Source organism: Castor canadensis, chromosome 8, assembly GCF_047511655.1.
Source record: "Castor canadensis chromosome 8, mCasCan1.hap1v2, whole genome shotgun sequence".
NCBI lineage: Eukaryota > Metazoa > Chordata > Mammalia > Rodentia > Castoridae > Castor > Castor canadensis.
This window is the reverse complement of record NC_133393.1, coordinates 77,613,463-77,901,820: the sequence shown is the minus strand read 5'-3', so window position 1 is coordinate 77,901,820 and position 288,358 is coordinate 77,613,463. Positions and strand designations below refer to the sequence as shown.

The 288,358-nt window shown below is 35.9% G+C and overlaps 1 protein-coding gene and 1 non-coding gene across 7 annotated transcripts; one reads left to right on the top strand and one right to left on the bottom strand.

Annotated features, from left to right (window-relative positions):
- Nucleotides 1-141,341: 141,341 nt before the first annotated feature.
- Lrrk2 (leucine rich repeat kinase 2) lies at nucleotides 141,342-277,302 on the bottom strand. Of its 6 annotated transcripts, none has more exons than XM_074083131.1 (52): nucleotides 277,011-277,302; nucleotides 276,612-276,697; nucleotides 270,395-270,504; nucleotides 267,437-267,525; nucleotides 264,723-264,857; nucleotides 262,304-262,438; nucleotides 259,491-259,622; nucleotides 252,914-253,033; nucleotides 252,192-252,334; nucleotides 252,020-252,099; nucleotides 250,494-250,600; nucleotides 247,020-247,149; nucleotides 244,533-244,657; nucleotides 240,391-240,497; nucleotides 231,316-231,460; nucleotides 231,044-231,183; nucleotides 227,931-228,059; nucleotides 227,687-227,857; nucleotides 223,588-223,846; nucleotides 221,420-221,608; nucleotides 216,473-216,591; nucleotides 215,494-215,563; nucleotides 214,760-214,977; nucleotides 211,802-212,052; nucleotides 211,383-211,531; nucleotides 207,781-207,874; nucleotides 204,853-205,039; nucleotides 203,292-203,500; nucleotides 200,735-200,964; nucleotides 200,077-200,204; nucleotides 191,916-192,134; nucleotides 188,430-188,631; nucleotides 187,389-187,477; nucleotides 182,537-182,724; nucleotides 181,548-181,702; nucleotides 180,496-180,642; nucleotides 179,971-180,162; nucleotides 179,203-179,349; nucleotides 176,084-176,236; nucleotides 175,880-175,980; nucleotides 172,660-172,850; nucleotides 167,351-167,511; nucleotides 159,976-160,146; nucleotides 158,711-158,811; nucleotides 156,143-156,337; nucleotides 153,742-153,935; nucleotides 152,432-152,504; nucleotides 151,067-151,251; nucleotides 147,175-147,327; nucleotides 145,388-145,596; nucleotides 143,501-143,572; nucleotides 141,342-142,946 (listed from the first exon to the last, which is right to left on the bottom strand). In XM_074083131.1, exons 1-52 carry the CDS (start codon nucleotides 277,162-277,164, stop codon nucleotides 142,825-142,827), a joined length of 7,761 nt encoding a protein of 2,586 aa, XP_073939232.1. In that variant the 5' UTR covers nucleotides 277,165-277,302; the 3' UTR covers nucleotides 141,342-142,824. The 6 variants fall into 6 exon arrangements, with proteins under 6 accessions (XP_073939232.1, XP_073939233.1, XP_020041806.1 ...); XM_074083132.1 differs by having other exon boundaries at nucleotides 203,292-203,473; XM_020186217.2 differs by lacking the exon at nucleotides 176,084-176,236.
- On the top strand, nucleotides 160,719-160,790 carry Trnaa-agc (transfer RNA alanine (anticodon AGC)). The gene has a single exon. It is a non-coding gene; the product is annotated as a tRNA-Ala (tRNA).
- Nucleotides 277,303-288,358: the final 11,056 nt, after the last annotated feature.

The window sequence follows — 288,358 nt, the reverse complement described above, 5'->3', positions numbered from 1 at the left end:
CATGCATTCCATACTGGCTATGCTCCTTCCATACCTGTTCTTCCAGATGTGCTATCACCAGCAGCTCCAGTGGTGGCTGCATCTGCTCTTTCACTTGTTCCTAATGAGAAGAATGGGGAGGAATGTATACTAGAATTCTATGTAAAATACTCCTTCCTGGACTTTTCTATATGTGTTCTTGCCATTATTTCCTACAATATACTCTCAGGCTTCCTGTTCTTAATCTCATTAACACACTTTGGAGTTGCCAAACTTCAGTCCCGACCACAGTCCCCAAGGAGGCTTTGTCTTGCCTGCTGGGGTCATAGTGCTGGTGGCTCCGGTTGCTGATCCCCCAGGTGTGCTTGCCTTGCCTGCTCCTGAGGTCACACCCACAGACTCTCCAGTTGTACCTGATGAGCACAGCAGCAATGATTACAATATAAACTAGCTCTTCTGAGATTGGAGAGTGAGTGATTGTTAAATTTTCAATACTTTTAGCATTTCCATCATTTTCCAACAGATATCTATTTTGATATTTTACACCCATGTGATAGATACTAAAGTGCATGTATCAACTCACCTGAGTTTCTTGGACTTGTAGCTCCAGTGCTCGATTCCCTGGATGCAGTACCTTCCTGTCTACTTGGTGTGGGTGTGGTAAGGCCTGAAGTTCCTCCTGTTAAAAAGAGATGCTTAAATATTACCCAAAATGTAATCAAGACATTTAAGCTAATGAAAGTCGTCTGATGCAGGCAACATCATTCTTCCCATTTATCAGACTTGGTTAAGTGACTTACTCCTGGTAACTCTATTGGTCCACAACAAATCCAGGAGCCAAAGTCAAGCATTCCAGTCCCAGAATCTATGCTCTTACCTGTGCTTGTTATTATCTGTGGCTAAAGATGGTAAATAATATTCTCAAAAAGTGCTACATGGATGCTATGATGCCATAAAATATACCCAAATATATAACTTCTATATGTAAAAAGGAATAAAATGCAATGGTTTATTCTATAGAAATGAGATAATTTTGTCAAATTGCTAGTTCTAAATGCTTGTTCTCCATTTTATTTCTTATTATTTTATGGACAAGATTAAAACACTTTGGCACCACACAAACCTGTGGACCAGACTTTGAGTAGCCTCATTCAGAACCACTGTACAATACTGCCTAGGAACCAAATCTCATAGATAATTGAGTTGTCATTTTTACTCGAGTAATTCTGACTTAGAATTTATGAAATACTAGCTCAATGGTTATCATTCTGTAATTTTCATTAACAAAACTAATTATAATTAACATATGATATATTATATTCATTATATCTTTTATCCAATTATTTTACAGTGTATTTAAATTATATTTTACCTAAAAGTATTCAAGTTACACACTTTAAGTCAAGAAAATGTTAAGAGAAACTAAATGTAGGAAAAATAAGCTCAGATTATGGATTTGTTAATAAATTCACAAAGAGAAATCCTGTGCATATCTGAAACAACGACTTTCAATGATATATTAAAGATTTCTATTCATCTTAAAAGCGATGAGAACTACTTGAAAAATTATAAGTAATGCAGGAAGAAGATGATAGTTGTGCTTTGGGAACTTCTGCTGGTATGATATCAAGTAGAATACAAACTAGGAGGGAAGTGATAGAAGTGTGGAAATGGTAGAGAAGCAATTCCCTAGCTTGATGGACATCAATTCCCTCAAAACATTGTCAACACAAGTAATGCTGACCTCCACTGCAATAGTTCTACTTCTACACAGATTGAATGACACTTATGTCATTCTATCATGTTCCTAGAGGATGCTGATGCTGCTGGTCGATGAAATGCACTTTAAAGATTTTGGTTTAGTTACTGCATAACTTTTACAAGGACATCATTCTGCATGTTGAATTGGATCGACCAGCTCTTCATGTATTTGTCTCAATTGCTTTCTTAAGAATAAGAGGGTTCTGATGAATGACTCTACATGTCAACAAAACTCACTGACTCTCCATGACACAGTACTCAATCTGAATTGCCTTCAGTTGGTGTCAGTTCATTGAGCAGGGCTCTGGTTGTTTCAACAGATGGTCCAGTCATTCCTTTCAAAACAATTAATCAGTATCATGATTTGGATGAAGAGGTACAGATTGTGCTGGTCTCTGCTTTCAAAACAGCTTTCATTTAAGTGTGTAGACTTCTCCATTTCTGTTTTAATCTTTACAAAACTGATCATCAGATCTTGCAAGATCCTTTTATTCCCTCACTGTGCGCATGTGCTTTTTGGATAAAGATGACATTGGTTATTACCTAGTTCTTTAGTGTTTATGAATTTGAATCTAGTGGTTCTGAACCCAGCCTACAGATTGGAAGCAACAGAGGCTTTTAAACATACTGATGCCTAGATTTTTTACAGGGATTCAGTTTCATGGGAAGGAAAATTTTCAATTATATTCTCTATTGATCCTAATCTGTATTCAGCATTGTAAATCATGGCCCTACCCAGAATGAGAGACCCTAATCTCCAGGGCTGGAATCCTGGAACCATTCTGACCCATAATAACACTCAGGGATCAAAACAACTATGTAAGATTGTAAAAAAAAAAAAACAGAATTCAGTCTTCCCATGGCTGCCTGCTGAATGGTTGGTCAGGAAGCAGGTTTCCTATCTCCAATTCCTTATGAGCTCTTCCCATTCTTCACCATGCTCCAGACATAAAAGGAATATGGGACTGTATGCACACACTCCATTAGACCTCTGAAAACTCCTGGCCCCTCCCTTTTACTTACCTGATCTGCTGCCGGCAGAGGTTGTAGCTGGTGTGGCTGAGGTTGAAGGGCTGGCAATGATGGAAGCTGAAGACACACCTGTGGTTCCTAGAACCAAGAACAAGTGGGGAAATGAGTCAGTGTTCATGTTACTCCTGCATTACTGTGAGCACTTGGGATATTTATAACAAGACAATGAAGGGTACTCTCCCTCTGCTGTTTTCCAGCCCTGTATTCTAATCCCAGTCTGTAGTGATTTTACAGAACAGCACCTGGTATAAGAGGGCATGAATAGGAGCTGGTGAGGCATCACATACACCCTGTTGAACCTTACCAGCATCTGTGGTTCCAGTGCCTACAGCTCCAGAGGTACTGCCACCTCCACCTCCAAATGTTGTTCCAGATGTCACCCCAGGTGTGCCTGATATTTATCATGGGGGAAAAGGACAGTTAGAAAAAAAACATAAAAGGGAGATCTTCCTGTGAATGTGACCTGACATTTCACAAAGTGGATATATCTACATTATAAATTTCACTGGCATCTTATGCTCTTTTTCAAAGTATGAAGTAAATCAGGCGACTCTGATCAGGTAGTGGTTCTGTTAATACATTTGTTATTAGTATTTATAGTCATATAAATAATTCACAGTCAAAATTATATTATATTCTCTTTTTTAATCTTTTTTTGGCTGTACTGGGGGTTTGAAATCAGGACCTTAGGCTTGCCCTTGCTAAGCAGGTGCTGTACCACGCTACATTTGAGTCACACCTGCAGCCCCTTTTACTTTTTCTTTTTCAAATAAATCTCCTGGTTTTGCCCATGGCTGCCTCAGACTATGTTCCTCCTACCTATGTCTCCCTGTTGCTGAGATTGCTGGTGTGTGCCACCATACCCAGCTGATTTGTTGAGATGCCCTCTGGCTATCTTTTTGCATTGGATGGCCTGAACTACAATTTCTCAGTCTCCACTTCCTAAGTAGCTAGGATTACAGGTGTAAGCAGCCACACCTGACCTTCATCTCTTCTTCTTCTTCTTCTTCTTCTTCTTCTTCTTCTTCTTTTTTTGGTAAGACTGGAGCGTGAACTCAGGGCTTCACACTTGCAAACAAGGCACTCTACCACTTGATCGACACTTCCAATTTTGTAGATGGTATCTCACTAACTATATGCCTGAGCTGGCCATGAACCGCTACCCTCCCAATCTCACCCTCCCAAGTTGCTAGGTTTAGAGGCATGAGCAACCAGATCCCAGCCTCTTCTTACTGTAATTGTATTATGACAATTGTTACCATTTTCTCTCTTTGAGTGATATCTTTCTGATTGTCTTCTGCATTAACACAATTTTTAATTTCACCCTCTCCTAAATAAATGTGGGTGGGATCAGTTAATCTGGCCACTTCTTTAATAATATGCCACTGTGCAAATGAAACAATATATACCACAAATAGTTACTGATAAATTTCTGATCTTTCTGATCACATGTCTATTACATGTATGCTTCTTCCTACCTGTTCTTCCAGATGTGCTTTCATCACCACCTCTAGTAGTTGCACCAACAGCTCCTCCACTAGTTCCTAATGGGAAAAAGAATGGTGCTTATTATGTACAGATAGTTACATAAATACTAACTCATTATCTTTTCTTAGATTCATTGGTCTCATAAGCAACACAGTACATGATTGCAACATGTACTAGCTCCTCTGAAGGAAAAGTTTGGGTAATTAATATTGAATTTTCAATAGTTTTGAACATTTCCATCAATTTTTCAACAATCTATTTGTTTAGATAATTGTATCCATTTACTAGACCCAGAAGTGCAGGTCATGACTCACCAGTGTTTCCTGGACTTGTAGCTCCAGTGCTCACTTCCCTAGTTGTACTGCCTTGCTCACCATGACGTGTGGGTGTGGTAGAGTATCTTGTTCCTTCTGGTTAAAAAAGTGACTTTAAAACTTGCCGAATGTGCAGTCAACACACTTAATATCACACAAATCCTTTGATGCAAGCAGCATCATTCTTTCCATTTAACACACATATGGTTAAGTGACCTGCTCCAGGTTACCTAAGTGGTCAGTAGCAGATCCAGGAGCCAAAGTCAAGCATCCCAGTCCCAGAATCTGTGCTCTTACCTGTGCTTCTTACGCTCCATGGCTAAAGACTATTAATGATATTCAAAAGGACTGCTACATGTATGCTGTGAAATGCCATAAAATTATCAAGAAATATAATCTTTACAAAGACAAAACTTTATTCTATATAAATGAGATCATTTTTGTCACCCTGCTATATCTAAGTACTTATTTTCCATTTTTATTTCTTCCTATCTCATGAAAAAGATTCAGATACTTCTTCAAGTCATAAACCTATGGACCTAACTTTGATTAGCTCCATTCATAATCACTGTACATGCTGTCTGAGAACCAAATCTAACAGATGATTGAAGTATCATTTTTGTCCAAGTAATTCTGACTTGGGATTTTGGAAATAAAAGCTCAATGGTCATCAATCTGTAACTTACATTTAAAGATGTAATTATAATTAAGTGCCTCTTATTTTGTAATGTTGTATACAGATTACATCTTCATGTCATTATTTTTTAATTTATTTAAATTATCTTTTAGTAAAACTATTCAAGTCAGATATTTTAACTCAAGAAAATTCTAAGGGAAAAAAGAAGGAAAGTAAACTCAGATCATAGATTTGTTAATATATTCATAAAGGTAAGTCCTGTGCATAAGGACTTTTAATGTTTAGTTCATCTTAAAAACAATCTGAACTATGAAAAAATTGTAAGTAGTGCACAGTGAGTCTAAGAGTTGAGTTTGGAGGGTTCTTAAGAGATGATATTGACTGGAGTGCAAATTAGAGGGAAATGTAAGAGTATGGAAACAATACAAAAGAGATTCTCTAGCTTAACAAGCATCAATTTCCCAAAAACCTCATCAACAAAGTGTGCTGAACTCTGCTGCAATGGCTCTACTTTTAGACACTTGGAATGACACACGTCATTCTATTGTGTTCCTATAGGATTCTGATGCTTCTGGTTCAGGAACCACACTTTAAGTTCCATACTGTTAGAGGAAGGATAGCGAAAAAGAGCCCTGCAGAGGCAGGGAGTAAAATATTTAAACACCTGACCCAGAGTCAAAGTAAAGTGAATTTAATGAGAACATACTTCTGAGGACCTTCAAATTATTAACTGATTACATGAAGGACAGTTGTAAACTTAGACTTGCTTTCATAAAATTTCTATGTTAAAATAATTTCTATATCTCAGTCATGTACCTCTTAGTTAATATTTAGTGCATGATTCAGAAGGTGAAGCATTTGGTCCTTGCCTTTAGTTGGAAGTAAGCTCTTACAAACATACAGGTCATAGAACTGTAGAGCCAGCTATTGCTCTTGAGGCTTATGAGTTCGTGGTCACACTGTCTTTACCAGCTCAGGGACTTTTATTGTTTTCTCAACCCATGAGAAATGGTATGCAGTATCATTAATGATAATGTTGACTAGAGTTCAGACAATCAATTGCAGAATAAACCAGAAATTTTAGTTTGACTAATGTATATCATCAAAATTTCATCTAATGATAAATATTAATGTTGAATTTTTGCAGAATTACTCAATTGACCTCAGTAACTCTGACAATTGCCTGCTAGTATAAGCTTCACTCAGATTGTTACTGATGAGATGAAACAGGAATCCCAGTGAAAATACCCTATGGAAGATAGGATGATTTGCCTCATGTCTTTGTGTCACCTTGTTGGAAGCCTGTGTAACATGTGAATTCTATTGTTGGGTCCCACTGTTATACAGAGTAACATTCCAATTCTCCTTCATGAAAGACAAAAAATAAATAGAATTGTCCAAAAAACTGCATAGAACATACTGACTTTCATTTAGGAGTATATCATTGTAAAATAAGAACATTAAGAAGGCAACTCGTGGAAACAGTAAAGATACTACATTTTAATTACACAGAAGGAATAATTATCTTAAACTAACATTCTATTAGGAAAAATATTGTCCAAGCAGAACATCTGCAACCAGTTGCTTGTCTGTGATAGGTATTCCTGTACCATACATAGGTCATATGCTGTGAGACCAAGATTTGTGAAGTTGGGGCTCAAGAGGGTTATTGTGTCTGCACTTCCAGATATGGAGGTCATGGGAACTGATATTTGAATACAGCCCAAGAAAACATTAAGGGGAACTCCTCTAAATTCTTACTGACTTTATTACCAGTGCATGATCTAACTGTCAAATCAGTCTTACTATGTAAAAACTGAATTAAGGAATCCAGTGACTTTTTACCCAGAATTCCCCACAATTTAGTCCTAATTGTACTTTACTGAAGATTTTGACTAGTTGTTATACTTCTTTATTTTTTACAAAGATATTGTTCTGTGTCCTGAAGTGGGTAATCAGGTTTTCATAAATTTGTCTCAACTGCTGTTCTCTAAAGTAAGTAGGGTTCTCCATTTCCACCAAAGCCATGCCTCTCCCACAAAAACTGTACTCACCTGTACTGCCTTCAGGTGGTGTTGGTTTATTAACTGGCACTCTGGTTGTTTCAAGAGATGGTTCAGTGGTCCCTTTAAAAAGAAACAATAAATAAATATCATGAGTTTGATGAAGAGGTACACATCTTGACACTCTCTGCTCTGGAACACATTTTACTGAGGTATGTAGGCTCCTCCATTTCTGTTTCAATCTTTCCAAAAACTGATGATCGAATCTTGCACAACAGAATCTTTCAGTGTGCTTATTTGCTTTTCCATAATAGATTAGATTGTTCATTACCTACTTCCTAAATGTCCATGAATTTGAGCCCTATAGTTCTAAGCCCAGTATGCATATTGTAATCAACAGAGGCTCTTAAATATACTAAAGTCTAGGACTTTTTCCTTCAAATGAAAATTTTCAGTTGTTTTCTCCATTGATTCTAATTTATTTTCAGCATAGCGAACCATGACCCACACAGAATGAGAGCTGCTAAGGTACAGGGCCATAATCCTGGAACCCTTTGTCCCATAATCACACTCAAGGATCAAAGCTATTGCTTAATATTGGCACAAAAACCAAATGATACAATATTCAAACTGCTGTCTGCTGAATGGTTGGTCAGGAAGCAGACTCCTTATCTCCAATACTTCATGAATTCTTCCTATCATTCACCATTCTCCAGACACGAAAGAAAAATGGAGGCATGTACATACAACCCTTTAGACATCTGGGAACTTGAGGACTCTATCTTTCATTTACCTGATTTGCTGCTAGCAGACATTGTGGCTGGTGAGGCTGAGGCTGCAAGGCTGGCACTGCTGGAGCCTGCAGGCACTCCTGTTGTCCCTGAACCAAGAACAGATGGGGAGGTGAGGCAGTGCACATGTTACTCATGCATTATTTTGAGTACTTGGGAATTTCATAATAAGATAGGGAAGGGTATTCTCTCTTGGCCCCTCCCCATGCCTATGTTGTAATCCCAGTCAGTGGCTGACTTAACAGAGCAACACCTGCTGCAGAATGGCATGGGTATGACCTGATAAGGCAAAACATCCACCCTGCTGGACCTTACCAGAACTGGTGACTCCAGTGCCTGCAGCTTCAGAGGCACTGCTACCTCCACCTCCAAGTGTTGTTCCAGATAACACTCCAGGTGTGCCTGATATTTATCACAGGAGAAAAAGGACAAGTAAAAAAAAAACATAATAGGTAGATCATCTAGGGAAAATGACCTGAAATATGCATTTTCTTTTCCTTTAATCAATTGAATCAGAGAAACTTCTCTGGTGTATTACTCTTTCTGAAAAGCATTAAGTATGTTCAGTAAATCAGATAACTCTTATAAAGAACTGATTCCATTAAGATATTTACAGTTAGTAAAAGAAAAGCATATAGATCATTCAGCTGAATACTTAGTGATTTTGCCTCCTTTCACTAAAACTGTTTTATAATCCTATTTGCACTTTTTCCCCGTGCTTGTGTGATGTCTTTCTTATTCATTGTCTTCTTCATTCATGATTGTTAATTTCACCCTTTCCAAAATGAGAGCACTTATATTCGGTACTCTTTTACGCTATACCACTGTTCAAATAAAACAATACACACCATGAAAAAACACTTGGTGATATATTTCTGATCTTCTGGGAATTTGGCATCAATTAAATATAATGTTGATGCCTCAGCACACCATTTCTCTGACAGACTCTGAGCACAAGGCTCACAAGTATACTGCCAGTATTCCATTCTGGCTATGCTCCTTCCTACCTGTTCTTCCAGTAGTGGCACCAACAGCTCCTCCACTAGTTCCTAATGGGAAGAAGAATGGTGTTTATTAAGTACAGATAGTTACAGAAATTGTAAATCATTGTCTTTTCTTAGAACCTTGTTCTCATGATTTCCTACAAAGTTTTTCCAGGAGACCTCTCCTTCTTCTCATCATCTCACTTTGGGGTTGTCAAAGTTTGCAATGGACCACACCACAGTCCCCAAAGAAGCTTTGTCTTGCCTGCTTGGTTTGCAGTACTGGTGGCCCCGGTGCTTGATGGTCCTGGTGTGCTCCCCCTGCCTACTCCTGAGGTTGTTCCCACAGACTCTCCTGCTGTACCTGATGAACACAGTAGCAGGGATTGCATCATGTACTAGTTCTTCTGAAGGTGGAGATTGGATCATTAATGTTGAGCTTTCTATAGTTTTGAATATTTCCATCAATTATATAATAGTCTATGCGTTTTGATATTTACATCCATTTAATAGACCCAGAAGTGCAGGTCCTGACTCACCTGTGTGTCCTGGGCTTGTAGCTGCAGTGCTCAATTCCCTGGTTGTCCTTCCTTGCTCACTATGAGGTGCGAGTGTGGTAGAGTATCTTGTTCCTTCTGATTAAAACGAGTGACTTTAAAACTTGCCAAATGTGCATCAACACACTTAATATCATACAAATCCTTTGATGCAAGGAACATCATTCTTGCCATTTATCAGACTTGGATATGTGACCTGCTCCAGGTCACCTCATTAGTCAACAATAGACCAGGAGCTGACATCAAGAACTCCAGACCCAGAATCTATGCTCTTATATGGGCTTGTCATGAATAGTGACTAGGATTTTAATAACATTCTCAAGGTGTGCTACCTGGATGCTTTAAAATGCCTAAAATTATGAAGAAATATAATCTTTATATGGAAAAAGTAATAAAAGACAATAATTTATTATATATAAATGAGACTATTTTGCCCATCTGCTATTTCTAAATGCTTATTTTCCATTTTATCTATCTCATAAACAAGATTCAAACACTCCTGGATGTAACAAGCCTGTGGATCAAACTTTGATTAGCTCCATTCATACCACTGTACACACTGTCTGAGAATAATATCTAGTAGATGTTTGAGGTGGCATTTGCCCAAGCAATTCTCATGTAGGTTTTTATAAACACAAGCTCAATGGTCATTAGTTTCTAACTTATATTTAAAGATCTAATTGTAATTAAGTGGCTCTTATTGTGGACTGTTGCATACAGACTATACATTTCATCCATTATTTTACAATATTTTACATTATCATCTTCATGAAAGTAAGCAACTCAAAGTTTTAATTCAAGAAATGCTAGGGAAAAATAAGAGTAAGAAAAATAAATTCAGACCATATATGTTAATATATTCAATAAAGAGAAGTCCTGGGTGTAAGGATTTTTAATGTTTAATGTACCTTAAAAACAATCAGAACTATAGCAAAGATTAGTAGTGCACAGTGAGAACAACAGTTGAGTTTTGGAAGTTCTCCTAGGGTGATACTGACTGGAGCACAAAGTAGGAGAGAAGTGTACCAGTGTAAAATGTTAGAAAAGAGGTTCTGTAATAAAATGGGCACCAATTCCAAGCAAACTTTGTTAACACAAATGTGCCGACCTCCTTTAAATTTGTACTTGTGGAATGATACATATGTCATTCAATCATGTACCTAGATGATGCTGACACTGCTGGTCCAAGAGCCAACTTGAACTTCCACACTGTTAGTGGAAGGGATATTAACAAGAGGATTGCTGAGACTGATTATAAGATATTTAACACTTGAGCCAAAGTAAATTGAATTAAATGAGAAGATACTTCTGAGGTCTGTAAAATTATTAATTGATTACATGAGGACAGTTCTAACTTAGACTTGATTGTTTTCATCAAATTATCTATGTTAAAATAATTTAAATGATGTTTGGTTCATGTACCTCTTAGTTATTGCTTAATGTGATTCAGAAAGTGGCCTTAGTTGGATGTCCCTCTTACATACAGAGATCACAGAACTGTAGAGCCACCTATTGCTAATGAGGCTTACGAGTTCATGGTCACACTGTCTTTACCAGCTTAGGGGCTTTTATTATAGTCTCCCCTCATGAGAATAATGGCATGTAATAACAGTGGTGGTAATGTTGACAAGAGCAAAAAGAATCTATTTCCAAATAAAGAAGAAATTTTATTTTGTGAAGAGTTACCATCAAAATTTCTAACTGTAATGATCCACTGAAAATTTTTTTAAAGTTTCCAAAATCACTCAATTGGTCTCAATAACTCTAACAATTGTCAGATTGTCCAAAGCTTCAATATGATAAAGATACTGATGGATGAAACAGAGGATTCCCTGTGAAAATACCCTATATAATATAGGATTTGTCTCATCCCTTTGTTTCTCTTCCTTGGAAGCCTGTGTCACATGTTAATTCCATTGTCAGATCCCACTGTTACCTCTGGTGACATTCCATGTCTCCTTCATGAAGGACAAAAACAATAAATAGAACTGGCCAAAAACAGCATAACCCTATCAATTATCAACTCATAGAAGTATATTATTATAAAATATAAATAACTCATGGAAATTGTAAAAAACTGTACTACATTTCAATTATATATAAGGAATAACAACCTAGCTCCGACACGTGACTAGGATAAATATTGTCCACGCAGCATTTCAGCAGCCAGTTGCTTGGCTGGGACTAGTATATTTGTTCCATGTTTAGTTTGTGTGCTGTGAGCCCTGACTAGTGAAGCTGGGGCTCAGGACTGGTAAGGTGCCTGCACATCCAGTTGCACATTCAGTTGCAGGGGAACTGAACTTTGAGTGGAGCCCAAGAAAACAAAGGATTCTCTTCTATTGTCCTACTGGCTTTACTACTAATGGGTGATCTAAAGGTCTAATTAGGGTTAGATCTTTATGCCCAGACTTTTTGCTCAGAGTTCCCCAAATTTTGTTCTTATTATACTGTATTGAAGATATTGGCTTAGTTACTGCACTTTCCTTTTCCACAAAGACACCATTCTGCATCTTGAAGTGAGTCAACCAGGTTTGCATAAGTTTGTCTCAAATGCTGTTTTTTAAAATAAGCAGAGTTGTGACGAGGTCTCTATTTCACCAAAAGTCTGGGACTCACAGTTACTCCCTGTACACACCTGAACTGCCTTCAGGTGAGGTTGGTTCATTGCCTGAAGCTTTGGTTGATTCAACAGATGGTTCAGTGATCCCTTTCAAAACAAACAATAATTTAGTATCTTGATTTTGAGAAGAGGAGCACATGATGCTGGTCATTGATTTCAAAACATCTTTTCTTTAAATGATTTACTCCATTTCTGCCTCAGTCTTTGCAAAAACTGATCATAAAATCTTGCAAGATCCCTGAATAAGGATTCAGTGAGCTTATTTACTTTTATATAAAGATGAGATTCTTATTTGTCTCCTTCCTTAGTATTCATGAATCTCAACACAGTGTCTCTGAGCCCAGGCTGCACATTGGAGGAAACATAGGGTGTAAATATACTAAACCCTAAGAATTTTACAAGGGTTCACTTTGATGTGAAGAAAAGACATCACATATTTTCTGTATTGATCCTAATTTGTATTCAGCATACCAAACCATGAAACCACCGCGAATGAGCGCCTCTAAGATACAGGGCTGAAATCCTGGAACCACTGTGGCCCAAAACACTCAGGGAGACTAATAATTATATAAGATTGTAAAAAACCATAGAATGCAGTATACCTGTGCCTCAGGCTGAATGATTGGTCAAGAAACAGACTCCTTATGTCATTTCCTATGAGTCTTTCTACTCTTCAACAGTTCCAGAAATAAAAGGAATATGGAGAAGTGCTCATACACTGCACTAGACCACGGAAAACTAACAGAGTCTCCACTTGACTTACCTGATGTCCTACTAGCAGACGTTGTGCCTATTGTGGCAGACGCTGCAGGGCTGGCACTACTGGAGCCTGCAGGCACTCCTGTTGTCCCTGAACCAAGAACAGATGGGGAGGTGAGGCAGTGTGCATGACACTCATGCATTATTTTGAGTGTTTGGAATTCCATAGCTAGATATGGAAGGGTATTCTCCCTTAATCTCTCCCCAGGCCTGTATTTTTATCCCAGTCAGTGGCTGATTAACAGACCCACACCTGCTGCAAGACAGCATGGGTAGGACCTGGTGGGGCAAAAGGCCAAACTTGCTGGACCTTACCTGAACCTGTCACTTCAGTTTCTGCAGCCCCAGACGTTCTGCTGCTTCTACCTTCAAGTGTTGTTCCAGATGCTACACCACTTGTACCTAATATTTATCGTGGGGGGAAATGGTCAGTCTAAGAAAATATAAAGAACAATCTTCCTGTGCATTTGACTGAAATATGCTTTCTCTTTTCTTTTAATCAATTGAATAAAAGAAAATTCTCTGGTGTATGTCCTCTTTCTGAAGAGGATAATGTGTGTTAAGTAAATCAGGCAACTATTACAAAGAAATGATTCCATTAAGATAGATTAATTCCATTAAGATTCCATTACTAGTATAATACAGCAATCATGTAGATCATTCAGCTGAATACTGAGTGACCTGGTTGCCTTTTACTAAAGCTATTTTATAAATTATGTACACCTTTTCCTTATACTTGTGCGATGAGTTTCTTGTTCCTTGTCTTCTGCATTTAGGATTGTTAATTTCACCCTTTCCAAAGTGAACTTGTGTGAGGGCACCCATATTCCATACTCATTCACACTATACCACTGTTCAAATAAAACAATACACACCATGAACAAACTCTTGGTGATATATTTCTGATCTTTGGGGATTTGACATCAATTAATTATACTGTTGATGCCCCAGCACACGATTTCTCTGACTGAATTTGAGCACAAAGCTTACATGTCTACTGCATGTATTCCGTGCTGGTTATGCTCCTTCCTACCTGTTCTTCCAGATGTGCTTGCATCACCACTTCCAGTAGTGGCACCAACAACTCCTCCACTAGTTCCTAATGGGAACAAGAATGCTGCTTATTATGTATGGATAGTTACATAAGAACTATTTTATTGTCTTTTCTTAGATACATTGTTCTCATGATTTCCTACAAAGTTTTTCCAGGATACTTCTCCTTCTATTATCTCACTTTGGGGTTGTCCTAGATTGCATTGGACCACACAACAGTCCCCAAAGAAGCTTTGTCTTGCTTGCTTTGTTTGCAAGGCTGGTAGCCCCAGTACCTGATGGTCCAGGTGTGCTCCTCCTGACTGTTCCTGAAGTTGTTTCCACAGACTCTCCAGTTGTACCTGATGAACACAATAGCAGTGATTGCAACATTTACTGGTTCCTCTGAAGAAAGAGATTGGATGATTAATACTGAATTTTCAATAGATTCAAACAACTCCAATTTTTAAAAGCCTATGGCATCCATTTAATAGACCCAGAAGTTCTGGTTGTGACTCACCTGTGTGTCCTGCACTTGTAGCACCAGTGCTCAATTCCCTGGTTGTCCTGCCTTGTTCACCATGACGTGTTGGTGGAGAAGAGTATCTTGTTCCTTCTGATTAAAAAGAGTGCCATTAAAATTTCCTAAAATGTAGTAAACACCTTGCTATCATAAAAATCCTCTGATGTAGGGAGCATCATTCTTAAAATTTAACACACATGGTTAAGTGACCTGCTCCATGTCACCTCATTAGTCAGGAGCAGATGCAGTAGCCAAAGTCAAGCATCACAGTCCAGAATCTGTGCTCTTTCTTATACTTCTTATGATCTGTGGCTATAGAGTATGAATGATATTCAAAAGGACTGCTACATGGATGCTTTGAAATGCCATAAAATTATCAAGAAATATAACTTTACATGTAAAAATCTAAGAAAAGACAACACTTTAATATACATGTTATCATTTTGTCAAACTTCCATAGCTAAACACTTAATTTCCATTTTATTTCTTCCTATCTCATGAACAAGAGTCAAATACTTCTGCATTTCATAAGCCTATGGACCCAACTTTGTTTAGCTCCATTCATAATCACTTTACTTGCTGTCTGAAAACCAAATCTTACAGATGATTGAGGTGTCATTTTTGTCCAAGTCATCCTGACTTGGGATTTTGGAAACACAACCTCAATGGTCATGAATCTGTAACTTACATTTAAATATGCAATTATAATTGAGTGCCTCTTATTTTGTAATGTTGTATACAGATTACATCTTCATACCATTATTTTATAATTTATTTACATTATCTTTTTCCTAAAAGCATGTAAGTCACATATTTTAGGTGAAGAAAATGCTAAGGGAAAATAAACTCAGATCATAGATTTGTTAATGTATTCATAAAGATAAGTCCTGTGCATAAGGACTTTACATGTTTAGTTCATCTTAAAAACAATCTGAACTATGAAAAAATTATAAGTTGTGCACAGTGAGGTTAAGAGTTGAGATTGGGGAGTTCTTATGAGATGATATAGCTGGAATGCAAACCAAGACAGAAATGTAAGAGTATGGAACAACAAAATTGGTTCTCTAGCTTGATAGGCATTAATTTTCTAAAAACCTAGGCAACAAATGTGTGCTGACTCTACTGCAATGGCTCTTCTCTTAGACACTTGGAATGACACACGTCATTCTGTTCTGTTCCTATAAGATTCTGATATTTCTGGTCCAGGTACCACACTTTAAGTTCCATACTGTTAGAAGTAGGATAATGAAAAAGAGCTCTGCAGAGGCTGGGAGTAAAATGTTCAAACACCTGACCCAGAGTCAAAGTAAAGTGAATTTAATGAGAGCATACTTCTGAGGTCCTTAAAATTTTTAACTGATTACATGAAGGACAATTGTAAACTTAAACTTCTATTCATGAAATTCTCTATGCTAAAATAATTTCAATAATAATTATTTCATGTACCTCTTAGTTAATATTTAACACAAGATTCAGAAGCTTAAGCATGTGGTCTTTGGCTTTAGTTAGATGTCAGCTCTTACAAACATATAGGGCACAGAACTATAGAGCCAGCTATTGCTCTTGAGGCTTATGAGTTCATGGTCACACTGTCTTTACCTGCATAGGGACTTTCATTATTTTCTCACCTCATGAGAATAATAGCATGTAATAACATTAATGATAATGTTGACTAGAGTTCAGAAAATCAATTGCAGAATACAGTATCTATTGCCAAATAGATATCACCAAAATTTCATCTAATGATAAATATTAATGTTGAATTTTTGCAGAATTACTCAATTGACCTCAGTAACTCTGACAATTGACTGCTTGCATAAGCTTCACTCAGATTGTTACTGATGAGATGAAACAGAGGAATCCCAGTGAAAATACCCTATGGAAGATAGGATGATTTGCCTCATGTCTTTGTGTCACCTTGTTGGAAGCCTGTGTCACATGTGAATTCTATTGTTGGGTCTCACTGTTATACAGAGTGACATTCCAATTCTCCTTCATGAAAGACAAAAAATAAGTAGAATTGTCCAAAAAAAACTGCATAGAACATACTGACTTTCATTTAGGAGTATATCATTGTAAAATATGAATATTAAGAAGGCAACTCTTGTAACAGTAAAGATACTACATTTTAATTACATAGAAGGATTAATGGTCTTAACCTAATAATGATTAGGAAAAATATTGTCCAAGCAGAACTTCTGCAACCAGTTGCTTGTCTGGGATAGGTATTCCTGTACCATTCTTAGGTCATATGCTGTGAAACTAAGATGAGAGAAATCAGGGCTCAAGAGGGTTATTGTGACTGCACTTCCAGACATAGAGGTCATGGAAACTGATATTTGAATACAGCCCAAGAAAACATTAAGGAGAACTCCTCTAAATTCTTATTGACTTTACTACCAATGCATGATCTAACTATCAAATCATTCTTACTATGTAAAAACTGAATAAAGGAATCCCAGTGACTTTTTACCCAGAATTCCCCAAATATTGTCCTAATTGTACTTTACTGAAGATTTTGACTAGCTATTATACTTCTTTATTTTTTACAAAAATATCATTCTGTATCTTGAAGTAGGTCACCAGATTTTTGTAATTATGTCTCGACTATTGTTCTCTAAAGTAAGCAGGGTCCTGATGAGTATTTCTCAATTTCATAATAGTCATGCCTCTGCCATGACAACTGTACTTTCCTGTACTGCCTTCAGGTGGTGTTGGTTTTTTGCCTGGCACTCTGGTTGTTTCAAGAGATGGTTCAGTGGTCCCTTTCAGGAGATACAATAAATAAATATCATGAGTTTTATGAAGAGGTACACATCTTGATACTCTGAGCTGGAACACATCTCACTTCAGTATGTAGATTTCTCCATTTCTGCTTTAATCTTTCCAAAAAGTGATGATCAAACCTTGCGCGATACCTAGAATCCCTCAGTGTACTTATTTGATCTTTCATCTAGATGAGATTGTCTGTTACCTACTTCCTAAATATTCATGAATTTAAGCCCCACGGCTCTGATCCTAGTGTGCATATTGAAATCAACAGAAGCTATAAAATACACTAAAGTCTAGGACTTTTTCCCTTGAATGTAAAATTTCAGTTATTTTCTCCATTGATTCTAATTTGTTTTCAGCATAGTAAACCATGACCATCCAGAACAAGAGTTGCAAAGCCACAAGGCTGGAATTCGGGAACCCTATGGCCCATAATCACACTCAAAGATCAAAGCAACTATTTAATATTGCAGAAAACCCAAGTGATACAATCTGCAAACTGTTGTGTGCTGAATGGTTGGTTAGGAGCAGACTTCCTATCTCCAATACTTTATGAGTTCTTCCTATCCTTCAATATGCTGCAGACAAGAAAGGAAAATGGAGGCATGCACAAATACCCCATTAGACTTCTGGAAACTTGAGGACTCTACCTTTCATTTACCTGATTTGCTGCTAGCAGATTTGTAGGCTGGTGTGGTTGAGGCTGCAGGGCTGGCAGTGCTGAGACCTGCAGGCACTCCTGTTGTCCCTGAACCAAGAATAGATGGGGAGGTGAGGGAGTGTGCATGTCACTCATGCATTATTGTGAATTTGGGAATTTCATTATAAGACAGGAAAAGGTATTCTCCCTGGCCTCAACCTGGTCAGTTTTCTAATCCCTGTCAGTGGCTGATTTAACTGAGGAATACCTGCTATGAGATTAAATGGGTAGAAGGACCTCGTAAGGCAAAGCATCCACCATGTTGGACATTACCAGCACTGGTGGCTCCAGTTCTTGTACTGCTACCTCCACCTCCAAGTGTCATTCCAGGTGACAACCCAGGTGAGTCTGGTATTTATCATTGTGAAAAAGGACAGATAATAAAATAAATAAATAAATAAAATGGAGAAATTCCAGGGACTATTGCCTGAAATATACTTTTCCTTTTCTTTTAACTGATTGAATAAAGGAAACTTCTCTGGAGAATGTAATCTTTCTGAATAGCATTATGCACGTTAAGGAAAACAGGTAACTCATAAAGAACTGATTCCATTAAGATATTTACAGTTATTTTCTCAACTCGTCAAAATAATGGCATGTAATAACAGTGATGAAAATGTTGACTAGAGCAAAAAGAATCTATTTCAGAATAAACAAGAAATTTTACTTTGTCAAATGAGTATCATCAAAAATTCATTTAACTCTAACCATGCACTGCTGAAAACTTTCCAAAATCACTCAATTTGTTCAATAACTCCAATAATAGTCACGTTATCTAAAATTTCACTATGATAAAGACACTGCTGAGATGAAATAGAGGACTTCCCGTGAATTTACCCTATAGAATACAAGATTTCTCTCATCTCTCTGTTTCTCTCCCTTGTTAGCCTGTGTCATAAGTTAATTCCACTGTCAGATCTGATGTTACCTATGGTGACATTCCATGTCTCCTTCATGAAGGACAAAAACAATAAATAGAACTGGCCAAAAACAGAACCTGAATCCTATAAATTATCAAGTAATAGGAGTACATCATTGTAAAATACAAATATTGAGGAAATAACTCATGGAAATGGTTTTAAAATACTACATTTGAATAGCATATAAGGAATAACAACCTAGCTCTGATACCTGACTATTATAAATATTGTCCATGCAGCATTTCAGCAGCCAGTTACTTGGCTGGTTCTAGTATTCTTGTTCCATGTTTAGCTTGTGTGCTGAGAGCCCAGACTGGTGAAGCTGGGGCTCAAGAGAACATTACGGGATTCTCCTCTGTTGTCTTACTGGGTTTACTACTAATGGGTGATGTAACAGTACAGTATGTGTTCCTAGGTAAAAGTTGAATAGAGGAATGCACTATCTTTGTGCCTAGAGTTCCCCAATTTTGTTCTAATTATACTACATTGAAGATATTGGCTCAGTTATTGCACTTTTATTTTTTACATAGACATCATTCTGCATTTGAAGTGGGTCAACCAGGTTTGCATGAATTTGTTTCAAAAGCTTTTCTCTAAAATAAGCAGAGGTGAGATGATATTTCTTTATTTCACCAAAATTCTAAGACTTACAGTTACTTCCTGTACTCACCTGAACTGCCTTCAGGTGGTGTTTGTCCTTTTCCTGATACTTCGGTTGTTTTAACTGATGGTTCAGTGATCCCTTTCAAAACAAACAATGAATTAGTAACTTGATTTTGATGAAGAGGCACACATCACGCTGGTCACTGATTTCAAAACATCTTTCATTTAAGTGTGTAGACTTCTCCACTTCTGCTTCAATCTTGGCAAAAGCTGACAATAAAATCTAGAAGATCCTTAGAATCCTTCAGTGTGTTTATTTGCTTGCATATAAACATGAGATTCTTTTTTATCTCCTTCCTTAGTATTCATGAATTTGAGACGAATGGCTCTGAACCCAGGCTGCATATTGGAAGCAACATAGCCTATGAAATATACTAAAGTCTACAAATTTTTACAAGGGTTCAATTTGACATGAAGACCTGACATCACATATGTTCTCTATTGATCCTAATTTGTATTCAGCATACCAAACCATGAAACCATCTCAAATAACAGCCTCTAAGATACAGGGCCGAAATCCTGGAACCACTGTGACCCAAAATCCTACTCAGGGATTTTAACAGTTATCTAAGATTGTAATAATCCATCAAACGCAGTCATCCCTCTACTGCAGGCTGAATGGTTGGTCAGGAAGCAGGCTCCTTATCTCCATTTCCTATGAGTCTTTCTATTTTTCAACAAGCTCCAGAAATAAAAGGAATATGGAAACGTGCTCATACACTGCACTAGACCTCGGAAAACTAATAGATTCTCCATTTCACTTACCTGATATGCGGCTAGAAGACATTGTGGCGATTGTGGCAGAGGCTGCAAGGCTGATAGTGCTGGAGCCTGCGGGCACTCCTGTTGTCCCTGAACCAAGAAAGACGGGGAGGTGAGGCAGTGTGCATATCACTTATGCATAATTTTTGAGTACTTGGAATTTCATAGTTAGATATGGAAGGGTATTCTCCCTTAATCTCTCCCCAGGCCTGTATTTTTGTCCTAGTCAGTGGCTGATTAACAGACCCACACCTGCTGCAAGACAGCATGGGTAGGATCTGGTGGGGCAAAAGGCCAAACTTGCTGGACCTTACCTGAACCTGTCACTTCAGTTTCTGCAGCTCCAGACATTCTGCTGCTTCTATCTTCAAGTGTTGTTCCAGATGCTACACCACTTGTACCTAATATTTATCGTGGGGGGAAATGGTCAGTCTAAGAAAATATAAAGAACAATCTTCCTGTGCATTTGACTGAAATATGCTTTCTCTTTTCTTTTAATCAATTGAATAAAAGAAAATTCTCTGGTGTATGTCCTCTTTCTGAAGAGGATAATGTGTGTTAAGTAAATCAGGCAACTATTACAAAGAAATGATTCCATTAAGATATCCATTACTAGTATAATACAGCAATCATGTAGATCATTCAGCTGAATACTGAGTGACCTGGTTGCCTTTTACTAAAGCTATTTTATAAATTATGTACACCTTTTCCTTATACTTGTGTGATGAGTTTCTTGTTCCTTGTCTTCTGCATTTAGGATTGTTAATTTCACCCTTTCCAAAGTGAACTTGTGTGAGGGCACCCATATTCCATACTCATTCACACTATACCACTGTTCAAATAAAACAATACACACCATGAACAAACTCTTGGTGATATATTTCTGATCTTTGGGGATTTGACATCAATTAATTATACTGTTGATGCCCCAGCACACGATTTCTCTGACTGAATTTGAGCACAAAGCTTACATGTCTACTGCATGTATTCCGTGCTGGTTATGCTCCTTCCTACCTGTTCTTCCAGATGTGCTTGCATCACCACTTCCAGTAGTGGCACCAACAACTCCTCCACTAGTTCCTAATGGGAACAAGAATGCTGCTTATTATGTATGGATAGTTACATAAGAACTATTTTATTGTCTTTTCTTAGATACATTGTTCTCATGATTTCCTACAAAGTTTTTTCAGGATACTTCTCCTTCTATTATCTCACTTTGGGGTTGTCCTAGATTGCCTTGGACCACACAACAGTCCCCAAAGAAGCTTTGTCTTGCTTGCTTTGTTTGCAAGGCTGGTAGCCCCAGTACCTGATGGTCCAGGTGTGCTCCTCCTGACTGTTCCTGAAGTTGTTCCCACAGACTCTCCAGTTGTACCTGATGAACACAATAGCAGTGATTGCAACATTTACTAGTTCCTCTGAAGGAAGTGATTGGAAGATTAATACTGACTTTTCAATAGATTCAAACATTTCCATCCATCTGTGTGTTTAGATAATGACATCCATGTAATAGATGCAGAAGTCCCAGTCCTGACTCACTTGTGTGTCCTGGGCTTGTAGCACCAGTGCTTAATTCCCTGGTTGTCCTGCCTTGCTCATCATGAGGTGTTGGTGGAGAAGAGTATCTTGTTCCTTCTGATTAAAAAGAGTGACATTAAAACTTTCCTAAAATGCAGTCAGCACACTTACTATATAAAAATCCTCTGATGCAGGTAGCATCATTCATTAAATAATACACATGGTTAAGTGACCTGCTCTACATCACCTCATTAGTCAGTAGCAGATGATGGAGCCAAATTCACGCATCCCAGTCCCAGAATCTGTGTTCTTACCTGTACTTCTTATGATCTGTGTCTAAAGACTTTAATAATATTCTCAAGGAGTGCTACATGGGTGCTTTGAAATGCCATAAAATTATCAAGATACAATCTTTATATGTAAAAAACTAAGACAACACTTTATTCTATATAAATGAGATCATTTTGTCAAACTGCTATATCTAAACACTTACTTTCCATTTTATTTCTTCCTATCTCATGAACAAGAGTCAAACATTTCTGTGTATAATAAACCTATGGACTCAACTTTATTTAGCTCCATTAATAATCACTGTACTTGCTGTCTGAAAACCAAATCTTACAGATGATTGAGGTGTCATTTTTGTCCAAGTCATCCTACTTGGGATTTTGGAAATACAACCTCAATGGTCATCAATCTGTAACTTACATTTAAATATGTAATTATAATTGAGTGCCTCCTGTTGTATACAGATTACATCTTCATGTCATTGTTTTATAATTTATTTACATTATCTTTTTCCTAAAAGCATGTAAGTCACATATTTTAGGTGAAGAAAATGCTAAGGGAAAATAAACTCAGATCATAGATTTGTTAATGTATTCATAAAGATAAGTCCTGTGCATAAGGACTTTACATGTTCAGTTCATCTTAAAAACAATCTGAACTATGAAAAATTTGTAAGTTGTGCACAGTGAGGCTAAGAGTTGAGTTTGGGGAGTTCTTATGAGATGCTATTGAGTGGAGTGAAAACTAAGACAGAAATGTAAGAGTATGGAACAACAAAATTGGGTCTCTAGCTTGATAGGCATTAATTTTCTAAAAACCTTGTCAACACAGTGTGCTGAACTCTACTGCAATGGCTCTTCTCTTAGACACTTGGAATGACACGTCATTCTGTTCTGTTCCTATTAGATTCTGATATTTCTGGTCTAGGAACCAAACTATAAGTTCCATACTGTTAGAGGAAGGATAATGAAAAAGAGATCTGCAGAGGCTGGGAGTAAAATATTTAAACACCTGACCCAGGGTCAAATTAAAATGAATTTAATGAGAGCATACTTCTGAGTTCCTTAAAATTATTAACTGAATATATGAAGAAGTTTTGGAAACTGACTTGTATTCATAAAATTATCTAAGCTAAAATAATTTATATTTGATTCATGTACCTCTTAGTTAATATTTAGCACATGATTCAGAAGCTTTAGCTGTGGTCTTTGGCTTTAGATAGATGTCAGCTCTTACAAACATACAGGTCAAAGAACTGTAGAGCCAGCTATTGCTCTTGAGGCTTATGAGTTCATGGTCACACTGTCTTTACCAGCATAGGGACTTTTATTATTTTCTCACCTCATGAGAATAATAGCATATAATAACACTAATGATAATGTTGACTAGAGATCAAAGAATGTATTGCAGAATAAACTAGAAATTTTAGTATGCCCAATAGATATCATTAAAATTTCATCTAATGATAAATATTAATGTCAAATTTTTGCAGAATTACTCAATTGACCTCAGTAACTCTGACAATTGCCTGCTTGTATAAGCTTCACTCAGATTGTTACTGATGAGATGAAACAGAGGAATCCCAGTGAAAATACCCTATGGAATATAGGTTTTCCCTCATGTCTTTGTGTCACCTTGTTGGAAGCTAGTGTCACATGTTAATTCTATTGTTGGGTCCCACTGTTATACAGAGTGACATTCCAATTCTCCTTCATGAAAGATAAGAAATAAATAGAATTGTCCAAAAAACTGCATAGAACATACTGACTTTCATTTAGGAGTATATCATTGTAAAATATGAATATTAAGAAGGCAACTTACTCCAGAGGCACCTGCACACCCATGTTTATTGTGGCACTATTCACAATAGCCAAGTTATGGAAACAGCCAAGATGCCCCACCACTGACGAATGGATTAAGAAAATGTGGCATCTATACACAATGGAATTTTATGCAGCCATGAAGAAGAACAAAATGTTATCATTTGCTGGTAAATGGATGGAATTGGAGAACATCATTCTGAGTGAGGTTAGCCTGGCCCAGAAGACCAAAAATCATATGTTCTCCCTCATATGAGGACATTAGATCAAGGGCAAACACAACAATGGGATTGGACTTTGAGCACATGATAAAAGTGAGAGCACACAAGGGAGGGGTGAGGATAGGTAAGACACCTAAAAAACTAGCTAGCATTTGTTGCCCTTAACGCAGAGAAACTAAAGCAGATACCTTAAAAGCAACTGAGGCCAATAGGAAAAGGGGACCAGGAACTAGAGAAAAGGTTAGATCAAAAAGAATTAACCTAGAAGGTAACACACACGCACAGGAAATCAATGTGAGTCAATGCCCTGTATAGCTATCCTTATCTCAACCAGCAAAACCCCTTGTTCCTTCCTATTATTGCTTATACTCTCTCTTCAACAAAATTAGAAATAAGGGCAAAATAGTTTCTGCTGGGTATTGAGGGGGTAGGGGGGAGAGGGAGGGGGTGGAGTGGGTGGTAAGGGAGGGGGTGGGGGCAGTGGGGAGAAATGACCCAAGGCTTGTATGCACATATGAATAATAAAAGAAAAAAAAAGGAACTCGTGGAAATAGTAAAGATACTACATTTTAACTACATAGAAGAATAATTATCTTAATCTAACATTCTATTAGGAAAAATACTGTCCATGCAGAACATCTGCAACCAGTTGCTTGTCTGGGATAGGTATTCCTGTACCATACGTAGGTCATATGCTGTGAGACCAAGATTGTGAAGTTGGGGCTCAAGAGGGTTATTGTGACTGCACTTCCAGACATGGAGGTCATGGGAACTGATATTTGAATACAGCCCAAGAAAACATTAAGGGGAACTCCTCTAAATTCTTACTGACTTTACTACCAGTGCATGATCTAACTGTCAAATCAGTCTTATTATGTAAAAACTGAATTAAGGAATCCAGTGACTTTTGACCCAGAATTCCCCAAATATTGTCCTAATTGTACTTTACTGAAGATTTTAACTAGCTATTATACTTCTTTATTTTTTACAAAAATATCATTCTGCATCTTGAAGTAGGTCACCAGATTTTTGTAATTATGTCTTACTACTGTTCTCTAAAGTAAGCAAGTTCCTGATGACTGTTTCTCCATTTCATGATAGTCATGCCTCTCCCATGACAAATGTACTCACCTGAACTGCCTTCAGGTGGTGTTGGTTTTTTGCCTGGCACTCTGGTTGTTTCAAGAGATGGTTCAGTGGTCCCTTTCAGAAGAAACAATAAATAAATATCATGAGTTTTATGAAGAGGTACACATCTTGATACTCTGAGCTGGAACACATCTCATTTCAGTATCTAGAATTCTCCATTTCTGCTTTAATCTTTTCAAAAAGTGATGATCAAACCTTGCACGATACCTAGAATCCCTCAGTGTATTTATTTGATCTTTCATCTAGATGAAATTGTCTGCTACCTACTTCCTAAATATTCATGAATTTAAGCCCCATGGCTCTGAGCCCAGTGTGCATATTGAAAAAAAAACAGAAGAGGGATTCCAAGATGGCAGCTAGAGGGAGGAAGCAGAAAGCATGCCTCCTAAAGTAAAATCTTTGATAGACACTGGAGATACACCTTACAGGAAAAACCACAGAGAAGAGGCAAAACTTTGACTCCTCCACACCTCTAGCTTGTGCATAGCATCTCCACTTCACATTAAATGGAGAAACCAGGAGGGCTCCCATGCCACCGCCAGATGGCAGAGCCCAGATGGCTTGGGAAGATGCAGACCACAAGGTGAGCTAAGCGGCATGCAGTACTACCACAGACAACCCTGGGCCAGATCAGCATAGCCCCCTGGACAGACCAACCCACACCCAGGGAAAAAAGAAAAAAAACTGAATAATAAGCAATAACAACAAAAAAGACATGTAGCAAAGAGGGCAGAGCGCCCTAAGTAATGAAAGGGGGGAGGAGAAATCCCTAACAACAAGCCAGCTGGAGAAGGCAGGAGTGGCGGCACATGCCCAGCAATCAGGAGCGGGAAAGCTTGTAAAAGTGGTGGTGGGAGGAAAACTCCACAGGAGAGGGGGGAAGACCCACTTCCCACACGACCTGTAAATAAACATGCAGGGCTGAGAAAGCTGGTGCAGTGTCACCTCCCCCAGTGCTTGGAAAGGGGAAAGCTTGTAGCAGAGGCTCACACACAGAAGAACTCTAAGTAAACAAAGCCTGCAGGTCCAGGTGAGTGCTAAGCTCACCCCTGAGATCTGCATAAATAACACCTCCAGCAACAGCAGGCTGACAGCAGCAGGCAGGTGAGCCACAGCCGCAGATAGCCATTCACAGAACTGTCTCCAGAATCTTTTTTTTTCTTTATACCTTTGATGAGACAACAACCAAACTACACCTGCATGCTGAAAAACTTACTGAAACTGTATTGCATTTGAACTTGCGACACTGTGGTGTTTTTTTTGTTTTGTGTTGTTCTGTTTGGTTTGGTTTTTTTTTTCCCCTTTGATGAGACAATGACAGAACTACTTCTGAGACACCATCTCCAGGATTGGAGGCTGAAGGATTAACACCAAAATTATTAAGACTGAAACATTATTGCATTTGAACTCAGAGATTTTTTTCATTTATTTATTTTTTATTTATTTATTTTTTCAATCCTCTGTCTGTCTCTCTAATGCCTGTTTAGCTTACGGTTGATTAGTGCACTGTCTCTCCCTGTTCATGTCTTTGAAACTATTTTTGTTTGTTTCTTGTCCTTTTTTTTAAACTTGTTTGTTTATTTGTTTTTCCCTTTTTCTTTTACTTCTTTGCTTTCCATTGCTTTTCATCCTCCCATTCTAAATATCACCATTGTTATTATGACAAGCTAGAAAACTTAATTGCACACAGTACAGGGACAATAACAACACCAAGGACAATGACAGGAAGACAGAAAAAACAGGGAAACCAGTTTTCCCACAGCAAAAAATTAGTACAGGAACCAGAGGTAATTGAAGAAAACAGATACTCAGATCCACACTCCAACAAAATGAATATATACTATGCCAAAGTACACAATGAAGCCCACAAGAATAATCTAAAAAAAGAAATACTACAGGTAATCAATGAGAATTTTATAGATGATACTGGATATGGTCAACCAAAATGTACAGGAGACACTCAAGAAATTCCAAGACAACAAAAATAGAGAATTCAAAAAAGCAAAAAGAAGAAATAAAGTAAACCATAGAAGGACTGTATAAACACCAAAGTGAAACAAAGAACATGATTAATAAAGAGATAAATGAAATCAGGACAAAAAGAGACAACATTAAAGAGAAAACAACTCAAGATATGGAAAACCTCAGAAAAAAGAATGAAACAGAATTGCAAAACAAAACGGAAGGCCAATCCAGCAGAATATAACAAACAGAAGACAGAATCTCAGAACTTGAAGATGAAATGGTAATTAAAGGAAAAACCAAAGAACTATTAGTTAAACAACTCAAGACCTGTGAAAAGAAAATGCAAGAACTCACTGACTCCATCAAAAGACCAAACCTGAGAACCATGGGCATTGAAGAAGGAGAAGAGGTGCAAGCAAAGGGAATGCATAATACATTCAACAAAATAATAACAGAAAATTTCCCAAATCTAGAGAAATCTATTCCCATACAGATGCAAGAGGCCTCCAGAACACCAAACAGACCAGACAAAATAGATCTACTCTATGGCATATTATCATTAAAACAACAAATACAGAGACCCAAGAAAGAACACTGAAGGCTGTAAGAGAGAAAAAAAAATAATATACAAAGGTAAACCCATCAAAATCACAGCAGACTACTCAACAGAAACATTAAAAGCAAGAAGAGCTTGAGGTGAGATCTGCAAGACACTGAATGAAAATAACTTCAACCCCAGGATACTCTATCCAGCAAAACTATCGTTCAAAATAGATGGAGCAATAAAAGTCTTCCATGATAAGCAGAAACTAAAACAATATGTGACCACAAAGCCACCACTACAAAAGATTCTTCAAGGGATTCTGCACACAGAAAGTGAAACCCAACATAACCATGAAAGGGCAGGCAGCACCAAACTACAGGAAAAGAAAAAGCAAGAAAGTAGAGAGTAACCTCAACTTAGGTACACACAATCAAACCTTCACACAACTAAGACAACTAAATGACAGGAATCACCACATACCTATCAGTACTAACACTTAATGTTAATAGACTTAATTCCCCCATCAAAAGGCACCATTTCATGAAATGGATTAAAAATAAAGATCCAACAATTTGTTGCTTACAGGAGACCCATCTCACCGACAGAAATAAGCATAGTCTTAGGATGAAAAGCTGGAAGAAGATTTACCAGGACAATGGCCCCCAAAACAGGCAGGAGTAGCAATACTTATCTCTAACAAAGTAGACTCAAACCTACCTTGATCAAACGAGATAAAGAAGAATATTCTATACTAATAAAAGGGGAAATAGACCAAAAGGAAATAACAATTATCAACCTATATGCACCAAATGTCAACGCACCCAATTTCATCAAACATACCCTGAAGGAGTTAAAAGCATATATTAACTCCAACACAGTGGTTGTGAGAGACTTTAACACCCCACTATCATCAATAGATAGGTCATCCAAACAAAAAATCAATAAAGAAATCCTAGATCTAAAATATATAATAGATCAAATGGACCTACTTGATGTCTACAGAACATTTCATCCAATGTCTATACAATATACATTCTTCTCAGCAGCCCACAGAACCTTCTCCAAAATAGATCATATCCTAGGGCACAAAGCAAGCCTCAGCAAGGATAAGAAAATAGAAATTATACCATGCATTCTATCTGATCACAATGCAATAAAACTAGAACTCAACAACAAAAGTAAAGACAAAAAACATGCAAACAGCTGGAAACTGAATAACTCATTGCTTAGTGAACAATGGGTCATCAATGAAATAAAAGAGGAAATTAAAAAGTTCCTGGAAGTCAATGAAAATGAAACCACAACCTACCAGAACCTATGGGACACAGCAAAGGCAGTCCTGAGAGGAAAGTTTATAGCCATGAGTGCATATATTTAAAAGACTGGAAGATCTCAAATCAATGACCTAATGATACATCTCAAACTCCTAGAAAAACAAGAACAAGCGGGCTGGCAGAATGGCTCAAGTGGTAAAGCGCTTGCCTTCCAAGCATGAGGCCCTGAGTTCAAAAAACACCAGTACTGAAAAAAAAAACAAGGAGAAGCAAATCCCAAAATAAATAGAAGGAGAGAAATAATAAAAATAAGAGATGAAATCAATGAAATAGAAACCAAAAAAAATACAAAGAATTAATGAAACAAAAAGTTGGTCCTTTGAAAAAATAAACAAGATCAACAGACCCCTGGCAAACCTGACTAAAATGAGGAGAGAAAAAACCCAAATTAGTAGAATCAGGAATGCAAAAGAGGAGATAACAATAAACACCATCGAGGTCCAGGAAATCATCAGAGACTACTTCGAAAACCTATATTCAAATAAATTCAAAAATCTTAAAGAAATGGACAGATTTCTAGATACATATGATCATCCAAAACTGAACCAAGAGGATATTAATAAACTGAATAGATCTATAACACAAAATGCAATTGAAGCAGCAATCAAGAGTCTCCCCAAAAAGAAAAGTCCAGGACCTGACGGATTCTCTGCTGAATTCTATCAGACCTTTAAAGAAGAACTGACACCAAACCTCCTTTTTTTTTTTTTTTTTTTTTTCTTGGTTAGAATTTAACCTTATTTTTTTTTCATTTTTCTTTTATTATTCATATGTGCATACAAGGCTTGGTTTATTTCTCCCCCCTGCCCCCACCCCCTCCCTTACCACCCACTCAACCACCTCCCGCTCCCCCCCTCAATACCCAGCAGAAACTATTTTGCCCTTATCTCTAATTTTGTTGTAGAGAGAGTATAAGCAATAATAGGAAGGAACAAGGGGTTTTGCTGGTTGAGATAAGGATAGCTATACAGGGCATTGACTCACATTGATTTCCTGTGCGTGGGTGTTACCTTCTAGGTTAATTCTTTTTAATCTAACCTTTTCTCTAGTTCCTGGTCTCCTTTTCCTATTGGCCTCAGTTGCTTTAAGGTATCTGCTTTAGTTTCTCTGCATTAAGGGCAACAAATGCTAGCTAGTTTTTTAGGTGTCTTACCTATCCTCACCCCTCCCTTGTGTGCTCTCGCTTTCATCATGTGCTCATAGTCCAATCCCCTTGTTGTGTTTGCCCTTGATCTAATGTCCACATATGAGGGAGAACATACGATTTTTGGTCTTTTGAGCCAGGCTAACCTCACTCAGAATGATGTTCTCCAATTCCATCCATTTACCAGCGAATGATACCAAACCTCCTTAAACTGTTCCATGAAATAGAAAGGGAAGGAAAACTGCCTAACACATTTTATGAAGCCAGTATTACATTTATCCCAAAACCAGGCAAAGACACCTTCAAAAAGGAGAACTATAGGTCAATCTCCTTAATGACCATTGATGCAAAAATCCTCAATAAAATAATGGCAAACTGAATTCAACAACACATCAAAGAGATTATTCACCACGACCAAGTAGGCTTCATCTCAGGATGGCAGAGGTGGTTCAACATATGAAAATCAATAAATGTAATAAACCACATTAACAGAAGCAAAGACAAAAACCACCTGATCATCTCAATAGATGCAGAAAAAGCCTTTGATAAGATCCAACACCATTTCATGATAAAAGCTCTAAGAAAACTAGGAATAGAAGGAAAGTTCCTCAACATTATAAAAGCTATATATGACAAACCTACAGCCAGCATCATACTTAACGGAGAAAAACTGAAACCATTCCTTCTAAAATCAGGATGCCCACTATCTCCACTCCTATTCAACATAGTACTGGAATTCCTAGCCAGAGCAATTAGGCAAAAAGAAGGAATAAAAGGAATACAAAGAGGTAAAGAAACTGTCAAAATATCCCTCTTTGCAGATGACATGATCCTGTACCTTAAAGACCCAAAAAACTTAACTCAGAAGCTCCTAGACCTCATCAATAGCTACAGCAAGGTAGCAGGATATAAAATCAACACAGAAAAATCATTAGCATTTCTATACACTAATAATGAACAAACTAAGAAAGAATATATGAAAACAATTCCATTTATAATAGCCTCAAAAAAAAAAATCAAACACCTATGTGAAAACCTAACAAAGGATGTGAATGACTGCTACAAGGAAAACTATAATCTTCTGAAGAAAGAGAAGATTCTTTCTGAGGAAGACTATAGAAAGTGGAGAAAAGTCCCATGCTCATTGATTGGTAGAGTCAACATAGTAAAAATGTCTATACTCCCAAAAGTAATCTACGTGTTTAATGCAATTCCCATCAAAATTCCAATGACATTCATTAAAGAGATTGAAAAATCTACCATTAAATTTATATGGAAACACAAGAGGCCACGGATAGCCAAGGCAATACTCAGTCAAAAGAACAATGCTGGAGGTATCACAATACCTGACTTCAAACTATATTACAAAGCATTAACAATAAAAACAGCATGGTACTGGCACAAAAACAGACATGAAGACCAGTGGAACAGAATAGAGGACTTGGATATGAAGCCACACAAGTATAACCAACTTGTCTTTTACAAAAGCGCTAAAAATATATGATGGAGAAAAGACAGCCTCTTCAACAAAAACTGCTGGGAAAACTGGTTAGCAGACTGCAAAAAACTGAAACTAGATCCATGTATATCACCCTATACCAATATTAACTCAAAATGGATCAAGGATCTTAATATCAGATCACAAACTCTAAAGTTGGTACAGGAAAGAGTAGGAAATACTCTGGAATTAATAGGTATAGGCAAGAACTTTCTCAATGGAACCCCAGCAGCACAGCAACTAAGAGATAGAATAGATAAATGGGACCTCATAAAACTAAAAAGCTTCTGCTCAACAAAAGAAATGGTCTCTAAACTGAAGAGAACACCCACAGAGTGGGAGAAAATATTTGCCAGCTACACACCAGACAAAGGACTGATAACAAGAATATACAGGGAACTTAAAAAACTAAATTCTCCCAAAACTAATGAACCAAGAAAGAAATGGGCAAGTGAACTAAAGAGAACTTTCTCAAAAGAAGAAATTCAAATGGACAAAAAACATGAAAAAATGCTCATCATCTCTAGCAATAAAGGAAATGCAAATTAAAACCACACTAAGATTCTACCTCACCCCTGTTAGAATAGCCATCATTAGCAACACCACCAACAACAGCAATTATACAGGTAAAAAGGAACCCTCTTACACTGTTGGTGGGAATGTAAACTAGTACAACCACTCTGGAAAAAAATTTGGAGGCTACTAAAAAAACTAAACATTGATCTACCATTTGATCCAGCAATACCACTCTTGGGGATTTACCCAAAAGACTGTGACCCAAGTTACTCCAGAGATACCTGTATGCCCATGGTTATTGCAGCACTATTCACAATAGCCAAGTTATGGAAACAGCCAAGATGCCCCACTACTGATGTATGGATCAAGAAAATGTAGTATCTACACACAATGGAATTTTATGCAGCCATGAAGAAGAATGAAATGTTATCATTCACTGGTAATTGGATGGAATTGGAGAACATCATTCTGAGTGAGGTTAGCCTGGCCCAAAAGACCAAAACTTGTATGTTCTCCCTCATATGAGGACATTAGATCAAGGGAAAATACAACAAGGGGATTGGACTTTGAGCACATGATAAAAGTGAGAGCACACAAGGGAGGGGTGAGGATAGGTGAGACACCTACAAAATTAGCTAGCATTTGTTGCCCTTAACGCAGAGAAACTAAAGCAGATACCTTAAAAGCAACTGAGGCCAATAGGTAAAGGGGACCAGGAACTAGAGAAAAGGTTAGATCAAAAAGAATTAACCTAGAAGGTAACGCACACGCACAGGAAATTAATGTGAGTCAATTGCCTGTATAGCTATCCTTATCTCAACTAGCAAAAACCCTTGTTCCTTCCTATATTGCTTATACTCTCTCTTCAACAAAATTAGAGATAATGGCAAAATAGTTTCTGCCGGGTATTGAGGGGATGGGGGGAGAGGGAGGGAGCGGAATGGGTGGTAAGGGAGGTAGTGGGGGAAGGGGGTAGAAAAACCCAAACATTGTATGTATATATGAATAAAATAAAAATTAAAAAAAAACAAAGGCTATAAAATATACTAAATTCTAGGACTTTTTCCCTTGAATGAAAAATTTCAGTTATTTTCTCCATTGATTCTAATTTGTTTTCAGCATAGCAAACCATGACCCACCCAGAACGAGAGTTGCAAAGCTACAAAGCTGGAATTTAGGAACCCTACCAAGGACCAAAGCAACTATTTAATATTGCAGTAAACCCAAGTGATGCAATCTGCAAACTGCTGTGTGCTGAATGGTTGGTTAGGAGCAGAATTCCTATCTCCAATACTTTATCAGTTCTTCCTATCCTTCACCATGCTGCAGACAAGAAAGGAAAATGGAGGCATGCACAAATACCCCCTAGACTTCTGGAAACTTGAGGACTATACCTTTCATTTACCTGATTTGCTGCTAGCAGATGTGTTGGCTGGTGTGGTTGAGGCTGCAGGGCTGGCAGTGCTGAGGCCTGCAGGTACTCCTGTTGTCCCTGAACCAAGAACAGATGGGGAAGTGAGGCAGTGTGCATGTCACTCATGCGTTATTGTGAGTTTGGGAATTTCATCATAAGACAGGGAAGGTTATTCTCCCTTGGCCTCAACCTGGCCTGTTTTCTAATCCCAGTCAGTGGCTGATTTAACAGAGCAACACCTGCTATGAGATTATATGGGTAGGAGGACCTAGTGAGGTAAAACATCCACCCTGCTGGACATTACCAGCACTGGTGGCTCCAGTTCTTGCAGCTTCAGAAGTACTGCTACCTCCACCTCCAAGTGTTGTTCCAGGTGACAACCCAGGTGTACCTGGTATTTATCATGGTGAAAAAGGACAGTTAATAGTTAATACAAAAAAAAAGGGAGAAGTTCCAGGGAATAGTACCTAAAATATTCTTTTATCTTTCCTTTAACCAATTGAATAAGAAAAACTTCTCTGGAGAATGTAATCTTTCTGAATGCATTATGCACGTTAAGGAAAACAGGTAACTCATAAAGAACTGATTCCATTAAGATATTTACAGTTATTTTCTCAACTCATCAGAATAATGGCATGTAATAACAGTGGTGAAAATGTTGACGAGTATAAAGAATCTATTTCAGAATAAACAAGAAATTTTACTTTGTCAAATGAGTATCATCAAAATTTCATTTAACTCTAACCATGCACTGCTGAAAATTTTCCAAAATCACTCAATTTGTCTCAATGACTCCAACAATTGTCACGTTATCTAAAATTTCACTATGATAAAGATACTGATGAGATGAAATAGAGGACTCCCTGTGAATTTACCCTATAGAATACAAGGTTTCTCTTATCTCTTTTTTTATCTCCTGTGGAAGACTGTGTCATAAGTTAATTCCATTGTCAGATCCCAAGTTACATATGGTGACATGCCATGTCTCCTTCATGGAGGACAGAATAATAAATAGAACTGGCTAAAAACAGAACTTGAATCCTATCAATTATCAAGTAATAGGAGTACATCATTGTAAAATATAAATATTGAGGAAATAACTCATGGAAATATTTTTAAAATACTACATTTGAATTGCATATAAGGAATAACAACCTAGCTCTGATACATGACTAGGATAAATATGTCCATGCAGCATTTCAGCAGCCAGTTACTTGGCTGGTTCTAGTATTCTTGTTCCATGTTTAGTTTGTGAGCTGCGAGCCCTGACTGGTGTAGCTGGGGCTCAGGACTGGTGTGCTGCCTGCACATCCAGTTGTGGATGTCATGGGAACTGAACTTTGAGTGGAACCCAAGAGAACATTACGGGATTCTCCTCTGTCATCTTACTGGGTTTACTACTAATGGGTGATGTAACAGTACAGTATGTGTTCCTAGGTAAAAACTGAATAGAGGAATGCACTATCTTTGTGCCCAGAGTTCCCCAACTTTGTTCTAATTATACTGTATTGAAGATTTTGGCTTAGTTTTTGTAGTTTTATTTTTTACATAGACATCATTCTGCATTTGAAGTGGGTCAACCAGGTTTGCTTGAATTTGTCTCAAATGCTGTTCTCTAAAATAAGCAGAGTTGTGATGATGTTTCTTAATTTCACCAAAATTCTCAGACTAACAGTTACTTCCTGTACTCACCTGAACTGCCTTCAGGTGGTGTTTGTTCTTTTCCTGATACTTCGGTTGTTTTAACTGATGGTTCAGTGATCCCTTTCAAAACAAACAATAAATTAGTATCTTGATTTTGATGAAGAGACACACATCATGCAGGTCACTGATTTCAAAACATCTTTCATTTAAGTGTGTAGACTTCTCCACTTCTGCTTCAATCTTGGCAAAAGCTGACAATAAAATCTAGAAGATCCTTAGAATCCTTCAGTGTGTTTATTTGCTTGCATATAAACATGAGATTCTTTTTTATCTCCTTCCTTAGTATTCATGAATTTGAGACGAATGGCTCTGAACCCAGGCTGCATATTGGAAGCAACATAGCCTATGAAATATACTAAAGTCTACGAATTTTTACAAGGGTTCAATTTGACATGAAGAACTGACATCACATATGTTCTCTATTGATCCTAATTTGTATTCAGCATACCAAACCATGAAACCATCTCAAATAACAGCCTCTAAGATACAGGGCTGAAATCCTGGAACCACTGTGACCCAAAATCCTACTCAGGGATTCTAATATTATCTAAGATTGTAATAATCCATCAAACGCAGTCATCCCTCTACTGCAGGCTGAATGGTTGGTCAGGAAGCAGGCTCCTTATCTCCATTTCCTATGAGTCTTTCTATTCTTCAACAAGATCCAGAAATAAAAGCAATAAAGAGATGGGTTCACACACTGCACAAGACCTCAAAAAACTAATAGATTCTCCATTTCACTTACTTGTTGTGCTGCTAGAAGACATTGTGGCGATTGTGGCAGAGGCTGTAGGGCTGGCACTACTGGAGCCTGCAGGCACTCCTGTTGTCCCTGAACCAAGAACAGATGGGGAGGTGAGGCAGTGTGCATGTCACTCATGAATCATTTTGAGTGCTTGGAATTTCATAGCTAGATATGGAAGGGTATTCTCCCTTAATCTCTCTCCAAGCCTGTATTTTTATCCCAGTCAGTGGCTGATTAACAGACCCACACCTGCTGCAAGACAGCATGGGTAGGATCTGGTGGGGCAAAAGGCCAAACTTGCTGGACCTTACCTGAACCTGTCACTTCAGTTTCTGCAGCTCCAGACGTTCTGCTGCTTCTACGGGCAAGTGTTGTTCCAGATGCTACACCACTTGTACCTAATATTTATCATGGGGGGAAAAAGTCAGTCTAAGAAAATATAAAGAACAATCTTCCTGTGCATTTGACTGAAATATGCTTTCTCTTTTCTTTTAATCAATTGAATAAAAGAAAATTCTCTGGTGTATGTCCTCTTTCTGAAGAGGATAATGTGTGTTAAGTAAATCAGGCAACTATTACAAAGAAATGATTCCATTAAGATATCCATTACTAGTATAATACAGCAATCATGTAGATCATTCAGCTGAATACTGAGTGACCTGGTTGCCTTTTACTAAAGCTATTTTGTAAATTATGTACACCTTTTCCTTATACTTGTGCGATGAGTTTCTTGTTCCTTGTCTTCTGCATTTAGGATTGTTAATTTCACCCTTTCCAAAGTGAACTTGTGTGAGGGCACCCATATTCCATACTCATTCACACTATACCACTGTTCAAATAAAAAATACACACCATGAACAAACTCTTGGTGATATATTTCTGATCTTCGGGGATTTGACATCAATTAATTATACTGTTGATGCCCCAGCACACGATTTCTCTGACTGAATTTGAGCACAAAGCTTACATGTCTACTGCATGTATTCCGTGCTGGTTATGCTCCTTCCTACCTGTTCTTCCAGATGTGCTTGCATCACCACTTCCAGTAGTGGCACCAACAACTCCTCCACTAGTTCCTAATGGGAACATGAATGCTGCTTATTATGTATGGATAGTTACATAAGAACTATTTTATTGTCTTTTCTTAGATACATTGTTCTCACGATTTCCTACAAAGTTTTTCCAGGATACTTCTCCTTCTATTATCTCACTTTGGGGTTGTCCTAGTTTGCATGGACCACGCCACAGTCCCCAAAGAAGCTTTGTCTTGCCTGCTTTGTTTGCAGTGCTGGTAGCCCCAGTACCTGATGGTCCAGATGTGCTCCTCCTGACTGTTCCTGAAGTTGTTCCCACAGACTCTCCAGTTGTACCTGATGAACACAATAGCAGTGATTGCAACATTTACTGGTTCCTCTGACGAAAGAGACTGGATGATTAGTCCTGAATTTTCAATAGATTCAAACATCTCCATCAATTTTTAAAAGCCTATGGCATCCATTTAATAGACCCAGAAGTTCTGGTTGTGACACACCTGTGTGTCCTGCACTTGTAGCACCAGTGCTCAAATCCCTGGTTGTCCTGCCTTGTTCACTATGATGTGTTGGTGGAAAAGAGTATCTTGTTCCTTCTGATTAAAAAGAGTGACATTAAAATTTCTTAAAATGTAGTAAGCACGTTGCTATCATAAAAATCCTCTGATGCATCATTTAAGCATCATTCTTAAAATTTAACACACATGGTTAAGTGACCTGCTCCATGTCACCTCATTAGTCAGTAGCAGATGCAGGAGCCAAAGTGAAGCATCACAGTCTAGAATCTGTGCTCTTTCTTGTACTTCTTATGATCTGTAGCTATAGAGTATGAATGATATTCAAAAGGAGTGCTACATGGATGCTTTGAAATGCCATAAAATTATCAAGAAATATAACTTTACATGTAAAAATCTAAAAGACAACACTTTATATAATATACATGTTCTCATTTTGTCAAACTGCTACAGCTAAACACTTACTTTCCATTTTATTTCTTCCTATCTCATGAACAAGAGTCAAATAGTTCTGCATGTCATAAACCTGTGGACCGAACTTTGTTTAGCTCCATTCATAATCACTGTTCTTGCTGTCTGAAAACCAAATCTTACAGATGATTGAGGTGTCAGTTTTGTCAAAGTGATCCTGACTTGGGATTTTGGAAACACGACCTCAATGGTCATCAATCTGTAACTTACATTTAAATATGCAATTATAATTGAGTGCCTCTTATTTTGTAATGTTGTATACAGATTACATTTTCATACCATTATTTTATAATTTATTTACATTATCTTTTTCCTAAAAGTATCTAAGTCACATATTTTAGGTGAAGAAAATGCTAAGGGAAAATAAAATCAGATCATAGATTTGTTAATGCATTCATAAAGATAAGTCCCATGCATAAGGACTTTTCATGTTTAGTTCATCTTAAAAACAATCAGAATTATGAAAAACTTGTAAGCTGTGCACAGTGAGGCTAAGAGTTGAGTTTGGGGAGTTCTTATGAGATGATATAGCTGGAGTGCAAACTAAGACAGAAATGTCAGAGTGTAAAAACAATACAAAAGAGGTTTTCTAGCTTGATAGGCATTAATTTTCTAAAAACTTTGGCAATGAATGTGTGCTGAACTTTACTGTAATGGCTCTTCTCTTAGACACATGGAATGACACATGTCCTTCTGTTCTGTTCCTATAAGACTCTGATATTTCTGGTCCAGGTACCACACTTTAAGTTCCATACTGTTAGAAGTAGGATAATGAAAAAGAGCTCTGCAGAGGCTGGGAGTAAAATATTTAAACACCTGACCCAGAGTCAAAGTAAAGTGAATTTAATGAGAGCATACTTCTGAGGTCCTTAAAATTTTTAACTGATTACATGAAGGACAGTTGTAAACTTAAACTTTTATTCATGAAATTCTCTATGCTAAAATAATTTCAATAATATTATTTCATGTACCTCTTAGTTAATATTTAACACAAGATTCAGAAGGTGAAGCATTTGGTCCTTGCCTTTAGTTGGAAGTAAGCTCTTAACAAACATACAGGTCATAGAACTGTAGAGCCAGCTATTGCTCTTGAGGCTTATGAGTTCATGGTCACACAGTCTTTACCCAGCTTAGGGACTTTTATTATTTTCTCACCCCATGAGAATAATAGCATGTAATAACATTAATGATAATGTTGAGTAGAGTTCAGAAAATCAATTGCAGAATACACCAGAAATTTTAGTTTACCAAATAGATATCACCAAAATTTCATCTAATGATACATATTAATGTGGAACTTTTGCAGAATTACTCAATTGACCTCAGTAACTCTGACAATTGACTGCTTGCATAAGCTTCACTCAGATTGTTAATGATGAGATGAAACAGAGGAATCCCAGTGAAAATACCCTATGGAATATAGGTTTTGCCTCATGTCTTTGTGTCACCTTGTTGGAAGCCTGTGTCACGTGTTAATTCTATTGTTGGGTCCCACTGTTATACAGAGTGACATTCCAATTCTCCTTCATGAAAGACAAAAAATAAATAGAATTGTCCAAAAAACTGCATAGAACATACTGACTTTCAATTAGTATATCATTGTAAAATATGAACATTAAGAAGGCAACTCATGGAAACAGTAAAGATACTACATTTTAATTACATAGAAGGAATAATGGTCTTAATCTAATAATGATTAGGAAAAATACTGTCCATGCAGAACTTTTGCAACCGGTTGCTTGTCTGGGATAGGTATTCCTGTACCATTCTTAGGTCATATGCTGTGAGACCAAGATGAGAGAAATCAGGGCTCAAGAGGTTTATTGTGACTGCACTTCCAGACACAAGGGTCATGAAAACTGATATTTGAATACAGCCCAAGAAGACATTAAGGAGAACTCCTCTAAATTCTTATTGACTTTACTACCAGTGCATGATATAACTATCAAATCAGTCTTACTATGTAAAAACTGAATAAAGGAATCCCAGTGACTTTTTACCCAGAATTCCCCACAATTTTGTCCTAATTATACTTTACTGAAGATTGTGACTAGCTATTATACTTCTTCATTTTTTACAAAAACATCATTCTGTATCTTGAAGTAGGTCACCAGATTTTTGTAATTATGTCTCGACTACTTTTATCTTAAGTAAGCAGGGTCCTGATGACTATTTCCCAGTTTCATGACAGCAATGTCTCTATCATGACAACTATACTCACCTGTACTGCCTCTAGGTGGTGTTGGTTTTTTGCCTGGCACTCTGGTTGTTTCAAGAGATGGTTCAGTGGTCCCTTTGAAAAGAAACAATAAATAATATCATGAGTTTTATGAAGAGGTACACATCTTGATAGTCTGAGCTGGAACACATCTCATTTCAGTATGTAAACTTCTCCATTTCTGTTTCAATCTTTCCAAAAAGTGATGATCAAACCTTGCGCGATACCTAGAATCCCTCAGTGTACTTATTTGATATTTCATCTAGATGAGATTGTCTGTTACCTACTTCCTAAATATTCATGAATTTAAGCCCCACGGCTCTGATCCCAGTGTGCATATTGAAATCAACAGACGCTACAAAATATTCTAGTCTAGGACTTTTTCCCTTGAATGAAAAATATCAGTTATTTTCTCCATTGATTCTAATTTGTTTTCAGCATAGCAAACCATGACCCACCCAGAACGAGAGTTGCAAAGCTACCAAGCTGGAATTTAGGAACCCTACCAAGGACCAAAGCAACTATTTAATATTGCAGTAAACCCAAGTGATGCAATCTGCAAACTGCTGTGTGCTGAATGGTTGGTTAGGAGCAGAATTCCTATCTCCAATACTTTATCAGTTCTTCCTATCCTTCACCATGCTGCAGACAAGAAAGGAAAATGGAGGCATGCACAAATACCCCCTAGACTTCTGGAAACTTGAGGACTCTACCTTTCATTTACCTGATTTGCTGCTAGCAGATGTGTTGGCTGGTGTGGCTGAGGCTGCAGGGCTGGCAGTGCTGAGGCCTGCAGGTACTCCTGTTGTCCCTGAACCAAGAACAGATGGGGAAGTGAGGCAGTGTGCATGTCACTCATGCGTTATTGTGAGTTTGGGAATTTCATCATAAGACAGGGAAGGTTATTCTCCCTTGGCCTCAACCTGGCCTGTTTTCTAATCCCAGTCAGTGGCTGATTTAACAGAGCAACACCTGCTATGAGATTATATGGGTAGGAGGACCTAGTGAGGTAAAACATCCACCCTGCTGGACATTACCAGCACTGGTGGCTCCAGTTCTTGCAGCTTCAGAAGTACTGCTACCTCCACCTCCAAGTGTTGTTCCAGGTGACAACCCAGGTGTACCTGGTATTTATCATGGTGAAAAAGGACAGTTAATAGTTAATACAAAAAAAAAGGGAGAAGTTCCAGGGAATAGTACCTAAAATATTCTTTTATCTTTCCTTTAACCAATTGAATAAGAAAAACTTCTCTGGAGAATGTAATCTTTCTGAATGCATTATGCACGTTAAGGAAAACAGGTAACTCATAAAGAACTGATTCCATTAAGATATTTACAGTTATTTTCTCAACTCATCAGAATAATGGCATGTAATAACAGTGGTGAAAATGTTGACTAGAGTATAAAGAATCTATTTCAGAATAAACAAGAAATTTTACTTTGTCAAATGAGTATCATCAAAATTTCATTTAACTCTAACCATGCACTGCTGAAAATTTTCCAAAATCACTCAATTTGTCTCAATGACTCCAACAATTGTCACGTTATCTAAAATTTCACTATGATAAAGATACTGATGAGATGAAATAGAGGACTCCCTGTGAATTTACCCTATAGAATACAAGGTTTCTCTTATCTCTTTTTTTATCTCCCGTGGAAGACTGTGTCATAAGTTAATTCCATTGTCAGATCCCATGTTACATATGGTGACATGCCATGTCTCCTTCATGGAGGACAGAATAATAAATAGAACTGGCTAAAAACAGAACCTGAATCCTATCAATTATCAAGTAATAGGAGTACATCATTGTAAAATATAAATATTGAGGAAATAACTCATGGAAATGTTTAAAAAATACTACATTTGAATTGCATATAAGGAATAACAACCTAGCTCTGATACGTGACTAGGATAAATATGTCCATGCAGCATTTCAGCAGCCAGTTACTTGGCTGGTTCTAGTATTCTTGTTCCATGTTTAGTTTGTGAGCTGCGAGCCCTGACTGGTGTAGCTGGGGCTCAGGACTGGTGTGCTGCCTGCACATCCAGTTGTGGATGTCATGGGAACTGAACTTTGAGTGGAACCCAAGAGAACATTACGGGATTCTCCTCTGTCATCTTACTGGGTTTACTACTAATGGGTGATGTAACAGTACAGTATGTGTTCTTAGGTAAAAATTGAATAGAGGAATGCACTATCTTTGTGCCCAGAGTTCCCCAACTTTGTTCTAATTATACTGTATTGAAGATTTTGGCTTAGTTTTTGTAGTTTTATTTTTTACATAGACATCATTCTGCATTTGAAGTGGGTCAACCAGGTTTGCTTGAATTTGTCTCAAATGCTGTTCTCTAAAATAAGCAGAGTTGTGATGATGTTTCTCAATTTCACCAAAATTCTCAGACTAACAGTTACTTCCTGTACTCACCTGAACTGCCTTCAGGTGGTGTTTGTTCTTTTCCTGATACTTCGGTTGTTTTAACAGATGATTCAGTGATCCCTTTCAAAACAAACAATCAATTAGTATTATCACTTCTAGTAGTGGCACCAATAGCTCCTCCACTAGTTCCTAATGGGAAGAAGAATGCTGCTTATTATGTACAGATAGTTACATAAGTACTAATTCATTGTCTTTTCTTAGATCCAATGGTCTCATGATTTCCTTCAAAGTTTTTCCAGGACACCTCTCCTTCTTCTCATCATCTCACTTTGGGGTTTTCCTAGTTTGCATTGGACCACAACACAATCCCCAAAGAAGCTTTGTCTTGCCTGCTTTGCTTGCAAGGCTGGTGGCCTCAGTGCTTGATGGTCCTGGTGTGCTCCCCCTGCCTACTCCTGAGGTTGTTCCCACAGACTCTCCTGCTGTACCTGATGAACACAATAGCAGGGATTGCATCATGTATTAGTTTTCTGAAGAAAGAGATTGGATCATTAATGTTGAGCTTTCTACAGTTTTGAGTATTTCCATCAATTATACAATAGTCTATGTGTTTTGATATTTATAGCCATTTACTAGACCCAGAAGTGCAGGTCCTGATTCACTTGTGTTTCCTTAGCTCGTAGTTCCAGCACTCAATTTCCTGGTTGTATTTCCTTGCTCAAAATGAGGTGTGGTTGTGGTAGAGTATCTTGTTTCCTCTGATTAAAAAGAGTGACCTTAAAACTTGACAAATGTGCATCGACATGCTTAATATCATACAAATCCTCTGATTCAGGCAGTGTCATTCTTAACGTTAACACACATGGTTAAGTGAACTGGTCACCTCATTGGTCAGTAGCAGATCCAGAAGCCAAATTTAAGCATTCCAGTTCCAGAATCTGTGCTCTTACCTGTACTTCGTATGATCTCTGGCTAAAGACTATTAATGATATTCTCAAGGAGTGCTACATTCATGCCTCATAATAACATAAAATTATCAAGAAATATACTCTTTGTTTGTAAAAACTAATAAAGACAACATTGATCATTTCGTCAAACTGCTGTGTATACAAATGCTGTCTTCCATTTCATTTCACAAAAAAGATTGAAACACTTCTGAATGTCACAAACTTGTGGACCAAACTTGGAGTACCCCATTCAGAACTATTGTATATACTGTCTGAGAACCAAATCTAATAGATGATTGAGGTGCCATTTTTGTCCAAGTAATTCTGACTTGAGATTTTGGAAATACAAGTTCAATTGTCATCAATCAGTAACTTACATTTAAAGATCAAATTATAATTATAATTATGTGGCCTCTTATTTGTAATGTATACATATTATATCTGTATACATTAAATTATTTTATAATTTATCTTATCTTCTTCCTATAGGTATTCAAGCTGTATATTTTAAATCAAGAAAATGCTACAGGAAAATAAGCGTTGGATAAATAAAAAGAAATCCTGTGCATAATAACTTTCAATCATATATAAAAGGTTTGCGTCATCTTAAAGGCAATAAGAACTATGGAAACATAATATGTAGTGTACAATGAGAATAATAATTGAGTTTTTGGAAGTTCTTCTGGCATGATGCTTACCAGAGTGAAAACTAGAAGGGAAGTGGTAAAAATGTGGAAATGGTAAAGAAGAGGTTCTCTAGTTTGATGGGCATCAATTCCCTAAAAAACCTCGTCAACACAAGTACGTTCACCTCCACTGCAAGAGGTCTACTTTAACACAGATGGAATGAGACAAATATCATTCCACCATGCTCCTAGTGAATGCAGATGCTGCTGGTTCACAACTACACTGTAAGTTCCATACTGATAGAGGAAGGAGACTCAAACAGGAGACTACAGAGACCTGTGTAATATATTTAACACCTGAACCAGACACAAAGTAAATTGTATGAAATGAGAAGCAAGCTCTGAGGTCCTTAAAATTATTAACTGATTGCATGAAGGACAGTTGTAAACCTGCACTTGTTTGTTTTTTATCAAATTATCTATGCTAAAATAATGCCAAAAATATTTGGCTCATGTACTCCTTAGCAGTTAGTTCGTGATTCAGAAGGTAAAGCATATGCTCCTTGGCTTTGGTTGGATGTGACCTCTTGTAAACAACAGTTTACAGATCTGTAGAGCTAGCATTGCTCATGAGGCTTTACGAGTTCATGTTCACATTGTCTTTACCAGTTTAGTGACTTTTATTATTTCCTCACCTCATGAGAATAATGGCATGTGCTGATAATGTTGACTACAATACAAAAATCTATTGCAGAATAAACCAAAAATTTTAGTTTGCTAAATCGGTATCATCAAAATTTCATTTAACTATAAATATTAATTGTTAAACATTTTGTAGAATCACTAAATTGACCTAAATAACTCAGACAATTGTGAAGTTGTCTAAAGCTTCACAGATAAAGCTACTGCTGAGATGAGACAGCGGCCTACCCGTGGAAATACCCCATGGAAGACAGGATTTGCCTCATGTCTTTGTTTCGCCTGCTTGGATGCCTATGTCTCATGTTAATTCCATTGACAAATCCCACTGTTACACCTGGTGACATTTCAAGTCTCCTTTATGATGGACAAAAAAATAATTAGAACTGGCCAAAAACAGTGCATGAACCCTACCAACTACCAGGTAGTAGGAGTAAATCATTGTAAAATATTAATATTGAGAAAACAACTCATGGAAATGGTTTTTACAGTTACATTTTAATTATACATAAGGAATAACAACCTAAGTCTGATATTTAATTAGGATAAATATTGTCTGTGCAGCATTTCTGCAACTATGTGCAGGGATTAGTGTTCTTGTTCCATAGTTAGTTTGTGTGCTGTGAACCCAGGACTGGTGGAACTAGGTCTCTGGACTGGTGTTGTTGCCTACACTTCTAACTGTGTATATTTTGGGAACCGAAGATTGAGTAGAGCCCAAGAAAACATTAGGGGATCTTCTCTAAAGTCTTAAGGGTTTTATTACTAATGGGTGATCTAATTGTCCAATCAGTATTACTATGTAAAGAATAAATATGAGAATGTAGAGGCTTTGTGCCCAGACTTCCCCACAATTTTGTTCTAATCATATTTTCTTAAAGATTTTGGCTTAGTTATTGCATTTTTTAAAACAAAGACATTGGCTTAACTGCCTGCCTAGCAACCATGAGGCCCTAAGTTCAAAGCCCAGTACTGCAAAAAAAAAGAATACAGAGACATTGTTCGTCATCTTATATTGATTCAACCGCTATACATATATTTATCTCAACTGCTGTTCTCTAAAATAAGCAGCGTTCTGATGAATATCCCTCCCTTTCACCAGAAGTCGCCACTTCTCCATTACATGCCATACTCACCTGAACTGCCTTCTGATGGCGTTGGTTCACTGGGTAGAACACTGGTTGTTTCCACAGATGGTTCAGTGGTCTCTTTCAACAGAAACAATAAGTGAGTATCATGATTTTGATGAGATGGCATGAATCATGCTGATCTCATAAAAAAGAGTTTCTTCAAAATATTTAAAGAATCTTTCATTTAATTGTTTCTGTTTCAATCTTTCTAAGAACTGATCATTGAATCTGCAAGATCTTTAGAATTCCTCAGTGTCCTTATTTGCTTTTTCATAAAGATGAGATTGTAGCCAGAGACCGGCGGCTCACATCTGTAATTCTAGCTACTCAGGAGGCAGAGATCAGGAGGATCGTCGTTCGAAGCCAGCCTGAGCAAATACCTTACAAGACCTTATCACGAAAATACCCATCACAAAAAAGGGCTCATGGGGTGGCTCAAGGTGAAGGCCCTGAGTTCAAGCCTCAGTACCGCAAAAAAAAAAAAAAAAAAAAACATGAGATTGTTATTCCCTACTTCCTTAACGTTCATGAAGATGAGCCCAGGGATACTGAACCCCTGCTGCATATTGGAATCTCTGCATATTGCCTTAAAATATACTAATGCCTACACTCTTTTTACAGGGGTCCACGTTCAGGGTGCCTGTGAAGGAAAAAGAAATCAATTCTTTCTTCTATTGGTCCAAATAGAAGGTCCTATTGGAGCATGGCAAACCATGGCTCCACCCAGAATGAGAGCCTCTATGCTCCAGCACAGGAATCCTGGAAGGATCTTACTCAAGGATTCTAGCAAATGCAAAAGATTGTAGAAAAAACACACAATGCAGTCTTCCCACTGCTGCCTGCTGAATGGCTGGCCAGGAAGCCAGGTTCCTATCTCTCATTCCTTATGAGTCCTTTCTATCTCCAGACATAAAAGGATTACAGGGCTATATTCACACACTCCATTAGACCTCTGAAAACTCATTCCCTGTCCCTTTTACTTACCTGATCTGCTACTAGCAGAGGTTGTGGCTGGTGTGACAGAGGCCACAGGGCTGGCAGTGGTGGAGCCTGAAGATACACCTGTAGTCTCTGGAACCAAGAACAGTTGGGGAAATGAGGCCGTGTGCATGTCACTCCTGCATTATTTTGAGATAATGCACTTGGGATATTCATAATAAGATAGTGAAGAGTACTTTCCCTCTGCCTCTCTCCAGCCCTGTATTCAAATCCCAGTAAGTGGCTGATTGTACAGACCAGCACCTGCTGTTAGAGGACATGGGTAGGAACTGGGGAAACAGCACACCACCCTGCTGGACCTTACCAGAACCTGTGGCTCCAGTGCCTGCAGCTCCAGAGGCACTGCTACCTCCACCTCCAAGTGTTGTTCCAGATGACATCCCAGGTGTACCTGACATTTATCATAGAGAAAAAGGTCAGTCTAAGAAAATGTAAAGAAACTCTTCTTGTGAATATGACCTGAAAGATGCTTTCTCTTTTCCCTTTAATCAAGTGGATCAAAGAAACTTCTATGGTGTTTGTACTGTTTCTGAAGAACACAGTGTATGTTAATTAAACCAGATAACTCTTAAAAAGAACTGATTCTGTTAAGATATTTGTTCAGTTGAATATTGAGTCATCTTGTTTCCTTTTATTAAAACTGTTTTATAATCCTGTTTGCACCTTTTTCCCCATACTTATGTGATATTTCTAACTCTTTGTCTTTTTCATTCATGATTGTTATTTTCATTCTCTCCAAAGTAAAGTTGAGGGAGAGCAGTTATAAACCCCTATTCCTTCACAATATAGAACTGTGCAAATAAAACAATACACACCATGAACACATACTTAGTGATATATTTCTCACCTCCCTAATATTTGACATCACCCAAATACAATGTTGGATGTTCTCAACAAACTATTTTTCTGACTAAATTTGAGCACAAAGTTCATATGTCTGCTTCCTGGATCCCACCCTGGTTATACTGCCCTTTCTTACCTGTTCTTCCAGATGTGCTCTCACCAGAAGCTCCAGTGGTGGCTTCATTTGCCCATCCACTTGTTCCTTGGGGAAGAAGAATAGAGCTTTATTTTTCTTTGCTTGTTTGTATTAGAGTTGCTTTTTTTTTGTAGGTTCTATTTGTTTGTTTATTTGGTTTTTTTTTTTTGAGATGGGACCTCCTCACATAGACCAAATTGGTCTCAAACTTTTAATCTTTCTGCCTCCATCTTCCTAATGCTGAGATTACAGGGTTGTATCACTGCACTTGGCAAGAATCTTGCTTAAAATATACAGATAGTTGTGTTAAAAAAATATTTCATTGACTTTTCTTAGATGTATTCTTGTCATTATTTCCTACAATGTTTTCTTAGGTTACCTAACCTTATTCTCACTATCTCAAATTGGGATTGCCATAGCTTGTATTTGACTCCACCACAGTCCCCATGGATGCTTTGTCTTACCTGCTGGGTTTGCAGGGCTGGTGGCCCTAGTGCCTGATGGTTCAGGTGTGCTCCCTCTGCCTACTCCTGATGTTGCTCCCAGCGACTCTCCTGTCGAACCTGATAATACAGTAGCAGTGATTGCAATGTATGCTAGTTCTTCTGAATCAAGAGACTGGGTGATTAAACTTTCAATCTTTTTGCACATTTGCATCATTTTTCCAACACCTTACATATTTTGATATTTGCACCAACTTAGTACACACTAAGGTGTATGTCCTGACTTACGTGAGTTTCCTGGGCTTGTAGCTCCATTGCTTGATTTCCTGGCTGTGGTGCCTTCCTCACTGTTAGGTGTAGGTGTGATAGGTATTCCTGTTACTCCTGTTTAAAAAAGTGACATTTAAATTTGCTCAAAATGAAGTCAACACATTTAACTTCATAAAAGTCCTCTGATACTGGCAACCTCACACCACTCTTCCCATATTTAGTACAAGCAAGTGACTTGATTCAGGTCACCCCATTGGCCAACAGTCAATCCTGGAATGAAACTCGACCATGCTAGCCCCAGTATCTATATGCTTACTGTGCTTTTCAATGATCTGTGCCAAAAGACTAAAACATAAAAGACTAATACATTTAGGACTTTGGAAAATGTCCTAAGTGTATATATTCAGAAATACAATTTTAATATGTAAAACCTAATATAATACAAACTTATTCTGTGGAAATAATATTATTGTGTCAAACAGCTACCCTTTTTGAAGAGACAGTACTGGGTTTGAACTTTTAGGCATGCACTCTGCCCCTTGAGCCACATACCCTTCCATTTTTCTTTACTTATTTTTTGAATAGGGTCTCACATTTATGTCTGGGCCAGGCTTGACCACAATCTTCCTATTTGTGTTTCTGGCATAGCTGGAATAATAGACATGCACCACCATACCCAGTCATGATTGGTTGAGATAGGGTCTTACAAACATTTTGCCTGGGCTGGCTCAAACTGGTTTCCTTTCTATCTCTGTCTCCTGAGTAGCTAAGATTATAGTGGTAAACCACCAGGCCAGATTCAAACCACTGTTTCTAAATATTTGTTTTCCATTCTACTTCTTATCACGGACAAGTATCAAACAACTCTGGATGGCAAAAACCTGTGGACCAAACTTTGAGCAGCCCCACTAAGAACCACTGTATATATTGTCTGATATCTAAATCTTGTTAGGTTATTGGAGTGTCATTATTACTCAAGTAATTCTCACTTAAAATTTAGGAGATACAAGTTAAATGTTCATCGTGCTCTAATTTCCATTTAAAGATCTAACTGGAATTAACTGGTCCCTACTGTCTATATATCATCATTCCTCCCATATTTTATTATGCAAAATGTGTCTTCCCAGAAGTATTCAAGTTGTGTATTTTCAAGGAAATGGTAAAAGAAAAATAAATGTAGGAAAAATAAATGGAGATCATAATTACAATATACATGTTGAAAGCTGTGTGCATACATTAAAGAAATGGCATCAGTGGTACATTAAAATTTTTTGATATAGTGTAGTGGGTCCCATTTGGAATTCCAGCACATAGAAGGCTGATACATGAGAATTGTGAATTTGAGGCCAGACGGCTACATAGTTCAAGGCCAGTTGGGGTTACTTAGTGAGATCCTATCTCATATTTTTTAAAAAAAAAATTGTGATTTATCTTAAAAGCAATCAGAGTAATTGAATTGTGTGTAGTTCAGAGTCATGATAATAGTGAGGCTGGGGAACTTCATTCTTGCATCACATCAACTGGAGTGAAAGTGGGAAGGAAGTAGGAAAGAGTAAAACCAACATCTCCTGATTCTAGGCAGGTGGACCCAAAAATGTGCAATTCTAACAAGCTCCCATGATGATGCTGGTCCAGGACCCACAGTCTGAGCACCACTGTTTTACCGGAAGGGGAGTTAGAGAGAGGATAGGAAACACTGGCTGGAAACTGTTTAACACCTGAGCCAGAGTCAAGGCAATCACGATGCAAAGAGACTACTTCAGAGGTCATTAAAATCATTTACTGATTGCATAAGAGCAGGGTTGATCTCTGGCTTGCCCTTTTTAATCAAATTATCTATGCTGAAAGAATGTCAATAATATCTTATTGATAAAGCTAACAATAGTTAAAAACTAGTCAGTGATGCACAAGTACAAGCAAATCCTCTTTAGAAGTTGTGGGATGTGAGCTCTTACACTCACATCTTACACTGATTACAGCACTGGGGAGCTAGCTGTTACATGAGAGGCTTAGGAATCTGTGTTCTTGTCCTGCCTCTGCCTGCTTGTAGATTTTATTATTTTCTTAACCCATGGGAAAAATGACACATACCACAATTGTGCTAATTTAAGGTTGACTAATTTACATATTATTTATCTGAGCACAGTTCGGAAATTTTACTTTGCCATAAAAACATATATATCACCGAATTTTTTCCCAAACTCATCTAGTTAGCATAGGTACCCTTGGCCTCTCATATCCAGGGTTGTGTTCAGAGTGATGTTGAGAGAAAATGCTCTGTGCAAGCATGCTTGAAATAAAGCAATCATTTCTTTGTCTCATCTGCTCTAAAATATATATCTCTTATACGTCCTTTAGAACAACTTGTTAGAATAATATGATTAAAATAAATGTAGCCAGTATATTTCTGCTGAAACTTACCAAACATTTTGTTCCAATGGTATTTTCTCAAAAATTCACTAAACTTGCTGCTTTTTGGGGTAAGGTTTTTTTCTTACAAAGATAACTTTCTCCATTTTGAATTGGTTTATATTGTCATCATAAACAACTGGTCTCCCTAGCTCCAGTGTATACCTACTCCTTTCCCTCTTCTTCATGATCCAAACACCTGGAATGGAGGGTGGGGTTTGCACCACACACTCCATGAAACCCTGAAAATTCATGGGCTCTCTCTTTTACTTACCTGATCTGCTACTAACAGAGGTTGTGCCTGGTGTAACTGAGGACTCAGGTCTGCCTGTAGTGGAGCCTACAGATTCTCCTGTGATCCCTGGAACCAAGAACAGGTGGGGAGGTAGAACAGTGTGCATGTTACTCCTCCAATTACTGTGAGTACTTGGGAGTGTGAGTAAAAGAAAGTGAAAACACCTTCCCTCCAACTCTACTTAAACCTGCATTCTAATCCCTGCTGAAGCCTAACTTAACAGACCAGCACCTGCTGCCTGAGGACATGTGTAGGAGCTGGAGAGGCATCACATATACCCTGCTGGACCTTACCAGAACTTGCAGCTCCAGTGTCTGCAGCTCCAGAAGTACTACCACCTCCACCTCCATGGGTTGTTCCAAATATCACAGGTGTGCCTGATAGATGTCAGTGAAAAATATCAATTTAGGAAAACCTAAATATGATTCTCTTATGAATGTGATCTAAAACATGCTTGCCTTTTTACTTGAAAAAGTGTATGTATCCCATACACTTCACTTGCATCGTACATTCTTATTTGAGGTAGATCAGGAATCTTGTAACATTGATAATGTATTGATTTCGTTAAGGTATTCCTTATTAATAAAATATAGCAATCATGGAGGTTCTTCAGTGTTTAACCTTTAATAATCATGTTTATTCTCAAATTTCCTTAAGATCCAGTTCATACCTTTTTTCCACTTAATTCCTGTCTTGCTTATTCTTTGTCTTCTACATTTGTGCGAATATTAATTCTCCCCTTTCTAATGTGAACTAGAGTGAGAAAATCTGTGCCTTCTAAAAAACTTCTAAAACAGTATTAGGCACACAACAAATACCTGACAGTTTTCTCTAAACTTCTGGACATTTAGATTCACCAAAGTAACAATGATTGGATTCCCCCAAAGAGCTGTGTCTCTGTCTAAATTTGAGCACAAAGATCACAGGTCTATTTCCTGGATTCCATGCTGGTGATGCTCCTCCCTACCTGTTCTTCCAGATGTGCTTTCAACAGCAGCTCCAATGGTAGTTGTATCTGCTCCTCCACTTGTACCTAATTTGATAAAGAATGTCCTTCAATGCACGTGGAGAGTTATAAAAAAAATTCTCTCAGGATATTTCTTAGCTTTATTTTTGTCATTAATTTCTATAATGTCATCCATAGTTAACCTGAACTTAATCTCATATCATAATATGGGATCTTGCCAAAGCTTGTGTTGGACCCCACCACAGTCCCTAAGGAGGCTTTGTCTTGCCTGTTGGGTTTCCAGCATTGGTGGTTGCAATGACCGGTGCAACAGTTGTGTTCCCCCTGCTTGCTCCCGAGGTTGCTCCCGTGGACTCTTCTGTTATACCTGATAAAGAAAGTAGCTATGTTCCAACTTCTGCTAGTTCTTCTGAAGTGGGAGATTGACAGACTCAAGACAAAATTTTAATCTTCTTGTATGTTTTCATCATTTATCCAATAGCCTATATGATCTGATATCTGCACCCACTTGATAGGCTCTAAAGTGCCTGTTCAGATCCACCTGAGTTTCCTGGACATGACAGCTCCACTGCTCTGTTCTCTGAATGTGCTGCCTTCCTCACCACAGGTTGTTAGTGCAGTGAGATCTGCCATTCTTTCTGGTTAAAAAATATCATTTAACACTGCTCTAGATATTAATAAATTCATTTGGTCTCATAAAAATCCCATAGAGGAGGTAATATTTTCTTCCCATTAGACAGATGAATTTTAGTGACTTCATCAAGGTCACTCATCTGATTGACAGCAGATCTAGGAGCCAAACTCATTAAATCTAGCACCATATTTTCTGTGGTATGTTTTGATTCTCAAAAAAATCTATGGCAAAAAATAAAATTATAATTTTCCAATCCAATTTCTTCCCTTGATATTTTGAAAATTATTAGAATAGAGAAATTAAATTTTAAAAGTAAAATCATACACAAGGCTTAATTCCACAGAAATAAGATCATTGTGGGAGTGTGTGTGTGTGTGTGTGTGTGTGTGTGTGTGTGATACTGAGGACTGAATTTGGATCCTTGTGCATGCTAGGCATCTGCTCTGCCATTGAGCTACATTCACAGCCCATTCTGTCAAGTTTCTATGTGTCCAAATATTTGTTCTGTGTTTCAGTTCTTATCACATCATGAACCCATAAGAAACACTTCTGGATGGCACCATTGTGAGCACAAAACACTTAGTTAGCCATGTTCCAAGCCATTAGATATGCTCACTGATAATGACTTGTTATTGTTACCCAAGTATTTTTTAATTCAGACTCTAAGAAATACAAATTAAACAATTGGTTATCACTCTAAAATTTTAATCAGTTGATTAATCTAATTAGAATTAACCAGTTTCTTATTTTATGCTGTTGTATGTAGATAATATCTTTCAACTCTTTATTTTGTCATAAATTTAAATCAGGAAAATTCATAATAGAAAATACATATAAGCTAAATAAAATCAGGCCATGGTTAAGTTAATAAAAGCATAAAGAGAAATCTTACACACATACTAAACGAATGGCTTTTATAAAGATCCATTTTAAAGGAGTTCTCATTTATCTTAAAATCAGTCAAAATGACTAAAGAATTTTAAGCATAAATGTAAGCATAGTAACATGATGATAGTTGAGTTCTAAGAGGTTCATTCTGATACGGCTTTACACTAGCGTGTTACTGGGAATAAACAGGAGAAGGAGAGGAAATGATAGAGCAGTGACTCTCTACTTCAAAGAGCATCAATTGGCAAAAGGATTTGATAACACACTGTCTGGTGAGCTCCACTCCAACAGCTTCTGATTCTAGGCAGGTGGGCCTATTTCTAGCAAGTTTCCAAGAGATGCTGCTGCTGGTGGTCCAGAAACCACACTTAATGCTCTATCAAAATTTTGTCATCAAAATTACTGATCAATTGAATGAGGACCAGGTGACCTCAGGACTCTGTTTAAAATCAAAATTATCTTTGCTGAAAGAATATCAATATTTTATTCATAAAACTTAGTTGTTACAATTTAGTCACTGGTGACTAAACTATAAGCATATATTACTTGCCTTTTGTTAGATGTGAGCTGTTACACATAGATCAAAGAAGTGCAAAGTCAGTTATTGTACATGATGCTTTGGGGGTCTACATTCCAATCCTGTCTTTGTTGACTTGGATATTTTTATTTATTGTTATTTTCTCATCTTATGAGAATAATGACAAGAATATCATGGTGTTTATGTGGAACAACTTCCCTATCAGATATTTAAGCATTTCAAAAATTTCCGTGTGCATAGGAATTATACAATGGTATGGCTTGAATATTGAGTGTTCACAATGATGTTGTGTAGGAAGCTGGTCCCCAGGGTGGCAGTATGGACCTTACATGGACCTTTTCAGAGGTGGGGCCTGTGGGAGGTCCTTAGCTCTATACAGTGATTCTCATGAGAGATTATTATAAAGGCTTGAGCCTGGCCCCATCCAGAGCATTTGCTCCTGCATGTGCGCTCATGATTGCCACCCACCATGATATGTCTCAAGTGATATATCCCAAGCGAGTCATGAGAACTGAGCCCATGCAGACACCAAACCTTTAAACTTCTAAGACTGTGACCGAAATAAAACTGTTTATAAGACAGCCTGTCTCAGGTACTTCATCTTAGGAATCAAAAGTTGCCTTAAAATAATCATTAATATTATTAATATATGAATATGAATTTTTCCCAAAGTCTTCCAAATGACTTATCTCAGATACCAGGCCCCTGTTTTCTAAGCTACAGACAAGGTAAAGTAGTTTCTAACTAGAAACAGAGGACTTCTTATGGAAATATGCTGCAGAATCGTATATTGACTCATTTCTTGTTCTCACCTGCTGTTAAGGCTCTGTCACTTGTACTTCCATTTTCAGCTCCTGTGGTTATAGCTATTGACACTCCAGTTGTCCCTGAAAAATGCCAAACAGGCTAAAACATTGCACAGGAGCTACAAAATAATGGGAGTGTATAATTACAAATGCATACATACACATACACTGAATTCTTCTAAATGCAGAGTAAGTGTAATAAATGTAAGTCAGTGAAATTCTGTTAGGCAGAGGCTGATTTTGCCACATAATGTCAACTTCCTCCCATGTCTGGTTTTCTGTAGCTTGGATATTTTTTCATTAAGTAGCAGTTAGTCTGTAAGTGTTTGGGGCAAGAGGTGAAATATTTTTTTAAGATTTTTTCATTATGGTTTTTCTATACCAGTTTTGTGGAAATAAGCTTGAAGTTACCAGTGAGTGATGGTTGTTGGTTATCTGTAAATTCCTGAAGGAAGAGGCTGTGTTTGATCTTTGTACTCCCAGGGCCTGCCCACTTTCCTGAATGTGGTGGGAGTTCATTAAATATTTGTTAATGAGTCTGTGCCCTCAAAAGTAAGCCATTATTAGTTTCTACTTTTTAAAAACTATGAAAAGTCCAGTGTTTTCTACTTCAGACTCTTTGTTTTGCTTTGTTGTGTTTAGCAGTACTTGGGTTTGAACTCAGGACCTTGAGCTCCCTAAGCAGGCACTCTACCACCTGAGCCACACCTTCAGCACTTTTTTTGTTCTGGCTATTTTCCTGACTGGGTCTCGCTTTTATGTCCAGGTTGAGCTCAACCAAGATTCTCCTACTTATGCTTCCCCTGTAGCTGGGATGACAGGAGCATGCTACTAGCCCAGCTTTTGTTGACAGCGGTGAAGTCTTCAAGCCTTTCTCCTAGTCTGGTCTCAAACCATGGTCTTCCTGGTCTCTGCCTCTCAAGTAGCTAGGATTACAGGCTTGTGTCACCACACCTGATGCTCTATTTCAGTCTTCATTAACATTGCTTACTATATGTAATAATGTCACTGTACAATTTCACAGTGTTTTGTAACTTTCAGGAAAAAAAAGAAAGAAACTGCTCACACAATCTTTCTATGTGGGGCTCACTCCGCACCCAGCCACACAGCTTTTCATTGTTTCATACCTGCTGATGGCAGTTTCTTGTGCCTGGAACACAGTTTCATCCTCTCTTCTCCTAGCTAAGCCTCCATTGGTCAGCTCCCAAGTCAATCATTTTTACTCCAGTCTTTTCTGATTTTTCTGACTTGGTCCAATCCCATACCCTAGTTTAAACGCTTCACACCTCTTGTGATTGCATGCAAGTTTTCATTTGTTTTTGTAATTATTTCATAATTATTTCATTGATAACCATCTTCCTGACTGGTCTATAGACTTTATAAAGGCAGGGTCCATGTCTCTTTTAATTCAGTTTTGGTTGTTTGTTTGTTTGTTTGAGACAGGGTCTTGTGATGGAGCTCAGGCTGACCTTGAACTCATGATTCTCCTGCCTTGGCCTCCCAAATGCTGGGATTACAGATTTGTACCACCACATCCAGCTAAATTCAGTTTTACATCTCCAATGCTGATCAGGGGGCCTAGCAACATAATAAGTGCTTGACAAATATTTGTTCATTGAATGAATGAGTAAATAAAGTCAGAGTATTATATCCATTTTCATATAAAGAATTGTACTCAGAAAAGTTGAAGAATTTAATCAAGATCACTACTGGTCAGTGACAAAGCTGGGAATAGAATTTGTCACCAGTAGGATTAGGATATTAGAATTCTGACCCATCCTGCTTTCTGTGTAATTCTGCCTCTATATGTATATCATAGATCATTTCTTATAGTTTTTAAGTTTTTTTCATTATATATTCACCATATTTGTGGAAATACTAGGTATTAGGTTATAAATTATAGAAAGTAATATTAAATAAATAATAACATATCTTGTATTCCCTGAGTACTTTACAAAGGGGAGATATAATGAGTATACAAAATAATTAGAGAGAATATTTATGTGAGCATTCTTAGAATCAGTGTCAAGATTAAGAAGAATTCTATTATGTACACATGTGTGTAAATGAAACAGTGAGGCCTGTTGAAACTATTCTAGGAATGGGAGAAGGAGAGATAAAGGAGAATGATGGAGGGAGTGAATTCAACTATGATATATTGTAAGAACTTTTATAAATGTCACAATGTACCCCCAGTACAACAATAATACTATATATATATATATATGCACATATATATACTATAATTTATATATATATGGACCAATTAAGACATTAACATCATTTCTAACTCATGAAAAAAGTAATTGGGTATGTGAATCCCTTGCTGAGTTGGATTCAAGAATAGCATAGAAAGACTATGATGTCATGGTCCAGAGACCATCAAGACTATACTGATGAAACAGAATAGATCCTGATAACCCAAAAGGTTCTGATGCAGATTCCATTTCTCATCTTGATTTAACCTTTAGGGAATTCCAGTGATCCCAATTTGAGCACTTTCAAATTGAAGACAATCACAATTCATTACAAACAACATTGTCATTCAGTACAAAACAAATCTCCAAGATCTCTACATTTGAGCAAGCTCCAACCAACATGGATTTATTTAAGAGAACCACAGAGAAGCCCAATAGATGGCAGAGTGATGATCACAAGTATTTTTGTCATTTGCATGAGAGAGTCCATATATACAAGCCTTTCCTCAACATGTATGTGGCTAATAAGGTAATGTGCCCCCAAAGCAGTCCTCAAAGACTCACCATTTATCAGGGTCCTGAGAGTTATCTAAACTAGTCACAGATTGGAGTACATCCCCCTGGGGCTACCATGCTATAGCTCCTTTTCCCACAAGTGAACTTCACAAAATGTGAGTCTGAAATTGTTGATATAACAATAAAAGCAGGGATAAACCTTTCCTAACCAGAACATATGAAAATATGTTTTCTTCATGGCTTAGCTATCAGATTTCATAGACAAAGCATTAATATTTCACTAATTTCAATATCCATAACCATTACAGTTCCGATGGATTTTTCCATTACTTGAAAATGACCATACATTTAGCCCTACTTGATATTGTAATTAAAGTACATCAACTTCTTTGCTGCCAAGACATAAATGGTGACGTGGAGAGCTGCCTTTACCAAAATATCGATAGTCTTACACATTACAGCATGGGATTGTGCCACACCCTGAAAGTTGACAAGGTGGCTGCGACTGTGTCTAGGATTTTTCATCTCATTATGAACTTAAAAGATAATCACCTTGCAATTCATTTTGTAGCTTTCACTAAGATTTTTGCTGCCTTCCAAAGATCATTTTAATTTTTTAAGGAAAAATTACATTGCCATTTTTACCCAGTAGATTCCATTTTAATTAAAATCCATTTCTGAAAGATGAACTGAAGGAGCATCTATAACCATTCTCTTTCAAACAACAAACTCAGTGCTGCAGAACTTAACAGTTTTTCAAAATACCTTATTTCTGGGAAAAACATCCATAAAACTATAATCTATAATTGTATGAGATTTTAAAGTTTTGATAATAGAAAAATACATTTTAACATATAATATTATGTAATAGAAACCCACTTTTTAAAAATACATGGCATCCCATGTGTTTAATGAAATTCGTTATTTTATAGAAATTCCCTAAAAATTGTAAATTAAATTTAACACAAGTCCCAATTTGAAATCAGAACTGGCAATTTTGTAAGTTGCTAATTGAATAATTGATTTAAATTAAATTCAACTATATTCTCTGTTTTAAACATCAAAATACAGAGGCACTAGAAGTGGATTGTAGAAAAATTATCATGGATTTTAATTCTCTGTCTGCCATTTTTCAGCAAGTAACTTTGCTTATGATTGCTTTCTTCATTTGTAAATAGGGGAAATAATGACACCCTACTCATAGAGCCTTCTGTAGCAAATTAGACCATATATGTCAAATATTCAGAGTAGTGCCAAGTAATTATTAGTTGTGCACCATGATTAGTAAATTTAAAGAGGAAAAACCCTGCAACTGAATAATCTTTCTTCTAAGAATAACATGCATTGAAATGGTTGGTCAGGCCTCTCTCAGAATATTTTAGTCCTTTAAAAGCAATTACTGTATAGAAAAGAACATATATATGCATTTTATATATTTTTAAATATATAAAAAAGAGATGATAGGAAAGAATGTATATGCATATACTCATGTATATATAGTATACATAATACATATGCATATATAAATATATGTATATATACATATACCATTATATATATATAAGAAGAATAAGAATTTGAATCCTTTCTCTTCTCCTTCCTATCTAAATGAACCTAGTTTCCCTCTGTGTGTATCTAATTTATATGTTTATAAATATACATCATATATCTCCTGGAAAAATAATAACCTTTTCATGTTGCTTCCTTTTTTGCTTTAAAGTACTCTGTAATTTTTTATACTTCTTAAAATACACTTTATTTCTCTGCTACTTGCTTCAGCAAGAAGGTTAATACAAGTGAGTAATGGTCTGGATGTGGTGTGAATGCCGCAGGTACAGGTAGAAGGATCATGCTCTGAGGCTGACCATGGGCAAAAAGTGTAAGACCCCATGTGAAAAATAACCTAAAGCAAAAAGAGTTGGAGGCATGATTCAAGTGGTAGAGGCCTTGCATTCAAACACCACACCACACAAAAACAAAAGAATTATAAGTTTTTATGTTATATTTATATATTTTAAGGCCATGTAGAAAAAAGTATTCATTTATTTATATATAAAATGTTAGTTATTGAATAAGATGATACTAAGAATTATAAAATGTCTAAATAGTAGTTGTGATTCTGTATTATATCAACTTAAAATTCAAAACTAATGTTTTCCACTGCATTTTGTGTTCTTTAAAAGGAAGATTAGCTCCAATAAATGAAATGTATAAGCTGAAACATTTATTAGTGTAACTGATATCTTGCCTATTTTGGCACAGAGTTTACAATCTGAATTACAAATTTCCAGCATGTAAAAGGAGTTATCTGTTCATTAAACAAATATTTATGGCATACTACTATATGGCTTAACACTAGTTGCAACTGGGAATAAAAGGAGCCCAAACCAGGCTCTGTGACTTCAAGGTACTTATTCATAAGATTTGAGAAATTAACAAATAACAGAAGAAATAGAAATAGGGAGTGGAGGCCCCAACTATAGGAAAGTGGGTATATTAGATATGAGGATAGGTAAGACACCTAAAAAATTAGATAGCATTTGTTGCCCTCAACGCAGAGAAACTAAAGCAGATACCTTAAAAGCAACTGAGGCCAATAGGAGAAGACCAGGAACTAGAGAAAAGGTTAGATCAAGAAGAATTAACCTGCTACTTTGCTATAGCTATTGATGATGTCTAGAAGCTTCTGAGTAGAGTTTTTTGGGTCTTTAAGGTATAGGATCATGTCGTCTGCAAATAGGGATATTTTGACAGTTTCTTTACCTATTTGTATTCCTTTTATTCCTTCTTCTTGCCTAATTGCTCTGGCTAGGAATTCCAGTACTATGTTGAATAGGAGATTGGAGAACATCATTCTGAGTGAGGTTAGCCTGGCTCAAAAAACCAAAAATCGTATGTTCTCCCTCATATGTGGACATTAGATCAAGGGCAAACACAACAAGGGGATTGGACTATGAGCACATGATGAAAGCGAGAGCACACAAGGGAGGGGTGAGGATAGGTAAGACACCTAAAAAACTAGCTAGCATTTGTTGCCCTTAATGCAGAGAAACTAAAGCAGATACCTTAAAGCAACTGAGGCCAATAGGAAAAGGGGACCAGGTACTAGAGAAAAGGTTAGATCAAAAAGAATTAACCTAGAAGGTAACACCCACGCACAGGAAATCAATGTGAGTCAATGCCCTGTATAGCTATCTTTATCTCAACCAGCAAAACCCCTTGTTCCTTCCTATTATTGCTTATACTCTCTCTACAACAAAATTAGAGATAAGGGCAAAATAGTTTCTGCTGGGTATTGAGGGGGGGGAGTGGGAGGGGGTGGAGTGGGTGGTAAGGGAGGGGGTGGGGGCAGGGGGGAGAAATAAACCAAGCCTTGTATGCACATATGAATAATAAAAGAAAAATGAAAAAAAAAAAAAAGAATTAACCTAGACGGTAACACACATGCATAGGAAATTCATGTGAGTCAACTCCCTGTATAGCTATCCTTATCTCAACTAGCAAAAACCCTTGTTCCTTCCTATTATTGCTTATACTCTCTCTTCAACAAAATTAGAGATAAGGGCAAAATAGTTTCTGCCGGGTATTGAGGGGGTGGGGGGAGAGGGAGGGGGTGGGGAGATGGTAAGGGGGGGTGGGGAAGGGGGGAGAAATGACCCAAGCATTGTATGCACATATGAATAAAAAAAAAAGAAATGTGTAGATTTGGGAGTACAAAGTCCATTAATGATTTTCTCAAAGTTGTTTACATATACACACATATAATGGATATATATTGACAGTTTTTCAATGTGAAATAAAACAGGGGCATAATCACGAAATAAGATGTAGAACCACAGTGCTAAATTATTGATTGGCCATTTTTCTTTTTTTCCTATTTTCATTCACATTAAAGGCACTGAAGCCTATCAATGAATCTTAAAGTGTAGGTAGGATGACAGAATAACAAACTAAATTAGGAAAATTGTTGAAATGCTAAAATGGAAAATTCAGACCTTAGTATCTCAAAAATGTAATCAAACTGATGTTCATTCTAATATGTTAAATTGTTCTAGATTTGTATTTGAAATTTTTGTGAAATAATTTTTAAATGTTATCGGTCATTTATAAAGTTTCGGATATACCTACCTATTGTTTCACTGCTCGATATTGTAATTCCTTGGAGGGATACTGCTGAATTTGAGAAAACAATGGAAAAAATTTGTAGGAAGGGAAAATTATGCTTCCAAGAACATCTTTGGTCATATATAAAATAGATCGGTTGAAAATTGGTGTTTCAGAGAAATCTGATCACAGAGGTGAAGAGAAATCGCAATGTAAACTTACGGTATTAAAGTTTACAAACCATAAGTAAGAAGAAAAAATAAATAATTTTTTATAATATTCCCCCAAAGCTTTCTCCAAAACATTATTTTAGAGAAGAATGAAAATTTGTCTACTTCCTATTAAAATGGCATAATAATGCAAAAAAAGCTTCTGGGTATTTTTTAAACTCACATGTTGATTGGGTCCTGGTTGGAGCTGATAACTTACCTATGCTTGAGCTACTGGTAACCAGTGTAATTCCTATCAAAGAGGACAAAAATATTTGTAAATGTAGGTTAAATGGTATTAAAAGACAAGGTTAAAACATATTAATCTAGACATGTTTAGAAATCTCCAGAATGCAAATAAATGGTTAAATAAATAAATGGCTGTGCTCATTTATTGGACCTTTACACATTTCAATCCACCTTTGTACTCTGCTTGCTACTACTTTGATCACAAATTTATAAACCATCTAATCAAAGTGAAGAGTCCTTGGTGTTAGTAAAATAGAACTTGCAAGTTGTTTTAAAACATTTAACATAGAACTGGGCATGACGACACACCCTGTAAATCCCAGCACTTGGGAGGTTGAGGCAGGAGGATCACAAGTTCTGAGCTATATGAAGAGCCCCTGTCCCTCCCCCCCCAAAAAAACCCACAGAATTCTCAGGCCTAGCCACCTTCTCCTAATTACTAGTATGCAGAATGCTCTTTTTAGGAGAGGTAACCTCCAGTATCACACCTGGATGTGGACCCCACTGCTTGCAATGAGCATTTAGGAAATGAATAAATGGAGACTGACAAGTTCTCAAAAAGACCCAAAATGCCTGAATCAAAATCCACTTTGCTGTTGATTTAGGAGCTAAAAATAACTATCTTTTTTAATATAAATTTACCTGCAGAGGTGCTTAATACAGAAGTAGCTGCTGTAGAAGAAACTGTTTAGGGAAGACAATATTTAGGAAAACAGATTAGTTGAATAACTTTTACCAGGAAACTTAGTTCAAGAAACCAGTTGTTGGGCTAATCAGGGAGGCACACACCTGCAATGCCACCTATGTAAGAGGCGGAAATGGGTGGATCGCACATCAAAGCCAACCTGGGCAAAAATCAGTGAGAGCCTATCTCAAAAAAAAAAAAACAGGTGTGGTGGTACATGCTTATAATCCCAACTAGGTGCAAGGCAGAAGTAGGAGGATCTCAGTCCAAGGCCAGCCCAGGCAAAAAGCATGAAACCCTTTGTAAAAAATAAACTAAAACAAAAAGCACTGGGGTATGGCTCATGTGGTACAGAGCTTGCCTACCAAGCCTGAGGCCCTGAGTCCAACTCCAGCATTGCCAAAAAATAAAATAAAATAAGAAAAGAGAAAAACCAGTTTGGGGAGGGGTCTGTTATTTTTTATCATTGTGCTGGGTGAGGGTACATCGTGGCATTTACAAAAGTTCTTACAATATGTCAAATATGTCATAATTGAATTCATCTGAAACTAGCAGCTGTAAACCAAAATTAAAATTTCTGAAACTGTATGTAAAGGTTAAATGACAAATTAATGTTTCATTTAAATCAATAAGATAACACAATTTACTGTAGGTTCAACAAAAATAATTATTTCTTGCTATTATTATTCTTTGAGAGAACTGTCACAGGAACTTTATATAAAGTCTATTTAGGGTCCAAGAAATACAGTTCAGGGACTTAATGTGATAACTTAGCTTCTGGTAAGTGATCGATACTAACCAAAATTTAAATATCATTTTATCAAAGGTCATCTAACTTTAAATCTATTATCAGAACCTAAGGCTTCTAATCTTAAGAAGTAAAATCCCCCCTTTAATCACACAAGGCAGGAATACATAAATGTATTAACTGCCAGAAGGCTCAAAATCCCAAAACTAAAGTTAAACTACATTTTGCCCAGAATTCCCTGGAATGGACAGATTGAAATGTCCCTATGGCTTAATGCAAATATATGAGTTAAGAAAAAGGCATTATTGATGTTTTATATCTGTCTTTTCAAAACATCCCTCAGTCTGATCATAATTTCAAAATATTTACTTCTGGAGGGGGATAAAGGAGAATGACTGAGGGGGTGAATTCAACTATGATATATTGTAAGAGCTTTTGTAAATACCACAATGTGCCTCCAGCACAACAATAATAAAACAGAAACTATTTACTTCACAAGTGACTGCATTTATTTCTATTTTACCACTTATTTAATTATTATCTAAAAATGTCAAGCTTTCCATGACGATGCTTAACTAACACAAGATACTTATTGTATATTCTAATTATTTTCCTGACTAATTCAAAAGAATAGAATGAAATAATATGATATTTCTAGCAACTAAATTTAGATTAAATTTCTTATTTCAGTAGATTTCCTAGCATATTTTTTACTGGCACAGATTTATGAGAAACTTTAAAGAATTATCTATGAAATACACATTTAAAACAGAATTACATTTTACCTGTAATTGTTGAATTTGTAGGAGGAGTTTCTGAAATAATCATAAATTAACATTATTAGCAGGTCGAAAAATCATGAAAAGAAAAATTACATTTCAAGTTGTCTATAACTCTTGAGTCTTTTTTACTTTATGTCTTAGAATTTTTAATAAGGAGGAGCTCCTGTATACTTTTGAAGCTTATTAAGATTTATTTTAAAAATATGCTTTGTTCATGAAGATTCCCTAATTATTTAATCATTTCTATATTGTTCCCCACCATCTCACATACTTCATTATACTATTTTGACAGCTGTCTCACCTCCTTAATTCCCAGAACCTACAGAAGGCAGGGCCCACATGCAGTAGGAGAACCCCTCGTGTCTGTCTGAACTCATTGCCTATCTGACAGTTAATCAAACGCCCTCAATCACTGGTTTTGAAGGGTCACACACCACGAGTAATCCATCTGCCAACCCCTGAAAGGCAGTCAGAAGCGTTAAGTACTTGCTCCTCTCTTGTTGATGGTCTAAAAAGATCCCAAATCCTTAACCTCAGCCTTCCTAAATCAACTACAGTAAAATGTAATGACTTACCACTGCACTCCAACTCCCCGGCAATACAATAGCTGAAAGTTACATTGAAAAAGGAAAAGAATGAGTTTGAAATTTTCACTCCTACTGACATATATCTCATAAATTTAAGACAACAAATTGTCTAGCAGTGAAAATCAAACAGAACAAAGAGTAAATAATTGTCCCTCTAAGATCACAGGGTTGTTTCAAATTGTTTTTTCATGCATTGTTCCTAATCAATTCACTGAGGAGTTCTTAGACCTAAAGGAATGGTTTGCAATCAAGCTGGGAGGTTAGTTCTTACTTTATCCAGTTCAGCACAAGGTTATTTGATGGCGTGCTGTCCTAGTATGACCTCATCTATGTGTTTCCTTTATTGAAAGCCTCTTACATTTACAGAATTACAATTTCATCCCTAAAATTATAGTAATGTTTTCTTTCCTGTCATTTGCATTGTTAAGCATCAGACTTAATAGACCATTAGTTGATCTGTGAATTTTCTGAAAATACAAATAACTGACCTAATGTATAAAACTGAATTTATAGTTTTCCCATTCTAGAAACGACAGAATTAAAATTTACATACACACACACTTGTTTGCTTCCTTGCCTTCCAAAACAAAAATCCCAAAAGAAGAATTTTTTTTCAATAACTGCATATTGGAAAATGAGTAGTAGCTGTACCATGTTCTTCCACAGTCATCTTGGACAACACCCCCTGCTGGTATAATATTGTTATAGAAACAGCTGCACTCAGATAGCTGGACACATTTCATGGTGTTCTCGTCCAGATAGGGCGCACTTTCTGGGCATTTGGCATAGCAACCTGCAAAGAAAAACAACCCTCAATTCTTCTCTATTACTGAAATTCATCATTCTGCATTATGCATTTGTAAAGTTACTTGAATGATTCATGAACTAAAGTGAGTGATAGCAAAACAGCACACACAATGAAAATATACAAAATATTAAAATATACAAAATACTAAGATATCAACCTAAGAGCTTACACATGTTGGTTGTTTTTTAAATAATTTGCTTCTTTAATGATGCATAATGTTGAACTTAAAAGACTTTGGTAAGTACGTAGCTTGAAATGTAAATTCCAAACGTACTTTTGCAAGAATAGAAAAAGATGCAGAAGTCACAATAAAATGGGCTGAAAATATCTCAAAGGCTAAGATTTGATACAGATGTGGTTTCAGAAATGTTTTTGTGTCATCTTGTTTTCTTGCCACTTCTTTCTCCCCAGGATTTATTATGCTCAGAATAAAACGCTGTTTAAGTAAGAGACAGCTAATTGACCACTATTGAGCAAGACTATTTTAAGTTGCAATCTGAAGCTGAATTCTCATCAAACTACATTGTGTAATGATGAGTACATAGATTGGCTGTGGGATGGTAGCACTGTCGTCTGTCCCTTCTGTTTCCCTTCCCCACCCCCTATTAAGTCACTTGTGTCTAGAGAAATTTTTTTAATGTACAGACATAACAGAGAAAAAGAATGATACATTAAATGCAAGATACTGAGTTCAGAGAAACTAACAACTTTTCCAGTTTTAAAATGCCAGTATCATTTTCACTCTCTTGTTGGATGGTCACAAAATATGTCTTACCTTCTAAAAGTGCAGAAAACTTCTGGCCAATGACCTGATCTTTGCATGTTTTTGCCGTCACTGTACCACACGGTTCATAATGCCAGCTGCACTCCCCAGGTGCATTATAATAATCACAGTAGACAGCTATAATTGAATTATACCAAATTACTTTCATTCTTTATTCTCCAAAGCACTGTAAAAAGGGATCTTAGATGGTATTAATAATACACCGTCCTAAAGTAGATCATTCTATTTTATCGAGTTTCTCTGGCTTTTCTAAATTACCAAATAAGCCAAGGTAGCTCACTGAAAAGGGGGAACTTACAGTCTCAAATTATCTCTTTCCTTTGATATCTCACATCAAGGGTAATTTGAGGTAGAAAAACAATCATTTTTCCCATTTGAAGGTACTTTAGGTCATAGTCTAAATTCATGGTTTTAATATTCAAGCTTAATTTATAAAAAAGTGAGAAAATTAAGCTTTTAAAATATATACTTTTTATATAATATGTTATATGTGATATAATAGCTTTAATATGTGATAGTTTTTAAAAACATGTAACAGTTCTCAAATAAAGTAATTAAAGATGTTGATATATAATGCCAATCATTTTTAACTGAATAAAATGAGATTCTATTTCAACACTTCTCTCACTTCATATTCTCTCTCACTTCATATTGCTTTGCTTAGAAGAAAAAGGTCAGCTGACTTCTATTAAGGTTATCATGTTCCATATACATCAAGATTCATTTTATACACAATTTTAGCTCACCTTCAATAGTATTCTCAAAAGTTTTCAAGGGAACAAAATGTGTGAGGTTTTCAACCAAAAGTAATATATATTATAAATGTTTAAGGATACACAAATATACCAAGACAAGTAAACAGTTCATTGTTATCCAAATATGAACAGGAGATATTTTCTGTCAGTGCTCAATATTTTTCCTCTGTGAATATAAGAATTTTTGACACTAAAATTGAATTTAACTTGCTACATTTTTAAAGTTAGGTATTTCCTCATCATAAACATATTAAGGTGCTTTTATAACCCTTTCTATGTTTAAGAACATATGTTTTGCGCAAATGCGAGATCAGTTTATCAAAATAGTTCTGTCCAATGACATCTTCAGAGAACATGTGGACTTTACTTACGACAGAGGTTTGGCTTTCTCCAGGAGACACAGACTCCAACCGCATTACACGCCTCTGCGTACATGGCGACAGCAGTGCAGAAGCCAAGGTATTTGCCCTCCACATCACACGCACAGGCTTCCTCAACGCAAGCATCATAGTAAGCGGTGGGGTCAACCTGGGCAGAGCACAGCACATGAGTCTCTGGGAGAAGTCCCCTCGACCTCCAGCGCAAGCAGGTAGTTCAGAGCAGAGCGGTGCTACCTTGCTGTGGCAGTCCCTGAAGGTGCTGTCTCTGAGGATCTCACACTTCCTCACAGCCCAGGCTTTGCAGTATGGGTTTGAGTCACATGGGAAACTTTGAGTTACTGTGTCTGAGCACTCCTGACTTGTTTTCCAACTATTTCCAAATTCCAGTGCTCCGGCAGCTACTGATGAGTATCTTGTTGTAAAATCATCCTTGACATCACCATTGTTATTTCCACAAAGACCACACACTTTGCCCTAAGTTGATCAGAAGGGAAAATTTTTAAATAAGTCATACTAGGGACATAGAGAGGTAGGTAGGTAGGTAGGTAGGTAGATAGTAGTTAGATGGTGATGATAGATGGATATGACAATTATATAAACTGTATTATGAACCTATGCAAAATCCCAAATTTAGGGAAAAATTTGAATTTGTGAATAAAATTCTCCCATTTAGTATAAGTTATCTCATATCACAAAATGGTCTACTATCAAGTAGAATAAACACTTTAAGGATGAAAAAATAAGTTCATTTGTGAGTTTCAAATTTTATACATGCATATACACTTCAGTTCTTAGAATATTCGCTGCAAGTAATACATTTAATTCAAAATCTATAAGTACCTCAAAATCATATCAGTTGATAATCTCAAGTAAGCAAATATCTAGAGAGCTTACTACTGTAACAGAGGACCCACACTGACCCCACTCTCCCATGAATACCTGTCTCTGAGTTTCAGTAACAGGAATTAAACCACTTGCTAGTGATGCATATACCTGCCAGAGTGGATCCAGTATCACAGACATTTTTGTATACTTGTCCCAAATCAGGTCTATTCCATTCAGAAGTTTCAAAATCAGGTACAAGCCAACAGTATGTACGGAGTATGTGTTTTCACTGAGCTCACATTCCTTACTTTCTGTGGTTTTGACTGCTGTTATTTTACCATCTTGTAAGATAATGTTCTGATCCTGTAAATTAAAAGATAGGCTTAAAATAACAGTTTCATTTTGTTGCTTATAATGTGAGAGAAGAAGTAAATAAAGAGAAATAGTACTGTACCTGAAAGGCAACTATAATTTTTCTTGAACATGTAAGCCCATCTTCACAGCACGGAACACTCTCAGTTAAAATACGGAATGTACCATTTTCTTGACCACAATAATCCTTTAAAAATGAGATTATAATTGTTTATACATATAAATAATAATTAAATTAATATTTAATGACTATCGGGGACATAAAACTCAACTGTAATATCTGTGTCAAATATTTCTTAGAACACAATGCCTTTAACTCAATAAATCATATACTATGTTACAGAATCTCCACAAAACAATGGTTGAAGTGCATTTATGACTACATAGCCTTGGCCAAGTCCAATCTAGTTAACTTACTTTCATTCTGCCCTCTTTCTGTTACTTCCACACAAGTTCACAATTATACCACAGATATATAAGTTTTTAAATCACATATCATATGTTTGCAATCATTGACTTATTCTAGATTCTGTAAAAGAGGTAGTTCTTTTTCCTCGATGATTTATATAAAACTTGATGTTTAATTAAAAAATGCATAAATGCAAAACAATCCAAACTCTACCCACTCTCTGTTACTTAGGAAGTTGCTTAATTGCACAAACTCTGGAATCATAGATTTCAGTGTTTGAATCTTAGTACTTAGTACCTTAAGTGACTTAACCTCTTTAAGCTTTCATCTTGTCCTCTGCATTATAGGAAGAATAATAGTCTTATAATATTGTAATGATTAAATGCAATAAGACATACAAGTTATCTTGGCAAAGACACACAGCTTACTTTAGTGTGTGCCCCAGTGTGCGTATGTTTTTGCTTGATTTCAAGTAGGCTGTTTCCATGCCCATTTTACAGATATGAAACCTTAGATGCTGCAAGCTTAAGGAATATGCCCAAAGTCACACATCTGATAAATGGAAGAGCCAGGATTGAAATCTTAGCTGAGCCTCCAGAGTTAGCATTACATTGTACAACATTTTACTAATGGAAGCAGTAAGAGGACTTTTAAAAAATTCCCATTTGATAATAAAATTCCCAGAAGTCAACTACAAATGAATAATAATTAAGAAGTATTATTGAACATGGTGGCTCATTTCTATAATGAAGGCAGAAATCATGAGGATTTTAGTTTGAGGCCAGCCTGGGCAAAACGTTAGTGAAATCCCATCTCAGTTAATAAGCCAGACATGGTGGTATACACCTTGTGGTCCCAGCCATGTGGGAGGCCACTGGTAGGAAGATCACAGTATGAGGCTGACCCTAGACAAAAACGAGAGACCCTACCTGAAAAACAGCTACAGCAAAAAGGGCTGGAAGTGTGGCTCAAGTGGTAGAGTACCTGCCTACCAAGTGCAACGCCCTGAGTTCAAATTCCAGTACTGCTTTTAAAAAAGTATAGAAAATTGTTACAAAACAAACTAGTAATTACCTCAAGAAATGTATACTGGCAGAGACCATCAAAGCTGTAACTTTCTCCATCAAAGGTTCTAATATGTCCTTCCCCATAGATGTGGCAGGTTGTTTGGCATTCATTTTGTGTGCAGTTCCAAGATCCCTTCACACAAGTACTAAAAGGAAAAAAAATGAGAGTGTGGTAATTCTTAAACTCAAATTTGTATATTCATATTGTTTTTGTAAAGAAACATGTTTCTTTTTTACCTAAATTTTACAGTGTCCTCAATATATTATCTGATGTTCACCACACATAATGCTACAGAAAGTTTCTATTTTTAAAAATTAGCATCTTCTGCTAACTACATATGGCTATTATTTTTTTCGAACAGTCCAAGGATTTATTTTCCTCTTTCTCATGGAAAAGAAGAGCAAACTGTACATTAAAAAAACCAATGAAATAATAATCTTTCATTATGCACCATTCATTACAGCCAACCGAAGTGACACTTCCTTGGTCATATTCTCGTTCACCAAAAGAGCATGGGCAGTCATCAGGAAAGACACAGCTTCCTTTTGAATTTCGAACCATTCCTACTGGACAGTAGCACCCACGTTTGCAAGGCAAGTCGCCCTATAAGAATAAAGATAAAATATACACCATAAGACATGTTATCAGCATCATGCTAAATACACACATATCGCAAGTCTACAGTTGGGCTCAACATTTGACAAATAACTGGACTTTCTCATTATTTTTCTTAAAAACTTTAATTTGCTTCTACCCTGAAAAAAATAAGTTTGAAAAGGCAACCTTCTGGAGCCACATTACTTACATCAAAAGCAGGTATGTTCCTAGTGCTACATGTTTTGTCAGTTCTTCTCTGTGCCTTGGGATCCTTGCAATCTACATACTCCGCCCCTCCAGAACAATTCTCTGCAAGATAAAGGAAGTCATTATAACAAGGGGTCTATTGATCTATTTTAGCCACAATAGATACTTTAAGCTTTAAGCTTGCACTTACGCAGGGTTAAATCAATGGGAGTCTGGCAAAGAAGAATTCCATCTTGGCAGACACTGAAAATAAAAGAAAATTGCATGTTTAAGAACTGAATTTCAAAGACAATTAGATACATAAGACTCAATCCCCAGAAGACACGTAAAAAATTTACCAAATTATAAGATAATAGCTTTCTAAGTACTATAGGAATGCACAAAGCTCTATGGATGCCAGAGAAAACCTCATGGAAAAGTTGGCTGGGTCTTGGTAAATAAGATTCAAGAGATAACTGCTGATGAGATGCAAAACTCTGATGTAATAACAAACAAGATGAATGTCAATAAGCCATGTTTGGATTAAAAGTAGGGTATGCAATGGAGGAAAGTGATAAAAGTATGTTGGGGCCAGATTTTGGGTGGCCTTAAATGACTTGTAACTTTGTATTCTCTAGGCAACTATCAGTGATTAAAGTTTCTGAGCCAGGAAGAGGCATTAGATTAGACATTCTAGCAACAGTGCAGGGAACATGGGACAGAGATAGAGACAGGGAAAACAACAGTCAAATTTGCTAGTTCAGCAGTGCCAGCAAGAGTTTGTGAGGGTCTGAATAGGGTAGTGATGAAAGGAACCATAATTTGGGAGTACTAGCCTAAGTTTCATTAAATAATGTCTCGATTTCCCCCGACAAGTACAGAAGAAAATGAGGAATTATTAAACCAAATGTTTGTTTGGAGTTTAAAGGAAACAGATACTTATACTTTCCTTTTCAATGGCCAAGAAAAATCATTCCTTGCTAAGTGAGAGCCTAAACAGAGCTTCATGAAACCAAGGAAAAGAAAGAAGACCCATCCAAGGGGTTCTTTTTAGAATGGCTATTCCGGCATTTCAGTTATGTTGACAGGAGGTACTTCACAAGTGTTTACCAACTGATTCTTGCTAAGAGACAGTCAGAAAGCATTGTAGGTTTATAGAAGCTGCCAGAATATTTTTCTACCAGTGTTCAAACCAAACCAGAGTAGGATAAACCATGCATGTTCATTATGAAATAACGAACCTTCTAGAATTAAAGAGGCAATACCTAACAAGAAATAAAAAAATGAAAAATATGTCAGGTCTAAAAGAGACTTCATATTAGTAAGCAACGCTGTCTGAAGAGAAAGCAGTTCTTGCTTTCAGCATCATAATGAGTATGTATACACACATAATTCCATACCACTTATTGTCATCAATATTGATGAGTTTGCCTGGCTGCACGACCTCATCGTTTACATAGCAGTCACACTGAGATTTCTGAACACAGTTTCCTTCATTATTCTGGTACATTCCACTGGGGCAAGTGCATCCATCAATCGCAACATCTTCTAAATCACAGCTTCTATCTCTCTCCGACAATGATCGGCAAGAATGATTGCAGGCTTTTACATTGTACTTGAAAACCAGGCCACTTGGACAAGATTGTTCTGAAGGTGCAGAGACCAAAAAAAGAAAAATAATGAGCATCTATACAACCAGGAAAATGAGCAATTTTACTTCAACTCGATGTTTATAGCTATTATTGTGGATTTTTCATACTTGAGATTACAAAATAAGAAAAGAATGCTTGTTAATAGGGTTTTCCTCCCCCTCCCCTTTTGTTTCTCCAGACAATATTGAGTTCCTACTGTATATTTAAGGACTCTTCTGGGGATAAAGTTCCTGAAACAATAGGTGCTGCACTGCTCCCGCGCAGCACGGTCCTGTTGAAGGGTGTTTGTGGCAGGTGCTGTGAAGAGGCAAGATGGCAGCACTAAGTGTATTCAGCTGAGATCTCCTTTTATAGAGGAGAGTAAGTAGATGAACAGCAAGAGGGCAGCACAGAGAGAGGTAATTCTCTCTAAGAATAGCCTGAGTCAGGAAAGAAGAAGATTCTTTCAAAGAGCACATAGAAGGACAGAACTTAGAGGGTGCTCTTTAGTCTTAGAGCTATAGAACCCATTGACTTGTTTTCAACTGGAATATCACATAACAAGTTAGCATTATTGGGCTTTACTTTAAAGAATAGCCTGGTTTCTTTACAGACCGTGGATTAGAGGAAGCCAAGGGTAGATGTTGAAGGAGGTCATTACAATCACCCTAGAATGGTGGTTTCTCGAACGAGGTTGATAGCAAAAGAGATGGAAAAATGTGGAGAGATCTTGTAGAGTGAATTCGACTGATTAACTGGATATGAGCTATGAGGTGTTACATATGACCTACAAGAAATATGTTTCTATAAGTGGGGTCTTCTCTTGTTCTTTTCTTTTCTTTAGGTAAATCAAGTATTTTTCTGAAGTCATAGTCAAAGAGTACAATAAATATTGTAAAACAAAGCAGGGTCTTAAAAATATGATAGTTTAACCCCTTATTTATAGTTTTTTTCAAAATAATTAACATTAGAATATCATTTAAAAATACATTAACAGTCAGAACATTATGTAAATTTCAGCATATAACAGTTAAACAAAAATGTATGTGTACATATAAATACAGTTTGGTTATTATTTGTATGTAAATATATTAAAGAAAGATAAATCAAAAAATCAAAATTCAAGAATTACTCAATAATATTTCTAAAAACAGAAAAAAACTTCTGGAACTCTTTGGAAGAAACTTGGAAATGCATGTGCTGAAACCACACTGATATATTCACACTCAGCCACATTCACACATACACACTCAGCCGCACTCACACACACATTCACACAAGACTGAGTGAAACTGAAAAGGAAGGAGAGTGTTCAGAAGCCACTGTTCTACTCACCACACAGTCCAGTCCTCCATCCCATCATGTATGTTTCTTTCTCAGCACATGCTTTGACATAGTTGTCTAAAATCGTACACAGGCATTCTTGACTCTTTTCACAAGAGCAAGTGTATTTTTTGCATTCCTTTAAAATAAGAAACAAATTTATATTGCTTTCTAAAATTATTCAGAAGAACAGGCAAACCAGGTGTAACAATTCACTTCATAACTACTCCTCTACCCTGGAAACATTTTGACTTTGAAACACTTAGAACTATTATTTTAAAATTCAAACCAGAAAATTAATTTTAACCCACTTATCAAAGAACTTAGAACAGACAGAAAGAAAAAATGCAATCAAGATTTTGTTTGCTGAGGTTACTTTGCAGTGGCACTTTGTTTTAAGTTAATATACATAATACTTGAATAAATTAATAGAATCATGTTAAATTTAAGCGTATATCTTAGTCCATTGACAGAAGCTGTTATTTGAAAAAGTATATGCTCTACTTGCTTTTGTCAATGCCAGCAAACTATTTCTCAAAAGAGGCTGTTAATGCTAGCCCCTCACCCACCTCATGATAGAATTTGGGGTTCACAATTGAGTGACAAGAAGCAAAAGGCCCACTTGAATCAAGAAGAATTCCACAGTTATTTTCAGCAAACTTTTCTGGAAAAAAATGAATTGTTCAGAATCAGTACCAATACCATCATAATTTCTTGGGGTTTTTTGTTTGGTTGCTTGGTTTGCTTTGATTTTGGTAATGCTGGAGTTTGAACTAAAGACTTTGAACTTGCTAGGCAAGCACACTACTACTTGAGCCATGCTCCCACCCCTTTTTTTGCTTTTGTTATTTTTCAAATAGGGTCTCATGCTTTTCTTAATCTTCCTACCTACACTTCCCACATAGCTGGGTTTACAGGTGTGCCCCACCACACCAAGCCCATAATTTCTTTAACTGAAAGAAAAGATATAAATTTTATGTGCTTCTTTATTAAAACAGTTGTGTTTTTAAAGTGTTTTGCTATAACCTACATTATTGTCATTCTATATAAAACTAACATGGAATGATTAGAAATGTACTAAAAGGTAAAATCTTTATTAATTTTATTTTTTTATTCATTCATTTAACCTTCCTCTGAAATGCACTTTCTAATATAAAAAGTGGGAATAGGACTAGTCTAAGTCTTTAGATGCTTCTTAACTTTAAAATATGTATTAATGACTAAATTGTGGCAAGAAATGAATGAACCAATCGCAAAACCCTTCCCCCTTCCCTCCAACCTGTCACACTGATATATCTGAGAATATCGCATCAGTTTTTTTGAAAGTCACACATTTAGGACGACCAGTATTACTAATTGAAGTGCACTCTTTACTTTTTTTTGAAAAATTCTTAATTGATAGTTACTGAGTTGTAAATAAGTACTTCATACCAAATTAACAACAAAGAAAATTCACAAAAATAGCATCTGATAATAAATGGTTTGCTTCATGATTTTCAGCAATAAAGGAAATAGGATCTATTAAAAAAGACATTGAAACCAATTACTTCTAAAATTTTAACAAACTGGAAACCAGAAATCACCATACTTTTCATGCAAATATTACTGATACCTTATTACAGTTCAGTTTAATTATCTATATTTTGTTATTAATTCAAATATAAACAGTGATGGTTAAATTTAATTAATTTATACATATAAAGCAATGATGCTTAGTCTGCCCAGCATAAATTTGCTTGGTTTCTGATGAGATATACACTCTTTTAGTCTATCCTCATTGTAATGACTTTCATTGCAACACCCCCCTAAAGAACATGACCATCGAAACCCTGAAATATGTATTACAATGTTTGCATGAATGCTTCTACCAACTCATTGTTCAGGTCAAAATGAACAGATGATATTTTCAAATGTGATTGATTTAGCAATTGAAAATATTATAAACTGATCAGATAGTTTCAAATATGTGGATTAATTTAGAAATGACTAATTAACATGTCTTTATATATTTTAACTTAGTTTCCACTGCAATCCTTGTTTATGAAAGAAACAGCATAAAACATACATGAGAATCAAGAACTCTAGGGAAGTAATCAGAACCCAGCTTGGCTTTGAAATACTTGAATTGCAGCTTCACGTGTAACCCTGATTTAGTATATACTCTCTGAGTTCCAGAATCAACATACATTATTAGGGACAATAACCCTCTCTGTGACCTCCATGAGTTTATATGGAAATAAATTGAAATGATATTTATGAAAGACTTTTGGTAAGCTGAAACATAACATAAGTCCTGCAAGTGTCAAGTTTGATTAGGATCCACGTTTACATCTCGTATGACTGATATATGTGACAGAAATGGTTAGAACACCTGGCACAGCTCTGCCAGCAATGGTACAGCAGTTTGAGTGAGTCTTACTACTTTAATCAATGATTATTTTCACCATTTTAGAAGAGGGACAATTATAAACTAGATCATTTCTAAAATTTCCTGTAAGCATATTCTATGGAGAAAACTATATGAGGCAGGAAAGAGTAGGTATAGAAAAAGATCACAGCAGTGAAAGATGAGTTCTCCAGGAATACACTCAGACTACTTCAGTGCTGTTTGCTCTAAAATTGGGCCAGTATACCAAATCCTAGCTAAAGCCAGGATTATCTGGTATGCTTATATTATTATCAGAATAGGTATGTAATTCTTAACACCAAATATGTAATTGCAGAGTTTGATGCTCAATTAATATTACCTGTCTCTATGCTAATACACGAAGAGGGGTTTCCTTTCGGACAGGACATCATTTCCCAAGAGCTAGCAAATGCCTGAGATGTCTTCTCCAGTATATTCTGACTTGACATGAAATCATCTTCTGCTTTGTTGTTGTAGGAACCACAAAGTCCTGTATTATAATAACAGCACAGAGCAAAGTTTAACATCTCCTTCAATCAACTTTTTGGATTCTTGTCTTCACTTTGGTTCTTTGCTCAAATCAAAACCTGTAGAAACTACCTGAGAATATGTTTGGCTAATCTTTATATATAAGTAAAATTTCTTCAGATTTCATTCAAAGTCTCTTTCATTCAAATTCCAGAGCACTGAAGCATTTGTCCTGAATACCATGTTTTTCCTAATTGTCACTGTAACTTTAAAAAGATGAATTGTGATAAGGACTATGGATTCTTCTTGCGGGGACCCTTCCAACCATTAATTACATTTTTTTCTATGTGTAAATAAGTTACCTTCTCAAGTAAAGATGTACTGCAAAAGCTTGCACTCTTTATAAATTAATAACTCTTGGTGGGACTTTCTACCACTTATTTTGTTCAACATCTATGGATAAATGTAAGAGCTGATTTTGTTGGTAGAAAACCTCAGTGAAACAAAAGCTCATGTCCTCTATCAGAAAGATGAGTAATGATGTCACTTGTGTTTGAAATAAGATTTTCAAAAGCTAGATCTATAATGTTTCCATTTATTTATTATAGGTCAAAATTTTAGAAGTTTATACTACTAGTAAAGTAACATAGAACATATTATCAAATGCCACTTAAGTGACCTTAATTTGAATTTTTTGAAATGTTTAAGTTGTTTAAAAAACTTTTAGGTAGAGATTTGAGGAATGAATAAAGTCATTTTTTACTATTACATGCAAGATGAAATTATTTTATTACAATGTGGAAGAGAAGAGTAAGTCAAAGTTCCTTATGGTTAGTGTCATTATTTGACAGACAATTGGAAACTATATAAACAATGGTCATATTAGGTTCTTGGAAGTAAAAAATGTACTTGGAGGACTTACCTACAGTATTGGGGAATCGGTTGGGTGGCATGGAAACATATAATTGCAGCACGGGAAAAGTCTGTATTTGCATTTTTACACCTAAGTATGTTTCTACTTGAAAGTATGAAGTAGTTGGTTTGGAGATCTGTATTTCATCTGTTAAAATAATTATTAAAATTAATATCAGATTAAATAGTTTCAATATCTTAGAATACTTTAATATCTTTTTAAGGAAATATTTAATATCTTTTAAAACTGAATAAATAAATGCATCTTACACTTCTTTTAAAATGCTACTATTAAACTTACCTGAATAGTAAGCACCTTGAATTCTAACCACATCATTTGTGACTGTTCCATCTCTATTGAATACGAATTTGCCACCTGAAGCAGACTATAATTTAAAATACTTTAATACATTTTAATTTAGAACATTAATTTTGATATAATATATGAACCTAAATCTTGTGCCACAAAAACATGTTTAATCTTATAGGATGAATTTACCTTTGCATTGTTTCTCATACCAACTCTGTGTAGCAAATAAGTAAGGACTCTTCATTCCTAATCAGTAGATGAAGGACTGCAACCCAGGAATACAATACAATACTGTTTGACCTTGGATTTCCAACGGTCAAATAGTTTGTAAGTGCCAACGCCAGACCAGTTGTCATCTTCCCATTTAGGTCTAGTTCTACTTATATTGTTGAATCCAGATACACAAAGTTCTAAGTAAATGCCATTGCCTTCCTTCACAAATGTCCCACAGAGTTTAACAATCCAGTGAACACCTAAGGTTGATCTGCAATTAGCATATAATTTTATATTAATGGTAATTTTTATATACTTCAGGAGCTTGGATGTATCTAGCTCTTCCAAAACTTCATTGGTTTTCTATGCAATTTTTATGCTTTTACTTTACATAATAAAGCCTTTCTTCTTCAAACTCCAAAATTCTTAAAATGTGAAATAATTGATCTGATTTTACTATGACTGAACCTTAGGAAGCTAATTACTTACAGAATTCAAGAGAAGTGAAACACTGTTTAAGCATGTTCCTGTCTGTTCTTCTGAACATGAAGAAAGCTCAACACCAACAGACCAATCTTGATCCTATTAAAAAATGTTTGTTAAAATATTATTTACTGAGTGCTATTACAATGTGATTCTTTCACAAGGCATGTTTGAATTTTAAATGTGCATGGCTTCCACAAAAAAATCAATCTGCCTGGAAATAGAAACCTAGTTTAGTCCACAGTACAATCTCACAAGTAGCCAAGAATTTTATGGATAATCAGAATATCTTGGTGAGCTAGGTAGTCTACAATTGATGGATCTTCATAGTCACCATTTTTTCTTTTATCTTTACTCTTTGTCTTCCCTCAAAGGTAATTCTGATGTCTTGAAGGAATTATCAGGAATTACAGGTAAATAGCTTTTTAATCTCTGGACAATGTGCAATATCTGTGTCAATACAATGAAAGAGAAAATAAAAGGAAGAAAGGAAGGAAGGAAGGAAGGAAGGAAGGAAAGAAATGAAAAGAGAAGAAAAAGAAACACCTGAAGTCTAGGAAGCTAAACATATGTATTCCATTTTCTTTTGCATTGTGCCCTTTCACTTTTCTTCACCCTCAATTCTAATGGATCAAAAGAGGAGGAGCATAAAAAGAAGGAAAAATAGAGTATATTGGAAGGCAAATAGGAAGCTTTATTTTGGAAAGCAGACTCAGTAGCACTCACTTCTTTCATGTCAGTATTTACAAATTCTGTTCACCTTTATCTCTTACCAGAAGGATTGAATACAAATGCTTACTCTCACAAGGCACAAGCTGCACAATGAATTAACCTTTTATTAGAATTCAAATTCTGTGAAGGTTTAGTATTGAAAAGAATTTAAATATAAGGATGGCCTCTGGCATACTGCTACTGCTGTGTGACAAAAGCTGAAAAAAAAAACTTAAAGGAATAGTGATAAAAGAGGAAGGTGCTTCTTAGAATGTAAAAAAGCCCTAGTGCTCAATGCAAAGAAAACTAGAAGACTGAAATGATTTTCCAGTGTACTTAGAAGATTGTTAATGAATGAAGAGGATTTTTCTTGTTAGGGTTTTTCAGTAAGAAATTTTCACGGAGTGCAGATAATACTCATTTAGTTTTGATAGGTAACCCATAACAGAAAACAGATATTGAAATATATAACCAGTATATGTCTGTTTGTTTCTTATCTCTTTAAATAGTAATTCACCATTGTGTTTTAATTGGTTGCAACACAGCCTGGTGTTTATATCAGCATTCTCACATGTTCTAGGCTATTACATACGTGGATGGCCAAGAAGTGACAGTTTCCAGGATGGTTGAATTTATTATCATCAAAAGTGGTAAATAAACTTCCTTCCACTTTACATCTTCCAGGACATAACGAATCTGTGCAAGACCACTTTGCTTCTTGGCATGTGCTGTTAAAAATGGAATGGTTAAGTTAAAGGTCATCGATCATGTCTTCTCTGTGGTAAAAATAAATATCACAATAATAAGTAACACATCTGAAACTAGGACAATCAATTAAGCTTTGTAAGATCATTTCTCTTCCAACATTGACTGTCATGTTGTTATCCTGATATTTTTAAAGACTTTAATTCCTTTAACTAAAATGATCACGTCTGAAGAATTAAACACATAAAAATTTGTAAGCTCGATTTCGGGGGTTTGTCTACCTAGACTGCATTGTTACTATTAAGACACCTTTTACAAGCCACACCACAGACTTGCACTGTCCATACAATGCAGAGACATAGAGACACTAAGCTTTAATAATGTGATTAGTCCAAATTGAGATCTACCTTAATTATAAAATACACACAGATTTTTTTGAAGATTTAGTCTGAAAAATATTGCAAGATTTCTCAGTAACTTTCCCTTAATCTCATGTTGAAGTTTTAATATTTTGGTTCTATTAGATTATATAAAAACATTAATAAAATTAATTCCAGCTGCTTGTTGCTTTTTACTTCTTAAAATATATCAAATAAAATATGCAAAATTATATATGTGGGCCACATTTGTGATTCACATTGCATAGTTCTTGGACAGCACTCTTACAGATATTAAATAAATCATAGCAATTGATATTCACAAGTATTTATTAATATTACTGCAACACAAAGCATTTCCTATTTATAGAGAAAATATTAGGGTACAAATAGTACATTTTCTGCACTGAACCAACTTATTTCCCCACAAAGACACAATATACTTCTTGGAAGTCCTTTGTAATCTTGCAGAAATTTGGAGTTTCAGAGAAAAGTCATAATGAAGTATGGGAAATCTCACTGGCCAGTACATTGTTGCTGAGCTCAAAAGACTTAAAGAACTATCTGATTAATAGAAAAATAATCTACAGTAACTTTTGGCATGTTAAAATTTACTGAAGATTAAATATTTTATTTGTCTTTATCAATGTAGCCATACGTAAAAATTATTTGAAAGCATTATATTTTATTAAGTATTCCGGGAAGAACTTGCCTCATTATTATTTATTGTACTCAAACTCTTTTATTATGCTTTGCTTTATGCTTTCATCTACCAAGTGGTTTACTATTCAAAACACTATTTCAGTTAGTGAAAACACTACTTTTAAAGATATACAGAAAGCATATAAATTTTATAATTTAAAAAACATTTAATCTTCCTAAAAAGACAACACCACAGAAAATGCAATGAGATTGCTTTTTACTTCTGAAAAGTTTATTTTAAGGATGAATTCAGGACTTATTTTCAAATTACATTAAAATGTTGGTATTATTTCACCATCAATAAAATGTAGGCAAAAAGCATATACGTACCACTGAGAGCTACAAGGACCGTCTCGGACTTCCCCTGACTGATACACTTTTCCATTAGATTCACAGGGACAGCTTTCCTTTAATACACATTTTCCTTTCTCTCCAATATCATCCAAAAGATAACCTAGAATGCATTACAAAATGGAATCTCGAAATTATGCAAATATCAGTGTGCTGTGAAACACTTACTATTTCTTCCAAGTGTAAACATGCATTGAAAGTGTCAATGCCTTGTTTAAGTAATTACTCCCCATTTGAACTAGCAAGTTTTCAGAAGCCGGAGGTACTGCTTCACAGAGCATAGTCCTGTTGAGCCCAACATAGAACAAGAGATTGTTCTGTGGAATATGGGAGCCCTGGAGTACTATAGAGATAGAAACACACATTAGCTTTGAAATTCCCTAATCCTCCTCGTATGTGAGGTAGGAATGGCTGAATTGTTGGAATATCTATATTTGGTCACTTTGTTTTCAGCTGTGTTAGTGTATAAACTTCTACAGGTGTGTTACCTTCTGGACAGGTGCAGCCACTCACACATTCACCGTCTTGAAAAGGAGCCACATTAGAGCAAGTTGGAGGATTTGAGGGACCACATTCTTTGTAGATATGACCTTTTGGGCATGTTGGCTTTTCTGTAGATATATAGAAATAGGTATACATGTAAATTACAGGAAAATGGATCCCATAAATACATAATATTCTAACAGGACCTTTTCAAATGTGATTGAGTCTATTTTTCAAGATAAAAGTCAACCTTTAAAGATATTCTGTACAACTAAATTATGCTAATTTCCCATGCATTACCTTACAATGTATTTGTTTAGAGGAATTGTATAGTGTCTATTATTTTATTTCATTATGCATTAAATTTGATATTGTACTTATATCACAAGGATTAGCCTAAGCATAAGTGGGAAGTATGGTCCCAAAGTGTACCACCAAAAATTTGAAATGTAGCTTAACTTTAAATCACTACAGGAACTTATTTACTCATATCTATAATTGAGTTCAAAACCTACCACAAACAACATCAGAATCATCTCGCCAATATTCAAAGATGCCGGGACCATCTGAGGCACAGAGGCGGGACAATTCTGAGTAACTGTCACATGTAGCATTTTTATATCCATTTTGACAGTACTCATCAATGCAGACTCTTTTGTACTCATCAGATAAAGCAGCAACCTTTCCACAGTTCTCAAAGTAGGTTCCAATAATTTTGTTGCAGTACTACAAAACAAGGCAGCATGATTTTTTAAATTAAAACATCCGAAAAATAGGAAATAAGACGAATTTTTAAGAAAAAAGTATAGAAGTTTTGTTTTTGCATAATAGCCCATAGTTTTGGCACTGTTGAACACTGGTTGAAATTTTTAAAATAGTAGTTGGTAAAATAACTCCTAAAGGCATTTAAGACTGCTATAAGATGATTTCAAAAATTGTACCTAAATTTATCCAAAATCTCTAGTGGTGAAATGAAACTTTGAACTCCAGAAAATGGAAGAATTGTGAAGAGAAAAGATTAGTGAATGCCAGAGGTTTGGATAGTGATTGGTGGAGTACCACAATAGAGAGAAAGGATATCATCTTTTAACTATTAATCTGCTTATATTTTGAGTAGATAGATGACCATAAGCAAAGTGACTCTGACCTTTCTTTGTGGGAAACATGTGAGTTTGCTCTGAACATATTTGTTCACAAAATATTTATTTTGCATCACTAAAGAAAATAAAGGCACATATTATTGTACCAAAGAATTCAAATCTCAACATATTTCGACTACAACATAGCTGCTTACTATTTTAAAAATATTTGTGTTCAGAAAAATATAAAAGCTCCTGTCAAACAAATACATAATTTGCACCAAGAAAGGCTGATAACATTCTCCAAGTAAACTGTAAAATAAGGGAAGTAAAATCATCAAAGATTTTTCCATCTATTATCCTTTGTGCATTTCTCACTTGATTTGTTTATAGTGAGAAATTTAACTTTTGTATGTTCTAGGCATAACAGAATGTCTTATATACATATTGGTGCTTAACAAATATGCATATTTGGACATAAATTTATAGGGTCATTTGACTAAATCGTTAAGATACTAGGTAGAAGTCAAATTGTCACACACTGCAACCACCACTACAGATAGAACAAAATCTCTACTATCACAGAACTCATAGTCTATGGAAAACATATGAGAAAAACACAGGCAGGTTTTATAGATATCTTATCATAAGTGCCAGTGAAGGGTATAGGGTAACGGAGTGAAAACAAAGTAATACAGCTGCAATGAAGGAGAGTTTCCCAAAGAAAGTGGCAGATGATCTCATATAATGTCATGACTTGATGTGCTTTGCTAGAAGATGAGGAGGTGACTATCAAGGCAAAACTCACTGTTGATAAAACAAAAGTCTTCTATCCATACCATCCCCATACATCTTGATCTTGAATTAGGTATATGTGAACTTTCAGTTAGTCATGAAATGGCTGAAATCTACCAAGTTAAATGCAACATAATTACTTAGATATGGAAAATTCAAAGAATAAGTTATTACTCTTTTAAGAATTGCAGACAAAAATATTATGTGTAATATGTACAGAAAAGAAGATGAAAGATGGAGGGATGGCAACTCAAACTGGCCATCCAGGGCAGATATAAGAAAGTGGAACACAGCTTATGGATTTCCAAACTATAAGAGGAAAATCAAGTCAGTACCCATTAAGAAATAATAATGGAAAAGTGAAGCATGTCAGCTTCCAGAAAAACTAAAATGCTGTGCAACCAGAAATTAGAATCATTACAGTAGTATAGGAAAAAATTAGTATAATGTTTTAGGAAATTTTTCTGTTAGAACCTATGGCTAGACTAAACTTGAAAACCAGACTACAGTTACATTGGAAAGGAAGCAGTTGCAAAACTCCAATGATAATTTCCAAGTATGTAGAAGAGGATGGTAGCTATCTAAGTTGAAATTAAGGGTTACAAAGCTATAAAAATCAAAACAGCATGGTACTAGCACAAAAACAGACACATAGACCGGTAGAGCAGAATAGAGATCCCAGAACTGTCAACTCATTTTTGACAAGGGCACCAAGAAAACAATGGGGAAAGGACAGTCAGCTTCAATAAATGATGCCTTTAAACAGGATTTTCACATTCTAAAAATTGAAATTGGATCCCTATCTCATACCATACACAAAAATCAACTCAAAATGAGTAAGAGACCAAATATAAGACAAAAATAAGAAAATAGGGATGGAGGAGTAGCTCAAATGGTAGAGTACCTGCCTAGCAAGCATGAAGCCCTGAGTTCAAACACTAGTGCCACAAACAAAAAGAAGAAGAAGATATGAAAATATAAAACTCCTAGAAGAGAACATAGAGAGAAGTTCCTGGACATTGGTCTTGGCAATGATTTTTTGGGTGTAATACCAAAAGCTCAGGTCATCAAAGCCAAAATAAATAAGTGGGACTACTTCAAACTAAAAAGTTTCTGGACATTGAAATGACATTTCTGATATTGAAATGACAGCCTACATACAAACTGAGGGAAATATCTGCAAGCATAATCCGCATAAAAAATTTATAAAGAACTCATGCAACTCAATAATGAAAAGCAAATAACCCAATTTAAAAATGAGCAGAGACCTGAACAGGCATTTCTCTAAAGCAGACATAAAAATGGACAACAGGTATATGAATCAGTGTTTGCCATCATTAACCATCAGAGAAATGAAAATCAAAGCACTATGAGATACAATCGCACACCCATCTGGATAGCTGTTACCAAAAAAAATTTTTAAAACAACGAATATGCACAAGGATGTGAGGAAAAGGAAATTCTTGTACATGCTGGTAGGAATGTAGATTGGTACTGCTATTATGGAAAAAAAGTAAGGAGTTTTCTGAAGAAATAAAAATAGGACTTTATCATGAACAAGGGATCCAAAGGGAATGAAATCACCACCTCATAAAGACATTTTTACTCCCATATTCATTGCAGCATTGTTTACAATAGCCAAGATATTGAAACAATGTAAGCATCCATAGAAAAAGGGATAAAGAAATTGTAGTAAATACAAGGAACATTATTCAGTTCTTCAAAACAGAACAAAATCTTGCCATTTCCTACAACACAGATGAGCCTGGAGGACTCATCTATACACTGCATGATCTCACTTATATGGGGAATCTTTAAAAACAGTAATTAAATACATATGTGTGTATATATATATATATATATATATATATATATATATATATATATATGCATATACATACAGGTCCAAGGATAGAAAGTAGCACTGTGTCAGACAAGTCTAGAGATCTGAAGAATGTCATTAGGACAGGTGATGACACTGTAGTACCTAAGGATCCATGCTATGTGGGTAAATTTTAGCTGTTCTTGTCATAGAAACAAAAAATGGGTAACTGGTATTATGGATATGTGCATTTGCCTCACTACAGTAACCTTGTGTTACACTCTATACATATCCTACAACATGTTTTACATCTTAAAAATACACATTAAATTTTATTTCTAAAAAACAAGACAGAATATTGCCAAAATTTGCTGCACAATGAAATATAGGTTTCTTACCTGTACTCCATCTTCGCAAACTTTATAGCTTTTACTAACACCGCTGGGGCAATCACCAGGAATTTTGCTATTGACAATGTGGTCATTAATATCTTGATCTGAAAATGAAAGAATTGTTTAGTTCAAGACATTCATTATGTATGTGATTGATTTTTAAGCTACAGATGGACTTGGCAATACAGGGCTAAGTTTTCATTTTAACAATTTCTCGTTCTTTGAACAAATGCAAGTTCCTATTGGATTTATCCAAATATAAACAATACTTTGTAGTTTTCTTTTCAAAAGCAAGTTTCTTAGATATAATCCATGAACTCTTACCTGGAGTGCTATTGAAGTTACCACAAAGACCACAAGTTGTATATTGCTTGTAAAGAGTGAGCTTTAAAAAAAAATTACATTTGTATTTTAGATCAAGGTACACTGTATGTACTACAGAGTTATCACAATGAAATCCTTCATATTATTATTGCATGATAATCCAAACATAAAATTTAAAAAGAAAAAAATTAAAACATTTGTATAAGATATCAAAAACATTTCAGGACAAAATTTACCCAAAGGAAAAGACAAGGTCTTCTTGTATGCACTTCTGTGTAAGCTGATTACTTAATTAAGGGTACACAGTGCACTTTATTTTTAAGAAACTGCCCCTCGATTTTGGAGTAAGTCAAGGCTTCACCATTCACTATGTGTCTTTAGGTATATTTTTACCTAAAATATTCCTTAGCCTGAATTTACTGATTCATTATCTACCATCTAATAATAGTCTGTACTTCAGACTAAATGTGCTTCTTATAATAGCTACATAGAGATTTCTGAACAAAGCTGGACTTTTGCTTTCCCTATAATGCATTATTTTCATAACTGAAACAGAAGAACAAAAAGCATGATGTGATCAGAAGATCATGGACGTTCTTACCGAGAGGTCATTTTTGTCCCACGTTAAAGACAGGGTTCGTCTGCGGCTCTTCAGAACATAGTGGTTTCCTTGCTTTATAATGTGAAACATTTTATTGCTATGAGGTATTGATACTCTGAAAAGTATAAAGTGCGAGTACATAAAAAGGTGGAAATAGTATTATTGCAGCATGTTTGATAATTCCTATTTATATTTAGTATTTTACAAATATAATACTGGACAGCAAATGTTAGTTTTCTTCCTCTTATAATTTCAAAAGGAGACACATGCGTTTTTCTGATATTAGAAGGACTTTTAAGTAATAGATCTTTGTTGTAATTTAGGAGAAATGAACAGGTTAAACTTTGGTTTGGTGTCAGAAAACATGATCAAATAATTTGGAATATTCACAAGAACAGTACCACAGCTCATTTTCTTACCCTGGAAAATAGTCAAAGATGCTAACCTTTCCAAATCTGGATTGCTACTTCTGAAAATTATGATTTAAGAATTTCAATTACTTCAATTTCTGATTGTAAAACTTCACATTTGTGTCTAGTGTTAAACATGTCAATAAAAATTGAAATGTTCTGCTAACAGTTTAGTGGAATATGTATGTTGCCCCAAATCCAAATAGTCAGACAACTGCTTTTTCTACCTTATTAGACAAATACATATCTTACAATTCCAAATATAGCAAAGTCTAATACACTTCTGCCCATTAATATGAGATAAATACTTAGACAAACATAAAACTAGAAAAGAGCCATCTGTTTCCTATTCAACTTTGGCTTCTCTTTTTTCTTTTTCTTTTATCTAGTTTTTTCTTTGTTCATGTTGGGACAAATTATTCTAAATTAATTCTTAAACAATAATATCCTATTATTTACCTTTCATTATTAACTGAAATATTATCACCCATAATAGTGATGTCATTATTGTCAATCAGAACTTTTATTTTTTCAATCTCACTATTATTATTTCTTTTGATTTCAATATTGAATTCTCCTCCAGATTCAGCACAGTCTCTGCAGAAAGTGTAGTTGCAGGGAGAGACCAAGGAAAAGATGAGGCCATTGAAAGTTTTGTATGCTCCAGTGCCCCAAGTAGAAGCTTCACCTGCAAAGGAGAAGCATTTCAGAGGAGAAACTCTCAGTCACTTAGAACAATCAACATACCTTGTAGTTGTGTCTTATGGCATGATATACCAAGAAAAATAAATCACTGAAAGGTTCTATTTTCACAAACACCAAGGGATTTCTTTCTCTCTCTCTACCACAAAAATGCAATGGAAGTTACAACTGAACATTTTCTTGGAATACCTAAAATTGGCTATTCTGGCTAAAGCAAATCAATAATCAAAATATTTTGTTTTCCTTGGAAAAAAATGGAAACATTCCTAATATGGATGGGGAAGTTGTGGTTTGTTTTCTCATCTTGCTTTCTACACAGATTACTTTTGCTAATGTTGTACAAATGAAGTACATTTTATATTAAATGAATATAAAGAATTATATTATTTCTGCTTATAGCTATACATGTATGAATGTATGAACTTGTACATATCTTTGTACATATATATCTATTTAATACATTTATGTTTGTGTATGTTAAGAAAATAGTATATATGAAATGTCATTCATACATGCAATGATTGTACAGATAGAGGATGGGCAAATTTTTAAAATTAGTTTCAGATTTTGATTATTTAGTGACATCATTTACTGGCCAAGGCATAAAAATATGGATGAATATCAGAGCCATGTCACTTACCAATAACTTCATTTGTTTCTGAGTACGTTGGAGTTGCTTCTGGAATATGGGATCCTTTTTCTGTTCAATATGATGCATAGGTTATTGATCAAATATTAAGACATACATTGATTTAAATTTTAAAGAGTGTTAGGAATTTTACATGGGAACATAGAAGTTGGTGTGAAGGCTACCAATGAGTTTCTTTATCTTGAATGTATAATTTTACTTTGGTATTTCCACAGTCACATATGTGATTACTTTTGCAGTCCTAATTCTTTCTAGAAACAATCAGTCATAGCATGCTCAAAAATTATTAAGAGCTTACTCATTTGGAATCATGTACGATTGCTAATACATATGGTTGAGCGCACAGAATTATATTTTCAACTGCAAAAATAGAACATCACAAGCCCACTTTATTGGAAACCATGACACAAATAACCCCAGATACATTTTTATTCAATTGGTCTACTATCTAATACTCATAATTCAATTATGAGGAAAATTCAGTTTTCCTGGATCAAGAGTGAAATCTGTATATCTTGATACTTGAAGCTTCCAGCAGTTGTTTATTTCTAATGAGCTTTTTATATAACTAAGTAAATTTAGGTGAAATATTAGAACAAGGCCTAAAAGTAATGAGGACAACAATAGCAAAAGTAGACATTTTAGCAGAGTTTTAAAACATGTTTCCCAATGTTGCTTACCATCTATTCTCACTCCACTTCTCTGTATAATAGGTTGTCTTTATTTGGGGTTGTGTGGAAATACACTGTACTTCTAATTATTTATAAGAACATTTTTTAAATAATGTATCTAAAAATGATAAAATAAAAAGAAGTTGTAATGTCTTTTTTTCAAGTTCTCTTAAAATATGCTCTCTTCCTCATGAAATTGCTTTAGAGGAATTGGTCACCTCAACTTCAATCCTAAAGAGAAGTTCTCAGAAGTCCAGTACTGAAACACAGCAATATCATGTCTTTGTAAGTGAATAATCAACAGAACATTTTAAAATTACATGTGTGTGTATTCATGTGTGTATCTTCTTAAACACCCAAAATCATAAATCAAATTACCTGAAGTATTGAGGTGTGCAGATGTGATGTGTTCAGATGAGCTCGTGACACCTATTACAATACAAAATGATTGGAGTGTTTTCAGTATATTACATGGTAAAATACGATGTTTAAAGAATCTAATAGAAAAACTGTGGATATAAGTCCAGCAACACTAATGTTGACCAGGTGCAGTGGCTCACACTTGTAATTCCAGTTAGTCAAGAGACAGAGATCAGGAGGATCATAAAACCAGCCTAGATGAAAAGTTCGTGATAACCACCCCCCCCATCTCCACAAGTAAGCTGGCCATGGTGTTATGTGTCTGTAATCCCAGCTATATGGGAAGGGTAGGTAGAAGGACTGCAGTCTGAAACCACTCTGAGCAAAACACGAGACTCTATCTGAAAAATAACAAAAAGTCAAAAAGGATTGGGGTTGTGGCTCAAGTGGTAGAGTGCCTGCCTAGCAAGCATGAGGCGCCTTGAGTTAAAACCCCAACACTATAAAAAAAAAAAAAGCTGTCAGCAAACTTAGATCCTATGAAGCTGTATAAGAAAAGAAAATTATCAAACCTGTTGGAATAATAAAATTAAATGCCTTGCCACTAAATTAACTGACACCAAATTAATTTATCCCAGATCAACTGTCTTAAAACTTTTCCAGGGAAAGAAACAGGCTCCAGACATCCTATCCCAGTCTCAATCATGCTTGTTCCTCATGTAAGTAGTTTACATTTTAGATATCCAGGTACCTTTTTAGGTGTCAGTTGAGCAAAGGAGTCTCACTCATGGAAATGGGGAAACCATAAATATAGATGAACTGTCACTAACATCCAGAAATCCAGAATGGCCACAGCAAAGCCATTAGATCTACTGCCATCATTTACAAAATAGAAAGACACCACCTACTAAAAAGCTGCCTACTGTCGAAAATACAAGCAGTCAAATTTTGCCATCTAAATGGCAGAAAAAAAATCTCAGATTGATAGCCACTCTACAATAGAAAGAATTAATTAATTCTGAACACATTTCTCAAGAACAGAGCTTGTATTTGAGTGTCTTAGAAAGTCTGGCTCAAAATTTCAGTGTATTTGAAACTACCTGCACTGATTACAATGAAATATAACCAGTGACAATAAATAACTTCAATTCTCTTAGGACCACTCAAGTGTTGACTTTAAAGTTGATGTCCAAAGATAAAGAACAACCAATAATTATTATTGCTGTGCAACCAAGCCCTTTGTGAGTGGATTCATTGGTAATCAATCATGAGTCAAGACAAACATTACTATACCACGCTGCACCTCTGGCTAATTAGATTTTAGTTTGTAAACAGATACAAACCCTAAAATTCAGTTCTCAAGATGAATTCTGAACGTTGGTCAGAATGGCCATTTTATTAGAAATGGTCTATTTCACACAATCATCCCCCTTAGTGGCTCCCAAGACATTCTAACACTGATAACAGAATTAAAGTAGGTCCCCTAGCAATTAATAATTGCAAACCTAATAAGTTGCACCACAAATTCCAAGACATTTAATCTAATGTTTCCATTAGGTATAAATATTAAACTTAATGAGATTTTCAGAAAGTATCAAACTTAATTACTGTTCTCAGGAATGAAGCTGCAAAGAAACTTGAGTCCTCAACTCTAGATCCAGGATACAAAGCTTGAGTCAAACACATCAGCTGCTACTCTACCCACCTCAACTAACTCCCAATCACTTTTTTATGAAGACAACGAAGGGAAATCTCCATTGATATGCTCACATCCATAAAACCAGCTCCTCATTCTAGGTCAACAAATGTTAAATGGCTTTCACTTGATCATATTTAATTATTTTAAAGATTTCGGGATTCTGTCATGCCTTTCAAATGACTTAATATTTTCACTGTTATTTTCAAATGTATTTTAGAATCCTGACTTTCTACTCATTAGAAACAAACATCAATGCCTAAGCCATGGAACCAGATCCAATAACATTCTGTGTTACCAGAATCACAGAATACCTGTGTCACCAAATTCATTTGGTCCAGAAGCATCAAGTCCAGCTGTACCCTTTCTTCCTCCACCACTTTCAGAATCAGAAGACCAAGTACTCCTTCCTAATGGAAAATCAAAATGTGATTAAAAGAAATAAGGAAAGAAGAAATTCATTGGAATTTTTTGGGAATAGACTCCAGGTTAAGATACCTGAACCACTGACATCATATCCAGGACTCAGATATTCAGTCCCAAAAGATTCACCACTACTCTTTCCATTCCCACTACTTTCACCAACTCCAAGTCTTTGTTGATCAGATGACCTCAAATTGACTCCTGAATCTTCAGAGACACCACCAGAATACTCAAGCCCATTTTTTTCACTTGAGCCATCTGCTGAATACAAAATCATGGTCACAGCATTACTTCCAGTGTATACCAAGATTCAGAATTATACTGTGCACTAGAGTATCTAGAGTACCTAGAGCTTCAGAACAGAGTCACCTACTCCAATTCCATCAAAGTCTCCAAATTGAATTGAACCAGAATCACTCCAACCAATTCCACCCTTTCCTTCACTTGCATTTCCTTTCCTTTCATTTACACCCTTTCCTTTCATTTACAAAGCCAGAAAACTAGGAGTTCTCACTGGATGGAAAAGAAAACATTTAATCTCAAAAATCTGTGCAAGTTTGAAGTCTATTTCAATTTCTCTGAAGAGTCCAGGTTAGAGAATGCCTGAGTTACAGGCCTCAGTCCTGAGACACATGCACCCAGTCCCAGCAGGCAAGCAGCTACCCATTCCCTAAATCTGCCTACCTCCAAATTCCTTTTGACAAATGCCCCAACACAGACTCCAAGTTTCCAGGGTGTTCACCCCACTTATTCTTGCAATGAATAAATAAAAGAATATTAAAAGTTTATCACTAGGCCATATTTAATAAATTTTGTGATGCAAAAATTTTATGCATAGAAAATTAATAATTAGCAACCATAGCACTGTAACAAGATTCTCTAGTACCTTCTCTTCCATTTTCACTAAGGCCATTGTCAACAAATGGATTCGAAACAGACTTGCCAACACTAAACCCAACTTTACCCTTTCTTTCTCCAGGTCCAGAAGTAGGTAACCAAGATTTTTTTAACTGGCAAAGAAACACAATTTCAATAGGACAATGTTCTAAAGATCAAAAATCCACTTAGACTTTACCACCACAGAACACAAAGATAGACTACCTGAGCCAGTGGTCTCAGATGCACTGCTCTTATCACTTTGACCAATGCCTCCAATTACTTTTTGACCAAAATTCAATAAACCAAGGCCAATTTCCTCTGCTATATAACCCAAAAGGTTATTCTCATTTCTTGCACTTGTGGTATGACCTGCATGATGTAAACATTATCATTAGAACACACTTCAGTTACTTTATGCTTCAAACTTTTTAATTCACAGAATTTAAATAGCAATACCTAAACCCTGAAACTTGACTGTCCAGTAACTATTCTTCCATTTATACAATAGGAGAATTTTAGCAAATGGATTTCAATAAGAATTCTGTTATGGTTTCTGTATGAAGTGCCATCAAAGACTCATGAGTTGAAGTCTTGGTTCCCAATGTTTAAATATTCAGAGGTGTTTGCACCTCAATTGTCCCCAAAGGCATGTATTAAATTCATGGTCCCCAGCTGGGAGGGGTGGAAATTACAGGAGTGGGACTGAGCTGCAGTAGGAGTCCCTGGATGAGTATATTTGAAGGTTACATTTCCTTCCCAGTTCCTGACTGATTCTCAACATCCCTCTTCCTCTCACTCCCTATCTCCATCCACCCAACGTTCCGACATTTCTCTCTCTTTCTCTCTCTCTCTCTCTCTCTCTCTCTCTCTTCCTTCATGGCTGTCATAAGGTGAGCAGATTCCTCACCTTATGGTCATGGGTGGGTACATTTGAAGGTTATATTTTGTACCCAGTTCCTGATTCATTCTCATTCTCTCTCTCATCTGCCTCTCCTCTCCCTCTCACCCTCTATGCTTTTGTCCCCAACCCCAACTCCCAACTCCTTCCTGATTATCATGAGGTGAGAAGTCTCCTCAAATGCTCTCCTCCTACCATATTCTGTGTCACCTAATACTCAAAACAAGAGAGACAGACAAACATACACTGAAACTTCTAAAGTGTGCAACCTTTCCTTTAAATTGTATTATCTCAGGAATTTTGTCACAGCAACAGAAAGCTTCCTAACACACTTGCCAAAACCAAAATCAGCTATACCCATCTGTCTCCAGGTTCAAAATTAGGTACCAAGACTTGCTCACTGGCAGAGAAATAAAGTGTCAATAGAACAATGTTTTACAGGTCACAAGCAGTTTAGATTTCACTGTCACCCAGAACAGAGGTAGACTACCTGAACCATTGGCTTCAAATGCACTGCTCTTAGCACTCTGACCATTGCCAATAATTCCAATTCCCTTTTGAAACAAATTCTTAACAGCAACGGCAAGTTTGACTGCTGCATCACCCAAAAGATTATTCCCATTTCTTGCACTTGTGGTATGACCTGCAGGGTATAAATGATTGTCACTAGAACGTATTTCAGTCATTTTATGCTTCTACTTTTTAATTCACAGGATTTAAACATCAACAACTAAACAATGGAAGTTGACTCATAACTATTCTTCCATTTATACTGTGGTCAATGTCAGCAAATAGATTTGAAGACGATTTGTTATGATTAGGCTATGACTCATGGCCAAAGACTCATGGCCTGAAGTCTTGGTTACCAATGTGGCAATGTTCAGAGGTGATTGCATTTCAGTTGTTCTCAAAGGCCATTGAAAGCTTGGTCACCAGTTGCTGTCAATACTGACAGGTATGGAATGTAGGGGGTTGGACCTAGCTGCAGGAAGGGTCTATGAGTGGGTACATTTGAAGGTTATATTTTATACCCAGTTCCTGAATCATTCTAATTCTCTCTCTTTCCCTATGTCTTCTCCTCTCCTTCTCTTCCTCTCTCCCTGTATCCCTGCCTCTCCTCTCTCCTTTTCCCTCTCTCTCTCTCTCTCTCTCTCTCTCTCCACCTCTCTGTCTCTCTCCCTCTTTCTCCTCTCTCTTTATCTCTCTATATTTGTCTCACTCTATCTCTGTCTCCCTCTCTCTGTCTCTCTCTTTCTCTCTCTCTCTCCTCCTCTCCCTTATTTCCTCTCCATCTACCTTTCTCTCTCTTCATTCAAGGCTCTCATGAGGTGAGCAGACACCTCCTATACTTTCTCCCACCTCTATGATAGTCTACATGATCTAAGACTCACAAGAGTGAAGCCAGCCAAACACACACTGAATCTTCTTAAAGTGTGAGACATAATAAACCTTCCTGCATTAATTGTATATTCTCAGGTATTTTATCACACCAACAGAATGCAAACTAACACAATCACCAAAAAAATTGAGTTCTAACCTTTCCAATTCCAGGTCCAAAAATAAGTACCCAGGCCATTCTCACAAGGTGTAAAAACAAATGTCAATAAAACAATGTCTTACAAATCAAAAGCAATTTATTTCAATCTAACCAAGCACAGAGGTAGACTACCTGAACCACTGGCCTCAGATGTACTGCTCTTAGCACTCTGACCACTGCCAGTAACACCAATTCCCTTTTGAAACAAATTCTTAACATCAATGGCAAGTTTGACTGCTGCATCACGCAAAAGTTCTTTCCCATTTCTGGCACTTGTGGTGAGACCTGCAGGATGTAAACAATTGTCATTAAAACTAATTTCAGACATTTTATGCTTCAGACTTTCAAAGAAATAAATACCAACACCTAAGCCCTGGAAATTGACACTCAGGTAACAATTTTTCCATTTATATTAAGGTCAATGTCAGCAAATAGATTTTAAGAAGTTTGTTATAGTCAGGGTATGAAGCGTCCATCAAGACTCATGTGTTGAAGTCTTGGTTCCCAATGTGGCAATGTTCAGAGGTGATTGCATCTCAACTGTTCTCAAGGCCATGTATTGCAAGCTTGGTCCTCAGCCTCTGTCTATAAAGAGAGGTGTGCTAGGTAGGGGGTGGACCTAGCTGCAGAAGGACTCATGGGTGGGTACATGTGAAGGTTATTTGGGCCTCATTCCTGATTCATTCTCATTTGCTCTCTTTCCCTCTGTTCTGCTCCTCTCTTTCTCTTCCTCTCTCCCTCTATCCTTGCCTCTCCTCTCTCTCTCTCTCTCTCCCTCTCTCTCTCTCTCTCTCTCTCTCTGTCTCCCTCTCTCTGTGTCTCCCTCAATTTGTCTCCACTTCTCTATCTCTCTCTTCATTCAAGGCTCTTATGAGGTGAACAGACTCCTCTGACACATTTTCCCACCTCTATGATAGTCTACATGACCTAAGACTCAAGAGTGAAGCCAGACAAACACACACTGAATCCTCTCAAAGTGTGAGACATAATAAACCTTCCTCCTTTAATTGTATTTTCTCAGGTATTTTATCATGCCAATAGAATGCTTATTAACACAATCACCAAAACCAAATTCAGCTCTAACCTTTCTGTCTTCAAGTCCAAAATAAGTAACCAGACCTTTCTCACTAGCAGAGAAAGGAAATGTCAAAAAAAACAATGTTTTACATGTCAAAAGCCATTTCAATTTCAAGGTTGCCCAGCACAGAGGTAGACTACCTGAACCACTGGCCTCAGATGCACTGCTCTTAACACTCTGACCATTGCCAGTAACTCCAATTCCCTTTTCAAACAAATTCTTAACATCAATGGCAAGTTTGACCACTGCATCACCAAAAAGATCTTTCCCATTTCTTGCACTTGTGGTATGACCTGCAGGATGTAAATGACTGTCATTAGAACACATTTCAGTCACTTTATGCTTCAAATTTTCACAGAACTAAATATAAACACAAAAGTCCTGGAAACTGACACTCAGGGAACAATTCTTCCATTTATACTAGGGTCAGTATCACCAAATGGATTTGAAGATTTGTTATAGTCAGGGCATGAAGCATCGATCAAAGACTCAAGTGTTGCAGTCTTGGTTCCCAATGTGGCAGTATGCAGAGATGATTGCATCTCAATTGTTTTGTCCTCAAAGCCATGTATTGAAAGCTTAGTTCCCAGCTGCTGTCCACACTGAGAGGTGTGGGATGTAGGGGGTGGGCCCTAGCTGCAGGAAGGGTCCATGGGTGCATACATTTGAAGGTTATACTTTGAACCTTGTTCCTGATTCATTCTCATTCTCTCTCTTCATCTTCCTCTCCTCTCCCTCTCACCCTCTATGCTTTTGTCCCCCCTGACTCCACCAGTTCCTTACTGATTATCATGAGGTGAGCAGTCTCCTGGAACGCTCTCCCCCCACCATATTCTTTGTCACCTAATATTCAAAACAAGAGAGACAGCCAAACACACACTGAAACTTCTAAAGTGTACAATATAATAACCTTTCCTTTTAATTGTATTATCTCAGGAATTTTGTCACAGCAACAGAAAGCTTCCTAACACTTGCCAAAACCAAAATCAGCTATACCCATCTGTCTCCAGGTTCAAAATTAGGTAACCAAGACCTTCTCACTGGCAGAGAAATAAAGTGTCAATAGAACAATGTTTTACAGGTCACAAGCAGTTTAGATTTCACTGTCACCCATAACAGAGGTAGACTACCTGAACCACTGGCCTCAGATGCACTGCTCTTAGCACTCTGATCACTGCCGATAACTCCAATTCCCTTTTCAAACAAATTCTTAACATCAATGGCAAGTTTGACTGCTGCATCACCCAAAAGATTATTCCCATTTCTTGCACTTGTGGTATGACCTGCAGGATTTAAATGATTGTCACTAGAATGTATTTCAGTCACTTTATGCTTCAAAATCTTTAATTCACAGAATTTAAATATCAACAACCAAGCAATGGAAATAGACTCTCTCATAACTATTTTTCCATTTATACTGTGGTCAATGTCAGCAAATGGATTCAAAGAAGATTTGTTATGGTTAGGCTATGAAGTATCTGCCAAAAACTCGTGGCCTGGAGTCTTGGTTCCCAATGTGGCAATGTTCAGAAGTGACTGCATCTCAGTTTTCTCCAAGGCCATGTATTGAAAGCTTGGTCACCAGCTGCTGTCAAAACTGACAGGTGTGGAATGTAGGGGGTAGGACCTAGCTGCAGGAAGTGTCCATGGGTGGGTACATTTGAAGGTTATATTTTGTACCCAGTTCCTGAATCATTCTCATTCTCTCTCTTTCCCTCTTTTCACTCCTCTCCTTCTCTTCCTCTCCCCTTCTATCCCTACCTCTCCTCTCTTCCTCTCTCTCTCAACCCCAAATCTCTCTCCTCTCTCTCTTTTCTCTCTCTTATTCTCACTCTCTCTCCTCCATATCTCCTTCTTTCTCTCTCTCCTCTCTCACTAGCTCTCTATCTTTTTCTCACTCTCTGTCTTCTTCTCTTTCTCTTTCTCTCCTTCTCTCCCCCATTTCCTGTCCATCTCCCTTTCTCTCTCTGCATTCAAGGCTCTCATGCAGTGTGCAGACTCTTTTGACACTTTCTCCCACCTCTATGATAGTCTACATGACCTAAGACTCAAAGGAGTGAAGCCAGAAAAACACAAACTCAAACCTCTCAAAGTGTGAGACATAATAAACCTTCTTCCTTTAATTGTATATTCTCAGGAATTTTGTCACAGCAACAGAATGCTTCCCAACACAATCACCAAAAACAAAAATACCTCTACCCTTTCTGCTTCCAGGTCCAAAATTAAGTAAGCATGCCTTTCTCACTAACAGAGAATAAAATGTCAATAAAACAATGTTTTACAGATCAAAAACCATTTAGATTTCACTGTCACCCAGCACAGAGGTAGACTACCTGAACCACTGGCCTCAGATGCACTGCTCTTAGCACTCTGACCGTTGCCAGTAACTCCAATTCCCTTTTCAAACAAATTCTTAACATCAATGGCAAGTTTGACTGCTGCATCACCCAAAAGATTTTTCCCATTGCTTGCACTTGTGGTAGGACCTGCAGGATGTAAATGATTGGGGTTAGAACACTTTTCAGTCACTTTATGCTTAAAACTTTCACAAAACTAAAAATCAATACCTAAGACCTGAAACCTGAATCTCAGGTAACCATTCTTCCATTTATACCATGCTCAATGTCAGCAAATGGATTTGAAGAGAAATCTGTTATGGTTAGGGTGTGAAGCGTCCATCAGAGACTCGTGTGTTGAAATCTTGGTTCCTAATGAGGCCATGTCCAGACAGATTGGATAACAATTGTCCCCAAAACCCATGTATTAACAGCGTGGTCCCCAATGCTGACAATACTGAGAGGTGTGGAACAAAGGGAGTGGGCCCTAGCTGCAGGAAGGGTCCATGGGTGGGTGTATTTGGGCGTCATATGTTGTGCCCTGTTCCTGAGTCATTGTCATTCTCTCTCTCTATCTTCCTCTCCTCTCCATCTCGCCATTTCTTCTCTTGTTCTACCCATCCTGCTTCCTTCCTGGTTGTCATGAGGGAACAGCCTCCTCACAAGTTCTCCCCTTACCATAATATTCTGCCTCACCTAATAATAAAAATAAGCGAGATAGCCAATACACACTGAATCTTCTCAAAATGTGAGACATAATAACCTTTCCTCCTCAAATTTATTTTCTTCCAGGCATTTTGTCACAGCAACAGAATGCTTCCTAACACAATCACCAAAACCAAATTCAGTTCTAACCTTTCTGTCTTCAGGTCCAAAATTAAGTCACCACATCTTTCTCACTGGCAGAGAAATAAACTGTCAATAAAACAATGCTTTTCAGGTCAAAAACCATTTTGACTTCACTCTAACTCAGCACAGAAGTAGACTACCTGAACCACTGGCCTCAGATGCACTGCTCTTAACACTCTGGCCACTGCCAATAACTCCAATTCCCTTTTCAAACAAGTTCTTAATATCAATGGCAAGTTTGACTGCTGCATCACCAAAAAGATCTTTCCCATTTCTTGCACTTGTGGTACGACCTGCAGGATGTAAATGATATGTCATTAGAACACGTTCCAGTCACTTTATGTGTCAACTTATTAATTCACAGAATATAAATATTAATACCCAATCCCTGGAACTTGATTCTCTAGTAATTATTATTCCATTAATGTAAGGTCAATTCAGCAAATGGATTTCAAGAAGATTTGTTATAGTTTGTGCATGAAGAGTCCATGAAAGACTAATTTATTGAAGTTTTGGTTCCCAATGTGGCAATGTTCAGAAGTGATTACATCTCAGTTGTTCTCAAGGCCGTGTATGGAAATCTTAGTCCCCAGAAACTGTCCACATTGAGAGGTGTGGAATGTAGTGTGTGTAGTCTAGCTGTAGGAAGGGTCCATGGGTGGGTACATTTGAGGTTATATTTAGTATCCTGTTCTTGATTCGTTCTCATTCTCTCTTTCTCTATCTTCCTCTCCTCTCCTTCTCATGTTCTCTACTTCTGTAACAACCCTCACCCCTGCTGCCTTTCTGGTTATCATGAGGTGAGCAGTCTCCTCAAATGTTCCCCGCCCACCGTATTCTGTATCACCTAATATTCAAAACAAGAGAGACAGCCAAACACACTGAAACTTCTCAAAGTGCGAGACATAATAACCTTTCCTGCTTTTATTGTATTATCTCAGGAATTTTGTCACAGCAACAGAAAGCATCCTAACACACTTGCCATCTATACCATACCCATCTGTCTCCAGGTCCAAACTTAGTTAACCAAGACTTTCTCACTGGCAGAGAAATAAAATGTTAATAGAACAATGTTTTACAGGTTACAAACAATTTAGATTTCTCTGTCACCCAGCACAGAGGTAGACTACCTGAACCACTGGCCTCAGATGCACTGCTTTTAGCACTCTGACCATTGCCAGTAACTCCAATTCCCTTTTCAAACAAATTCTTAACATCAATGGCAAGTTTCACTTCTGCATCACTCAAAAGATTTTTCCCATTTCTTGCACTTGTGGTATGACCTGCAGGATGTAAATGATTATCATTAGAACATATGTCAGTCACTTTATGCTTCTACTTTTTAATTCACAGGATTTAAAATCAACAACTAAACAATGGAAATTGACTCTCTCATTACTATTCTTCACTTTTATACTGCAGTCAAATAGATTTGAAGACGATTTGTTATGGTTAGGCTATAACTCATGGCCAAAGACTCATGGCCTGAAGTCTTGGTTACCAATGTGGCAATGTTCAGAGGTGATTGCATCTTAGTTGTTCTCAAAGGCCAGGTATTGAAACCTTGGTTACCAGCTGCTGTAAATACTGACAGGTTGGAATGTAGGGTGGGGGGACCCAGCTGTAGGACGGATCCATGGGTGGGTACATTTGACAGTTATATTTTGTGTACCATTCATGAATCATTCTAATTCTCTCTCTTTCCCTCTGCTCCTCTCCTCTCCTCTTCCTCTCTCCTTCTATCCCTATCTCTCCTTTGTCTCTCTCTTTCCCTCCCTCTCCTCTCTCTCTCTCTTAGTCTCACTCTATCCCTGTCTCTCCCTCTCTTCCTCTATCTCTATACCTCTTTCTTTCCTCTCTCTCTCTCTCTCTCTCTCTCTCTCTCTCTCTCTTTCTCTCTCTCTCTCTCTCTCTCTCTCCCCTTCTCTCCTTCATTTCCTCTCCATCTTCCTTTCTATCTATTCATTCAAGGTTCTCAGGAGAGAGCAGGTTCCTCTGACACATTCTCCCATCTCTATGATATTCTACATGACCTAAGACTCAAAAGAGTGAAGCAAGCCAGATACACACTGAATCTTCTCAAAGCGAAGACATAATAAAACTTTAGCCCTTAAATTATTTTCTTGGGTATTTTGTCAAAGCAACAGAAAGCTTACTAACACAATCGCTGAAACCAAATTCAGTTCTAACCTTTCTGTCTTCATGACCAAAATAAGCAGCCAGGCTTTTTCACTGGCAGTGAAAGGAAATTTCAATAAAACAAGGTTTTACAGGTCAAAACCATTTAGATTTCACTGTCACCCAGCACAGAGGTAGACTACCTGAACCACTGGCCTCAGATGCACTGCTCTTAGCACTCTGACCATTGCCAATAATGCCAATTCCCTTCTCAAACAAATTCTTAACATCAACGGCAAGTTTGACTGCTGCATCACCAAAAAGATCTTTCACATTTCTTGCACTTGTGGTAAGACCTTCAGGGTATAAATAATTATCATTACAACACATTTCAGTGACTTTATGCTTCAAAATTTCACAGAACTAAATATCAATTACTAAGCCCTGGAAATTGACTCTCAGATAATGATTCTTTTGTTTATAATAAGGTCAATGTCAGCATATGGATTTGAAGAAGATTTTTTATGGTTAGGGTACAAAGACTCCATCAGAGGGTCATGTGTTGAAGTTGGTTCCCAATGTAGCTATGTGCAGAGGTGATTGTATCTCAATTGTTCACAAGGCCATGTGGTGAAAGCTTGGTCCACAGCTGCTGTCTATATCAAGAGGTGTGGTAGGGAGCTGGTGGGCCCTAGCTGCAGGAAAGGTCCATGGGTGGATATATTTGAATGTTATATTTTTTGCCCAGTTTCTGATCCTGAATCACTTTCACTCTTTCTCCTTCCCTCTGTTCCTCTCTTCTCCTTCTATTCCTCTCTCCCTCTATCCCTGCTTCTTCTCTCTCTCTCTCTCTCTCTCTCTCTCTTTCTCTCTCTCTCTCTCCCCTTTCCTCCCTCATTTCCTCTCCATCTCCCATTCTCTCTTCATTCAAGGTTTTCATGAGGTGAGCAGATTCCTCTGACACTTTTTCTCACCTCTATGATATTCTGCAAAACCTAAGACTCAAAAGAGTGAAGCCAGCCAAACACACACTGAATCTTCTCAAAATATAAGACATAATAAACCTTTTGCCCTTAAATTTTTTCTCAGGTTTTTTCTCACAGCACAGAATGCTTACTAACACAATCACAAAAATAAATTCAGTTCTAACCTTTCCAACTCCAGGTCCAAAAATAAGTAACCAGGCCTTTCTCACAGGCAGTAAAAAAAAAAAAAAATCAATCAAATAATGTCTTACATATCAAAAGCCATTTAAATTTCACTCCAATGCAACACAGAGATAGACTACCTGAACCACTGGCCTCAGATGCACTGCTCTTAGCACTCTGACCATTGCCAGTAACTCCAATTCCCTTTTCAAACAAGTTCTTAAAATCAATGGCAAGTTTGACTGCTGCATCACCCAAAAGATTTTTCCCATTTCTTGCACTTGTGGTATGACCTGCATGATGTAAATGATTGGCATTAGATACATTTCAGTTGCTTTATGCGTCAACTTATTAATTCACAGAATTTAAATATCAAGACCCATTGCTGGAACTTGATTCTCTAGCAATTATTATTCCATTAATATAAAGGTCAATTTCAGCAAATGGATTTGAAGAAGATTTGTTATAGTTTGTGCATGAAAAGTCCATGAAAGACTAATTTGTTGAAGTTTTGGTTCCCAATGTGGCAATGTTCAGGGGTGATTACATCTCAGTTGTTCTCAAGGCCGTGTATGGAAAGTTTGGTCCTCAGCCGCTCTCAATATTGAGAGATGTGAATGCAGTGGGTGTAGTCGAGCTGTAGGAAGGGTCCATGGATGGGTGCATTTGAAGGTTTTATTTTGTACTCATTTCCAGATTTATTCACATTCTCTTTCTTGCCTCACTGCTCCTCTTTCCCTCCCTCTTTCTGTCGTCCCCTCCCAACCTCCATGAAAACTCCTTTGCTTCTTTACTCGCTGCCAGGAGCTACGCAATCTCCTCTGATATGCTCTCCACCACTATGATTTTGGCCTATCCTAGAATCAAAACAATGAAGCCAACCAGACACACACTGAAACTCTCAAAGGGGAGACATAATAAAACTTTCCTCCTTTAATATTACTTTCTCAGGCATTGTATCACAGCAACAGAATGCTTCCCAACACAATCACCAAAAACAAAAACACCTCTACCCTTTCTGCTTCCAGGTCCAAAATTAAGTAAGCATGCCTTTCTCACTAACAGAGAATAAAATGTCAATAAAACAATGTTTTACAGATCAAAAACCATTTAGATTTCACTGTCACCCAGCACAGAGGTAGACTACCTGAACCACTGGCCTCAGATGCACTGCTCTTAGCACTCTGACCGTTGCCAGTAACTCCAATTCCCTTTTCAAACAAATTCTTAACATCAATGGCAAGTTTGACTGCTGCATCACCCAAAAGATTTTTCCCATTGCTTGCACTTGTGGTAGGACCTGCAGGATGTAAATGATTGGGGTTAGAACACTTTTCAGTCACTTTATGCTTAAAACTTTCACAAAACTAAAAATCAATACCTAAGACCTGAAACCTGAATCTCAGGTAACCATTCTTCCATTTATACCATGCTCAATGTCAGCAAATGGATTTGAAGAGAAATCTGTTATGGTTAGGGTGTGAAGCGTCCATCAGAGACTCGTGTGTTGAAATCTTGGTTCCTAATGAGGCCATGTCCAGACAGATTGGATAACAATTGTCCCCAAAACCCATGTATTAACAGCGTGGTCCCCAATGCTGACAATACTGAGAGGTGTGGAACAAAGGGAGTGGGCCCTAGCTGCAGGAAGGGTCCATGGGTGGGTGTATTTGGGTGTCATATGTTGTGCCCTGTTCCTGAGTCATTGTCATTCTCTCTCTCTATCTTCCTCTCCTCTCCATCTCGCCATTTCTTCTCTTGTTCTACCCATCCTGCTTCCTTCCTGGTTGTCATGAGGGAACAGCCTCCTCACAAGTTCTCCCCTTACCATAATATTCTGCCTCACCTAATAATAAAAATAAGCGAGACAGCCAATACGCACTGAATCTTCTCAAAATGTGAGACATAATAACCTTTCCTCCTCAAATTTATTTTCTTCCAGGCATTTTGTCACAGCAACAGAATGCTTCCTAACACAATCACAAAAACCAAATTCAGTTCTAACCTTTCTGTCTTCAGGTCCAAAATTAAGTCACCACATCTTTCTCACTGGCAGAGAAATAAACTGTCAATAAAACAATGCTTTTCAGGTCAAAAACCATTTTGACTTCACTCTAACTCAGCACAGAAGTAGACTACCTGAACCACTGGCCTCAGATGCACTGCTCTTAACACTCTGGCCACTGCCAATAACTCCAATTCCCTTTTCAAACAAGTTCTTAACATCAATGGCAAGTTTGACTGCTGCATCACCAAAAAGATCTTTCCCATTTCTTGCACTTGTGGTACGACCTGCAGGATGTAAATGATATGTCATTAGAACACATTCCAGTCACTTTATGTGTCAACTTATTAATTCACAGAATATAAATATCAATACCCAATCCCTGGAACTTGATTGTCTAGTAATTATTATTCCATTAATGTAAGGTCAATTCAGCAAATGGATTTCAAGATTTGTTATAGTTTGTGCATGAAGAGTCCATGAAAGACTAATTTATTGAAGTTTTGGTTCCCAATGTAGCAATGTTCAGAGGTGATTACATCTCAATTATTCTCAAAGATCATGTATTAACTGCTTGATCCCCAGCTGCTGGCAATATTGAGAGGGGTAGAAAGTAGGGGCCGGGATCTAACTGCAGTAGGAGTTCCTCAGTGAGGTCTTTTGGAGGTGATATTTCATGCCCAGTTAGCCCTGATTCATTCTCATTCTCCCTCTTTCCTTTCCCGTTCTCCCTCCCTCTCTACCCTCTTCCTCCATTACCTCTTCCTCTCTTCTCTCTCTCTGTTTCCTCCCTGGTTGTCATGAGGTGAGTAGTCTCCTCTGACACATTCTCCCTCCACCATGATGTGCTCCCTCACCTCACATCAAAACAATGAAGCCAGCCAAACTCACACTGAAACTTCCCAAAGTGGGAGACATAATAAACCTTTACTCCTCAAATTTATGTTCTCAGGCTTTTGTCACAGTAACAGAATGCTTCCTAACACCCCTGCCAAAACCAAAATCAGCTATACCCATCTGTCTCCAGGTCCAAACTTAGGTAACCAAGACTTTCTCACTGGCAGAGAAATAAAATGTCAACAGAACAATGTTTTACAGATCAAAAGCCATTTGGATTTCAAGGTCGCTCAACACAGAAGTAGACAACCTGACCACTGGCCTGAGATGCACTGCTCTTAGCACTCTGACCATTGCCAGTAACTCCAACTCCCTTTTCAAACAAATTCTTAACATCAACAGCAACTTTTTTTTACTGTATCAACCAAAAGATCTTTCCCATTTCTACCCTCTGCAGGATGTAAATGTTTGTCATTAGAACACATTTCAGTGACTTTATGCTTCAAACTTCTTCATTCACAGAATTTAAATATTTTCACCTAAACCTGAAACTTGGTTCTGTAGTACCTTTTGTTCCATCTTTACTAAGGCCAATGGCAGCAAAAGGATTTGAAACAGAAAGTCCAAGATTCAATTTAGCTCCAACTTTTGTTCCTCCACCACTTCCAGAACCAGAAGACCCAGTGTTGCCTCCTGCTAAAAAATCAAAGTGTTATTTTAAGAAATGAGAAAGTCTAAACCCAGTGCTCCCACTAATTAATATCACAATCAAAATGTTATTACTACATGCCACAATCACTTGAAAATCAGTTGGCCATCTCAAGAACAAAGACCAGGTAGACTACCTGAGCTGCTAGCCTCAATTCCAGAGCCTTTGAGTTGGGCTCCAGCTGATGCACTCCCACTCAGTCCACTCCAACCAATTTTATTGGTTCCAAGTCTCTGTTCACCAGATGCCCTTACATTGGATTTCAGATTTCCAGAACTACCATCAACAAATTGATTCTCACCTCTCAAACTGGTATCACCTGCAGAATATAACATGACTGTCACAGACTGTATCTAAAACATTTCATGATTCTAAAATTTTGTGCACAAATATCATATCGATACCTTCATCATTGGAAATATATTATGCAGAACTGCCTATTTGATTCCTTCAACTACTTTGATAGTAATACAATTATCACCACATAAATTCAAACTCCCAAACAAATGTAGTGTCATCCTTCCCTACTCTGAGATCCAGACCAGAATACTCAGTTCTAGATAAAGGAAAAAAATTACAGTGTTATTCAAATTAATCTTAATTAATTACTGGTTTAAATGGTATTAGAGGAAAAACATTTTAACCAGTTAATTTAATTAATTTAAATTTTTCAAGAATGAATTTTAATTGGAATTGACTTAATCTTAATTGACTACAGCCATCCAATCCAAAGACTTCAGTTTTACCTCCAGCAGATTCACTGATAATTATCCTTGCATCACCTCTGCTGACTTCTGATCCCTTCTGCCTAGGAATTCCCAAATCAAATCCCAAATCTCTGGAGCTACTGATACTAAATCTAGCCCCACTTCTTGTATTGGTGCTATCTACTGAAACTTTAGAAAAAAAATTCACACTGTCACCAGAGAATATCTAAATGCATCTTATGATTCTTTACATTTGATGCACAGAAACTAAATAGTAATATTTAGATCACTAGAACTTGACTTTCCAATGTACCCTCTTTCATTTTCACAAATGCCTTTTTGTTCAAGATCACCAGCATCAATTTCACATAAGTCCAAATCACCAAAACCAAATCTCAATTCACCCTTCATTTTACCACCAGTAGCAAAAATCAGAAGACCTAATGGAAAATTTAAATAGTCTCAAGAACAATAAACAAAAAATAAATAAACAGAACTCTTTGCATTTTTAATTAACAGAGTCTGAACCAGAATTCCTGAGTCATGGACCTGAGAACTCCTGGATTTACTACCAGGATTTACCAGGATTTGATGGATTTACTACCATCAAACTCCTTGCTGTTCTTCCTGTTTCTACCAACGTCCACATCTTGTAAGATAAATTTCTCTGACTCAAAAATACCTAGAGTAGCTGTATTTAATGGATTGACCCTCTTTTTCCTTCATTGGCTTTAATTTCTGAATATTAAAAGCTATTTATGCTATATACACTTTTGTGAATTTATTTTCTTCTGGCATTCCTTTTCCAAGCAAATTATTCTGTATGAGTAATAGAACAAATTTTAAAAGTTAGCATTGTAAATGTCATACAGAGACATAAACTGAAAATTTTTCTGTTCCAGATGACAACCCTTGGGAACAAGAGTTTAAACAGCTTTCCTAAACCCCACAGCAGGTTAATGGGAAAGACAGGTGAGAAACATGGTCTCTTTTTCCCACATCCCAGCTCCTTTAATAAAATCCTTAAATCTACATGCCTCTTCACTAAAGTATTTACATTGCTCATTCCTGCTGATAATAACTCAGATCCCTTGAGAACCATATATATACTTTACAAATCTTTCCCAGGAAATTCTCTAACACTAAATATGCATTAATCCAAAGCACAACTACCAATTCCTGATTTATTAAACTAAATCAGGAAACTAAAAAACAACTTAGAATACCTGATTCCCTGGCAGCAGAACCAGAGCCACCTAATCCATTTACCACATTCCCATCAAATCCACTTGGCCAGATGGACCCCTACCAATGTCATTTTGATTTGAAGCACTACCACCAAATTCTATACCACTAGAGACACTGTTGGCAATACCACCTGCTTAACTAGGTTTATCTACCATACAGAAATACAATCATTATCAGAGAAAAGTTACATGCATTCATATGAGAAGTTAATCTATTAATCTATTAATATTGATCTATTAGCTACATTATAGGTTTTAATGTGTTTAGCTCCTCCTCATATCTTTCAATATATAATTCTACATATTGTAATCAGAGGTATATATGTTAAACAATTTACCATGGAGCTTGAGAACATTACAGAAGAAAAGTGAAGAAGTGTTAGGATCATTTAAAATAAGGTTTCACTGTGCTTTTTAAAAAAACAACTAACATCTCAGTACTATAAAGTAAGAGGAAATATTGTTCCCTAACATAAGTGTTTATCGATAAACAGGTGACAGAACAAGCAAGAAACTCTTGTGCCCTTCCTAAAAATATTTCAACCACACTCTTATATACAAAGTTTTTTAGCTATTACCACATGAAGTTGAATATCAAATTTTATTATAGAAGATTGAAGCAGTTTTCCTTGCTGGACCCCATTCTTTCCCATTTTTGTAGAGGTACAAACTATAAAAGAGAAACACTAGGTAAGCAATGTGAAAGACTGACTAGGCTAAATAGAGAGAAATGTGTTAAACTATACAATATGCTTCACCTAAAGAAGAAAAAATAACTTTTCTTCCAAACAAAATGACATTTCACCAATTCACCAAACTGAACATGCAATTTAAAAAGAGAATCCTTGTATAGGAAATGACTTGTGGTTTGATACAGAAATATATGTAAAGAAACCACGCTACATTTGGGGAGAATTTTACGTTGCTAATTCATATAGTGAAAATGTCATAAGATGATCATTATGAAACTAGTATCAAAGAGAAAGATAGCTTGAGAAAATAAAAAGTTATGAGGAGATGAATTTTAATGTAAACATCTTTGCCAAAACTCTCTAAAGACAGATTTCATGACTCTCATTTTAGCCCCTAAACTTACTATTAAGGTGTTGCAAATAAGACAAAAAATATCAGATTATCCCAATTGGAAAAAAAAAAGTCACTTATTTCATATGCAATCCTTTTTTCTCTAACAGTACCTGCTGTAGTGTCACCTGACTCAGTATCTCGCCGTCTCCTTGATCCAGATTCAGCCTCTCCAGGAACTTTTAATCCAAAGCTAAGGAATGAGTCAGTAAGAGATTTCTTTTTGCTACCTGGGTCACCAGAAGATGAACTGCCAAAGGAACGGCCACCTAATGGGAATAGCAGAAGATGAAGGAGCTCTGGTTATGAATTTAAAGGAGCTCTATGAAAAGTCACATTTTATTTTTGCATAAATCCTGTTATTCTGGCAGCACTTGAAACAATATACATCACTGACTGAATTACCACATATCCATACCTTTTTTGTCATGGTTTTAATACCTCAAGAGGTAGAAGAGACTGAAGATATGTACTAGAAACGCCTTCTCATGGACAGGGCAGAAACTTTCCTATCCATTCTCCATCAAAGGTCTAGTGTCCTACCTTCCCATAAAACTATTGTCATATTGAATCCACACTGTCCTTGGCTACTGCAGCTTATAGCTGGTAAAATTAAGCTATCATACCTAGATCTCTTTTCTATGTTTCTTAAAAGATGAGAATATTTACTCATAAATTAATTTAGCATTTTGCCTCCTTCAACTCTTAGCTTAAATACCATCTCAATGGAGCATATAATTTAAAATTGTAAACCGTCTAACCATAACACGCCAATTACCATAGTATTGCTGTATTTTATTAGATCAATTTTATCATCTTACAATGCAGACTTTATCTGCTTATAATGGTTATTGCTTACCTGTTGGATCTTTATTTTCTAGATTTTTAATCCCCATCTACTAAGAGAGGGGGAGTTTGCCATTATTCATAGAATTATCCCAGTTGTCTAAATAGTGCTTAGACCATAAAGGACACTAGGCATGTATTTAATAAGTGCATTCAACAGTAATGATTCAAAGGTCCTTCTTATTATAACATTCACTGAATTAGTTGACATATATGTGCTTTCTGTCATATCATTACAATATCTGAAATCTATAACAAAATTATAGTACTTTAGAATTGTTAACATATTTAAAACTATGATATTCCTGTAAAATTGTAGAAGACAAGAATTTTGGTCATCAAATAGACATAAAAATGAAATGTATTACTTGTAAGTAAAATATGAATAAAAATCGGATAATAATTAATTAAAATAAGACAATAATTAATTTAAAACAATGAATTCTTCCTATTAAAAATAAGGGAAGAGGCTTCCCTTCGCACATACATTTTTCTTAGATCATTTATTTAGAAAATATGCAAGTTCTTTATCTCTCTGAAATGTACATAAATCTTTTTAATAGTGAAATAAGAGGGCCATGGGCCATCACTTTGCAATGTAATCATTTCCTATGTCTTAGGTCCCTGGGAGATAGGAGTCTAACAATTTCAGCAGGTGCCTGGCTACAAATTGTAAACCTATCTCCACTCTGAAAGCACAAGAAATTTCTTTCAAACACACTTAGAAAACACAGGTGGCTGCACCAGTTGACAAGCAAATACAGGATGCACTATGCATGGACAACCTGTTGGGTCCTCTTGCTTAAGACTAGTATTGTTTACCGTGAAAACATATATGAAATGGATTGCATCTGCTTGGCTACATAAAAGCATGAGAGTTTTTTCTGTCTTTGTGATCTCTTTAACAGATTGCCTGTGATGCACATGCACCAAACACATTCTGGGATAATGTTTATACAATAACAAAGCTGTTTCTCTTCCACTTTGGTGGAAAGGTTTTCTAGTTGACAGGAGATTTCGGTTTTGATTACATTTACCCAACAACTACTCTTTGAATTCTTAGCCACATTCCATGTCTTTAGAAAATTTATTTATATTTCTCTAAAGGAAATATTACATAGAAATAAAATATTAATGTGATAATTAAAATAGAAATTACTCTAAAATGTAGTCTGGGAGAGACAGATCCAACTTTTAAGACATTGTGAAGTTATAATATTATTTAATTAGAGGTGGTGAGTTTATGAAGAATGCAAGGGTTTATATCAGGTGTAGTCAATTTATATTATTATGTTATAGTATGAAGTAACTCTCAAACCACCATTACACAACTCTTCTTCAGTCAGTTTTTCTTTGTTGTTTCCTCTTTCCCTTTACCTACCCACTACACACTCTTCCCCTTTTCTCTTTTATGCTCTCATATGTCTTTGCTGTCATGTATTTAGGAACTCTACCCTAATAGCTAAATATCTTATTTTGGTGACAAAGCAGAAGTTATCAAAACAATATCCACCAGTGAAAAAAGTGTGAAATTTTCGAACTCATCTAGATCCCCACCCCTTAACCCCCACAATCACAATAGCCCTGGACAGTACCTTTCTTCAACTCAGGCAAGAGGGCAACCACACAGGTCTCCCTCTGGCCTTCGTTAGATCATGATCTTCCTTAGAGGTCAAAGAATGCAGGAAGATGATCAAGTGCACATGCTTACCTAGAGTTGTGCTACCCTTACTCCTCCATTCTAGGTCATAATCTAAGACCTCAGCACCTGGTATCCCCAGCCTGCTACCACGGCATCTTTCCCAAGACCTGTTTCCCAAAGTTACACCTCATTGCAGGAATGACAGCCCCTACACCTGAGGGATGGACAAAGGATAACCTGTTCGCAGAACAAATAAATGGTGCTGAGACATATAAGCTGAAGTATTCCTCTTAGAGTGGGACAAAGCAGAGTAGAAAGAGTGGGGAATAGCGACCTTGGCAAGGGCACTGTCAGCCCGATCCTTCCACTGAATTCCAATGAATCTGAAAACTCTGCATTGGAACCTGGTCTTCTAGGTGGTCATAAATGCATTTAACCAGGATAGAGAAGAAATATATTTTATTTAACATTTTATAGTTTGTAATTCTTTATCCATATGCTATGAAGGTCTGTATTTACACTCTTGCTCCTGGCTATGCCTTTAGCCTGTCCTTGGATAAATAATTTAATACTTCTAAAACAAAGATTCTCTATCCACTTAATGGGGACTCCATAATAAATGGGCGCTAAACAATATCTACTTCATGATACAGTTATTAACTAAGCAGGAGGATGGAATGAGATCAAAGCACACTGTCTGAAACATACTAAGAACACAATTGGAGTAAACAGTGTGTTTTAATACACTTAATTTTCCTTACCAAACAAAAAATCCATGCACATTCATTTCCCTTCATTCATGTCATTTTATGGTGTGTTCATATTCATCATACTCCTCTTGAGTATAACCCCACAGGTATATTAGAGCCTTTCTTTTTGTTAGACTAATGCTTTAAATAGTTTTTCCTTTTTTATCTTTATTATACAAAATTGCTTAGACATGTATTACTATTAGGGTCACTAATAGCAGTGTTGATCACTATGTTTTTCATTTCCGGACCTTAGATGTGTACCTGTGTGTTTGGTGCCTTTAATCTTCACAATTCTCTAAGATATAAATACTATTGTTACTCCTCACTTAAACAGGAGGAAATTGACCTTCAGAAGATATTGGATAATTCATCCAGATCACGCAGTAAGAATATGCCAAGAAACCCCCTTCTCTTGAGCAAGCTGTATACTTCCTTCACCTTACTTAAGGAAAGATTGCTTATACGATGGAGAAAGATAGATAAAATGTGTTTAAACCACTTTACAGCATAAACATGAGTAAAATATGTTTGTATTGGTTATAATCATACTATATTTTGCATAAATTTTGCACAATTTTTGGAAGGGTTGGCTTATACTTCGAACCACATAATAGAATAGAAAGGAAATACATATAATTGTGCCTCTTCCACTCTACCTCTTGGACACATGAACATGAATGAGCGTGCTTTAGGGGCGGAAGATTTTTTAAACAATGGAGACAAACGAGTTCTATTGTCTGAAATCAGTAAAAGCAATGAATATCAAAGCTACACGAAGTATTGTAGTGTCCAGTGGTCCTTTTCGTAATCTCACTGAAGAAGATTGTGCAGGATAACACTGCCTTTGGAGTTTGTCTATTCTTATGGTGGCCGGTTGAGTGCTGGCATTTTTATTCATTCAGTGCAGCTCTACCCTAACAGACCCTCAAGCTCCTCCTGAACAATATCCAGAACCAGAAGTTTCTCTGGAAAAGTGGGGAATAAATTCAATTCCTCAGAACTTGAGACAATTTTCAGAAAGCCATGAAATTCTAAGTATTCCTTTGTCTCATTGTAATTTCTTGAATGGTGGCTCCTACAAGGCGGAAGGCTCGTGTGCTCCCCATTTACTCAAAAAATACAGCCAGATTTTGAACACTTGGAAGTAGAGAAACTCTTGCTAGGTCACTGTGAGTGGACTCAGCGAGTCCTCCCCATAGATATGATGAGATGACTTTGCTGTCCCCATGAGATGACTGGTGTGCTGCTTAATTTCAGTTTATGTTTTATCTCAAAGGAACAATTTTCAATCGCACTTAATTGTATTTAGGTTACAACCTAAAAAAAAGAGGCAGGGAGCTAAACTGCCTTATAAAATCAGTGAATAAATAAAAAAATAAATATTTATATTAAATAAATAAATAAATAAAATGCCTTTTAAAAATATAAAAGTAAGCTTAGGCTAGTTTGATTGCTCTATACCTTACTGCAGAGTGGAACTATATCTATGCTATATCAGTAAAACATTCTGTTAGATTTAAGAAAAAAAAATCTATAAAAGCACTGTTGTGGAAAGGCTGTGCTTGTCTTTCCTTTTGACTGATAGGGAAGCAATAACAGCAAAATGAGTGATAGTGATATTCACTTACCCAAAGGCATTTGGTAAAAGTATTAGGACTAGCAGTGGTTTTAATTAAAATTGATCTCTTATTAATTAATCTTGGGAAATAAAAGCACATTCTGTCCAAAAAAATATAGGAAAGTAAAACCTTGAATCTGCATACACATTTCTCTTACAGGTTTACAAAATTTGGGGAAAGCAAATAATCAGAGCAATTTTCCATTTTCAACTTTACCACCTGGCCTATATTAAACAAAACGTATTAAAGTATGTTTATTTGGAATAAGAAGGGCTATTTGCTTTTAAGAGTATTGAGATTTTACCAGAAGAGATATGCCTTCTCCAAGGAAAAGCACAACCACCCTATTGTCTTTGAATATAAACAGTACAAGAATATAAAACAAAGTAATTTAACTGATCCATTTTTCGTTATTTTACTACCTAAAGAAAAAAAGAGAGAATTGCTGTTGTTAGCATTTCTAAAAACAAAAATAAATTTTCCAAAAGATGTCAATGTTTAGAGCCAGTTCTTGTCCTTAGGAGGGATTCCCATAGAGACGCTCAGGGAGTTCAGTACTCGGGCATGGATATACAGTTAGCCACTGATCCTGGCCTATTTGAACCTGTCCGGAAAGCCAGATAAAGGAAGGAGAAAGACTCAGCCAGTTCTCCTGCCAATCCAATACATCGTCTACATGCACAAATTAGAATGCAGCAAAATACAGTACAGCAATTCTTGGATGACTGAAAAGATGCTTAAAAGTATTCATTATTACTCTGTTGGTGAAGTGAAGAAGTCTTAGTTAAAAGACACTTTCATATGAAAAAATATTAAATAAATTGAATTTACTCAATCTAATTTGAAAAAGTACATTTTGTGTTTTACAGCTGGATACCAAAATTCATGTACACACAACTTATAAGCAACGTAAACATTTTTGAGAATCAAGGTGAATTTTTTCTATATTTAAGTAAATGACATGTAAATTTGCAAGCTTGTCAAGCTATTGTAAATATAGCTGAATTAAAAATGCGCAAGAATAAGTACTTTACAACAAATGGAATTTACACTCAAACACATTTAAATCAGTTTAGAGATAAAAATATTTTTTATCAAATACATCGATCTCAAAAAGAACTTTCTCACTATGTGAAATAAAATAGTTAACACTGACAATAGAATTTTGCATGTTGCATGTTAGTTATATATTCAAGAAACCTCCAGAAACATTTTAGGTAATATTTCTAGTTTGAGAATGTTTTTAATGTTTTTCTATGCTCTATAATTTCCTGAACCAAACTGACCACATTGTTCAAATAAAAAAATCAAGGCACATGGTTTGATACTAACATAAATTTTGGGAAACTAGAACTGGCTTTTACAGTCAGCAAACCTCCCCCAGACATATAGGTATACATTAAAACAACCAGAAAACAGAGCTAGTTAAAAGAAAAAGATTTGCCTATGTGTTCTGATATACTGTTGTCAAAATTAGATTGTATGAATTTGCATGTACAAATGCATGCAAACATATTTAACCAAAGGTTAAGGGAAATGGTTTAAGACATAGTTTGGAGACACTTAATACAAATGTTTCTTCTCAAAAAATGCACAGTAATATTCTCTATTGTTTATTAAATACCTGGAAAATTCCATCTAAAATGTAGGATGCAGTCAAGAAATCTCCTCCATATCTTTTAGAGGCAAATAAAGATATCACAAAACTCATGTGTGAATTCTTGCTCCTTCACTTTACCAGTCAGGTACAACATTTTGGGGACTTGTTTGGAATGCATGTTCTTCCCACAAATATAAGGCTAATAAGCTTGAGTCAATAGTGTTCTCTCTCAGTGTACTGAAAACAGTAGGAATTGTGACTGGGAATTAAAAGCAGACACAATGATCCTACCAGGATGTAGAGCAACATGTTAAACTGAAGTGGGAAGATAAAAGGCCCTTCAAAAACAGACACACAAATCACAGCCATCTCTATAAAAGGGACAAACTGTCTTGCTCAAGTCAGTAGATCCCAAGGATATCATTGTATGATATAAAGGACTTCATTTTGTTGTCCTCAGAAAGATATTAAACTATGTTCTTAGGCTCTCTGGTTTATTTCAAAAATTTTACCTTGCAAAGCATTTTGTTTCTTTCACATAGAAAATTTTTATATGCAAAATAAATCATCTCTCTGATCTTTAATTCTTTTATTAATTTAAAACAAATATGTACTGGATACTTGCACTGTGGTAGCCACTATCCTTGGCACTGGGAATACAGAGAAGATAGCATAGGCTAAAACCTTGTTTTGAAGAGTTTATAGTCAGGCAGAATAAATGGGGAGACATGGTAGCTCACACAGAATAAACTGGGTAGGAAGCATGTTAATTTTCTGGTTCCAAAAGTAATCTCAGAATACACCACAATTTCACAAAATAAAGATTAATTTTTAAAAGATACTGACCTGATAAGAGATTTTGAAAAAAGCCTTCCCCATCTATAAAAAGAAATAAAGAACAATAACAGGTTTTTAAAAATAATTTCCTAGATCATATTTTAAGACAAAAAATAGTATCCTTGTCTTCATTCTTCCTTAAAACTTAGTCTAAGCAATCCACTTTATATATATGCTAGTGTGATATTTCAATATTAAGTTGTTATTTTGGAGCTTTTTTATTTAATAAAACTTATCTATATGATCTAGGCGATGCATTCACCTGCTTACATACCTAAACTTATTCCTTGTCAATTCAATCTTGGAAATATACAAAGCCAAATGAATTAAACTCATATATTAATATTAGTCAATACTTTATATCTTTTCACATGATCACAGCTATTGATCTGAAATATACTTTCTTTTATTTATTTATTTTTTGGTGGTAGTAGGGGTTGAGCTCTGAGCCTCACACTTACCAGGCAGGTGCTCTACTACTTGAGCCACCCCACCAGCCCTGAAATATATTTTCTGGTATAAATTTTATCTGATTTTTATTACCTAACATTTTCTCAGTAATGTGTTCATGAGAGAAATAAAAAAGACAATTGATTGTATGGATTTTATTCTAATGAGAACATAGAATAGCTGAAGAAAAATGAAAACTGATTTCACATCTGCATATGAAGTCACTATATATAATTACACAAATATATAATGCTAGATCTATATTTCTTTTTGCTTCCCTCAGCAGTACTTAGATATGAACTCAGGGTCTTATGCTTGCTAGGCAGTGCTCTACCACCTGATCCATGCCCCACCCCCAGCCCTTTTGCCTTTTTTTTGGATAGGGTCTTGCATTTTTGCCCAGTGCCAGCCTTAAACAGTGATCTTCCCACCCTATGCCTCCTCCTACCTTTGCCTCCTATGTAGCTGGGATGATAGGCACACCTGACCACACCCAGCTTTTATGGATTGAGATGGTATCTTTCTTTTTTTCCTGGCATGTACTCAAACTGTGGTCCTCTGGATCTCTGCTTCCTGAACAGCTGGAATTATAGACATGAGCCACTGCAAATGGCTCAGATCCATATTTTTTATAACCAAAGTTTCCCATGTAACCAGGAAACTGCCTCTTTTGTTTTTCTTTCTGCACCATTATGGTTGACTAAATACAATTTTTTTAATTTAAATACTGCCTAAATATGTCCTTCACCTTCTTCCAGATCCCCAAGTTTTACTAACCTGCAATCTATTGAGAATGAAAGGGGCTGTGTTTGAAACATAAACTTATCTATTAAAAGCAACAGGTTTCCATAAAGACAAGTTTTCCAGGTATATTTATTAATTCCCACCACAACCTCATGAATAAATAGTCTTTGAATGAATAGTCTTTGAATTTTATTAGTAAATCACGAACCTATGGAAAGCCTATGTGATACTCAAAATCTTTTCCCAGAACTACCATGAGTATCTAGGAATTTTCTTGAAAAATATTAGCCAATCCCATAATGAATTAAATATAGCTTAACAAATACTTTTAAATTTTATTTTGTTGTGATATGATGTCATTTAATAAGTGCTTTGAAAATAATATGTTCTGTGCTTTATTACTTAAGAAATAAGAAATGTGAACTGGGGTGTAGCCCAGTGGTAGAGCAATTGTCTGACGTGTCTGAGACCTTGGGTTTGAGCCCTAACACGACACACACACACACACACAAAAGCACACATTTGTGCAAAGTATAAATGAAGAATATCTATATTTATATAATGTAGAAGCAAAAAACATAGCAAAGTACTATATAAGATTATAAAAGTCACCATTACTAGAGATAATCATTTTCTAATGATCCATCAGATAATTTCCCTAGGAAGTTAGATTAAGGATAGAAATATTTCCTTTTAATCACAGCAAATAATTGTGGCCCTCTATATTCTGGCTTCACATAGAAGGGTAAAATGTGTGCTTTCTACCTATATCCCCAAATTCAGAAAACAAATTATGTCAAGATACAAAATACAACTCCTTCCTTTTGTAAATTTGGGTTATGCTTTCTACCCTTTTCATAAACAGAATTAAAAGGTAAGATGTATATCTATTTCTAAGGGCTTCTCATTTTTTCCAATTTTTAACTTTATCAAAATAGTGATGTCTTCATTTTAATTTCACAAATTAATTATTCAACAGTCTGAAATATCCAATTAAGTTTTTATAAAACATTTTGCCTGTAAAATTTTGTTTTGATGATGGACAGATCTGTTAATCGGTGGTACTCTTCCAGTTTGTGAATACTGCAACTATCAGTGGGTATTTTGAGTCTTGATGGGAATATGTGTCCAAAATTAGAGCTGTCAAAACATAAACTGTGATGAAAATTAGTAATAAACAATAACTCTATATGTATCACATCCAATCTTTAAGTTAGATGTATTAAAGACCAAGTATGACTCAGTAAAATGAAAATCTGGTATTCTTACATATTAGCTTATTCTGAAGTGTCAGAAAGATTTCCCAGGGGTGAAAAAGGTTTTAAGTAGAGAATACTTAATATCATTAGAGCATATATGGATGTATATATACATATATATGTATGCATGTGTATATATATGTATATATTCATCAAGTTGCAGGCATTCTTTAAATTAGTTCCTTACCTTTGCAAAAGATGCAAAGCACCACAACCAAGTGCAAAACTATCAACTTCATGCTGATGATTTGAGACCTAGAAGCAGAGACTAGTCATCCTGGAGAATCAGGTCCACCTGGGCACCTGCAGCTTGTGTTTTATATCCCCTCATACCACTGTCTCTTCTTATGAGCTAGGTGTGGTAAACTTGGTGATGACAGAGCAAAGGTAAATAACACAGCAAGCCAAAGACAAAATCTGCTCCAAGTCACTTTAGTGTCTTATTTCTGAGACATCGTCTATCTTGGACCAAGTCCAGCTCCCAGCCAAACCCAGACCATGCCTTCTTGCCGCCCTGTGCAAACAGTAAAGCCAGGAACTAAAAGCCTCAGGATTAAAAATCAAATATGCTGATGATATACATTCATTTGTACCCCATCAATCCTTGCAGAAGTCTTAATACCTCAGGGAACTCAAATATTGTGATTAAACATTAAAATTGTCTTTCCTTTGACAACAAAATGTATTTTAAACATTAACCTACCTTGAAACAAAGAACTCTATTTATCAATAGTTGATAGTTATTTCCTTAGAGAAATATATAATTACAGGCAGAGGGGACAGATACTCTAAGACATATAAATGTACCATGGTTACAGCCGTAATACTCCCATAATACACACTTTTACTGTGACCTTTACAACCAGACAGAGAGACAAGTAAAAATGCAGGAAAATGAGAGCATCAAAAGAAAATGTTTTAAGACAAAATAACATCAAACATAAAATGCCATTCAAGAATTACAGATCTGCTGTTGGAGTGGCCCAAGAGGTAGAGCACCTGCCTAGCAAGTGTGAGGCTCTGAAAAAACCAGAATTACAGAGCTATAGAAAATTGGAGTTAGTATGTAAAAGGAGAAGGTCTGGTCTGCACTGAACAGAGCAGAGAGAAAATTAAATGTACCTCTATGCCAGTCAGATGGACTTGAAAAACGGAAGCCTGTCCCCACAGCTTTGATGAGGATGTCTGCTCTCAACCACTTCCACTACTCAGAAAGCACTGTAGGAGCTAAGGGGAAAACAGACTTTAATTTATCCTTAGAAAAGCAGAAATTCCATGAAAGAGGGGAGAAATATGGACCAACCTTTCCTTTCTTCTCCTTTGTGTATCCATTTCTAAACTAATCTAAAGGGAGTAAATGATGCCTTCCTTCTCAGAGGACTTCATCAGTATGTACTGAATGCTGTATACACATGCTCCTCGCCCCACCAAACCTGCTAAGTCCACCCACTGAGTCCCTAAACTATTTTGAAAGAAGACAGAGCTAACATTTCAAATTTATTTTAAATACATTCCCCCTGTTTAAGGAAGTACATTTACTGAAAGCCCTGCTATTTTAAACCAGACAGCAGTATAAGCATCAGAGTTTTTCCTAAGGGGCTTTAATGTAAATTAGGTATTTTTCCTTCTACATATAAAAAAGGTATAGTTAAGAGGAAACATTGTCCTTTGAGACATATATGACACACATGAATTCTGCTGTTTAGGATATTCTTTTCTTTATCATATATGACTTCATTTTGAAGATTTTATCCCAGAGAACCCACTTTTCAGATTATCATGATGATGTAATGATTATTCTATGTGCTGAATAGTAGGCTTAGTTACTAGGAACCATTAGGGGGAGGGTATATGTATGTAAGAGAGGGCATTTAAATTAGCAGTGTTCGGTGAAATGCTATAGGAGCTCCAAGATGGGTGACATTTCTTTTAGTGAGAGAATCAGAAAGTTTCATGGAAAGAGTGGCTTAATGGTTGCAGTAAGATAAAGCTAGGACTTAGAATCAGGGGAGGATTCCAAAGGAAAATGCATTGTGGACAAAGTCAAATGCAATTTTAAGTATTCTAAATCTCATCAATGACTTCTTACTTTCTAGATCACTTCTGATAGTCTTATCCCAACACTCTACTGAATCCCAATAGGACTTGCTGCTCCTCAGCAACACGCATACAATTGTACCTGGCTTAACTTCTATTATCAATCATCATTCTTTCCTTGCATGGACCCTCAATTTCTTTGACCCCTCTCCATGCTTGCTTGGCAAAACTTCAACCATGGCTTTAATTAGACTCTTTTCCTATCCCCAACCTATACCAAGTAGATGAACATGACTAGGTAAAATTACACCATCATGCTCTCTTGTCTCTCTTAAACTCAAGTGGACTCTTGAAACAAACAATCATATTTCCTAATCCCTTTGCTTTGTGCAAATTTCACATTTTCTCTCTTCTCCCACATCCAACACTTCCTTCCATTCTCCCTATCAGTTACTGACATTAATTTCAGTTTGACTGAGGAAATAAATGCTGCCAAAGTGAAGCTACAAGGTCTCACCTCACATATACCCACCTACTCATATTTGTGCCCAAACTCTCTCTGCCTTCTTTATACAGATGAACTCTCTGTGCCACCATCTGCACGTGACCCTTTCCTTTGAGTACTGGATTTCACCCAAGGACATTATGCCAGCAATTCATTCATCTTTATCCCTATCATCAAGGTTTTCTCTTCTTTTGGATTATTCTCAATGGTATAAATGTATGCTGTTATTTGTCCTAACAAAAATAAATAAAGCCATGTTATATGTGAATGATGTCTCAATAAGCTATTACTTTTTTAAATGCTGAGGTTACTTCCCTTCTAGTTCTCCTCCTTTTTTTTTGCTCCATTTAATGGTTAAACTTCACAAAAGAGTGATTTGTGATCACTGACTCCAACTCCTGACCTCTCATTCTCTCATGAACTTACTCCATCAAGTTTTCACTCCAATACAGAAACAGTGATCTTGTTAAAGACGCAAGTAATCTAGTTTTGTAAATCCAATGGTCAGTTTTCAGTCTCCATTTTATTAACCTCCATAATCATTGAACACCTTTAATCAATACCTCCTTCTTGGTTCACTTTACTTGATTTCTGCAATTTCCTGTTCTTTCCTATTTCACTGTCTGTTCCCTTTTATTCTCCTCTGCTGATTCTTTCTCATCTCCAAAGCCATACAGTTTAAATTTTATCTCTCCTTTTTTTCTGTACATTCATTGCTTTGAAAGCTGTATCCAAATTCTATGTATTTCAACACCATTCATATACTCACGATTCCACTCATTAATGCCACCAACACCTTTCATCTACAATAACACGTAGTAGTCTACTCCCAGAATCTGGGCCCCGGTAGTCTTGTCCAAATTGATCCATGTCATGCATTTGCCTACTTAAAACTCTACATGGCAGCCAGGCACAGTGGAACATACCAGTACTCCCAACACTTGGGAGGCTGAGGCAGAAGGATGGTGCGTTTTAGGCTAGCCTGGGATACATAATGAGACCCTGTCTCAAAAAAAAAACAAGGGCTGGCCACAATACCAGTACCACCAAAAATAAAATAAATGAGGGCTGGGGATATGGCTCAGTGGTACAGTCCTTGCTGAACATGCAAAAGGCTCTGGGTTCAATCCCCAGTACCACAAAACAAAACACATTTAAAAAAAAAAACACTTTGCATGGGTCCCCATTTCACTTGAAATAAAAAAAAAAAACAATTGCCGTTAACACAGGCTATGAGGCCCTACCGCATCTGTCCCCACTCCTCATCTCACCTCCTACCTGCTTGTTCTTTCTCCTCTTCAGCTTCAGAGAACTCCCTGAGATTGTTGCTGCTCACCAGGCACAACCTCCCATCAGAATCCCACTCATGATCCATCTTCGCCTTGCTAGTTCTGTTCCATGGAGTACTCTGTCCACACATGTCCACAGAATGTGCCTTCTCACCTCATTAAAATGAAGGTTGTAATGACATATTTGCAAATATGTCCACTCCTGCATGCCATAATTATTTTTCATCAAAAACAATTTTCTTCAGAGTTGTTATTAGATTTTTAGTTTTGTTATTAGATATTTAAATTAATGACTTAGTCCTCCCTATAGGAAAGAGATTTAAACTCAAGATAATTTGCATATGTTTTAACTAGATGTCCAAAAAGATAGATTGATAATGTAAATCTCTGGCAATATTAATATCTTAAAGCAAATTCCAAAATGAATTAAAAGTCGTTAAAATTTTTTTCCAAATCATTTTATGCTTTCATGTAATTACTAATTCCCACAGCTATCAGTCCCTGACCTCATTTAGATCTTTGCTCAGATACAAACCTCTCCCACATCATTCCTTTCCTATATACATTTTCTGCTTGGTTTTCCCTGTAGCATTTGTGATATACATCTTAGTTTCATACTTTAATGCATTTAACTATTGTCTATCTTTAGTTTTAGAATGTAAATTCAATTAGGACACAGATCTTTGTGTATTTGGTCCACAGCTGAATCTCAGTCTAGAAAAGGGTTTCATACATCCTAGTTTCTCAATAAATCATAAATGAATTATTTAATGAATGATTTTGGAGGCTTAAAACTAATTACATTAAATAATGGCAATAATAATAATCATAAACAAGTTTTACTGTTGCAGCCGCTTACAGTAAGAGATACAGTTCAGTATAAGGCAACATACATTGACTGTTTACCAAAACTGGGAAAACATTGGTTCAGAATGGTTCCTACCATTTGATACTTCTAACCCAGGCCTATCTCAATGAATTATTACTAAAGGAAATGTTGTATTGGTGGTGTTAACAGACTTTGTTTGATTTCAGCAGTCCATGTTCACGTAGTAGTGAAAACTAGTCACAAAGTTTTAATAGTGTTTCCTAGAACTTTTTCACTGTAATGAAAGAACCAGAAATAAAATCTGGTTTACGGTGAAGCTGAATGTCAAGAATATGAAAAAATGCCAATATATTGTATTTACACTTGTTACCTTTCTAGGTGTTTTTCTTATTTTTGTGAAGATCCAATAATTACAGGAGTTTTTCTACCTAATAAGATTTTTAAGTATCTGATTGGTATCATTGTAAGAGAAAATATATATATGAGTATGTGAGTTAATATTATCTACTTAGCTAATGTTAATTAGGATTCCTTAAAAAAAATTTTTTCTAGGAAGTAGACATATTATGTTTTGCAATTTTGTATTAGATGACTTTTTATAAGAATAGCAATTATCTTAATTCCTTTGTAATAGTATACCAATTAGATAAAATGCTAATAATATAAAAACATACACTGCATAACTACTGTACATAGATTAAAAGCATATCCATTAAAAAGAACAACACTGAAATGCCTCTTTCTTTATTTAAAAGGATGTGGCTTAAGTGTCTGTACACCCTCAAAGAAAAGGTCAACTGCTGAAAGACAACAGCGTCAGTATGAGCAAGATGATTTGTTTATATAACAACATTTGTACTAAAAGGAAATACAATGTCAAACAGCACCTGCAGTGTGGAACAAGAAGTTCTGCATTGTCATATATATTATGATCTAAAAGTTGAAAGCTCAGTATCTGAAAAAAAATTTTTAATTGTTATGTAGGATGTTTTATTCCAAGTGAAACCTATTTATCAGGTTAATAGCAAACCACATTCCTGACAAAAGCTGTGTATCTGTGTCTTCTCTCTACATCTGTATCATTGAAATGGTTTCTTGGGCTCAATTTTCAGACATGTTTTAACTCTAAAACATTTGTACTGTATGGTTACTACCAGAGTTATTATATCAGTTCCTTATTTCCAACATTCTTCTTCTATGTCCTAATGTTCATTGCTGTCTTTCCTTCTCATGGCATCTCATTCATTAGACATTTCCTTTAACCTCTTCAATAAACTTTTCCTCCTTTCCATTCTTTAAACTCTATCTATGAGTGGTCTCCACCTGTAGCTTCATCACTAAATTCATTCACTTTCCTTAGTCCAAACATAGCTTCATTGAACGTTCTGCTTTTTTTCCTTTAATCTATTGATCATCTTCTTCTTTAAACTATCTCCTTCTCAGCCTCTTTCCTCTTCTATGTCTTTGGAATGTGGATTTTTTCAGAGGTTGCTCTTACTGTCTCAGCCTTCAAATAATGGTGTTATGTGCTGAACTGTGCCTCTACTAGACAAAATTCACGTTGCAATTCCCAGGACCTCAGAATATAGTCCTATCTGAATAGAGGATTGTTAAGGAGGTAATTAAATCAATATGAGGTTACTAGAGTGAGGACTTGTGCAATAAACTGGTCCATTATAAGAAGGGGATGGACACAGAGAAAAGAAAGCCATGTAAAAACCAAGGCAAGAAGCTAGTAACAGACCATTCCCTCACAGTCTTCAGAAGGAACCAACCCTGCCATACACCTTGATTTAAGACTTCTGTGAAAAAATAAGCCCTGTTTTTAATTCATTCAGTCCATGGTTATATCAGTCCTAGAAAACTAAAACATGTGGCCTCTCAACAAACGAAACTGTCTGTGGAACATTTCCATCTGTGTATTTTATAAGGAACTTAAATAAACATGTCAAACATTAACTAATCATTGGCAATACACCTGCTACTCTTCTTTACTTCTCATATTCAATACTCAACAATCTAAGCTCAAAATTTCAAAGTTATTTTGCCTGGATAGTCTTAATTGGGATGATAAAACTGAATAGGGTATTATGTACTGTTAACTGGAAATGAATGGCCTATTTCATTATCTATGAACCTTTTATACCTATTAAATTATATACTTTAATAACACTTAACAAACTATAGAAAATCAAAGGCTAAAACTGATGAGAGCCTGAGTTCAATCCCTAGTACTGAGGGAAATAAAAGGAAAATGTTTACCAACTATTTCAAGACAATTATTGTTTGTGTGAGAACTAGTAAATTATTTTTTCATGTTTAATTGAGAGATACACATGAAGAAACAGAAGGTTGGGGACTCCAAGATGGCAGACTGGAAACATCAAGTATGGCCAGCTTCTCCAGGAGAACAACTCTCACAGCCAGCATTAACAGTTCCCTTGACCTGGTTGGGAGCGACTGGGGATTGAGGAAAAAGACACAAAGACAGACATACAAAAAAGCTTGGGATCGGGTGGGTCTGACACTCTTGATGGGAGATACTGGTGACAACCTCTACCTCCAAGCACATTTACTTATACAGCATGTATGGGAAAGCAGGGTGAAATTCAGGTCAAGGTCTCATGGATCCAGTTGCACAAGCAGCAGGAACAGTGCAGCTTTGGTATGTTGTTATTTACTACAGACTATCCTGACTAGGTCAGCATGTCCTGTTCTTCTTGTAAGGCAGCCTTGCTGAACCTTGCTTCCCTTTGGTTGGGTCCATGCCTATCAGCCAAGAGGCCCTTTGACACAGCCATGCTCATGCCAAGGTCTATCTCCACTGACTCAGTCTCACCTCCTTTGTGTCGGGGCCTTACCTTCTCAGCACAAAAGACTTTGACACGGCCTTGCTCTTGTCAAAGGGAGTTGGTGGCTCATGTTTGTGATCCTAGCTATCTGGGAGGCTAAGATGGAAAGGACTGCAGTTCAAGGCCAACCCAGGCAAAAGTGTTTGGGAGACTCCATCCCAATGAAGAAAAGTTGGGTGTGGTGGTATACACTTGCCATCTCAGTGACAATGGGAAGCATAATACAGAAAGATCACTGTCCAGGCCAGCCTGAGCAAAGAGCAAGACCCTATCTCCAAAATAACCATAGCAAAAAGTGCTAAAAGTGTGGCTCAAACAGTTGAGCTCCTGCCTAGAAAGTTGGAAGCTCTGAGTTCTAACCCCAGTATCACAAAAAAAAAAAAAAAAATGTGAGTGCTAGTGGGAGATGGGAGGGTGAACAGAGAGGGTGAAAGAGGGTGAATATGGTCAATGTAATTTGTATACCTGCATGAAAATATAAGAATGAGACCTGTTGAAATTGTTTTTAGAAGCAGGGGAGGGAGGATGAAGGAAAATGATAAGTTAAATCAAGGTATGTTGTAAGCATACATAGAAATGTCACAATGAAACCTCTCTATGTAACTAATATATGCTAATAAAATGCTTAAAAAGAAAGAATTATGTAGAAACATGGGTGTATTGGCAAAAATGAAATAAAATATAATAAAAAAGAGAGATTCTGGTGAATAAACAGAAATCTTGCAAATGAAAAGCTTAATAACTCAAATAGAAAAACTCAAATGAAAGCTTCATCAATAGACTGAATCAAATGGAGGACAATATCAAGGCTCAAATAAAAATTGACATATTAGAACATTCAGATAATATTAAAGATAAAAATCTAAGCAGGGCAGGCAAAACCTTTGGAACATAATTAAAAGACAAAATATGAATTTTTGTCCTAGACAAGTGTGCAGAAGTAGAGATTAAAGTCACAGAGAACCTATTCAATGAAATAATAGCAGAATATTTCCCTAATCTTGGGAATGATGTGGACATTCTGATATGGAAGTCACTTAGAACATCAAACAGACATGCAGAAAAGAACAACTCCACATCATCTTGACTTAAAATGTCAAGAGTACAGAACAAAGAAAGAATATTGAAAGTTACAAGAGAAAAGTGCAGTCACTTATAAAGACAAACTCATCAGGACAGCAGCAGATTTCTCAGCAGAAACATGAAAAATAGGGGTGTGAGGAATGATGTATTTCAAACCCTGAAAGAAATAACTTCCAACCTAGATTACTGTATCCAGCAAAGTTATCCTTATAATTGAAGGAGAAATAAAAACCTTCCAAGATAAGCACAAACCAAATAAATTCATGACTACTAAGCGAGCAATGCAGTAGTTTAAAAGCTCCTACACACAGAAGAGGAAGAGAAACAGAACCACAAGAACACAGAAATGATAAATCTCACAAGAAGAATAAAAAAGAAAATGAGAATCAGGAAAGAATCAAACATTAGAAAATCAACAAAATGACAGAAACTAGTGTATAACAAGAATTCTGAATGTAAGTGTTCTTAATTTTCCAATTTAAACACACAGACTGGCCAATTGTATGGAAAAGCAAGACCTACCATTTTGCTGCCTATTAAAAACTCACATTACTGGCAAAAACATACAGAGACTGAAAGTAAATGATTAGCAAATGATATTAAAGCAAATGGAATCCAAAAGCAACAAGATTAGCTATATTCATATCTGAAAAAAACAGACTTGAAGACAAAATTTTCAGAAGAGAAAGTCACTACATATTAGTAAAGTCAACAATTCACCAGTAGGTATCACAGTTATAAAATGTATGCACTAAATGTTAATATACCTCAGTTCATAAAACAAACACAACTGATTGACATGGGATCATGCAAACCTTTTCCCACCAGGCTGGCCTTAAACCGCAATCCTCCCAATCTCAGCCTCCTAAGTAATTAGGAGAACAGGCATGAGCCATTGGTTCCTAACTATTTTAACAAAAGTGATCTACAAATTCAATGAAATCACCATTAAAATGCCAAAGACATTCTTCTTAGAAATAAAAAAATTCCTAAAATTCATAGAAAAGAAAGACCATGAATAACAATCCTAAGCAAACAGAACAACACTGGAGGTATCACATACATGATTTCAAATTATTCTACACAGCCATAGTAACAAAAACAGAATAGCACTAACATAAAAACAGACATGTAGATGAGTAGAACAGAAGACTGGAAAGTAAGCTCATGCAGTACAGCCATATAATTCTCAACAAGGGTGCCAAAAGCATATAATGAAGAAAAGATCACTGTTCAACAAATGGCACTAGAAAAACAGGATATCTACATATGTAAGACTGAAACTAGATCCCTATCTCTCACCCTGTACAAAAATCAACACAAAGTAGACCAAAGAACTTAATATGAGACCTAAAACTTTGAAACTACTAAAAGAAAACCTATGGAAACACTTCCAGGTATAAGAATAGACAATAATTTTTCTGAGTAGCACTTGAATAGCACAGGAAATAATGACAAGAATTCACAAGTGAGATTGCATCAAGTTAATTTTTTTCATTTACTTCTATACAGCAAAGGAAACTATTATGGAAGGCAGAGATTGGGAAGATCATGGTTTGAGGTCAGCCCAGACAAAAACTTAGTAAGATCCCATCCCAGCCAACAACCCAGGTGTGGTGGTTTGTATCTATAATCCCAGTTATATGGGATGCATAGGTAGAGAACTGAAATCTGAGGCTGGCCCCAGTTCAAAACATATGACTCTGTAAAATAACTAAAGCAAAAAGTGGTTGGAGATGTGGCTTAAATGGTAGAGCACCTGCCTAGCAAGTGTGAGGCCCTGATTCCAACCTCAGTACTGCCAAAGAAAAAGCAAACAATTAGAATGAAGAGACAGCCTACAGAGTAGGAGGAAAATGTTCACCAGCTATTCACTTAACAGATGATTAATATTCAGTCTGTATAAAGAACTCAAAACCTTAAACACCAAAAGAACAACTAATCCAATCAATAAATGTGCAAATAAGCTGAACAACAGTACTCAATAAAACAAGAAAATGGCTAATAAATACATGAAAAAATGTTCAGCATCTTTAGTCATCAAGGAAATGCAAGTCAGAACTACATTGTTAGATCATCTCACCCCAGTTGGAATGGTTATCATCAAGAAAGAAAAAATGTTGGCAAGGATGCAGAGGAAAGGAACCCTGATACACTTTTCATAAGAATGTAAATTAGTGCAGCCACTATGGAAATCAATATGGAGTTTCCTCAAAATGTTAAAAATAGAACTGCCATAGGACCCTGCTATACCAGTTCTGGTATACACCTGAAGAAGGTGACATCAGCATACAATAGTGATACCTGCAAACCCATGTTTATCACAGCACCATTCACAATAGTCAAAATTTGTATTCAACTTTATGCCTGCCAATGAGTGAATGAAGAAATTGTGGTACATGTATGAAATCAAATATTATTCAGTCATAAAGAAGAATGAAATCATGTCATTTAGAAATGAATGGAACTGGAGATCATCATATTAAGCTAAGCAAACCAGGCTCAGAAAGACAAATATCACATGCTTTCTCTCACATGTGGAATCTAGGGGGGAAATATTTGAGAATAGAAGAGGTACTACTGGAAAAGAGTAATGGGACAGGAGAAGAGGGAGCTAAGAGGGAGTGTGTGTGATCAAAGTACTTTATGTACAGGTAAGAAACCCATTATCTTTATAATTGTTATATTCTAGTAAGAAGAAGTAGAAAACTTTCCAGCAACATAGAATCCTTCCTTGCCTGCTTCTCAACCACTATCCTTTCCTCTTTGTAGAGATAACCACTATCTTGACTGTTATAGTCACCATATGTAGTGACTATATAGTTTTTACCAACTATATATGCCTTGGTAAATGAAAGAATTCAATTTTTATGTTCAAATTTATAGGAAGGGGAGCATACTATATAAATTCTTTGCATTTTCTTCTCTCATCAAATATCATGTTTGAAAGAGGTTTCCATGTATTTCTCTTTGGTGTTCTGTGTTTTAACTTTAATGTGTTGATATGAAGATGTCTTTTAATTTATCCCGATTTGGATTCATGGGATCATTACAGAATGATCTTTTTCAACAAGTCTGTCTTAGCATCAAACGCATATCCCCTATTTTCCCCTTCTTATGGCACTCTAATTGGACATGTTATACTTCCTTAATCCATCCTAAAAGACTCTTGACTACTTTATTTATATTTTCAATCCCTTTATCTACCCATTATGCTTTCTGGAAAAATCACATTTGGCTTTTCTTCTACTTCATTAATTTTTTCCTTCACCTGAATCAAATGTTTGTCCTCCCAAGACAAGCAAAAAAAGCTGAGAGAATTTCACAACTACCAGACCAGTCTTACTAGTAGTGCTTAAGGGAGTCCTACATCTTGCAGTATTAGAAAGATAACTACCATCTTGAAAGTATGTGAAAGGATAAAGCCTACCAGAAAAGGAGATAAACAGAATAGAAAATCAAATATCATCAATATAGTAAATCACATCAAAACACAAAGATAAAGAGAGAACAAAAAGTACAATGTTCAAAACAACTAGGAGAAAATCAGTGAAGTGACAGGAGTAAGTGCTTACCTATCAGTAATAACCTTGAATGTAAACATACAAAATTCTCAAATTAAAAGATGCAGATTTTATGAATAAATATAAAAAGAAATCCTAACAATATGCTGCCTGCTAGAAACTCACCTCACCAGAAAAGTCACAATAGATTGAAACTGAAAGAATGAAAAATATTATTTTAATCAAATGGAAGTCTAAAGTGAGCAGTTGTACATATATTTATATCTAATGAAAGACATAAAAAATTGACAGACCTTCAGTTAAATTTACCAAGAAAAAAGAGAGGAGACCCAACTAAATAAAATTAGAAGTAGAAAAGGAGACATTTTAACCGACCCCAGAAATACAAAGTGGTTATTATGAAAAGTATGTGCTAACACATAGAAAAACCTAGAAGAAATGGAAAAATTTTGGACACAATTGTGACATACCAAAATTAAATCATGAAGACATTAAAAATCCAAATAGACCAATTAAAGTCATGAGATTGAATGAGTAATAAAACATCTCCGTTCATACAAAAGCCCAGGGCTGCATGGCCTCATTGCTGAAATTTACCAAACTTCTAAAGAACTAAGACCAATTTTCTTCAAACCATTACAAAGAATTAAAAGGAAAGGAACACTTCCAAACTCATGTTATGCCAGCTTCACCCTATTACCCCAACCAGACAAGAATACAACAAAAATGGAAAACTATAGATCAATATCCCTGATGAATATGGATGCAAAAATTCTCAGTAAAATAACAGAAAATGAATAATGAATTCAAAACCAGATCAAAAAGATCATTCACCTTTGGAGGCTGAGGCAGAAAGATCACAATTTCAATGCCAACTTGAGCTACAAAGCAAGACTCTGTCTTTAAAAAAAAATCATTCATCATGTTCAAGTTAGTATCAACCTAGGAATGCAAGATTAGTTCAACATAATGCAAATCAGTAAATATAATACAGCACATCAACACCTGAAGAAAGATAAAGATAAATATATCATCTCAGTAAATGTGTAAAGGTCATTTGATGAAATTCAACATCCCTTCATGATAAAATACCTGAACAAATTAGGTGTGTGAGACCAGTCAGTCCTCCAAATTCTGGCCAAATCAACTCATCTTGCAGCAAGCCACCATTTAGTTATTTTATGGTCTCAGACTTAAGAAAAACATAGCCATCCTTCCCAGGATGAACAGCCTTCAGACAATGTTTGTCTCAAGAATGGCAGAATCCCAGATAAGATCAAGGACAGAATATACATAAATGTATAAGTTTCCCTGAGTCTGGTTTTGACTATCTTATGTTGAACCTGTAGTTACTTCTGCTATTTTGACACTAGGTGGAGCTCTAAGTCCATGTTTCTGCTATAGACTTGGAGCCATATTAAAATAGGAGCTACATAGGGCACAGTAGAGAAATGGTGATTTGGGCAACTTTGGGTGAAAGCAACCCAACCCTTGGTCATCATCCACCTCTCTGTAAGTGGCACCTATTAAACTCATTTTACTCATCAAACTGGATTTGAATGAGTCATTTTTTGGTCTGTAGGTACCATTCCAGTTTAGAGGCACGTGATTATTTTACACATCACAAGGAAGGTCATGCAACGTACACATACAAGGATTATAGATCCAAATAATAAAGGCTACAAGACAAACCTACAACCAGCATAATACCGAGCAGGGAAAAGCTACATTTGCTAAAAACCAAGAACAAGACAAGGCTGTCAACTCTCACTGCTCTTATTCAATGCAGTACTAGAAGTTTTAGCCAGAACAATTGTAGAAGAGAAAGAAATAAAAAACATACAAATGGGAAGAAAGGAAGTCAAATTATCTGTTTGCAGATTATATGATCCTACATATAGCAAATCCTAAAGACTCCACCAAGGTCTATTAGAACTGATAAATGAATTCAGCAAAGTAACAGGATACAAAATCAACATATAAAAGTCAGTAGCTAGTCTAAGCATCAGATTTCTGAGAAAGAAATTGTGAAAACAATGTCATTTACAATAGCTACAAAAATTTAAAAAAATAACTGGGAATAAACTTCACCAATAAGTGAAAGACCTCTACTATGAAAAATGTTAAATACAGATGAAAGAAACTGAAGAAGACACAAAAGATGGAAAGACCTTAGTTTTGAGTTACAAGAATTAATATTGGAAGAATGTCCATACTATCCAAAGTGATATACAGACTTAATTCAATCCCTATGAAAATATTAATGATATTCTTCACGGAACTAGAAAAAAATGCTTGAGCCACTTCCCCAGCCCTTTTTTTTTGCATTGGATATATTCAAGAAAGGGTCTTGTGAAGTATTTGCCTGGATTGACTGCCTCCAAGTAGCTAGGATTACAGGTGTGAGCCACTGGCACTTGACAAGAAAAAGGAATTCTTAGACACTGCTGGTGAGAATATAAATTAATACAGCCATTCTGGAAAAGAATATAGAGATTCATCAAAAAACTAAGAATATATGTACTATATGATGCAGTTAGCCTACTTCTCAGAATATATAAAAAGGAAGTGAAATCAGCATACCAAAGAGATACCCGTACGCCTGTGTTTATTGTGTCAGTATTCACAATAGATAAGATATGAAAACACAAGTACGTAACGGTCATAAAGAATGAAATCCCTGTCATTTGCAACAAAATGGATGGAACCGGAGGCCAGACTTAGAAAGACATGTACTGCATGTTCTCTGTCGTATGTGGAAGATAAAAAATGTCAACCTGAAAGTAGGACAGTGAGTACTACTGACTATGAAACATATGGGAGGATGGAAAAAGGCAGGTTGGATTTGATCAGTGCACACCATATGCATATATGTAAATACCACCCTGAACTCCATCAATATGTACCATTAATACATGTTAATAAAGTTTTCAAAAATAGTTTTATTTTTAATAACATAAATGTGAATTTATGATGCAACTCAAGAGGGGTGGTTTATGGGCTTCTTAGGGTCTTGCTACCCCTGGTGTATAGAAGGTGGGCAGATTAACTTCTCGTTCCAACACTGAGTTTTGTCACTTTAGTACCCAGTCTAATGGTAATACCTGTTCAATTCATGACCTTGCCATGTCCTGGGATTTTTTTCTCTGCCCTCCAATCCTTTCAAGGGTGGGGGAATGGAAACCCAAATCTCCAAAGTTCAGCAAATACTCACAAGACAACAGATTTAGTTCTTGCTCACATCTTTGTGCTCCCACTCTCACTTTTGATTTTGGCCTCACAATTCCGTAACATCTTACCAGATCTTTGATAAACTTAGAAACCTGTTTTCATCTTTTTCCCTTCTCTTTTCTAGCTTCTTAGTTTTTAGTAGGTGGCCTTCCCCCATATCATTATCCAAGTTATTGGAAATGAAACCAAGGCCAAATTTTTTTCATGTTATTTTTATTAACTCAAAGTCAGTTTCACTCAGCCCAACGAAATAAGTGTAAACAGATATTTAAAGTATTGGTTTGATGGGCTTCCAAGTTATTAGGTCTCCTGCTCACTGATAACCAATAATCGACAAGAAGAGATATTGGTCAAGTAACTCAGCGGAATGAATAATCAGAATATTGGTTCCACCTGTGAGATTCAACTTTCAAAGCGCTCCTTCCCCTTATCAACAAATAAAAAGCACTTAAAGTTACTTTAGAGCTAAGGATAAGGAGCATTTGAAAAGAATATGTTCCTCACAATTGTGAGGAGCAATGTGTGACAGTATTTTCAGACCTTTCTATATATGAGAGCATTGACACAGAGAGAGACTAAATAAGGTGACATCACTAGGAGATGTGAGCAGACTCTTGACCAAGAGCACTGCTTCCAACCTCTTTGAATCTGACATACACAATGAAAAGATTAATCTCCTGCCTTTAGATTTACAAGGGAGAATTTCCCACAGGCATACAAGGATTCCAACTAGTAATTAAAGATATAGATAGACTATTTCCTTACATTCTCCATAATGTATACATGTGCTATAAAAATCTCCTTCAGTCAAAGCTTCAAGTCATGTCACTTTTCTTTCTTCCTATGTACATTATCTTGAAAGCATAAAAGTTATTTGACAGAATGTTCAATAATTTGTAGAATGGTTTATATTATGACATTTAGAAATTAAATAACACCTGGAAAGCCATTTCCTTTAATGTAAAGTCAATAACCTAAAAGGAAAATGTAAGAAGTGAAATGTCAGGAGTCAGTGGATGAATACTTTATTTCTCTGTAATTGACACATACTAATTATCTAATGGAACATCAAAGTGTATGAAATAATTGGGAACAGTCAGTGAAACTGTGATTGGGTTGACTTAAAAGCTTAATACAACTCATTTATGGTGTTACCACATATGATACCACTTGTGTTTACTTTTGAAGCAAACATACATCAATGAAGACACTCTGTTGTGTTGGATATAGCTTATATTTATCTTTGAAATTAAATCATTTTTGCTAAACACACAGTTTATTGAACACCATGATACTCCCAGCTTTACTCAGCCACAAAGACACACAAAACTGAAAATATTTCAGTTATTTATAATTTCCTACTGCAAGTAAAAATAACTGTCCAGAAATTTGTACACAGTTTTTAATGTGAAACTCAATTCCCATGATCAATCCTGTACCACAGGCATTGTGCTAGTCAATAATCTAGCTCAGGCATAGTAGATATGAAATAGATAAACACCAAAACTTCATATTGTGTTGGTGATGGAAGGGGAGCAGAGGTAAAGAAAGGTTCATAATAATATGTCTAAGTTATGTAGAAAAGATAAGTTTGTGCTTAGGCAGAAGAGTTTTCATCTAGTGAATTTAATCCTCAATGTTGTACTCTTCTGCTGCCCAACCCTATTCCTTCCCACAAAAAAAAGAAAAAAAAAAATCAGCACAATCTCATTCCTCTTCTGCTGCAGGAAGCAGTGCCCTGCTGAGAACACAGCACACATCATCAGGAAACCAGCAGCTTCAGGCAAACTTCTGGAGTAGAAGAAATCATAAATGTTACTAATTGCACTGGTTTTCAAACTACTCAATTAAGCATGTATTTAATACCATGACAGAGTTGGGCTTAATGTGTTTACTTTAGTCATTGAAGACAAAACAAAACAGATAAATCTTTGCACCTATCCCATTTATTTTTAATATAGGAAATCCCCCCTGCTATTACAGGTTGACATAGAATTTAGACCAGTGTAGTATGGAAAAATAGATCAGCAAGTGGCAAGGGAGCCACAAAAGAAGGCAATAATGTGAACAAGAAGGTTGAGGTCATTTTATAACCCAAATCTGGTCATGGGTTTTACTAAAAGAATAGAAATATAATTAAAATTAATAGTATGGTAGTGAATTCTTTTCGGTCTTCAAGTTGATTGTTTGGAAAATTATATAAAAACCCTTGGCATCTTTCCATTTATTATTTGTGGTTTGATGGAGCAAATGCCAAAGATCCATGAGTTATAGTAAGATACAAGTTATTAGAGAAATACCTTTTAATGAAGTTGATGTCCATTGTGAAATTCCTTATGGCATGGAACTTGCTTCAGAATAAATCACAGAATTTCACATGCATTTTCTTGGTTACAGATCCAAATCCAGCTGGTCACCACATGACAGTCCATTTAAGTTGAGAGAAAAGTGCTGAGGCAAGGAAAACAACTTCAGTTGGAAGCTGACATATAGCACCCAGTTAACTTAGCATGATGATGCATGACTATAATACCAGATACTCAGGATGAGGAGGCAGGAGGATTGAGAGTTTGAGGCAAGCTCAGCTTTAGTGAGACTCTATCTCCAAAACAAGGGCATGAACCAATTCAAGTTATAATACATATACACACGGAAATGTCACAGTGAAACTCCCTGTGTACCTTTCTTAAACAAAAGTGCCTTTCTTCAAAAATGGAGAACAGAAAGTAAAGCAAGTCCTGTCTGGGGTTTGGTAGCAGTGGAGGGAAGGGGAGGATATAAAGAAAGGATATATGAGGGTGAATGTAGTAAAATATTTTGTTGTCATGTATGAAAACGGAGAAATGAGACATGTTGAAACTATTTCAGGATGAGACAGGGAGTGATAAATGAATGATGGAGGGGTGAATTAATTATGATATATTGTAAGAACTTTTGTAAATGTCACAGTGTACCCCCAGCACAACAATAATATTTTAATTTTAAAAGCTCAAGTGGTAGAATGCTGCTTAGCAAGTATGATGCTCTGGCTCGATAATCTCCACTACTGAAAAAAAGAAAAAAAAGAGAGAGAGAAAGAGAGATAATTGAGAAGATGAGGGAAACTTGTCCGAAGTTCATCTTGCTTTGGAGGTTAATTCAGGGACAGTTTACATAGGAGACGGGGGATCACAGAGTGGTGGGCCCCTTCTTACAAGTGAGATTTGTGGCCAAAGGTCACACAGCTGACCCTAATAGCCTAGTTACAAGATGCTTTTCAGATCTGCAGACCTCAAGAACAAGGGTCATTATTTCCTTGCGTTATTCTTATCGCTGATTAGTTTGCCAGTGTGCAGTTCCTGACGTATTACACAATAGACGGCTGCCCTGAGGCCCTCTTGCTGCTCACCAAACTCACGGTGATGAAAGATAACATACTTCACCCGATTACCGTGGACACAAGGCCCAGGTGACTTCACGTGGGGAGAGGCACGAGATCTTCAGCCTCACTTTATCCTCTTCCCTCCACAAGGCGGGTATACTGCTTTTGTAATTTTATAGATGAGGAAAAGTGTCTTCTGGATATCTGGGCATCCTGTGAACTGAGCTAGTAAATGCTGACCTGGGAATTCAGTCCTCAGTCTTTCTAATTCAGAACATTTCCCTTTTTTAACTTCGCTTTTGAAAGTAACTGCACTTGCCTAGCAAGCAGTAGGCCCTGGGTTCAATTCCCAGTACTGCAATAAAGTAAATAAATATGAATTCGTTACTTGTGGCTTATTTATAATGAGATGGGAAAAATCTCTTATCATATACATAAAGTAATAGATTCTCTTTACATTTCTTAACCTGTAAGATATTTGGTCTTTGAAGTATCTCTCCTTCTTATAACAACCCCCCAAAGTTTATTGGCCTTATAATTTCTCATTTCATATAAATTGCTATGTAAATACATTCACGTATATTTACCTTGCATTTTAATCATTTACCTTTCTCCCATATATACTAATATTAAGCTCTCAAGGAACAGGAAGTAGTCCCAAACTTCAGTATTTAAAAATTACCTTGTTTTTGGTTTTGATTTTTACCTTCCTCACAGATCCTCCACTTTCTGGTCAGGTAAACATTTTCTATTTTCCCATAATACTTCTAATAGAGTATTTATCACACTTTTTTATTTTCATAAACAAATGGTAACATTACCCTGTTTTTGAAACATTGTTATTAGCATATATTAGTCGTAGGGAGAGTTCATTGTGACATTTCTGTATATGCCTACAATGTGCCTTGGTAAGATTCCACCCCTCCATCATTCTCCTTCATCTCCCTTCCCCCTTCTTAAGGCAACTTCAACAGGTTTTATTGTTCTATTTTCATACAAGTATATGAAGTACATTGATCATATTTTACCACCCTTCACCCTCTCCACTTATCCTCCCGTCTCTCATTGGTACCTACGCCCTAACAGGACCTGATACACATTCCTGACTTTCAATTTTTTAGTGTATGTTCATGGTTCAAAGGGGTTTTCCATACTTTAATCAGTTTAACCCCCCTCCCTTATTCTCTCTTTCCTTTTCCCTCCACTCCTGTTTTTCAACAGCTTACTAAAAGCTGTTCCATTCTACCATCTCTATATACAAATGCAATGTATTCCAGTATTATTCACTCATTGTTCTCTTATCCTCTCCCACCTCCCCAAACAGCTCCATTGTTGTTACAGAGCATCACTCCATTGGTAGTATTCAAATGGATAACTGCAGTGACACCCGGGTTAGAATAACACATATAAGGTACTCCATAGAGTTTGGTTTCCAGTCCCTGATTACCACAGCATGGTGGATTCTAAGGGAAGTTAGGCAGTAGTCCCATGATTCGGACACTGATACCCTTTCCCTCTACTTCCCTACTCTTTGTCTTTGGCTATGTAGGGTGAATTTCCTAGGGAGACATAAACACTTGCCTCAGAATTAGGATGGCGCAACAGACCAAAGAATGACTCAATCAAATCCAGAATGACAAGTACACAAATTTATTAAGAATTCCTTACAGAGCATTGTTCACCTCATAAACAGCTGCACTCACCAAAGTTGGTGCCTCTACCCCAAGCTTCATTTTATATAGCTCTAAGTTCACATGGCATTGTGCAGAGGGTAGGAGCAAACCAGATCTAGAGAGAAACTCGGAATTTGGGAGCATTCCATCCTTATCTAAATCAGAAATTTCAAAGGTCTCAGTAAACACTGTCAGACTGTAGAGAGGATGGCTTTGTTTTGCCAAAGTCTGGCACATAGTCTCAAGGCACAGAATAACTAAATGGCCTGTTGCAAAATGGTGTTACTTTGGCTAGAATTTGGAGGACTATTCTTCCTACAGGCTAAAACTTCTGCAAGCAGAAACTTGTCTCTATTGTCTATGCTTGCAGCAGCAAGTCCACTCAGACAGCTGTCTCCCTGCCTCTTGCTTGAAAGCCAAGGTACTAAGAATACTCCAAATGCCTTGGCAAATTAGCAAGAACCAAGTAGAGCCCCTATGCACTTTTAAAGAGTCAGGTTCTGGCTTGTTATTGGAATGGTGGCACTGAGGCTGGGGAACTGATGAGAATAGAGAATGAGGATTTCAACTTCTCCTGACTTGGAAAAGTGTCAGATTTTACTGTATTTCTTCTGACTCCAGGAAAAGCAATCCCTGTACAGGTTCAGTGTTAAGCTGTCTAAGATGATGGGTTACATAAAGAAGCTAAGTGGCAAGGGCTTGGGACTTAGGTCCTTGCAAAATGTGAACCTTTGTATGTTCACTTTTAATTTAGAAAAGGTCACTATCTTTTTTTGTTACTTCTGTTTCTTCAATATTTTCACCGTCCAAGTGAAAAATAGCTTTCATTTTGGTTTTAAAGTAGTTTATAAACAATTGGTATAGTGTTGGCCAGAACTAGGTTCATGTTTTGATTATTATTAATAACTTATTTTAGGGCTCTAATCAGGAAAGACTTGTGCCTAGAAAGTAGAATTTAAATATCCCATAAATCCTCAAGAAAAATAAACTGTGGCTTGCACCTTTCTATAAGTCAATCTTCCATACACAGATTAATTTGAAGGTCCATACGTGAAAAATAAAGACCTATATGTGAAAAATAAAACACTTTCATAGGTTTTAAAAATCATAAACATGCTTTAAAAATGTTTATTACTCCATTTAAATACAATGTTCATTTACATACTTTTATATAACTGTTTTTGGTTAAAAAATTGCATATACATACAAAATAACAATGAGAGATACCACAGAAATAAAGGGCCCCGTCACAACAAATATTTTTGTTGTTAATTATGTAAGTTAAATTGAAGAACAGGTCCCTTTGAAAAGTGGAAATTCTTTTAAGATTAAGAATTTGGTTACCCCTAATAGAAAGTAATTTAAAGTGCCCAAATAATAAAGTGCCAGCCAGTTCTAAGACTATGAAATAAACCTGTTATCCTCTCAGAGGGAATTGTTTGAAATGAATATTGGCTAGTGTCAATGGATTTACCAAGTGTTTTTCTTAAAAAAGAATGGTTCCCAAATTATTACATATGTAATTGACAGTGATACTCCAGCTATGGGAAGGCATTGAACAGTTTGGGTCAAACTTAGAAGATTAGGTAAGCAGCTATTTTGCCCAGCATAGTTAGTTCCATGAGCAAATCAAAGAATAAGTCATGTAGTTGTCCCCAGGGTCTTGGTATGAGTTGTAGAATTCTATATTCTGAAAGTAGGGTTTTTAAGTAATAATGTAATAACATAAATAATGTAGAGTGTGCAGGGTCACAAATTTAGGAAAAATATGAGTAGAAGCATTAAAGCAAAGCAAAGTATGAAACAAGTAGCCAGTGATGTGGTTTAAAACATCAACACAAACAAAACAATAAACATTTTTACTTGAATTGAACATTGTATTTATATCAATTATACAAACTTCAAGGTATCCACAAAGATAAAGTAGAAAAAAATAGGAGACTATCTTTTAGATATAAGGACCTCACCCTTATTCCATGTCTTCTCATCATAGTTTTAAAGGAGTTTTCTTTTAGATGAACTTGTATGAGATGCACTGTTTTCATCAGTAACAAAGAGAATTCACACCCTAATGAAGGGCTTTATTAGTGAATATTCATTTGACAATTCACAAGCATATATAATAGTGCACTTAAAACAAATCTAAGAAAAAGCTATTACATGGGAAACTGCCCAAATACTTTTACTCTACCCTCCAGAATCTCCAGACAATAAGCAAACAACATTCCTGTCTTAAGCAATAATTTAAAGTGAATTTTACCTTCAGTTGGATAGCAAAGCAAAAATAATCACTTTGTAAAATTTAGTATGAGTACTTCAATTAAGTACTTTATAGTTTTCTTTTAATTAATCCATCAAACTAATTAGGGTATATTGAAAATATAATACTGTATTTTAAATAGTTCTTTAAAATGTACTTTCACTGGTAACTATTTACATATGTTTAAATTAAAAATAAGACATATAAACATTCCTTCATATACACATGAGCTATTTCAAAGAGTGGAGGTGCCCTTTTCAATGTAAACATTTTTAAAGACATATTTACAAGAGAAGAATTTCTCCATTCAAAGACAAAACTTTCTGACATTCTTCTTATTCAACAGATGTTCTTCTCATCTTCTCAGCTAATTCTTTCCTCACTTCAATGTGTTTTTCTAAATTTTGCACTTCATGTGGAAGATTGATGTCCCAAATAGACAAGCAAGATTGTATCTCTAGAAGAAGAAAAATAATTAAATCATATTTCAAAGATCATTTTTATTCCTTTTGTTAATTTATATTTAGTTGATCTGGACAAATACACACACACACACACACACACATATATATATACAGCTATAACTAATGTGCTGAATTATTGCCATTTATAAAAACAAATATATTAATAATATATTATAGAAACTACTAAATTTCAAAAGGGTGTGGAATTTTGTAATCTATTATTTCATTTACTGAAAGAAATAGAACTATTTTAAACACTGACACATTAGATCTCATGGTAATAGGTAGGTTGTAATATAAAATAATCACATTTAGTTTAAATTTGAGCTAGTTCTCATTTTATAGGGGCTGTACTTCATCTGAAAAAATAAATATTTAGCACTCTAAATAACTAAAAACTTTGAAAATTTATGTCTAAATTATTAACATAATAAACTACCAATTCAAATTGCTGAAAGTATTATATGCAATATTTACTGTAGATCTATAAAGCACGATGCTATTATTATTTATGTCATTGCACTCTGTGTGTGCTCTTCATTGTTACCTTTTTGTTGTGGTGTATCTTCGGTACTTTTCCGCTTGTACCCCAAAACCAGCATGACATTCTTAAGGCTTCCTTTACCAAGACAAAATATAAGAGTTTTCTGTTAAAATGATATATTAAACTGGAAGGAAAAAAGTACAATTGTCCATATTTTAAGACAGAAATACCTTGAACTGAATTTACAATTTTGTTTTCTTGGAGATAACTTCAATTATATTGAATTAAAAAAACTCTCCAAGAAGCCAGTCATTTTTAAAAGAAAATCCAAAATACTCCTTGCTTCAATTATTAATCATATGAATCTGAGAAAACAGCTTTACCTTTCTATAAAATAGGTTTAATATTTATACATTGCTGTTCTCCAAAGCTATACTATAAAATCAGATAATGTGTATGGAAGTGCTTTGGATATTGTAAGGTACAAATATGGGGCATTTGATGGACAGTGGGATGGATGGACAGATATACTGACACTGTCACAATATCACATTTTTTTCTTGAGTCATTCACTAATCTATTTGACAAATTTTCATCGAAAGTCTTGTATTTCTGAGCCCTAAGCTAGGTCCTGGGAATAAAGGTACGAACAAAAACATGCAGACTCAACTCATACAGAGTTTATAGTCTAATGAAGATACTGACATTACTGGGGAAAAGTCATAATTATGGTCAGTGCTACGCAAGTGATGTCAGGAAAGCCAAAGAGGTAATTGTGACTTAATTGGTTTGGGCTTCTCTGATTAATTAAACCAGAGGGTAGACCAAATTAACTAAGCAAACAAGGTTAACTAAGCAAAGAAGTAACTGCCCATGCACATGCAAACGCCTTAGGTGGATGAGCACAGCAATGCAGAACGGATGCTCAAAGACCACTAAGCTCTTGGAGGAATGTGCTAAATGATGGAGTCTAGAGAGGTTAGTGAAGTGAGGTCAGGCAGCACCTTGTAGAGTATATTTAAATTTACCTTTACTTTAAAATCAATCAGAACCCACTGACATATCACCATAATTTCAGTTGTAACCAGCCATTTGGGTCCCAAAGAACATATAAATTAAACTTGAAAATGTAACTATGTTGGTAGAATAAGACTAGGGAGACAACCCTCTTGAGACCTACTACTATGTATAGACATATATCCTGACATTAGCAATTATTAAATTGTAGCCTCCTTCTTTGCAACTCCAACATGCATGAAAGAAAAGTGTGTGAGGAGGCAGGAGAAACACTTGTTCCTTCTTAATATATTCATATATTCATGGCCAAACATTTTAACACTGATTTGCTAAAGTTGCACAAACTCTACACTTGCAGAACATTGTGATCAACTTTCTATATGTGGTAACTGTTTTCTAAATCAAATTATCAATGAAAAACACTAATATATTTTCATGGAAAAGACACTAATATATAATTCACATGCAACCGTGATTTCTTCAGTTTTAAATGGAAAAGCAAGAGAATGAATAGACATAAAATCTTGAAGAAAATATCATAACTTGTCAATATTTGTAGATTGTGGAGTTCAGCATATATTGCTACAAGACTAAATAGTTTTTAAAGAATGAAAATCCAAATAGCATTCTTTGAAAAGAGTGTGAAGCTTAGACTATGGCCAAAATAAACATTTATTTTAACCTCTGTAATAAGAAAGCAAAATATACTCAATACCCAAATTGATTGCTCAGCTCTTGTCACCTGCTTCTCTCATGGGACTGAGAGCATCTATTCCTCCCCTTTTTCAAATGACTCTGCACAAAATTTATCCCATTGCTATGTTTTGTTATGCAAACTTCTATGACATTGGAATAGAAACTATAATTTTTTTAGAAAGGCATATTTTTATAGTCTAAGAGAATATGAAAAACCTCTAAAGGGAAGAAACTTACCTAATTGTGCGATCACCATGACTCTAACACAATCGCAAAAGTTGTTAATTATACGTATAATTCGACGAGTTGAAAGATCAAGGAGTAAAATATGGCCTCCTCCAGTTCCTATCCAGAGAGCAGTGTTCTTCTGAAGGCAGAGAGCCTTCACTCTCCCAGAGTAAGACATCTTGTGCTTTGAGTCTTTGTTTATTTTTACCATTACCTCCCTAGAACCACAAAGAAAGTATGTATTAATAATTTTGTCAACGATTAAGAGATACAACATGCTGGCCTATGCATATTTCCATATATTAACATTTTAAATTATGAACACATGACAATGCAGTCATTCATTGGTCCCAGGACCTGCACCCCACTGCAGTTAGCAAAATCACAAATATTCAAGCTCCTTATGTAAAACAACATAACATTTGCATATAACTTGCTACATACTTTAAATTATCTCTAAATTACTTATAACACTTAGTCCTATATAACAGGGGGAAAAAAGACTGTATGTTCAGTACAGATGCAACCATCATAAGCCATTTTGTTGTTGTTTTGACAATACTAGGGTTTGAATTCAGGGCTTCACACTTGCTAGGCAGTGAATGCAAAACCTGAGTAAATGGATGGCTGTATATATTATGTATCATTAAAACTATACAAAACTAATTTTGCTAAATATAGAATTGAAAAGCACATTTCACTATTTGAAACATAAGTTCTCAAAAATGACACAATAGCCCCTCAGATTTAAAACAGTCTGGAATGAATAAGATGGGCACTACTTTTATAATAACTATCTAACCCAGTAAAATCAAAATAAATTTGCCAAAAATAAATTTTAAAAGAGTTAGTTTCAAAGGCTTCTTAAGAAGTCTCAAAGTTACAAAGGAAAATAAAATTTTAATCATTTATATGAAAAAACTATCAAGACATACCACTGAATTTTTCCCCCTGAGCCAATGAATAGTTTAATTCATGACAAAAATATGGTGTCCAGAAAGAAATGATAACTGATAATTTTGAACTTCAGGAACTAGGGCACTCTTTACCAAGCAGAACTATTAGCCCCTGTGAACTTAAGCCTCCTCAGAACCCAGAGGAAAAACTGTAAAGATGACTTTAAGAAAGTAAACTGAAATCTCATTTTATGGATATAAGTGTAATCTAATGTTTTCTCCAGAGCATAACAAATGTATACAGTAAAGTCAAAATAAAACAACAATATTAAGTGACTAGGAATAGGTTTGGGAATGGTCCTCTTACTTAGCACTGGTTATAAGGATGTGTTTGATGTATTGTCTTTCCCGGGTTGCCTCAGACCTACACTCGTTCTGTGTCTTGATCCTCTCTTAGTTAATGCATTGATCAATTCAGAGGGCTTTCACCTGTATTTTTTCTATTATTTTATTAATTTTACTTTTAGAGGGAAAACTCCTGGGGCTCATAATTTAATTATAAGTAGTAATATCTGACACTGTGATGTGATTAAATGTACAACCAGCAATAAACCCAGGATGGTCATCTTTAATAATGACTATTTTTCATTAGAAAATCTCCTTTATCATGTCATGGGGAAATCACATGTATTATGCTCCTATTTTATTTTCCTAAATGAAATTTGCAGGATAGCAAAAGATGGTTCTGTCTAGTATGAACAAATTTGTTTCTGTACCTTCTTTAAAAAAAATATTCTATTAGGAAGCAGAAAAAAACCAAAAATAAGCCACAGTTCCTTTCTCTGTGTAACCGAAGTATAAAGACAGCTCTTAAAGGCATAAAATAACCAGTGAATTTACTTTAAAAAGTGCACACAGTCTATTAGTTCACAGAGTTTTTCAGTTTTCTTATCCCACACTTCCACCACAGGGCTATTTTTCTTAGCAACATAGAGAGCCGTGTCTACTGCCACTGCTATGATGTTGGAATCACTGAAAGCCGCATAAGAAAACCTAGAGAGAAAAAAGAAGTCAAAAAGGCACATAATACAGCCTTATATTAGCTCTTAAGGCATGGACAAAGTTAGCACTATTTTGAAAAACAACAAGCTAGACTATTTGCAATTATTTCACATTCTTTTCTAACCATTCTGAATTGAATATGTAACTTATCTAGATTACTTACTTTTGGTTAGTTTTTTGGTTTCCCCTGATTATAGAAAAAGATTATAACAGTGTTTATTTCTGGGTTTAGTTTTGATTTAATTCTATCTGGTTCTTTATAAAATTTTATACTATATCTTAGCTTCTAAATGAAATATCTTTATATCTGCAACAAAATCCTTGTTATAATGAATGTTTGAAAATGTTAAGGGTTAGCCATTTACATCTACAGTTACAGAACAAGATGCTGCAAGAAATTTTAGTGTCAGAGTCTTCAAATGGTAAAGCAAGGGTTCTCTTTGCATCAAGAAAAGTCAATAAAGTTATGAGGGCAAAATCCACATCATCCAAAACATAAATAAAAAGTACATTGGTTGAAATTTACCCCCTCGATAATAAAAGAAAATGACAAGCATTTTTAGGTTTTTCTCCTCCAACCTAAGACATTTGCACTGAACATATTTCACAGATTGGACCATGGGCAACATCTGTACTGCAAGCTCTCGTTAGCCTTTCAGGCTTAAGCTGAATGTCAGCTCCTCTGGAATTCTTCCCTGACTTATTGAAGTAGACCAACCAACCACACTCCCTCTCCCTCATTGGGGTAGTTGTAACTTTTGTTCTTTATTAGACATCAATTTTGACTTATTAAAATAGACTCATTACTCACTCACTACTAGATTGTAAGTATAATTTCTTAAGTATACCCATGTCTTCTCTATAAAGCCATAATCCAGTAATGAGTTATCATAAGACAGTAACTCAGATACACCAGGCAGTCTAAGTGGGTGAAAGAGGATGAAATGCAAAGAATGAACTAACAGTGTGAATGAATACCCAGAAATAATTAAGAGTTCAAGCTGCAATTGAATCAGACAATGTGAAAATGCCACAGGAATGTAACAATTATGAATATACCCTCTGGTAGGGTTTGTTTCCTCCACTTTTTATTCTACTCTGCTAGAGAGGAAAAAAAATTCACATTTTGAGTAATTTCTTCTGGGGTGCTTGCTATATTTGATTGGAGACAGTTCTAATTACCACAAAATTTTATACAGAGTTTTAAAATTCATACAACATTTTTATGCAGTATCTTGTTTGATCCTTAACAATAAAGGGCTGAGGATATAGCTCAGTGCTATAATGTTTACAAAATGCTAATTAATTTTCTCCAGGCCACATGACTACCACATTGTAGACTCAAGTCTCAAAATAAGTATTTCAGAGTCTTCTGGAGCCAAAAGCAGGCACATTTCACTACCCAATATGGCTCTCAATTAGTGTGTGTTGACACTGATTAGAAAGTAATAATGATGAGGCAGCCTGTGATTAGTGAGATGATGTCTGTTTAGTGAGGAAGAGACCAAGGCAATAGGAGACAAGAAAATATTTGAGTGTTTATGAAACTGGCTCATAATCTCTTTGGGAGATAAACAACTTTGAGAGCCTGGTATTTACGAATGTTCTCCAGTAAAGCATCTATACTGCAAAGCCTATGTGCAAATTTTAAGGGGATAATTGATACCCATGATCCCCCAAAAGCTCTATGAAATAAAAACATTGGCGGGCTCTCTTTTTAAAGGTTTTTAGGCTAATATAGTGGGGTGAAAAGTGGAAATTACAGAATGAAAATAAGGTCATTTATATATTTACCACATGCTACTAAATAAATGTGTGAATAACACAAAAATTAAAAACCCTCACTCACTGGGACATATATACAGTATATCTTTACCCTCATTATTCTTTAAAATCACCTGAGAACTGATGAGAGAAAGGGGGAGGTGAGGGAGAGAGAGAAGGGAGGGAGGAAGGGAAGAAGGAAGACAGGAGAGGAGCAGAGGGGAGGAGAGGTTGGGGAGGAAAAGAGAGAAGAGAAAGAAGGGAAGCTAAGGGAGAGGAGGGGAGGGGAGGGGAGCAGAGAAGAGAGAAATCCATAAAGCTGAAGCATGGGCCCATCCTAGACTTGACTAGTCTGATTAATTGGCCTGAGGTAGGGCCCAAGCATGAGCTTAATTTCAGATATTTGTTTATAATGCACAGCTGATGTTGAAAACCAGTAGGTTTAGTGGTATTAAGAAGCTACTGTTTAAAATGTAATTACAAAAACATGATAACTATTGTGAAGGAAAACACCCCATGTAATGGAGGTACAAATACAAGGGACCTGACCCACACCATTGTGACCAGGGATAGTCACAAAGAGGAAGTGGTATTTGAACTGAAAAAGACAAATAGTCATGGAGACAAAAAGAAAACCATATTCCAAGGGTGGAAGTGAAAAGGAGCGGAACAGAGACACTTTCAGATTGGCTAAAGCATAGAAGGCAAAGAAGTTGCAGATATGAATGTAGAGAAGTAGGAAAGTACTAATTCATGAAGGGTTTGATAGGCTATCTATAGGAATTTTGGTTTTGTATAAAGTACAACAGGATTCAACTGAGAATTTTCAGCAGGAGAGTGGCATCAGATTGATGTTCATTTTAAGGGCTCCTTCTGTCTGCAATGTTGAGAATGGATTGAAAGAAGTAAGTATGATCACAGGTTGAGATCTGAATAAAAAGATGCTGTCATTAACATGGCCATAGATGATGGAGGATAATCTGGCTCACAGCAGCAGCAGAGGGAACAATGAGAAGTAAAGGATTGGAGAGGTAATTACAAGAATCAAGTGAACAGTGGGAGCCAAAGGGTAGAGGATTCAAAGACAACTCCCAAGGTCCAACTTAGGAAACTAGGTGCATATGGGAAACTAGCATACTCTCTGAGGCAGGGATTTGTGAGCTGCAGCTAATAACAAACGTAAAAATAGTTAACATTTATTGAGAGTTTACTAGGTACTGAGCATTATGTTAACCACTGCATATTAATTTTCTTATTTAACCTTCTAAGCATCCCTTTGAAGTAGAATATATCACAATCTTCAAGGAAGGACTGAATGTTTGAAAGGTTGTTTCCCAAATTCACAAAACCAATAAATGGCAAAGCCAACATTGGAACCATATTTATGCTTTTGTCCACCATCCTACACTGCTTATCACCAAGGAACACAATTTAAAAAAAGGACTAACCAAATTGATTAAAATATAATTTAAAAATTAGAACAATAAATTGGAATGAGATTTATATTTAATTTGTTCTTATTTGCAACTGGTATCACTAACTTCGTTGTAATTTTGATAGATTATCAAATCTAGAAATGACATTATTCCTGCAGTTGCACTCTGTTTTCTACAATCAATATTTAATGGCATTATACAAAACCCATGGATTTAGTAAAATACTGAGTAGATTGCCTTCTAACTCCATATGTGTAATTTGAAACAGAGATAATGGAATTGTTAAAAGTTTAGATCATTAAATACTACATATTTTCTCCCAAAAATGATTGGGCTAGATGATATTTTAATGCTCCTAGTGGAATTTTCTAAGTTTTCTATAACAAATGATGTTTAATTTTATAATAGAAACATACATTATATAGTTTAAAAGAAATTCAGAATGGATTATCAATGGTTTTATTGACATGATTATGGATAATAAACACAATTAAATGATAAGTTAGTTGTATAGAAAGAAAATAACTTACAGCTGATTTGTTTTTGTCTCAATGCGTTTCTGGATGATGAAGTCATTTGAAAATGAGAAAACCTTCGTGCCGCATCCACCCCATATGATGTGTTTTTCAGTTGCGTTCACGGATTCTGTCAAACACATTAGTGGAGTGCTCACATCTCCTATGCTCAGTATCTTCAAAGGTGCAGCTCCTTTACACTTTACCAAAAAGAGAAAACACACTCAGAAGATTGAGTGTTGTGTGCAATCAAACACTATAAAATGTTAGCTTTCTAGAACCACTTTCCCTTTTAAATCATTACAGATATTAACATTAAAATTCAGAAGGTAACATACATGTACAGGAAAGCAATGTAAGTCAACTCCCTGTATAGCTATCCTTATCTCAACTAGCAAAAACACTTGGTCCTTCCTATTATTGCTTATACTCTCTCTTCAACAAAATTAGAGATAAGGGCAAAACAGCATCTGCTTGGAAGCAAGGGGGTAGGGGGGGAGCGGGAGGGGATGGAGGGAAAGGGAGGGGTAGGGGGGAAGGGGGAGAAATGACCCAAACATTGTATGCACATATGAATAAAAGAAAAAATAAATTAAAAAAGTAAATAAAATTCAGATATACTGTTCACCATTTCTAGAAAAATAGGGTTCAATTAAGGGGTATTCAAAATGTAATCCTAACCAATCTCTTCATGCAAAAATTATACAAGAAGTAATCTAGTGATTAGACTCTACTTCTATGTCTGTCTTTAGATAAGAGCTTTTCTTTCATCAAGAAGTATGAATGGGTAGGGAGTTGAATAGATGGAACCACAGATGAATGGATGGATGTAGGAATAACTGCTTCAATGTCTAGATAAGAATGGGAAGAACAGAAAGTTAGATGATTTCTTCAGTGCTAAAGAAAAAGTTAATGGCATGTCAGATCTTCTCTCTCGTGTGTGTGTGTGTGTGTGTGTGTGTGTGTGTGTGTGTGTGTGTTGTTGGGGATTAAACTCAGAGCCTCCTACAGGCTAAGCACACACTCTACAGAGCTATGACCCCAGCTGCAAGCCAGATTTCAAATGTAAACATCTTTGGTTTTTTCTACCATGTATTTATAAGGAATTATCTGTTCCATGAATGCAAATTGAAATATTTCCATAATTAAAATTACAAATTAAATTTCATTTATCATATTATACTTAATGCATTCATATAAAATATTGTATCACCAGCAAATGTTTTCCAAGGACATATATTTTATGAAGCAATAAAAAGATAAAAAGCATAATTTATGATATGTGTTATCCGGGAGCTTATTAATTACATAGAAAAGGGATGAGATATATAAAACAAAGGATTTAAAATAAAATTTTATTAGAATGTATTTAACATTTACCTTAACCATCTTATCTTCAAAAATGGCTAAATTACCATCAGCAGTTCCCACCAAAAGAAAATTTTTTTGCTTGCTAAAAGGAAAAAAAATTGTTACAAAAAAGAACATTTACCTTGACTGAGACAACCTTAAAATACTTCCCAACTTGACTAAACTTCAGACAGATTTCTTTCTCACTATAGACCTCTTACCTCCCTCAGAGCAATGACTTTATAAAACTTGTAATTATAAATCCTTTCTCTTCTCTTTTGAGGTGTAAATCTTTTGCCTGCCTCTTGCCAGTTTTGCAACACACAAAAGCCTTTCCCTAGGACCTGGGAGCCAATCCTTGAAAAGCAAACAAGAGAGCTCTGTCCATGCGCCCCAGTCTCTGGGGGGAGGGGAGGGGAGGGATACCTTTAATAAGGGACAAATGACAAAGGTCTAATCACACTGAGGACACTCCCCATCACCCACAGTGTCCTCCGATGTTTTTTCTCACAACAGTAGCTCATCCCTGTGTTTGATATCCAGTCATCATTTGTTTTAGTGGAGTTGGTTTTAACTTATCTCCCCTATTGCAATAGTCTTAAAATAAAGTCTTCCTCGCTTGTGTAACTCCATCCAGTGAAAATTTTCAACAATATCCAAATAATTTCAACCCCCTAGTTGCCAGGGCAGTTTATATTTCAGGTGCCAAAACTTGGGCATCACGTTTTCTAATACTTTTTTTTTTTTTTGCAGTACTGATTTAAACCACAGAAGCATATGAGGTATAATTTTATGGCTCCTGGAAATTATTCTGCCCCAAATATTAGAGTTATCAACATATGACTCATGCCTGAAATTCTGCCATTTAGATTTGTTTCTTTGGATAAGATCCCTACATATGATAAGGATTAAGTGATTTTTATCAATTAGCAATTTATTAATTTATTAGATTCTTTTCCAATGTGGTAGTCAGATAACTAACTACTTAGCACATAATAGGCTGGTGATATACACATACACATTTGTATATCTATGTACCAAAGAAAGAGTGAAAGAAAAGTGGCCCTATGAAGTTACATTAACAAGAAAGGCAGGGAGAGAACCACAGTTAAGGTAATAGCCTAAAGTAATTCACTTGTTCTATGACTGCCTCTGCTGAGTCCAGGTACAGAAAAAAATGTATCATTGTGGCCTTTCACAATTCCCTTAATATAGGCAAACTAATGAAAATAAAATTAAAACCAGCAGTCTTTGCTGATGCAGTAACAATTTTGCATATAATTAAGTCATCTAAAAGGTATAAATGCCCCCCACCCCCACCAATTAACTGACTACCATACCTCTGTTTAGAAAATGAATTGCAATACAAACAAGTAACAGAGTCAGTCATCTTTTCAAGGGTATGTCTCTTTGTCGTGTCTTCAGTATTGATGACCAGAAGAGAACCAGACTGTGTCCCAGACACAATCCAACTCTCCTTTTCAGCAGGAAGATGCACCAAGGCCAAGCACAGTATTCTGCTACCAGTAACTTCCTGTTAAGAAAAGAAAATACAATTTAATAGACTTGGTTTTAGTTTAAATTACTAGAACTTGAATAGAATGAAAATATTCTGTTATCAGCTTACTTCACTCTTTTTACTATTGCATATTTTCTTTTTAAAGCAATGCCAATTTATAGAGATAAGGGCAAAATAGTTTCTGCCGGGTATCGAAGGGGTGGGGGGGAGAAGGAGGGCAAGGGGTTAAGGGAGGGGGTGGGGGAAGGGGGGAGAAATGACCCAAACATTGTATGCACATATGAATAAAAAATTTAAAAATTAAAAGAAAGAAATAAAAATATATGGCTAAATTTTAAAAATGCCAATTTAAATTTTCAACCATAAATGAGTTATCTGACAAATTATTTTTTCTGTCTAGAATGCATCTGAATCATCAAAAACATGTCCAACAAGAAGTTGGTGAGGAAAAAGAAACCCTCATACACTGCTGGTGGAAATGTAAGCTAGTACAACCACTTTGGAAAACAATATGGAGGCTTCTTAAAAAACAAAACATAGATCCGCCATATGATCCAGCAATACCACTCCTGGGGATATACCCAAAGGAATGTGACACAGTTTACTCCAGAGGCACCTGCACACCCATGTTTATTGCAGCACTATTCACAATAGCCAAGTTATGGAAACAGCCAAGATGCCCCACCACTGACGAATGGATTAAGAAAATGTGGTATTTATACACAATGGAATTTTACTCAGCCATGAAGAAGAATGAAATCTTGTCATTTGCAAGTAAATGAATGGAACTGGAGAACATATCTTAAACCAAGTTAGCCAGGCTCAGAAAGCCAAAAATAGTATGTTCTCCCTCAGATGCGGACTTTGGATCTAAAACAAATGCGTAATAATATTTGACATGGGTCACATACTAAGGAGAGGATAGGTACAGGAGGAATAGGGAAAGGTAGGAAACCCAAAACTTGAAAGTGTTTGGTGTGCCCACTGCAGAGGAGCTAATAAAGTAACCTTAAAATGACAGAGGTCAATATGGGAAGGTGACCAGGAAGTAAAGAGGTCAGGTAGAGATGAATCAATTCGGGTTGTAATACACATGTGCATGGAAGCAATGCTAGGAATCTCTCTGTATAGCTATTCTTATCTCAAACTAGCAAAAACACTACATCTTTCTTACTACTGCTTATGTCTAATCTTCAACAAAATTGGAGAAGAGGGCAGAACTAGTTCTGTCTGGAAGCGAGGGGGTGAGGGGAGAGGAAGGGGGTGGTGGGCAGAAGGGGAGAAATGGCCCAAACAATGTATGCACATATGAATAAATGAATAACGAAAAAAACAGAATGCATCTGCAGCTAAAATTAAAAATTTAGGGACAGGGATGTGGCTTAAGTGGTAAAGCAACTGTGTAGCCAGTGTGAGGCCCTGAGTTCAATACCCAGTCGCCCCCCACAAAAATGAAAAATTAATAATAATTTTTCAGTATCAACTTTCATTGCATTAAAACCATATTGTTTGACTTTAGGCACAATTTTAAGCACAATGTTTATTTCAAGGCAACGGTCAAAATACTAGGTTACTTTTGAAGTCTAGAATTTTATCTATTTGTCAATATAAGTAATTGATCTATCTTATAGAAGCCATGCTAGATTTCCTTTATCCTTCAGGTGCACCCATCCCCCAGTGAGGGTTGGGTCACCGACATTTCAGAGCTGTACTCTTCACCATAGAAGGCCCACTGCTGATGGTGCTGGATGGAGATTAAGCCACCCCCACCTCTGGGCTGATAGCTGACTAACTGATCTGTGAGAAGGAAAGATGAGTCTCCTTGCCTGGGGGCAAGAACATTCTGTGGTACTGTTCGCACTCCAGAGCTCCTTGTGGGTACAGACTGAGCCCCAACTTCCTCAGGAACTACATTTTTGCTGTGCTCCTCACTCTGTCCCTTCTGGCTTCCTTTACTTCCTTCCAAGTTTCTCTCTCCTTAAAGGATTACCTGTCTCAGGCTCTGTTTCTAGAGACTCTGACCTAAGACACCTATATACTGTAATTTTTAAAACCAAACAGACTAATTTCATGAGAATGTTTTTGTTCTAATACAAAGTTAACGTAATAACACTCCTACACTGGCTCTTACTTAATTTCTTCCAAAGTAATTTCTCAGTACTATTTTAAAATAATTTAAAGGGATCTAAAAGACTTCTAAGCTAAAGAGTATTCATATTTACCTCAAATGTGTATCCTTCAGTGTTTAAGTCGAGAAACGAAAGCTGGCCTCTGTCAGTGTGACCACATCCCAGCCAGATATTTGCATTCTTGCTGTTAGAATTTGAGGCAGCCATGCATTCAACAATAATGTTTTTAGGTATCAAAATGTGTCTCATTAGACAGGTTAACTCAGCTGAATTCAAAATGTCAAAGACCTGAAAAAGTTTAAAAATTACAAAACACTTGTCAAGTTATCACATTTTCTCTTGAAAGGTCAAATACAGAACTAAATGTTATCGCTCTATCACACAAAACCTAAATATTTAGCTAAACTTTAACCCACCCAGATAATCACAATTAATAATCCAAACTACAGGTAAAATTACATCTAAAAAAAAAAAAAATAGGGCCGGGCAAGGTGGTATGTGCCCATAATCCCAGCTACTTCAGGGAGGCTGGAGGATCACAAGTTTAAGGCCAACCTGGGCAAAGTGATTCAGATTCTGTCTCAAACAACAAAACACAAGCAAAAAAGACTAGGAGCACGGCTCAAGTGGTAGAGTGCTTGTCTAGCATGTGCAAAGCCTGGGCTCAATTTCCCTTACAGCCACACAACAAAACAAAAACCAAAAAGCCAGAACCAGGAGCCCTACACTAGGATGAAAGTCATGATCTAGCTCCCTAACTGCCACTAACAAGACCATAAGAAAGCTCCTTCTTCTCTCTGTGTCTCATCTAATTAAGGTGGTGAGTTTATCCATCTTGTCATACACTGTATTTAAAGATAAAATAAAATCTCAAGACTGCATTGTATTCAGTAAAATTTCATTGAATTAAAATTGAAAATTGAAGGAGGAAAAGGAAGCTAATAATTAAGTTATGGAAAATTTTATTGTGATAAAATAAAAAAAAATACATAAAAAAATCCATGTGATCAACACTTGTGAAAACCTAGACTGAAAACCAAGTAAGCCGAGTAGCCAAGATGATAATATAATGTTTCATAAATTCAGTGTGTTTGTACTAAGCTATTTTTGACCAAAAATTTTTAAATTAAATGTTTTTAGTGAGTCTGATGACAAAATCAAGAGATGATAGCATAAAGCAACCTTTATTTTGATCCATTAAAATTTGTATCAGTTTAAAACATAACAAGAGTTCTCTTTCAGATACTATATAAAAGAGATTACTTTGGCCAAAGTTCCAGCTAAAAACAACTTGAAATGCTGACTACATTTTTTAATGTATTTAAAGCACAGAAGAGCTGATGACACCATAAGGAATTGTCAGGCCAAATAGTTACTGACAAATCAGAGAGGTTAGTCGAAACTTAATGCCAGATTTGTATTGAAGGCATTTGTCTACCAACACAAAACTGATGTATCCTTTTGGATGCTATGTGGAGTCCATGGGAGAAAAGTTAAATTCTAGGGTCTGCCTCAACAAAGAGTCTTAAAGATCCTGTACCCATAAAGCTGGAACCCCAAAGGACTGCAAAGCCAATGTAAGCAAGAACTAGAAATAAAACTGTCCACATTCCCACCTTCAGGAAAGTTGACTTGGGACAAAGCAGAGAAAGGAAGGGAAGGGGTAAAAAGAGTTACAACTTTATTTCAAGATATCTGAGAAGACTTGAGTAAATGGAGACATAGGCCATGTGCAAGAATAGTAAGATACTATCTTCCCCAAATTACCTACAGATTCAAAGAAAATCCAATCCAAAGTACAATGTTTGTCATAAGATCTGACAAAGTGATTTTAAATTTTATATGGAACTAAGCCAAAGACGAACCAAAATACTCCTAGAAAAGTAAATGAGGAGAGGGAACTATATTATAAAACTATAGGATGAATAAATTGTCTGATGGAAGACAATGTGTAGATTTCTATATATCTTTGATAAATTACAATGGACATGTCAGATCAGTGAGGGAAAAAGAGAAGAAACTATTTAATAAATGAATCTGGAAAAACTGATTTTCCATATCGAAATGGGAAATTGGACCCTTATGAAAATATCAATTCTAGAAGGACCAAGAACATAAATGTAAAAAGCAAAACTTTTTAGTTTTTGAAGAAACCAAATGTAAATATTCTTGTGAATCTGGGGGAAAGGACTCTTTAAAATGGGACCTGAAAGGTAACAACCTTAAAAAGTACTGATAAATTTATCTACATTAAAATTAAAAAAAGTTTGTTCATTAAAAGGTAACTTACAGGGAATTTTAAAAAGTCAGGCCACACAAAAATCAGAAATTTTCACCACATATAACCAACAGAGGATTAGTATACAATATAAAATATCTTTTTCTTATATAATATAAAGGCAAATAACCCAGTAGAAAAATGGACTAAATAATGAACAGGCATTTCACAGAAGAGTAAACATATATAACAACAAGCAGGGAGAGACAGATGGGCATTTCTGGAGATTGTCTGTTTTTGTGTTTGTATGCCCAGGTGGTGGAGATTATAGTAGTTTTGCTTTGTGTCTATTTTTAACTCTCTGTGTGTGTATACATGAAAATATAAACTCACATGTATATGACGTTCTACAAAATACTAACAAATTTCAACTATCAGAATACCTGGGCAGAAGTAGGCCTTTCTTGAGGATTTTCTTTCAAACACTTTTTAATTAACTTCTCAACCATAGGCCATGGGGTACAACTATATTCTTTAACTGGATCTAAAACATAAAAAATATCATGCTAGTACACCAAACAAATCAAATATCTCAATGTTAGACATCTAGACATTGCAAAGGAAAACACCAATCTCCATAATCCTATATTTATTATGAGTTTATTCACACAAAATTTAAGCTAATTTTGTTAATTTGATCTTCACTGGAAACATCAAAAAGATGTCTTAATTTTTATCATATAAAAAGAGACACAAATACCAACTGAATAAAATAAGAGACTTCCATTCCATACTTGACACTTTTGCTCATATAATAAGCAGGCTTCTATGGAAACACATTTTATTTTAGTACTCAAAGTAAGCAAACATTTAGTTTTCATATCCCCATTGTTGGTTTGTACACATTTGCTTTTTCATTAGAAGAATGTCGGTCTGCAGGTTGGTACAGAATAGAGACCTGGATGATTTCACTGGAAAGCTAACTGATAACATAAAAGAGATGACCAGATGATATCTAGTGTTTATTCAAATAATAATAAATTCCCTTTTGTCAGGATCATTAAAAGTCCCCCCAAAAGAATAGTTAATGTTATACTCCTTGTACATGGCCCATAGTATGCACTCAAAGGTGCTTCTTAAATGAGGACAGAAAATCTGAGAAACAGCTAAATAAATTTAAAAGGATACTTTGTAGTAAGAACTAATATAATGATCAAGAAGTGGATAACAAGTCCTAGAATTTCTTGAAAGCATAAGATAACCATTCAAAATGAGGTTTGAGCACTCATTAAATATCCATTTACTAATACTTATTAATATTTATTACTAAAACTTCTTATTATAAATAAAGCTTCCATTCCTGCATATAAATTATTATGCTCCAATAAAATCATAACACTCCACTTACTAACAGATACAATAGTAACTTTTATGTGAATTAGAAGTCACCAAACCTGGGATTCTCATTGCAATTTTCTTTTCCTGAGTATTCTTCCAAATTTAATATCAAATACACCAATACTCACTTTGAATTTTTTAAGCCTAGAACTTACATTTTCATGTGATTGTTATATGCATCCTCAGATTTTTAAATATCCATGCACTAAGCCCATGCTATATACTGAGAAATGAATGAAGTTTGAAGCTACTTGGAATGAAGCTGCTGACATCAAGGAAATGTCTCCACTGCAGATAAAATGGAACTTACCAGGTAGTTTTCCTTGTATTGCTAATTCATCAAACTCATTTGGAAACTTCAAACCTTCTACAATTCTACCTCCAGTTGTCAAAATGTCATAAAGTAATAAGCCAAATGAATAAACATCAGCCTGTTGGTTATAAATGACATTTCCTCTGGCAACTTCAGGTGCACGAAATCCTGAAAGGAAACAGATACAGCAGTAAATATGCCCTTGTCCAAGGCCTACACGTGCAAGGGGGCATATACTTAATATACTCAGGCTATGTGCCAAGAAGAGGGTCAGTACACATGCAGTTCTGACTCAGGCTATGTCTTCTCATAACAAGACATCTTGATCAAATCAGTCAGTGCCAGGACACTGCACCCCAAGGTTAATCCTGAAGAATAGTAAGACCTTTTAATCCTCTTAAGTTTTTAGACTCCTATTACAAGATCTTCAACCTTCAATAAAACTGCTGTGAAAGATAATAAGAATAAACATGCACTAATAAATTATTAAGTGAAGATTCATAATTGCAAAAATGAAGCCTCTTAGGAAAAAGAACCTGCATCGTTTTCTCACCCTTTAATCAAAACTGTTACCAGGGCAGCGATTTAAAAAGAGAAAGGTAAGCAGAGACAAGCTTTTTACCCTTCACTCCATGTCACTTTATCTTGACAATAAAATTCCCATGCCCTATTTTTCCAGAACTTAGGACTGTATTTCACCCAATGAAAAAATAATAATCAAAAACGCAAATAAAAGGATCTTTGGTGTAGCTTAGTGGTAGAGCACTTTCCTAGCATGGAGGAGGCCCTGGGTTCAATTCCCAGCATCACAAAATGAATAGAAAAATTAAATAATAAATAAATAAAACTAATCAAATTCCACTCTCTAAGGTGCATGGCTAAAATTCTTTTAAAGGAAAATAAACCTTTCATTCCACAAGAGAGATAAATCACTTTGAAATTCTTCAGGAAAAAAATGAATAATTTTAACATTATTGGTAATAGTGAAAATATTCACAATCTAAAGAAATCTAACCACAAAAGAAAAAAGTTCAATAATATATATCATACAGCAAATTCAAAATCATTTTAAGATGACATGCTATAACATAAATGAGAAAAATGTATAGGATATAATTCTGATACACATGTTCTTAAATATATTAAAAATTCAGTTGAATCAATTTTGTTAACTGTGATAATGATACTGATACTAGGTAGATGAACATCCTTGTTCTAAGAAAATGCAAACCAATATATTTAATGATGACATAGCATGATGTCTAAAACTTAGTTCAAAGATTTATATCCACAAACAAAGAGATCTTGCAAGAGTGAGGAGCAGAAAGCAAATAGCTTAAAACTGGTGAATTTATGTGTAGGGTACATGGATATATATTGTTCTAGACCTTCAACTTTTCCTGTAGGTTTAATGTTTTCAAAATAAAAAGCTGATGAGCATAAGCAGAGCTAAAGACTAGAAATAAATACACCTAAATGTTGTAATGATTATGCACTTTATTTCCTTTCTTATACTTTCAGATTTTTTACAATGAAAATGTATTATTATTATAGAAATTTAAATATGTATCCAGAAAAAACAGAACAATGTAAGAGTTCACAGGCTTCAAGGAGTTAACCACTGAATTTGTAAATAGATCTATTTAACAGACAGCCTGCCAGACAGAGGTAAACCTCAGCAGTCTTTCTGTAAACTGGAGGGATGTGAAGGAGCAAAAGGATGGAGAAACCAAATTTGAGTGGTAACCCCCACTGTACTAATTATTAACATCTACCCTCTCTATAATATGGTATATATTAATATATTAACTTAATAATACCATATATAATATTTACATATTATATTAAGTTACATATACAATATTTCACCCCTAAATATATTATGCATTTATTTAGAAATAGAACTTTTGTTATGTTTTAGATATGGGTTATCCCCCAAAGGTTCATATGTTGAAGGCTTAGTACCCAAAGCAGCAGTGTTCAGATGTATCTGAATCATGAGTCTCTCAACTCACCAATGGATTGATTAATCCATTGACAGATTCATAGCTGAATGGACTTTTGGGAAGTGGTAGAGACTATAGGAAGTAGGGACTAGTAGAAGAAAGTAGGCTATTGGGAGCATGGTCTCGAAGAAAGTGTCAGTTTCTCTCTTCCTCCCTCTCTCTCCTTCCCTCCCTCTCTCTCTTCTCCCTGGCTGCCATGAGGTGAGCAGTCCTTGTTCACAAGCTCAGCAGCCTGATATTCTGTCTGACTTCAAGCCAAGCCAATACAGCCAGCTGACCACGAACTAACACTTCTGAAACCATGAGACAAAATAAACTTTTACTCCTTTAAGCTGATTGTCTCAGTAATTTTGTCACAGCACTGAAAGCTAACACACCTTTATAACCATAATTCTCACATCCTAAACTAATGAAATGTGAGCATAATTAAAACACAGCTGCAATGAAGTGTGCCTTTGAACATGATATAAACAAATCACAACAGTTCTAATTTAAGTCACTATAGCATTTTACAGATACCTTCTTGAACATTTCATTTGATATGAGGTAGACAGATGAGACTTTCCATTTTATAAATGATGTACACCTTTCAGAATTGTTATGTATTTTTTTCTAACCCCACAGATATAATCAAAAGTTGGGAGTACTTAAAAATCATGAGCTACCCATACATTAGCTAGTTCATTAACAACCTTTATGATTACCTCCTTAGAATGTAAAAGGGATTTTGAAAGCTGACTTAAATCTTTTTTCAATTATTTATTATTCATTCAACACACCAAATGGAACTACTAAAATGTTCAGTGTATTTCTTTCCCTTATAAAGTCACTGTTAGAATTTGGAATCATAGGATCATAGAGCAGGAAGAGACTTGAGGGGTCACTTAGTCTAATTTCTAAATTCTAAATTCACATGTCCTTTTATACGAGTTTTTACCCCTCTATGCATCAAGTGGTAGATTAGGACTACTTGGAAGATCAGAATGTTTTTCACATTGATTCAGAAGACACTATGAAAGGCAAACCATGACTCTATCTAGAGGAATGTTTACTTCAGTATGGAAATGCCTTCAGTCATCTTATCTTCTGCCTCTTAGAATATTTTGTTCACAGTAGGGGAGCATAATATTATTTATGTATTCAGTAAGTACCTAAATTATAATATCCTTTAAATTTTTCCTTAAATTCATCCCCTGAATTTCTAGTGTCCTTGATCGTGTTAATAATTTGCTGATGAGCACCTCACAGCATTAAGAGGTAGAGCCAATTCAATACCTTGTAAATGTTCAAGAAATTATTGACAAATGCATGAATAAATGAATAGAAAATATGCAAACATTCCCTTGCAGAATTATCAAAACAATTTCAATGTTAAAATAATTAAAAAGTATGACTCGTTGTGGAAAAACTATTTTTAGAAATAATTTTTCAGAGAAGCCTACATTTTAACAAAGAAAGAAAAAGATTCATATATCAAAAAAAGGAGAAATTTATAAAGTAAGTCAGAGTATATATCACATGCTATACAGAAACATTTGTTTCTTTTTGACTTTGAGAAGTATGAGTAGGGCGTGTCTATCAAGTAATAGTGTGTTCAGAGAACAACATCTTTTTTCACCCAAAGACTATTGCATTTGTATGGATGCTGACAGAGTTAAACCCATCAGTCAGCACTTCAGTCATTCACTTCAGTCAATACTTCAACTGTCCCAGGACCAGGGTTACTTGTCACCCTTAACAGGAAATGACTGAGGTAAGGTTGAAATTCTCCAAGTCACTTCAAATTGAAATCATCCCTCCATATTGACCTTTGAAAATGTCAGTGACACCACACTGCATGCAGTCCCTGTCAGTAACTGAATCATTCCTGTCTTTGGATCCCTGGGTATGGTGGTGCTGGGCCAGGGCCTCTGCTCTTAGGTTTGCATCTGGTACTGCCCTAGAGACATTTTTAACATTCTCAAAGCTTTCATTCCCATATGTGTAGACTAGGAGCAGTAACTATGTCAGAAACCCAGATGATTTGGGTAAGCTAATCAACCCCTGCAAAGGGCTAAGCACAGCCAGACACATTGTTCACGCACAAGGAGGGTTTGCACCTACCACCACAACAGTTTGTTCTCTGTGGGACAACAGTAATTCACCCACACCCACCCTGTTTATCTAGGGTGAAGGCACCACAGTAAGGGTTAGGATAAAGTGCACAAAGAAGTTTGGCAAATATGCTGTCTTTGGTTCCTTTAGAAGTTTCTATGGTAAAAGATATAACATTAACAGGAAGATCTGCTAAAGGGAAAATACACAAAGATAACAAATCAGATGAAACTATTTTCTTCCTTGAAAGACATGCTTTGGGGAAGGAGAAGTTAGGTAATGCTAGCAGTAGTGGTGACAGGTATTGTTATTTAAAATTTGAGGCTGAATTTAAGAACTGAGATAACTACAAGAATCCTAACAACAAAGATAGTAACAATAAACAGAAGTTTAGTGACTTAATAAGAAAAAAGAGAAAACCTACACACTGGGGAAGAAGTGGCAGAAGAGGAAGATCAGGCCCTGAGTTTTTCTGCCATGATCTTTCTCCATATTTATTTATGTTACTAAAAGTCAATATTGCCTATTATAAGGAATCAGGAACAAGTTTTCAGTTTGATGAAGAATCAGATGGTTGTAGAGTTTTAAACAGGTTTTGACCATGAATGTATAGCAAGTTGAACTGAGCTGGCTGCCAACTGGCTTAGATCATTGAGGGGAGAGGCAAAAAGTCAAATCCAAAAACAACTGATAGTGACAAGAGAGACTAACTGCCCCAATTGAGTACACAAGTCCTCAACAGCAGGACATCTACCTGAGCAACTTGAGTCTACATTGGAAAATGCAGGAGGAAGAAACTGCCAGCCCCGGCTGAGTGGTCCAGCCCATACTGGTATTATTTAAAAATAATGACTTTCCCAGAGAAGGTCACTGCTTTATTTCTACTTTTCCTAGGTGGAAGTATATGAATTTCATATACTTCATCCCCATAGATCATTTTTCCAAACCTATAGTTGACAGTATTTTCTATTCATGGCTCCATTGTTTTGGTTTGGTTTTTTTGTGTGTGGGTGGAATAACTAGAAATTGAACTCAGGACCTCCCTCCTTCTTCCTAGGCAAGAGCTCTACTACTTGAGCCATGATACCAGCCCTTTATGCATTGGTTATTTTTGAGAGAGGGTCTCACTTTATTCCTCAGGCAGACTGGACTATGATCCTCCAGTTTGTGCTTCCTGCTTTTTCACATAGCTGGCATGACAGGTGTGTACCACTCTGCCCAGCTATTGGTTGAGACAGATCTTGGTGAAATTTTGCCCAGGCTGGCCTTGAATCATGATCTTCCTGATCTCTGCCTCCCAAAATAGCTAGGATTATAGGCGTGAGTCACTGTATCTGGTTTTGTTTTGCTTTTTAATAACTAAGTTTATATTTAAATGTCTTCAACTCCATGTTAGAGTTGCATGTGGTCTAAAAGAGAGCCTATACGATTTAAAATCAATACCTTTGGAATTCACTTCTCGTTGAGAATGAGTTATCATCTTCGTTGCTTATCTGAATGATATAATCTTACTGGGTCTCAATGTTCTCATTCTATAAATGAGAAAATAATAGTGGACTTTCAGACCTGGCATAAGAAGATCATGTCTGTAATGTACCTGGCAGGGAGCCTGGCACACAGCAAGTGCTTAAGAAATGGAAATTATTTTTATTATCATTGAATAACCCGGAGACATTCTTAGCCAGAATATTTATTCTGAAGTGTTTATGACAATGCACACTCCACTGCCAAAATACAGCTATGTAAGTCAAAAGAGAAAATACATATTTGCAGCAAAAAATAAAATCCAGCATTGGAATCTGGGGAAGTTTATGCCATGTGTTTATCTAAGTATTCAAGCTGGGGACAAGGGGAACAAACTAGAGCCTTTAACCTAGTGAAATATCCTCTAGTATATTTTCCTCTGTGGTAGGCATGTTGTTTTACTTGAGCTGCAATCATTAAGATCACATCGATCCACTTTACTTACAAATAACTAACTGTTTAGCTTCCTTAAAGATAGAGCAGTCCTCCCCTAAACGGATGTCAATGCCTCAATTTTCCATTGCTGCTCAAACTGAAATCTGAAAATCAGTCTGTACAGAGCACTGGCCCTGTGACTGCTTATTTCTAACCAGAACTTGAGATTGTGATGAATCCCAGAAAAGAGGGGAGCTGAAAAAGGGATAGGGATTTCATGGGGGAAGAGAGTAAGGTGGGAATCACATGCAGAATGTAAGACCATGAAAACATGAAGATAATGGCCTAGGAAATGGATTTTCACTGGTAATAGAGTTGGTTCACAGTGGTAGAATCAGTATTATTAGAACAAGCAAAACAAAAAAAGATTGGGAATGACCCTAAAAAGCAACACTAAATTCTAAGACTAGAAAAGGGTGTCAGGAATTCCTGGAGACCCAAGATGCTATGGTATCTAGTGTGGACATGGTTCACTTTACAAAGTAACCATGATTCAGCACACTTAGCAAAGCCAAATGGAGAAGCTTTATTTTTAAATACTGAAGTATAAATTACAAAGAAAGAAAACTGAAGTGCTGTGTTCTGTGTGTAAGGCACCACACTCTGTGGGGAAGCATGTTTCTATCAATATCAGTGCAACCAAGAAAAGCCCAGGCAAAGCCTTTATGTAAAACTCTTAGAACCAGAAATGTTTAAGAATACAGATTTTCATATTTAAGAAAGTTAATAATGATGCACCTGCAGTACTTCAAATCTCAGTAGGATCAGTGCCAGCCCTGTACTGAAGTAGGTTTATACTTCTGCAGCAAAATACATACATATTCAGAGAGGATGAGAAATAAAGATCACAATAAGCATCAAGTCACTTTAGTTATTTAAAAAAAAAAAACCTTGAGATTTTGCAGTTCTTTGAGTTTCATATTTATGAAAAAGAATTTATGGGCCTGAATTTGGTTTGCCTAATTTTTTTAGCTAAATGTCACCAGTAGGTAGATTAAAACTCTTGTGTTACTTTTACCACCTCTAGAGTAGTCAAAGATTATAAAAAAATCTACCTTTTAAAGATATAATTTGACATCAAATATTCTCTCCTTCTTACTCAGGTTTTGCCCTGGAAAACTACATCAGTTGGTTTTGGGTTTGTCCACAAAATAGAATGATACAAATGTCAATATAATGGTCATTATTGAGAGAATAAACATCTATTCACAATGTGGTAGGCTACAGTTTTCTTTTGACTCTCCTGAACTCATATCTGAGGACGATGGTTATTTTCTTGAAGACCAAACCAGCAAGCAGACTCTGCCTCCTACCTGGTGTGCCCTCTGATGTCTTTATCCCCATCCTGCAACAGTACTGAGCTATCCCGTAGTCGGCGATCTTAGCAATGATGGCAGCATTGGGATACAGGGTGAAAAGCAGCACATTGTGGGGCTTCAAATCTCGGTATATAATCATGGCTGAGTGGAGATATCTGCCAGAGAATGCACAAGAAATCTTACTAAAATATGATTAAATTGTGATTTTATTTCGTTGGTCATACCCCTCATATAAAACATCACTAAGTGTATGCTCTGACCCTGAACGTTGAGAGGTATTGCAGAAGGAAATCAAAACATACAAATTAAATATTGCAAAACAAGGTTATGCTTTAAAATGAAAATGGATCAAATCTCATACGTGAGTTGTTTAAGCCTTACAACACAACCATCTCAGGCAAAGTATCAAATTTTGCAGACTTTCTTTCATATAACTTAACGATTACTAAAAGGAAATTCTGAATTCCCTCAATGATCAAATTAACATTCTAACTATATTTAAAATGTAAAGTGTTAGCTCTAGTGGTGGTGCACACCTGGAATCCCAACAGTGGGGAGTTCAAATCAGCCTGCGCTACACAGTGAGACCCTATCTCAAAAATAAATAAATAAATAAACATGGTAAATAAGAACTGATGAAATTTTGTTATAACCTTCATTTATTTAATAGTTTTTATTTTCTTAAAATTAGATGGAAATTCATCTCACCTTTTAAAGCTCTATCCTTTATCTTTGTTGTTTATTTTTCTGACTATAGTATTTCCTAATGGTTAGGGAAATATTTTCTACTTTTTAATAATAACAAAACAAAAGGCTTTTTCCTAGCTATTAATCTCTGACTCTGAAGGTAAAGTTTACTGTGAACTCAATTGTGGTATAAATTAAAGTTAATAAACAATATTTGGACTGAGAGAATGAATAAAACATTGACTTGGTGCTAGACAATGCTGACATCCTTCCATTCAGAGACCAGCCCACTCAGCCACAAGGAACCTGGACTGGACATTTCAGGCAGAGAAACTAGTCAATGTAAAACACAACAAACTTTTAATCTGTACCAGGTCTTATCCATTCTAGAATGGTCAGAGAACTTAGAGTTCCCCAACTTTCAATGCAACTATTACCACCTTTCCTTAGATATCTACAACGTTCCACAAGTCGCTCTTCTCTGCCTCCTTTATCTCAAAGTTATATTACAACCTACCATGAAAGAATTTTTTTTCACAAGGTTTAATGGAGGAAAATTTGAATCCTTTGTTTGTTTGTGGATTTCGGTTTGGATTTAGATTATATCGATACATATGTATTCCATTACATGGTTGTTGTAAGGATTAGGAGCAGACAGGCTGTGACGCCCACAACTTTCCATTGCATGATAGCCTAGAGAGTTTGCGACATTTAATTGCATCAAATAACGCATGCAGCTGATTCTCTCTCCAGGATGTAGTATGGACATTTGACATTAGGTCTATTCATTCCAGTATACATATTTTTGGTCGACAAATAACGTACTAATGACGTTGACCTTAACAATAAGTAATAGGCTTGAAAGAAAAATTTACTAAGGGCTTACTGAAAGGCCATTAGCTATTCTTGCCCTGCTGAAGAGAAAAGCTGGGAGATTAAGAATAAAAAAAAGGTAGAGCCAAGTCATACATCATTGAATAGCATCCAAATCCTTCATAACGTGTGCCTCTCTCAGTATATTTTTAGAACACAGTCTCTTTCAGAATACTTCCCAAAGACTAAAAAAAGTAGTTAAGTTTAATATGAAATAATGTCAGTGGGAGAGATTATCTGGGTTAGTTAGAATGTTCAATTATAGAATTTAATCTTTAAAAAGTACAATTTTAATAGCTTTTAATAGAATAGCAAAATTGCTTTTGAAATGGTAGTAAGTACAGATCTTGCCTTACTGACAATAATTCAGCCATAATTGATGCATTGTGTGACAAAAAGTATTGTCAAATATTTTATTAAAATAAACTATATTCAGTTAAACAATCATTCTTTAATCATGATAATCATAAGAATTGCTAGACACCCCTATCTTCATAATTTAAAGTCAACTTTATCTTATCCTGGAAAGAATTATTCTAAAAATAGAATGCATTCATTCCTTTAACAAATAGGTATTTGACATCCTGAGGGCCAGTCATTGGGGAGCACAAAGCCAGCTTTGTATCTCTGCTTTTGAGAGCCACCATCTCAGAGAGATGGATACTCAGCTAAGGTTACAGAAATAAAATTAAGTGCCAACTGTGAGAGAAGCAGAAATGGAGAAAAGCACAGATAGCAAAGTTGACTCTTCCTACAGATTGAGCACTCAAGGTGCCTTTCCCTCTTCAGCACTTAATACCATGTCCCACACAGAGCAGGCACAACAAAAGCACATGTGAGGGAGGCTCACTCTTTATGGAGAAGAACATCATGGAAAAGATGGTATGTAAGCAAATTCTTGAGGGAAATGAGTTCTCTAGGGAGGCAACTTTGTGGGAGGAGAGAAATGACAAATGTAAAGGCAAAACAAGGTGAAAGTCATCCCCTTCAGCCTGGCTGGAATGCAGGGTACGGGCAGTGTAGCGGTGAAGGTTGCAGAGGTAGACAAGAGACTCACGCATACAGAAAGGGTGTTGATGCTATGCTCAGAGTTTAGATTATCTTGCAGATAACTGGGGACCACAGGGCATTTCAAGCATAATTACATGCTTATTTTTGAAGAAATATTATGATAGTTTCTTAAAGATACTGAATCAAGGTAGCAGTAGTGGCATGAAGATAGTTGAACTGATAAAAATGATCACCTAAAACAGATTTGAAGACTTGGTGACAAATATAATGGATACTTTTTTTTGGGAGGGGGAACAAGATCTCCCTATGTACCCTTGGTTGGCCTTGAATTTGTGAATGGGCACCTACTTTTGACAGAAGGAGATGAATCTGGCTGTGACAATGATCCTGTCCTGACAAGTGGGGAGCACAAAAGAAAGTACAGATTCACTGAGGGAGGAGATAGCAAGGAGAATAAACTCAAGTGTGAAAAAACTGAAAAATGCAAGTGACTCTATCTTCACAGAGAGATGAGACTGATGAAAAAAGCTGAAAGGAATGAACTGACTCAGAGATGTAAGCCAATAAGCTTGAAGGCAGGATTACAGAAGAGAGAATAGGGAAGACAGAGAAATTCCTGTATGTAAACAGCTCTGTCATCTTAGGGACTCTAGTAGAGCATCATTTTATTATCTCTTTCTACCTTGGTAGCGGGAGCTCTATGCTAAAATGTATTTGGGACAACAGTCCTTAATGCTGAGTTTTAAAAATATACTTAGGGCTGGTAGAAGATTGATAGCTACTGATGTCTACTAGCCTCTTGTGGCACCAGGTCTAAAAAGCTCTTCTGGCACTATGCTGAGAGGAAATGAGGCAAATTATTGAAAAATGTTTTGAGATTTTATTTAGTTTATCAAAAACTGCTGGATTTGTTATTTAAAGTAAGGTTTCAGAGAAGTAGAATAAGTTGTCTTTAATGAGGCTTTTTTTGAGCTGTTGAATAAAAACAGCAAGTATTCATTTTATAAATGAGCACTTTGGGGATTATGTGTAAGAATTAGGGAAAAACTAGGACCTGGAGTCAGTTAAATTAAGGAAAGTGACTGTGCTTGCTTTGAAACACAGGAGCCTAATGTAACAAGAGGCTCCCCCTGGTGTTCAAAGGAAGGTATGTCAACCCAAAGCCAAATCCCTGCACAGACACTGTTAAAATCTGCATGATTTTTAATAGTTTCTGGACTTTTGCAAGAAGAGAAATTTATTCATTTAACTCATTTCTTATCTTCTATAGAAAGTATTAATAATTATATCCTTATTTGGTTTTGTTGAGAGGGAGTCTGTTTGGTTTCCTTACTGTCCATTTCATGTAACATTTCTAGACTGCAGAAAAGGTCCTTTCAAAAGAGAAGGAAATTTGTGCCCACTGCCTGGATTCTACATGCCAGATTCTGCTTTCCCTCCTTCCTCTGTCTCCTCTAGAGCCATCTTCTGAACACTGGAGACAGAATAATAAGCAAGATAAGAAAGTCCCTGCTTAGATTCTCATGGCAAAGATGGGAAAAAAATTTTAATGAAATCATAAAGAATACCCAGTAGTGAAAAGTGGTACACATGCCAGGAGGATGCAGTGTCATATCATCAGGGAAATGCTTCTGACCAGGGACCTGAAGGAAACAAGAAGCCAGACCAGAGGATGGCTGGGAGTCATCTTTCCTGGCTGAGAGACACTGAGGTATAATGCCTCTGGCATATTCAGGAACCTCAGGCAGGAGCATGGCTGAGCACCGTGACCAGGAAGTGAAGCAGAAGAGAGTCAAGAACAGGAAAAATACCTGATCCAATTTCAACAAAAAATTCACCAGCAGTTATGTGGAAAACAGACTCTTAGTGGGACAAAGGTGGAAGCAGGAGAATCAGAGAGTCAATGAGAGATGGTGGAAGTGAGGGTATTTGTGAGAAGAACTTGCACAAAAACATATTTGAGCAGCAGAGCTGAAAAGATTTGCTTAAGAATTAGGTGTGAGAGGGGAGAGAAAGAAGGAATGAAGGATGACTCCCAGGCAAAACTGAGATGGGGAGCCATAAAGACAGGGTATCAAGACTTCAACTAAGAAGTGTTCAGTTTACTACAAAAGTTCTATTAACTTATGTATTAAGTATTGGTCATGGTTTACAGACTAAAACATGGGTAGAAATCAAAGCTAAAATCAGTTATTCAGTGTATGGAGCAATGATTTCTCCCTGTTCACTTGCCTTCAAAGACCAGGATCTTTATCTACCCTGCAGTGCTGCCTCTCAAAGAGTCCATCTGTCTGGCTACAGGGTTGGGTGTGACTTTGAGATACATGATATGGCCATGCTGAAGAGTCCAACACAAATCACTCTGGTCCCCGTCAGAAGTATAGACTAATATTTCCTTACTAGAATTTTCTAATTCACATTTTGATACTTGGAAGCATAACCTAGATCTTTTAGTGAAGGAGGTCAGTCTAAGGTTAAGGCCATGAGCTCTAGAGCAGTATTCCTGGGTTTAAATTCTACTACCATCAGCTATGAGGTTCTACGCTGTCTTACTATTATAATTGTATGAAATTAGAAAATTTGATCCAGGAAATGATAGTTTTCACCATAATTGTTTGCAAAAAATGTCAGTGGGACTCAATGTTACTGGGGAGTACCGATCTCTGACCCTCAGAGTGAGTTGGGGATCACATTTGTCAGGCACTGGATAGAAAACAGCATGACCTAGTTACCTCAAGCCATCAGCCACATGCAGTGCAATCCTGTGCTGGAGGGTTCTGGTGAGGCTGGCTTTGTCCTGCTGAAGCAGGCGGTCCAAGGAGCCCTTGGAAGCCAACTCCATCACCAACATTCGAGGACGAATCCCAGCTGCCAGCAAAGATATTAAACTGGGGTGGTGGAGGTGGCACAGCACCACAAGCTCCTGCAAAATTACAAAATCATGAGAGTCACTCAGCATCAGCTCTTACCCACGTCTCTCCCTCCTTCCTTACATGACTCAGCTCCAAGGCTATGATTTCCTCTGCAAACTTGCAAACTTTCCATTTCTTCTTTGAACTATTTTTTAAATATTCTCATCATTTTCAATAATAAACAGTTGATTTTGAGGTTATTAATTTGAAATGGACTTTTAAAGTTCTATTTCTCCTTTTGCTCTGCTTTGCCAGTATATCTAATGCAAGGATAGCATATACATGTGCACCTATGTGGCCCTACTAACAGGTCATGTCAGTCTTATCAACTAAATTCCAGAATCTGTCTCAACCAGGAATTGCAAGCAGTCAGTTAGTAATCAACCTCCACCAGTATATGGGGTATAACTTGGCTGTAGTCATTGGTTTTGTCACTACAAAAGTTTTCTGAGGATAATGCCTAATTCCACAGGAGTAAGTGGAATGATTTCTCACTACTCTTAAATCAGTGACCTCATGACCTAATCAGCTCTGGCCCCAAGCCAATGTTCAGACCCAGTCTCCTTTTGCTCTTCCCTTCGTTCATGACCCTTCAGTTTTGCTAGCATTCATCCGACTCCCAGCCCAGTTTCTTTCAGCCTCAGGATCTCTGCCTTGGCTGACCCATCCCCCTAGAAACTTCTTCATCCTTCGCATGGCTGAAGGCCTTTTGCCATTTGGATCTTAGCTCATATACTATTACAAGTGCCCTTCCTAAAGGAGTCCCCAGCTACAATAAGAAGCAGAGATACATTGCAGTTTGAACAGAGGTCAGAGGTCTCCATTATGATACAATCCTTTCTGAAGACCATATCATGTAAGACTCTACAACATTGTGCTTGCATTCTATATTCAAACATATATTCTGTATAGTCCCCTTTACTCTGTAACTAATTTAGTTGAAATTTATCCTTTTCTAGAAATGTATCCTTCTTCTAGACCACATTATGTGAGACTACAGTTTCTGTGATGATGGTGTGTTTTTAATTCCATAGATACTTCATTCTGTATATTCGCCTTTATCTGAAACTGTAATTCAGTTGAAATGTACAGCTTATGTGATGTTAAACTGATTTATGTTTTAAACTGTGATCATGCTTCCTAAGAACCACCTTCAAAGATGCAGAGTATCTGTGTCAACCTTGTGTCCACTCTCTGTCTTACAACCTAGCCTGGTGCATAACAGTTGCTTAATAAAACTTGGCCAGTGAATAATAAATGTTGCAAACAATAAATAATAAAAGAGAATTCATAGAGGAGAATTTCCCAACAAATAATGATGCAGATGAGCTGAAAAAATGAGCCACACACAAACACATTTTTGTGAAGTTTTAGAATACCAAGGATAAGAGAAATCCAGAAGATCAAATTTTCAGTTTTCAAATTAAAGGTAATCTCCATGGGAATAAGTAGTTGATAAAATTAGCCTACTCTTTCGCTATAGGAATAACTAAAAATTAATAGAATTTTCTTCAAATTTTGAAGAAAAATTCTGTCAAACCTAGATTTCTAATATTATAGCAAAATGAAGATAGTTTTAACATGTAAGGACTAGAAACATTTTACTTCCAAAGCATCCTTTCTGGGAAAAAATTCTTTGAGTACAGTCTCAAACAAAAAGTAAAGACAATTCAACCAAGAGAGAGAATCCAAGAAATACAGAAACATTAAGGAAGGTGAGAAAAACAAATCACAGAATAACACTGGTGCAACCAACCCCTACATCACATATGATGTAACGGAAGAAGTCATGGCTGAATGAGGAACTTCCTCAAGAAGAAAAGAGTCCACTATACAGATGACATGATAAAACTTAAAAATTCTCAAAGGCATAATGCAAGGGAATATCTTTCCTCTCCAGAACTAAAAACAGAAAACTACAAAGTCCAGAAAACTTGAAAGCTACATTTAAATAAAATCAGAATATGTCATGACCCAAATTAAAATAAGCTCCTGTTTCTATCAGTTGATATTATCTAGTTATATGTTACATGCATAGCAATAAATAATCTATTTGACTTTGAAATATGTAATATTCCTAATCTAGTTAAAAAAATTAGCAAAAGAAAGTATGTTTCCTTGTCTAAGAGTAGAAACACTTTGGTTCGGCAGTTTTTTTTCACACAGCTAGTAAGTGAGTTCTGTATAAATTCTGATAATTATTTCAGGTTACAATTTTTACTGTATCAGGAAAACCAATATAAGTACTTTTAAATTTTAATTTAAAATGTTGGAAAGTAGAAAAGGAGAGGAATTGGATAATTGGGTGTGTGCTAACTTTTCCATCTTTTGTAACAGAAAGACAACACGTTCCTTCTAAAGTTGATAAATCCAGAAAAGAAATTACAAGCTTATCTTGTAGAGTTTCAGCTTAAGACTTCTGACCTGTAATCAAATTAGCAATGCGAAATCATGCTTTGAACTACTTCTTTCACTCTGAACACAATAGAAACCATGCTCACCAGAACGAAAACTCATTATCTCTGTGGACCAGAAAAATGAAGGATAAGTGCACTGCAGAAAACAGGACCTGAAGTGAAGAGCTTGCTTGCTAGGCTTCTGGCCTGGAAGCGGCCGAAGCAGCTACAAGTATGACTACTGTGAAGTGCCAGGAACAGAAATATACCCCATCCTGATCTCAAGAGTCTATGTATCGAATGCTGTCTCTGGGAATACTGGCTGCTGCTTTGCAGTGCAGTTGTAAATACCAGGGCTCCGATGTAAAAGAGGGAGGGTGAGTTGTCCTCAAAAAATTTTACATCAGATTTGAATATCACAACTGCAGAAACTTTCAAAAGACTGTCTTTTCTTTGTCTTTTAATAGTAGAAATAAAAGTTTTTACTCCATCGAGAAAGGATACTGTGACATATCATAATAAAACTCATCCCTTTAAGGAAATGTGGTCATTATTTTTTGTATCTTCACAACTGCATGCAAAATAAGAGTTCCCAGAGATTAATAATGCATGGCTTAATATAATAATATTACTGGATATCTTACTTGTCTTAACAGCCTAAGTGATGTGTGTTTATTAAAAATCTTCACAGCCACTTCCTCCCCTTCATAGGCTGCTCGATAAACAGATCCAAAACTGCCATCACCTTTGGAAAAGAAAATAAAGAATTTAATCTTCCCAGGCAGAAGAGCCAAACAAATTATATATCTTGTAATTATATCTGCTGTCTAGTTGAAGAAAAATCATACCCACTTGTTTCATTGACTCAATCTCCATGATTCCCCTTCTTTCTTCTACTCTACGAGTTAAGATATACCTAAAGACTTTGTCCTCGACCTTCCTGGCTTCCCTCTGTACGTGTCCTGCACCATCACCATCCACTCCTGCAGCTGCATCTGTTCCTGTGTACAGAGAACTTTCACATTTTCACCAAGAGCCATGGCCACCTCCTAAACACTGCCCAGTAAGTCCCACTTTGTGCTGGAGATTGCCACTGGTATGATCTTCCAAATCTCAATCACAGTCCATCAAAGATCACATCTGTCATCTTTCCTCCAAACTAGCTGTTATATATATCTCATAAAAACAAAGCAAGATTCATTCAGGGTTGTTCTAGAGTGAAAAGAATTATGTTAAGCCTTCACCTCCTGCCTAGCCACACATCTAGCTGGCAGTCTACTTTGTGGTCTCATTCATTGCATTCCACCCTTTCCAGGTCTTTTGGAGTCCTTGGTGCCTACTGCCTTATCTGGGGAAACTCAAGGGGATCTTGAGCTCATTACCACCAACTTATTCTACCTCTCCTGCACAATTAATTTCACTATAATTTCACTTTGGTTACATCACTCTCCTGCTCAAAACCAAATTATCCTATGTTACCTATTAAATCAAATTCAAATTCAGCCCCATATTGATAGTGTAGCCCCTAAATTCCTTTTCTAGCTCACTTCTTGGTCACATCATATTCTCTAGGCTCAAGTCTAGCACTTTTCCTCCTACTCCTAGGTAAATAGCACATCTGAGAAGGTTTTTAAAAATACTAATGGCCTGGCATGGTTGCCCAAGTCTAAAATCCCAGCTACTTGGAAGGTAGAGATTGGGGCCAGTCCAGGCAAAAAATTCATGAGCTCCCATCTCAATCAACAGAAACTAGGAAACTGTCATCCCAGCTTCATGAGAAGTATAAATAGGAGGCTCCCCAGACCCTACTTAAAAATTAAGTAAAGCAAAAATGGATGCAGGCATGACTCAAATGGTAGAGCGCCTACCTAGCAAGCACGAAGTCCTGAGCTCAAACCCCAGAACTGCAAAATAAACAAATAGAAAATAAAAACACTAATGTCTGGGCTCAAAGATTCTGATCCAAATAGTCTTAGGGGGTGCCATCACTAAGGCTTTTTCTTTTAATTTCCTGACAATAGTAATGAGCCCCCAACACTGAGAACAACGCTCTGGACAAAGCAGAATAATTGAAATGTCCTGAACTTGCTTTGTATCTGCCATTGGTACTCTTACCACACTATTCCTGATGAGCACCCCTACTTCCTCACCTCCATCTCTGAGGTGTTAGTTTGGAAAACCTAAGAGACCCAAGACAAACTGAGAACATAAAGCCAGAGAAACTGGCCATCCTCTCCCCTGACCTATAGTAAATCCTATTCATACAGTACGTAAGGCACTCATATACCCATGAGATGCACCCACTCTGTGAATATAAGTGAACAAACACAAAAAAATCTCCAAGGAAATATAACAATGTCAAGGCTTGTTATCTCAAGTGATAAAATTACGCACCTATGGGAATTTTCTACCTATTTGTGTATTTTTGAAATCTCTATAATAAGCATGTATTGTCATATATTATTTATATTCAAAGTAATCATGTTAAGATAAAATAAATTATTGCTGTGAATATATCTTGCAGCTCTAGTAGATTGTAAACATGTTAAAAAGCACTATATACCTCTTAATGCTTTTGGTATCTTCCCACTTATTCCCTCCAATACTTAATAAACACTGGATTTTTGAAAGCATTAGTTAATATTGTTGGTACTATGAGAGTTGTAGGGAGAAATGAAGGTTATAGGAACAGTTAAGCATAGGAATCAGAAATACGATTGGGTAAAAACAGGAGATGAAAAAGGGAAAGACAGCAAGTGGAAGGGAGAGAGAGAGCATGAATAGGAGAAGTGGGATGCTAATAATAGAAGCATCTTGTTTTGATAACCCACAATCTGAACAGCTATTGACAATAAAAGGAATATTTATGGGGCATAGAGAAGAAACACACACTAGGGAGATATATCCAAAGTTCAGGTGGAAGTTCTAATTTTCTAAAGCCCTTCCCTATTTGAGAATCACTGCCATATGAATATGAAGTGTGGACCATCACATCCTTCAGGCAACCAAAACAAAAACAAAGTTAAGGACTGCTACCATTTGCTTGTGACACACAGGTAGGAAAGAAAATTGAAAGCAAGGAGGCCTTTCTAACCCCATCAAATCACACCCCTGAAGGACCTTTCTATTTTGGTTCTCCAGAAAAATAATCCCTCAAAGAGGGAATTGATCCCACAACTTTTCAGACACATGCACAAACCCTACACAATCATATTTAAAAATATATATTCACAAAATAAGTCTATTAAAGTATGTCCAATTAGTCACTGTGGAACAGTTACCAGAATCTGAAAAGAGAAGAATTAAAAGAGGCCCAAAATTCAATTCTACCTAAACATCTTACTGACACAGGACAGACTTCAATAATAAAGAATGCCCAGTCCAAAATGACATGATGCAAAGGTTGAGAAACCTTGGCGCTTTCTATAAAGAAACATGGAATGTATGTGTTTCCTGATACATCAGGAAGCATTAATATGATGCTTGTGGTCCAGACAAGCCCAGACAAAAAGTGAGACCCTATCTCAAAAATAACCAGAGGAAAAAGGATTGGAGGGATGCCTCAAGTGGTAGACATTGGACTAGCAAGCACAAAGCCCTGAGTTCAAATTCTAATACAGCCAAAAAAATGCTATGGTGACAGAGAAGTGTTCTTCCTTTACTTATCCTTTTTGAAATGAGAAATGGCTATTACACTTCACTCAACCCTCCCCCATCCTTGCCAATTAGAGCTTCTGTGATAATCCCATCCTGTCTTTATCCCAGTCTATAGGAACATGCACAAAGCAAATTCCAGGTCTACAACATGCTGTTACTTTCAAATATAACATTCCAAATGAAAAACATTATATCAAATATATGAAGACACTAAAAACGTACAAAGATATATTTGTGGTATTTGAGTATTTTCTAAATTGTAAGGAGAAAAATGCATCATAGTTCTTATTCTCAAAATAAACATAGTTACCTAAGAGAAACTCTGGAGCTTGCTCAAATTCCAGCTCATCATTATTCAACATAATATTTCTAGGAAGGTCTGCCAAAATCAAGTCAGGAGCAATCTGAGATATGGGAATGGTGAGCCTTGGTTGATCCGGATTTACTAGGAGGTCTCCTGAGAAGCATGTGAAAGAGTCTTCTTTTAAAAAGAACACTTAAGGATATACATAAATTTGTGGTTTTGACTGGCAGAAAATGAACACATATTTCCTATCATCTCTCATCATCCCATTAGGTTTTCTTACCAAGCCTAGATTTTTCTAGAAGATTTGAGAAATTTTTAAACATTTAATTAGAATTTTAATAACTCATTCCTACTTTCCTCCATGAAGTAATAGAATTTGGAACTGCCTTAGACCATGTGACATCTGAGTAGAAACTTATTTATTTATTCTCTACATCTGTGAAGCAGCAGATGTTGGTAAGTTATTTCCATTAATTGCACATCTCAGTCTTCTTAACAATTCTATGAGACAGGTTTGATTAATATTTCCATTTCACAGATGAGGTTATATTATTCAAAAAGTCAGTATTCAAAGCCTAGTTTTTGAAATATGGAACACAAGATCTCACGGGTAATAAATATAATATATTTCTCTGAACTGTCACTAAAATTGAATGGATTATCTTACAACTCATACCTTACAGATAGGAATAATTTTGACATACGAACGTTACTTCACCAACAGTTTTAAAGGATCTCTTTAGAACATTTGTAAGCTGTGTCAAAGCATACCCTCTTCTGCTTTCTTCATCAAGTCATCCAGTAGGATCTTCTGATGTTCTTCACCATCATTAAAACTATATAATGCCCATTTCTTCAACAGAGTTTCTCCTTCACCACAAATATCAATCTCCAACAACCCAGGGAACCATTCTTCCATGAGAGAATCAATATGGTCCACAACTTGACCCAAAAGAATACAGCCTACATAATTCAAAACAAAGCTCATCACAAAGCTGAAAAAGAGCGAGTGGAAAGTTGTTGGGGTTGTATTGTTTTGTTTTGAGATAGGCTCTTGCCACATTTTGCAAGCTAGTCTTGAACTGCTGGGTTCAAGTGGTCCCCCACTTCAGCCTCCCAAGTAGCTGGGACTACAACTGTGTGCCACCACATATGACCATATGACTCTGGGTTTTTAATTTTGGGTTATATATATATATATATATATATATATATATATATATATACGCACACATATATATTTTAGCTTAGATTTCTTTAGTAGTACAATTCAAGGTTTTGAATTAATTTCCTTACCTTTTCTACAAGATGGGACTGTAATTTTTAAGAAACTCTCTGGTTGATTGTCTAAGACTTCGGATCCTACCAGACAATAAGCTTCAGGAGACCAATTCAAGTAGATGCCTTGTCGCCAATACATTCTGTTTGGGCGAAGAGCTCGTTCTGAAAGTTTAAATGGATCCAAATGAATACATTAATAAAAGGGAAAACTATTGCCCAGGACACAAGTAATGGAAATGGTTATGTTTGTTTTGAAAGAAAGTATTAGGCTGCTGACTAGTTCTCATCTGTATCTATTGCTATATTAAATATTGATCCTTAATTTTGCAATAAAATAAATTAATGCTCTGTAGATTTAACTAAGGTATATTTTAGGTTCATGTTTCAAATACTTTATCATTCTTAATTGGTAGATAAAGAAAATCATAAATAAATTCACATAAGTTTAAAAAAAAAGTTAAGTCATACTATGTTAAAGGTCATTCCTCAGTTTTTCAATGCACTCTAACTTAGATGTTAATTAAATTCCAAGCAAGATAAGATATTTCAGAAACCACTAATACCTTCATAAAGCTGTCTTTTGACAAAAAGAAAAAGGCTCTCTTCTCTTTGGAAGAGTACGATGTCTGTTTTTCTAGAATGAAAGCTAGCATTATAAATATCCATTTTTGTTCATTTGTTGGAAGCAGAATAGAGATATTACAGCTCCTACCCTAAATGGTCAGAACCACTTGTTACACTTATGTAAGACGCCCTCACTATGCAAAGGTCACTTCTTTGTTGTTTGTTCATGTGTGTGTTAAAATCAATGTCTCCTAGCTATTCCACCTCTTTAAATTATTGCTTCTCACTTGCTATGATATGGAAAGCAGGATACTCATAGTTGTTGGAAATGTGTCTAAAATAAAATTCAATAAGGACCTGAGGAGTGGTCTATATTAACCACGCCGAAGTCTTATAAGCTAATATTCTAAATTCAATTGCCTTCCAAACATGTAAATCTGGGAAAATGCCATGTTGTTTTCAATATTTGCTCTCTCTAAATTTTGTCTTTGTTCAATACATACCTCTTCCTGAAAGCATGTAAGATGAAATTTCAAGTAATCGATTGATTAATCTTGACCAAAATCCCATTGGAAAATAGGGCATTTCATATAGCCGAATGATAATTTCAGAGTTCTCACAATGGGGAAGCTCTATCACAGGTCTGTGGTCAGACAAACTAAAGAAAAAAGAATACTCTCATTACATAACTTTAGAAAACATCCAACCATATTTACCAAAAGGTTTTACTGCTTGGATTTGATGAAGATAACTATTCCAAGCAATTGTACTCATTTTTATAAAATTCTCTTGCTACATGATCTTCCTACATCAAAAATTCAATGATCATTAAATAATTCAAATGCATGCTCTGATATAGTAGACACATTTTTCAGCAATCCTATGTACAATAATAAATTATTGCAGTTAGATATGCATAAACAAATATTTAGGCTACATAAAACTTGAGGAAAATACATGTCCTCAAAAAAGTATACATCTATATTTATAATTGGTTGTCATCCATCAATCAATATGATTTATACTTTCAACATCACATTACTTTATAACATTTCCAAGTTGCTTATACAGCAATAAGAAAAATTTCTACAATACAGGGCTAAAACTTAGGCCTCTATTGTTATGCCATAAATTCTTTTAAAATTCTGCTGAAAACTCACTATCTGCCCCAAACTTCTGTTAAAGAATAGCTTTCTTATTGCCATGTAAGGATACACACACAAACACACACCATTCCAATTTTTACGTTCATTAAATAACATATACAATGCTAAGCCAAGAAAACAATTATATTCATAGAATAATTCACTATATCTTTGAAGTGTCAAATGCAGTGTTTTCATTAAAAGTACCTACATTAGTAGAAAGTTCAAAAAGAAGCGAAAAAAAAAGTTAATACATCTATGGTAGAATAAGGTTACTTTAACAATTAAAATAATGTAAGAGATGATGAAGTTCCACAGAGAAATGAAAAATTTAAGGTTTGTTTTACCTGCTTGGAACCAGCAAATATTCTTCTCCTATTGGCAAGGCAATCTGGAATTTTTCTAGGAGTTTAAAGTACTGTGTCATGTAGTTCTTCGGAAATCTCCTTTTCTTTGAAAGAAATTTTTCCACATCTCTACGTGAAATAATTCCCTTTGGATGTTTTGGACAGCCTTCCACTTTTACTGTCAAAATCTAAAAGATTTAAACTCATAAGTGATCTCTTTCTGAAATGTTTCTAATTTAAAGTATTTCATGTCTTTTTGCTCAGCGAAAGTGATGAGAATAATTTGTCCAGTACAACACAGTACCTGATTTCTCTAGCAGCCATCTAGCCCAGAAAACCAGTGGGGTGTCACCTTCAGAAAAACATTTTTTAAAGGAGGAAATTCACATCATAATTTATTGGGATTCTCTGAAACCCACAAACCTATCACTAATATATTCCTAAGGATATCATCTTCCAGACTGTTAACTCTTACAAGTTTGCAGTAGAAATATTACTTGACATTTATATCACAGGAGAGGGTTTCCATCAGTGAGAGGAGATTAGCAAGAGAGAAATTCTCAAAGTAACTACTGCATTTGGCTGCATGACACTTGCAGAGTTTGGATCAGAAGGTCTGGAGTGAGGTTTTATAACCATGCAGCCTGAATGATTCCAGTACAAAGACCTATTTTGGGTTTTGATCACCATCATAGAAGTTAAGAATCTGAATAGAAATCAAATTAACCTAGTGCAAATTCAGGCTCTATTACTAGTTATGTGACCTTGGGAAAGACCTTCTCTGTAAAATGAGATGGTAAAAGTAGCTGTCTCTTAGATGGCTTTGAAAACAAAGTAAGAGAACACACATGTAAAGCTTGGAAAGCGCATATGACAATTTTTAGTATAAGTCATATTATATACATATTCCAATTTATTTTATTTAGCAAATTTTTAAAGCATAAAATATGCTTAATTTTCTTTAGAACATCTATAATGTTTAAAGGTCTTTTAAAATAGATATAAACATTTTTGTTGTCATCTACTTGAGTGAAATATTAAATTGTAAAATCCTTAGGTTGGAGGTCTTGTTTTACACAGCTCTATATTTATAGTTTGCATGTGTAATGTTTACTGTATTTACTGAATCAATGAATGTGACTGACTGAACATATTGGTATCAAATTACAAGCCATCAAATCATAAAAGTTGTATTTAAAGATTTCTCTCACACTGTGTACTTTATGGCAGTGCCAGATTGCTCTTAAAATGTAAGTAATACAAATTATTTACTGCATTAGTTTTTTTTAAGTGCTAAGATCTTTTCTGTTGTGACAATTTACTGTGTCCAACTATGCTTTATATTTTCTTTGTAGCATTCTGTGCCAACTGAAATCCTACGTTTGTTTGCTATTTTCTTTTATTTGAATGTCAGCTCTGAGTGCACAAACTGTTTGTGCCATAATCCCAGCACTACAATAATATATAGGACATGGAAGATATAAACAAATATTGTTGAAAGGGTGAATTTTGAGAAAATGTGATCTGGAGCATTTTTATCCTCAGGTTAGATTTGTAAGAACTGGAGTCAAACTACTCCAGTTGGTTGGAAACCCTGACTCTACCTCTGTTTGAATGTGTACCTTTGGATAAATTATCAACTTCTTTGTCCATCTTTAACATAGAAGCTAACATAATACCATTTAAAAGTTGCTGTGAGAATTAAATAAGATCATCTTTGAAAAGCACATATTAATGTTAGTCAGTTTCTACTTAGTTTTTTATTTTACTTAGACAAGTTGATTTTAAAAGTAATCTGTGCTTTATTTTTCTAGTAGATCTACGGTGTGCTCTGACTAGTAGTACCAGATATTTCTGAAGATGGACATTAATAATTTTCTTCTCCCTATATAAGTGTGCTATTCAATCCAATGAGAAAAAATGGAGTTCATTTCCCCTTCCCTTAAATCTTGGATTATGGTTGCTCTGGTTACTAGAATGGTGCAGAATTGACATTTTGCCAGTTCTGAGCCTAACTTTTAAGAGCACTGGCAACTTCTGTTACAAGGTGGTAGGCTCCAACTACCCTGTGATGGCCATGCTATAAGGAAGCCCATTTTAGTCATCTGAGAGGCTACATGAAGAAGCACAACACAACCCAGAATGTGAATGGAGTCACTCTTTTTGGACTTTCCAACACAGCTCAATGACTGAAACCAAATGAATGACCCATGCCAACACCATGTGGAGCACAGCAACTGAGCTGAACCTTAATCAACTCACAGAACAGTAGATACATTCTTTGTGTTTTAATCTTACAAGGTTGAGGATGACTTGTTACACAGCAATAAAATTTGAAACACTGACTTACTCTGTTGCCTTTAAAAGACCTCCCAATATTTCCTCAACCTTAGCTCATCTGGCTAACTTACTTTCTTACTCAAAGAAAAAGAAGTCTCCTCTGAATTTCCCCCACATATTTTATCAAGATGAAAGCACCAAGCAAGCTTGTTAATGCTCCACCTGATTAATTCAATAGATCCCTTTCATATCTCTTTCATCATACAGTTAAATGAGTTTTGCAAACTTCTCCCTGCCTTGACAGAACCTTGCTTAATAAGTTTAGTGACCAAACAGCTCAGGGCACATAGAAAGTGTGTGGCCTCATTTGACCTTCTGCACTGTGAAACTGTTCCTGCCCTTATCTTGATGATTCATGGAGGTGAATATCCTTATTTATTTTTGCTGATGAGAGTCAGTAAAGTCACTCTTGTTTTCTCTTGGTTATTTAGAGCTTTCATTCTCTTTAAACCTAAGTGAAAATGACATTATATTTTAATTTATCAGCATAAATAAAAATGATGGCATTTATTTTTTAAGTTAATAAGTTTACATTATTTTACTGACATTTAAAATCTGTCTTTCACAATAACTTTGAGCTGTTCAAATTCTTGAGTTAATGTTCACTTAAATTCATGTGGTAATACTAAGACTATGCTAAAGAACATTCATGGAATTCTAACTTTATTATTCCAAAGAATCTTCAGGAATTTCACTATGATCAATATAGAAGTCTGCTTTTCTTTTCTTTCCTCTCACTCTTCTTTTTTTCTTAAAAAAAGAGAATGGTTCTGATGCCACCCTCTTCCTTATTCTACTCAATACGATATGTTCACCCTTATGTTATACACATCAAATGTCCCAAAGTCACATGAAAATATCACTTTTGGAGAGAGCCACATTAGCTTTTTCCTGCCTATGTAGAGTTTCTGACTGCTGACAAGAAGACCTATAGGGTATATGTAAAATGCTTATCGGCAGACAAGATACATCTACCTTTTCTTATTTGACTCCATAGCTGACACACTTTCCAAATTGCATGAGTACATCTTCATAGTTTTGAGGGTTTTTACTTCCTAAAATAACACTCCTTAAATTACCACATTGCACAAATATAAAAACATTTACCATTCAATTACACTGAATTACAGAAGCAATACAGAAGAAAATATTGTTATTATCCTTGTTTCACAAATGAAGGAACAAAGGCTAGGGCATTAAGAAGTGTTAGAAAGTATTTTGAAGAGATTTAAATGTATATCAAGCTGGCTCTAGACCATGTACCCTTGACCACAATATTCTGCTTGCTCCATTATCATTGACTAGATGAGGAAAGCCAAACTTTCCATGGCATATGTAAAAAAGGATGAAAATCACAGTTAAAAATATCTACCAAAATAGTAAAAACAAACATAATACAATTAAATGCCATTACACTGTTATTCCAATATGCTCTCAAGTTCCATAGTATAGGATTTAGCCTAAACAGAATTCCCTCTGCAAATTACCTCCCTTTTTGTCCTTACATGGAATCTAAGAGCTACTATCCAAGATTATTTTAGGGAATTTAATTTACATTAAGGCTTAATTGGAAAAGATATCTCTAATATAAGATTATCTAATCATTTTAGTGACTCAGGGAGCCACATGCAAAACTGTAAATTATGCTCATAAACAAAATAATTGCCAATAAGCACTAATGCTGGAGACATCCTCCCTGAATTCACCTCAGAATGATTAAGCAAGACATAGTAGTTCTCAAGTGGGATGATTTTGTGCCCCCTGACACTATTAGATAAAGTCTAAGCACATTTTACTTCTCAATCTGGGAGAGTACAACTAGCATCTAGAAAGCAGAGACCAAACAAATCCTGCCATCATCCTACAATGTGCAATAAAAATTAGGTCAAGAGTAATGAATTTGAGGAATCCTGAGCTAGTGTGTCCTGCTTGGGTGGTTTACTATGATAAACCTACAGAGAAAGATTATTATAACTAATTGATATAAATATATTGGTCATTGATTATCATTGTGAAAGTAAATTATTTCCATATGAAATATAGATTGAGAAAAAGATAGCCATTACCACCACTATCCATAGTTTTCAAAAGTGTCAACTCAGACCAGTCCACTTAAGAGTCAAAATGACCCTCCATGCTATCTAGGTAGAGGTTTTAGATGCCAGCAATGCAATCTTCTCACGTGTTAACCCCCCAAGGACTTTCTCAAAGCCTTTATTTAATCACCTAAGCCAATAACCACACCAAAGGTATCATCAGGATCTAAAAAAGCAGCATGAAACAGAGTGGTACAGACCTATCTGTGACTTAGAAATGAAGACATGAAAGATATCTTCCCTTCTTCCATGAAGCTCTTTAGACAGTCTTTTCTGTGAAGTATTCTATAGTTTTCTATACTTACAGTAGATTCTGCCTTAACTGAACACAAACACTGAAATGTTCAAGGCTCTGAGTGCTCTCTCTTCTGCTCTCCAATCACTACCCTCTTTCCCCCAAAATGTAAGACACTAACCTGCGCCATGACTTTACATAGCCACTTGGGTTCCACAAAATATAAGTCACTTAACTGTAGTGCTGGGTCTTGAAAATGAAGAAGGACCCCTGCAATAAAAATTCATCAAACCATGAAAAATGGAATCTAGATCATACAAATATCAAAGAGTTTTAGAGAGAGTCTACTCCAATTACCTCATCTTACAGATGAGAAACCTGAAGTATAGTTACTAGCAGAAGTGGGACCTATGTTCCCAACTCTGAAGTCCCAGTGTTATAAAGAAATATTTTTGAGTTATACAACCTGGTAATGTATAAGTACATCTGAGGTACTGGCATGCACTGAAGAGTACATGCTTACAAATAAATAGAAATTCATAATTTTCTTTATAGCTTCCTATGTATAGTACAAAGACACATTATTTTAAGATAAGTAAGAACCAACATATTTTAACATATCTGATTTAAGAATAATGGAGAATGGGAATAGATTATAATCCACATGGAGATATTTTTCATACAACAGAATACAGGAGTCTAAAGCAACTTCCCAGCCACTTACACTAGTACTACAAATTGACTCAGGAGTCTTTAGCAAGGTGATGTGGTTTTCACTAGGAAATCAATGTGTGGCACAACAGAGGAAGACCTGACACTCTGGAGCAACACTGTCTCAAGCAGCCTTCAACTCTAGGTGGCCCAGTGAAACAAATGCATTAGTAATTGTTCCTTAAAGTGTAGAAATAACTTTCACTCACTAAATTCATTTGATACTATGAAAGGATATGGCTACACTCAGGCCATATGTTTTAATTCCTGCTAGGCATTCTTTCCCTACTTTGTCCTTGAGATGTTTTCTAAATTTATTTTCTGATGACATGATGTATGATTTAACAATCATGCATGTGATGATCCCCCAAAAGAAAGTCAATGTCCTATTTAAGAATTTTATAAACATTCTCTTTGATTTTGAATATAGATTCTATATAACATTCAGACACATCTTTACAAATTACTATGACCCAGCACTGAAAAAGGAAATATGAAACAGCACACAAACCTGATTCATTTAGGAAATGAACTGCATGAGGAAGCTCATTTTCATCTAACTGCAGCTGATTTTCTTTCACCAGTTGTAGTAATCGTTTCCGGTCAATTACAGGAAATTCAATTGGCACATTTTTACGCTCAGATAAAATGATTTTCTCAAGTTCTACGTAGCAGTCTGGAATTAGCTGCCCAACAACAGGCTGATCTCGGATCTGTGAAATTGCAAATGACAAGCTATAAAAATCTGTTTAAATTAGGCATTTATCTGGAGGTTGGTAAATTCAGTGCCAATAATTTTTACAGAAATTCAAAAGTATACTTTTGAATAAAATTGAAATATGAGGTGTAGCTATCTAAATTCTAATGAATAGAGGCTAAAACTGAAATAAGAAAATTTAGGGATACAGAGGCCAATTTGGAGAGTACTATCAAATAAAATAGCATGGACATATACATTTAATTATCTCAAAATTCCATAGCAAAAACCAAGACAAATCACTAATCATAACAGAAGGATTTTCTAAAGTGTTAAGTTTCTATGCTATAGATATGTTTGCATAAGACATCAACAAGTATTACAAGAGTTTTAGATATTATTTATTAGATAAAAATATCATATCCAGAGGTAAAGCATCAAATTTTATGCTTGTTATTTAGAAAATGTTATGGTGGTAGGCTGTAAATATCAGGTAGTAGGCTGTAAATATCAACAGTTAAAGGTAGACACACAAAATCTTCTCTTCCAAGTTATGATTTTTCATGGAAACTTGAACTTGGAAAAATGAAAATTCATCTAAATACCAATAGTTCTGACATAAAAGGGTGATCATTTGTCTATTGATCTTAGAATCTAATCACTGTCTATTGAGAAACATATGAAGTAAGATTTTAAAAGAATGGTCTTAAGACAATTTCTACAATAGATATATTTTCCAAACATTTTTTTCTTGAAAATTTAATTTTAAAGAGAACTGCATCTCTAACAATAGTAACCAAAATGCTTTCAAAAGCCACAAGAGGGCAAACTCTCCCCATTTCTGAATCCCAAAAAATATATATTCGTTTTATCTGACAATACTTATTGAAATTTCTACTTAAATTCTTACTCATTACAAATAGAAACTAGGTCTTCTTCAGCTCACACTAACACAAAAAATGTACTTGTTCTTTTCCAACTGTTTCTGGAACACTAAGGAGCCTGATTGTCAGTAGTCTCACGATGACTTCCATATTTACCTGCAAATGGGCATTTGAAAAATTGTGTTCATGTATCCCTGACCCCAGAAAGTTAAATACAATTCTATTAACCTCAATTTTTCATATTTCTTCTCTTCATTTCTTATAAATGAAGACGAAAAAGAACTTCAGTTTGAAATTCATGTTTTAATCCAAGGGAGAAAACCAATATACAAAAGCAAGTGAAGGTTTCACAGGTAGCAAATCAAATTGAGAGGGGATGAATTGTATAGGGCTAGATCACAGGCCAGGAGAGGCTGCCTGCTCTGATAATGGACTGGAGAGTACTGAAAGGGGTTTTGGTGGCATTGACCCAAAAAAAAATTTATTGTAAAAAAATCTGCATAGACATGTTTATGAAGATGGGATAAGATTAAACAAGACCCAAGATAAAATGAAAAGACAAATGAGAAAGAGGAAAAAGAAGAAGACCATCTCTGACACACTCAAAGTTGTTATTTGAAGCAGGTTGAAGCACCCCAGGAGGAAAGAACACTCAAGTTCCTGCAGGCTCACTAATCATGGGCCAACTGAAAGAATAACTATTCTTCAAAGCAACTCAATAGGTTTTCAAATAAACATGCTAGAATGATGCATGCATCAGGAATATACATTTCTTGAAATACTACTGTCACTTCTCTTATTTTACTTCCTTGTATAGAGCTGTCTTCAAGTTATCTTACAAGTGCCAGAAGAAACTTAGTCTAATTGATTGACCAGGATATCCTTCTATCTGATAAAAGGAGTATTAATCCAGCTTAATGAACTAACCACATCACCTATAGACTTTACTTCAAATGAATTTTGAAAATTCAGGCGTTTTCAAAACAAACTCATCTTCCAATGAGTCTTTAAAATATGAGTCTTTTAAAATACATGATACATACTTTGATAGCAATGGAAAAAAAGGGAAAGCTATTAAAATATTCTTAGTAACAACAAAATTATTTAAGTACAGGTATAGTCTCAGAAAAAAAAATCCATATAAACAGATTGATTGCATGAGTACATTTTGCATATTTGTTTTTAAAAGAAGTCATATTAGCCTCTAATCATTATGTCCCAAAAAAGAGTGAAAAATTCTTCAAATACAAAATACTACTCTGACAGAAAATGCCACTAGTAATCCTCTGTCAGGAAAACATTTTATTAACTAATAAATATGTGCTAAGAGATAATAAGCATACAAATTCTGTGCCTGTACACAACAAAGATCTACACATTTTAAAATGTTTCATTGAGTTTTAGATAGGAGCATAAACTGCAGAAATGGAACAGAATTCCCAACATGGAATTATAGTCACAGTGACCATATGATTTATGATTCAAACTGGAATGTTTTTAAGACTGTAGTGGGTCAGCGTTAATAATTATACTGGGACTGCCCAGGTCAAATAGGGCTCTATTAGAAGCCACGGTCATGATCATTAGTGCTAATGAGCTAAGACAACAGAGATAAAATGAGATTCGCCATTATGTCTGTCCTATTGACCTATCCAGAGTGTTTTCAGCACAGTTTGCACCATGCTTCCATTAGAGCCAGGGAAGATTTCTTTTTCCTGTAAGTATTCAAAGAGTATCCTCCCCTAGGGACTAATTTATTTGGCTTTGGCTTACCAGAAGAGAATTTTTGGAATTTAAAACCTAAGTCCTAAAATAAAAACCTAGTTCATTAATAAGTAATTATTTAGACATTTCTGGAAACTAAATTAATGGTCTTGAAGACTAAATGAAAGAATTGTCTCACACAGTGAGAGAAGAAAAATGGAATGGCAATCACAAACAGTCATAAAGGAGCCACTCCACTGAAAAATGTGCATAAAATAAGAACGCTGAAAGAAAGAAGCAGATGGAGAAGCAAGAGTCAAAGAATTATAGAGGACAGATGATCCCAAGTCCCCAGTATTTTACTTTTGTCCTTTTTACTGAATTACTATGACAGGAAGTTGGTAGAGAAAGGGTGTCAGAAGCATCTTCTCTCTTAGGAATACTTTCTGTGATACAGAAACATTCTCTTAGTCTCTCTCAGGATTCTACAGTCATTTTCACCCAGATTTCTATGAATTACAAATCAGGTCTAATATAAATGAGCAATTTTAAAATCAAAAGCACTCTAATAATTCTAAGAGCCATGAAAATCCCTAATTTTAAAATAATTGCTGTCTTCTCAAGACTTCTGACAGTTCCAAGCAGTCTTGTGATGTGAGAATTAATAAACTATATTTATTTATCAGCCTACAGTAGGCACAAACCCTGTTACCTTGAAATTAAGACTCTCATTTATGATGGTTTTCCGAAGTTTTGCCAATGCATCAGACTCCTCGGTGGCGTTCACAAAGTGGTAATCTCGGATTGCAGGGAACCCTCGCTTATTCAAGAGTTCCTTGGTGATTTTACCTATGCAAGCTTTGCGTTGCTTCTCATCAGAAATATCCAAGTGTGTGCCCACAAGAATCACAGGCGACGAAGAAGCCCGGGCCTAGAAAGACAGACACACAATAATTCTGTGTTTGCTTTAAAGCATACTTGTTTACATTTCTGCTGACATTTGCTTTCTATGAAATTCAGTTGAGCAGTAGTGAGAAACACAGACTTTAGAAGAAAATAACTCTTTGTTCTTGCTGTGGTTTGCATGTTCCCTCAAAGTATACATGCTGGAAACTCAGAGAACGGTGCTGACAGATGGGAGCTCTATGAGGGAGTTAGGTCATTAGGGCTGAGCCCTCATAAATGCATTAATACTGTTATGGCAGGAGTATATTCCTGGCAAAAGGATGAGTTTGATTTCCTTCCCTTCTCTGTGTGTGTGTGTGTGTGTGTGTGTGTTTCCCTGCCCTTTTTCCTTCCACTGTGGGCCAATGCAGTGAGAAGCCCTCACAAGATGCCAGTCCCAAAATCATGGACTTCCCAGCCCCCAGAACTATGAGAAATAAATCTTTGCTCCTCATAAATTATCCAGCTTCAGGGATTCTGACTAAGACACTACCATAAACCTAAAAAAACATATAACCTTAAGACATTTAAAAGGTTATTTTTATGCTGGTAATGGTGGTACTTGCCTGTAATCCCATCTACTTGGGAGGTGGAGATAAGAAGATCTCAGTTTGAGTCCAGCCCAGACAAAAAGCAAGGCTCCATCTCAAAAACAATCTATGAGTGATGATGAATGCCTATAATTCCAGCTATTTAAGAGGTGGTGAATCATAGGCTTGAGGACACCTCCCAGGTAAAGTTAGCATGAGACCCTGTCTAAAAAGCAAATTAAAAGCAAAACGACTACGGGCATGGATTTCTAGCAACTGTGAGGCCCTGAGTTCAATCCCTAGTACTGCCAAAAAAAAAAGTTATTTTTATGCCCCTTCATCATCCAATTCTTATCACTTTTCAGGTGGTCTGCACAACAGAAGTAGTGCAGTTTTTTTTCTTTTAATTTTAATGCTTAACAGGTTATTTGTTAAGTATGCTTCTACACGAAACAAGCATTCAACCCCCTCCTCCAAATTATCTGGGAAATTTGGGAAATTCCTCTCCTAAATTCACTTGAAAGCCATTCAATTTAGAGTCTACAATGAAAGAAAAGTAGCCACGAAAACAAGTGTCACTTTCTCTATAATATCTGTCCATGTTGCTGGGTATATATGTCATAATATGTCATAATAAACTCAAGAAGAGAAGGGCTAGCGAAGTGGTTTAAGTGTCACCTCCCCCAGTGTGCTTGGAAAGGGAAAAGCTTATAGCAGTGGCAGTCTCGCCCAGGAGAACTCTAAGTAAACAAAGCCTGAGGGGCCAGGTGAGTGTTAAGCTCACTCCTGAGATCTGAATAAATAAAGCCTCCAGCAACAGCAGGCTGACAGCAGCGGGCATGTGAGCCACAGCCTCAGATAGCCATTCACAGAACTGTATCCAGACCATTTTTTTTTTCTCTCCCTTCCTTTGATGAGACAACAACCTAACTACACCTGCATGCTGAAAAACTTACTGGAACTGTATTGCATTTGAATTTGGGACACTGTGGTGTTTTTCTGTTTTGTTTTCTTTGGTTTGGTTTGGTTTGGTTTTTCTCCCCTTTGAAGAGACAACGACAGAACTACTTCTGAGAAACCATCTCCAGGATCGGAGGCTGATGGATGAACACCAAAATTATTAAGACTGAAACTTTATTGCATTTGAACTTGGAGATTTTTCTTTTTTTCTTAATTATTATATTTTATGCATTTTTTTATTTACTTTTTTTCAATTCTTTCTCCGTCTCTCTAATGCCTGTTCAGCTTACAGTTGGTTAGTACACTACTCTGTTTATATTTTTGAAACTTTTTTGGTTATTTCTTTGTTTAGTTTTTTGTTTGTTTATTTGTTTTTCCCTTTTTCTTTAACTTTTTTGCTTTCCATCTCCTCTCACCCTTCCATTCTAAATATCACCAGTGTTATTATTACAAGCTAGAAAATACTTAATTGCACACAGCACAGGGATAATAACAACACCAAGGTCAATGATGGGAAGACAGAAAAAACAGGGAAACCAGTTTTCCCACAGCAAAAAATTAGTACAGGAACCACAGGGAAATGAAGAAAACAGACACTCAGATACAGACTCCAACAAAATGAAGATAAACTATGTCAAAGAACCCAATAAAGCCCACAAGAATAACGTAAAAGAAGACATACTACAGGTACTCAATGAGAATTTTATAGATGATACTGGATAGGGTCAACCAAAATGTACAGGAGACACTCAAGACATTCCAAAACAACAAAAATAGAGAATTTGAAAAAGCACAAGAAGAAATAAAAGAAACCATAGAAGCACTGCATAAACACCAAAGTGAAACAAAGAGCATGACTAATAAAGAGATAAATGAACTCAGGACAAAAATAGACAACATTAAAAAGGAAGGGACTCAGGATATGGAAAACCTCAGAAAAAAGAATGAAACAGAATTGCAAAACACAATGGAAGGCCAATCCAGCAGAATAGAACAAACAGAAGACAGAATCTCAGAACTCGAAGATGAAAAGGTAATTAAAGGAAAAACCGAAGAACTATTAATTAAACAACTCAAGACCTGTGAAAAGAAAATGCAAGAACTCACCAACTCCATCAAAAGACCAAACCTGAGAATCATGGGCATTGAAGAAGGAAAAGAGGTGCAAGCAAAGGGAATGTGTAATATATTCAAAAAAATAATAACATAAAATTTCCCAAATCTAGAGAAATCTATTACTATACAGATGCAAGAGGCTTCCAGAACACCAAACAGACCAGATCAAATGGAAATATCCCATGGCATATCATCATAAAAACAACAAGTACAGAAACTAGGGAAAGAATATTGAAGGCTGTAAGAGAGAAAAACAAATAACATACAAAGGTAAACCCATCAAAATCACAGCAGACTTCTCAACAGAAACATTAAAAGTAAGAAGAGCTTGGGGTGAGATCTTCCAGGCACTGAGTGAAAATAACTTCAACCCCAGGATACTCTACCCAGCAAAACTATCATTCAATATAGATGGGGCAATAAAAGTCTTCCATGATAAGCAGAAACTAAAACAATATATGACCACAAAGCCACCACTACAAAAGATTGTTCAAGGGATTCTACACACAGAAAGTGAAACCCAACATAACCATGAAAGAGCAGGCAGCAGCAAATTACATGAAAAGAAAAAGCAAGAAAGTAGACAGTAACCTCAACATAGGTACACACAACTAAACCTTCAAACAATTAAGACAACTAAATGACAGGAATCACCACATACCTATCAGTACTAACACTTAATGGACTTAATTCCCTCATCAAAAGGCACCATTTGACAAAGTGGATTAAAAAGGAAGTTCCAACAATTTGTTGCTTACAGGAGACCCATCTCACTGACAGAAATAAGCATAGGCTTAGGATGAAAGGCTGGAAGAAGATTTACCAAGACAATGGCCCCCCAAAACAGGCAGGAGTAGCAATACTTATCTCTGACAAAGTAGACTTCAAACCTACATTGATCAAACAATTAAAGAAGGACATTCCATACTAATAAAGGGGAAATAACCAAAAGGAAATAACAATTATCAACCATATGCACCCAATGTCAATGCACCCAATTTCATCAAACATACCCTGAAGGACCTAAAAGCATATATTAACTCCAGCACAGTGGTTGTGGGAGACTTTAACACCCTATTATCATCATAGATAGGTCATCCAAACAAAAAGTCAACAAAAATACCTAGATCTAAAATATACAATAGATCAAATGGACCTACTTTATGTCTACAGAATATTTCAACCAACTTCTACACAATATACATTCTTCTCAGCAGCCCATGGAACCTTCTCCAAAATAGATCATATCTTAGGGCACAAAGCAAGCCTCAGCAAATATAAGAAAATAGAAATTATACCATGCATTCTATCTGATCACAATGCAATAAAACTAGAACTCAACAACAAAAGTAAAGACAAAAAACATGCAAACAGCTGGAAACTGAATAACTGATTGTTTAATGAACAATGGGTCATTGATGAAATTAAAGAGGAAATTAAAAAGTTCCTAGAAGTCAATGAAAATGAAAACACAACCTACTGGAACTTATGGGACACAGCAAAGGCAGTCCTGAGAGGAAAGTTTATAGCCATGAGTGCGTATATTAAAAAGACTGAAAGATCCCAAATCAATGACCTAATGATACATCTCAAACTCCTAGAAAAACAAGAACAAGCAAATTCCAAAACAAATAGAAGGAGAGAAATAATAAAAATAAGAGCTGAAATCAATGAAATAGAAACAAAAAGAACCATTCAAAGAATTAATGAAACAAAAAGTTGGTTCTTTGAAAAAATAAACAAGATCAACAGACCCCTGGCAAATCTGACTAAAATGAGGAGATAAAAAACCTAAATTAGTAGAATCAGGAGCAAAAGGGGAGATAACAACAAATACCATGGAAGTCCAGGAAATCATCAGAGACTACTTTGAGAACCTACTCAAATAAATTTGAAAATCTTAAAGAAATGGACAGATTTCTAGATACATATGATCATCCAAAACTGAACCAAGAGGATATTAATCACCTGAATAGACCTATAACACAAAATGAAATTGAAGCAGCAATCAAGAGTCTCCCCAAAAAGAAAAGTCCAGGACCTCATGGATCCTCTGCTGAATTCTACCAGACCTTTAAAGAAGAACTGACACCAACCCTCCTTAAACTGTTCCACAAAATAGAAAGGGAAAGAAAACTGCCTAACACATTTTATGAAGCCATTATTACACTTATCCCAAAACCAGGCAAAGACACCTCCAAAAAGGAGAACTATAGGCCAATCTCCTTAATGAACATTGATGCAAAAATCCTCAACAAAATAATGGCAAACCAAATTCAACAACACATCAAAAAGATCACTCACAACGACCAAGTAGGCTTCATCCCAGGAATGCAGGGGTGGTTCAACATATGAAACTCAATAAACGTAATAAACCACATTAACAAAAGCAAATACAAAAACCACTTGATCATCTCAATAGATGCAGAAAAAGCCTTTGATAAGATCCAACATCATTTCATGATAAAAGCTCTAAGAAATCTAGGAATAGAAGGAAAGTACCTCAACATTATAAAAGCTATACATGAAAAACCTACAACCAGCATTACACTTAACAGAGAAAAACTGAAACCATTTCCTCTAAAATCAGGAACCAGACAAGGATGCCCACTATCTCCACTCCTATTCAACATAGTACTGGAATTCCTAGCCAGAGCAATTAGGCAAGAAGGAATGAAGGAATATAAATAGGTAAAGAAACTGTCAAAATATCCTTATTTGCAGATGATATGATCCTATACCTTAAAGACCCAAAAAACTCTACTCAAAAGCTTCTAGACACCATCAATAGCTATAGCAAGGTAGCAGGATATAAAATCAACATAGAAAAATCATTAGCATTTCTATACACTAATAATGAACAAATTGAGAAAGAATATATGAAAACAATTACATTTACAATAGCCTCAAAAAAAAATCAAATACATAGGTGTAAACCTAACAAAAGATGTGAAAGACCTCTACAAGGAAAACTATAAACTTCTGAAGAAAAAGTTTGAGGAAGACTATAGAAAGTGGACAGATCTCCCATGCTCATGGATTGGTAGAACCAACATAGTAAAAATGTCTATACTTCCAAAAGTAATCTACATGTTTAATGCAATTCCCATCAAAATTCCAATGACATTCATTAAAGAGATGGAAAAATCTACCATGAAATTTATACAGAAACACAAGAGGCCACAAATAGCCAAGGCAATACTCAGTCAAAAGAACAATGCAGGAGGTATCACGATACCTGACTTCAAACTATATTACAAAGCAGTAGCAATAAAAACAGCATGGTACTGGCACAAAAACAGACATGAAGACCAGTGGAACAAAATAGAGGATGGATATATGAAGCCACACAACTATAACCACTTGTCTTTGACAAAGGCGCTAAAAGTATACGATGGAGAAATAGCAGCCTCTTCAACAAAAACTGCTGGGAAAACTGGTTAGCAGTCTACAAAAAACTGAAACTAGATCCATGTACATCACCCTATACCAATATTAACTCAAAATGGATCACGGATCTCAAAATCAGACTCCAAACTCTAAAGTTGGTACAGGAAAGAGTAGGAAATACTCTGAAGTTAGTAGGTATAGGTAAGAACTTTCTCAATGGAACCCCAGCAGCACAGCAACTAAGAGATAGCATAGATAAATGGGACTTCATAAAACTAAAAAGCTTCTGCTCAACAAAAGAAATGGTCTCTAAACTGAAGAGAACACCCACAGAGTGGGAAAAAATATTTGCCAGCTACACATCAGACAAAGGACTGATAACCAGAATATACAGGGAACTTAAAAAACTAAATTCTCCCAAAATTAATGAACCAGTAAAGAAATGAGCAAGTGAACTAAACAGAACTTTCTCAAAAGAAGAAATTCAAATGGCCAAAAAACACATGAAAAAATGCTCACCATCTCTAGCCATAAAGGAAATGCAAATTAAAACCACACTAAGATTCCACCTCACCCCTGTTAGAATAGCCATCATTAGCAATACCACCAACAACAGGTGTAGGCGAGGATTCGGGAAAAAAGAACCCTTTTACACTGCTGCTGGGAATGTAAACTAGTTCAACCACTCTGGAAAAAAATTTGGAGGCTACTTAAAAAGCTAAACATTGATCTACCATTTGATCCAGCAATACCACTCTTGGGGATATACCCAAAGGAATGTGATACAGGTTACTCCAGAGGCACCTGCACACCCATGTTTATTGCAGCATTATTCACAATAGCCAAGTTATGGAAACAGCCAAGATGCCCCACTACTGACGAATGGATTAAGAAAATGTGGTATTTATACACAATGGAATTTTAGGAAGTCATGTAGAAGAACGAAATGTTATCATTCGCTGGTAAATGAATGGAATTGGAGAACATCATTCTGAGTGAAGGTAGTCTAGCCCAAAAGACCAAAAATCGTATGTTCTCCCTTATATGCGGACGTTAGATCAAGGGCAAACACAACAAGGAATTGGACTTCGATCACATGATAAAGCGAGAGCACACAAGGGAGGGGTGAGGATAGGTAAGACACCTAAAAAACTAGATAGCATTTGTTGCCCTCAACGCAGAGAAACTAAAGCAGATACCTTAAAAGCAACTGAGGCCAATAGGAGAAAGGGACCAGGAACTAGAGAAAAGGTTAGATCAAAAAGAATTAACCTAGAAGGTAACACCCACGCACAGGAAATCAATGTGAGTCAATTCCCTGTATAGCTATCCTTATCTCAACTAGCAAAAACCCTTGGTCCTTCCTATTATTGCTTATACTCTCTCTACAACAAAATTAGAGATAAGGGCAAAATAGTTTCTGCTGGGTAGCGAGGGGGTGGGGGAGTGAGGGAGGGGGCGGGGGGATAAGTGAGGGGGTGGGGGAAGGGGTGAGAAATGACCCAAACATTGTATGCACATATGAATAAAAATAATAAATAAATAAATAAAGACTAAATCAAAAAGGGCCGGAGGTATGACTCTAGGGGTAGAGAGCCCATCTAGCAAGCACAAGACCCTGAGTTCAATCTCCAGAACTGTTAAAAAAGAGAAAAGAAAACAAAGAATTACAACAAAAACAATTGAACATGAGTATTTTCAGGTTTTATAGCTTAAAGCATTTTAGGTACTGTTAACATTCACCAACAGGGAACACACCACTTTTATGTCACAACTTCATTACTCTAAAAATTTTCTAACTCAAAATTTTAGTGCTTCTAACTTTAAAAAAAAAAAGAGCTATTTGAAGAGATTGTTTGGAGCAATGGTTTGCTCCAAACAAAATAAAATTTAAAAATTCAGGATTATTTTCAAATGATTAAAACAAATCACCTTTATATTGAAGAGCCAGGGCTTCATGGCATCCACTTCTGCCTGCCCTTTGCTGAGGTCATAGACAGCAAGGTACAGTGCTCGCTGGGTCATGAAGTGCGGGTGAGTGCTGTAGAATTCTTCACGACCTAAATACAGATTAGGAGGCTCTTAATCTTTCACGTAATAGGCAAGAATCTCTTTTAAAAAACTGGCAGAGGAGGTAAGCTATTTATCTGAAGGAGAAAAACAACCAACAGACAATATTTAGAGGGCTATCCTGAGATTTTACCAGGGCTTGCAACTTTCACAGGATGTATTGGCTACCAACCAGCTAGTTAGCTTCAGCTGCCCCTCCTGGCTCCTGACATCTCTTTCTATGTATCCGTCCATTCTGTGTCAAGGGTAAAATAGCAGTAAATAGCTTTGGAATAACTCCATAGGATCTACTAGTTTAAAATTAGAGAAGCAAAGTAAATCACAAATGAATTTTAGGGACTTTCAACTATCCCATTCCAATAACTAATCGGAATCTGACCAACATTCCTGATGACACGACCAAAAGGCAATGTGACTTTTCCTGATTTTCTTGTCAATCATCTCTTTGCTGTATTAGAGTAAAAAACTCAGTTTCATCCTTCCTGTGCTAAGTAACAGGTATGAATGAAAAAGTAAATACCTGCAAAATCCCACACATTTAGAACAAGGTCCTTCTTCCTTTTGCCTCTTATCTGAATAGGCCAGTCTTTCACATCTATGCCAACTGTGGCACCCTGCATTCCAAGATCTGATTTCTTGGTTTTCATTAGTTGCTGCAGTAAGGTGGTTTTCCCACTCCCCGTATTTCCCACAATCATTAGCTTCATTCGGTTATAGGGCACGGCCTTTTTTAAGCGCTGCTGAAGAAATCTGGTATTTGAAAAATTTAAAAAAAGAATAAACTGCTTAATAGTACAACTGGGACTTAGATGAGTTCTTTTACACTGAATAATTTTACACTGAATGCTGATATCAGTATGCAAAAGACTGCATACCCATCAATGCATATGCCTGCTGATGTGCCATTAATGCATATGTTTTGTTAGTGACTTCAGAATGGATGAGTAAACCATCACCAGAAATAATAAAATTGCTAATATACATCTTCAATATCAATTAGAATGCAATATATCCGTATACTCAGAGACATATATGTGTGTGTGTGTGTAACTGTGTATCTGGGTTTCTTTAAATAGTGTAAGTAAAATCCTAAAAATTATAAAGTATAAAACTTTACAATGACATGGAACCAAAGTAGAATATATACAAAAGCTTGATATACCAAAGCTTGATAATGAGGTTATATTGGTTATATTAGACATGAGTGTGTATATATATGTATATATATACATATATATACAGTCATATATGGTATATAGATACATATTCACATATGTTGCATTCACCTTCAGCATGTGTAAGTAGTGAGATCATATTGATTACATCATCAATAAACACAAAAACTGTTAAACTATCAGCAGATAGTTAACATTTAGCTGCTATTCTTTACTATCGAACGTAAGATAACTGAAACTAATCAGAAGGGTTAAGTGGCCAGATGAAACAGTACCTTTAAAATAATAGATTTAATGATTTCAATAATATTGAATATAGAAAGATATATTTGAAATTATGCTAAAATGTTGCTGCAGTATAAAATTAGACAAACAAGCTAAATCATAAATGGATTTTAGGGAATATTGACTAATCCATTCCAATTATGAATAGGAATCTGACCAATATTCTTCATGATATGACCAAAAGGCAATGTGACTTTTCTTCTTTTACTTATTAATCAAGAATTCACCACTCTTTGGAAAAAGTTAGTCTTTAAAAAGCAAATGATGCCTACAATTTATAAGTTTTTCTGGTCTTCTGTCTTTTCCAAAAACATTAAACATATTTAAAAATATTTAGTTGTATAGTGGCTTAATAATACAGCATAACACCTTGAAAGTTAGTTCTACTAAATGTTTAATAAGAAGTCAACCATAGCCAGATGCCGGTGACTCACGATTATAATTCTAGCTACTCAGGAAGCAGAGATCAGGTGGATGGTGGTTCGAAGCCAGCCCAGGCAAATAGTTTGTGAGACCCTATCTCGAAAAAAGCTGACACAAAAAGGGGCTGTTGGAGTGGCTCAAGGTGAATGTAGGCCCTGAGTTCAAATCCACAAAAAAAGAAGTCAACCATATATGTGCATCTTTTCCAGTTTTAGGAAGAGAAATTGTGGGAAACAATTGTGTAGGATGAGTAGTAGTCATGTTTAGCATAGAAAGTAACGAACTCTTGTCTTTGCAATTTAATTCAAACTCAGGATTTCATAAAATAAAATCCTTCCTTGCTAAAAGAAGTAGAATTTTAAATATAAATTTAACAGAATTTAAGCAGAAGAGAATTGGAGAAGCGAACATCACTTCAGTGAGTGATTAACTATTCTTCATTTGCCAGGCTCTGTGTTTAGCGCCAGGAATGTAATAGTAAGTGAACAGTCTTGCTCCCTGCCTTGGCGGATATCACAGTCAAGTTAAGGATATTTTGAGAGGTGTGCACTGAGAAGAGGTCTACAAGACACCGTAACTTCCTGGGCAAGGAAATAAAGGGTGCTACAAGTAGGCAATAATAAGAATAACGTGTTAAAGAGAACAGGTGGGGTAACATCCATTATCAAAGATATTTTAAGTTTTTTAAAGTATGAAAACCAAACATAGTGATATCTGGGAAGTTTTCAAAATTGATGGAGATGTGTGAGTTATTTATTCTCATAGGCAAAATCAAAATTAGTAATTTCATGTATCAGTGACTACATGCTTTAAATCGGCAGAGGCATAGGTTAACTCTTTGCCATATGGGATGCAGTGTGAGAAGTACTATACTCTGCTATATTTCTTTAGATCGTGTGATTAGGCACAAGAGACAACACAGTAATGCCCACGTCTTCTAGAGTCCATTCCTACTGAAAAGGGTGATAGGAGGAGAAGGCATTTGCTCAGCATTGGCTTGGCTGCAAGAATGAAAACCCGCAGCAGTGGCACCACACAGACCCATTTATCAAATGAAGGCAAATGGCACATCGAACATGAATGCTAAATAGTACTTTTCATTTTCCTCAAATTATAACTACATATACATCAAAATCACAGGCAAGAAATCTGAAACAAATTTAATAAAAATAAATGGAAATAACATCATCTAACCTTATGATGTCTTTGGCTTTACATCCTATATGCTTAAAATCAAAATTTAGGCGTAATTCATCCAATGGAAGATCCCATATTTTGTTTAACTTCCCCATTTCATTGGGAAAGGATCTCAGTTCTGAGTTGTAACTCACATCAAGAGATGTCAGATTTTCAAGGCAGCCAATCTCAGGAGGAATCTTAATGAAACAAAAAAAAGGCAAAACCTGTTGGTGGGAAGGAAGAAATGTATGCTGCAAGGGGATGAGATGATAGGACCCAAGAAAGGCTTATAGATTGCATCAGCAACTTGCACAACCTCCCAATAGAGTTCAAAAACTTTCCAAAGATTTGTCATAAGCCTTTAATGTACATGCTTAACAACAACATACAAAACATACTATAAAGAACTCAACCTCACAGAAATCTACGTGACTTATAACATTAAAAATCCAGTCTCCCTTGGTAATACACTTCATCACAACATTGAAAATAAAGTTTCTTAGAGTCATCCAAATCCATTATCCATGGCTCCATTCTGCTCCCTCACACTCCCTATGTTCCTTAATAAACCATATAGGCAAAGTCATTACAAACGTATATGCAACTTGCTATTCTTAAGACATGACTAAATATTTATACTTTAGGTAGTAGCCTCATTAGAGTGGTCATTTTCTTTTTTTTTTCTTTTTTATTTTATTATTCATATGTGCATACAAGGCTTGGGTCATTTCTCCCCCCTGCCCCCACCCCCTCCCTTACCACCCACTCCGCCTCCTCCCTCTCCCCCACACCCCCTCAATACCCAGCAGAAACTATTTTGCCCTTATTTCTAATTTTGTTGTAGAGAGAGTATCATTTTCATTTTCTAGTCCAAATTTGTTAAGCAGTGTACATTACATTTATAACAGAAAACATTCATTTGCTGGCAAAATTGAGATACCCAAAAATATTTAGTTATGGAGGGGGATTAGTTCATAGGCAATAGGCTTGAACTTTACAAGAAAAAATATTTTCTGAGACATGTTGGATAATCAAGTTCAGATTTATAACAGAAGGAGTGGATCAAAGCAAAGGAGGCTGAGTTATTTGGGTGGGAGAATGCAGAAATTTTAGGATGTAGGAAGGAAAGAGGATAAACACAGCTCCCTTTGGCCCAGAGACCTTGAGAAATGCAGAGTATCTGAGATGAGAGTCTGTGAACAGATCAGAGATGCAGTGACACAATGCTACACTTATACACATCCATAATTAAATATACATATTATACAGTTCTTGAAAATAAAGCACAAAGAACGGTTTTGTGTGTTTGTTTGTTTTTCCATTATGGGGCCTTGCACTTGCTAGGCAGGCACACTATCACTTGAGTCAGCCCTCTTTGTTGGATGTTAGTTTGGTTGTTGTTTTAGGAAATTAAGTGAATAAGTGAATATATCACTTACCACAGATTAAGGTCATATCTTAATTAAAAAGTAAGAAATAGCAAGTAACAGATTTAAAAATAATTTATGAGAATGCAAACTATGAAGTATGTTTTTAAATTCCCAATAACTTTAAACAAATCAAGCTAGTCTCTTACCTCTTTCAGTTTATTATGAGAAAGATGTAGTTTCTCTACTCTAGACCATGTGTAGACTTTTTCACTCAAGTCCAAGATGCTGATCTGATTATAGCTAAACAGCAGCTCCCTTAAGTTCAAGGATTTCCAGTGTGCAGGACCTGGCAGACTTTCAATACTATTCCTACTCAAATCCAAGGACCGCAAGCTAGAATGATTCAATGTCAAGATGAAAGTCAAATGAGTATGTTCAAAATACATGAAATACCATCACAAGTAATTTCCACCACAGTGAGAAAAAGATACAACTTTAAAGCTAATATTAATTTTGTAAGTATGCATGTGAGATTGTATGTACATCAGGCATACATGGATTAGAAAAAAGTCATGTTTCACTGAGCTGGAGATTTAAATGAATAAGGACAAAACTGATTAAAACAAAAAAATTGATAAAGTAAAAGCAAAATTGATTCTATTGCACTGTTGGATTACTATATATAATGATAATGTACTTTATATTTTTTTGAAACTATTAGAAAGAATTTTGAATGTTTTCACCATAAATAAATGATAATTGTTTGAAAAGACAGATATAGTTACCCTGATTTGAACATTACACAATGTATACATGTATTGAAACAGCACATGGTAATATAGATGTCCAATTTATATATATTAGTTAAAGATGTTTTTAAAAAAGAAAGAAAAAAATTGAGGTCCAATTTCCTTTATGTACTTCAGATACAACATGGAAATGTCATAATGAAATACCCTGTATAGCTATTTTAAATAAAAATGTCATTTTTTTAAATAAAAGTGGAGAACAGGAGGGCAAAACAGGTCTTGTTTGGGGGTTGGTACCAGTGGGAGGGGGCAGGATATAAAGAAAGGGTATGTAAGAAGGTGAATATGGTAGAAATATGTACACATGTATGTAAATGGAAAAATGAGACCTGTTGAAACTCTTCCAGGAACGGGGGAAAGGGGGGAAAGGAGAATGGTGGAGGGAGTGAATTTAACTATGATATATTGCAACCACTTTTGTAAATGTCACGGTGTACCCCCAGTACAACAATTATAAAAACAAATTTACATACACAAAAAAAAAGAATGAGGAGTAGACCAGTGGTGCATGAGAAATTACAATTAACAAAAGTAAAAATGGTCATTAAGATTCCTGCCTTCTGTGCAAGGTTTACAAATGTGTAGCCCCCCCATTTATCTGTTAAACAGAACACTTCAGAGGTTGGGTCTTATAGTTAGTTACTATAGTGCATGGGTACACCCTTTTACCAGCTGCCTAAATGTGATAATTTTATCACAGCACTGAGCATCTTGCATGGCTTTTAATGGGTTCTCAATGCAGACTGCTTTCATACAGCAGTGCTGCTCAAGGTTTGCAGAAAAACACAGCCATACATGTATGTGTTAATGCAGGGAGAATAAAGTCAGTCAGCAACTGCAGTATATTTGACTATGCAAAAGATTGCTGGGACTTTCACAATTATATACTGACCCATTTCACCCAGCATTTTTGAAGCTTACTGAATTAATTCCAAGCTCACATAGCAGAACTGCCTGCTAGACAAAAATTTAGGTCTTCAAAGCAACATCTGTGCTCTTATTTTAAAATGTACTAGATTTTGCCCTAGTTACCTTATAAAAGTGTATGGAAAACAAGAAAAGGAACTTGACTGTATTAGAGATAATACTTTATGTCTAACAAGCAATGCATTTGAGACAAAGCTGTGCCACTTTAGCCTCAGTCAAGACTTAAACTGGCCAACTCTCTGCTCATTTGTGAAACAAAGAAAATCAAAGAAATGCATACAAAGGTTAGAAATGGATGCCTGAGAATAGTACCTAAAGTATGGTAGAGTTAGGTACTGGATTATGTTTTTAGTTCTTTGGGAAGAAATGTTCTTTGTCATGTTATCTCCTAGTCCACTATTATAAATATTTGATTTTCCAACACATTTTCAGGAATATGTTATATTTAAAATATGAGACTACCGAGATTAGATAGGTGTTTATAAGAGTTGAGAGTCTGACGTTGAACCAGACTTGAAGTTTTATCTAGTGTTGAAGAATGGTGACTCTAGGGCAGATACCTCATCTCTCTAATGAGATTACAAAGTGGAAATAATAACAGTAGTATTTTGTAGAATTATCAGGAAGATTTAAAAAAGATGACCACTATAAAACAGAACAGCGGCTGAAACATTCCATAGATTCAAGTTAACTAGTTTGTGTTTGATGCCCTCTATGGCTAGATTATAATTACTATTTGCCTATATATGCTTATATTTGTATATATATAAACACACTATGCTAATTATGTATTTGATTTATATTATGAATTTGGTTTACAATGCATGACACAGAGAGTAGTATTTAAAATGACATCTCACTTGAAATCTTAATACATAAATTTATAGTTAACACGAAAGTTTTATTTTCAATGCGATTAACCAAAAACTCCCAAAATGTTCACCAAAATGTCAGTCAAACATAACTTAAGTACTTTCAAAGTAGTTAAGTATTTTTGGTGGCATATCGACCTCTAAGAGGAATTAAAAATTGAAAATTAAAGTGATAGATAAGGCTGGAGGCGTGGATCAAGTAGTAGACTGCCTATCCAGCAAGGGCAAGACCCTGAGTTTAACCCCCAGTACCTCCAAAAAACAAGGTGATAGCCAAAGCAATCTCATTTGATTATAATAATGCAACAATTACATAATATTAGGTTGTTTCTGCACAATAACCCAATAAATTCATATAAAAGATTAAAGACTTGGGTCTTTTGTCTAGTGAAAATCAAACACTTACACATATAAAAACATGAAGGCTCAGAAATGAATTACACTTATATGCCTGAATCAAAACCATGTTTGTAAAAGTTCTGCCCCAGCTCATGTGGCTTTAAAATAAAAACAGCAATAAACTTACTGTGGTAGATTTAAAATTGCATCTGGAATACATGTAAATTTGTTTTGAGATAATTTTAGGCTTGTTATGGAAGAAGGCAAGAAAGGCATACCAGCTAAAAAGAAATAAAAATGAGATAATGAACTTTTTAATCATTTTAACTAATTTCTGTTAAAGTCAGTAAGAACATTTACCAATGACATGCCACTTAATTTAATTTCCATTTTCACCCTGATAGTCTAAAATAAATCTACTTTATAAAATGAGGCGATATCCTCTACTACTTCCACTAAACAATCAAACAATATGCTACATACTTACCAGAAATTTACTCTAAACGCTTTTAAACAACTACATAAATATAAACTCAGCTACTCTACATTTTGCAAAGTAAAGATTATTAGTATATTCATTGCAAATTAGGTGATGTTATTATATGACATATAGTGTAGATTAATTCAAATTACTCTTAAGTAGCTACAAGATACCATACCATGAACACTTTATTAATACACCATATAGTATATAGTATAGTACAAGGATAAAAGTTATCAGACCATGGTCATAAAGAATGTCCTATGGAACAAAAATGAATGTTATTTAATAAAACTATTAATCTTGGCTGGGTGCCAGCGGCTCACTCTTGTAATCCTAGCTATTCAGGAGGCAGAGAACAGGAGGATTGTGGTTCAAAGCCAACCCAGGCAAGTAGTTTGTGAGATCTTATATCTCAAAAAATGCCAACACAAAAGAGGGCTGGTGGTATGGCTCAAGTGATAGAGCACCTGCCTAGCAAGCATGAGGCCTTGAGTTCAAACTCCAGTACCACCCCACCCCCAAAAAAGTATTAATCTCAAGAGGTTGGAAAACATTCAGTAAAATAAAGTTAAATATCTCCCAGGAAATATTTTCACGTATTTTATGAATTTTCAAGATGAATATATAGTATGAGGTATTTCTAGAAATAAAATTGTATAGAACACAATTTGAGAAACAGCAAATCAAAGAGCCTGTTTTCTCATCTGTAAAACAGTGCAGCTAGACCAGATGAACTTGGATTCTTTAGAATTCAAATCTAGCGTTTTTTTAATCTAAAAATCTAAGGCTCTGTGAAAATGGCTTAATATAGTATTTTTTAGCATTTTCAAGGTTAAGCTATGAATTATATTTTATACAGAAAATCTCCAAAGCACAAGACATTCTAGAACCTTGCTAGAAGGTCTTTCTGAGAAATACAGAGATAGACATTATAACTCACCTACTTCCAAAATTCATTTGTGACAAAATGAATGAGTAAAAATTATTCTCCAACTAAGAAATGAAGTTCTGTGGCTCAGACACTGTACGGAAAACACTCCTAAAATCAAAGACTCCATTTCCACGGAATTGTTTTTGATAGTTAGGGGTCCCATTCAGGGTCCCTCCACTGAGCATCTTCTCAAATGTAAGACCACTTTCCAAACCATTAAGGCTGTATTATAATTTGGACATTGAATGCCCCAAAGGACCAGGTGTTGAAAGGTTAGTCCTCAGCTGTGAACCTTTGGGGAGATAGTGGAACCTTCAGTATCTGGGGCCTGGTGAAAAGAAATTAGGTCATTGAGGATGTGCCCTTGAAGAGGATACTAGGATCACGGCCCTTTCCAGTCCCTCTTTTTCATTTCTCTGCCACCACGAGGCTGAGCATCCTCCTCCATCACATGTCTTTGTCTTGATATGCTGCAGTCCCACAGGCCAAAGCAACAGGCCAAAGCAACAAGTCACAGCTGAAGCTGTGAGCCAAAGTAACCTTTGTTCCGCACTGATTATCTCAGGTATTCGTTACAGTAAAGGAAAGCTGGCTAACACCACTGAAAGCAAGCCGATTTTTAAACTGAGTTCTATCCAAGCTCTTATAACGTTACTTAATTGCATGCCTCTGAACACATCGCAAGAAAATTTCAATGCTTCTATCTCCTCCATTAGTGAAGGAGAGGTCATACCTGTTCTGCCCTGTAAAATTTTTGTGAGATTCAGCTAAGATGACATATTGACCTTAATCAAGCTTCAGAGTACTTTCAGGTGACCTTTCTTCCAGACCCAACTTAAAGAATCACAGACACAGAAATGCCTCCCTGACTCTACAGCTTAAATCAGATCCCCAGAGATACACTTAGCTTCTTAAAACTTTTCCACATTTAGCACAAAATAAAATTACATTTATTTGTGCCATCATTTTTTAATACTTGTCTTCTGAATTTGAGTATAAATTCCTCAATTACAGAGACTTTCTGGTGAATAAATTACTCTATCCTTAGTTTCAGACTCATAATAAAAACAGTCAATGTTCAGGAGGAAAATACTATGCACATTAATGTGGATTTTATCATTATTAGTTTCTGGAAGATCTGACAAAAATAGAGTATTTTCAAATAAGCAGTCTATTCCACTATTAAACAACATTATGGATTTTTTTTTTTTTACTTACACAAGAGGAGGAAGGTGCATGTCACTTTTACTAAGATAGAATATGGGGGGGGGTTTTGTCAAAAAAGGTATTTGTCTCTTATTATTAAAATGCTTGGTAGGTTACAAGTGAACATAATTCCCTGTATTACCTCACATGTTAAAAAAACTGAGAGTATCTCATAACTTTCAATAAAAGTTTTCATACTGTACTCTATTGTAGCATCTTGAAAAAAGCAAGCTCTAAATACATACAATCATCCTTACTAAAGTGAAAACTGTTCAATGCTAAATTTTATTTCTGAAAATAACAGCAATAGTAATTGTACTCTTAATACAAAAAAAATGCTGAGGAAACTTCAGTATGGAGCTCAGTATTCTAGTACAAGGATGCTTTCTTTACCCAGCTCAGTGGCCATGTGCAGTGTAACAGATTAAAAGGAACAGCAGTGTAACTATTATTTGTAGACCAAGTGACTGTCATTTTAGCCCATGACAATAGCAATGTGATCATTACTTTTAAATTATATATATATTTTAAAGACTTTGCTTAGAACAGCATTAGGTTCACAGAAAATTTGATTGGAAAGTAGAGAGTTCCCATAGATAGTTTCTCCCTTTGCCCTCACCTCCCTAAGCACATTTTTTCCCTATTTATTAACAACTTCCATTAGTTTGGCATATTTGTTACAATTAATGAGCCAAAATTAACACATCATTATCACCCATCCATAGTTCAGTTTAGGGTTTATTCCTTCTATGGAACATACAGTGTATGGATTTTGACAAATATGTAACAGATGTCCACCATTCTAGTATCATATGAAATTGTTTCACTGCCCTAAAAATCACCTATTTCATCTCTCCCTCCTCCCCCACACCTGGCAAGCATGGATCTTTTTTCTATACCCATAGTTTTGCCTTCTCATGATAGGATCAAACAGTATGTGGTCTTTTCAGACTGACTTCTTTCACTGAAATATGCATGTCCACTTCCTGCATGTCTTTTCAATGAGCTCAACAGCTTATTTCTTTTTGTCATTAACTGGCTAAGTTTGTGAAAAGCCCATGCAATACTGACATATCACCTTTAAATTCTCACTTCAACTGTCCAAATATGACTAATCCTTTGACACTTAGAAATCCTGTTAAGGATGAGATCCATATGGAACACTTACCAAGAAAATTCATTCTGGCACTGAAACTCTCCACTTTTGGACAAGCCTCCAGAAAGTTCTCTGGTAGGGATGCAATGCAATTTTTACTAAGGTTTAAAATCTTCAGTTCCTTCAGGCTCAAAGGGGAACCTATCGCTGATATTTTATTTCTAGTTGTAAAAGACAAAAATGATTAAATTGCATAAACTCAAAAAAAAATCTGCCTTCAAAATTTGCTTTCTACCATCAAAGAATAATTATTCATTTTTAAATTAGTTGTGAGAATTTAAAACAATTGATACAAATTGTAATATTGATTGCCTTAGTCTTTTATTATATTTTTGTTTAAAACTTATTACTATAATCTCAGCACATTTTTGTCAACCCTAGAAAGTTCGATGTAAGTCAAGCCCACTGCTTTTAAAGAACCCCTTCCTCACCCTTCTAAAATGAGCTGCTCCAGTTTCTCCACCACATCAGTGAGGTTCTCAGGTACAGAAGAGAGCTGGTTATAGGACAGGTTGAGCTGTTTCAGGGTAGGACACTTCACTGCAGGATCTAAAACGATGGAGAGGCCGATGTCGTTTCGAGAGGCATCAAGGCTGGCAATACAATTCATTTTCAACAGGTAAGAGGGAAATGATGTAAGTTTATTACTGTGCAAATCCAAATGTGTCAAACACTTCAGAGTCTGAAAAGACAAAATTTTAATATTCTAAAATGAATCACTTGATAAGTGAGTTGAGCTAATATTTCTGCCTTACATGCCTTTCTGGTAACTAGGATCATCAAGTAATTAAAAAAAAAAAAAGAAAACACAATCCACACAGAATTTCAACATACTTACTGACCCAGCCATGGGTAAAACCAGAAAAACAAAATAGCACAGGTAACTATCAAAAGTAGGTTCACAAAAATAGGGATGAGAGCTAACTCAGCTTTTTTGTAAATTACTTCTGCAAAGAGCAAGATGAAAACAAAACAGACTAGCAGTATTTGAACGAAAGATTTAATGACTAAACAGTATAATTGATTTCATGGATAAACAACTTAATCCTGGGAATACATTTTTTAAAATAGTGCCTTTTAGAAGTCATTATACATTTTAATATAAATAAGATTTAACCATGAAAGTAGTCCAATAAAATACGTTTTATTTTATGCTTGTTTTTCTTCATGGTACTGAGGCTTGACCTAAGAGGCTCGCACTTGCTAGGCAAATGTTCACTTGATCAACCACTCCAGCCTCTTTTGCTTTAGTTATTTTTTTGATAGGGTCAATTATTTCTCGGATAGATTGGACTTGCACTATGATTCTCCTACTTATGCCTCCTGAGTAGCTGGGATTACAGACCTGGGCTACCATAACTGCCTTACTTTAGTACTTCCTCTTTTTTATGGAACTTTTTATTTCAGATCTCTGGTTTCTATTTTTAAGCACTTTCTAATTTTACAAAGATGATAGCAAACATGTTTTCAGAGCATGTCAATTTAAGAATCTTTGGTTACTTTGGATTACTGTCAAAGTACTGAAATTCCTAAAACAATCATATTTTTATATGTCAATATGTTTAACCTCACAAGAAAATGCAGAAAGTCTGATGTGGTTATAAAGGCTTATTAATGATTCACCCAGTTATTCAAAATCCCTGCCTTCGTTTCTGATCCCACCAATTTAAAGGAAAGACTTTTTAATTACTTACTCTCAAGGTTTAATGAAGAAAAAAAATTTTGTAACAAGACACATCTGAGACCCTTCAGGTACTACCAAAAAAATGCCATCCAGTGATGTCACTTTGAAATTTCTCTAAGAGAAGGTTCTGAGTCATTAGATGCTCTGTTTCACTTTGTCATGGTATCTTAAAATTCTCTTTGTTTTACCTGGGCTAAATCCTATTTCTTTTATTTATGTGACAAATATTATTGAAGGCTTGCCCAGTGTCAGCCATTAATCCTCCACTTATGAGTTCAGTAAGTATCTACAAAGCCTATAGTAAGCCACATGTCAGGGCTTACTAAGGACTGGGGATGGACAGGACAATCCTGAAATAGTCTATGTCTTCAAGGAGCTCACACTCCAGTGAGGGCAATACTCAGCAAATTAAAGCAAATGAGAGAATGAGATTTGGGGGAAGCATTGGGGAAACGGACTGGAAAACAGGGGTGCTACAGAAGTGTAAACCAGGTTGGTAGTCAACCTAGACTTCAGGGAGGAAGGAGAAAGAGAAGCAAGGGTTTGGGCGATAGCTCTGTGGTTTGTGTACCTAGCAAGCACATGGCCCTGAGTTCCAGTCCCAGCAAAGAAGAAGAAGAAGAAAGGGGAGGAGGAAGAGAAACAAAGAAAGAAAGAAAAGCACAGAGTGAAGAAGTGACATTTAAACTTTTAAGCAGAGACCAAGGAGACTTGAAGGATTTAGTCAGGCAGAGGTAAAGGAGAAAAAAAACACAGTTTCAATATTGGTATGGAAATAAGAGGGTCACCTTCTTTCTCCTCTCTCTCTCTCTCTCTCTCCTCTCTCTCTCTCTCACTCTAGGTTAAAGACTTTAGAGGAAATTCATCATTTAAATATAGGTAAAACTCATGCAGGTTTGCTTTAAAAAAATCTCAAAATTATGATAAGTGCTTTAGGTTTGAAAAAAGGAAAATGCAAGACTAGTTTTTTTAAAAGCAAGTATAATCCTTTTTTCATATTTTGCAGTTCACTCCAAGAATCCAGTTTAGTAATTTAAGTATTTGTATTGAGATAATTTGAAATCACCATTGTCATTTGTCTTTGGCTTTAAAAACTATGTTGACTAATAGCACATAAAAGTGATAAAGTCAATATTCAGATGACTACCCTATCAACAAGCTCTGCAAAACAGGAACTGTGCAAAATATCAGTTTTCAGGTTGTATATAATTTTAAAACTGAAAAAAAAATGACACTGTGATCATTTAGTTGAACCCCTAGATTTTACAGGTGAGGATGACTTAGCACAGGAAGAATGACAAATTCTTATTGTAACATATGTAGTAACCAAGTCCAAGCCAATACTACCAAATCAATGTAATCCAAATACTGTAAGCTATCTTACTGGAATTAAATAATTGAGGGTAAAAACATAAGCTTTGATAGACTTTAACATGAACTCCACATAACCAGGGTAAGACCTGGAATTCCATTACAATCAAGTCCTCATTTCCATTGCCTCCTTCCCAGGTGGCTCTGAACACCACTCAGGCTAAGATACCTGCATGAAAACCAGAAGAATGGGTGAGGGATGTTATTACCTAATGACATAAAACTAATGACATAAAAATAGATCCTGCTTCTGAAACATTTAACCATGCAAGTTAGATGTCAAAACAATAGCCCTTGAAGTGTCTGGCAAGTTATAAGGATGAATTCAATTTACTTCGCATAGCTGCTGTGGAAAGCTTGTGAGTGCATTCTGGTGAAGCTCCAGCCTTTCAAGATGCTCCAGATGGCCACTTATACAGCATTTCTGGCTCAGGGCATCAATATCTCTGAGTTCATTGGCTGAAAGGTCTAATGATGTAATATATTCTCTCTCAGAAGCCAGGGAAGAAATGCTGTCTGAATGCCTCATATGGGGTTGAAGTTTTGATGACCCTTTTGTCAAAAACAAACAAACAATGGCAATGTAAGCATACAATTTAAAGTTACTTGGAAAAAGTCTGCTGGGTACCTACTCTTGTCAGACTCTCTTCAAGGCACTGGATATTCAGCAAAAAAACAACCTATTGTATTCCAGTGGCAGAGACGGACAGTAAATAAAAATACTCAATCAGTAGTAACTGACTGAACTGAGATAAAAAATATTTAATCAGTTGATGAAAAAAACAAAATAAGAACTGAAGGAGATGAAGAACAGTATTGGTTGGTGTATTATTTAGATTTCAGAAAATCCATTTAAAAAGTTTCCAATAATATTCATAAATGGTAAGTTTTTTAATTGGCAATTATATTTCATTTTTCTGTAGCCTATGGAATTATTAGGTAAATAAAAATGAAGGGTATGTAAGATAAAAGTAAAACTGTGAAGATTTGAAAATGAGAGAAAACTTAACAAAGCATTATATTCTGCACAAAATATCTATTTACTTATGATTACTTTCAAACACTTACTGAGTGAATCATCTGAAGACAGTATTTTTCTTTTTCGTCTCAGTAAATCTTCATGATCAAAAATGGGCCCCTATTAAACAAATAATAATGTTTACAATAAAATTGCTATCAGGGAGTTTTTTTTGTTTTTGAAACAATGTGGAGCAACTATGAAATATTAATGGAATAAATGAGATCTAAAATCGTGGCAGGAAATTGGCAAGTACAAACTAAGAGCCCAATCATGAAGATAAAAGAAAACAATCCATGTTACTGCCAGAACGACCTCACAAAGGTCTTTCTGCTTTGGTTTTAAATAAAAGGAAACTAAAAGGCAGAGAGGTCGAGTCAGAAAACTTCTACATAAAATTCCATCAACTGAAATACCTTTTCTAGCTAAAGTACCTACGTAAATTAGAAATGGTGTATAGCAACACTGTGGCCTAATTTAACCTATTCCGCTAATGTTTCCAGTCTTAAGATCTATAGTTAACAAAAAATAGCTCTCTTATTTTTAATACTGAATTATGATAAAAATTAGAGCATATAAAGCATCAATCTTTCTAAGTGAGTGAATCTGAAAATACAGTAGCTCCCAATTTTCCCAACTAGAATTACCACTTTTCATGTAGATGTGCCATAGTTTTTCCATAATTGTTAATTAAACAAGAACAATGTTTCTATAAAATTAAATGATTCTCAATATGCAAATATGTGCATATGTACAATATATCCATACACACATACATTATTTTCTCTGAAAAGAAGGAAGCTTGAAACCATTCTGAAGTATAATCAGTGAATACATATATGACCCAAATTTATATTATATATCCTTAATATCCTATAATTGTAAAGTTAATTTATATCTAATATATTTTCTCATATTTTTTCATAAATTAGGGAATTCTGTGGCAATCACTTCTAGCTTTTCCACAAATATTAGCTATCAAGAGAATGTCAATAACCAAACATCCAACATACTCACAATTTCACTTACCAATGAATTGGAATGCCTTTGCAAATTTGGTGAGCAGCGTTGTAATGCAGGATCTTGGTAAAATTCTCCTACACTAATTGAATTTGATTTCTTCTTCACAAGAAATGAACCTTCACTTCCTATTTTGAAACAACAAAACATGAAATTGAGGAGGAAAAGTTAACTCAATCATAAGATAGATGCTAGCATTACAGTTTAGTCATGTAAGATTATACTTTCATTAACAGAAACTGGATAATCAATTCCCTTTGTAATATCTTTAAAATGAGTTGGTGTTTCATATTAAGAACTCAACTACTTTTTTTCTACCTCCTTAAATAATTATTGAGTGGCTGCCATAGAGAGACACTGAGTAAGTGCTGGATAATGATGGGCAGAAGAAAGAAATCCATGACCAGTTTTCATAGGCCAGAAGCAATAGGCAAAAGGGACCAAAGGTTTCACACACAATAGTTAATACTTGTGTGTAGAGGAAGCAAAGAAAGTTTGTACACAAATGTGATCAATATTATTTTTTCATCTTTTCTATTTCTCTGAATTTTTCTCACACATGTTTAAAATTTGACTATAAATAATGGAATCATACTTTAAATGACTGGATGTACAGCAGTGTTGAGTATAACTCTATTTGAATAGTTTCTTTCATGAAATGATTTTCATAAACTCAATGGGTTGAGTTGGCATCAGCCTTTTAGGTAGTTTCTTTTCTTACTGTACTGGCATTAATCCTAGGATCTCACACACATTAGATAAGCACTCTAACACTGTGTTACATTCCCAGCCCTAGTTGGCAATAATTATTTTGTGAAATAAGGGATGAAAAATACTTTTAAAATTATGAATTTTCAAACAATGAAAATCAGATTTGTTAGAATAAATAATGTGGAGGCATTTGTTAAAAAACTGTTTATAAGATTTTAAATCTTATCACTCTTTAGCTCAAAAAGAATAAGAATTAATTTTTGGTGTCAACAATTATAAAATCAACATATCCAAATCTTGATACAAACATTACCTGTCTGGTTCAATATTAAAATTTAATTCATCATATATTCTAAATGATTTTTATGCTTAAGAATTAGAATAAAATAAAATTCATAATTTGTTATTTATGTATCTTATAAAAGTATTGCATTTTTATAATTGTCTCATTGTATGTTTGTGAAAGGTCTACTAGCATACTATTTATATAAGCAAAATAGTGCAATTTATGATTTTTATGTTATCCTTCTAATATTTCACTTTATTTAATAAGAGTTTAGGTGCTAGGGGTATAGCTCAGTGGTAGAGTACATATTTAGCATTCATGAGACCCTGTGTTCAATCCCCAGCACTACAAAAAAAAAGAAAGAAAAAGTTACTTGAAGAGAGTTCTTTCAATACTAACAAGCACAAACTTAACTTAGAGAACTCAACAAAATCTGTTGAATAAAACATAGATTAAAACTTTTGGCAAAGACAGCACAGGACTATGCAATCCCTAAAGAAAGGAAATAAATTTTGCGAGCCCTATGGCCACCATACAATTGCCTTCCACCTAGAGGCAATTTAGGAGCCACAGATACAGAAAGAAGGAATTTAAAGGATGTCAGATGACTTTTTGGAGATAAAGGAGAAGGAAGCTCAGTGTGGAGACTGAGGTAGCTGTGGGTTCTGGGGTGAAGTCACCTACCATCTGCATAGAGGTTTCTGGCAGATGTGCACTATAAGAAATGCAAATGCTCTGGAGGAAAGAAATGTTACTGAATGCAAACTTAGATCAATAAAAAGAGGTTAATACACACAAAAAATTATAATCCTCTTGTAATAGGTACTCAAAAACTGCTTTTGTTGAAAAGCACTGACTCCTGAGGTGATGAACCAAACTGGGGTACAATATATATATATGTAGAAATGCCACAATGAAACCACCTGTATAACTACCATATACTAATAAAAACATTGAAAAAAAAAAAGCACCGAATCCTTACTTGGGCCCATAAATTAACTAAAAGAAGAGAACAGCTTGGCAGCTCTGTCTGTATCTGTCTTTGCTCTGAGCCACCTTAGAATCCAGGAAGGACAAAATTGATCAATAACATATTTACAATGAGAACTGGAGGAAACTATCCCCAAGGATAGGAACTACAGAGCTTCTGCAGGACAGACCCCCCCCAGGCAACAATGACTTGCTTATCCTGACTAGATTGTTCCTCAAGTGATGACAAGGATAACAACTTCTCTGAAACTCCTCTCAAAATCATAACTGAAATAATGATTGGTAGATCATTTGACCAGGACCATTTATTAATTATACATACCTTCTACCCCATACCCAAAATTCTTTTCTTTATTTAAATTGAAGTTCATCTCTGTACCCCCAAAGATGAGCTAAAGTGCTTACTTTGCTTCTTACTTTGCAAGTCACAGGATACAAAGTTAATATACAAATGAATCAACTATATTTCTACATACCAGTAGTAAACTACTAGAAATTGGAATTAAAATACAGCACCAGTTACAACAGTTTCAGAAAACACACAGCACAAAACATTGTTAAGAGAATTTTTTTTTCAGTACTGGGGCTTGAACTCATGGCCTTCACCTTGAGCCACTCTTCCAGCCCTTTTTTTTTTTTTTAATGATAGGACTTTTCGAGATAGGGTCTCATGAACCATTTGCCTAGGCTGGCTTTGAACTGTGATCATCCTGATCTCTGCCTCCTGAGTAGTTAGTATGACAGGTGTGAGCCACAAGCACTAGACAAGAGAAATTTTAAAAGACAAAATTAATAAAAATACATAGCACATTTATATGTCAAGAGACATATAAATTAATAAAAGATATCATTTCCCCTAAATGTGTTTAGAAATCTAATCTATATAATTATTTATATATTAATCCTAATTATATAATATTATATAAGTATCATGTTATTTATGTTAATCCTATATTGTCTATATAGATTTAAACCAATAAACCCAATAAATCAATAAAATTAATTGATTCAAAATGTATTAGAAACACAAGCTAGAATGATGAGAACAATTATGAAAAAGAACACCAAAAGATTTATCATACCTGATTTCATAACCTAGTATTAAACTAAATTAATCAAGACAATGAGGCATTAACAAAAAGATAAAGATATAAATTAATGGCACAGTATAAATCATCCTAAAATAGAACTATATTTATATGATCAATTAAACTGAACAAAGCTGCCCATGAATTCAATAAGGAATTACACAGTTTTCAACAAGGGATGTTGGAACACCTGGATTTCATATAGCAAAAATAAATCTCAATCCTTTGTTGATAACCACATAAAAATCAACTTAGAATAGATTGTGACCTACATGTAAAGGACAGAATTTTTTTGATGTGCTGGGGATACTTTGCAGCAGTTATAAAAGTTCTTACAATATATCATACTTGAATTCACCCCCTCCATCATTCTCCTTTATCTCCTCCCCATTCCTGGAACAGTTTCAACAGGTATCATTTTTCTATTTACATATATGTGTACACAGTATTTGCACTGTATTCACCCTCCCACTCTCTATGCATTCTTATATAGGAAGTACATCACCAATATTCACTAAAAAGATAGAATCTTAACACTTCAAAGAGAACATAAGAGAAAGCAGTCACAAATTTAGATAAGGAAAAGATTTTTTAAAAGGGATAGAAAATTCTAATGATAAAAGAGATACTAAAAAAACTGAGTTTAAAACCTCTATATTAAGAGCAAAATATTTGAACAAATCTATTAAATATGAATGAAAATATATGAATGGCCAATAAGAGCATGAAAATATGCTCAATATCACAGGTCATCAGGGAAATGAAAGTCAGCCCTAAGGAGTTAAGACCATACCTCCACTAGAAAGACTAAAATGAAGCTGGCTGACAAGATCAACTGTTGACCAGAATGTAGAGCAACTAGAACGCTTGTACATTGCTGGTGGGAGTATAACAACCACTTTGAAAACAGCCAGACACAAAAGAGTACATACTGTATGATTCTATTTATAGGAAACTGGAGAAAACACTGATTCAACCTATTGTGACAAATAGCAGGTAAGTGCTTGCCTGGAAAACTCCAGAGGGGAGTTTTCTGTGAAAATGTGTAAAAGGACAGAAATGTTGTATAACTTGATGATAGTAATGACTGACTACATGGGCATATAAATTTCCAAAGCTAATGAAAATACATACTCATGAGAATACATTCTAATTTATGTACATAATATCTTAGTACGTTGATTTATAAAAAAATAATACTTGGATTTGAAACATATTTTGGAAAAGCTTTTGCTTTTTGTCTTCTCAAATTCCTTTCTTTATGCTGTCACCTAAAGTTTTCAAATCACACTATGTTAATTTTAAAAAGCCCCTTGACCGCATGTTTACCAAACTTCATGTATTAAATATGTCATCCAAAATCACTGTCATTGTATATTTGCTGTAACATTTTTAAAAAGTTATGTCATATGAGCTGTTAAAATGTTAATATTGTTTTTAACTACAATTAAGGTAAGACGTATTTTTTTATTCATCTCTTCCCATTTGCTAAACAATCTTTGCCTACATTTTCTTAAATCCTGTATGTAATCCTCCAAGGTTGGCCTCACTACCTTTAACAAAGTTAAGGTGCTTACATAACCACAAAAGGTTCTAGTCAGTCATGACAACACGGAACATGGTTCCAGTCAGAGCCAGCAGTGTTCTCACTGTGAGCCTGGTCATGAACCGAGTCCTCTGCCTAACACTGGGAGGTGCAGAGACACCTTTTTTTGAGTCACTATTTTAGCTGGAGTTGGGAAGCATAACTGTCTCCAAAAATGAATAGGTTTTTACGCACGTTTTCCCAAATGCACTGTCAGGTTTTCATCTCCGTTCCTATTGTTCAATGCCCAAGTGTATGTGCAAACCATAAAGGAAACTATGCCTTACAATAAATACCTTCACTATCCAGATCATCACTTTGACCAAACACACTGTCCATAGAAGAATCAGGAATGAAAGTCCATTCGTCGAGTTTATCCAGGACACCTTCAGAAAAATTCCCATCACTTCCTGAGGCTGCTCCTTCTGCCACAGCAGTCTTCATCTGATATCTGAGGACCATTCTTGCTAGCATGGATCCTGTATCTAAAAAAAGTAGACCAAAACCAAGAAATCAACAGTCACACAAAATAAACATATATCTCACAAAAGTTCCTAATACTCTCATTTCTAGAGAGCTTTTGTCTACCTTCCAAAGTCACTTTACAATATACAATGATACTGTATTGAATAATTACCAGGTGGCAGATTAAATTTTTTTATTTTTTAGTGATACTGGGGTTTGAACTCAGGTCCTCACACTTGCTACCCAGGTGTACTACCAGTCCTTTTTTTTTTTTTTTTGCTTTAGGTATAGTCTTGAATTTATGCCAAGGCTGGCCTGAATCAGAATCCTTCCATTTACGCTTTCCAAGTAACTGGGATGACAGACACATGCCACCACACCCAGCCTGGGAAATGGGGTCTCACAACTTTTTTGCCTGGGTTGGCCTTGAACCATTATCCTCCCAATTTCTGCCTCCTGAGTAGCTAGAATTACAGGCATGAGCCACTGTATCCTGGCTTTTTTTTTTTTTGAAGCAATATTGGGGTTTGAACTCAGGGCCTCATGCTTGCTAGGTTCTGCCAGTTGAGCCACACCTCAAGCCCAGTTTAAAAAAAAAAAAAAAATATATATATATATATATGTGTGTATATATATATATCATTAGCATTTGCCCAAATATTTGATATAAATAAGGACCTGGACAGGACTGTGTTCAAATCATACTAATATCACTTGCCAGTTATGTAAACTCCCTGAGCATCAGTATCCTCAGCTGGAAAGTGAAGATGACAACCTAGTCAGCACAGGGTTACAGAAAGATGAAATGAAATAGTGCCTATAAAACTTTAGCACAGACCATTCTCCATCTGCCTTTCTGAGACAACCTGCTTTCAGTCTATTGAAAGTATATTCCTTTCTTAATAAGCTTTACTATCACTTTCCTTAGAACAAAACAAATCAACAATGGCTAGATGCTGGTGGCTCATGCCTGTAATCCTAGCTACTTGGGAGGCAGAGATCAGGAGGATTATGGTTCAAAACAAGCCCAGGCAAATAGTTCTTGAGACTCTATCTTGAAAATACCTATCACAAAAAAGGGCTGGAGCAGTAGTTCAAGTGGTAGAATACCTGCACAGCAAGAGTGAGGCTCTGAGTTCAAACTCCAGTACCTCCAAAACAAATCAACAACAAGGTAATGCCTAAAACACAAAAGATCACAAATGATGCAAAAGTATCATTTTCAGCGATACTGGATATCACCAAATGGCCTGAATAGATAACAATTTAAATTTAAATTCATGTCAACAAAGTTGCTGTTCCACAAACAACGGTGTGAAGTGCTAATTTCCACATATACTTTTTTTTTTTGCACTATTAAAGTTTGAACTCAGGGCCCCATACTTGTTAGGTAAGCACTTTACTATTTGAGCATGCCTCCAGGCCTTTTTTCTTTGTTCTAGTTATTTTTCACATAGGGTCCTATGATTATTGCCCAGGGCTGGCAAAAACAGTGATCCTCCTACCTATGCCTCCTGAATAGCTGGGATTACAGATGTGTCCCAGCTTATTTCTTAGGAGTCTCAGTAACTTGCTGCCCTCATATTGGGATCCTCCCAATTTCAGCCTCATGAGTAGCTAGAATTACAGCGGTGTGCCATGAGATCTGGCCTCCACATGTGCTTTTCAACATCATTTATTACCGACTTTTTACTTTTGCCAATATTGTAAGTGCTTAATGATTATGTATTAGGTCCAAAACACTGGTATAGATGCTAAGATTAGATTACAAAAGTGAACAAAATCTGAATGACTCCACGAAGCTTGCAATTTATCAAAAGGAAGATTGGAAAAAGAAAAAATACAATTATGTAATATGATATTATTAGAGTACCTCAGTGGTACAGCACTTGCCTAGCATCCTCCAAGCCTTGGGTTCAATTCTTAGCACTGTAAAATAATAATAGTAATAATAATACTAAAAGAAAGAGTTGTATAACATATTCCTGCTGATACTTACTTGTTTGTTTCCTTAAATTAGATGTCTTATCTGGAAATAAAGGGCCAAGCCAAGCAGGTTCTATTCTTCCTATACAAAACCCTCCAAGGCAGATGCTGTTGTTGGCCAGATCCAGTGCCAGCCTTCTCAAAAGCAGGCTGATGACCTGACTGTCGCCCTTCCGGATGCTAATGGTCAGCGCCTTCCGTACATCTTGCTCACGGGACCCACTATTCAGCAACAGTTCCACCAATTTGGGACTGCTCTCTTTCTCACACACCTATTAAGAAAAAACATGAACATATAAAAACTCTGTTTGTTCCCTTTTGGGAAAATGGTGAATTTAATTTGGTGTGATTTTTCTTTACACCTCAAATATAAGATGAAACAAAATGAGACAAAACTTATTCTTAAAATACGTTGGGCAAATAAACTAAGATTAGTGCCATAAATATGGGACTAACATAAATCAAATAATCTTCTACATGAAAGACAGTGGTTGTGAAAGGGAAGACTTACTCTTCTCTCCATCATTGGGTTGGTACTATTTCAGGTGTATTTTCATGCACATTATTGATCCTCCATATTCCTCTCTAGTAATCACGTACATTACTTGGTTAAATTCTCAGAAAGCCTAGTATGATTAACTCCATGTTTGCTCTGAATAGTTCTTTTTTAAATTATGCAACTATTTTGTAAATGAACAAATGACTTTAATTGCCTTATTTTGCACCAACACAAAAAGTACATTGAGTAAGTCTGTCTACAATATTTAATCAGTATTTATTATTTATTAGAGACAAATAACCTCTAACAACTAGGATAAATTCTATTAATGCAATATATCATCCATGGAAGAAAAGATCCAATTTACTTTATGTTATTTTATTTCATTTTATTTTATTTTATGTTGTGGTGTTGAGGATTGAACCCAGAGTCATTCATGCTAGTCAAGTGCTCTACCACTGAGCTATACCTCCATCACCAAAGATTTGATTTTGCTTTAAGAAGGGAAGATAAAAATAAGTGTATGAAGTCCAAAAGAATATGAGAAGAGAAATAAAACAAAAAACTCTTTTGAACAGAAAGTTCGAATATATTGAGAGAAGATAGAAAGCATTTTGTGTGAGGAATGTCACCATGGGTGTTTTTCACTGTGGTTTTTCTTGAACAAGAACTTGGAAATGGAAATTTCTTTTTAGTTCCTTGGCATCTTCAAGTGACATTAATGCAATGATCTGCACACAAAAGACGCACAATAAAAGCATATTAAATTATTGAGGGAACAGAGAAACAACTATTTTCAGTGCCACTTGCTTTTAAAAAATATTACTAAATTTAAATAATGTAATTATTTATTTGATATTAATGCATAAACGTAATGGTGCATGAAAATGAGCTACCAGGTTGTTTCTTATGTGATTACTAATTGGCATTAACTTAATCATATAACTGACAAATTGATTTGAATCCAAAGTACGAAATTAAAGTAAGGCTTAAAGAAATGTTACTGGAAGACATAGTACCCTGCTTATTATTTAATAATGTATATTAAATCACTACACAATTTCTTTGTTAGAAATATTATTAAATTTCTAGAAATAGATATAGCACTATCTGCATGCTATTATAAGCTCTAAAATTTATACAATTAAGAAAAATCTGAATGTAACGTATTTTAGTGGGCATTTATTACTTACGTACTATATGCATAAGGCAATGAACTAGATGTTCTGAAGGACATAAAAATGAACACTGTACATTTCTGTTCTCATACAACTCAAAAAATGTACAAGAGTTGTGCATAAATTATCTCATGGATGTACAGAAGTAAATGCTAATTTTGTTTGAGGAAGGCTTTATTTATGAAAGAGAACTTTATTAAATTTTGAAGGAAGAAGAGAATGATCAGATAGATATGTCTGCATGATTCAGGAAGGAACAGACAGAAGGAGAGAAAAACCAGAGTGTTACACACCTTCAGGGGTGGCAGTCGTAAGGGATGTCTACAAGCATGGTCCCCCAAAGGTGTGTTGGGCAGAGCCTGCACTACCATATGCAGCAGCCCTCAAAGGAGAGCATTACAGGCAGAGAAACTAAAAACAGAGAGGAAATGGTTGAAAATTGATCAACACAATAGAATCGTGTGTTGTGTGGAGGGCAGCAGGAGAACCATTTGCAGAGAGATGCAGAGTAAGAGCACATTTGACATTAGTTATCCACTTAATGATGTACATAAACTACTAAAATTAAGAAGGAAAGCCAGGCATGATGGTTCACATCTGCAATCCCAGCTATGTGGGAAGCATAGGAGGATTGTGGTCTGAGGCTCACTCAGGCAAAAACATAACAGCCTATCTGAAAAATATGCTAACACAGAAAGGGCTGGGTTTGTGGCTCAAATGGTGGAGCACCTGCTGAGTTCAAACCAGTAACACAAAAAGGAAGGAAGGAAGGAAGGAAGGAAGGAAGGAAGGAAAGAAGGAAGGAGGGAGGGAGGGAAGGAGGGAGGGAGGGAGGGAGATAAATAAATCCAAATTAATAAATACAAGAACCAAACTGGACAATACCTATAGGACCTTATTGCATCTGAAACTCTATGATTATAAACTCTAGCTACAAATCATCAGCAAGTACACAATAAACTGGTAAATTCTGCAGTGAAGAATAATAGAGTGAACTGAATAAACATTTCTCCAAAGAATATATAAAAAAATGGCCAACAGGTATATACTCATATCAGTAATGGGAAATGTAAATCAAAATCACAGTAAGTTATTACCTCACTCCAGTAAGAATGATTTAAAACAAGAAGACAAAAAGTCATAATTGCTGGTGAGAATTTTTAAAAAAGGGAGTCATTACACACTATTGGTGGGAATGTAAATCTTGAAAAACAGTGTGGAGGTTCCTTGAAAAACTAAAAATAGAACCTCCATGTAATCCAGTAATTACACTATTGGGTATATATCCAAAGGAAATGAAATCATTATGTTGAAAAGATATCCACGCCTTCATGTTGATTGCAGCAGTACTCACAATAGCCAAGATATGGAATCAACCGAGGTGCCCATCAATGGATGAATGGATTAAAAAAATGACAAACACAATGGAATATTATTCAGCTATAAAACCTACTGAAGCCATGTTATTTGAGACAACATGGCTGAACCAGGAGAACGCTATGTCAAGTGGAGTAATCAAGCACAGGAAGACAAATACCACATGATCTCATGCATGTGTGGAATCTATAAAAGTTGCTCACATAGAAATTGAGGCTCACACCTGTAATCCTAGCTACTCAGGAGGCAGAGATCTGGAGGATCGAGGTTCAAAGCTAGCCCAGGCACAGAGTTCACAAGATCCTATCTCAAAAAAACCCTTCACACAAAAGGGCTGGTGGAATGGCTTAAGGTGTAGGCCCTGAGTTCAAGCCCCAGTACTCTAAAAAACAAAAAAGAAAGAAAGAGAGAGAGAAAGAAAGAGAGAGAGAGAGAGAGAGAGAAACAAACAAAGATACTGAGAGTAGAATGGTGGTGACCATAGACTTAGGGGGTTGGGAGTGGTGATGGGGACATGCTGGTCAATTGCATTTCGATAGAAGAATATGATTTTAAATGCACAGAATAGGCAGAAAGTGATTTCCTGGGGCTGGTAGCTGAGGAGGAGAACAAGGCAGATTATTGGGGAGGACAGAAATGAAGAATGACTACTAATGGTTATGGAGTTCCATTGGGGTGATGAAAATGTTCTAAAATTGATTGTGATGATGGTTGTACAACTCTGCAAACAGATTAAGAACCCTTAGATTGGACACATTTTTTTCCCTTGGGATAGAGTCTTAATATGTCACTATATTGCCCAGGTTGTCCTCAAACACCTTGGCTCATTTATCATCCTGTCTCACCCTACTGTGTAGCTAGCATTATAGGCATGCACCACCACTCCCTGCTGTATTGTATACTCTAAATAAGTAAACTGCATCTTATATGAGTTATATCTCAATAAATCTGTTTTTAACAAGGAAGAAGAAAAAGAAGAACAGGATGTAAGGAATAGCTGTATAATGGCAAGGCCAAGAAATTGGAGAAAAGATAAAGGTGAGGCCTTCAATATTTACCTGACAAATTAAAGAAGTTGCTTCCTTTGCTTGATTGGCATCAGCTCCCAGTAAAAGCAAGCATTCAACCATGATGCTATTATTCTGATTGCAAGCTCTCTCTAGCATCACACTTTTTAACTCATCGTCCATAACTAATTTTGCAAAGCACTTGCAGCAGGTGCTTAAAAACTAAAAAGAATGGAGATGAGGATTAGAGCCGGTTCAATGGAAATACTCAGCCTGCAAGAGAGAAACATAGTACCTGTTGGTCCTTTTGTTCCATGATGCTGGTAGACATCTGATGGAATATTACAGAGTCAAATGAATGATGCAGCAGCAGCTTAGAAAAAGGTGCTGACAATTCAAGTATTTCCAAGATTGTCTGAAATCCCTGAAAGTATGGCCAAGAACAACAATAATATAAGCAATTATGGGCAAAGAGAATAAATAATATGAAACAGAGATTTGTGATACTAATACCTAGTATGTTCACTTCACTAAATAGATATATTTGGGCTTGTACTCCATAACTGTAAACCTTGAAACAATCCTGTAAATACTCCTTGTATTCTCACTACTAAGAAATACAGCAGAAGCAAGGCGCTGGTGGCTCATGCTTGTAATCCTAGCTACTCAGCAGACAGAGATCAGGAGGATGGAGGCTCAAAGTCAGCCTGAACAAATAGTTCTCAAGACCCTATCTCAAAAAAACTGATCACAAAAATAGGACTGGAGTTCAAACTCCAGTACCACAAAATAATAATAATAATAATAAAGAAAGAAAGAAAGAAATACAGCAGACCTCTTACCCCTTGGTAAGTTTGGCACATTTACCATCCCTCACCTTCCTTTATGACCTTATTAATGAAATGTTATTGCAGAAGAGATTATGGGAAAATTAGTGTGTCATGCAAATAACATACCAAATTCTCTTTCTTGTAATATAAAACATGAAGTTTTGTTACTACTTGTGCCTTGGCTGTTTTAAGTGACTATTAAAGGGCTTGGAGAACAATAAATAAATACATAAAGCAGAGACAGAAATAAATGCTAGTTAACAAACTATCCTCAAGCAAAGCAGAAAAAAGACTTACTCCCACAAAATGTGGCCTTTAAAGACCCCTGTCTGAATCCATACCCCCAGGACAAAAGCCAGAAACTACTCAGGCCTAGAACAGCTGAATATCAGCAGGGCTACATATCCAAAGAAAACAATCGAGTAATTTTTCTTATTATTACAAGATTGCAGATTAGGTTTTCCTGAGAGTTCAACATTTCCCCAGGATTATGTGCTGACTCCAAAATTTTTACCTCAGTTACAAGCATGCACTCACAATGAGTGTACAGACAAGTTCTGAAGGTTCTCTGATGTACATAGTACTCAGCACGTTCTTTACCAAGAACAGAATTACTTTTTAGAACCACTTCAAGAACATCGCAAGACTGGTCTGACCTATCCAACACAGGCGATGTTTTAAGGAAAGATGAGACTTTTGACTTTTAGTATTATTTAGCATGAGTAAGCTCACCAATGATCAGTTTAACTTTTTAATGTAGTATTCAACATCTGAATGAAATTGTCTAAATATTGAAATTAGTATTTTGAGCTCTTAAGATGCTGAGTGTCTACAAATAGCTACTAACATTTGGTAAGAAAAGTAGTCTTAAGTTGTGCTGCTCTGAGAGACTCTTTGTCCACAGTCTCTAGGGACGTTCCTGCAAGCTCAAAGGTTATAGCAAAGCCAGAGATGGGAATGTGTTCAAACTAAGGACCTTTAAACACTGAACTGGCCAAATAAAATATATTGTCAAGCCATATTTAGCCTTCTGGTTATGACTTATCAACTCTGCTATAAAGATCCTAAAATTGATGTGTAAATGACTTATTCCAGAATAATTGAGAACACTGTACCTGCATGAAATCAGGTACAATTTCCTTGGATGGCTTTTAATCAATTCTGCTATAGCTTTAATCAGTCTAGTGAGAGGCACTTTAGAAAAAGGATATTTATAAGCTGGGCATTGGTGGTTCACACATGTAATTCTAGGTATTTGGGAGACTGAGATCAGGAGGATTGTGGTTTGAGGCCAGCCCAGGCAGAGAGCTCATGAGATCCCATCTCAACCAATAACTGGGTATAGTGGCAAAAGCCTGTCATCCCAGCTGTGTCAGGAAGCATAAAATAGGAGGATCACAGTTCAGGCTGGCCTGAGCAAAAAGCGAGACCCTAATTCCAAAATAACCAGAGCAAAAAGGACTGGAGGTGTGGTCAAGTAGTAGAGTGCCTGCTTTGCAAGTGCAAAGCCCGAGGTTCAAACCCCAGCACTGCCAAAAAAAAAAAAGCATATTTATAAAATGCTCTGTTGTTTGAAATCTAAGAATGGTGTGCCTTAAGCACTCCATAATTTTTTTTAAATTACATGCATTTTCTCATTTACTGGCAATATTTGTGCAAAGGTTAGAACCTAGATATTTTTATTCCTGGTCAATTCTGTCATTGATCTTCTGTGAATGTGGCTTTTTAAATGTACAGACTTTATTACTAAAAAACCACAAGCAAAGCAGAAACTCAAATAAACTATTTATTTGGCTAAAATTTTAAAAGAAAAAAGCTAAAACATTTATTCGCTTTTCTAATGAGATTGGGTGAGGGTGCCTCACTATACTGCCCAGGTTACCCCAAACTCCTAGGCTCAAGTAGCCCTCCCACCTCTGACTCCGGAATAGCTGGGACTATAGGTGAGTGTCATGCTCGAGCTGACAATTTGTTTCTTAATCTCCCCTGAATTAACCTTTAAACCTCTTGGATTCTTTATATTGAATGCTTTAACTATTGTCTAATGAAAATATTTAAAATATTATTTTGTTGCAGAAAAACGAAGAAGCCAAGTTACTAGAGGCCAGCAGCCACAATAAAACACAGAAGGTGAGAAACTTTGAGTAAGAGTAACAACTTGTATTTATCTAAAACCTTAGCAAAAAAAATTCAGGTAATTGGAATTTCTTTAGCACATTTTTATGAGAAAGACAGGTGGCAAACAAACATGCTGATTTTAGATATTTATTGATGAAACACTGGATCTTTAGAGAGCCAGTCCAATTCTCTTCACCTTCTCTAATCAAAATATGACAAAATAATAAAGGGATTTTAATTAGCTAGAGTACCTCCATTAATACAAAGTGGGAATATATGAACTGCTCTGAAAGTGAAACCAAAGTATGGTTCGAAATGTAGAGCATCTGCTTTGCAAGCACAAAGCCTTGAGTTCAAATCCCAGTTCCACTAAAAAACAATTATTCAATTACAGTACAAAAAAGCATTGAACATGAAACCAGAAGAAATTTGCAAATTCCCTTCCAGACATTGTACACACCGTAATCTGCACTTCAGTAACATCTTTAAATCGCTGTAAACTGGAAACCAGGATTTTAGCCAGCAAGTGCCCAGTTCCTATGCACAAATTCTTCTTGGTAATCAAGAATCCAATAAGACTTAACCCAAGACACTGAATTTCTAAAATAAAAGGAAAAAAGTAACAAATTAATTGTTTTAAACCTAAAAACTGAAGGAAAGTTAAAGATACCTAACTAATCGTTAGTGACCTATAAAAATCTATTATAAATCCCAAGTTCAAGTTGTACCAACCTTGGTCATCAGGATACATCTGCAGTGTGTGAAGCACTGAATCAATAGCCCCATCCAGGGATAACACGTCTAACACATCGGGAAAATGTGCAAAAGAAGAAATCACTTTTAATCCACATTTCTGAATCCCAGGATTTCCAACGAACTAAAATCAAAAAGGGGTTAAGAATATTTGCTGTTGAAAGTGAGAGCTTAACACTTGCCTCCATTAAAACCAGCATAGACTGATAAAACATAAATCAACTAATCCAAATACAAACTTGAACACTTAATTCTGTCTCCTATATTATTATTATTATTATTATTATTATTTATTATTATTATTATTTATGCACTAAGAGTTAACATGTTAACAGGTATTCAGTGCTTGTTCTGTGTCAGGCATTGAACTAAATACACACATTTCTTTTCACAATAATCTCATGAAATCCATACTAATATCATTCCCAAAACCTACACTGGAAAAAGAATAGTCTCTTTGCTAATTGGTACTGGGAAAACTGGATATTTGCATGTAGAAAATTCAAATTTAATGCCTATCTCTCACCCTATGCAAAAAATCAACTCAAAATGGATTATTTTCATTCAAAGATGAGTTCACAGAAAGAAGGGTTGAGTCACACAGACTGCAAATCGCAGAAATGAAACCAAAGCAAGGATGTTTGATCCTAAAGCTGACATCCTTAACCAGCAAAATGCAGTGCTGTCTCTCACCACAGGAATACTAAATGAGATTTGTGCTACTCCAAGTACATTTCATGCTTTATATTATGTCTTCCCTTCAAGAGCCTCATACCACCAGTTTACCAAATTTCAAAGATGTGAGAAATAGTGCACAAGTCACATAGCTAATCCTATCAGCCCCAAGCCTTTAATCTGAATGTGTGTCTTTAAAGCCTAGGATCTCAATCATGACACCTTCCAACATCTTTAATCTGAATTTCCTGCAGATACTTTGAAATTATTTATGAGTGCACTAATGAAAGCCACTTCTTTTTCCAGGCTGTCCTATCATTAAGAAGAAATGGCCCACACACTTGGTGACAACCATGGTCGCATCTCTCTTGGGACATCTGCGGCATATATCTGACTCTCACACAGATCACAAGAGCACTCCTCTCCAAACTTCCACCATGATGTGCCTGCCCACCTTATAGCCTTCCTTTCAAAAATCACAATGCTATCCTTCTCAGGATTTTAGTTTTCACATAGACGACATTATGCAAACACCACTTTCATGGTATCTCAAGATCCAATTTCCTCCCCACAGGTACAGAATAGACCTGAAATAGCTTCAAGCGAGGGCTCAACTTCTGATGCAGCTCTTTGACCAAAACCTCCTGCCCTTCTGCCTTTCTCACTTCCTGCTTTCAATGGATACCCTTTCATCCTTCCCAGTCCAGCCCTCGATGCCTCTCCACTGTCTTTATTCAGTATCTTTTTTTTTTTTTTAGAACAAGGAGTGGGAAGAAGCCTCCATTTCTCATGTTGTGCTCTGTCCTCCACCCTTAACTGCTCAGTTTGGACATCTTTTCCTGTGTCATTTTAAGGAGACACTCTCACTTTTACCTCCTTTTTTCCTGTCACTATTTCCATCTTACCATCTTTCCCTGAGTAGTAAAAGTACATCAGCCTTGGAGCCAATTATACTTGGGTTTAAATTCTGTAAATCTGAGGGCCATCAAAAAAGAAGGAAATTATATTTACTTAAAAGTGAAAAGTAAGGGGATATATTAAAAATATTTTTTAAAAACCCAAAGTCACATAATATGAAGTTGGAAGGATAGTTTGGTGTCTCTCTGGGTCCTGGTCTCTAAAACAATCCTGATAATTCAGAATTATTACGGAGGATGAAGTGAGATAGCTTCATGCAATAAACACTGAGTGATGACCATAGGCCAGGCCTCGGGCTAAGTGCTCTCACTGTAAATAAAACACTTAATGGTTACTGGGAGACAGTTTTCCTTAATTTTCTTCCCTTCCATCAAGTTATCACTTTTCCATCATTTATAAGCTTATTAATAGAAAAGGCTGCACCCTCTACCTCCACGTTCTTCCTACCCCTTAATTTCATATACTCATACTTCTGTCCTAACCACTCTAAATGAAAAAAGCATTCAACCAAAACAGTCCACTAACACCTTAATTACTGCTTTCTCATTCCTCGATTTCCAGGATACAGTGTACCCTTAATTATTCTCAAACTTTTAAAATCATTCATTTGTCCATCTCCTTCACAGTCTCCTTTTTCTTTTTATATTCATTTTTATTAGCATGTTAATTGCACAAAACTGCTTTATTGGGATATTGACAAGATGCATGCAATGTACTTTGATCAAATTTACTTCATTTATGCTACCCTTTCTTAACCCCTCCCATCCCTCCTCCCTGCTCCTTTTTAACAGTTTTTGGTGGGTTTAATTATGTTATTTTCAAACAAACATATAATGTACTTCCATAAAATCCCTTCCCCTTTTTACCCTCCTTTTTTCCACTCCCCCACCCACTGATTATCTGAAAACATTCTCCCTTTTACATCATGTCATAGTGTAAAAAAAAAAAAAAGTCAGTCTAGATTCTCCATATGAGCAAACACAGACTCCTTTTTAAACTCCAAACTCTGCTAAAAAGTTCTTCTCTTAAAACTCTATTTATAGATGGGTAGATGGATTTCACACATTAACAGTTTCACCCCACTAACAATAACTGTAACAACTATGCAACAATGCCAAAGTCTATGCAGCACTTCCTACATGCCAGATGCTTTTATTGAAGCTTCATGTGTATTAACTCACTAATTCTCACCCAAAACCTATGATGTACATGAACTATTATTATCTATAGGTATTGATGAAAATCCTTGAGACACTTAGACCTTTCAGCAGATAATTCAAACCACAAATTTAAGCTCTCTGAGTTGTAAGCCCACACTTCTTTTTGCTTGACACCAGCATCTTAAAATCATATATTCAATGCCAGAAAGTTAGTGCCTTTTCAAAAAAAAAAAAAGTCAGATTGTCATTCTGAACTTTCTGTTCGACTAATATTACCATCATTCCTGCTTGACAGGCAAGGTCAGATTTGCAAGTATGCACCAGTATGGTCACCAACGGCTCCACCCTTGGTTTAATGCTCTGCTTTGCTATCTTGAAATCTTTAATAATGTCCAAGTAGGGGTCCTACTTTGTACTGAGTCTCATGAATTTTGTACCCAGTTCTGCTTTTAAACTCAAAATGTACTATAGGCTTATTATTTGTGTGTAAAAAGTATACTAAACTAATAATTACAAAACACTCATCTTTGTCTTTAATATCTTGACCTCTAGCCAATTTCTACTCAGTTATTGATCCTTGTAGTACAGAGCACCTTAATCTCTAACTTCTTCAGATCCAGTTCAAGTATTGACTAATGACTTGCAATAGGAAATCTGTGACTTTTCTATAAAAGCAAGAGAATTCAGAATATCGCACGATCACATAAGACAATGCCTAAAGCATTTGATAACTAAAAACAGGGGTATTTGATTTTTAGCAGTTTAGTAAATTTGAAAAAAGGCTATCTATATTTATGAATATACACATATATATCATGAATATATGATATTTACCTGCTTACAGTGGACTTTTCTTTCACCTATCTAATGCTCCATCTTGAAAATAGTGATGTATTGTATCACCATTCAAATAGAGATTAAAATTAACTTTCTACTTAATAAATGTTTATAAAGTGGAACTTTTGGAGATACCAAAAGAAGAATATACCTAAAGACATTAGACACACTGTATCACTTATGTTCCACAACTTTCAAGTTGTTTTCCGAGAATCCATAAGTAATTGAAACTGCTTCTCTAGTGAGTCAGCTAACCAGCTCAAGGGGAAAATACTCACCAGGCCTCTTTCCTCACTGTCAGCTAAGCAGAGTAGATATTTTTATTTTCTTTTCTCCTTTCTCCCTTTTTTCTGTTATATATCCCATCATTGTTTTTGATAAAAACAGTAAGTATGGGTTGGTGCCACAAAGATAGATAGATAGAGGGAGAGAGACAGACAGACAGATAGATAGATAGAAAGATAGATGTAGATATGTAAATACCATGCTGATAATTTGTGGCCCTTATACTATTCCCTGAAATATTAGAAGATTAAAGCAAACAGGTTTAATCTTTTGTGTTTAAAGCAACACAAAATATATCATAATAAAGTAGTGGCTTTCAAGATAAAGAATCCTTTGGACAGCCAGGCAAAACCAACCAGTCATTTAGCAGTAAGAAAAAAATGAAGCCTGTCTTAGACTTCACCTCTAAGACATTCAATACTAGAACACAGTGAAATGTCTATAAGTCTTCAAGGAAAGAAAAAAAAACACAATATTTTACAACCAAACAAATTGTCTTTTCAAGAGATCAAATATAAAGACAGCAACAATAATAAGAAAAAAACCATTCTATACATAAACATATTCAAGGAAAGCAACTTCTAAAAATAAATTCTGACAATGAAAACAAATGAAAAAAACTATAAAGAAAGGGCTTGAGGTAAACATTGAACCCACATAACTGGAGGAATAGAGAAAAAAATATGTGGGATTAGTATGTAGTCTGCAAGGTAGAATAAATTTATTTCATAAAAGTTAGTGGGAAAATGGGTAGAAAGGGATGTATGAAAACTGATTTTCTCAGCTTTTATAGCCAGAGGTCAAAAGATACTTTTAAATCTAACACTAGATTAAATCTAATACTGGTCCAGGGTACACAGTTTGTAAGTGGTAGACCAAGATTCCAACCCAGATATCCTGACTCCAGAGCACACAATTTTAACTGCTACAAAATTTAGGACAGCTAAAGCTTTAAGAGAAATCTAATCAATAACTGGGTGATATAGAGAAGGGAGAAGACATAAGGAAGTAGAGATACACTAATTTCACCACTATTAACATATTTCATTACTATTAATATATATGAAGGAAAAAAATGATATCTGGGACATGCCAGATATATTCATGGAAATTTTGAGATTCTTTTCCACAGCAATACATTAGGAATCTTACCTCTTTGCTTTTTAATATCTACATAGAATTATATAATTTGGATGTAGTATAAATGATTTGTTTAGCTTCCATTGATGGACTTTATATTGTCAGGACACATTAAGTTAGGCAGCAATAAAAATCCCCAAATTTCATAGGCTGAAAAATGAATAGGTTCAGTTCTCACTCATGCTACCTGTGTTGCAGGTCAGGAGGGGCCTTTGCTGATAACAATCACTGAGGGACATTACTAACAGAGCAACCATTGTCTCAAATTGCAGGTCCCAGTACCTGAAAGAATGTTCTGGAAGATGCCTTCCCACGTATTAAATGTTTGGTTCAGTAATGATAAACATAATCTCTATTTACAACTCCTTGGCCAAAATTTGTCACATGCTCCAAAATACCTTCCTACAAAATATTATGCTAGAATCACCAGAAGGTGGGGAGCTACAAGGATTTGTCAAGAGCCTGAAGATTACCAAATAAATACTGAGTTTGTTGCCACATTTTTCTGATACAAATAATGCCAAAATGACCATTCTAGTCTAAAAAAAATCTTTGGAATGCACATTCAAGTATATGTATTTTATAAAATCTTTTTGTGGAATTACTGATTGGAAAACAGGTTCATTGTCATTTTAATGGTATTACCAAATTTCCCTCCAACAAAGATTTTCTTTTCTAATCCACATTAATAATGATTATAGTTAAGAACCTTTCCTTATGGGCATAGGTCAATTTCATTTTTACCTTTATATTTCATCCACCTGTAAGGTATTTTGGCCAAACATGTAAGGTAAATTATTCAGCTTCCTTTGTTTTCCCCAAATGGCTAGACAGTTAGTTACTCTAACACAAATTATTGAGTAAACTTTTTTCCTCCAGTAACTGGGGAATACTATGTACCAGTTGCACATTTTTATTTATGTTTCCTGAACTCCAGTTCCAGTGTCGTGTGATTTGATTTGCTAACATTGTAAAAACATTTGATTTTATACCATTTTATTTACTAACATTTTTCTTTCTTTTTGTTTTTCTTTTGATGGGACTGGGATTTAAACTCAGGCCCTCAGGTTTGCAAAGCAAGTGCTCTACTTCTTGAGCCATGCCTTCAACACGTTTTGCTCAGTTTATTTTGGAGATGGAGTCTTAGAACTATTTGCCTGGGCTATCCTCAAAGTTGGATCCTCCTGATCTCAGCCTCCCATGTGGCTAGGATTACAGGTATGAGACACTGGTGCTCAGCTTATTCACAAACATTTCATAAAACATTTGATTAGAATGGAATTAGGCCATATGAAGTGTTCTTTTTCAAAATTCTCCTGGTTATTCATGCAAAATAACTGTTTACAGTTATTCAGGTTTTACATAAGGTTACCTAGTTCAAGAAAATGGTATTTTTTTCATCAAGGGTTCATAAATACAGACCAATTTTCATATTTAAACAATCTTCAATCAAAAAGAAGATATATCTTTTTATATTCAATCCTTCTGTACCTCTGAGTAGAGTTTCATAATTCATTAGAGTAGTTCCATAAATATTTTTTTAACTTTACTCATATGTAATTTCTTTTTGTTGTGTTGTTGCTTTTGAAACAAGTTTTTTCTTTGAGAACATATTATTCACAGCAGAAATAAATGTCTTAAATTTTAAACTGGAAATACTTTGCTTCAAGATTTTGTGAAGTGACAAGTTTTGTGAGCATTTCATCAGAAGATTGGTTTTACTTTCCTGGGTTCCCTGACCAAGCAGAACAGATGAAGCCAAATTATCAAGAGTCTACTTTCTACTCTGTTACCCAGAAATAATACTAGACAAATACCTAGCTATGGAACAGGTAACTAAACATTTTCATCTGTGGAAGGCTAAAAGGATCAGGCATAAGTAGGGTGTCCATGTTCCAAGAGACTTTACTCTGGTTTCTCTTTAGATCATATAAATTATTCACCTTTTACCAAAAAAAAAGAGAGTTTAGCTTCAGTTTGAATTTTAATGATATATTTTATATATCCAAACATTGGTTCACCTCAATAAATATTTGCTTAGTCTCTGCTTTGTAAATCATAGTTCAATCTCAAGTTTCACTTTATTTAGAATTCTGCTGTCTAACTTTAGTCTGCTAATGATAATTTATTTCATTGTATCTGCAAAATTTGTACCAAAAACTTCTGATATAAAGTTTGTAACCTTTATTCAGAATGAGACATACAACTACATAATTTTAGCCTAAATAAATCACTTATTCTCATCCTTAAAGATGGGGGAAGGATCAGGGCAATATCATGAAGGAGCTTTTTTCAATAAAATACTGTCACTTCTGTTTCCCCACAGCCTTAACTCCCCACCCCCATATTATCAAGTAGGTCAATGTTGAGTGAGATGCTGTTGGTGCTTGCTCAGGAGTTGGCATGGCGAGAGGAAATGGTTGTCAATCACTTCTCCTGGGCTATAGGAAAGGAAAGTAGGCCTGGAGCTGAGTGACTTTCTACACATCACAGTACTTACTGGCTCACTGAACCCCTGACTCCTTCCACTCTATCAGTCTCACACACAGTATCTTTAGAAAAGGTTGGCTAAGTAGAACCAGAGTTATCTCTAAGGATCAACTGGTACCTTTTGCTTCTCACCAACATTTTCCATAAATAAAATTAAGCTTTCTTCTCCATGTTCTTAGGATATGTTCACAAAGCTGGTATAGTTCATTGGTGCTAGTGTTTTGATGCCTCGTTGTTATTCCCAGAGCCAAATAACGAAATCCACGACACAAAGGTACAACACATATTCACGTTTTGTCTTTTCAGTGCCTAACTAGATCTACACATGTACTTATGTTCAAAAAGTATTTCTGGAATTAAATTTAGCCCATTTTACTATACATTCTTGCTATACTCAAGAATCATATTCAGGTTTGGGTACAAGTGACTCACACATTATAGACAATTACATTATAAAGTACAATTTAAATTGAATTTTTCAAGGCAATCTCTCTGGAGCTACTCTAATTCACGACATTTACCAAAGTACACCAAAAATCACAAGGAATCACTTCCATGAATCACTATGGATATTATCTTCCTTGCATTAGAACATTAACCCTAATCATTCTTTAAATTTTCACCCATATTTTATAAAGAACCAATTCAGCTCATGTTAAACTTCCAAATTATCTTAACTCCATCAATACGTTTTGCATTGTACAGAGAAATGTAATTCCTCTCCCTTTTTTCATACTTAGTGTGACTTACACATTAATTATGCTGTATAATGCAAATATTACATGTTAATATAGATATGTAAATACCTAAAAATTGAGAAGAAACAATGCACACCAAACCATTTCAAAGGTTATCTCTGAGGAGAGCAATGAAAACAAGCACAGAGAATCCAAGAAGACTTTCATGTTCTACCTTGTATACCTTTGTTCACTGACCCCTCTATCATAAAGAAAAGCAAGCAGCCAGACATAAAAGACCTCTATCTTAAAATAGCAGGCAGACTTCCTCACATCTCCTGGAATTTATCTGTCCATCCAGCTCATTGGCTGTCCTTCTGACTGAGCAAACTCAAGTAGATTTACATGACTAGCCATCAAAAAAGCTCTCTAAGTCTGAACTGATGGTCTACTTTTCTTTTTCAGACTTCACTTAGTACACATCTCTTTACCCCATGCACTCCTCTTGTCATCTTATTTCTTCCCATAAGACTTCCTACTATCAGAGTAAGCAGAGGGTAGAAAACCTAAACCAAAAAGGTACCCTGCAGGTGCTGGTGGCTCACACCTGTAATCCTAGCTACTCTGGAGGCAGAGATCAGGAGGATCGCAGTTCAAAGCCAGCCCAAGCAAATAGTTCACGAGACCCTATCTTGAAAATACCCAACACACAAAAAGGGGGAAGAGGTGGTACTGAGTGGCTTAAGTCTCAAGGTGAAGGCCCTGAGTTCAAATCCCAGTACTGCAAAAAAAAAAAAAAAAAGGCACCGGAGTTCCCCAAATTTAATATTCTAGTTAACAGTGTAAAAAGACAAAAGCTATATTTAACATACCCTGTTCAGAGCTGCAAGGACCAGCTTGTGGATATCACTCCTGAAACATTGTTTTTTAATCACATTTAACTTATGTTGAAATTCATCCCTGGAGTCTTCTAGCATACCTAAATGCAAAAACAAAAAATAAACAAGTACATACATATTTTTCTTAAAAACATTTAAGCTGAACAAATTGCTACTTGTCAAACATTATCATAATTTGGGCTGGTGACAGAGCTCAACAACAGTAAAGTGCTTGCCTAGCATACATGAAGCTCTTCATTTGGCCCCTAATACCCCACACACAAAACACCCCACAATTTGCCCAAGAACACACATGTGATTCCTTATCAAAGAAATAACGCATAGTTTTAAGAAATTCATAAAAGATAGTTCATTACAGAATATAAAATGAACACAATGTGTATGGATTTTTATTGAATTTAAATTAACCAGAGGATTCTCTATAGTAAACAATCTCTTTTTTATAGGAATAGACTGTAGTTTAAGATTTTAGAAGATATCCATGCAACACTATACAACTTGAGAAAACCTCAGCATTATTTTGACACAACATAAAAGGTCAGATATGAGATGGAGCACAGAAAAGCAGTTGGGCTAATATTGGAAAAAAGCAAGATTTGACTTTCAGTATTACAATGGTAAAAAGCACGATATTTAATCAGAAATCTTCTAAAGGCTTGTAATAGTATTGTTCTTTAAAAACAAGAGTGCCTGCCTAGAAAGTGTGAGGCTCTGAGTTCAAACCGCAGTAAAATTCCCCTCCCCCAAAAAAAAAATTATTCAAGGAGGTTCTGACTTTCACTACAGTGCAAATCCCTTAAACTCTCTGTGTCTCATTTTGAACATTCCTGCAGCTTTAGACTCTGGTCATTGTTATATCACTTGAGTTCCTACTATCCAGAATGGATGAAATTTCCTTTCTTCATAACAGTCCTTTGAGTTGTGTATTCAAAGGCAGAGTCCACAACCTCATCACATCCACATTTCAAGGGTTTCATGACCAGTGCTTCAGTTGTAACAGTTGTTCAGAAGACACTGTTGCACTAATGAGTGCTGAGTCAGGCTGCATTGGTTGAAACATAGCCCAGTTATGTAAATTGTGACCCTTAAAATACCTACATCTCAATACCACAATTTCATCTGTATAATGCAAAAGAGAAGGAGGAGGAACTAGAGGAGAAGGAAGAGAAAAGTAAAAGAAAAAGCAGAACCTGTTTTATGGGTTGCTATAAAAAGTAAAAGAGTTAATAAAACATTCAAATAATTCCTGATACTGTTAAGTCCTCTATATTGTTAGATATTATTATTCCCATTGCTTTTAAATGAGTAGATTTTAATAGTTTTTGTATCCCCAAGTTATCTCTTTTCTTTATTATATAATCTCAGTTCTTGTTATTGACCTTATCAATATAGTTTTATATTCCTCTTTACTCTCCTTTGTATACTTCTCAATGGTCCCATGCTGCTTCTTAAAGAATTTCATATTATTTCCTCTACCGCCAATGCTAAGTCAAGAAAGTACAAGTTAAATGATATTTTATTAAAATAACCAAGTCTTTATTATCATTTTACTAATGCAACCAGATTGATTTCTTTAATAAGTTGTTATAAATAAGAAGAGAAAACAGACAGTAATAGATTAAAGAAACAACACTAGATGTAACATACTGTACTAAACCAGATACTGAATTATACAAGTTTGCAGTAATGCACAACTTTGTTACTAAGGAAACTTGAATGTGGCCTCGTTAATAAATAAGTACATGTATACTGAGATATCATATAAGGGCCTTAACTTAACATATCCAAACCAGAACTATATTCTGTCTCAACACTCCTGGAATATAACACCACAGTACTCATTTATATGTAAAATGCCACGGCACAGCATAGCACGGCATGGTATGGGTATGCTCTGTTCTTTGCTGTGCTACTCTATGCTAAGCTACTGTGTGTTGTGCTAATATGATTTGATAGCACAGGAGAGATGGTTAATCCTTTATCTAATGGAGAAATGTACTTAGATACTGACATGCTTAGAAAATGTGTCTATTAAAATGCATTCCCCCCCAAAAAATGCATTCCCATCTAAAAAGTATACTAAAAAGTATAGCCCTGAAGTAATTATCTCCAAAGGCACCCATAACCATCTAAATAATTATTAACCAACACTTTTGCATCAGGGTCAATTTAAGATCAATAAAAATAAAGAAATGTTACATTCAAAATTTGCTATTGGGTCATTCTCATTCTCTCTGTCCAGAGATCTCTCACTTTCAGTCTATTGAAAATGTATTCCTTTCCTAGTAAACTTTACTAATCACTTTCACTAAGAATATTTACATACATACATACATACATACAAGATTTTCTATTAGCCTAAGACAGTATTATTTTATCAACTAATACAGTTGGTTCTGAATGTCTTTTTGTTATCTTTAAAAGTTTAATCTATCCTCAAAGGAATGAGGCCAATACGTTTAAGGATAAATAAAAGAGGTTGGTTGTTACTGTTGTTTTATTTCAAGCTACAAACAAAATTCAAAAAACTCACAATAATATCTTTAGCAAAATTATACCATTTAAATTATGTCTCAAAAATTAACTGACAGTTATGAATAGGACACCATGATTCAATTTTTCAAATGTTGATTAATAGCTTTTTTTTTTCAAATTACCAAGGGATTCTTTTTTAAAAGATGACTGAACAAAGTCCTGTCCTTCAAAAGACTTATACTTTTATAGTAGGCAGCCTCTTATACTCAGAAACATAAGGTATCTATATTTGTACAGAAAATGGTCCATTTAGGAAGTTTTCAATTTAAAAGGAAAAAGCTGGACTTGAAAAGCATTAGGATTTTACAAAATAAAAAAGAAAGAAAAACCTATTAGCCCTCATATTTAAGAGTCACGCTGTCCTGTCAAATAGATTTCCTAACCATTGCTCAATTTCACCTTTTCCTCTGTTTCCATAGCCACCTTCACCATATCTCAGTTGACTACCAATGACCACTAACCCAATTTCTCCATCTAGTCTCTCTCCCAGCCAATCATCCTCTAACCACAATGCTATTGCTAAAAATTGCACAAATGCTCACAATACTACAATTTTTAAGAACCCATCTGTAAACTTGAGTTGACTTCTACAAAAAAAATCACAAATCACTCAGCATTATATTCAAGGTCCCTTACTTTCTGGCTTCCATCTGTCCTTCCACATTCATCCCAAGCACCCCTCTCCTTGTTCTCTCACTCACCTGAGATCACATCCTCCTTCCTAAAATGTTCTCTTAGCTCTCTATTTGGCCAGCTGTAATCACCCCGCAATCTTGAATATCACAATCTCTGACCTACATACTCCTTTGAATAAATTAGCTGAGCTTCCACCAATATTCCCATAGTGTTCTGCACATTCATCTATAATAGCCCCTATCATATGGCCTGATAATTAACTATTTACATGTCTAAGCTCCAATAATACTGCAGCATGCTTTTTTTCATTCATCTTTTGAATCGTGACAGCATCACAGTGTTGTGAACATAAAAAGCACTTAATAAAAATGTGTTGAAAGAATGGAGGAGCAGGTGTTTCAAATGGGCTTTGGAGGACACATAAGGTAACAGATTAAGTAGGAGGTAAAATGGGGTTTGGAGGGTGGAAGCCATTGAGGTTAGAAAGAGCTACATGGTTGTATTGGATAAAAACTAATTTAACAACAGAGTAAAAGAAAGGTTGAAATAAAGCAAGACTGGAGGTATGAAAATAAGTTATCTACTATTATAGTTCAGGCAAGTATGGGGTGGGTTTGGGGGAGCTTGAACTTGAACTTGGATGATGGCAACAGAAATACAGAAAAAATATCAGAGAAGACTCTCCCTAGAGATAAAACTCCATATTATCCCTCATGTAATAAGTTATTGAATATTCTTATGAAGTTTTCCTACAAATTGATTCCAGTGGTTCTTCCATATCATCCTTTATTATCCTACATTCTTATTTTCAGTTTATAACAAGAATTAGCATTTGGTTGTTTGAAACTGGTCCTCTGAGTTTTGCCTAGAAAGTTGATATTTCACGAAAAGTCAAAACTCCATTTAATTGGCTATCTCTTCCTGCAATCAATTCTGAAACTTACCTGGCACTATAAAATGCAAAATAGTTCGAAGTGCCTCCAGCTGAACTGATAATGATGTTGCATGACTTCTCATGATTGTTATTATCTTGGGAACTACTACTGCCATTGTATCCAGAGAAGTGTTACTAGAGATATAAAATTGACATGTTTATTAAAAATAGACTCTGCTTCAATTGTACAAACAACTGACACATTTACAGGAAAATAGAACCTAATATTTTACTAGGAAAGTTATATAAAAATGAATTCAGGAATATGAGCACACAAATTTTTAGTTATTTAAACTTTAATCTCAAGAAGCAGAATTCACAGTTGCCTGGGAATTCTCTTCTTTAATTTCATAAAATGAATAAGTTTCTTCTGGCTTACATATGGGTCACTGGCAGCAACCCTGAAAGGTAGGTGTCATCCCTATTTTCCAGAGGAAGAACCTAGGTGGTCAGAGGGTAAAGATCAAAGTCCTTTAACTAGAAAGTGATGGAGCCAATGCCAGTACCCCAACTTGCCTGACCCCAAGACCAGGGCCCTTTACATCATAGCAAGTTGTTTCTTCTGGACCAATATCACTGGACTTTTTATATGGTATCAGTAATTAGTTTCACTTTGCATTAAGGTGTTGGTTTCTCTAAGATATTTACAGTCTCTTTTACAGATAAGCAAATACCACTTGACTAGAGTCTGGTAGTATATGGGATTTAATACAGCAGTCTTTGCTTTGCAAGGTGTCATGTTAACTAATTCACACACATCAGAATTGTCCCCTCTCTTTGTATGGTTCCATGGCCATTGAGGTATATTCACTCTTTGCTATCTAAAAGTCCCAGTTTGAACACATCCTTTCTTTGGTCCCCCTCCTCTTTTGGAAATGACAAAGGAGTCATTTCCTCCTTCTCTACATGGTAAGAGTGGAGTGTGGAATTACACCACTACATGTAGTCTAATCAGTCTCCCTAACTAAACGTTGAGTGTTTAGGGATGGGGGGTAGCACATTGTCATAATTAACTCTGAATCTCTAGTACTGGAACTGTGCACATTTTACACATAAGAAAACAGCTAGAAACGTTAAATGGCATGGCCAGAACCCATAAAATCTTAAACTGTAGTTTATTGCCTCCTTTATACAAGTTTTTCAGGGTTCTATGAGTGGGGTACTGGGGTTTGATCTCAGGGCCTCATGCATGCTAGGCAGATATTCTACCACTTGATCCACTCTGCCAGTTCCCATTTTTAAAGGTTTTTTCCCCCATGTATAAAGGTCCACATACTTCCAGAACTATAAAAATCAACACTTAAGTAAATGTTTCATTCAAATGTTCAAAACGTTTAAGTAAGAAAAATATGACTTAGAGATACGATATATATTAAGCATAAATAGATTAGCTGGTCTAATGTTTAAAACAGTATAATTCTTTCTGTTTTTTTTGGAAGTTCTGGGGTTTGAACTCAGGGCCTCATGCTTGCTAGGCAGGTGCTCCACCACCTGAGCCACTCCACCACCCCCAAAACATCCTAATCCTATTCCTTCCAAGTGTGTAGATGTGCTACTCACAATTTACCATGCTATATGAACTTCATCTGCTCATGTGACAGTATTACTAATAACAACTGTGATTTCTTGAGTACTTAGACTTTACCAGGCCTTGTCCTAATCCATTTAGAAAAATTGATTTATTTGATCCTTACATTATAAACTTACATCCTCTGAAGTTGTTATTATGATTTAAGATGAGAAACCTGAAGTTTAGCAATCAAATAATTGGCTCAAATTCGTGGTGAAACAAATGTTGCATTTGCTTATTTATTTCACACGACATTACCCATGTAGCCTTTTTGTTTCACATTTACTCAGATAATGCAAAAGTTTCCTTACACTTTTTGGACTAACAAAATGAAAGAAAGTTACTGAACATATCCTGAAGTAGTCATCTTCTTCAGTTTTAGTCTTTTCATAGGTTTTATTCTTAAACCCGCAGTTCTGCCCCAGCCCAGATAAAAAGATCTGATCTCTGTTGCGCCACTAACCAGAAACACAGTTTTGACAATGCCGGCCTTGTAAAGCTTGTACATTACAAGCTTCCATAGCTAAGGAATGAAGGCAGGAAGAGAAGTCAAAGTTATTCAAGTGCAGTAATAGTAACTAACATAGGAGTGATAACATACTAGTTATAAAAAGCAGCAGTTAGAAACTGCGTGCACAATCATTTAAAAACTGGTGCCAGTTGTGCTGCAAAATTACAACTTTTCAAATCAGTCAACACCAAGAATGATGCAAAAGAAAAAAACCTTCACCATATCTGAACAATCTCTGCCATTCCTTTTAAAGTTCAGATAAAATAAGTCTAAAACATCAGTGATAAGAGATTATACTGAGAAAGGTTTTTCTTCAAATGCCTGTGTTTTCTTTTCATTCTTAGAGATGTGCCTGAAATAATATTCTACCTGGTTCAATACCATATATTTTGCATAGATATATGAATCTCTATTACCTTCCTTCAAAGAGATGATTTAACATTTTACATCCACTTTCAGCCACTTCAGGAGAATGTATATGCTTCTGCATTAACTCCAAAACATTCAGATATATTCCTTTTGACAGCAGGATTTTCCTAAAATTAACTGCATTTTTAAGGTTATTTGTAGAAATGAAAGCAAGATTTCATAATTTTGCAATAAAACGTACAAAGGGATAGGAAGCACCTATATGAAGCATAAATAATTACATCATGCCAAAACTTAGTAAACACACAGATAATGCCTGACAACTGATTTTTACCTATGTGGAGCAAAATAACTCTATCCTAGCTATAAGTATGACATAATCGATTTCCTCTTCATAGTAAACTTCTTTCATCAAATACAGATTCATTCTTTCACGTAAATATCATCATGAAGCCTCCATATAAATACCAATTCTAACTTATAACAGTAACTTAACATTCTGAAAGTGACAAAAAGAGAAAATTTAGAAAGTTTCAATTTGAGTTCTATTTTCAAAAAGTATTGTCAGTCTCAAGAAGATAGGGTATGGATATAGCTCAGTGGTAGGAAAACTTGCCTACTGTGCGCAAGACCTCGGATTCATACTCAGCACTTTAAAAAAAGATAGAACAAAACCTAAAAATAGAAGCAAGCTAAACTTCTAAAATGCTGCCCAAACCTGAATACTCATACCTTCTAAAAACATCAAGAATATCTCATATCAAGTCATGACAATGAGTTAGTTATTTTGCTTGATCATGTCAGAAGTCATCATAACCTCTCCCAAAGTGACTAGACCCTAATGAACGAGATAGTTTAAACAACAACAACAAAAATGTATTCTAGACCAGTGGTTCTCAAACTTCAGTGTGCATAAGAATCACTTGATCAGCTTGTTCAAACACAGATTGTGGGTACCAACCCCAGGATTTATGATTCAGCCGGTCTGTATGAGTCCTAGAATTTACATTTTTAAACAGTTTCCAGGTAATACTGCTGGTTCAAGGACTACACTTTAAGAACCACTATTACCCAATGAGTGACTCAAAAATTGCTAACACTAGACCAAGAAGAGGAAATTTCATCATGAAGTCACTTTAGAGTTTATAGAACATTTTACACATTATATCATTTATCAGTTCCCTACATAATACTCTTGATCTTATCCACTCCATTTTAGCAGAAAATCATCTGCAAATAAGCCAGACATAGTGGCACACACCTGTAACTCCAGCTTACTCAGGATGTAGAGGCAAGCAGATTTTAAGTCCAAGGCCACCCTAGGGAAGTTAGCAAGACCCTATCCCAAAAGCAGAATACAAACACAAGGTTTGGGGCCGTGGCTCAAGTAGTAGAGCAGAAGACCCTGAGTTCAATTCCCAGCTCTCCTAAGAAAAAAAAACAAAATGCAACTTCCTACAGGGGTTGACCCTATAGTTATTTTCTTTAATGGCTGCCCATTTACAATTTCATCTCCTCTGACTCCTAACATGTCAAATCTTCTTTCCTTGCTTCATTGTTTTTCTCACCAACTCACATATCATATGTTGTAGTCTTATTATCTGTCTTCCCCATAGAGTTTAAACTCCAAGAGCCTACAATTTGTGTTCAACTGTATATCCCAAGTGCCTAGGAGACTATCCAGCAAAGAATAGGAGCTCAACAAATAATTAATTGAGGAAAATACCACACAAGATGTTCATGCCTTTGCCTTAAAATCTTAATGGTTCCAAGAACCTGGTTGTTTTGGGCTTAAAACAAACAGCCCTGCACACTCAATGTTTCCAAGTGTCTTTCAATGAGAAGTTGCCTGAGGAGGTAGGTGAACAAGCTACTCAAGTTTTTAATACTCTATTAAAGCAGAATGCCAAGGTCAATGCAAAGGTATCTGAGGACAGATCATCTGGCAGGGAGCCAGGAGCAAAGAACAAGAACTAATTCTGAACAAAGACATAAAGGTTGACTCCGAATGTCACTCAGATGCCATAATAAAAAGCAGTACAAATCTCACGAGGTCAGGGTTGTTGTGTTTGCATATGGAGATTTCCATAAGGTTCCATAGATAGAAAACTCTGTCTCCTCTCTAAGGAGCCCATACAGAGGCTGCAAATTCTGGTCCTGGTTTTCTGGAGTGGAATCCCTCCCAGGCCTCTATCCACACAGCAGAATGCAGGCAATTCAAGAATAGCAATTCCCTTTCCTGCCCCTCCTACTCTGATTCATTACCCAGGAAAAGCCCTGCCTGTCTCTCAGGAATCTGCTACAACAAGCCTTTTATTAAAGCGCCATCAGGGAGATGAGTTGAGAAAAGAGGAAAAGGAAGAGGAGATGATTTTCCTCTTGACTTGACCTAGATAATAGTATAAAGAAACATGCTCACGGTTGGTTTCTTTATTTCTTTCTCTCTACCCTGGATTCTCTACTGAAATCTGGTGATTCCACTGCTCTCTGTCTCAGATTAATCTTGCAGTGTTTTCTTTATTTTTCTCTCTCTAAAAATATTCTGTAAAAGCTGCCAAGTCCCAATGCCTTTGTGATGGGTTCTCTCTCAAGTTTTTCTGGCAGTATTTCCTGTTTATAGGGGCAGGAATCAGAAGCAGCTGGACCATGACCTTAAGTCTCAAGAGTCCTACTTGAGGAAGAAATGGTAGATGAGCCATTTTTAATCTCCTTAATCAAGCAATGCTGTAACACTTATAAGAATGACATGTAATGGACTATTTTCAAGGAAAATTACACAATAAAAATTTCATTTTACCAAATTTTAAAATGATGAATAACTCACCATTCAGTCACATTTCTGTAACGTTCTCTAAAAAAATAATATCTGGGGTACAATATATGTATATATGGAAATGTCACAATGAAACTCCTCCTACAACTATTATATACTATTAAAAACATTTTTTGAAAACTGAACAGCATGTCAAATGCATTAGCAATAAACAATTAGAAAATAAAAAAGAAAGAAAACAATAAGAACAAATGTATAAAGGAAAATGGGAGGAAAAAGTGACCTTAAGTGTTTATTATAAGGTTAAAAAAAATGCAATTAGACACAAGCTAGAAGTCCATCAGCAAGAGACTGGTTCATAAAATAGGCCATAGGCATACATTGGAAAACTACACAGCTATTTAAAATGGTGTGAAAATATACATTTATCAACATGAAACTATATATAAAGTACTGTTATAAAAGAATATAGTTTGCATCAAATTGTGCAAAAATATAAAACATATTGCATATGTCATGTGTGAGTACATGTATAGACACAGAAGTCCAGGAGAATAAACATCTGAACACTTATTTTTATCCTTTACCTATATGTCAATATATCCGTGTCATATGTATGTATATTTACACTCATATTCATGTGCATGCATGAATATATACATATTTGAATTGTTCAGGCTTTGTAGCTTTTATAAGAAAACATACCACAAAATTGTTTCTCTTTACTAAAATGTAGTGTAAGGCTTACCGTTTTGTTCCAGTAGGGTTGACAGGGCGTTTGCAGATGCCTGGAAGACTTCTTTGGATGACGAATGCATCACCATGGATAGTATCACTTCCCTGTAAGCTGGGAACCTTTCAAAAATCCAACACAAAATCAGTGGTAATCTTTCTAATAATTAGCTCAAATTTTCACCATCATCTAAGAACTCTAACTACAAATAAGAGCACAGAAACTATGCTTTATGCCACTTACAATATTGAAACATAAACACTTTTATATTTAAAGTCTATGAAATATTAATGGATTAATATGTCTCTATTTCTTCAAAAGCTGATAAGCACTAGAGAGTGGAAAATGCTCCATAGTTCATAGCACACGTATGAAGAGTTACTAGGAGAAAATGATAAAGTGCAGAAAAGAAGATAATGGAGAAAAAAAGAAAGGAAAGTTAAAAATACAACAGCAGAGTAGATTTTAGAGACAGAACAACTTTCTTTTAGTAACATATTTCTTTTACAGATCTCCTATGAATATTGAAGAATATGAGTACTATCAACTAAAATTTATGACTTGCAACATGAATCTGCTTTACCCTAAGTTTGGGGGTTTTGAGGGGTTGGTTTTTGGTTTTTTGAGACAGGATCTCACTATGTAGCCCCAGCTGGCCTTGTGCTGGGAATATAGGCCTGTGCCACCGTGCCTGGCCTTAAACTCTTAAAAAAAAGTTTGCTCAACGTGGGATTACTCAGATGCTGATTTAATGTAGTTTTCAGAATAATTACGGTTGTCTTCCAAACTGGAAATGTTTAATTAAATAGCATCTGTGTCATTAATTCCCTCCTTATTGGCAGTAGGTCATTATGCAAATAGACTGTCAGGATTTGTGATGCAGAATATTACTATTTAAGTTTCCAAAGTAAGGCATTCATGTTTTAAAACCCAGTGGAAACCTAATGCAAAGAGCACAAGTACAAAGGCTCAAAGTGGAAACAAATCTGCTGCTCACAAAACTTCTGTTTGTGAACTGGATTGTGGGAGAGAGAGCACTGGTCCCAGTCCTCTGATGGTCCCAGTCCTCTGTTGAAAGCCTCCTCAACAGCTGATGGCTTCAAATAACCTCCCCAGAGAAGGCAGGTCAGCACTCCCATATCAGGTGGGAACTCACCACAGGTTTCTAAGCAAATCTATTTCCTGATATTGGCAACCTGTTGGCTGGGACCAAAGCAGAGAAAGTCACAGATGACTCGCTGATTTCTATCACCAGAGATGAAAAACATCTGCCAAAATGAAAAACATAGCCAAAAAACTGGAGAATTCTTTCTCCGTGAGTCACAAATGCCTTAAAAACTCCCTCAATAATAACTGAAACACACCACTCTGTCTCTCCAAGGAAGCCAATGAGATCAAAATGCTGTATACCCACTATTCATACCCAGAAACACTTAAAGCATAACTGCCTACATCAGTAACATTTGTAACAATGAATGTTTCTATGTATTGGTTAAAACTCTAACTGGAATTTTCTAGAGTATAAAATCAGAACTACTGACTGGCCATCTTCGTCTCCAATCTTCTCGTGTAGACTGCTTTGGTACATGAGGAGGTTATTTAGTGCCCAGCATGCAGCCTCCTAAATTAAGGAAGGAGAAAAGGAAACTTATCAAAATATAAGTTACTGAAAACCATAATTCTGAATAACTGTGCTATTTATGAGATTCCAACCTGCACATGCTTATTCTTCCTGTGCTGTGTTAGGGCTTTGTAACAAGCTTCCAGCCAAAACAATTTGTCTTCTTCCTCCTCCTCTTCATTCTCCTGATTCTCATTCTTTTCCTCTAAGTCTTGATTTAAGAAAATGGTCTCAGCTTGAAAAAAATTAAAAAATAAATATATACATATGTATTTCATATGCATATAATTTATTGACAATTGATTGGCCAAGTCTTTAGTCCATACGTTTGAAGTGTTACCAACAGAGCGATGTACTGTTTAGTAGCATCCTTGGTAAATTATAAAGCAATTTGAAATATGTTACACAATTCCTAATACTGCCATCACATGTAGATACATGATAAAATGAGGAAAGGGCTACCAAAAAACCTAACAGACTCTAGGAGGATGTTTGAAAAGATTAGCTAGTTTAAGGCAAAACTAAACCAAGGGTGTAAAACAAATCCTGTATAAACTGGAATGCCCATACTTGTGAGTTCCTTTGAAAGTACTGGAAAACACATTACATTAAGAAATAATGGGCATTTAATCCTTCCTTCTCTACATGAGATCCTCTTCATTCATCATCAAATGCACCCTTAAGAATTCCCTTTTGAGGGCTGGAGATGTAGCTCAGTGGTAGAGCACTTGCCTAGCAGACATGAGGCCCTGCATTCAATACCTAGCACCAGAAAAATAAAATAAAATAATTCCTTATCAGTAACATTACTTACTCAGGAGAGCTAAACAGCTGAGTGCTGAGATCTGTAATGTTGCATTCTCTGGATACAGCTCCACAGCTTTCACCACAAACTCGTGCACCTCATTTAACACCAGGATATTGAAAAAGTTACCTAAAAGTTAAGTACAACATTAGCTAAACTCTTACCCATGAAATTTAAATTGCCTTTAATTATATAACAATCTTTAAGTCAATAAATGTAAGTAGGGATGACTACCTTAAAGCATGTGTTTACTTTAATTAAAATAACATGATTGAATGAAGTTTTGAAATTTTTGTTCATATCATTTAATTATCTTACTTAGAGAAAGGAAGTAAATAAGTAAAAGTAACAACACAACTTTGGGTTATAGTAACTTTGTGTTCTTTGACTCCTCACAGACACACTGCTCTACAATATTCATAGTACAAAATAAGTTACTTTTCCTGCCTTCTAAAAGATAGACATCTTTTTAAAACTCCCCTTTACCACTAAATCCTTTTGCTGAAATGCCCTTCTTTCACTTAAAGGAATACTGCTCAGAACACTGATTGACACTTTTATTATTATTTGATCTTCTCTATGAAGATCTTAAAAAAAAAAACAACATAATTTTTTTCACCACCTCCAACCCACCCCAGAAAAATGTCCCATACTTTTTTTATATCCATTTTTTGAGAATTTTAATATAATATCCAAAAATCTAAATCCTTATGAGGTAAGAGTTTGTAAGTTATATTCCATAAATATGTGCCTTCTTCCATTTAACTTGTCACTCACTGTTACCAGTTTTCCTTCTAAAACTAAAAATAAAACTCCAAATTATTTACAAGTGTAATTAAATGATACCCGAGACACAAAGCCAGAAGTGGAAAAGATCCCATATCATGAAAAGCCTAAAACCCAAACTAAATGTCAATCAACAGTCTCAAAACCAAAAGACAGCTTAGCTAGGAATAGCTCTTGTTTGACACTACCTTCCTACGTGTCTCCTCCACATTCACCCATCAAACGCACACTACCCAGCCCTTGGTGGTAAGAATCTTGGAAAGTCATTTCAAAAGAGATTCCCCTCCACTTTTGCCAGCTTATCAAAACTTGGGTGTCCCCATCACTCTCCCCTATCATTCCTCTGTCACTGGCAGCAACTGCTCCACCCCTAACCAACAGTGTGGCTTTGGGCAAACACCAGTAAAACAAGCCTTACATTCAGATAGTTTATAGGAAGAGTGGAAAATTATCTAAAGCAATTAATTAATGTTAAATGCATTAAACCCATATTAGAGTCCATAATTTGACAAAATGTTAAACATTTATGTATTGACTTTAGGTTTTTATTTTAATGATGAAGATGAAGCTCAAAGTTATAATCACCTTCTCTTGAAACAATAAATTTTCTAGTCACTAAATGAAACATAACCTCCTATGGTTAGTGAGAGAAGAAAAGCACCCTCATCTGAAGTGAATTGATGGCTTTTCATTTTTCAAAAATAGTTATAGAATTATACAAAGATATACATGTCATGATACTTTCCACGGTTTATTTAATTTCAATAGTGCAATACCTTTAATGTACCATTATAGGTCTATTTTGTAGTTAAGAGTCATTTCCCTAATCATAAAATCAAAATCACTTTCTCTCCTTCATTTCAAGGAATTGAAGTCACATTTTTAATGTAAGGTATGCAAGTTGACACTTGACTGTGCAGTTATAGGACATGACACAGAAAATTGGACATTAGTGTGCTGCTGCAATGACTAGAGCTGAAGAATCAACTTCTGAGTTAAGTCAAAATGTTCTCAGGTATCAGCCAGTTTGTACAATTGTATCCTCCATGAAAATATAATAAGTAAAACTCTCACCAGATAAAGAAATAGACTAATCCATGGCTACTACATTTTAGAAGAAATGCTTGGTTGTTGTTGTTTTGAATTTAAATTTAAATTAATTTTTTTGGCAGTACTGGGGTTTGAACTCAAATCAGACCCTTATGCTTGCTAGGCAAGCACTCTACCACTTGAGCCATAACCTCAGCCTTTTTGCTTTAGCTATTTTTTGAATAGGGTTTTGCTTTTATGCCCAGGGCCAGCCCAGACTGTGATCCCCCAATTACACTTTTGTGTAGCTGATGTGACAGGCACATACCACCACACTCAGCTTTTATTGGTTGTTATGAGGTCTTGTGGACATTTTGCCTCATTTGGCCTTAAACCACAATCCTCTCAATCTCCACCTCCGAAGTAGCTAGAGGTGTGAGCTACAGGCTTGAAATACCACACCTGGCCTAAGTTAAATTTGTTTTTAACTGAGACAGAAAGACATAATTGTACAAATTTAAGGGGTACACATGATGTTTCAATGCATGCATACATCATATAATGTTTGAAAAAGAGTAAACATCTCCTCAAACATTTATCATTTTTAATGGTTAAAACACATAAACTCCTTTCTTCTGGCTTTTTGAAATACATATCATGCATTACCATTATCTGTATTTATTCTACTGAGCAATAGCACACCAGAATTTCTCATTCCTATCTAACTATAACTTAGTACTCATTGATCAACCTTATTTCTCCCTCCCTCCTCCTCTCCCCAGTCTCTGGTAACCAGGGAGACAAAACTGAACTCTTGGCCTGACTTCACTCTTTACTGACCACATCATCATGAATCATGCAGACACAAAGACTTGCTCAACCACACATCCTCATCTGTTACATACATGGAGAAAAAAATAACAGTATCTCGTCTCCTGTGATTGTTTCATGAATCAAAACAACATTATATATATATATATATATATATATGTGAAAGTACTTTGAAAACTGTATTGACATTATATAACCATATCTTATAGTTTCGTCATATAATAAAAATTAAATTAAAGTTTGTGAAAGAAAGAATAAGCTGATGTGTTACACATAAAACATTCAATTTTTTAAAATTCACTTCCACTGAATTGATCTAGTTTTTCAAGTACAAAACTCAATTTCCAAATTGTGTAGGGAGGTAACCATAACTCTAAAAGTAAAAATATAAATTGCTAAAACAAAAATCATGAAAATTAGTGTTTTTCAAATGACAATGATTTTCCCCCAAAGTTGTGATGATAAAAAGATAAGTGCTTGTTACAATAATCCTAACTTTGCACAAAAATATTACTGGTGATCCTTTTGGGGAAAGGTCATCAGAACCAACATTCATCTTTTAATGTACTGTTCTGCTCCAAGGAAATCTCTACAGTATGGATGTTGGGGAGGGGATGGTGGAAGGGTGCAGGAGAGGAGTTCAACAGGAAGTTGCAACAAGAGCTGTGAGCTGAAAGCAAATAGACAAGCTAGAGTAGCTTGCAGAAAGGTGTGAATTCTGGTACTGCAACTGGCCTTGTGCCCTCTCCAAGGCAGGGTAGCTCAGCCAGAGTCTCTTACATAAAGCCTAGTACTTAACAAAATCATAAAGTGCCCCCACACAGTTCTGTGCTCTGGCTCCTGGCAAACATCTCTGGAGGAACATTTGTAACTTAGGTATTCTGGATGCTCAGATATTAAGCTCAACTAAGGAGACTCACAAGGATACAAAAAATAAGCCTCTTCTTGCCATGGCATAGAAGTAGTGGGCTTAGACTTTCAAGGACCTTCTATTTTGGAGTTTTCATATACAGAATTAAATATCTGCACATTACAGATGAAAGGAATAAAAAGATAAAAAGTGGGGACAGGGCAAACAAATGGAAGTCAAAAGTTACCTGGCAGATCTGAAGATATTAAGGGAAGATTTTTAGAAATTTCCTTCAAAAACTAATGAATGACCTAGTCCTGTCTATCACAAGAGTGGCAAGATGATTTAATATTAGAAAACATCTCCATGAAAACATCTCCTTAATGTTGCAAAATTAACGAAGAGAAAATGATCTTAATATTTTTAGATATTTTATAAAACTCAATGTTCACCTGTGATTTAAACAACAAAAAGGCCACATGTAAAATTAAAAGCAAACAAGAAATCGAAGGAAATTTTTTTCTTTTCTCTTTCTTTTTTCCTATTTATTTTTTATGTCTTTCTTTGTTTATTTTTTTGCTGCTGGGTACTGAACCCAGGCCCTGGAACATGCTAAACCTGTGCTGTACCACTAAGCTACAACTGTACCTCAAAAAAAAAAGATCTTAACTTCACTAAATTTGACAAATAGGATAAAGTTTAACTTAAAAAAGAAAACTTAAGCATTATTCTGGATGAGAAAATATTAGAAGCTTTCTTTTTAAAACCAAGAACAAGACAAGGGTACCTACTTTCATTGTACACTACTGTCACTGCTTTTATTAACATTGTATTGTTAATTCTGGGTCATGCAAGAAGACAGGAAATGAAATAAAGGATATAATGAGTGGAAAGGAAGAACTCATTATTCACAGATTACATGACTGTAATATATTAGAGACTCCAAGAGCCTTTACAAGAAAGTTGTCAGAATTAATAAATGAATTAGAAAGGGAAGATCAATATACAAAGAATCACATGCATTACCTCATGCAGATACAGTTCAGAAACACAATTTTAAAAGAGATACCACTTATAATAATAATAATAAATGAGTTATTTAAAAATAACTAACAAAGATGTGCAAGACCTATATGGAAGAAGTCATAATGTAAAGATACCAGTTCTTAAACTCATCCAAATATTTTGTGCAATTTCAGTCAACATTCCAGTAGAGTTTTGAAGTGGACAAGTTAATTCTAAGGCCTAAGAAAAAAGCCAAGAAGTGACAGAAGAAGAATGTGTAGTCACTTGGCCTATTAACATTTCAGATATCAGGTTTTACAGAACTATAGTTTAAATTAATATATTAAATTGTGGCTATATTATATATATTGTAAGACTGTATGACATTGATCCAGACAAACAAAATTGAGCAATGCAACAAAAAAGCAAGAATAGAAACTCAAATGTACAGTCAGTGTGCCACACAACTGGGAAACGGGTGAACCATGGCTGAGATGGTAACTAGTTCTCCATATGAAAACAAGAAAAAAGGGGTATTGAATTCCTACTTTACAAAATAAAATTACAATGCTTTAATACTTTAATGAGAAAGACTAGGGAAAAATACAGAATATATTTATTACCTTAGAGAGTAGAGATATTTCTTAAACAAGACACATAGAAAAGGATAAATCACAAAGCAACTGATTATTAAATTAAACTCTATTGCAAAAAGCACCATAAATAGAGTGAAAGCAGAGGTCACAAATCAAGATGATATTTTCAATACATATAACCAGCCACCAAACCATTATTATCCTGGATCTCTGAATCAATTTTGTAAAGACCATATTGTAGAAAATTGGATAAAAGATAGATTGTGTATTCCACAAAGCAAGAGCAGCAAACAAATTTTTGAAAAAATATTCACTGCTCTATTTTTGTAACAATACCAAAGGTAGCAGCAGAAAATAAGAAATCAAAACATACATAGATAAAAAATAGACAAACTGTGGTATAGAAATAGACATATATAAAATACTACATTCAACTATATGCAAAAATATTTATGATTCTTATAAACACAGTAGTAAAGTTTTCATTTGATTTTTGGGAAAGAGTCTCACTATGTAGCCCAGGCTGGCCTCAAAGGTAGGATTCTTCTGCCTCAGCCTCCCCAGTACTGGCATTACAGAAGTTATCACCATGACTGACTGATTGTGGAAATTTTTAAAAATTACAGAAGACAATATACAGTTCGATTTCATTTTGATGATGATGGGGAAAAAAAAAGTCGATGTGGTGGTATACATCTATAATCCCAGCACTCCTAAGGCCAAGGCAGTAAGATCTCACTGGACTACAAGTGAGTTCTAGGCCAGTGTGAACTACATAGTGAGATCCTAATTCAAAAAAACAAGACAAAAACCAACCAAGCGCCAGGTGCTGTAATCCTAGCTACTCAGGAGACAAAGATCAGGAGGATCACGGTTCAAAGCCAGCCCAGCCAAATAGTATCTCATCACAAAAAAGGGCTGGTGGAGTGGCTCAATGTGTAGGCCCTGAGTTCAAAACCCCAGTATTGAAAAAAAAGCCAAGCATACAATAACAATTTTGCCCAGAGAAACATGAAAATACAGTAAAAGTATAATTAGAAAACAGAAAGATTGGTATATATATAATTCAAGAGATTATTAACCTTTACAGAAAAAGCAAAGACAAGATGGAACTCTCCTTGCTGTTATAATGTAACTAATACTTAAGTTGAGTGGGAAGTTCTTTGCTTTATGTTTTACATTTTCTATAAAACTTACACTTATTCTTTATAAGTATCAACTGTTACATAATTATATTTCAAATATAGCCTTAATAATAAAGCACTCCTATAGATCACTTTTTTGAAAAATAAGAATTAGACTTCACACACATCCCACACATCTATTTTTGCCACTGCCTTTAAAATGCAATGTAAGCCTGGCATAACAATTTGCTACATCACAATACTTCTATTCAATGTATATCAATATACTATTCATCAATATGTAATATGCATATGCTAACATCATATAGATTGTGATATTAAATTAACTAAGAATTACAACTTACCTAATGTAAGCCTATGGAGCAAGCAACAACCCACTTCCTGAATGCTTTCACTGACGGGGAATGCTTTCATGGCTTCTACCACAATATTGTAACACCTGACATTGCCACTCATGAGGACTTCAACATTGCTGCCTAAATTTAAAGAAATCATAGTTACACTAAGACAATAATTTTCTCCTTTCAATATGTATACAAACGTGTCTTATCCAGATGGTAAATGCATGTCAGCATAATGGCTTTATTTCTACTGTATCTTTTCCTCACACCAACACAAGGATAATTGAGACTGTCACATACAGAACGGCTAAAATAAGCCACGATCTCTTCCCTCCAGTCCAGCAGCAAAACCAAGCTTCCTGAAGGCTCCAAGGAAGGTGGAGGGAGGCAATCAAGGAGGGGAGAAGAAAGGTATGATATTGAAATATATGACTAAGGGACAGATGGAAGTGAAACAGAAAGAGAAGAATCCGGTGGGAAAAGCTGAGCTATAAGTCTACATGAAGAAAACATTTATATCTCTGAATGAAATATTGACTATTCACTAAAAAAAGGAAAAAGTCTGCCTGCAAAACATGGGATTTCAGCATAGCTGAAACTAACCAAATATTTTCCCCAAAATATTTTTTTTAATATTTAAACTGCATTTTTAAACACCAAACAAAAAATAATGAAAGGAAACTGTCTCTTAAAATGATTACCGACTTTGTCTAAGAACAGGAGATAATGATTTGCTTTAAAATTCAAAAACAAAAATCTTTAACATAGAATCAATGTTTAAAACTGTTGATTTCTTCATTTTTAGCTGCTACTTTCTTTGACCTTTGCATTATGAATCAACACATTTCAGCTGGAGTTATGTCAGCTGTGGGTGGGAAACAATGAGTTCCAAAAACAGTCAGCCCAAAATAAATAAATAATGAGTGACTATAACCCAGGAAAGTACAATGAAGAATAAATTCAGCTTGTTGGCTGTGATGACTCAGAGAAATGCAAAGTAAGGAATTCTCCATTATTATTATTCAACGTCATCCACTTTCAAGTGTTTAATTTCCTATAGCTAAGAAAGCACTGTGATGTTACAACCACAAAGAAAGGCGTTCTTTCACAAAAGCATTTGGTTTTGACCCTGCTACAATGAAGTCTTACCTCCTCAGGCTGCCATACTGATTTCCTTATCTGAAACCATTTATGCACATTATATCCAACACATAACATACACGTAAGATACATATTGTATATTTCATGTACATAATACATATAATAGTGCTGTCAATGATTTAGAATAGGTATTATGCACCAGGTGTGCTATTCTACATCCTTCACAATATGCAACTCATTGAATCCTTAAAACAACTTTATATGAGTGAGAATGAAAATATTACTGCTAAGTGCATATTTATATCCTGTGCAAACCCACATAGGTAACAGACAAAATATAAACTGCTATCGTGCTCTTATAAAACAAAACAGACTCTGATGCATGTAATCATCAGTATCATATGAATCAAATTAATTTCTTCTTATTTTTTTCATTGTTTTTTTTTTTTTGGTGAAAAAGTGGCTAGACTTCAAAGCATCACTAAAATGCTAACCAACAATTACAATAAAGTTTCCTGTGGCTTTTGGGCCCTCACTCCGTGTCTCCAGCCCTATCCACTCTCTTAGTAGACCTTTCCTCTGCTTCCATCAGAGAAACTCAAGCAGATATTTCTAGATGTGCCTGCATTTATGCACACTCAGAAACTCAGAGTTTACTGAGCTACTTTCATGGTTTTGAAGACTCTAGGTACTCTCTTGCTCCCACCTCTTCGTGCTCACATAGCTCACTGCTGCCTGAATTTCCACTTCACCTCACACCTCACTACACACAAAGCTCTCCTCTTCTTCAAGACAAACACCCTGAATAGGTACGGTTTTTTTGGGGGGGAGGCGGGGAGTTGTACAGTTTTATACTCAGGGCCTCACACTTGCGAGGCAGGTGCTCCACCACTTGAGCCCACTCTGCCAGCCCTGCTTTTATGTGAGGTATTTTCAAGATAGGGTCTCTATCTAACTATTTGTATAGGTTGGCTTTGAAGCGTGATCTTCCTGGTCTCTGCCTCCCAAGTAGCTAGGATTATAGGCATGAGCCACCTATACAAGCCAGTGTCTGGCTTGTATAGATATCTTAAACAATAATGTCTTTTTTTAAAAAGTGAAGGACAGGAAGGTAAAACAGGTCCCATCTGGGGATTGATACCAGTGGGAGGGAGGAAGGCATAGGGAAAGGATGAAAGAGAGTGAATATGGTGTAAATATTATGTACACATGTATGAAAATGGAAAAGTAAGATCTGTTGAAACTATTTTAAGAAGAGGGAAGAGAAAGGAGAAAGATGGAAGGGTGAATCCAACTAAGATATATTATAAGCACTTCTGTAAATGTCACACTGTACCCCCAGTACAACAATAATAAGCTAATAAAAATAAAATAAAAATTTTTTAAAAGACTCTTCCAAGAGATCTTGCTTTCCTACATCTATGCACTCCTATAATGACTTATAATGCACTGTAATCACCTTAGGCAAACATCTGTATCAACCACCACACTATGAACTCTGAAAAGTCAAGGAACATGTTCATATTTTCCACTATTGCTTCCCCACAACCAAGCCTAGAGCCAGCTATAATACAGTCCTAAAATATATAAATTAATTAAATGAATGGAGTTTAGCATTCACAAGTCTCTAAATAACAAAAAATATTTTCAAAGTATATTTAGAAAGGAGATATACTGTGATTTTTCACATGAGAAAAAGAAATCAGGATACTTACAAGGAATTGCTAGGGAATGTAAACAGTGCAGTACATGTAGGACAATTTCCTCTTCATCTTTAAAATTTTTTAATGCATTTAGCAATATAGTATAATCTTTGTTCTCAACAAATTCAATGAGTTGTTCTTCAGAAACTAAAAAACCAAAGGAAAAAAATATTGAATAAGCTTTAAAGTCATATAAAAGTTTAGATAATCAAAAAATATATTCATGAAAATTGTAGAAACATAGCAAATACAGTACTCTTAATAAAAATGTGTTTCTGCAAAAATCCCTTCCTAAGAATTTTATAAAGGGAAACAAGCTATTGATTTTAAAATAAGTTTGCTTGACCTATATTTGTTACATCATGGTTGAAAGTGCAAAAGTAGTCGTCACCAAACAATTCTCAGGAAAACAAAAATATTACCATTTCTTTGGAGAGATGCTAGAGAAAACCAGTACAATAAAGATGACCTGAAAATTTTGCAATGCCTAAGAGTAGGGACTACTACTAGACTTTTAAGGGGAAGCTCAGCTAAATGTGTGAGTTCAGGAAATGGCAAGTAACTACACTTTGAAATACTCTGTCTTAATGGTTTTCTATCAGAGATAAAAGTAATTGTAATCATTAATTTTCATACTTAAAGCCTTTTGATCAAGTCAATGAGGTCCATTTGGAATCATTTTATTAGGTGGAAACCTCAGAAACATGTTTAAAGATCTGGCTAATTTAGCTTGAGAATGGTGCTAACAAAAATGTTAAGAAACAAAGCTCTTTTTGTAATCAACATTAATTTTTTTTTCAATTTTATACCAATGTGTCCATATAGTATGAGAATAATGAGAAATAGGCTAGATTATTTTAATTAATGCGAAATACCGCAGAACTCTTTCATTTTGTAGTCTCCAAAGCATATCTTTGAATTTTGAAAATTAACTTTATTAACTGATGTTTTAAAAACTAACTTTATTAGCTAAATTTTAGGCAATTTGATACTCCTGGAAAAATAAATTTTTCTAGCTACATTTATAATCGTAATTCTCTCAACATTCTGATGTTTCCATTAAGATTCTTTTGTTTAACATTCCCTGGCTCATATCCATATATCTTCTAAGGGCCCCACAACATTGGCCAAAGAGTGATAATAACCCTTCTTCATGAGTAAGAATGTGCCTCTAAATTGCAACACGGAAGATTACAGACCCTGCCAGACAACAGAATCTCAAACCTTACCTGCCCAACCCTTATCAAAAGCTTAGTTGTGACACAGAAGATACTCTAATCTTAAATCCTTTACTCGCAGCAAACTTTTTTCCCCACCAAGCCAGATCGTCAAAGAGTTGGGTCCCAGGCTTCAGTTGTTCTGACTCTTGACAGAGTCACTTTCACCGAAATACACTTTGTATTCCTACTTTATCATCTCATGCAAGGAACCTGGTGGGAGGACTTTTGCCAGTCTCCCATGAGACAGATTGCTTCTCCTAAGCAATGAGTTTATATTTATCTCAACAAATGTGTAACCAAGATGTTTATTTCTCTTCTTTGCCAGCTAGAAAGCAAAGAGCCAAATTTCTGGCCTATCCCTTTGCAAACATATAGTACCTTAAGTAAATAGTAAACTTATTCTAGCTTAGTATTTTCCCTTGATCCATATTCCGAAATGTATTATAATTACCTAGAAGCTGTTAAAAGTCCTTCCAGAATAAGACAGAGAATTAAACAGCATTAAGCGCTCTGTCCCATTTCTAAGAGTTGCCAGAATTAAAGTGCTAAACTGATATTTACGACAAGGTCTGGGTAAATCATTCTTAAAATGCCCAGCAAGGTTGGGCCTCCTAATGCTGCAAACAGGACTCTCAAAAAAGCAGTAATCACCAAACTGTACACTGACTAGTTCTGTGCCCTCTGGCAAGTTGCTCACTTCTCTGACTCATTTCCTCATTAAGCCAGTGGAAGAACTAACTCCAAAATTACATGCTAATCTGTTATCAGTCTCCATGCTATGAAATACATATCAGTCTTTTTCCTAAAGGACACTTTGTGACCTTCCAGATTCTTTATACAGAGCCCTTAGCAATTTCTAAAATGCTGGTAGTGACTCAACATCATAAACCCAAATTTAACCTATGCTTGACTTCACAGTTTTATTTTTTCTTAACGCCCACACTTCAAAGTGAACCTTATGCCTTTCTAAGCAATGGAAGTAAGTCTACTGCAGTTGCAAGATTTATACACCATGAATGAAATTCACTCCATAGAAACAAGCAATGTTTCCCACTTAACCCCACTACTCATCCTTGACAGACAATTTTCACTTATTTATAAATAATATGATTTTGATTCCTTTCTCTTGTCATAACAACATCTGACTTTCCTCATTTTAAGCCCTTTTTAAATATATATTTTAAAATGTAGAAGTTGGCATTTTTAAATACCTCTTTCAAACAGCACATGTAAAGCTTTGCATCCAAGTTTCTGGACTTCATCACTGGCTGAAAATGTGTGCATGGCATCAAAAATTAATAAGAAAATATCGCTTTCTTCATCCAGTATCAGCAACGTGATTTTTCCTATTTTAAAGAGAATAATATGCCCTAAGTAAATAACTGCCTTAACAGTCGATGTATTATTTATGTGAGGACTATGAATGGTTTGTAGGCTTTTATTTTTGATCCCTTAGTTTTCCCAGATGTTAGCCCTATCAAGCTCTAGGGTCCTTCTAAACGGGATAAATTCCCAGTTCACTTTATTATCATTTTATAAATTCCAGTAAATACATATGGCCTAGATCTTTTGCCCTAAACTCCTAAAATGTAGTTCTATCTGCTTCTTAAACAGCACCATATGAATATTCTATGGGCACCCCAAATCTAGCCTACTCCTGTTCCCTTTTCTTCCTCAATAAAGGATATTCATAATCCAATAGGTAACCAAGAGAGAAACTACCCAAGTCATCTTCTTTCTTCTGTCCTCCCTTTCTCTTCTCCTTCTCTGGATAACCAATGAATCAACACATTACCAGTTCCTACAAATATCACCATCTAAATATCTCAAAAACTCTTTTTGAACACAGTCCCTCCATTCCTACCATGTTTAGGACCTAATCACCTCCCACCTAGAATGCAGACATATGCTTAATTTTTCTGCCTTACTCAAATCTCAACCCAACAAGCTTACTCTATGCGTCATATTTCTCAAAACCAGATGTGATCCTGTAAATCCATTGCTGGACTCTCCAAAGGCCTTCTCTTAACTCTTATTATAACAAACAAGATCCTTCACAAAACTGACTATATGAATCTCATCAGTCCCATGTCTTTCCATGCCTTTCCTCACTCATCACTAAACCTTTTTTTTGAAAGTGCTGGAGATCAAACACAGGACTCACACATACTGAGTAAGGACTCTACCACTGAGCTACATTCCAGCCTCTAAACATTTTTTAAATATCCCTTTGCACCTGCACTAGTTACATAAAACATTCTTGCCCTTTTCTATACCAAACATATTCTATTCCTGCCACAATTACAGACATAACACAAATAATATCTATTCTGTCAAAAACAATAGCAATGAAATGGAAGTAGTAGTAGTAAACACTTCTTCTTTCTGGTGTTGGAGATTGATCCCAGGGCCTCGCACATGCTAAGCAGCTACTCTACAGCTGAGAAAAACTTATACTGGATAGCAGTGCTAGATTGTGTACTTCTACATTGTAGGAATTTTGTCTGATCTTAGATTTTCCAGACCAAGCTAACAGTAAGTGTACAATAACTGCTAAATCAATTAATCAACAGCCAGACAATAAAAATGATTCACAAATACATATCTGAAATTAACTTTAAAACGAATGTGACTTTCCTAATGACTCAAAATTCTGAATGTGACACAATAGAAATTAAATGAGCTAATCTTTTCAAAACACCTGTCAAACTTCCTAGCTGTCTCCATGCTACTGACTTTTATCTATTCCAGTGTTCAAAGATTTTTCAATCCTTAAAAATAATATTCAGCCTAAAATTGAGTATTATATTTCCATTAAACTCCTATAGTCAATTGGTATGATAAAAAAATTTCAAGTTCATAAAATCTCATCTTTCTGTCTATCATCAAATAAAGAATGAATCAAAAAATAAGTTCCTAAGAAGGAGGGTTTAAAATAAATTGTGGTTAAAACTAGTTAATACATGCCATTAAGTATTTTAATAAAAAGCCATGATGAAATGATGAGAATCTTTGGGTCTTGCTATCTCTCTTACTTCATACCCTAGTCTTTCCAGTCTTTCTTCCTTCTCTCTTCTGTTGGGGCTTCATTAGCAAGGCCAAAAGTCTCTGTCCAGCCTCTCACACGATCCTTACAGCTGCCTCTGCACCTCTGAACCCATGGTTCTCTTGAGGAAGAGTGTCCTGCATTACATTGAGCGAAACTCCTCCCACTCTGTCAAGGTTAGGTCCCCTGTGAAGCAGCTTTCCCCTTCTCAGAACCTAATGTGACCCCAATGGTCTACCACAGCTGTTGCACCATCTCAGAATCTTTATTTAAGTCTACTATCTTCCAGGCAGAAGCCTCTTTAGGCAAAGAACCTGACATGTGGAATGGGACCCTGGTTCTACCACTTAGCAGCCAAGGCAACTTCTCTGCGTTTCAGTGTTTTTCACCTTGAAAGCTGACGTAAAATACCTATCTCAAGGTGGATTAAGTTTTAAAAAGCATGTGAAGCATTTTACATGTGAAGGCTGGCATCTTCCAAACACTCGAGAAGTAACACTATATACTTTCTATATACACATACTCTAGCACATGTAGAAAACGTAGCAAAGATATATAGGAAGAAAGATAAAATAGTGGGAAGCACATGAGTGGCCACCATGCCAGTGGGAATGTGAAATACAGGATGAGATTTTGGGAGCATAGCTGGAGTTAGGAATCTGAGAGTAATATCATAATGTTTAAAACAAAGGTATTGCATGAGATTTTTGAAAGACAATATATACAGAAACAAGTTGAGTGGAGAAGATGGAAACAGAAAGAGTTTTGGAAATCACTGGTATTTAGAATATATTATAATATGATCCTAACAAAATTAAAGCACATTTAATAAATTTTAAATATTTCTGACACAATTTTGAAAATGTGTAAGTGTATTACCCGAAGTTAGAAGGAGATCTAAGGCCTTCAGTCCAACTGTTGACAGGTTTACATTGGCATGATGAACCATTAGCATTTTAAGAATGAGTCTGGAGTTAAAAACAGCAAGCAGATAAAAATGTAAGTTTATACTTAGAGGTTTTACAATATCTAAATTTAATTTTTTTTTTCATAATGTTGGGATTGTACCCAAGGCCTTATGCATGTTAGACAGGCACTCTACCATGAGCTTTGTCCCCAGCCCATAGATACTGTTTTTTATTCACATGTATTTTTATTGTTCTCATTATATTTACTTCCCTCTAGTAAAGCTCATATGTTTTTTGCTATGGTTTTGTTTCCCTGCAAGCCTAAAACAGGCTTACAAAAACTTAACAGGCGGGCTTGGGGTTCAGCTCAGTGATAGCGTTCTTGCCTAGCATGCACAAAGCCCCAGGTGCAATCCCCAGAACCATGAAAATAAATAAATAAGTACTTGGCTTGACTGCTAATTAGCTAATTAGCTTGATTGTGATAAATATTTCTCATTTATGTGTCATAAATCATTAAGCCACATACATTAAATAAGTATAAACTTTAATTGCCAACTCTATATGTTAAAGTGGGAGGACAAACCAAAACTAAAAACAAAGAAACTTGAACATGTAGCTAAGTGTTAGAATGCTCGCTTAGCATATGCAAGGTTCTGCATTTGATCCCCAGCAATAGGAAAAAACCAAACAAAGCCAGGTACTAGTGGCTCACGCCTGTAATCCTAGCTACTCAGGAGGCAGAGATCAGCAGGATTGAGGTTTGAAGCCAGCCCAGGGAAAAAGTTCACAAGAACCTGAAAATACTCAACACAAAAAAAGGACTGGTGGAGTGACTCAGTGTAGACCCTGAGTTTAAACCCCAGCACCACAAAAAAAAAAAAAAAAAAAAAAACTTAAGCGGTAACTAGTTGTAAGTACTGCTTATTTTCCTCTAAATACTCATGTTCAGTTATTACCTACTTTCACCCAACTCCATATCTCAAATATTATGAAGAGCTTGTACACTTCAAGAGGTCAAGCCCATTTTTATATGCAACATAAACTTATGAATTCTGCATTATGTGTGTTGAAGTGTTCACATTTAGAAAGATTTAATAAAAATATCAATTTGTATAGATGAGTTAAGAATCATTGAAATATTTAAGTTACTGATGGATACTTTTCTTTTTTTTCTTGGTAGTCCTGGGATTTGAACTCAAGGCCTATGTGTTCTTGGAATACAATCTTCCTACTTATGCTTCCCAAGTAGCTGGGATGACAGACATATGCCATTGCATCCAGCTCGCATTAGTTGAAATGGGAGTCTTACTACTTTTCTTTTTCTTTTTTTTGCTGGGAGCTAGCCTTGAATCATGATCATCCAGATCTCCACATCCCACATAGCTTGGGTTACAGGCCTGAGCCACCATTCCTAATCTGTTTGTTACTATTCTTAAAAGAGAAAGTAATATTTTACATTATATAATGAATCTCAGATTCATTCGTTTTTGATTCCAAACCCATGGGATTTTTATACCTGTGTTAGCCAGTTTCAAAATGTAATGTCTAGTCTTTTCTATCCAGTGTTGTGTGGCTTTACATTATTGGGAGAAGATGCTGGTGGCATCCACAGCTTTGCTTAAATTCAAAAACCTTGTCACTTGATCTCCAGTTGGCAAGGTAAGGAACTGAAAGTATGAACCAATGAGCAAGTGAGCAATTGATTGAATGAATAAATGAAGGATGCTCCCTGTGGAAATGGTCTCGAAATTTACTGTGAACAGATGATTTCTACTGGAATAGACTAGATGAGTTTTCCAGCACTCCTTGAGGTTCTCAATTGACTAATCTTTGGGGATCTTGAAAACTCTCAAACAAACCAAGGGACACTTAAAGTTGCAATTACTAATTGTAGGTACATTTGGGTAATTCTTCACTAAATGCTATAGAACTGACTCATAGAATTTCAGAAATTAGTTTGAAGATGAGAGCACAGATTCATTGAAAATATGCTTTTTTCAAAGCATGCCATTGAGACGATGGAAACTGAAGAACAGCAACACATATTTATTTAAAATGGAAAAATGTGTGCATGCCTGTAATCCCAGTACTTGGGAGCTGGAGGCAGGAGGATCATGGGTTTAAGGCCAGCCTAGGCTACATACCAAGACCCAGTCAAAATACATTCATAATTGCCTTCTCTGTGGTAAAGAAAAGTGGCTTTAGCCATAGAGATAACTTAATGGCAGAAGATGGTTTTTAAATGTCAAGAAACTAAGTTAAGAAAAGGATTTTCCTGCAAACAAATGTTTCTTCAGAAAATTCTTAACTAATTATGGATAAGGAAGTGGACTCATTTAAAAAGTCATTATGCTGAAAACTACAAAAACAGAGCTGGTAATGTAGCCATCAAGACTTGACTGCAGATGTGCTGAAAGGTAATTTCCTCTTTTTTCTTCTTCTCAAAAGCCATAGTTTAAACTCGCTAAAAATGTATGCATGAATACATGTAACTATGCTATTTAAAGACAGTCAGGCATAAACTTTTAAATTGCTACTTACAGAACTAACTTTTCAGTTCCCATTTCTTTAAGAACTAGTAGATTTTATCAGTTCTACTATTAAAAAGTAAAACACTTTTCTTGGTTTGAATTCTTAAGTAGAGATAAAAAAAACTACAACTTAACCATCATATAATTGTAGAAATAAATTATTAAAATAATGTTACCTGGCATCTTACCATCAATGTTAATTTTCTAACTTGAATCCCTGAGTTTAAAGCTCTCTGTAACTATAAACCATTGATTCAAGGCAAAATATCTGCATTTTGAAGGATTTGACCAGAAGACCTTGGATTGAAAGTATACTTTATCAAGGGAAAGTCTGTCATGTGTATAAATAAGTAAATATTCAATGCAGTTTATTTTTATACATCTACCATACTTACTGGTGAACACCAAGGACTTCCCAATCATTTCCAATGTCCTGCGGTCCCATTAAGCTTTGCATTGTACCTGGACAGACTTCTATTAATTTGCACAGAAGTGACCAACCCACCTGAAAATGAGAAAGAAAATATTCACATTCTTTAGAGGATGCTAATAGAACATATTCAATCAAATTAGACCTCTCCATTCTTAGTAGACTAGGTGATTACATAATTTTTAAATATTTATTTTAAAATAAGACAGTTCCCTAAAATACTTACTGAAAATGAAAGCAAGCCATATATATTTAGACTACATACTACTTCAAAGTCATACACACAAAAATTATGAAATTTCTGAACGATGAGGAAAATAGACATGCTTATTATGTAAATAAAACAAAATAAACTAAAATAGAACACAAAAATAATTTTAGAGGGCATACCAAAATTATTAAGTTCAAGAATGGCTATACTCACATCTTAGTACTTTTTAAAAACATATATTTACCTGATAGAATCTCTTCCAAGAATTTGAGATTTTAATTATAAGAAAAAAAAATATGCGACTTGGAATGGAGAATTAGGGGGAGATGAGATTTTAGTGGCAAAGTGTAAGTTATCAGAAATGACTGCTTTCAAGTAATGGGGATAGGGTAGCAGTGGCAAATGAAATGGCATTGTCCTATAATTGAATCTACATCTGTTGCAGGGAAAATAAAGGGCTGTATGATATAGAAAGAAGGTGGAACTCCTCAATGGCCCCTTTTTCATCTCTCTATATCTAACTATGAACTAATGAGGCCTAGCAATCACAGATGTCCCACAAATGTTCATTTCACACTTCCAAATGAAATATGAAATTGTTGATATGTTTTAAGTCTCTTGTCATGACTGTAGGTGTGGCTCACATGCTAGAATGCTTGCCTAGCAGGCCCAAGGCCCTGAGTTCAAACACTAGTAGTCCCAAAATGAATACATAAATCTTCACTCATATAAATTGCTCTTGACCCCTGAAAAAAATACAAAGTCCTGATTCCAAACCAGAGACTAAATTTAACCCACTCTTCCTACTGTCTATTCTTCTGTATATTTATAGTATCTTCAATTCTTTTTACCATGTTGAGAACTATACTTGATTGGTTAAGAAATAAACAAACCAGAAAATGCATAGAAGTATAGCATGTAAATTAATTAATTTTGGTGCTTAAGTATGGTGTATGATAAATACCAATATAATATGAACTCTGAAAGTAAGACTCACTGTAAGCTACAATTACTCAAAGGATATAAGGAAGAAGTAGAATTTGAGACAGATTTCAAAAGAACCTTCTAAAACGATGAGTTGAGAGGAAAGCAGAGTCCTAAATGGTAAGAAGACTGAAAACTAAAAAGCTTCTGCACAACAAAAGAAATGGTCTCTAAACTGAAGAGACCACCCACAGAGTGGGAGAAAATATTTGCCAGCTATACATCAAACAACAGATTGATAACCAGAATATACAGGGAACTTAAAAAACTAAATTCTCCTAAAATCAATGAACTAATAAAGAAATGGGTAACCGAACTAAACAGAACTTTCTCAAAAGAAGAAATTCAAATGGCCAAAAAGCACATGAAAAAATGCTCACCATCTCTAGCCATAAAGGGAATGCAAATCAAAACCACACTAAGATTCCACCTCACCCCTGTTAGAATAGCCATCACCAAAAACACCACCAACATCATGTGTTGGCAAGGATGTGGGGGAAAAAGGAACCCTTGTACACTGCTGGTGGGAACGCAAGCTAGTACAACCACTCTGGAAAAAAATTTAGAGACTTCTTAAAAATCTAAACATAGATCTACCATATGGTCCAGCAATCCCACTCCTGGGGATACACCTAAAAGACTGTGACACAGGTTACTCCAGAGGCACCTGCACACCCATGTTTATTGCAGCACTACTCACAATAGCCAAGTTATGGAAACAGCCAAGATGCTCCACTACTGATGAATGGATTAAGAAAATGTGGTATCTATACACAATGGAATTTTACTCAGCCATGAAGAAGAATGAAATCTTATCATTTGCAGGTAAATGGATGGAACTAGAGAACATCATTCTGAGTGAGATTAGCCAGGCTCAGAAGACCAAAAATCGTATGTTCTCCCTCATATGTGGACTTTAGATCTAGGGCAATACAGCAATGTTGTCGGGCTTGGGTCACGTGACAAGGAGAGAACACATACCAAAGGTATGGGGATAGGTAGGAAACCCAAAACATGAAAGTGTTTGATGTCCCCACTCCAGAGGAACTAATACAGAAACCTAAGTGACAGAGGTCAATATGAGAAGGGGATCAGGAACTAGTGAAAAGGTCAGTTAGAGATGAATCAACTTGGGTTGTAACACATTTGTACATGGAAGCAATGATAGGAATCTCTCTGTATAGTTATCCTTATCTCAACTAGCAAAAGTGCTTTGTCTTTCTTATTATTGCTTATGTCTTCTCTTCAACAAAATTAGAGATTAGGGCAGAACATGTTCTGCCTGGAAGCAAGGAGGGGTGAGGGAGAGAGGAAGGAGGCGGGGCAAGGTGGGGAGGCAGAGGGGAGAAATGGCCTAAACAATATATGCACATGTAAATAAATGAATAAAAAAAAAAAGAAGACTGGTACAGGGGAGGAGACTGTTGCTGGGTAATACTGGATGCATAAGTGGAGTTGAAGGATGCTGAGAGCTGAATGACAAGGTGAGAAATTTTTATATGTTCAATAGGAACAGAGGCACAAGTTTCTTGCTTACAGGAATAAACAAGAGGTACCTCACAAAGATAAAAATCTGCAAGATCACTTTACAATATTACTTTTCAGATTAAGCATGAATTACTTTTTTGCCACTACTTCTTTTTATATAATTTTAATTTGCTTTAAAAGGCAGCAATTTCTTACAGCTATATTTAAGTAGGACATACTCCTCCATGTAAGCGGAACAGACAGTGACAATACAGCTGTCATAGAAACCATCTATTTTTGAGCTTTCACAAACTATATGGAGACACTTTCCCCATGAGTATTTAAGAAAATAACATCCTGTAGAGTTTCTGGTGGGGAAGGGGAGGGATCACATAGGATGCTGAACTCAAGTCTATACCTGTACGGCTGACTCAAGGAGAAAACCTGTTTTGTTTGGGTTGGTAAGGCTGCAGCATCAATAATTGCTTTGCAAAAAAGATTCAGGAGCTGAGCTTGCAGTCACGGAGTGGAGCTTCTATAATTAAATAGAATCTCCAGCAACAAAGCAGAGGTAACAATTGATCCATTAATCTATTCAATTAAAAGCTTATCTCTCAAAGAGACAAAGTTCCTATCCTGAATTTATTGATGTAATTACATTGGCAGTTTTCCTTATTATAATTATTCTTTAAACTTCAGCATCTCATTCATGCACAATGGGAAAGGAGTCAAGGGGTAAAGAAAATTTTAGCCACTTTCATTTATTTTGCTCCCCTTCTTCACAGGGTGGAATTGTGTGGATATCGAGAAGTAAAATTGAGGAACAGAGAAAATGAGTGGCAGGAAGAGAAAGGTATACTGCAGTCTAACCACCAATTCTCTAAAGATTGTCATTTACAAACAAGCACCAACAAAATATTTTTTAAAATTTGAAAGTAAAAATTCAGAGGCTGGAATATCATGTTAAATGATTTCTGGAAACAAAACCTAACATTTATTTCTGAAGAGAACACTCCTTAACTCATATTCTTCACAAGCTAGTTGGGTATATAATTGGGTATATTAAGGGATGCCTATATTAATGACCCCAATGATGTGAAGACATTTAAAGGAAGAAACTACTTTTAAGTGGCATATTAAAATCTTAGTGGAGAGAGACTCCTTTCTACATCCCTTTGTTAAGACCAATGATAATTAAAATTGATGTATGTGTACCAAACCAAGATATCTTTTACTTGCTTACACAAGTAAGCAAGTAATTCAGCAGCTAGTGTTGTATTTGATGGAAAGAAACGTGGAAGGCATGAGAAGGCCTGAATCCTGCCCTATCACCAGCCCCTATCACCAAGGGGCTACTTACTCTTACTAAGCCACAGTGAGGGTAAAATATCCAGTAAGATTTCTGGGATTCTAGCAAGAATCAAATGATATAATATACATAATGCCCTTTGCAGACATGTACCTATAATGCTGAAAGTAATAATTCTGTTCCACAAAATTAACATTCAAAAAGACTACTACTTCTTTTCCATCATACTCTTCCTCTGGTCCCCTCTGGGCAAGGATTTTAAGTGACATTCATAAGTAATCTAGAGAAGTGTGTCCAAATTTGGGCAGTTTCTAAAATTAAGAATTAAGGTTTCTGGGGATGTAGTTCAGTGGCAGAATGCCTGCTTAGTATGTGCAAGACCCTGAATTTCGATCCTGAAAACTGAAAAAAAAAAAAATTAGGTAGTTAGTGTGTTTCAGGCTCCTTTGGAGTCTCAAGTCTGGCTGTCTACTCCCCTGGATCTGCAAACCAAAGCCTCCCCAGGGTCCAGTTGTCCTCAGTGGTACTAAGCAGTAGTGATTCTACCAAGCACAGAGACAGGGAATGGAGGTATCCAGAATCAGGCACTTTTGAGACAAGTAAGAAGGATGGTGTGGGTGGAGAGCCATGAGCACAACAGGCCAGTGCCTGAAATGTGACTCAGATTCCCTGAGCAAAATTCAGACTATAAGTGCTAAAAAGAACAGTGTCTTTATCATTCCTCCATCTTCCTCTTGCTCTTGTTTGAGAGCAGTCTGAAAATCAAGTCAGATGGAGAATGTTTTACAGTTGAAAAAAGTAAAAACAATGCCCTTATAGAAAAGAAATTAGAGGTGGATGTGGTAGTACATACCTATAATCCCAGCACTCAGAAGGCTGAGACAGGAGGATCCTGAGTTCCAGGCCAGCCTGGGCTACATAGTGAGACTTTAATTTCCAAAAAAAAAGCAAAAAAGGGTAGATATATGGTTCACCTGTGTAGATGAAGCTGGTTAGTTACAGAGATAGTGTAAATATAAAGAGAGAGACTAAACTAGACTAGCCTTTGAGATAATTCTTACATATGTCTGGACTCTCAAGTGAGTGTTGAGAAATATTAGAGAGCTAAGGCCTTGCTCAAGTGTAGAGCACCTGAGCAGCAATCATGAGGCCCTGAGTTCAAACCAACAACACACAAAAAAATCAGTAAATACGAAGAAACACCGGTTTAGGGCTCATACCTGAATTCCAACTACTCAGGAGGCAGAGGTAGGTGCTGCCCTCCCAGACCAGCCCAGGTCAAAGCATGAGACCCTATCTGAAAACATACTACAAGCAAAAGGACTAAAAGTGTGGTTCACATGGTAAAGGCTTGCCTAGCAAGCACTAGGCCATGAGGTCACACCCCAGTACTGCCAAAAAAAAAAAGTACTTTTCACTGCACTCCATAGAGGTCAAAGCATAATACTAGTCCTCTGTGTGACTTAGTTATGCAAATGAAAAACTGATTTCAGTTTCCAAAATGTCAAAATGCCCCAAAGGAAGTCATCACCTTAAGTAGTAATTTTGTCTTAACTGTAAGTCATTCTTACTTATCATCTATAACTATATCCAAGTTATTTCTCAGATTTCAGAATTTTCCTAAAAGTTACACTTTTACATTCATTTACATTCGTGACATCAGGTACAAAGTATAAATATAAACACATAAGGAAATCATAAAACATCACTTTCTTTAGATACTACAGGTACACTATGACTGAAGGGTGGAACTCTGTCTTCAAATTAAGAAAAAAAAAAAAAAGGCTGAAACCTATGAGAGTTTGCCAGTTACTTAATTGTGTCCTATTACTGTTAATTATTCACTTTTCCCAAACTATTCGCAATAGTGACTATCTAGGTCACACAGCACACTGAGGAAATCCTCAGAATAGTTTGATGTAAACACTACTGAACTCATCCTTCCAGTATCAGAATTGAACCTCAACTTATTTGGGATCTGTTCCTAACAGTCCATATTCTGTCAATCAGCTTGATTAAGAGACCACTGGCAAGACTGTCAGGGAACATGGAGTAGGCCCTTGGACTCAGTTAACGTTGGCTATAGATTTGACATCTTAAAATCACAGTCCGCAGTTCCTCAGACCAAATCTCAGAAATAACCAAGAACTGGGGAGTATGTAACCTCAACACACACATACGAAGGGGGAAGGGGTGAAGCGAGGACCCTACCTGCTGCACACTCGCGACCCTCATGTAAGAGTCCAGGACGATCAACAGAGGCACGTGAAAATTTTTGCCTTCAAATAACTTCGAGGCTGGAAAAAAACACAAAAAGAGGGAGGGGGGAAAGAACCCAAGTCACACCCACACAGCATCGCAATATCGCTTTTAAGTCTGAAAGGGGGAGAAAAGCAAAAAGAGGTGAGTGCTCAAGATCTTCCTGGAATTTCCCATCTCCTTTCTGCCCTGGAGGAAGAAGCCAGGAGTCCGCGCTTCCCAAGTCTAAGGCTGGGCAGCTATCTCCAAAGGGAGGGGAGAAAGTTTGCAAAAGTGGAAAGGCGGGGGGGGGGGGGGGGGGAGGGGGAATGGGGGGTAGGGGAGGGAAGGGATTCTTTTGCAAAGGATTACCGTGGTCTGAGTACGTGAACACCAGCATATCTTCCAGGATCTGGACCAGCGTTTCTATCTGTTTTCCTTCCTGGACATTGTTCAGCCTGACTAGCAACTTCTTCAGAGTTTCCTCCTCCTCCTCCTCGCTCCCCTGACAGCTGCCACTGGCCATGGTGGCCGCTGCTCCAGACCCCAATGCCCGCGGTTGGGCAGGGAGCGCCGCTCTCCGCCTCGCCCGCCCACGGCTCCCACGCCGGGCTGTTTATGAGGAAGGCGGCGGCTCCCCGCCCTGCGCTGCCCTCCTCCTGGTTGCGGTCGTCCTCCTGGTCCTCCTCCTGATCCTCCCGCTCCCCGGCTTCCTCCTCCCCACCCAGGCCGCAGACCCAGCTCTGCGCCCAGCGCGAGCGTCCACCCGGTGGAGCGGCAGCAGCCACCCAGGCGCGGCTAGAGCGGGCGGGGATGACCGTGACCGTGACCGTGACCGTGACCGTGGCCCCCAAGCCCGCAGAGCCCCGATGACTGGCGAGCACCGCCTCCTCTGACCAGATCCCACTGGCTGCTGCGGGAGTCCTGCAGGAAGAAACTGTGACCAAGTGTCTCCGCCAAAGTCTCCAGGCCTGAGCCCTGCCAACCCAGGCCTCTCTCTGCAACCCCACCGAAGGTCTGGGAACCACGAAGATTAAAAATGAAAGCCACCGAGATCTAAGAATAGAAATCAGGGCGTTGGGAAAAGGAGGACACCGCCCAGTTGGCCCCTTTTAGGAAAACATTGTCTTTAGAGTTCCCCCTATAGGGAGCTGAGTAACTCCCCCTCCCACACACACACACCCTCAAAGAATGGAGACTTTAGCAATCAAAATGTGCCCAGCTACATTCTTTTCTGATTGTTGTGGCTTTTGCAGGGGAACCTGTTAGTTTTCTGAAGCTCGAGTTGCCCAAAGGCCATTAAATTAACTTTTGAAAATTCGAGTTTAAACAAAGCAGGAGCCTGGGAGTTTGGACACAGCAAAGAGTAATCAGATCTCGGTGCTAGAACAGAGCTAAAGACAGGGCCAATGAATGAGGTGGAAGAAGTCATCCAAATATTGTTCCCTTAGAATTTAAAACTACTTATACATATGGATGGCAGGACCTCTATCTAAAGTTAAAAAAATGTTTCAGTGGTAGAGGGCTTGCTTGCAGGAGGATCCGGATTTGACACCCAGCACAGGGTAGGAGGTTGGGGGAGGGTGCCAAAGTGATGCTTTTTTCATGAAGAGAAACCTCAGGAAAGACACTGTAGACAAGGCTCAGGCAAACTGTCAATTACCTTTGGATGAGGTGTCCTTAAGGTCATTTGCAAGGAGAGGAATTAGACTGGAAATTAGAACTTCATAATTTTAGGATTTTTTTCCCACTACCTCTGTTAACATCATCCTGATGATGATCCTGAAATGGTAAGAATGCTACTCTGTATCCTTTATCAATGAGAAGCAGATTTGAAGTTGATAAACGAAGGGCTTTGTTGAAGTCACACAAGTGGGAAGTTCAGCCAAGACTTAAAGCTAGATAGATCTCCTTACAGTAGGTAGAAGGTTCTTCACACTCTACCACTTAATCACAATGAGCTACAGTAATCAGCAAATTCAAACTCACCCTGGATATCACAAATATGTTTGTTGTTGCAAAGAGTTTTTATCTTTTACAGAAACATATAAAAATATTTACAGTCAAAAGGACAAAATGGTTAGAATTCGCTTCAAAGTAATCCAATGGTGGGGAAGAGGTGAAATGAGTGGGTATAGAGATGAAATAATAACTTTTTAATTGCTAATTGTTCAAAATAGGTGAAGAATTCATGTGAGCTATTGTACTATCCTCTATATACAATTTTCCATAATGAGAACTTTCACCTTTATGATCTTTATCAGAGCTACATATACATTTCTAAGTAGTTTATGTATTTATCTCAACTTATGAGTACTAAATCAGTATCTCAAATATTTCTAGGAATTCTCCCTTAATGCCTCCCTTCCTGTTCCTCTGCATTAGTTTCTCCCTTCCAAGTCTGCTACTAGGAACATTTTCTCATGAGCTACTGCAGTGGTAGGGCAAAGTATGCTCTGAGCTTTTAAAAATGTTTACTTGATTGAAATCCCAAGACTTATTAACTGCTTAGTTAATAAAACTAAAAGTGAAGTCTACAGGCACAAATTTGAAATCAAGTCAGTGTTCGGGGGAGAATAAAATATTGTTAGAACATCTGCCTAACTTCCAGGGAGAAAAAAAATAAAACTGGGCTTACTAATTCCAGCAAACACCAAAAGCAAGCTCCAGCTGGACTGAAAAGTTAAAGTACTTTAAGGAGAAAATATATATGAATAGTTACTTAACCTGATATTAGGAACATAAAGACAGAAGATTAGCATTTGTGATTCCACAAAATTTATATTTTCTGCACTCAAAGAAAAAAATAAACTAAAAGAAAATGGAGGGGGGCGGAGATTCACTTGACAAAAGCAATTAGCTTTCATTTAAAAATTCCTATAAGTTATGGGGTATTGCACTCCACAGATAAGCCACGAGAAAAATGGATTGAGGTTTTAAGTAGGAAATTCACTGAGAATAAACAACAGATAGAAAATATGTTCAACTTAAAAAATTAGATTCACAAAAAACAGTGACATAGTTGTTTAGGTTTGTTTGTTTGTTTTGGCACTACTGGAGTTCAAACTCAAGGCCTCACACTTGCTAGGCAGGCACTCTACCACTTGAGTCACTCCACCAGCCCTGCTTATTTGTGTTGGGTATTTTTGAGATAGGATCTCCAGAACTATTTGCCTTGGCTGGCTTCGATCCTACTGATCTCTGCTTCCTGAGTAGCTAGGATTACAGGCGTCCGCCACTGGCTCCCAGCCGTGACATAGTTTTAACATGTGAATTCATATGTATATGTGGAATAAATCTAACAAAATATTTACAAAACTTTCATGAAGAAATTATTAAACCCTACTAAAGGGTATTAAAAGGCATAAATAAATGTATGCATCATATTAATTAATGGGGTAATTAAATATCAAAAAATGTAATTTTCCACAAAATAACTTTTAAAAAACCCACAGTGCAACATCAATGAAATGAAATTTTCAACAAATATATATATATATATATATATATATATATATATATATATAAATATATATATATTTCACCAAGACCAAAGGACCTATAATACTAGCCCTGGCATTTTTGAAGAAAGACAAGGTGGAAGAATGCCCAATAAGAAATTGATTCAGGGCCTTTATTAGCTTTTATTGATCACTTTCCCAGAGGAAGAAACAGTGCCACTGGCAGGGGTGGGAAAGAGGGGATACAAGCTTGGAAGCACAGAGTTTATCCAGCTCACAGTGTCTTCCTGTGAATCAGAAAAATGTGCCCTTCCTTAAAGGCAGACACAGACAGGCAAGGTGTACCAAGCTGGATTTGGATTACATACTCTACCTATTTCTTCATCCTGGTATCCTTATACAGGACATGACTTGTACAACATATGAGGCATTGTCTTATTATGAAGCTATAGAAATTATTTGCAATGTTATTGACACAGCTACACAAAATGACCCAGGAAAGAGCATAGAGGGCCCTGAAACATGATATCAAGTATATGGAAATGATAAATTAGAGATGCTGCATGTGTATCAGTGGGAAGAAAAAGGACAACTTGATGAATGGATCTGAAACTGGTGACAAAGGAAAAAGTATCAAATCACACTCTACCTCACACCATATTCAGTAAATTCCACATGGATTGAACATTCTTGTATGAAAAATGAAACTATCTGACCTCAAGATTGGGGAAAATACAACAGAAAAATCACAGTGCATACAGAAAAAGATTACTAAATTCAGAGATATACAAATTTAAAATTAAGTATACAAAGATTCCATCAACAAAATTAAAAGGTGAACACAGGTTGGAAGAAGATTTTGCAATACATATAACCAATAAAAGAATTACATGAGCCAGGTGCTGGTGGCTCATGCCTGTAAGTCTAGCTCCTTGGGAGACTGAAATCAGGAGGATCCTTGTTCCAGGCCAAACATGAACAAAAAAGTTTGGAGAACCATCTCAGTGAAAAAAAGCTGGAAGTGGTAGTACACTCCTATCCTCCCAGCTATGGGGACAAGCATAAAATAAGAGGACCACAGTCCAGGCCATCCTGGGCAAAAAGTGAGACCCTATCTCCAAAGAAGCAGAGTAAAAAAAGCTGGAGGTGTGGCTCAAGCAATAGAGCACCTGCCTAGCAAGTGTGAAGCCCTGAGTTCAAACCCCAGTAACACACGCACACACACAAAGATTACTATGGAGATCACATAAAAAGAACCATTTCAAATCATAAGGGAAAAGAGCAAAGTTTCCCTATGAGCAAAGATATAAAAGGCAATCTACAGGAGAGGAAATGTCAATAAGCCTAGCAAAAGACGCTCAACCCTGCTAGTAATTAAGAAAATATAAATTAAAGCCAAAAAGAGATATCATTTCATGGTACCAATTACTGGCTGGGATGTGAAGTAACTAGAAGACCACTTGTGAGTGCTGATGAGTGTGCAAATAAGAAAAATTACTTTGGAGAGCAGTATAGCAATATCTTGCAATGTGGAGAAGATATATCTATCCCATGACTCAATACTTTCACTCTAAGGACAGTCCATAGAGAAACTCTCACATGCATATAAAGAAATTTGCAAAAGAATGTTCAGCTGCAATATTTTTGTTTATAATGAAAATACACACCGTTTGAATATCCATCAACACTTAAATTGTATATATTCATAAGATAGGCATACTAATCTGTGAAAATTATTCAGCTAGAGCTCTAACACACTAAATAGCAAAAAATATAATACTGGGCTTTTAAAAAATTATGATGAGATATGAATAGCATGATATCAACACTCTCATACCATAAAATATGCAAGGTTGCATACTTTACAGATACATACGAATGTAGTAAAAACAAAAAAATTGTGCATGGAAATAACATCTACCAAGAAATACATCTAGTAGGATTATGCCTGTAATCCTAGCTACTCAGGAGGCAGAAATCAAGAGGATCACGCTTCGAAGCCAGCCCAGACAAAAAGAGCTGGTAGAGTGGCTCAAGGTGTAGACCCTGAGTTCAAACTCCAGTATATATATGATATATATATATGATATATATATATATCATATATATATAAAATCTCTATTCTGTATTTTGAATTTATTTCATAATAAAAATAATCAAATGTGTGTTCAACTTCGCAAGTGCTCCACATAATAAATAAAACAACAAATTAACTCTTTTGGTGAAAAGTTCACCAAATTAGTGAAGAGCTCTTTGAAATGCATATGGGAATTTGTTATGAGGCAATATTGAATTGTTCATAATATATGAGAAAATGATGTATGTCATAAAATTCCAGAACTTGATCTAAAACAACAAAAAAGTTCATGCCTAATAAAACCACTGAACGTAGTAAGACGCCCACATGTAACCATGGTAACCACAGAAAATATGTATTCTATTTTAATAAAAACTAAGGACTGGGATTGTCACTCAGTGGTAGAGCACATTATTATTATTATTATTATTAAAATATTTTACTTTAATAACAGAAAACTTGTTTGGAGAATGTGACTTTAACAACATACCAAACTAATAAATTTAAGGCAAAATGTTTATATAACACAAACAAAACAGGAAAATTCAAACTGAATTCCAGTGAGCCCATTGGAGATAGGTTAATATTCAAAAGTCTACATAGCCTTCAGACAACAACCTAAGTAATACAGCCTAGTTCTCAAAAACCCTCCACTGATAGCTGTAAGTTTCATGAAGACATCTTAGATTTTGTTCTATACCCACTCTCAAAAACAGTTCCTGGCACAGAGAAGCCCTTCCATAAATAGTTACGTGGGGAACAGTTATCTGGAAGAATAAATGAATGGATGGAAATAGAAGATCAGAAGAATAAAAGGAGGCAGCACTGGACTATATGACACTGGGCTCTCAGACATTTGGCACACTTTTTCTATCATTTTGTTGTTCTTCAGTGAGTTTCATTAAATCAGAGAGAAACTATCTAATCACTGAACCTATACTTACCATTTATCATATCTGCATTATATATACTAAAAGCAACTTTTTCTGGTTTCTGAGCTAGAGATAAAAATTACAACTGCACTTGAGGTATGATATTCTCCTCTTATCAGTTGAAATAATCTCTCATTAAAGTCAAATATGAGTTACCCTGAGATTAGAACAGAATACACCTGCAGACTTCATCCTTGGTTTCCTCCAGAAAGCAGTCTCCCAAAATTACATGTCAATATTATGTTCTAGTTTAGATATTTTTAAAGTACATATGAATATTAAGAGTATCACAGAGAAACAGACTGGTGCTGAAAGCAATCCAATGCCTATTTCACCCAAAAGAAGTCATTGTTTTTATGTTGCTGGGCACATTATAGGCACTTAAGAGATAATTCTTAAAATAAGTTAAATAAAAATATTAGTCACGATATTTAATTTCTACTAGTAAAAGAAAATTAAAGCCAGGCTCCAGGGCTCACACATGTAATTCTAGTTAGTCAGTAGGCAGAGATCAGGAGATGTGGGATTCAAAGCCTGGTCCAAATAGTTTGTGAGACCCTGTCTCAAAAAAAAACCATCACAAAAAAGGGTTGGTGGAGTGGCTCAAGGTGTAGGCCCTGAAATCAACACCACGACCAAAAAAAGAAAGAAAATTAACAATAAGAATAATAAAATGATGAAACATTTTATTGCGTTCTTTTATAGGACAAAGTAGCATGAAATTTCTTTTTAGGAGAAATATTGTTTTTATAAGTCAATAATTAAATGATAGCTTTAGAACATAGCTTTATACCCTTATCAAATGTAGTCACAAAATAAAGGCACATACATGATTACTTTCTAAATGAAGACATATATCTTTCATCACTGGTCCTGGTGTTTCTGGAAAATTCAGATGTATTTTCAACTATAAGTAAATGATTTTAATTAAACCTATTATTAGAAGCATACATATTTCTAGAGTATTTAAAATTTTGATTGTTTAGCTGGTTTCAAGTATTTTTATTAGATTAGTAAGAAGACAAATTTATACACTGAAAATAATCTCTTCCAGGGTGTTTATTTATTAGGTCAACAACTATTATGTACCTATCTAGTGTGATAGACATTCAAACAATTATGAAAGAATATATTACAGGAACTGCTATAACAGAAGAAAAGGAAAGATCACCTAAGTCTGCTTGAGACTGATGAATATTGATGGAATCACCATGCATAGAAAAGATCGAAGCGAGGTACCCAGGGATGTAAAGAGTGAAGGCGAGCCCAGGGGGCTCAGGAAGTACCACAATGAAATGAAAGGAGAAAAGGGAGAGAATGGAGGCAAACACTTAAAAGGGGAAGTGTTTACCAGTAAGGTCAAGAGCAGGAAGGACTGAAAAGTGCAGTTAGGATTGAGTAACCAGGGTGCCTCCCTAAGAACAACTCTGCACAGTGATGAGCTCTAAAGCCCAACTCTAGCACACCCACTAAGCTGGGAATGGAAGGGACAAGTAGAAGAGTTAGTTCTCACATATTTCTGGCTATTTGTGAGGTATTATTTTTCACATTTTAAGTAACTTCAGGAAAAGTGTTTCTAAATCAACTTCTTGGCTCTTATTATTTCCACATTATAGTATCATCCGCTCCCCAATATTAATGTTTTTCCCAAGTATGAGCAACAATACTGCTAAAAAACAATTTAAGTCACTACCAACTGTTGGAAAATGTATTTGTTTTATTGCACACTGAAAAGAGAGCATTAAACCAAAAAGAGAAAAATGTTGATACAGTCTCCTCTACCAAAGCGGTATTTTGCTGTTGGCAGCTGGAACATGGAAACTTCAGAGACGAACTCCCAACCCCCACAGGAAATTAGGAGATAGAATCACCAAAAACAGACAAAACAAAAAATAATACATTGAAATCCCTTTGAAAAGAAACAGCTGTAACCAGGCCAACACCACTGTATTTAATGACCAAATGCATGTTATGTCTGAAAAAAAATGTATTTATCTAAAGGATGTTCAACCACAAAAGTACAGAAAAACAAAACCAGGCAAACTGGAACAACATTTATCTAAGAAAACCCATTAGTTTTTTCTCTTAGTCTCCTCTAACAGTCCCACTTTTGGAAACATGTTCTGTCATATATATGTTTAGTATGTATGATGATGCTTATATTTGTATTAGGTCTATATATTCCTGCAAATAACAAAATTTCATTCATCTTAATGGATGAATAAAATTTCACTGTATGTAAATACCACATTTTCTTAATCCATTCATCAGTTGTAGAGAATCTGGACTATTTCCATAGCTAAGGAAAAACCATTTTTGAGATCTATTTTTATGGAAAAAGATATGAAAGCATGTCTTAACCATTGGATTTTGAACCCTTTGGCAAAGTTATTCTATCTTAACAAGATGAATGAATGAACAAATGAATGAGTCTTGCCATTGTTTATTGAAAATTTGTTATGTTCAGGCACTGGGAATGCAAAAGTTAAGAGTTTACAATGTAGGGATGTTACATGCTACAGTGAGATTAAGTTCAGGTTACTATGAGAATACTTTAAAGGGGAACTTTTTAAATAGGAAAGCAAAATGAGAGAAGGGCTTCTTCTAACCTGTGTTCCTGGCACAGGCCAAAAGATGGAAGAGAGCAAGACAAGCATTCTATACACTCAGCAATGTTTAAGGTGGCTAGAAGAACCATCAACACACACTAGAGTTGTGTTACAAGTTGAGATCCTCATGAAGCAGATTCTTGACAGAGATTAGTGTTCAGGAGGTTGGTTAATTAGGCTTGCACTTTTGGTTGTTTGATTGTGTACTCTTTACCAAGTAATATGGAATGGAAGAAAAGGAAATAAAATGGAGCAGAGAAAAAGTGGGTCTGTGTTGCAGTCTACCAAAGGCCTCAGCCACACACAAACAAGTTCTGAAGCTGAAACTGTCCTGCAGAGTGTGCTGAGAGGAGGTGATAAGACCAGATTATAACTCCACACAGACCAGTCATTGGATACAAGCAATTCTGAAAAAGGATTGACAGCTGAGGGCTGAGTGCCAACAGCAGTGTCACTAGCTATCAGAATAAAACCTTGAATCTGTAAGACAGATCCAGTATCTGAATTGCAGCATGAGTGCAAAAGAGGTGGGAGAGAAGCTGGGAAGGTGAACCAAGATCACATCATGAAGGATCCTGTAAGTCACGTGAAGGGCTTTGGACTTAATCAAAGATAACATTATGACTACTGTGGAGGTTTGCTTAAGACAATGATGTGTAAAGATTTGTACTTTCAAGTGATCACCACAGCAGGAGTTAATATTGTTAAGATGGAAAAAGAGATTGAAAGGACAAGAATAAATTTTAAAAAGGCTGGTTTTGAAAGCTATTGAAGGAATCCAGGACAAAGTTGATAGAATCTAATGGCTTTCACAGAAGTTTTGGTCATAGAATGAATTGAATTTTTATATGGATTTGATGAGAGGGTGCAAAAAAGTGAGTATGAAAAGTTGCTAATTAACTGATAGTAGTGCCACTCACCAAGCTAAGGTCCACCACAAGTGGAGGGAAGCTGGGGGAAAGGGGAAGCCCGAGAGGGAACATGTTCAGTTCTAGGATTGTGGATTTTATATATCTGAGGCACATCCATGTGGCAAGTGGTTCTACTTGCAGGTCAGGAGATAACAGATAAAATGGTTTTCTCCACTTAAAAATAATAAATGATTGAGAGGAAAAACAAAGTACAACCTCCCAAAGAAATCTATAGAGTAGGAAAAGAACAATCCCTGGGATAGAACTCTAATACACAGCCTTTTGGGGATGCTCTAACAAACTACCTTAGATTGGTTAATTCATAAACAGCACAGCATGTTGCTCACAGTTATGGAGGCAGGAAGTCCAAGAGTAGGGCACCAGCCTTGATCTGTATGGTGGTTATATTTCTTATTGTAGATCAGTTCACTATTAGTTATGAGACATACCCCAAATCATAGCCATACTACAGCAAAAAGAAGTGAAAGTAACACAACAATACACAGAAAAGAGTTTAGGTCAATCCCCAAAGAAAAGAATCAGAAAGGGAAAATTTTGGTCAAATGCTATTTATTTATTGTCTACCAACTACAAGGAAGACAGTGATGAGCCTGTGAGATCAGCCTTTCTCCTCACCACTCCTACTAACAGGTACTGTTAAGACAGCAGAAGGTTTGAAGAAGTAATAGAACAGGAAAGAATACAAAAGATACTCAGCTATGTCAGTCTTTTTGACAGTTTTCTTCTGTGACTCAATCCAATTGTTGAACAATTGACAGAGATTAACCAAAAAAAAAAAAATCTTGGGCTATATTTACCGTAGCAGATATTTTGATAAAGAAACTTTTAAAAAGACATTAAATTATTGCTTAAAAAGAAAGAAGTAAAACTGTCTTGAAGTTGGATGATGTATCACAGAATTATTGCCTTTATTTTTATTTTAAAGAATAAACAGAAGAGGATGACAGAGGATGGTCAGTACAAATTTTGCAATTGAAGGATAAATCTCAATGATAAAAATTTTTTGATGAATGGTTATAAACATCTCTAGTGGGATTTTATGATTGAAATGTATTATGCCTTTAGAGATTTTATAGCAAGGTCTCTAGACCAAAGGCTGAAGAAAAAGAATGCTAAAAAAGAAAAGTCACTGAATCATTGCAGTATAATAATACTTATTTCACCATATCCATAGTAAAGCTCTGGCAAGAATAAGAGAAATAAAGATGAAAGAGGTAACAGAAATTCTGCAGGCTACAAAAGCTAAGTCATTTTTATTGTTGTACATTCTATAAACACACCACACACACACACACACACACACACACACACACACCGCACACACCACACACGCACACTGCTTATAAAGCATCCCAAAGAGGTGTAAAAGTTCTTTAGAAGGCTGAGATCTAGAGCTTGGTGTGATGGGTTACACCTGTAATCCCAGAATTCAGGAAATTGAGGCAGGAGGATCACAAATTCAAAGCCAGCGTGGGCTACCCTTCTCAAAAAAAGAAAGACAGGAGAAGGGAAAAGGAAGGGAGGGGAGGTTGAGTTGAGATCCAGCTCCCAGACCCGTTGCCACAACAGAAAGGGAAAAAGTAAAAACAAAAACAAAAAAACCACAGCTTGCAAGAGAAGAATTTACCATGACAGACTGACCATACTTCTCTAGTATGTGATATTTCTTTGTACTTCTGGTTCGAAAATGTTAAAGAAATGCCCAGGGT

Excerpts from the sequence above, each read along its gene's own strand:
- Lrrk2 (XM_074083131.1), bottom strand. The coding sequence starts at position 277,164 with ATGGCCAGTGGCAGCTGTCAGGGGAGCGAGGAGGAGGAGGAGGAAACT. Across the intron at positions 227,858-227,930 it reads TGGAACAAAAGGACCAACAG|TTTTTAAGCACCTGCTGCAA; the intron begins GTACTATGTTTC and ends CATTCTTTTTAG. Across the intron at positions 176,237-179,202 it reads AGCTCCAGAGTTTCTCTTAG|GAACAGATGCAGCTGCAGGA; the intron begins GTAACTATGTTT and ends CTCTGTACACAG.